Genomic DNA, 225,253 nt, shown 5'->3' with positions numbered 1-225,253 from the left:
GGGACACTTCCCAAATTCCGTCTCAGAGGGCAGGCCGCACTGGTGGAGCAGCTTATCTGACATTAACAGGTGGCTTTTGACACAAGGAAGGATTTCAAAAGTGTGACCGTTACAACAAAACTTTATTCCCATCTCTTTATTTAGGTGAACACGTTTTTATCAGCTCTTACATATATGGAAATGAAAAATAGAAAAAAAAGTAATGAGGAACCCTGTCTCATCCCAGCCCTAAATAATACTCTCCCACGAAGATGGACAGCTCATTAATTGATACATTTCCCACTCAAATTCACTTCCCCGTTTAGTTCTTCATGAAAACCTGCAATTACGTGTATCATTTTGGTTGAGTACTTACAATAAACGTCAGAGTAACACCCCAGGTGATGGCACGGTCCCCGGGTTCCACCACATGGTTTCACAGATTAGAACGAGTGACCTCAATGCCTCAATGCTGTGCATGTTTGTCTGGAACAGTGAGTGGGAAGATAGCCCAGGTGGTGCCGCAGGAACCAGCCACCCCTTTTCAATGACTTAAAACAGTCAAGGATTATTTTGCCCCCCCACATCCATCCTGGGTTGGCTGGGAGCTCTGTCCCCCCGCGTCCCATCACTCTGGTGTAGGGCCTGAGCAGTGGCCACACTCTGCTCTTAGAGCTGGCGCAGCTGTAGGCGGGGGAGGCGTGTACACCCACTGTGTGCCTCGTCTTCCAACCTGACACACTTGGCCTGGGCTGCGATTCTGGGGGAGGCTGGGGGCAGGAGGGAGCGCTGAGGTTTCCAGCTGTGCAGGGTGGCTGGCTGGCTCCTCTAAGGGGGTCAGGGTGAGGGTCACACTGGGGTGGCACAGCAAGTCCACTGGCTGCTCCCATCTGCTTTACAGACACTTTAGTCTACGCACGAGCCCCGCTATACACAGGACGGGAGATTTTAGACAACGTACAAACAAGTGATGGTCTTCACCTGAACACCGTGTCCAAGGTCCATTGTGGGGATGTCCAAGCATAAAAGTGATGCCTGTGTAGGCCACACCTGCCTGCAGGGCCCTTACCTCTGCTTCCCAGGTGTCGGAGCTCTGGGCGGCTTGGCCTCTGGCCGATGGCAGACCTTGGAGGGTGCGGCTCCCCCAGGGTGAGCGGGGGCCTTTTCTCCCTCCCTCTCAGCCGCAGTCATGCAGCAGCTCCCAGGGCTGAAGTGTCACCTGTTCCTGCCCTCAGAGCATAGGTGCCGAGTCCTTCACAGAACCACCCACCTGGTCTCCCACTGCCCCAACACACCTCCAGACCACGGTCCTGGGACAGCCGCCCACCATGGACAACAGCCCAGCCCATTGCCCTGGCATTGGCAATGTGCTCTGAGGTGTGACCCCACACCTGCTGCCCCTCCTCCACATGCAGGGACACAGCCCAGGGCAGGGCTCGCTGGGCCTGTGCAGCACCCTCCTCCCTGTGCAGCCATTCCAGGGTGTCAGGAGAAACCCTGTGACACCTGGTGGGCAGGGTGAGCGGACAGAAAGTGGCCACTTGTCCAGGGAGGGGCTTCTCTTCTTGCACTACCAGCTGGGTTGGAAGGTCACCTTGGACGACTTTGGAGAAGTTTCTGGAAACCTGCCAAGGCCCAGGACCCTCACACCAGCCCCTCCCTGCTGTGCCTCCCGCTGGATGCTGAGGTATGAGCCTGTCCCCGTGGTGGGCTGGCTGTGGACTGTCGGGGGGTCTGGACCACTGCAGCACCCAGGAGTGGTGCCCTGATGCCATCTCCTGCCCCACAGATGGCCAGGCGCTCCCCACTAGAGCCTGGGAGCCCCCACTCTGGGAGAGCAGGTCCAGGCCCCATTGCACCACCAGGCAGCTCCGCCCTGCGCAGCTGCCCACGGGGGAGCAGCCCCTTCTGTCTGGAGCAGCTCTGGGCCGGGGTCCCAAGTCATGCATGGAGGTTGTGCCAGTTGGTGCTGTGACCGTCCCCCCTGATTGCACTGAGAGAACCTGTGAACTAGGCATATCCAGGGACAGGGACAGCCCATGTGGGGCCGAGGGTAAGCGTTTCCAGGGGCACATGGCACGTCCTGAAGAACACCAGCTGTTTCTGGGCGCTGCCCCTCCATTGTCAGCCGACCCACAACAGCCACTTGTGGGGTGTCTGCAGTCAGAGCACCCCAATCCTCAGGTGTGAGAGCCAGTGTGGGCTCTGGGCTGGACCACCATGGCCTCAGGTTCCCCTCCTGCAAACCAGGAAGGTGGTATTCCTAGTCACAGCAGTCGATGGAGGGTCTCCTGTGTCAGAGCAGCACAAAGGTGAGGGCACCTGGGGGTCCGGTGTGGGCACTGCTTTACCCCTCCGTGCCATGCCCTCACCCTTCTCAGGACCCGCAGTAAGGTCTCAGGGCCACCTGCGGTTTCTGGAAGGCTCTTGTGTTTTCCCCCGGCCACGTCCAACTCCTCACAAGAGCGCTTGGCCTCAGCATCTGCAGGGCCTGCTGGGGTCTCCCAGTTCACCCCACAGCCCAAGGGGCCTTCCTGGAGGAAATGGTCACGTGCTTCCAACACAAGTGCCCACACGGGCTTGAAACGCCTCACAGGTCTCCAGCAGGAAGCTGAGGTTTTGGGTGTTAACAGTCATTCAGACAACAGTCATCTGTGCTTCTAAGGTGGCCCCTTGCATACAGGTGGAGAGCAGCTCGACGACCCCGCAAGGAAGTCAGGTGGGGCCGTCTGCAGCAGAGGTCCCTCCACCATGGGGAAGGTCCAGGCCACAGAGACCCAGAGCCTGCTCACCGGTGGCTGCAGCTGTGAGGGGCTGAGGGTCCTGAACATCGCTGTCCCAGGCTGTCTCTGGTCACGTGGACGGCAAGGGTGTCGTCTGCTGGTCTCCCAGTCTGGGACTTGGCCCTGCCCCCGCCTCCACTGCTGCCCTTTCCTGAGACTGCACTGCACAGTTTGTCCCTACCCGAGCTAGTCCCTCTGCGGCCACCCTGCCTCACTGAGACGGGACCAGAGGCTTCATCTAGACACCCTTCCTGGGCACCTGGGATGCCGTCCCCAAGGTTGGCGCTGTTCACAAAAGCACACAGTGAACGTGTAAAGCTTCCAGCCTTTCCTACAAACCAGTCCCTGAGGGTCTGCACGAAATGGCCAGCTCTTGGTCAGAGGGGACAGGTGGGGCTGTGACACAGGCCAATCCCTCCTCTGCCCAGTCGCCCAGCTCAGACTGAGCCCCCGGGGTCTGCACAGCCCGTGCTGAAGTGAATGCAACCTTAAGGACCCGGAGAGGATGGTGTGGGGCCAGCAGGAGTCAGAGGCCACGTGAAGCATAACTGCGTTTATTTTGGTGATGGGCTGTAACTATAGGGAAGGAACATGCTGGGTGCAGAGCTGATGGCAGGGTGAGCAGGTGCCACCAGCACAGCCGCCAGGGCTGAGAGCAGTTCCTGGGGGTCTGCTGTGCTGCCTTCCCGCTGTCCCTTGTCAACAGGCAGCTCCAGACAAGATCTGCCCTGGTGCCTTGGATCCTGGCTCCGCTGGGCAGGGAGGGCAGGCCGCAGTTCTAGCCACAGCTGCAGAAGGGGACGGGCGAGGGGAGAGTGAGCTGGGGTCCCCCCGGGGTCCGGCCCAGGCTTGAGCACTGCAGCGGGGCTGGGTGTGTGCCCTCTTCACAGCGTGGCTTTTACAAGGGGCATGATGGTTACCTACGTAAGCTGTGCAGGGAAGGGTGACGCTGGCCACCACCACATCCAGGACTGGATGGAGTGGCCACTGCAGCCCAGGGAAGGCGGGGGGTGGGGGACAAGGGTGGGGCTCACCCCTGCAGGCCCTGCAGCTCGGGTGGCAGGTCACACCCGGTGTACACGCCATTCGTGACACTGTGCTCCAGCAACGCACCTAAGCAGGGGTCCTGTGGAAACACAAGGCATCTTTAAGCCACCGGCCAGCCGGCCAGTGAGCCAGTACCCAGGCCCCGCCCTCCTCAGGGGGCAGCTCACTCTGATGAGAACGTGAGGGTTCCCCACCACTATCAGCAGGGCTTTGGGCCTGGTGATGGCCACATTAAATCTTTTCGAGTTGGACAAGAAACCCAAAAAGTATCTGTCATCTTCAAATCTGTCTTCATTTGACCGCACCTAAAAACCACAAAGACGAATAAATGTGGGACTTCAAACTTTTTTTTTTGGCATGGAAAGAAACTCGGTATGTAAAAGCATATTAAGCATCAGCGGGACCCCACTGTCAGTTAAAAACCAAAGCAGCAGGGGGCTGCGGTGGGGGGTGGGGGGGCAGGCCTCACTGCTCTGCACGCAGACGGCCACACACCCACCCGGCTGTCCCTGGGCGCAGGGTTAGAGGTGGTTCTTACTTTCTTTTCCTGTCTGAATTTTTAAAACTTATCTGCAATTAACATTCTGCTCAACAAAGATAAAGACGAGAAATGGGTTTTGAGGTGGAACTTAGTTCCCCATGTGGCGCCTTCTGGCCCCGCCCCCTGCGCCTCTGGCCCCGCCCCCCCTGCGCCTCTGGCCCCGCCCCCCCTGCGCCTCTGTCTCCTTCTCCAGCATTTCTTCCTGGGTCCCTCTCCTTTCCTTTTTCTCTGCTGACCTGTGGCTTATTTTGAAAAGAGCTCCCCAGTTACTGCTTGAGCTGAGTCCTGGGGTGCGGGCCAGTCCCCACCCTGCACCTGCTTTCTGTGTCACCATCAGCCTGGTGTCTTCTACCTGAGTGTGCCCAGAACCCACTAAAGCCCCGCGGCCCCACCGGAAACACCCACGGTGGAGATGACGATGGCCAGGTATTCTTGTCCTTGGAACTCCTCCACCGACCCGACCTTTATGTCCGTCAGGTCCACATTTCTCAGAAGAATTTTGATTTTCTCCACCTTGAAGCAGAGAAAAAGAAAGGTGAAAGGTAGCTTTACAAATCTGCCCGTTTCTTTCATGTTACAGCGTAAGTGGATACTGACCAATGTGCAATAATACATCGCTTTTCAATTCCAAATCCCATTCATCAATCTCAGCTGATCAGAACACAAATCCTGATTTCAGGCAGGTCAGCTGAGGGGAGGAGTGAGGATGAGGGACACACACGGTGTAAAGAAGTGAGACGACAGGCTCCAGGGCGCCTCCCTCGTGAGGGGACACAGGCCCCTCCAGGGGACCCCACTCCCCAGGGGCCTGAGCCTTCGCACAGAAGCAGCCTGGAAGCAGCCGTGCACCCCAAGTGGCGGCCACAACAGGCAGCCAGGAGCGCGGACTTATGAAAAGTGGCCACGGAGCCAGAAGGAACGGGGCCACTGAGTCACGGAGGACACGAGACGACGCGTGTCCCAGCTGTTTGCACACAAGTGTCTCCAGGAGGTGCTGGTAGAAAAGAACCAACGTGAAGTCTCAGAAAAAGCACCCAGCCTTGGAAGGAACAGGCCGCACTGGAGCCATGCGGACTCCTCAGCAGAAGGCCTGGGGCGTGGGGGGGGGGACGCTAGAGGAAGTGCCCAGACACTGCCACACACCGGAGTTCCAGGGATGGCAGGGGCACATGTGGGCCAGCAGTTCCGGGCGGGCAGGATGGGGGCATCCACGCAGACCCGTCAGGAGGTGGCAGCTGGGCAGAGAAGTCACAGCCATGCTTTGTGGTGGACGGTAAATGGGAGACATTAACACTACGAGGACATCACTTAAAAAACGAGGCTGCTCAGGCAGAGAGGAGGTTTCTCAGCACAGAAGGGGCAGGAGGTACCAGGGGCAAACGGAATTCAGATGAATTCAGATGCAAATTCAAGATCGAGGTGGTTAAATGAGTGCCTCTGACCTGCCATCACAGGTCTTTGCTGAAGTAAGTACCAAGGGACGACTCTCAGGAGAAGCAAACCCAGGAGCTCAGGAAGCAGAAGCCACAACTAAAACCGCAGTTAGGACACACTGAGAAGCTGCCGCCAAGGAGAAAAACATGTTTTTTCAGTAAAAGGTGGAATTCCTAACATTCACAAGCGCGAACACAAAGTCAAAATCAGGAGGCAGGTCTGACGACTCATCCCAGGTGTCACCTCAGCCCGAGCGAGCGGCACTGCCCACGCCGGAGTCCTGGGGGGGAGCAGCTGAGCAGAGCCGAGCCCAGCACCGTGCGTGTGCATGGAGCGTGTACTTGGAGTGTGTGCATGGAGCCCAGCACTGCGCGTGCGGAGTCCGTGTGTGGAGCGTGTGCATGGAGCGTGTGCACAGAGGTCAGCACTGTGTGTGTGTGGAGCCCATGTGTGGAGCCCATGTGCATGGAGCATGTGCGTGTGGCGGGGAACACACACAGCACGTAGAGAAGCACAGACGACAGTAACAGCTGGTTACACACACGGAGCTCCACCAACATTGAGAGAAAACCCAGGTGGGTCACGTCTCATGGTCAGAAGTGGATACTCAAAACTTCCGGAAAAAGTGGGGAAACAGTTCATGACATCAAGCTGGGGACAGATACCTTAGAAACAAAAGCACAAACCCTAAGGGAAATGATCGGTGTTATATCCGTATCTAACTATACTGAGGTGAGACTCACACGTGTCAAGGAAACCAAACAGTCACCCGGGTGACAGCATGTCTGGAACACACTCAGCCACCGAGGGCCTGGGACACAGAGAGCAAACGGAAAAGGCACAAACTGCTGAGAAAAAACACAGTCGGGATCAATTGAAGGTGGACACCAGACCTGAATAGTAACTGTAAGGAAAACACGAAGAAATGGCCAGTAAATGTATGAAAACTCTCGAGTCCCTGACAACTGTAGGGACTCGCGTGCCCTCCCCCGTGTCACAGGACACGGCCAGGTGTGGGCACAGGCAGGTGTCTGCAGACACGGGAGGTGGGACAGCACTGGCCAGCCCCCCACAGGGGAGATGGATACATGCCACGATGAGGGCACAGCCTGCTCGCTGCCCGCACACCCAGGGGAGGTGACATCTCATGCCGAGGACAGGACAGGCAGGGAGACGGAGCTCCCAGCCCAGGCCCCGGGTGTGGGGGACGCGGTGCAGGAGCAGCGGTTGCAGACAAGGGAGCGATAGAGGGGCCTGGTGCTCCATGACCAGCGGGTACCTGCCCCCCTCCTGTGGCGCCATGAAGCAGAAGCACCGGGGAGCTCGCTGGGGCAGGGCACACCTGCTTCCGGTAGGGCGTGATCACGCCAATGTCGCTGGCAGACACCTGGCTCGAGGCGCTCCTGGCCAGGAGGCAGCAGTAACGCATGACCTGCACGGCTTCAGCCGGGTTGAACCACGACGGGCTTCTCCCTTCACGAGCTTCGCTGCCCTGAGTTAGTTGGGAGACAAAAGAATGGCACGTCCATCACAAACCTGCCTTTACTCAGCCCACACTGGTCTAGGACTGGTGGACAAGCAGAAGTAGGTGCTGGGGACGCGGCCGGAGTGGGGCAAAGCTGCGTGCAGGCAGCTGTGTAGCAGGCAGGCCGCACTCGAAACCATCACCACTGCGGTGAGCGCTGAGGGCACCAGGGCTGCTATGGAGTGTGAGGGCAGCGGGCAGCGTGCCCACTGACACACGGGCAGGGCTCAACGCAGAAGCGTCAGCACATGCTATTAGTAGAAAGAGGAGAAGGCCGAGGCCGGGGGCATGCAAGAGAAGACCACACAGCCAGGGGAGGCGGCCAGCCAGCTGTGGTCAGTACAGGAGGCCGCAGCACAGGCTTGGTGGTCCGGCCACTCACTCAGGCTCCCACTTCCCCCACAGGCCAGCGTGGGCCTTCTCTCTCTCCCATCAGCAGAGAAGACATGCAGACGACCGGTGAGCGCGTGGCATGGGCTCAGCATCACTGACCATGAGGGGTCTGCAAGTCCAGACAGCCTGAGAGCCCGCCTCCCACCCATCAGGAGGGTGATGACCAGAAACCCCAGAAAATAACAAGTGTTGGCCAGGATGTGGAGAAACTGTACAATAGCATGGTGGTTCCTCCAAAAATTAAAGACAGAATCACGTTACCCAGCAATTGACTTCTGGGTATAGACCCAAAAGCCTGAATGCAGGGACGCAGACAAATACCTGCACAGCCAGGTTCAGAACAGCATTGTCTGCAATAACTGAAAGGTGGGAGCACCCCAAGTGCCCAGGGATGGATGATGGATAAGGAAACGTGGTCCATCTGTGCATGGACTGTCATTCAGCCTTAAAAGGAAGGGAATTCTGACACGCGCTGCCACACGGATGGGCCTGGAGGACGTCCTGCCCAGTGAGGTGAGCCGGTCACAGAAGGACTAACACTGGGTGAGTCCCCTTAGTGAGGTCCCCGGAGTCATCCGAGTCACAGAGACAGAGAGAAGACAGTGGTGCTGGGGGAAGGGAGTTAGCATTGAATGGAGACAGAGTCTCAGTTTGGGAAGATGGAAAGTTCTCAAGATTCGTTGAAAAACAATGTGAATATATTCAACACTATTGAACTGTATTCCTAAAATAGCTAACATAGTGTTAATATTATGTGTATTTTACTATAGTTTAAAAAGTGCATACCAGACAAAACAATAAGAACGCATTAATTTTCAGGTCATGTTTTTGCTGTTAAGCCACATGTACTTATCCCTTGGATTTACAGTAAAAGGTTGAGCTAACTAACAAGAAGATTAACGCAATGGCAGCTTTTGGCAGAATGTCCATGCTGAAGATTATCAACCAAACCACCACAAAGAATAAGGAAGAAGAAACAAGTAATAGAGGGAAAGAAGAAGGTATGAAGTTAGGTGACTGTAGGTTTGATAGATTTATCTCATTAAAAGCCGAGACTCTTAAATGAGATTAAATATAAAAATTCACTGCTTCTAAGAAATACACCTAAAGTGAAATGATAAAGAATGAATAAAAACAGAGGGCAAAGAGATACCAGATAATAAGACAAAAGGGGTGTGCCAGCATTAGTTGTTATCACAAGGTGGAATCTAAAGCCACAAACATGAAACAGTGGACCAGGACCTCATGTAACGAGGAGGATGACAGAACAGTAAACCTGTGTGCACAGAACAACACAGCAGCTACATACATAGGGCAAGAACTATTAGAAATTCAAAGAGAATCTGATAAAAAAGCAATTACAATTCACCACTCTTCTCCCACTTGTGAGTATCTAGTAGACAAAATCTGGGCCAGAACACAGAAGAGCTAAAAGATAGATTCCATAAATTTATTTTAAAAATGTATACAGAACTTACAAGCCCCAAATAGAGAATATAAATTTTTTCGGTATGTTCTTAGAACAGTTACCAAAACTGATACTGATGGGGCCACACATTTTTAAAAGCTGAGAGTTTACAGGTCATAGTTCTTGATCAGAACATAAAAAACAGAAATAAAAAAGAGGTGACCAGAACATTCTGAGACACTTGGAAATTAAGGAAGCTACGTCTCTAGACCCCTTGGATCAAAAAAGTAAGTCACAAGTGTCTAGCAAGCCATGAAGGGAAGGTCCCTCAGAAGACATGTGGAAATGCCAAGTGACACCTGAGGGAAGCTGCTGTCACCAGTGTCTCCCTGTGAAGAGGACGAAGAAAACAGGAAGTAAGAGGAGGACAGCAAGTAAGAGACCATCTTACAGGAATGAAAACAAAATAAGTAAGCTGGAATGGGGCAATGACTGAGGACAAAGCTAGAATTAATGAAGCAGAAAGCTAACAGGAGAAACTAAGAATGAGTCCAAAGGCGGTTTTCCACCGAGCCCAGAGGTTGGCTTTACATCTCCCTGTAAAGGGCCCGACAGCCCCCACCTCCTGCTTAGACAGGGCCACGCCGGCCAGCCAGCTACGGAGCGGAAAGAAGCCCGACAAGCATGCATGGGCTGGGCCCGGCCAGGCTCCCGCCGCTGCTTCTCCGGGACGACAGGCTACAGCCACGTCGGGGCTCCTCGCGCTGGGTCTGCCCCACGGTGTCCTGGAACACCTTCCCTGTGCCCCTCTGCCCCCGTGGCAGAGCCGTGAATCAGAGAGCCTTTGGAGCTTCCTGGGGCAAGGGCTGCCAGCGAGGTGACAGGGCATCTGCCTTTGTATCCTGGGGACTGGAGTGGCACCCAGGAGCCAAGGGTGGGTATGCAGGGGATAGTGAAGGCCAGGCCAGGACTGCAATGCTGCAGGCAGTTAACCACAATAAAACCCTTTCTGCTCCAACAGCCAGAGTGGCCACGTTCTGTGGTCCCAGCGCGGAGGGCTCCCCTCCCCGCCGAGTTTGTCCTCAGGGCCCAGAGTGGAGCCTGGCGCAGTCCAGGGCCTAGACGAAGACCCAGAGGTTGGACAGGGCTCCTGGGCCCCCAGCACGCTGCATGGAACCTCTGCCAACTCGCCACTTCTCATGAAAAGCCCACTGAGACCCCTGCAAGCTGCACGAAATGTGTGGCTTCTCTGGGCGCATGACCTCCTGACTGCCTGGGTCTCTCCGTGTGGCCATGGTTCACGCGCTTCAGCGAAGCTCTGGGCTCTTTCTGCAGCAACCCGCTCACGTCACCTCCCTTAGCTGACTTTTGTGGACACTCGAGGCATCTCCCACCCCATGGTGACCCTTTCGACTTTGCTTCTGACACACAGGCAGGCGGCTGAGGGAACAGGCCTTATTCCCGGGACCATGCTGTCAGGGTTGGGCCCACCTCTGAAGGTGGCACCCCACAGCTATCAGCCCACATCCATAACAGCACCCGACACAGGATGCACCCCTAGAGGCACGGTCAGCCAGGGAACAGCACCCAGAAGGCCAGCACCACTCCAGGGGCACCCAGCACCAGCTTCTCCCATCTTGGAGTTGGGGAGCAGCCCTCATTCTGGATGAGAGCTTGGGGGGTGTTAATGAGAAATGGGACTCTGGGTTCTAACAGCCAAATTCCCAGTTCAAACACTAATTTAATGAACAGCTGGACTGTCTCTGGCTACCGAACACCTAACCGCTCCCTCCCTGGGGACGCTGACCAGGGAGGCATGACCCCAGGCCGGCTCTCAGGTGACCCTAACCCACGGAGGCGGGCGCCTCTCCAGGGGCACTGAGCTCCCACTGCCCAGCCTCCCTTGGTGGGGCCCATCTGTCCCCCTAGCCTTCCGGTCAAGCCCATGAGCTCCTCAGTGTTTCCCATGAGGACCTGGGGAGGCCCCCAACGCCCACTCTGGGCCAGCACCTGAGTGCTTTCTGTGTGGTCGCCTGCGCGCCCGACGGCTGGCCTTATGCTGTGGCAGTGACTGAGCGTGCGCAGGGCTGTGGCCAGCACGAGGGGTCAGCTACCCTGTGGCCAGTGGCCCGAGCTGAGCCATGGAAGTGGGCGGCCGGCCACGACTCACCCTCATGCCGTGGAAGAGGAGGGGGAAGGATTTCTTTGGCAGCTTCTCCCAGCCCAGCAAGGAGGTGGTGACCTTGGGGTCCGCACAGACCTCGAGCTCCCTGTGGTAGAAGAGTCTGGAGGGCAGCGCCAGCAGGGCTGCGTGGGACCTGTAGTTCTTCACGAGCTTCGTGACCTACAGGGAGAGGGCAGGCGGCAGGTGCGAGGCCCAGGACAGCACGCCACACCAGACGATGGCAGCAGCGTCTGTGTCAAGGGAGACGATGCTGAGAGACCCCCTGTCCTGGCGCCCATGCCACCTGAGCAGAAAGTGACCTCAGCAGCTCAGGCGACTCTGTGAACAGAGGGTCCACTTGAACAGAACAGGTGAACACCAAGAAAAGAAAGAGGCTGCCTCTTGGAGCCTCCCTGGTGGGCTGGCTGTGTGTCTGGCTTCGGGCTGCGCTCTGGGCTCGGTCTTGGGACCCAGCCTTTAGAGGACGCCCATGGAGCCTGGGCGCGGCTCAGTCGCTGGCGGCATGGGCTGGCCTTGTGGCCAGGACGCCAGGACGGCTAAGGGCACAGCAGAAGCACAGGCCGCCTTGGCCCCACAGCCCCCAGGGCCTGGCTGGGACCTTGCTGAGAACTGCTGGTGATGACGTCACCAGGGAGGGGAATCAGCTACCTGGCCCTGGACGTTCACTGGAGGCTCAAGCCGCCTCCCGGTTCCTGGGTGAGGACACGGGAGCCCCAGCCCTTTCCTGCTGCCTCGGTGACCAACTCCAACTCAGTAACTACATGTCCAGCCCCCAAGGTGCTAATCAAAGCCCCAAACCCAATTCAGTGCCACAGGCCCTCTCAGCCTGCGGCCTGCGGGGGACTCACCCCAGGGCCTTGCTGCAGCTTCAGGCCCATCCTGCCCGTCCCACAGCTGGTTGACTGGCCCCTGGCACAAGGCCTCCCTCCCAGAGCCCAGGGCAGCCCCTGTGACCCGGCGCCTCTCTTGCAGTGCCCCCCATCCCCACATGCCATCTCTAGTCTCCAGGCCTGGTCTGCCTGTCACTGCTCCTTGTTTCCTGTCTAGTGGTAAAGCTCAGCTATGTCTGCACTTCAGGGGTTCAGAGGACAACAGCCACTGGGCTCGCCTGGACCAGGGACCGCACAGATCGAGGCTTGGGTTCCAGCACGCTGGGCCCTAACGTGCAGTTCCAAGGCCATCCCTCCACTGGTGCAGGGTGGGCTGTGAACCCCGTCTGTGCTCGGGTACCCCAGGCACTCCCTGCGTGGACACGCCTGCCACCTGGGGGTCTGAGCTCACCAGCAAGGGGTTGTAGGCACCACAAGTGCCGAAGGCGTCCTCGTCTCTCAGGTACACTGGCCGGGACATCAGTCTCTCCAGCATGGAAACATTCAGCCCATAGGCCATGGCAAGTCTGGACTTGATGACGGGGCCGAGCTGCATGGGGTCTCCGGCCAGGATGATCTGGGACAAAGCGGCTCCCAGTGGGCACTCAGCACAGCGTGGGTGGGAGGGCGGCCACGGGCTGGGGCTGCAGGCCGCGGGCGGGCAGGACGGGCTGGCACTGCCTTGCATGAAGATGGCTTGGACAAGGCCAGCGGGAATGGAGAAGACTCGATGGGCCTGGACTCGAGCACCTCCCTGCAGCCCTCAGCTCCTCCCATCAGCCTTTCCCTGGCCCCCTACTCCACTCTGCTTCTGGACGAGGCCATCAGGGTGGGAGGAGGTGGGACTCCAACGTCCCTCCTTGAGCAAGTGTGTGAGGGGAGTTCAAGAGCACCCCCAGCTCACTATCACAGCGTGTGTGGCCAGCAAAAGCAGTGGGTGCAGGAAAGCAGCCAAGAACTCAGCCTGGGGTGGGGGGCAGAGTGGTCAGACTGGGCAGGGAGCCAGGGAGAGCTCACCAAAGTCACTGTGTGGCCGTGGGCTGTTGTAGGTGACAGTGGAAGCCACCACCTCCCCCCACCAGCACTGCAGAAAAGCAGGATGAGAGCCAGCGGGCATAGCAAGGAGCCTCACCTGGCCACTGACGTCCGAAACCAGCCCCAGAGGGATGAGGCACTCGGGCTCACTGGCCTGCCCCGCTTCGTCCACAAACACATGCGTGAAGTGCCCGACTCTAGAGCCAAAGGGGTTGTTAGCAGTCACCCCAGCCAGGTCTTCTCCGGGGCCTAACAGGCCAGCCCAGGCAGTTGGCCCCAGGGCAGGCCCGTCGCCCCGACTCTGCAAAGACTCAGAGGGACGTGGGAGGGGGACCGAGCAGCGCGGGGCTGCCAGGAGCATGGCCGCATGGGGCTCACAGTCGTGCGTGCTCCTGACACCCTGATGTGGATGGGGCTGAGAACTGATGCCTGGAGAACCGACTTCACGGGCGTAGCTGTGTGACCTCGGGCTCTGTGACTTGGTTTCCCCAATGTGGCTGAGTGAGAACGGGGAGAGCCCGTCTAGGTGGGCACTGGGCAGCGCTCCCACTGGGGGCTGCTGCCTCCACCTACTTCTGCCTGGTGACTCACGCTCTCAGCTGGGGACTGGGGGATGGTGCAGGCTTGCTGGGGCCGGCGCCCTCACCATGCCCAGCATCGCCGCACGGTAATGCCGGAGACTGGGAGCAGGAACGCTGCGCCAGGACGAGCCCTGGGCGGAGGCGGACCCTCGGGTCTCCCACCCCCGTGAGCCGGAGGCCCCAGCGTTGGAGGCAGTGGGGGCCCCTGCTCCCGAGGTGCTTGGGGCCGTGCGGACCCTGCCTGGCTCTTTCCACGGGCAGTGAGTTTGCTGTTTAATCGCTGGCTGAACTTGTCAATCTCAAGGTCTCACTTGGCCAGTGACACCCACTGATTGATCCCTCCCTACGCAGGACGAGGAAATTGGCTTTCTACCTCACGCCCCAATTTCTGCTGAAAAAGTTTAACATCATGTATCCTTCTTAGAATATAAGCGTGAGTTCTGTATTTACAGTTATTTAGAATCACTTCTATCAGACGATGTCACTCCGTGTTCATACCTTCTCAGCTTCCTGCAGTCCTAGGACCCCACTCACCACGTGGTGGTCGCGGCCGGCTCCTGCCACTGTCCCCTTGGCACCTCCCGTGCCTCCCCCAAGGGAGCACCTCCCTGCTTGGGGCCCTGCAGCCCGCACGCCCGCCCTCCGCCCACCAGGGAAGCCATGGGGCCCTCACCTTTGGGCTCTCAGCACAAACCTCACTTCCCTGGAAAAGCCATCCCTGAGCCGCTCGAGGCCCCTGTACTGTCGGTCAGACTCCCTTCAGACACAGCTCCAGGGACCCTCTGTCCACCCCATGGGTCCCTGCGCCCCAAGGTGGCTCTCACCTCACCCCGATTTGGTAGAAGAGCCCGGCGCTGCTGCACGTGGTGACTACTATCCGGAAGCGCGAGGCTCTCCAGATGTCCTCCCCGTCTTTGCAGTACGGCCTGACTGCCTGGCTGACTGTCTGGGAGACGAGACAACAAAGCTAAAAGGCCTTCTAACCAACAATCCTGTACAATCCCGGGGTGGTGACTAAGTAATGACTGGAGACTGTTTCCTTAAATCAAAACGTATTTTCAGATCAAGTTAGTCCGTGTCTTACAGACTCTGGAGGCTGAACTTGACTTACTCCTGCAGACCCTTCCCCCAAACCACTTTATAGGTTTCTCAGGCAGAACTGCTCTTGCATAGCAAATCCCTTCTGTAAGCAAACCAGGAACTTCTCATTTTCCTACAGGGGTGCTTGCAACAAACCAACACGCAAACCCTGAAAGAGACAACACGTTTGGGGACCGAATACAAGGAGCGTTTGCACTCAGTGAAGCCGAGGGCGCCGATTCCTAGAGGAGGCAGAGTGACTGCCGCTGGGGAATGAAACTCTCACTTGATGAGTGGGGCCCAGGGGACAGGAGGGCAGCTTCTCGGTGGCCGCCATGGACACTCACCTCCTCGAACCTGCAGGTGGCGTTGACGCGGACCATGGTACCCGGCCGCAGCGCCCCGCTCTCGTGCAGCCGCAGACACACCAGGTCCGTGGCGCTGTTGGAGGGCGCACACACCAGGACCCGACTGTCCGGCAGGGCGTGGTACACCTACATCCAGGGCACAGGAGATAAAGGGTGACACGTTAGCCGCGAGCGCAGATTCCCGGGCTCACTGTGGGGACCCAGCCACCTGGGCTCATGCCCACCCCCCACATGCCCCGAGGACACATGCCCACAGGGCGAGACAGAAGGTGCGGGGCTCTACGCTCTCCAAGACCCAAAGCCGCCTCCCGGGCCCGCCGCACGTGTGCTAACGTGAATCCTGAGCGATGCACAAACATGACACCAGTGCACACTCAGCTGTGAGCAGAGGAGACACTGGAGTCAGCAGAGCGGCCGTGCAGGTGCCGGAAGGGACCTTCTCAGCGGCAGTCAGGCCCCGCGAGGTGACTGAACAGTTCACTAGTCTAGGACACTCTGAACCTATGAAACAGGCTTTGAAAATCCTAGTCACGTAAACAACACAGAAACTCCTGGGATCTTTCAAGCCCTTCCCAACTTTCTGATTCTACAATTTAAACCTGACACCAGGGACACACAGCAGAGCCAAGTTCACTGTGAATGAACAGTGCTGCCCTGTCGTTGTCACCTGTAAAACTGCCTCTATTATTGTCACTGTCTTCCCAGTTCCAGGAGGTCCGAAAAGAATGTACGGAAGCGGGCGGCAGTCGCCACTCAGGACTCTTCTAACGGCCAGCTTCTGGTTTTCATTGAGCGCCGGGTTGAAAAACTCCTTCTTCCCTGCCTCTGGGCTCGGAATTCCACCGGCTGTATCAGAAGTGGGGGCAGCGTCAGGCAGAGGTGGACAACTCGCAGCAGCTAAAACACACCGGCAGCGGCCGGAGGTCGTTGCCCATGGCCTGTCTGAGCTCCATCAGGCAGAGCCAGGAAGATCTGCATCCCGAGAGCAGACAGGCCGCTGGGCCCCCCCCCACTGCACACAGGCAGCCACCACCTGAGACGCTGGAGACACCACCTTGGAAAAGGTCAACAGGAATGGCCAGTCCTACGTCTTTTGACCTAAACCTCAAGTCTCCCGTCATGACAAGAACCTTCATTCATCTTTCTGGTCACACAACTGCCACAGACCACATGCGTCCCTCGCCCGTTTCACTTGCACAGGAGAACCAGCTTCTCAAGGAGCCCAATTTCAGGCGTGCCTCCCAGCAGCGGTCCCATGTAAGCCCCCACGATACGCACCCAGCTGACTCGTTCCTGTAGCAAAGGCCACCGGTCCTGGCCCGTCCTGGGCACACACCTGCCTCGCCTGGGTGGCAGGCTTAGTTTGGTCCTTTACAGCTTTCCTATTCTAGAAATAACCAGGAAAAAAAAAAAAAAAAAGGGTTAAAAAAAAACAAAAAACGCTTTGTTTACACAGGCCTAGCTTAAAGAGTAAATGCATACATCTGACAATGTAATACTGGTTTTATTTACTGAACAGTTCTTTGCATGGGTCACAGATCGTGTCCCCTTTAAAACATAATGAAAAAACAGATAGCTGATAAAAAGCTGTTAAGGTCTGTTTCTTTTTTGAATTACCTTTAAAAATATATTTATTAAATTTATTATTTTTGATGGTGACACCAAAACACAGGATTATAATACGTTTTATTTGACTCAGTGTATATTTCCTCCTGCTCACTCGCAGAGCCTGTGGGCAAGTCCAGGGGTGCTTGAGCCCCTGGGGAACCCCCAGCAGAACCCTCTCCAGGTGAGAACTCCACCCTAAGGTGTAAGAACCTCACACACCTTCCAGGGAACGCCAGGTGCCTCTGCTGCTTCTGTCAACTATGTGTCCAAGATCCTGCTCAAGAACTGGGTGTGTGTGTGTGCGTGTACACACGTGTGTACGTGTGTGTGATCACCAGCTGAATCTGTCCTGGACCGATGGAGTTGTTGTCAACTCTCCCATTACTGAGCGCTGAATTTCAGTCCCTCCCACTACTGTATGCATTTGCAGAGCACAACTGACATACGCTAAGTCGTGCACACCTAGTGTGGAACCTGACAAGTTCTGACACACGCATGTACCCGTGAAACAATCCCTACAATCGGAGAGGTGAACGTGCCTACCATGCCCAAAGCTCCCCACCATCACTTCTTTTTGGCCCGACGTCTTTCACGCAGCGTAATGAACTATGGAGGCCAAGAAGCCCAGATGGGGTCTCAGAGACCTGGAGACCCACGAGTCCAAAGGCAGAGGCCCCGCACTAGCTGGTGGTTCTGTTCAGGGCCTCCCACACTGGGGGGGGCCCTCGGCCCACCAGTCCAGACACGCCTAGAAACGACAAGTTACCAAATATCTGGGCGCCTGTGGCCCGAGCTGACACGTAAGGCAGACCATCACAACAACACTCCCGTATCTCTAAATACCTGTAACTGGTGACGCCACCTCTCTGCTCTGATACTGTGATTCGCTTTTCACTTTTCATCCCTTGGTCAGTCTTGGCTTCAGGCTCAGCCGTTTTACTGATCTTCTCAAAGAACCAGCTCGGGGTCCACTGATTTCTCTATGGTTTCTACTTCACCGACTTTACTCCAATGTTGTTTTCTCTTTGCTTAGTTTGGGCTTCACTTGTTCTTCTTTTGCTAGTTTTCTGAGGAAGATGAGGCCATTGGTTTGAAGCCCTTTATTTTTATTTTTTTACTTTAGGCATTTAGTGCTATAAATTTGTCCTTAAAGAGTGCTTCAGCAGCATCGTACAATTTTTGATATGTTGCACTTTTGTTTCTGGTGAAAGCACTTTCTAATTTTCCTACGGATTTCTTCTTTGATATGTGGGTTATTCGTGTTTTCAGTTTCCACATATTTGGGGATTTTTCCAGAGATCTTCATACTACTGATTTCTTGTGCTATTACTGCATACGTATGGCACAAACTCACAATATGTTATTATTCCAGCTTTAAAAAGTCAATTACCTTTTACAAAATTATTTTGAAAATGTTATCGTGCTTGTAAGAGGTGTCAAACATTCTTCAGTGCACAACACAGCAGTGTCAGCAGTGGGGACAGGCTGTCCAGCCCACTTCTGGTGCTTCTTCCTCCTGTGTAGCTGGGACCTTACGCCCATGATCATAGCTCTGTATCCCTGCTGTCCCCGGCCACCAGCACTCTGCTCTCTGATCCTAGGAGTCTGACGATGTGTGTGTCATACGCGAGGTATGACGCAGTACTTGTCTTCTGTGACTGGCTTACTTCACCAGCATAATGTCCTGAAGTGCACCCATGTACACACGACAGGGTTTACTTCTTTTTAAAAAGTCAATTATCTTTTAAAGAGATTGTTTTAAAAATAAGAAAAAAATTCTTCAAATTTATCCACATATTTATCATTTCTCGTCCTTTCATTACTTTGATCCTCATTTCCATCTGGGATAATTTTCTTATGCCTAAAGGGCTATTATTTCTAGTAGTGTGGGTCTGGCTCTTGTCTCATTCTTTTATTTCAGCTTTTGTATGTCTGAAGACATTTTTATTTCATCTTGATTGTTTGTAAAGTGTTTACTGGGCGCAGAATTCTAGGTTGACAGTTTTTTTCCTTTCAGCTCTGTAAAGTATTCCACTGCTAGCAATGAGAAATCTGCTGTAGTTCTTATTCTGGTTCTTCTTTAGATGAGACTTTCTCTATTTTTAAGATTTGTTTTTGTTGTTGTTGTTGTTTTGTTTTTAGTGACTTTCAGGAATTTAATTAACATATGTCTTGCTGTAGTTTTCTTCATGTTTCTTGTACTTAGGATCTGTTGAGCTTCCTGGATATGTAGGTTTATAGTTTTCATTAAATTAGGAAAAATTTCCACTCATTGTTTTGCTGATTTCCCCCACTCCCCTCTGGGAGTCCAATTGCATGCACATGAGGCTGCTCAGTTTTCCCACAGTTCAATGGCGTTTTTAAAAACTGGACTTCTTTAGAGCAATTTTAGTTTTTTAAAAAGATTTTAATTGTTTTGTATAGTTTCTATCACTGTCTTCAAGCTCACTAATCTTTTCCACTACAGTATCTAGTCTGTTATTCATCCTATTTGATCTGTTTTTCATCTTAGACATTCAATTTGTCATCTCTAGAAGATAAATTAGTGTCTTTCACATCTTTTGTGTCTCCTCTGAACGTGCTCACAGTACCTCTCCCTTCTCGAGCACATGGAATATAGTTATAACTGTTCTGTTAATGTCCATGTCTAATTCTACAACTGCTATTTTGGGGGCTTGATTTTAATTGACTGAAATTTCTTATTATGGATTGTGTTTCTCAGTTTATTTTTGGATTAGATATCAGACACTGTGAGTTTTACACCTTGGTGGGTGCTAGATGTTTTTATCTCTGATAACTAGGCTTGACCTTTGTTTTGGGGTATGGCTACATTGCTTAGAGAGAGTCGATCCTTTTGAGGCTTGCTCTCCCAACTTGTCAGTCTGGAGGAGCGGCCTGCACTCTAGGGACACACTCTCCCCACTCCTCAGGCAATAGCCTATGAAAACTCAACCTGCTGGGCTGTGGGAACAACCATTTCCCATGCTGTGGGAACATAGGGTTCCCCTCTGCTCTCCAGGGGTTCTGTCCTAGACTTGAGTCTCCCCCTCAGAAGTGTGCTGTGATGAGTCCTCAGCTGAGAACTCATGGTGGGGGCCTTTGCAGAACCCAGGACTCTGCCTGTGAACTCCACCCATCTTTCCTGCACTGCCAAGTATAGTTTCTTCGTCTCAGGAGACCACCAGTGTCCCCCTTCTGCTCCCTGGTCCACAGACTCTCTGAAGGCTATAAGCTGGGGCAACAACAGAGGTCACCTCATTTGTTCCCTCTCTCAGGAATCACTGTCCTATGATATCTGCTGCTCATGAAACTGTTGTTTCATGTATTGTCAGTTTTCTCATTATTTAAGGTGGGAGATAAATCCAGACCCTGTGATTCCATCTTGGTTAATGTATGGAATGCCCTTGAGTTTATCTGCAACCGAGTCAATCCATAAAAAGAAAATGTTCTGCATTTAAAAATATTAAGATTCAGCCAATCTGGAGTGTGATCCACCTAAACAGCAACACCCACCACCTCACACCCAGTACCAGCTTCACAGACCCTCCCTGGGAACCAGGCAGTGGGATGAGCCAGGAAATGGGGGATGAAGGGAACTTTGCAGATGACACCGTATCTGTGTCCAATGAAAACCTCTATTTTCAGAAAACAGATCAGATATGAAGCACACAGCTGGTGATTTAAATGAAAACCTTTTGCTGTTTCCTTTATAGAATGTTCTACGATTGCGTAAGCATTCTAAAACCATTACTTTTGCGTTTTTGAAGAGGGGCTATAAAATGGTAAAAGGGTTTCTAAATATTAGATATAATTTAAATATCTGTTTTTATTATAAATGTAAAACATGCTCAATAAAGCAAATTGCAATAGTACTGAATGACAGGTCACAAGCTCCACCATGGCACTGAGGGTCATCATTCCTGGAAACACAGTGATAGACATAGCCACTTCTATTTCACTCATGAAAATATATGGGGAACCTAGGACAATACATGGCACGTAACAGGCACTATGTTACTATTTAAGGCGACTGGACTATATAAGTAAAAAATAAAGTATCTTTGCAACATTCACAAAGATGTTAACAGCTTGCTGGGTGTGTATCCTTCCAGACATTTTCTAAGCATATATTATCACATAAATGTGCCTGTCTGAATGGACATAAAACCATATACTTTCAGAATAAAAGTATGAACTCATAATCTATCTTATGAATACGACGTCAGACAATTACGTTTGCGAACTCATCCTAGAAAAAGTACTACACACCTTACTGCTGACTACCATTACGGCCACCTTGTAAGTACTCCCCTTCAGAAGCCATGCACCAACCCCAGCGCCTAGTCCACCCTCCAGAGCAATTCTGGAACTCTATTTTTGGAACAGCTTTCAGAGCTGGCATCATATTACCCTTGATGTCCTGAATGTCATCCAAATGTCTTCCTTTCAATATTTCCTTTATCTTCGGGTAAAGAAAGAAGTCACTGGGGGGCCAGATCAGGTGAGTAGGGAAGGTGTTCCAATACAGTTATTTGTTTCCTGGCTAGAAACTCCACACAGACAGTGCGGTGTGAACTGGTGCATTGTCGTGATGCAAGAGCCATGAATTGTTGGCGAAAAGTTCAGATCGTCTAACTTTTTCATGTAGCCTTTTCAGCACTTCCAAATAGTAAATTTGGTTAACCATTTGTGCAGTTGGTATAAATTCATAATGAATAATCCCTCTGATAGCAAAAAAGGTTAGCAACATCTTTGCAACAAGTTCACAAACTTACTTGTCCAACCTTGTATTTTAGTTTCATTCTGTGATTTGGGTTATGTGTGAACTACACTCCTCTAATACTCTAGTCAGTTTGTGAATTCATCTAGTATTGATTTAGATCCATCTAAGTCATCAAGTCAGTACCTTAGTGGCAGACTGTCCAGTGTGTTTGGTGGCTTGTGCATAGTTCCAACTGCCCATCACTTGGGGAGACTGTAAAATTACTTCTTCTGGAAACAACACTTTGAAAACAAGAAAAGGTGACAAGGTAGATTATTATTGAAAAGCTTTAAAAAGACAGAGGCAACGAGAATGTTTGCCTCCGGACAACCATGAAGTCGTCCACCTGTCTGTGCCCCTCCTCCCGGCCCTGCAGACTGCTTCTCAGTCACAGCTTCTGCCACCACTGCATGCTGTTGGAGACAACAGGCCACTAATTATTTGTCTACCTATGAGCACAAAACTGAATTCTATTAAGAAGGGAAAAACAGAATGTGATGATTGTATTTCCAATATTACGAATGCTATTTTTACATAGCTGAAATAGAAAGAAATCACAGAAACTTTCCAACAAGAAAAACACTGGCTATCACACAGTTTTAATGATAGAGGAAACTGTTTTACATAAAAATTCCACATGAAGCTTATACAAATAGCCTGGGAAGCATTACACAAATGGTACAGCAACCATACCTTTTACACCTAAGTGGATGACTTGTTCAAGTGCAAAGTGACACCGTCTGCTCGTGGTCCTGCAAGAGAGAAAACAATGGGAAGTAACTCAGCTGGAGTTTAGAAATGTTAAGGCAAGTATGGGCTCGGAAATCTGATTATATGCTAATGTGACCTTGACAAAATACTTAGGAAAAACCATCGAGTCAGGGCCCCCTCAGGCTCTCACAGGTGCCATCGCCCTGGCAGAGGGGCGCCTCATGCTTCGCAGTCTGCATCTGTACGTACGAGACGATGCTGGCGTTTCACAGAAAGGTCTAATATCACATGAGGACAGGACTCTTTCCTTCCTGGCATATTTCTGTTTTAATGTATAAAGTGGACTAAGAGAAAAAATATGAAAACAGCGTATGGAGCGTTAGGGAAACACTAATGCCACTGCATCAATAGGAAAGAAATTGTCACGATAAAAAATCATTCTCTTAAAATTCACTGAAAACGACTGTTAAAAGAAACTGAGTCATATTAAAAACTTCAAGAGTTTCTGTGAACAAAACCTGACTCGCATCGGGCAGCATCCAGTGTCGCAGGCAGACAAGCAGGAGCTCCGAGAAGCGGCTCAGGAGAGACCTTTACAGCCAGGAGGGAGGGGGCAGGGAAGCTCTCCTGGACACAGCAGCGGGCTGGCTGGGGCAGGTCACTTCCTTTAGGGGATGTGACATGCAGGGGCCTAACAGGCAGATGGCCGATGGCCCTCCCTAGTGCTGGTGCCGCGATTCCTGGCTTCCTGCGTGACTGGTTCAGACTCTGTCCTGGGAGAGCTGGCGCTGTAATTAAATGAGGTCTTGGTTTGGTGACGTGGGGCTCAGCACAGCAACCCCACTGTGGGTCGGCGGTCTTATGTTTTAACACCACAAAAAGAATAGAAAATGGGAAAAACACTCCATCTTCGATGAAATAACATGACCAAAGTGCCAAAGCACAAATGAAGAACAACGTCTGTCCCACAAGGAGTACGTGGCCTCAAACACGCAAAGGCAACAGAGCTGATTCATAGTGCCTCAGAGCCTGGCCACACCCACCTTTCTGGAAAGTTCAGACCTGGGCACCTGAAGGACCAGCTGACCGTTTCTCACCTGGGTGACAGGGTGCAGGGCAGACGGTACCACAGGACCTGGTGACACAGCCCACCCACCCCGCAGGGAGCCTTACCTGAGGGTCCCCAGCATGAGGCTCCGGGCAGCCCGACTCTATGTAGAAAACAAACTACTCGAGAGGAGATTCTGGCCCATTACCATTTTAACACCATTGTACAAAGATGCTGAGCACGTTTGCTGCTTCACCGTCTGTTAACAGCAGGAAGGTGGGCACCTGAAAGTCGGCCAACAGGAGACCGGCTACAGGCTTGAGGGCATGTCCCTCAGGAGGAGAACCCCAGCCGGCACCAAACACCTCAGTCACAAACAGAAGAAAGGCCTCAAATCACTGACCTCCACTTCCTCCGTCAGAACTAGAAAAAGAAGAGCAAATGGAGCCCAGAGCAGCATAAGAAAAGAAATAACAAAGGTCAGAGCGAAAGGCAGTGAAACAGAAAACACTAGAGAACGCCAATGAAGCCAAAAGTTGATCCTCTGATAAGATCAATAAAACTGACAAACCTCTAGCCAGACTGACGAGGGCGGAAGAGAAAAGACACAGATGAGCAATCTCAGGAGAGAGGGGTGACCTTGACATGCATCCCACAAACGGTAAAAGAATAAGGGGATGTTATGAACCATTTTATGCAAATAGATGAAGTGAAGTACACACACTCCCTGAAGGACACACACACAGTACCAGAGCTCACCCGACAGGAAACAGGTAAGTGCTTGGTTCTTTATCTGGTGAAGGGCCTGGATTTATAGTCAGAAAGCTTCCCACAGAGAAAATTCCAGACCTAGAAGGTGTTACTGGCGAATTCTGCCGAACATTTAAGGGAGAACACCCGTTCTGCAGACAGGACGAGGAGGTGACACTGTCCCTCCTGCCATGAGGCCAGCTTACCTTGATGCCCAAATCAGAAAAAGACACTTCACTAACTAAGTGCAATGCACCTCAGGAACACAGATGCAAACATTAGTACGATTTTAGCAGATCAGATCTAGCAACGTACAAATGGTGATGACATCACAGCCAAGGGGGCTTATTCCAATTCATGTCACCGACTATCAGGACAGACTAACAGAGAAAACCACACGACCATCTCAGCAGACAGACAGGAAACGCGGACAAATCCCGTGTCCACTGCTCAGTGAAAACGCTCGGCCAGCTGGCTAGGGGGCATCTCCTCAGCTGCCAGTGGGGCCGGACATACTGAGCCTGCCTGCAGGGACAGAACAGGGACACCAAGCCTCACGCTTCTGGGACACTGTTCTCCGGGTCGGCCAGCGCAGCAAGGCAAGGAAAACAGACAAGACGCACCCAGAGAACAAAGGAGAACTGTATTTATTGAACACACGCGTCCATGGAGAGAAAATGCTACGGAACCCACAAAAAGCTACTAGAAATATTGAGTCTAGCAAGCTTGCAGGATACAAGATTAATATACAATACTACCTACAAGCAACTGGAAATTTAAGCTAAAATTACTGTTTATAACAGCAGTAAATTTTTTTTTAAAGAATCAGGGACAAATTTGACACAAGAGATGCAAAAGCCGCTCAGAGACAAGCACAAAACTCTGCCTAAGAGACGAAAGGACCTAAGGAGACACCACTTCAGGGCCGGAAGACCCGACAGTGAGATCTCAGTTCTCCCACGACGGGCCTGAGGATGCAGAGCAGCGCCAGCCCAACCTCAGCAGCCTCTGTGGGAAAGGACAGCCCGGTTCTAAGACCCCACTGAACAGCCGCGGCCTCGAGCAGGCGCACGTGCACAGGGGAGAGCGGGCCTGACCTCTGGTTTCAAGAGGAATCGTAAGGACAGACGCATGTACTGATGGCACAGAATGAGGTTTGAGAGACAGATCCACACAGACAAGGGGTAAAGGCAAAAGCCAGTGGGAGGGACAGGCTTTCTACCCGCGGTGCTGGGCCAACAGCACAGCCACGCCCCAGGTTAGGTTCTATCCATACCTTGCACCATTTGCAAAAATTAACTCAAAACTGATCGCAGATCAAATGTAAAAGTTAAAGCTGCAAAATTTCTAGACAAAACCACAGAGAGTCTTTGTGATCTTGAGCTTGGCAGATTTCTTAAATGTGTCACCAAAAGCATGAGTCATGAAAGGAAAAAACTTGACACACTGAACTCCATTAAAATTAAGAATTTGTGCTCTTCAAAAGGCATTATTAAAAATAGTGAAAACACAAGCCACAATCTGAGAAAATATTTGCAGAAAACATACCTGACAGAAGGCTTGTATTGAGAATTACACAGTCTGCAGACTCAGTTAAACAAGCAATTAACAAACGGACCCAAACTCGATGGGCACTTCAACAGGGCACTGCAGCACAGCCAAAGCTGGGGTAGGGTGGGGTGGGGTGGGGTGACGGGGTGGAGAGGGACGAGACAGAGAGAGAGAGAGAAAATGAGAACAGGGAGGGGGACATACATACACACACACACACACACACACACACACACACACACGGCACTGAGCTTCTGAGCAGCACCGGCCATCAGCAAACCCAGCCAAGCCCCCTGTATACCCGTCAGGACATCAGGACACCTGGGTCTCAGCCACTGCTGGATGCCAACGGCACGAGCACTTTGGAAAGCAGCTGAGCAGCATCTCAACAAGAGTCCTCCTTCCTACCACAGGACCCTGCCATTGCACTGCCAGGGGAACTTAATGCAAATGCTTTAAAAACTTTCATGGGTCACAAATGCAGCCGGCAGGCCTCTCGCCCATAGCCGGGCTTCACATTTCCATGAACACTGCACCTGGACCCCCCCCCCGCTCAGGACCCCAGGCCACAGCCAGTCCACTTCTGACGGACTCAGCACCCTTCTCTCATCCAAGGAGCAAACAAAATGAGTGTAGTCTTTGGGGCTCACCCACCTCTCCCTATTGGTCTCCCCTCCCACCCCCCCACCCCCACCCCCACCCCCACCCCCACTGCTTGCACAGCCCAACAGCATTAAAAAGTCCCACCTATGTCCTCCTTTTACCCACAGGCTTTCTCCCTCAGGTCACCTGTCTGGCTGCAGCCCAGACACCCAAAGATTTCGTACACAAAGCACGAAAAGCACTGACAGCAAAGAAAAAGATAAACGCCACTGTCTGAAAATTAGCACCTTCTGTTACTCAAAAGGTGCTTTAAAGTAATGAGCCTAGAGAAGTCGTGTATAACACATACCTAAGAGGAGTCTACCATAAAGAACAGAGAAAAGACTAAAATAATAAAGATCAAGTTATTCAATAAAAGACACGAGCAAGCACTTCACAAAGACATTTTATGGCCAACAAGCGTGGAGACGCGGCAGGGGGCAGCAGCGGGGCAGGCGGGGCGGGAAGCAGGCGCTGGCGCACCCCACCAGGCGGGCGCACAGCACCGTTACTCACTCAGCACACCAGGCTTCAGGGGGGTGGGGATCACCTGGCTGTGACAGACGCTGATGCCGGCCGGCAGTGACAAATGCCACCACGAGGCCATGGTGGACATCACCGTACCCAAATCACGGTTCTACCGCAGTGCATGGCCGAGGACATACGTGGCTTCACGCACGAGGAGGCCCAAGGGCGCTCAGGGCAGTGCCAAGCACGCACCGAAATAGGCGACAGTGCCATGGCCACCAATAGGAGAATGGGTGCCGAGGGGGCTCACAACTGTCCCGACACGACAGGAGTCGTCTTAGTAACAACATCCTAGGAACTAGACGCAAGTTCAAAACAATTCATTTTTCCTCTCTGTGTGTCTGTGAAACAAACAAACACACACACACACATTTTTTTTAAAAAAGTAAGGGACAGATAAACACAGAATCCCAGTCAACAGTGGAGAAGGGGAGGGGATGGCTGGGAGGCAGGGTCACTGCAGCTCATGACATAAGGAGGGTGATGGTCACAACGTACCACGAACCAAGGTCCCAAAAGGAACAGGTGTGCAAATGTCTGCAAATCTGTATCTGAAAACCTGTCCTCTCACGAGCTGTAGTCCTGAGGCACACGAAGCGGGGGCCGTGGTGTGGGGAGCCCACCCGCCCTTCAGCAGGGACACTCCACTAGCCCCTCCTTCCTGCACCACTGGGGTGAAAGGGGTCAACAGCCAGGGAGTGAGAACCAATACACATTTGCAGGAAGTCGTTAAAAGCATTACCTGTTATACGTAAATTCCACATCCAAAGGTTCAAAGTTATACGCTTGTTCAAATTCTGGATTAAGTTTAAGAGTTACATCTTCTTCATGAATCTATAAAAGAAACAGTTTGATTTCCATACTTAAGACTCGATTTCTTGGGACAATCTTCTGTCTGTATCTAGTGGCACACCATGAAACATTCGTTCTACAGCTCTGAGCTGACACCTGGTGCCTCACACACACACACACACACACGTAACAATAATCAGAAAGGGTTAAGTCATCATGCTGCTCCAGGGAGCCCACCCACAGGTGCCGAGCCCCTCCTCACTGGCCGGTCTCCACAGGGCTCTGCACACCTTGGCTCCACATCCAAAGGCCACTCCAGGACCTCCCTCCAGCCAAAGCTAGGTCCTGCACAAAATGGTTCCGGACAAGCAGGAAGGAGAGGCATTTCTGAGGGACTTGGGAGGGAACAGGGAGGAGGCCCTTCATGGTGAGGAGGAGCTCTGACCAAGTCAGGGCCCCAGACTGCACAGGCGACCCGGGCCGGAACCGCCAGGGCAGGAGCTGCGACAACCGCTCCAGACTAAGGCCACTGGGCCTGTGACAATGTGCGGTTAGCAAGAACTCCCGGCAGGAGTGTGCCTGCTCTCAGGAGAGGCGAACAAATCCCCTTGAAGAGAAAGCAAGCCCAGCATCCATCCGCCCAAGTCTCCCAGAGAGCAGGATGAACGAAAATGGATCCAATCGTAATCAAAGATCACCGCCAAGACGTGGGAAGTGAACTCGCCAAAAACGAGCATCAGCACAAACAGCCCTCAGCAGATCAAGGCCCCGGGACCTCACACACTGACACCATCATTTACAGAAACTCACTGGTGTATAACACTACACATAACGGCAAGACAAAGAAAAATTAGCCTAAGATCACATGAAAACGACAGGGCAGTGTTAATGGAGCAGGCCATTCAGAAACAAAACTGCTTAGTGAGATAAACAGAGCGGGAAGGGAGGGAATGAGTCTGCTCCCAGGCACATGCTCCCGGCAGACACAGAGGCCCCTCGTGGATGAGGCCAGGGTGGTCACATCCTGGCCAGCGCTGGGCTTGGCCTCAGAAGCTTTCCGTCCCCATGGCTCCCAGCACCACCATCCCTGGTAAGTGCACAACTTGCCAGCAGCAGAGTGGCCCCATCCGGGAATGTCCCCACCACCTGGTGTCAGGGTGAGTGCACGGGGCCACCTATCACGCAGAAAGCAAGTCCACGTTGATGGAATAACGGCTCAGGCTCACTCCGATTCTGTCTCCTCTGCCAGCCACGCCACCTGTGGGGCTCCCCTGAGGCCTCCGACCACCATGCCCCTCCCACTCTCCCCCACAGTGAGGTCACAGCTTCAGCTCCGGACCTGTCATCGCAAGTGCTGGCTCTCCTCCAGCCACATGAGGGTCAGGAAGGGCCTGGGGCCAGATCTCAGGCACTTCTTCTGCAGTTCTGGTCACAGGGACCCTGGAGGCACAGCGGGTGGCCCTTTGGAAGCAAGATGACCCCCGGCTATGTGGCCTCCTCACACTGCTGGCTCCACACACAAGTGGGTCAGAGTTGGCGAGGTTGTTGCATCTTTTGGTTCAGGCTGAGTGACTGCTGCCCTGCAGTGGTGGCGGTAGGGAGGGCCGCGTGCCACACTGCCATGCCACTGAGGGAGCTGGGGGGGCCAGCTGGCGGGCACCAAGGGCCAGCTGCTCCCCCAGTGCGTCCTAGCAGTGACTTCACAACTGAGTGCCCCCGTGAGGGCTGTGGCCTTTACCCTGTCCTTCCCAGCCCTCATCCTCATGCTGGGTACCCAGCAGAGGGTGGCTTCTCCATTCAGTCCATGGTTATGGGCTATCAGTGTAGCGAGGAGAGTGCCTGGGACCTGTGGGCAGCCTGCCAAGTGGCAGGACTTTGGACAGCCCACATTTGGGGGTGAGTCGCTTTCTGCAGAGCTGGGTGTCTGGCAGGAGCAAGCTCCCACAAGTTCAAGTACAGAGAGAAGGCCGTGCGCTGGCACTGTCTGCAGACAGATGGGATTGGCCCTCAGACGGCACCCTCTTCAAGTGGGGGACTTGCGTCCTGTGACTCTGGAGCTCACGGCAGGTGTGGCCAAGCAGGCACAAGGATGGCACACTTTTGTGTGGGGAGGAGGCCACGGTGGCATCTAGCAGAGGTGAAGGGTTACCTCTCGTTTGCTGGAAGCCACGTTCTCGTGACCCACTTTTGATGATTTGGCTGCAAACTACATCATCTGACCCCTAAGCAGGGCCTGCCCACCTGAGTGGCAATTCTGAGAGCTGCCCACCAGTCTCAGAAACACACCTTCTGCTCTGTCAGGCGAGCAGGTTGGTACACCACCGAGCTGGCTGACGTACCTCCCTGCCAGCATGAACACCGAGGCTGAGAGTGGTCATCAGTGGGCATTCTCCCTCGGGGCCCAGCCCTTCTGGGCAAACACAAACATCACAACTACCTGAGAGGTGCCGAGAGGGTAACATGCTGGACAGGGTTGAAAATGGCAGGATTTCTTTAGATATTCAGTTCTCTTTATATGTCACACTTACTTAAATATTCACTTATCCTCAAATGTTCCAAAATACCGTCAGCGTTGGCCCAAGGAGACCCTGCTCCCCCCGGCTGTGACGGAAGCCTCCCTCTCAGACGGCTCTCTGGGCTGGTCCAACCAACGTTCAGAGCTTAGGGCAGCCGCTCACCTCAGTCACGTAGCCGACGTACTCGATGACATGTCCGTTGTACTCCTGAGTCTTTAAGATCAGTTTGTCACCTAGTTAGAAACACATGAGCACATGTAAAACCACAGAACCACGTACAGTGGTGCCACACTGTGAACAAAGTGGATGAAAATAAACATTATGGGGGCCGACTGCTTAGAAATGACGTCGTGTGACAGGAGCTGTGGGGTGTGCTCACGCTGCTGACAAAGTTCTAAGTGACATTTTAACCCGCAGCAAACAATTCGGTAGTGTGGTCGCAGTGCTGCTGGTTAAAACCCCTCCCCAACTGAGTGGCCCAGTGTCTGCTAAGCCACTCGCAAGACAGGAACGCGAGCGACCCACCTGCATACAGAGAGGGCCGGCTCTCAGCCAGTCCAGGGACCTCCAGTACCAGTAGGTCCCCGTTTCTCTTCAAGGTGACCCCACTCATGTTATATTCTTTCAGTTCTATTTCGGCATGAATCTCCTCAAGCCAGAGCAAAGTCGAAAACTTCTCCTTGTAGTTTGACATGTTCAAAAGCTGAAAGAAACCCAGCAAGTTAGTGAGAGCGGGGTCACATGTCAGGTATACCCACAAGCAGGGACGAGTAGCCCCAAGCTGGTAACAGCACAGATGAAATAACGGCCGCAAACTGACTGCTGGGCTGCACGGGACAGTGATCCAGAGATGGGGAAAGCCATGGACGCGAGCCCCACCACGGCCCCACGGGACCAGACGGTTCCCAGAGCCCAGCACAGGGAGAGAAGCCGGCAGCCGTGGGACCTCCGTGGTGGGGAGGTGGAGTCTGGGGCCGAGGTGGTGACAGAGCAACACAGAGAGGTCCCCGCTGAGCCCGGCCAGTGCCTGGGTGTGGAAGCCAAAGGCCAGGAGGCCCATCGATGGGTCCAGAGCAGGGTTCCCCTGCCCCGGCACTGCCCACATCTGGGCTGGACCGCTGTCGGGGAGAGGCCGTCCAGGGCACACACTGGAGGGTATTTAGCAAAATCCCTGGCCTCCCTACCATCCCAGCAGATGGTACTAGCACCCCAGCCAGGACAACCAAAAATGTCTCCTGGGGGCAAACTGTCACCCACTGAGAAACAGCGGATTTAAGGGGACAATTCCCCACACTCAGGCAGGGCTGAGGACAGTGGCCCCACCAGCCCCAAGCCACTTTGGGCCGTGCTCAGAAGGGCATCAGCCCCAAAGTTGGCGCTACCCTGTTCTCACCCCACAAAAGCTTTAAAGCTTAAAAGTATCCAGATGTTTCCAGCTAACAGCTGCATCCCAGAACTGAGCTCAAAAATAGTTGAGGAACAGAAACACATGCAACTCCCACCCAGCAAGGTCAAGTCCAGGGTGCCCAGCAGCCACCAAGACGTCCGGCATGAACGCAGCAGGTGACGAGGAGAAAGCCTACTGTCCCCAGGAACAAGCCTGTGGCACGGCTAGTGCACAAGGACCTTAGAACGGTCGTTGTAACTGTCACATAATCAGTGAGCTGAGGAAAGGCTGAGCATCCTAACTGAGACACAGAAGATAAAAGAGACCCAAAGTGAACCTGAGAAATAACTACAACATCTGACATAAAAATACATGGGATAGGATTAACACTGCAAAAGAAAAAATTAATGAACTTGAAGACACAGCAATAGAAACTCCAAAAATCCAAGACTGGAGAAAAACGAGCAAAGCTCAGTGAGCTGTGAGCCAATTTCGAGTGGCAGAAATATGTATATCAAGAATCGGGGGTGGGGTTGGAGGTGGAAAGAGTATTTGAAGACACAATGGCCAAAAAATCTCCAAGTTTGAGGAAAACAATCAGCCCACATATCCAAGAGGCTCAAAGAATCCCCAAAAATGTGAATAAAACTATACCAACGTACACTTTAAATTTCTTGAAACTAGAGACAATCTTAAAAGCAGACAGGAGAAAATACACATCGTGTGCAAAAGAACACCGACTAAGAAGGAAAGCAAACGTCTCATCAGAAACACGGCAGTGGAAGATGGGGAGCAGCAGCCTTAGAGACTTTTCCAGAAACAAAGGCTGCAAGAAGGGACCGCACGCAGGAGCACACAGGAGATGCCGTCCGAGTCCTTCAGCAGGAGAAGGACCCAGCGACAGAGGTGAGGCTCCAATGGCTGCAGAGCCCCAGGCACACAGTGACGCGCTCCGTGTAAGCTGGGCTTCCACAACGCCTTTAAGTCACACAGGCTATGCAAAGTTAACAGTGGTAAAAGGCAGTATGGAGTTCAAAACACACGTACGAGTCAAAACTTGACGACGACATTAGCAGAAAGGCCAAGGAAAGAAAATGAGAAGGTACCACCGTGACCCTTTTGTCCCGCAGCTGATGAGCTGAGGGCATGCGCTCTAAAAACTGTGGCTACTATATGCTGAAGTCAATGGCAATTACAGCGCATCAAAGATACAGCTCGCCAGGGGAGCTAGCCACTCTTCCAGCCCTCGGTGGCCACCTGGGGCCAGTGGCCCCCATCAGAGAGCAGGTACGCTCACTTCTGTCATGGCAGCTCCACTGCATGGCCCTGTCAGAAACGCTGAGGCAGCTACACACCACAGAAGATGCCAAGACACGCCACAGAAAGGAGATGAAAAGCGGAATCTTAAAAAAGGCAGAAAAAGAGGACAAAGGAAACAATGAACAAATAAAAAACAAATAGCAAGATGGTAGATTTAAACCAAATCCTATCGATCAACACAAAATGTGAGTTATCTGAACCCCACAATGAAAAGGCAGAGGCTGTCAGATGGATAAAAAAGCACAACCCAATCAGATGTTTCCTGTAAGAAACCCACTTTAAAGACAAAACTACAAACAGGCAGGTGCAAAGCAAAAGAATGGGAAGTGATAACCAGGCTAACACTCATGGAAAGCAAGTCACGGAAGCTGCTATCACAGCAGATCCCAGCGCCGAGGAAGTCACGGCCACTCCTGTTCGCAGACACTTAAATAACCGCAAACGCTCCTAACTGCAGAGCCTCAGCACGCCAAGCAAAGACCGAGAGCTGCAGAGGAACACATCCTGTTGATAGGCAGAGAATTCGATTCCCTCCCAGTCACTTTCACAGCAAGCAGAGAGATCAGTAAGCACACAGAAGCCAATCGACTGGCCCGACCTGACCCCGTGGAACAGCTGCCCACGAGCGCAGGACGCATACACCCTTCTCCAGCGTACGAGGAAGACTGACTCCAACAGGCTGGACTGTGGACCGCGACACAAATGCCAACCAGTGGGAAAGGCTTCCGTTGTACAAACTGTTTCCTGACCACAACAGAATTAGAAATCAACAGAGAAATTACCAAATATTTGGAAACGAAAGAACACACTTTTAAATAACCTATGGGTCAACTAAGAAATCAAACGGAAAATTACAAGATATTTTGAATAAATGAAAATATAAACACAACAATTAAATTTGTGGAATGCAGCCAAAGAGTATTTAGAGGAAATTTGTAGCACTAAAAAATCTGTGTTAGAAAACATAAATCTCAAATCAATGACTTCAGCTTCCTCCTTGAAAAAGTAGAAAAAAGAGAAAATGAAACCAAGTGAGCTGAAAAAAAAAAATAATAAAGATCATGGTGAAGGGGGCTGGCCGGTGGCTCAGGCGGTTAGAGCTCCATGCTCCTAACTCCGAAGGCTGCCGGTTCGATTCCCACATGGGCCAGTGGGCTCTCAACCACAAGGTTGCCAGTTCAATTCCTCGAGTCCCGCAAGGGATGGTAGGCAGCGCCCCCTGCAACTAAGATTGAACACGGCACCTTGAACTGAGCTGCTGCTGAGCTCCCGGATGGCTCAGTTGGTTGGAGTGCATCCTCTCAACCACAAGGTTGCCGGTTCGACTCCCGCAAGGGACGGTGGGCTGTGCCCCCTGCAACTAGAAAACGTCAACTGGACCTGGAGCGGAGCTGCGCCCTCCACAACTAAGATTGAAAGGACAACAACTTGACTTGGAAAAAAAGGCCTGGAAGTACACACTGTTCCCCAATAAAGTCCTGTTCTCCTTCCCCAATAAAATCTTAAAAAAAAAAAAAAAAGGTCACGGTGAATATCAACAACAAAAAAAGAAAACAGAAAAGTAGAGAAAAAAATATGCAAAACCAAAAGCTGGTTCTTTGACAAGATTAATAAAAATCTATAAACATCCAGCTAGATTAATCAGGAAAAAAGAAAGACGCAAATAACCAATATTACAACAACTTTATGCAAATGGACAACTACATGGAACAAAGTCCTTTAAGGATAAAACCCACCAAACCTCAATGAAAAGACAGAAACTGAGTTGCCCTATCACTATGCAAGAAATGGGATTCCTAATTTAAAATCTTTCCATGAAGAAAACGACAGACTCCCATGCCTCACTGGTGAATTCCGTCAGGAATCTAAGGAGGAAACAACGCCAATTCTCCACAAACTTCTCTGCTGGTCCAGTTCCAAGGCGGGAACACTTCCCCAACCACCTGTGAGGTCAGCACTCTGTTGGTTATCAGCCAGACGGGCACAGGAAGCCACAGAGCAGTCCCTGAACACAGGCTTTAGCAGATCAAAGCCGACTGTGTGTGTGTACACACACGTGCACACATGACCAACAGGCTCACGGCCCAGTGGGATGGCAGGCTGGTTTAACATCTGGACAGCAACCAATGTTACTGACCACATCAACAGACTAGAAAGAAAAACCACATGATGTCCTCGAGCGGCAGGAGGAGAACCTGGGGCTCCGTGGGATCAATGGATTTACAGCGAGCCTCCGCGCATCCGTGCTCCCCAGGGGGCAGCCACCCCAAAGCAAGCCAACCGTGGGCATTTCTCCCCACTCCCTCCTCCCTCCAGACTCTGCCACTACTAGTGGGCACGCTCCTCCAGGAGGGCACGCAGAAATGGGCTCGCACAGTAGGTGTCTCTCTGTGTCCGTCTGCTCTCATTTAGCATCTACAGGGGAGCGGAGAGACAAACGGATATGTTCGCAGAAGGGCTGGCTACACAGCAATAAAAGGCAGGAGTGTTGATACAAAATACAGACTACACTGATTTCCTATTGCTGCTGTGATGAGTCAGTGGGTTAAATGCAGACTATTTCACAGTTCTGGAGGTGAGAAGGCTCAATGGGCTAAAACCCAGCTGTGGGCAGGCCTGGCTCCTTCTGGAGGCTCCAGGGAGAACCCGTTCCACCCACTGCGGCTTCCAGAAGCGCCCATTTGCCTCAGCTTGTGACCATCCTCCCCCTTCAAAGCCTGCAAGGGAACTGCGCCTCCTGCCTCCTGGTGGGCACCTTCCCACAAGGACCCAGGGTCACCTCCCCATCACAACATCCCTGACTCATCCCATCGGCCAAGTCCCCTTTGCTGGGCAAGGAGACAGTCACAGGTCCCGGCATAAAGCAGGGACATCTTCAGGGGTCGCCAGCCCGCCCACCGCACAGGTGGTCTCAAATTAATTACGCCAGTGAAAGGTGGCACACCAAGAAAGAGTAGGTACCGTATGGCTGCACGGATCTATAATCCCAGAAAGGGACACTAATGTGACAGAAAGCAGATCAGCGTGGGGGGGGGGCACAGGACAGTAAGGCTGGAGGGACAGCGCCCGTCGCACAGGTTCCGGGCAGTCGGGGGCTGATCAGACTCTAACGGAGGATGACTCTGGAGCCTCTAACACACAGCCCTGTTTGGATGAGCACCATCGATGTCCTCAGCTGCCGGGCAGAATCACTTCACTCCCTTCGTGTGCATCCCGAGGAAGGCCCCTCCCAGCCCACGGGCTCCTGGTAAACCCACTGCCCCAGCGGCAGCTCCTGTCTCAGAGCTGCCCGTGACCTGCGTGGGTGCAACCCGGAAGGAAGCCATCCCAAGGACGCAGGGCTCTCCCTGCTCCTGATTTCACAGACCTCCAACCCCTGTGCACCCCACTCCCTCAGGCGGCCATGCCCACGCCCAGACAATGCAGAGCTGCCCACGCCTGCCCTGGGGCCCGGCCGACAGCAAGCGCCCCACTGCCCTCACCAGCCGGGCCGTAGTGGGAGTGCTCCTCTGGTTTCAGGGCAGTCACTCGGCAGCACCCCAGCTTCCTTCCAGGCCTTCCCCCCCCCCCCCCCGCTGGTTTGAGCCCTCAGCCCACACACAGGCTCAAGGGCGCGCAGGTCCAGGCACTCACTCTGCTCCTTGAAACCCTACGGAAAATGGCACTAACTGCCAAATCTAACAGCCCCCCACGTCTGTGACACGTGCACACAGCCTGTCAGCACCGCCCCTACCCTTAGACCCCGTGCCTCCTCCAGGATCCCACCCCTTCTCCTGGGGTCCACCACCACTTATATTGATTAGCAGACAGGCTCAGAGAAGGCCTCCTCCACAAGTGGCAAATAAGCCCGAGAACCGAGAAACCACCACAGAGCAGGGAGGGCAGGGAGAGGCCGCCCAGGTGAAGGCGGCCCCGGCCTTGTCCTGGCCACTCGTCTGCCTGCACAGTGCAGGCCTTTCCCACCGACGCCGACCCTGCTGAGCTGCTCAGAGCTCACTGTGAATGGAAGCTGGACACAGGCTGGGCTGCGGATCCAGGGAGGCTGGCCTGGTGCTACAGGGCACCCTCCCACTGCTGCCCCAAAGCCCCAGCGCAGCATGGCTGCCTGCTGTGTTAGTCACACGCGCATGTATCGCTGAAGGATCACAGCCACGGACCCTGTGTGGTCACCCTGACACTCCCAGCGGCCTGTGGTAAGGAACCAGTCTGAGGTCTGTACCTGAGACAGGCTCTTCTGATTTTGCCAGAAAGTGCAAGAGTGGTGACAAGCCCGTGTTTCACATCAGACGTTTCTCCTACCTCAGCGAGTAACGGCTGGAAAGTCAGTATGTCAATTTTCTGTTCCACACATTTCTTAAGTCTATCTGGTATTGGATACTGGGGAAGAAAACTTGGAAGTTGTCGTCTTGAGTTCCTTAAAAAAAAAAAAGGAAATTCACAAGTTAAAAACAACTCTTAATCAGCCAAGCATTTTACATAAGACGTTTTTACTCAGATGGCCTTTCCTGGTTTACAAAGACAAGGCTCATTCAGTCACCAAGAATGATGGCTGCAGGGGCTGCTGCCCCAGGTCAGTCTGCCAGCGTCTGTCTGAACCCTGGGCCTTCCTCCCCGCCATTCTCACCAGCCCGCTCACTTGGGGTTGCCTGCCACAGGAGGACGGCCGGACGCGCTAGAACCAGATAGCTCCCAATGAGCCAAACTCTAACTGCTATGCCTTCAAGGGGGACATGCCCATCAGAGGACAACCGCACGCCTGCAGGAGCACCCCGGGTCCCGCTGTCCTGCCTTCGGCCTGTAGGTCCCCTCGGGAAGTTCTGCAGCAGGGAGACCATGACAGCCGCTGTGGGCAAGGCTGATACGGCAGCAGAAATGGTGCGCAGCAGAGGAAACACGTGGGAGACAGAAACCAGGAAAAAGCAGAGCTGCTTTGGTGTCCCTTTATAGGCTGAACCTGAAGTGAGTGACGCCAGTGTGAGGTACCTGCCCTCATGTCACTCAGCTCGCGCTTTCGTCTGAGCACAGAGTGGGGGAGTGCACCCCGCTTCCTTTCCCACGAAGTCACCGCACATGTGGGTTCCCCTACTCCGCTCTATGGCAGCAGTGCCCCAGGGAGCCCCAGGGCCTCAGCAGCACCTGGGGGGCTGTCACCGCCCCTGCGAGTTTGCGCACGGGCTGCATCCGAGCACCCGTGTGAAGTGTGTGTGGGAGGCAGAGGGCATGCAGTGAGAGCCAAGTGCTGCTGACTGAGTTGGCAGGAGAAAGGGCCAGATGGCAGTCAGGTCAGTGGCCCAAATGGCACCTCAGCGCACGGCCACAGGAGGCTGAGTGAGCAGAGCGTGTCCACTCAGAGCCCAGCCACCAGGTCCCGGTGCAGACAGGTCCTTGGCACTGGCCGAGTGTTCACACGGACACTGTCTTCTGGTGGGGGGAGGGGTGGTAAGGACAGAACAGGACGTGTGGGGCCAAGGAGGCACCCGCTGGACGGCGCCAGGGGTCAGGCAGGTGCAGAAGCTGGGGTCGGAGGATGTCTGAACCAGCCGGGACAGGACTCTGGGTCACTGACGTGGTGACAGGAAATGGCTGTTTCAGAGACACTCCCATACAGTGTCAATTAGGAGTATTTCAGTGGCAAGAGCAGCCCAGGGCATTAAAATACTGCGGCGTGGGTCTCCCTCACCCCTCTAGTTAAACCTGATTATCACCAGAAAGAAACTGACAGCCAGGGGTTCTTACACGGGCCTGTAACCAGGCCCAGTCTGGGCCTCTGCGCTGCCTGCAGGCCACGGCAGCTTCCTGTTCCCAGGCCCTCGGGTCCAGCCCAGAACCCGCCCTTCCGTGACCAATGAGTGTTGTCACTTACTGATCACTACTGCTGCCCCTGTGCCAGAAAACGCATGTTTCAGAGAACTCATAACCACATGACAGAGGGACTATTACCTCACAAATCTAAGGCTCAGAGAGGTGAGGAGACTGGTCCAAGGTCACACAGCTTCCCAGAATTCACACAACGGTCCAACCCAAAGCTCAACAGCCACATAACACTCTGCTAACAGATCTCTCCTTCAGCTGGCAAGTTACCGTCCACGACACCCACGATGGCACCTGGCACTCAGCATTTCTGGTACCAGAGAAGCAGTGCCTGTCCCTGGTGGGTCCGGGCAGTCCCCAAGCGAGCCCACCTGTGACAGCACCTGAGGCTGAGCATGCACAGGTCCAGGACAGGCCCTGAAACACCCTCACGTTCCCGCAGGTCAGATTTTTGGGCACTAAACTTAAAAAGATCTGCTTTTCAGAGGATTCTGAGACGACACCCAATTAAAGTCTGAGTGGTCCCCAAGTCCCCGGCCATGTGTCACTAGCAGACTACAATGCTGCTTTTCTTAATTTCGTTCTTCAAATGGGCTTCAGGTCGCCCACCAATCCTCCCGCCCCAAACAAGCCACACTCAGGTGCCGTCCGTAGCTCCGGAGGCCATGCCAGCCATGGTTCACTGACCCCTCGCTGACGGTGCCTCTGGGCGCCTGTGTGGGATGCGCGATGTCAGGAGATGGGCTGGGCTGTCAGGAACACAGAGGTGGTGAGAGCCTGGGGCAGGGTCGCCCTGAGACCAGCTGGGTGGAGTGTAGTGGCGGCCTGGCGAGTCGCAGGCCCACCTACCGCATCCACCCTGCGCTCAATCCTCCTCAGTGGACAGCAGATGGAAGAGTTTCGTGAAAACACACCCACTCCCTGCTCCGCGGACACAATGATGAAGGGAGGCTGGCCCCTGCCCCATGCGGCTGGCACCTCTCCTGCTCGCAGTACCTTTTCTGTGTGGTCACGACAACGGTCGTTTTTGCGGGAGCCGGTGCTGGGGGACTTGTCGACTTCTTCCAGGAGAAGGGCTCTCGGGCGGCTAACAGCGACTCCTCGGAGCTGACCACATCCACGTGGAGGAAGCGGCCGATGACAAAACTGGGGAAGCAGAGCAGCAGCAGCTCCCTGCAGCGGCCGGGGTGCCTGGGGACAAGCACGGCCCAGATGTCGTCAGTGAGACAGGCAGACACCACGACTCCCTCTGTGCACACGAGGGAGGGACGCCAGCACTTGGGACACAGTCACCCTTCGTTTGTCAGAACTCTTTACAGGGAGAAGAGTGACCTTCTCCAATGAGCAGAACTTTCCAAAGGCAAACTCAAGCTCCCAAACAGGCCTTTTCGCAATTCTCAAACTTAGGAGTGCAGGAAAAACACTTCCAGACTTCCCCAGATTAAATTGGAATTGCGTGACATGACCTGATCACACTGTCCTGTGTCCCTGGCTCTGCTGTCTGGGCCGGCCCAGTGCACTCAGCGCCCACCCGTGGCCCTTCACCTGGCTCTGCCTGTCATGTTCGGAGATCCTGCGAAGTGGCTGACTCTGAATGGTCACCGTGGTTTGATGCCGAGGGGCATGAAGCTAGGCAGTGACGCACGCAGCTCCACGTTTTTAAAGACCAGAATTAGCAAATGTAGGTGACAGACAAGAGAGGGAAGGCCTGTAACCAAATGCCCGGCTGCCAGGAGACCAGGTGAGGCGGGAGCTCTGGACACAGGGGAGGACGCAGAAGCCAAGGCCTCAGCACCTGGCATGAGTGTCTCATCCCAGGACAGAAGGGTCCCAGGCTGCACCGAGGGGGCACGAGGGCATGAGGACATCAACCAGCTCCCACAGGCCGAGGGCACTCAGAGGTCAGGGAGATGGGCGGGGCCAGCGGTCAGGCACAGGGTTGGCTCCAGTGGGTAAATGCACTCAAGCCATTTTCTGCACTGACAATTTTTCTTATGATTTTGTCTCATGAAAAGAGCTACAAATTTTTCGGCTGGGACCAGCATCTTCCAGTAATTCGTCAAAATGACCAACACAAAGGGAAAGAGGAGAGGCACCCACTATGCGTTCTCTAGGCCTTTTAGAAAACATGGAGTTGTTCCTGTGGCCACAGGTGACATTGTAGACGTCAAGGGAATGGGCACCGTTCAAAAAGGAATGCCCCACAAATGTCACCACGGCAAAACAGGAAGGGTCTACAGGGTTACTCAGCACGCGGTTGGCATTATTATAAACAAACGAGTAAAGGGCAAGATTCTTGCCAAGAGAATTAATGTTCGTATTGAGCACATTAAGCACTCTAAGAGCCGAGACAGCTTCCTGAAACTGGTGAAGGAAAATGATCAGAAAAAGAAGGAAGCCAGAGAGAAAGGTGCCTGGGTTCACCTGAAACGCCAGCCTGCCCCACCCAGAGAAGCACCCTTTGTGAGAACCAATGGGAAGGAGCCAGAGCTGCTGGAGCTCATTCCCTATGACTTCATGGCGTAAGTGTAAAAAAATAAAAGACCTCTGCGGAAAAAAAAAAAAAAGCTACAAATACTTTTATAACATCCAACCCAGGAGCACACTTCCCTAAAAAGGTAAATGTACCATGCCCCCCAAGGAAACTCACTGCGAACCTTCCCGCCACGTACTTTGCATCACAAATGATCATAACCTGGGTTTTTCCACCTGGAGGGATGAGCCTAGTGTGTCCCAGCTCGGTCACCTGCTTCCCTGGTACACTTTGTTCTTTTTCTCCATTTTCCCCTTTACAGGCACAGTCATCTAGGAGATGAAGTTTGAATCCAAAATGAGACCCATAGGCGACTGTTCTCGGTCGTGGGGGCACGCTCATGCAAACACACTCACACAGACGGGCACCTTCACACACAAACGGCCCAGTGCCAGGCGGTGCACACGAGAAACAGGCTGGTGGTGGGCAGCCTTCCCCCCTTTCAGAAAGACTGCGTGACGGCCTGGCCAATGCCAGGCCACTCCAGACCCTCGCCCAGCCCTGAAACATCTCGGGAGGCCCAGGACAAGGCCACTGGGTCCCCGTCCAGGCCCAACTGGCCCCCAGAGCCTGGGCTCACAGGGAAGGAAGGCCGAGTGCCTACCTGGAGAGACGTCGCTGCTGCTCTCCAAGCTGCACCCCAGCATCTGCCGGCTTCTGTTCTCGCTGTGGCCATCTGACGAGCCAGTGACACTGTCACCAGAACGATCCTCGTTTTTCTCCTCAGGACCAGGCCCTGGCGGGGCCTCCTGCAGCATCTGGACCCTGAACTGCCTGGCTCTGTCCCAGCCCACCAGTCTGCAGCTGACGAGGTTTTGAGGAGCATCTCCTTTATTTCTGGACAAACAGAATAAGCCATAAACACAGTTTCTAACTTCGAAAGACTGTGACCATAAAACACAGAATTCAATGTAACCAGAGACCTGCGACTGCAAATACCTTTACACGTGTGAGTAAGTAGAAAGGAAGTTTTGCGGTGAACAATTTTGAAAAGTTTTTATAAAGGAAAAAATTGGGTAAAGTAAGTTCGCGCTACAGCGTTTCCTAAATCACACTTTAAAGCCCATTAAGCTAATTTCATTTCCTTGGCAAACTTACTCTATCCAGATCACCATGCTCTTACTTCCTCCTTCCTTGAGCATTCCAAAATTCGTCATCTTCGTGACTTCAATGTCACCTTTGTTTTCCAATAAATGGGCCCCGCAGGCCTCATCAGCGGCCTCTGCCGAGGTGGAGGTGGAGTCGTCTCTGGAGAGAGCACCACAGACAGGTCACTGTCATGGGCACGTGCGGCTGCCTCCTGAGGCGCGACCCCTCCTGACCCACACTCCTCCCCGACCCACACAAGGTGCATAACAGGCACCAGGAACTGATCCGGGGCCTCCAACACTCAGGGCTCCCGAGCAGGATAACAGTCATCTTGAAGAAGAAAATGACAGGTCCTATAGACCCTAGGGAGAAGGAGGCGACACAGCGGTGACCCTGAGAACGCAGCAGATCCTTCTCCAGGGACATGGACTCAGGATGTGGGGCCTCCCAGGCTGCAGGGGTGAGGAAGCCACTAGGGCTTGGCCTATTAGGACCCAGTAAGCTTTCATGTGGAAGAAGAGTTCTGTTGCTTCCAAGTATCTGAAAACAATGAAACGAGCAGCTTTCCTCTTAGAAAATGACACTCCACCCTCCCCCAGCATAGATCTGTCTGTCCCCTTACTTCACCAACACCACTGTGGGCACAGCTTCTTGTACCCACTGCTCTTTCCAGAAGGCAGACCTGGCCCATGCCCCTCCCACACAGCCTGCTGAGTCGGGGCCTTCAGACACCAGCTCTACCTGCAGTGACATTCTCAACCACACCAGTGACAGCTCCTCTGCCGGCTCCTGCCCCTCCAACTCCTCCTGTCCACACATGCCTCCCCTGCCACCACCCATCCCCTTCTTTCTCTTCTCATGCACGTGTGCCGACAGGACAGCCACTGCCTGTCCCTCGTGGCTGTGGCAGCAGCAGCCGAGTCAGGGTCTCACCCACAGTGGACACGGTCTGCCGAGGGAGGGAGGGGTCTGAACCAAGGAGGCGTGAAGAACGACTCGGGGCGGGGGGCTGGAGCGGGGTACACACCGCGCTGGGCACAGCACTAGCGCTGTCGGACACTCAAGTTGGCAGCCGGACTGGGGGTCTGAGTGGACTCCAGCCGCGGAGGAAACACAGACAGGAAGCCGGAGGTGGGGGGCAGGGGAGAGACAGCACGCACACTCTGTCAGGGCAGAAGCGTGGTCCTCTCTGTCCCAGGCTGCTCTCCTGTGCTGGCACAGAGGCGGTCACTGGGCCCAGGCTGCCAGGACGAGGCATCCGTTCCCTCACAAACTCAGGAAGTGGGAACTGACTGCTCAGTGGCGGCGAGTTCCCCTGGACCCAGCAAACTCCCTCCCTCCCCTGAGCCCCAAGCCCCTAGTCTGACTCTGGGTATGAGAAAATTCTGAGTTTGCAGGATGTGGAGGCCAACCTGCAGCCAGTGTGTGATCATGCAGGTGGGGACGCCCCTTGCCCGGTGAAGACGGTCCTGGAGGCATTCAAGGGCAGAGCCTCATGGACCAGGCCTGGGACTAGTCACCCCTCCCTAGGGATAACCAACACCCCCACTGGACGTGCTGTCGAGCCACTGCAGCGCCCCAGGAGTGGACCACCCACAGGTAGGGAGCCTCCAGCCAACCCCCCCCCCCACCAACCACCACACCACAGACCCTAGTCCACACCCAGCGAACCAGGCAACAGCCTCTCAAAAACAGTCACTTAGTAAGTCACCAAGTGTGCAGACAACTAAGTGCTGTGAAAAAGAGAACGGATCGGGCAGCAGGGTCCAGGGGACACACTGGGCCTGGGGCGGCTGTAGCTTCTCTCTGCTGCCTGTCAGACAGGACAGGGCCAGGCTCCGGTGTGATGGGGCCACCCACAGCCGTGAGCCGGGCAGTCCGTCCTCCAGATTCTGGGACGGGGCACGTCCCAACTGTTCTGCCCAACAGAGCCGACCCCCAGGTTCACACGGACACAGAGCCACGTGCCCCATCTGTGGAGCACACGCGGCACAGAACCTGCATTCTATTGAGGAGGTGGCCAAAAGCAGAGCAGCTAAAAACAAGGCAGAGGGAGCTGAGGCAGCGGTGCAGGTGGCTCTGTTCGAGACTGAAGCCCGGCCACTCACGCCTAGAGCAGGCAGGGCCAGTGGGGTGCCCAGGGGTGAGCCGACGCGGGAGCCCTCTGCTTTTAAGAACCCACTCTGTCCAGTGTGTTCTAGAAAACGCCCACATGTTAAAGATGACGACATAAAAACCCACCCAAGTATGAACGTCACAGTGTAAGACTAAGGGCTGAGAGGGACCCTTAACTTGCCCTTCTACCTGCCACGAGCACGGCCGACGGGCTCCCAAAGGCTCTCCGTCCAGCGCCCAGCTCGGGATCTGGGCCTGGTCCTCTGACCACTCACATCGGCCCCCCGCCCCCCACGAGCAGGCCGGGCCCCCTTACCGCCTTGTCACCGGCGTCAGACACAGGGCTCTCCAGATGTAGCAGGACTGGCTGCTCTCCACGGCCACAGCACTGACCACGTCGTGCCGCTGGGGCACGTACCCCGCAGGCAGCTTCAGCGAGTCCAAGGTGAAGAAGATACTGTCGTCTATGACCCCGTTTTTCCCGCAGAGGCTGGAGATGCAGACCTGCGAGCACAGCGCGGGGAGCTGGCTGAGCCCCTGTGGCCCAGCCCACGGCCCTGCCCAGAACCAGCAAGGCCTGGTGAGCCGCTGGCCCCGGAAGTCGAGTCTGGGTGGGGGAGGGGAAGCAAAGCCCTAAAGATGACATGGGCGTGTAGGGCCCGGGAGCCAAGGCCGACCTGGACTGTGGATTGGGGGGGCTGGGGGTCGCCTCCCTGCTTCTCCGATTCACCCTGCGCACACCCCACCCCCTCAGTCTCCACGCCCCGGGCCACGCCCGCTTTCACAAGCCAGCTCCAGTCCCGTGTCCCAGGGCACTTGGGACAGCTCAGGACTCGTGTGCAAACTCCTCACTTAATTCTGACAGCCTGGCAGCCGGGTCGCATTACCTCCTAAGGGAACATCTCAGTAAGAAAACAGGGTCTTTGGGGCCAGACTGAGCCCTGTCTGACTGCCCGGCGCGCCCAGGAGAACCCAGGGACGGGCGGGCCAGCACCCACCCTGTCCACGCGCTTGAACCTCAGCGGCTTCACAGACACGGCCTCGCTGCTCCACGTGCCTGGCCGGATCCAGTACTCGGCCTCCACCCAGTCTCCCTTGCAAGGCTGGAAACCTGCAAGGCAGGGAGCAGCGTTACTTGGGCTGATCCCACGTCGGGGCACCCAGCGCTTCCAGACAAATGGCAGCAGGTGAGTACAGGGGCGAGTTCATGCCCCAGAATCCTTCCTGGCCCCTGGCTGGGCGGTGGAACCGACATGGCACAGCCGACCTTCTGTCCAGAGGACTCGGCCACACACCTGTTTACAGTCTCAGGACCCCATCTGGTTTCAGGTGTTGCCTGTAGTTTTCATTAGAAACCCCACAGTATCATTAACAACTGCAACACCAAAGCTCAGTGGCAGACCTTACACCTCCAACTTCCAGGAGACGTGGGCATGTGTGCGGTGGGCAGTTTCATAGACACACGGACCCTCTGCCACGTCTTTCCAGACACAGTGAGTACCCCTCCCTGTCGGGGACACATAGGGTGCTCGGTGACAAAGGGAAGTGCTCTCAGACCCAAGGGCTGCGCCTTCAGGATGCAAGGTGCCACCGGGTCCCCTGGTAGGGTGTGCGGGGAAGTTAGAAGGTCCAGTGACATGAAGTGGCTGAGCTATCCCAACACAGAACAGGGAGAGAAGTCTGAACAGGTTTGCTGTGCTGCGTGGTGTAAAGCCACGACTAGCTTGAACTGTTGTCTTGCCATTTTCGCAATAAACACTTCTGGCAGTGACAAGCTCAAAACAAAAGTACACACTGGATACTGAGCCTGCTTCTCAAGAAGCTGGTGAACACCCAAGAGGCCCGACATCTGTGGATAGCTGCTCGTCAGCAAGGGGCCACAGGCTGTGTGACACCACAGACAAACCTGTCCACAGCCAGTTGGTGTTAAAAGGACAATATGACAAACTGTAGACATACTTTTGTATGTCGTTTGTAAACCGTGCCTTCTTTTATCAAATAATTGTTTAACGTAATTTTGCTAAATTATTCCAAACCTTCTTAGACACACAGGAAAAGTGAAGCAATAGCTACCAATGTTAGTTGTATAAACAAGTTAAAGAGAAAAATAAGTAAGCAAATCAAATAAATTTCATTTTTTCCTGTCACAATCATGAAATCAACGTAAAGATTTGGAAGGTCATCCTACCGAAGGAGAAATATCTGTGTTCTTGTGAAAGCTGCTGTAAATTCTGTTTAAAATCCCAACACTGGACACTAAATTGTCTTTATAACGATAACACAAATAAGAGTCCGGATGGAACGAAACCGCACACAGGACAGAGCCACGAGTGGGAGTGTGCCTGAACTGGGGCATCCATGTCCCGTCCCATCCCATCTGTCCCCGTGGGCTGCAACGTCAGCAGCCGGGATGCACTGCAGCCTCAGAACGTGCAGCGTTTATGGGCGCCTGAAGGTAAGTGGCTGCAACACTTGGGTGACAAAGCCAGCGCAGCCCCGGGTTCTCTGCTGCCCAACATCCTGTTGTACAGACGTCTGAACCTCTGAAGAAGCACCTGGGAAATCAAGCTGCGCCTTTTAATTGTTTTAAGTGAGACCTCTGAGTTTTGGTTACACTTTGTTCAAAATCAGCGGGAAATCTTTAATCAAAGTATCAGTAGATGTGGGACCAGAAACGTGGAGCCTTTGTGAATAGCAGTGATTGAAACTGTGGCTCGTGGCCAGCAAGGGAGCAGCACTGCTCTCCTGGGAAGCAGGGACAGAAACGAAGCAGTGAGGCGCAGGGCTGCACCGCCAGCCGGGTTAGAGCTACTCCCAGGACTGGACTCCACGCTCTCCGCTATCCCAACTGTGCAGAGAGTGTTTCAACAACGAGGCCCCTACCTTAACTGGATAAACTTATACTTGTAACAGAATGAATGGAACGGACAAGGCCTGCAATTCACAGCATCCAAAGGGTTGGATGGGCATCCCATCAAAAAGTGGGAGAGACAACATATTTGACAATTTTCATTTATGGAAGTGGAAATATTTGAACACCTTTGTACCCAGAGACAGAAGACAGCACCTCTGAGACCAGGGCTCAAATAGTTACACATTTCAACAGAAGAAAACCCAGACTTGTGAATGTCTTACACTTAGCACAATTTGCTCCAAGCTTACTAATATTTCCCCAGTTAAAGATACCAAAGCCTAGAGGGAGGTCAACGACAGGTGCCCACAATGTCAAGTTCATCAACCATGAAATGCAGTTCTGAAGGAGACTCCAGGCCACTGCATGAAAAATGAAATTAAGATCTCAGCGTGGGGCCCACAGGACGTGCAGTGGGACTCAGCTCAGAGGCCACCTCCCCAGCAGGCTGGCATTTCCGCTCAGTTCTCAAGCAAGGACAGTCCATTTCTCCTCCTGAGGAGGAGAGAGGGCAGACTAGTCTTGGCCTCCCACTCCTTTGCTCCCCTACCCACCAATGTACACAGCAGACACAGTAAGTGGTCGTTGAGTTAAACTCAATAAATGGCACTGGCAAGTTATTTCTTTAGGCATGAAAATAAAATCTTAGATCGATGAGAAACAAATGCAATTAAAAATGGATATATTGGGGACAGCCAGTTGGCTCAGTTGGTTAGAGCGCGGTGCTCTTAACAACAAGGTTGCCGGCTCGATCCCCACATGGGCCACTGTGAGCTGCACCCTCCACAACTAGATTGAAACAACTACCTGACTTGGAGCTGATGGGTCCTGGAAAAACACACTTAAATTTAAAAAAAATTAAAAAAAATATTTTGAAAAAAAGGATATGTGCTCTTGGGAAGACACAAGGTTATCCCCAAGTCCTATTTGGGGGCGTGTGAAGCAGTTTAAAAACAACAGCACCTCTGTACCCCTGCAACACTGTCGACAGGTTCTCAACAATAACTGTATGAAAGGAACGATTACCCCGAAATTAGTGACTACATTCAACAAATGAACACAAAACAAAGGACGGCACGTCTGGCCTACACTAGAGCCCCTCCTGCAGCCAGCACCTGAAGAAGCTGTTCTAGTTCCCAAAACCCCTCATCACACAAAATGTGCCCCAATTTGACCCTCTCAATGATGCGTGTAACCATCTCAAATCTAATCCATAAATACAAAAAACCTCTGACGTAGCCCACTTTTAAAGGTGAAGGAGAAACTCATCCAGCCTACCTTCACAAACACTCTCCATCGAGAAGTATGTGGTCTGATTGATGTAGCCAGCACCCTCCATCAACGAAGTCACACAGCCAATGAGCACGCGAGGGTTGGAGTCTGACAGCCCCTGGCTGTGGTTTTGGCTGTCGTCTTCCCATTTACTGCAGACAGCTTCCACCTGATAGAAAACAAACAGCTCTTTAGACCATAATGAGAGGACCACAATAAAAGCAAACTGAAGACCACCACTCCTTACTAATGCAGATGCAAAAATCCTCAACAAAATACTAGCAAACTGAATGCAACAAAATATTAAAAGGATTACGCACTACAACCAAGCAGGGCTTATCCCAGAATGCAAGTATGGTTCAACTTAAGAACATCGGTCGATGGGATACCACGTTGGAAGAACAAGGGAAAAATCACACGATCATCTCAGGTGATGCAGAAAAGGCACTTGACAAAAACACCCTTGCAGGATAAGTTGCTCCATAAACTAGGAATAGGAGAAGACCTCCTCAACATGATAAAGGCCACGTATGAAACACCCACAGCTAAGGTCAGTCAGTGGTGACAGACTGAAAGCCCTTCCCTAGGATCAGGAACAAGACCAGGAAGCCTCTTTCACCACTTCTGTCCAAACAGTCCTGGAAGTCTCAGCTAGAGCAATGAGGCAAGAAAAAGAAATAAAAGGCACCCAATCTGGAAGAAGTAAAACTCTCTGTTTACAGATGGCATGATCTTGTATGTAGAAACCACTGAATAATCCATAAGAAGCTGTTATAGCTAATAAGTGAATTTAGCAGAATTACAGGATACAGAATCAACATCCAAATAGCACCTGTATTTCTATACACTTGTGATGAATGATCCAAAATAGGAAGTTAAAAAAACAACCCCATACATACAATAACATCAAAGAGAGTCAGATACTTAGGAATAAATTTAACCCAGGAGACTTGTACATTGAAAATTACAAAATGTGGCTGAAATAAGTTAAAGACGACACAAACAAATGGAAAGACAATGTTCATGGATTGTAAAACTTAAGATGACAATACTACCAAAGCGATCTACAGGTTCAATGCATCCTCATCAAAATCTCAATGACATTTTTTGCAGAAATAGAAAAACCCACCCTAAATTTCATTAGGACTCTCAAGGGACCCTGACTAGCCAAAACAATCTTGAAAAGAACAAAGACAGAGGTCTCACACTTGTTGATTTCAAAACTTGCTACAAAAGTACAGTAATCTAACACTGCATAAGGACAAATGTAGGTCCAATGGACCAGAATGGCGTCTAGGAATAAATCCTTACATATATTGTCAACTGATTTTCAATAAGGGTACCAGGACCATTCAACAGGGAAAGGGTTTTCCCTATTGTGCAGTGTTCTCAAAAAATGGTGGTGGGAGAACTAGATACCAGCATGCAAAGGAATGAAGTGAAACTGTTAACCAACACCATACTCAAAGATTAGCTCGAAACGGATCAAAGACTTACATGTAAGAGCTAAAACTATAAAACTCTTAGAAGGAAACAAAAGTGAAAATCTCCATGATCTTAGATTAGTAAGTAATTTTTTAAGTATGACATCAAAAGGACAGGAAATTGAAAAAAGATAATAAAGTGAACTTCATCAAAATTTGAAACTTTTGTGCATCAAAGGGTACTATCAAGAAAAAGCCAAGACAATCCACAGAATGGGAGGAAATATTTGTAAATCATGTATCTGATATGGATTAATAGCCAATATATATAAAGAACTACAACTCAGTAAGAAAATACACCTGATTAAAAAACGGGCAAAGGACCTGAACAGACATTTCTCCAGAAGGCTGGAGAACCGATAAAATATGAGCAGATCCTCAAACATCACTCTTAGGGAGGTGTAAACCAAACCACAATGAGACAGCACTTCATACCCACTAGGATGGCTCCTGTCAACAACCCGGAAAATCACTCGTGTTGGTGGAGACGAACACTAACAGGCGCCGTCAGGCACTGCTGGGGGGCAGGTGAGACGGGACTGCGCAGGGGGAAAAGCTGGCAGCTCCTCCACGAGTTACACGCAGAATTACTATGTGACCCTGCAATTCCACTCTAAGGTGTAGACCCCAGAGAACTGAGAACAGGGGCTCAAGAAAGTACTTGTTCACAGAGCATGATTCACAACAGGCAAAAGGCAGAAGCAACCCAAGTGTCTGTCCTTCGCCTGGTGACAATGAACAAATGCAGCCCATCCACACAAGGACTGTTATCCAGCCTTAAAAAGGAGGGAAGTTCTGATGTACAGTTACGTGGATGAACCTGTCCAATCAGCCAGACATTTTAAAGGGACATTTTATCATTCCACGTATATGAGCACCTAGAATACCACGTTCATGCAGACAGGAAGCAGCGCAGTGAGTTGTTTAGTGGAGACAGGGTTTCAGTTTGGGAAGATGAGAAAGTTCTGGAGGCGATGCTGGTGACGGCTGCACAACAGTGTGAAGGTGTTCAGTGCTGCTGACGTGTACACTTAAACATGGTAAATGTTATGTTACACATATTTTACCACGATAAAAATCCTAAATAAAAAGCAAGCAAAGAAATCCAGAGGGTGGTGTAAATGAGCCAATTCCACGTCTTTCTTGGTAGCAGCACAACATGCACTTACTGTTAATGTGGGTACATCAAACAAGGTCGTAGCATACGGTTCAAGAGACTGAGCTGCCGACCAGAAAGCAGCAGGCCCGAGGAACCAAGTGCAGGAAGAAAGCACGCAGACAGCCCGCTTTTCACTGTGTAGCTTCCCGCGCCAGAGCGAGCTCACAGACTTTCTGCGATGACAGAAATGTCCACTGTTTGTGCTGGCCTATTTGGTAGCCACCAGCTACCTGTAGCTCTTGAAATGTGCTTAGAGAAACTGAGGGATTAATTTTCAATTGTATTTACTTTTAATAGCCACACATGGCTAGTAACTACTGTACTGAATACAACTCTAAAATTTGATTTTTACCTGTGTTATTTTTAAAGCTTGAGAAAGATATTAAGCATTAAGATGGCATTTACTACCTGAAATAGTAATAAAGTGCACCTTGACCATTTCAAAAAAATAGTTGAGGTAAATTTGCCAGCTACCAAATTACATAATAAAAATCTTTCCTACATAGAAAGAAAAAGATTAACTTGAAAGTACAAAATCAAATTATGCTGATAATGAAACATAAATGTTATCTTGGAAATAAATTCAACAAGGGATTTGAGGAACCTAAATGAAGAAAACTACCGAAAAGTAGTTTTTTGAACAGATAAGAACAAAGAAGACTGAAACGGACAGGCAGAATTTGTGGATGGAGAAGCCGTGGTGAGATCCACATGTCACTTAGCCTAAAGGACACACAAACGCAGTGCTGTCCACACCGAATCTGAGCCAAGGGGGACGAACAACAGAATGGCTATAACGCCCATCCCGACGACGAGGAGAGCCAGGAGAACTCCAAACACCAGGATGAAGAGGGAAAACTGCCTACCACCCATGGGCGGGACTGAGCCCTGGGGGCCACGCAGGCGCCAGAACCAGCAGGGTCCACACAGGGTCCCTCACACACAGGGTTCCAGTGTAGGAGAAAGGGACCTTCCCAACCGCAGGAGAAAAGCAGACTACTCTGGGGGATGGCTGGTAGCTACTGGGGAGGAATGTTGGTTCCTCTGTTGAGTCTGTAGACCAAGTAAATTACAGGCACATTTAAATGTTAATATACAATTTTCAGAGGAAAACCTGAGTGTATATTTGTAATAAGAAGTGGAATAAGCCTCTAAGGACAGAGCCCAAACGCTACGTGAAACAGACGCATTTAACTATATAAAACTTTAAAAAAAAGTTGACTTTGGAGAAATACTTGCAACACTTTCATATAACAATGTTCCTTAAAACGTTCTAATTTCTCTAATGTAGAATTTTAATTTAAAAATTGAACCCCCTAAAAATATGGACTAAGGACACGAAAATTCATAGGGAAAAAAGTGAAAAGGTAATCTACTTTAAAACTTAAGTGCAAATTAAAGTGATCACTGTTCACTAATTAGACTGCAAGGGTTCCAGAGAGGGATGACACCCACATCCTTGCCAACACTGGGAAGAGGCAGCCTCTCCCCGTCCTGTGAGTGTGAATTAGCACAGTATGACTGGAGGACAACTCGATAACCATTAAAATGGTAAATGGGCATAACCTCTGACTAACAATTCTGCTTCCAAGGATTTATAATACAAAAGTACGATTTTTAAGTGAAGAAAGTGGCTTAATATAGAGCCCACTAATTATCTTTGCTAATTGGGCAACAAAGGGTCCAATAATTATTTTTTAATACTATTTTTCAAAGACTAGAAGAACTAGATATAGAAATGTTAACAGTCTTTTTTCTCCATGGCACAAAACTATAGGCAAACTTATGAATTATAAATTTCTATGTAGTTTGAAAGATTTACAATGAGCACCATTGATTTTTTTTTATTAGTTTCAGGTACACAAGACAAAGTAATACTTAGACGTTCATCATTTATATCCCTCACACTGTGTGAACCCCCCTCCCCTCATCCACTATCCCTCTGACATCGCACACAGCCATTACATTTCCACTGTCTCTATACCTAACGCTGTAGTCCGCTTCTTGTAAGTACATAAATACATATGTATACATATACATATGTAAAATTATAGTTGGCATTCATTATTGTTCAGCTTCAGCTTCAGGTGTACAGTGCAGTGATCAGGCATCTACATCACCCCTGAGGTGGTCTCCCAAATGGGACAAGTGTCCATCGGATACCCTACAAAATCTTTACAACATTATTGATTACATTCCCCAAATTAATTTTCAAAACCCCGTGGCCATCTTGTGGTGACTGTTTTCTAATCCCCTCACCTTCCCCCTTATCCCCACCCCCTCTCCCATCTAGCAACTCTCAGTTTTTCCTCTATGTCTCCAAAACACCATTTTTTTTTTTTAAGAACAGAAACCACTGTAAGAAAAATGCACCCCGTGTAGGTACACTCTCTCTCCCTTGGCCAGGTTGTCTCTTGAGATGTTAACGCAACAGGAGGACAGCAATCTGAAATCCCACAGTGAAGGGAGACTTACCAAGCCCACTCAGGCCTTACCCTGATTGCTTTCAGTCCGTTGGACACTTTGTTTTCTTCCACCACTGCAATAACTTCCTGTCCAACATTCAGAAGCACCTTGCTACTCACAGCCTCATTGGAGAAATAGATCAAGTCGTCAATCATGCCATAATCGCTGCAGTACCTTGTCACGACACCCTGCACGGTTTTCAACTTGGTGTCACCTGAGATGGGAAAACAGAGTGATACGGACCAGAAAAGTAAGCCCACACTACACTTAAGTGCTACCAGAGAGAGCGGGAGTAGGGGAGCAGCCTGGGGCTTAAGGACCCTCTCAAGAAGTGGGGCGCTCAGAAGTTAGGGCGTGTGTGGCAGACTGCCCAGGCTCCTGAGGGGCACTGGGGTGGCTCCATGGGGGAAGCTCTGACTCCAGGGCCAGACCAAGGGGGTCCAAACCCCAGCTCTTCTCCTGCCACTGTGTAACCCGGGGCCAGGTCTTTAACCACTCAGTGCCTGTTCCATCTGTAAAACGTAGACTGTTATAATCTCTACCCAAGTGAGCTGTTTGAGGGGCAAAAACAGCAATGCCTAGACCTCAGTGGTTAGGGTGCTGTGTAAATTGTTGTTAGTGTTATATCAGCTTGGGGGGGGGGGTTGTTCCTACGCGTTATTACTTCTGTTATCTCCTTTCATCACTAACATGAGCAGCAGCGAGGGGAGATTCTTTATCACCTCACCAATGCAGGCAACAGAAGAGATTCCGGGCTTGGGGAGAAAGTCTGGCCTGGGAGCAGGACAAGCCCTCGGCCGCTCCGTGACCTTTCCCACTACCGGCCGAGAAGCCCTGCAGCTGCCGCTGTTCTCCCAAGTCCTCACTGCACCTGGTCTGCTAGTACTTCTCAGACACAGCAGACACCTGAGGCGCGCACATCACGGTACACACAACTGCGGCGGCTTCCTGGAGCCGGAGCCGACGCTCAAATCCCGCATTTCACATCAGGCCCCGATGCAGGAAGCGACCGTATCCACAGGCCTCAGCAAGTCCGCGTGCAGACGGCTTTCCGCTGCCTCTCTTGTGGAGAAGCGAGAACCCCTGCCCTGAATGCAACTCGCACACGGGAGGGATCTCGGGAGCGCCAGTGCAGTTCCCAGTGCCGGGAGGGGCCGTGCGCATCCCAGGACCGGCCCGCCCGCCCGGGCCCCACCAAGCCCCGGCCCCACCCCACGAGGCACCTTCCAGAAGCTCGAGCTCTGGCAGCCCAGTCATCTCCTTGGGGCCATCCGCCCTCCTCCAAAAGAAGGCCATTAGCTTGGCCGCGAGACGCAACATGGCTCCGCCGCCACTTCGCCCGCGCAGCCCCGGGCTCCTGCACGTGGCCACGCCGCTCCCGCTGCCCTCGGCCAATCGGGTGACCATGCCCGCGCCTGCGCCGGATCCCCTTCGTGCTTGGCCAATGAGATCGCTGTGCCTGCGCCTGCGCCCAGTGGAGCTTGGTCAATATATATATGAGTGTTGGGGGGCGGTGGGGGAACTGCACCGCGCCTGCGCTCATGCCCGCTATTAGCCAATGGGGGAAGGTCTCCTTGCGAGTCGCACCCATTAGCAGTCGTCGGTTGGCCGTTGACACCGGTTAGTTAGCACAGCAGTAGGCGAGAGTTGCCCTGTGGGGAGCTTCATGCCTGGAGCACGAGGCTAGCGCTGGTGGGCGGGGCACGGCGCCGGTGGGCGGGGCCTCGCGCGGGTGCGCCTCCTTGGCGTTGCTGGGGAGAGGACTCAGTCTGGCCCTCAGGGTGCTGTGGGGCGTGGCTTTGGCGGAAGTTCTTTAACACGCCATGTTTCGGGGCGCCCTGCACAGCTGTGGGGTTTTCCCAAACGTTTTTTCTGCATCTGCTGACATGTCCTGTCATTTTTCTCTTTTAGCCTGTTAATAAGAGTGAATTATATTAACAAGGTTTTGAATGTTAAACCACCTCGGCTTTCCTGGGAAAACTCGCTGGGCGTGGTTTAGCATCCTTTTTGCGTAGTGCTTGATTCAGCTTGGTCACATCTGGTCCTGGCCGGGATCCGGGATCAGTGTTCTTGGGGGACGCTGGTCTGTCATTTTCTCTCCTTTTTTGTCCTGTTTTGGTATCTGTCTAAAGCTGGCCTCGTGGAAAGAGCATGTTCTTGCCTTTTCTGTCTGAAAGACTGTAGGATCTTTAATTTATTCCTTAAAGGTTTGGTAGAATTCACCAGTGAACTTAGTTGGGCCAGAAGGTTTCTTTGTAGGAGACTTTAAATTACACATTCATGCATTAGCAATAGAGCTATACAAGTTACCAAGAATACTGAGGAAACTGTGGTACTTTTTTGGTTGTTTTTAAGATTTTATTGGGGAAGGGGAACAGGACTTTATTGGGGAACAGTGCGTACTTCCAGGCCTTTTTTCCAAGTCAAGTTGTTGTCCTTTCAGTCTTAGTTGTGGAGGGTGCAGCTCAGCTCCAGGTCCAGTTGCCATTTTTCTAGTTGCAGGGGGCACAGCCCACCATCCCTTGCGGGAGTCGAGGAGTTGAACCAGCAACCTTGTGGTTGAGAGCCCACTGGCCCATGTGGGAATTGAACCGGCAGCCTTCGGAGTTAGGAGCATGGAGCTCTAACCGCCTGAGCCACCAGGCTGGCCCAGTACTTTCTTTTTTAAAGGATTTGTTCATTTCATGCAAGGTGTCAAATTGTTGGCATAAAAATGTTTATAATATTTCCTTACTATCGTTTTACTATCTGTGTGAGTGGTAGTGATGAGCCATCTTTCAATGCTGATTTTCGTGATTTATGTCTTCCCTCTTGTTTTTCTTCTTCACTCCAGCTAAAATAAAGGTTTGTCAATTTTATTGATCTTTTCAAAAACCTTCTCTTGGGTTAATTGATTTTTCTCTATTCTTCATTAATTTCTGCTCTCTGTCTGTTTTTTTTGTATAATTTATGCTTTTCTAACTTCTTAAGGAGGAAAATTAGATAACGTGTTTTGGAACTTTGTTTTTAATACAAGCATTTAGATCTATAAATTTCTCTAAGCTCCGACTGAGCTGCATCCTACAAAATTTGACTTGTATTTTCATTTTCAGTTAGTTTCTGATTTCCTTTGTGATTTCTTTTTTGAGCCATGGGATTTTTAAAACAGGTATACTGTCTTAATTTCTAAATATTTCAGGGTTTTACAGGTATTTTTCTGTTAATGATTTCTAATTTAATGTTGTTACGGTTAGAGAATAAATTTTCGATGAGTTCAGTCTTTTAAACTGTATTGAGGCCTTCCTCCCTGCACGGGGTCTCTGCATGAGTGTTCCAGGTTCTATGGGAAACAGTATCTTGAGTTGTTGGCTGGACGTCCCATTTCGTGCTGACTGACAAGTTTCGATTGTACTGGGTCAGATCCGTCAGCTAATTGACTGGCCTCCCCATCCGTAGATGCATGGAAGCCTTGCTATCCTAGAGCCTTTGCACCTACAGCACCTTTGCTCCAGCCTCTACAAGACTCCACTCCTCGCCTCCTGCCTGACTTTGGTCAGATGCCTCCTCCTCAGTGAGGCCCTGGACTCCTCCAAGCAGCACTCCCGTTTCCCTCCTCTGACTTACTTTCTATCATACAGAAGGTCAAGTACATCGTTAACGTATTTGTCTGGCATGCTGCTGTCCCCCATTAGCATGTGATGTCCACATGGGCAGGACAGAGGCCCGCTCTGTTTGCTCTATAAATTTGTGCTCAATGGAGGTACAATATTAAAGCGTCAGGAGGGCCTCAGCAGGCAGCAAAGGGAGAACAAGAGCTTGTCTGAAGACATTATGGAAGAACAGGACTTGTTCTGGAAACTAGTCTTACCAACAGAAACAAGGAAGCACTTCTCCAGTGAGTGTGACTCAAGGGCTGAGGAGTTGGGTCCACAGTCTCTAACTCAAGGCAGCTTGTTTGTGTGTCTTAGCAGAGAACAACTGAGAGAAGCACAGAAAGGGTGACATCCACTGCATGTTTTCTTCAAACAACAAGAAACACAGAAGGGTTCAATCCATTTGGACCAATCCCTACTAATTCTGTTTATCGCTTTAAATGAGAGTTGAGGAAGACCTTTGGGAGGTTTTTTGATCCATTCACACTCTCTTCTTGACTTCAAAGTTATAGTTTGTGAACATTAACTCTAACCCTTGCTTGGTTGCAAAACTAAAACAACAGAACATCCCACGAATCAAAACCGAGGTCTTAGCTCGAGCGTCGCGTGGGTTTGTGTTTGAGGAGCTGGTTTTTCAGAACGTAGTTAGCTCCAGCCATTTCATGGTTCCTGTGCGCACAGACTCGTCTCTGTAGCTGTCAGGCAGTATCTGGTGAAGGGCATCCCCGTCCCCTCCTCTGGTTAGTGAGCAGAAGTACAGGGCCCAGCAGGAGCTCGGGGACTGGGCCAGCGTCCCGCTGCCAGCCGGGCTGAGCGCACACGTGTGTGGGTGTCCTCGTGAAGGTCCTCATGTGATCATGGGATGGAAAAAGGCTCTTTGAAAGGCAGTATAATAAGGTCTTGAGTCAAAAGTTCTGTTTCCAAGACAGCAACCGCCCTCCGCCTGCCAGGGTTCTGTGCTCGGGGGAGCCACTCTCTCACACTTCTTCTGAGATGTCCACCCTGGCGCCCGTGTCCTGCCTGCATGAGTGGGACTGAGGTGGCCCCTTCGTGTCCTGGCGGAGTAAGACAGGACCGAGCAACGCTCTGAGCCAGCGGTTACACAACCACCACAGAACTTTCCAGGATCACTGGCTTCATCTCATTGAAATTCAGGACTGGTTCTCCTGCTCCTGGCTTAAGTGCAGATTTTCTGGGCTTTTGTTCCTCTGAATAGCTCTTGCTGGAAGCCCAAGGCAGGATGACTCGGCAGCAGCGAGCCCCTCACCCAGAGACCAGCGCTGCCACCGCCAGAAGCAAGCGGAGGGACGTGCAGAAGGCAGACCTTACGTGGGTGTGTATTTTGCCATCTCGTGTTCGGTTACCACTGTGAGCGATGTAACGGGCTTTGAGTAGCAGCACAGCCTGGGCCTCGGAGCTGGGTCGGACCCGAGGACCTGCTCTGTGAGACACCTGGCAGTCGCCCGGAATCCAGACTGGCTGGGTTTGTTTTATGGGAAAGTGACTTTATTCACTTGTCCAATTAAGTGCTTTTTCTCTTCTTCAAATTCACTGCACTTCAGCAGGAACGCTCTTTCCTTTACTGAAAACAACTTATTTCAATTGGAGTTTTTTTTCAGAGTGGTCAAAAGTAAACTATAATTGTGCTGCAAACAGAGAAGTGGTACCAGAGGAGAACTGCAGGCACAGCGCTCGTGTGTCACTAATGTCACATCTGTCCTCAGCGCCATGATGCGGGAGGAGCAGTGCAGGGAGGAGCTCAGTTATGACCGGATGCCCACCCTGGAGCGGGGCAGGCCGGACGTGGGGAGCTACGCCCCAGACGCCAAGCCCGGTGACCTGCAGCTGTCGTCCAGGCTGCCCCCTTGCTTCAGTCACAAGACGTGGGTCTTCTCTGTGTTGATGGGGGTGAGTAGCCACAGCAGGACCACTGAGGCATTGTCCCCCGTGCTGTGTCCCCGGCCGGTGGCGCTCCTAGGTGATGGGATGGAGCAGCTGCGGGCACTCCTGCTATGGAGAGCCCCATGGTGTCGACAGCCGACTTTCTGTGCTCTCGGAATCACTTTCTCCCACTCCCAAGCGGTCTCTGGGCTCTGGCTGCTCTGTGTCCCTCCAGGGTTGGCACAGCCCAGGGCCCATGCTAACCGTCTGCAGGGTCATGCATTGTGCCAGGGTGGCCTCCGCGACCCTTGACTCCTAGGAGGTCTGGAGTCACCCTGCAGAGGTGGGGGGAAGGGCTATGCTCTCCGAGCCTCTGGCAGAGTGAACAGTGGGCGGTGTCCGGAGGCGGAGGCTGGGTCCTGGAGCAGGAGCTGGCTGAGGGGCCAAGGAGCTGAGGGCCAGGGCCAGTAGGAGCAAACATTTGCGGGGCTGTGCCTGGGGTCCTGGCACATTCACCTTCTGATGTGCTTGGCTAGCACTTGACGACTGAGGAGTTATATCGGCCTCCGTGTATGTGGTTACCTGGGAACCCCTGGCTGAGAACCAGGATCCAGGTCAGGACCCCCACATGCCCCAGGCTGTCCAGGCAACACCCCCAGTAGTCTTGCCCACCCTCCCCCCAGCTGTTCCCTGGCCCACGGACACTGGAACCCCCACCCGTGTGGGGCACAGAGGAAGCTCCTCCTCCCCCCTACCCCTGAGACCTGGGCTCTGTGCAGCGCCCCAGCTGCCTACGGCCACAGAACTGGCCCGCTGTCCCCTCCTCACTCATGTGTGGGCCATGGTCTCCTCTGCCCCCATCACAGGGATGCACGCAAGGCCCCCTGCTCTGACCCTTGGTCTAAGTGACCATTCACCCCGACCCCCCGTGCCACAGCCTGCCTCTCTGCAGTGAGCTTCCACGTCCTTGGCTTTGAGCGGGTGGGGTTGTTCCAGGTGCTCTACCTGTACCTGGGGTGGGGGTCCTGAGGCCTTGAAATTGTACATGTTGGGGAGAGGGTGTTTTCTGGGGTGAGGCATCGATTCTTGCTTTAAATTTTGACAGGCCCCCTCCTTTTCTCCCCCAAGTAAATGATGAAGCCCATAGTCTGACATGGGGGGCAGGGGAAGAGTGGGGCCATGGCTGTCCTTTGTCCATTGGGGAGGAGTCAGGTGGGAAGCAGGCATGCTGTTGGCGCTGTGGGGACACTTCGTGGCAGCCAGAGGGCTGGCTGTGTGAGTGGTCTTCCGACGGCCGTGCTGTCGCCTGAGTCGTGCTCTGTGTTGCAGACCTGCCTGCTCGTGACCTCGGGGTTCTCTCTGTACCTGGGAAACGTGTTTCCTTCCGACATGGACTACCTGCGCTGCGCTGCAGGCTCGGTAAGCGGTGTTCCTCCGTGCACCTCCCACTCCTGGAGTCCGCGGTTCTTCATTTGGCTTTTTCGCTCTGAGATTTACGTTTCTGTCACTCCTTCCTTGTGCTAAACCTCCTCATCTGGCTTTGGCTTCAGAATGTCTTTATTACTTTTGAAAACAGCTGGTGAGACAAGTCTGAGTCAGTCCGCAGACCCCTGGACCAGAAATGGCACTTAGCTTTTGACACGTGGCCCGTTCGGGGCTGCCTCCCACCCCTCCCAGAGCTTGTGTCCTGCTCTGGACTCACAGGGCATATCCCGGGTCTGTGGGGCCTCTGGCCCACCTGTGTCCTGCTCCAGCCCCACCCGTGTCCTCAAATGTCTGAAAACACAGACCCACGCTTCCTTCACTCTGTACCCACACCCCACCTTGCCCCCTCTGCTGCCTTAGAACAAAACTCCTTGAAACACCTTGCCCCCCTTACCCCCCCAACCCCCATTCTCTCTGGAACCTTCTAGGTGGCCCTTTGTCTTCACCACTGGAGCAGTCCTTGTGGGGCCACAGTGACCTGATTTCTGCCCAGATGGCTCCAGGACAATGCTCTCCTAGGCTGGGTGTCCCAGCAAAACCCTGGGCAGCGTCCTTCACCCGCAGAGGTGCTGGGTGGAAGACATAGGTCATGTGGTCCCAAGAGCTCCCCCTCGGCCCTTGGTGGCCCAGCCCCCTGCCTCCAGCAGACCACAGCCGTGCATCTTGCAGGTTCTGTCCCTATGGCTCGTGCTGGCCCACTGCAGGGTCTACAGGGGTCCCATCGCCCACAAGAGCAACACCTGGTGTGGCCCCCAAGGCTGGCCCCCCTCCGTCCACCGCCCTGACGCCCCCATGCTTGTCCCCTTCCCTTGTCCTTTGCTGCTGTGGGGCCCCCGAGGACAACCCCCTGGGGCTCAGGCCTCCTGGGCTTTGCCGCTTCCTTCACACTGGGATGTGTTTCCCTTTCCGGGTTGTTCTTAAGCTGGGCCAGGGGCTGGTCTTGTGCGAGTGTGCCCAAGCCACCGCAGTGTTCGTTATCCAAGACCTTTTTCATGTCATCAGAAAAATGACTCTGACAGACTGGGAGACCTGTCAACGTCCAAGAAACCCCTGCGTCCCGTGGACTGGCCACACTTGTTTTGCCGACATGTCCCGGGTTGTCCCAAAGCTTAAGCTTTCCAGGCCACTATTTTCCGGACACAGCTGTCGCCTGCTGGCATGCGAGAGTGATGTGAGGGACCACCGCTCACTGAGCTCTGGTTTCTTTGCAGTGCATTCCCTCGGCGATTGTGAGCTTCGCCGTTTCAAGGAGAAACGTCAATGCGGTAAGTCCAGCCTTCTGTCCAGCCTGTGACTGGGGGCAGCCACCCAGCTCCCAGCCTGTGGAGGCCCCAGGCTGCCTGCAGGGCTGACGGGCACATGTGTGTGTGTGCATATGCATGTACGTACGTGCACGGTGGGATGCATCTGCACCGCCCACCGCAGCCCACACTGTACTGCAGGGCTCTGTGCCCTCCACCCTCTGCTCCCAGCTTGCGGGGCACCCAGCTAATGCCTGTGTGTCTTAGTCTTTAGGGCTTTTAATAATGACCTGGAATTTGGTTTGATATTACCATTACTCTTCTAGTTATGCAAAGGAGAAAAAAAACCCTCCTGTCTTGTTTTTCAGATTCCCAACTTTCAGATGTTGTTTGTTTCCACGTTTGCTGTCACCACCACATGTTTAATCTGGTTTGGCTGCAAACTTGTTCTGAACCCATCAGCAATAGACGTGAGTCACTGGAGAGCGCCACAGGTCCCAAACCCTGCGGGTTTTCCCCTGGACGCGACTTCTGCTGTCTGCCTTGGGAGCGCGTGGTTGGTGTCTGTGGGTTGGAAACGTGTAGACGTGGGTCATAGCTCTTGAGTTTGACAAAGTTTGAGAATTTTATTTATCTTTCTGAAGAATTGTCTTTAACTTTTCCTTATTTGCAGTGGATGAGTTTTTTGGTAATACTTTTAATGCTTCTTTCACAACACTTCTTAAAAAGTAACAGGAATAATACATATTTCATCAAATCGGTGATGCTGTTTGTGGTGAGGTTGCCATTACTTTATGCGCCTCTAAGAGAAATGGAAAAGCTTGTCATTCACACGGTGGCACCAAAAGAGACAGTCTCCTAAAAATGCGGATCTGACCAGAGTCCACACCCTGCTTTGGCTGTGATGCTGAACCACTTTGGTTAAGGACCAGGAAAAGGACGAGGAGGGCTTAGCCAGGCCAGGAAGGCACGAGGAGTGAACACAGACACGGGTCCGAGAGGAACACCCTGCCTGCACATTGTCTGCAGGAGAGATGGGTTTCTGCTTATGTGACTTTAGATTACCCAAAGCAAGCCAAGCCTGCTGGGTGTGAAAATCAACGTAAAACAGTTGCTTGTGCCAACAACAGAAAAGTGTGAAAATGTAATTTAAACACAGATATCGTTTTATGGAAATGAACATTTAAACTTCCTGAGCATAAATGTAATCAAGGTATGCGGAGTGTTCTGGAGAAAACTGCGGAGTCTTGCTGAGCTTACTAGGGCAGTCGTCAACAGGTGAGGGGGGAGTGGGCAAACTCACTGCAGACCCAGCAGGTGGAGGTGGTGAGCAGGGCCAGGGAAGGGTAGGTGGGGGGGCGGGGGGAACTGCCCCACAACCAGGAGCTGGTGCACAGCCGTCTGATAAGACGGGGAGCCACCCAGACACGGATGGATGGCCGGAGCAGCCCCGCGTGTGCCGACGTGGCCTGGACTTGGGCACAGCAGCACTGTGATAAGGGTTGGAGCCCTGCTTCCCTCCCACCCACCCCTTGAACATGCAGACCTAACAGCCGAGGCACCGCCAGGAGACACACAAGGCCCACGCAGGCTGAAGAAGGGCGCTGAATTCTCCCAGGACGAAGGCAGGGTCCCGGGTATGTGAAGGACTCCTGCTCAGAGACAAAGGAGAGTCCAGGGCACCAGGAGGAAGGCCCTCACTGAGCAGGAAGCGCCAGCAGGCAGCTGGAGGGACGCGCAGCCCCTGTAGGAACCCGAGGAGGGACATGAAAGCCACAAGGAGAGCCATTGCCAGCATCAGATGGGCAAGGCCCTGGGGTGCTAGCCTCCCTTCCTGGCCCGCACGACCCTTATGCCTGCTCCAGGCCCTGGAAAAGTCTGGAGCTCACAGGTACATTCTGAAGGAACACACACACGCACATGCACACACACACACGCACATGCACACACACGGTGCGACAGAACCACGCGGTGGGAGGCGGCGCTTGGGAAGGAGGCTCTCCCACCGCTCCTGCCGGCTCTGCCTCTGAGCTGGGTCCTCTGAGCGCCCCCTGCCCCCACACAGCCGTCAGTGTCGTCTGGGTTGCCTCTATTTTTGCTTTCCCCAAACGGTGCTTGGTGGTAGAGCTGCCTGCTCCTGGCTTTTCCACCTGCACGTAAGGATGTGCCTATCTCGTTGTCGCCCTGTTAGCACTGCCCTGTGCTCACAGAGGCACCACATCACCTGACATTCTTAGGGACGGAGCTGGGTGGCTCGCCTCCCACCCTTCCTCCCACGATGGTGTCAACGTGGACACACCAAGGAAGGCAGTCACGAATGCCCCCTGGATTCAACGGAACCACAATCGTGGCTTGCTCCACCCCGTCACTGCCTGTCAAGCATTTGGCGTCATCATGTCTACTGTTCTCCGGTCAGATGACCGTGGTCACAGCTTCTAGTCACCAACGCGTCTGAGCCCCTCCTCACCTGGCCTCCTTCCCATCCTTGGCTCACCTGTAACCCAGGTGGCAGCACTTGCTTTCACGAATGTGTTCAACTCCCGCACAGACGGCTCTGCTGCCGTGGGTTTCTCTGGTACAGACACCACCACACTTCTAGCCGGATGGCTTTGTGGTGCATCTTCTGTCTCGTGGGAGGATGTCCAGCCACTTTGCTCTTCGTCAAAGCTGACCTCACTTATCTCAAACATATCTTAGAGTAAGCTTAGTGCGTTCCTCCAAAAATACAGCTGGAAGTTCATCATGATTACTTCAAGTTTATAGAAAAGCATTGTGACAATCACCCCTCTAGTGTGTTGTCACCCATCTGAGAGCACAGACTGTCTCTCCATTTATTCAGATAATTGTCTGAATAAACGCTTTATGATGGTTTTAATGTTTTGTGTGTTCTCAGTTCAATAATGCCTAGGTAATTTACAGATTGTGTTGCTTGTATGAATGGTGTCTTTTTTTTTTAAATTATATTTTCAGATTGATTATGGTTGGTACAGAGAGATGCTATTGATTTAAAAAAAATTTTTTGAAATATTTGAAGACCCCCAAAGCAGGGGCCACGCTGCGGGTCAGGAGGCTGCCAGGGAAAGCGGGCACAGCAGCCTCTGCTGTGGTTTCTGCAGAAAGGAGCGTGAGGCAGGAGGGCAGGCCGAGGATCGAGGATGGGCTGTGTGAATGATGTCGCGGGCTCCGGGCACAGGCGCTGCCCCCAGTTGTTGGGTACCTGGTGGGGGGGCAGGGTGGGGAAGTGGCCCCACGTAGGGGCCTCACCAAGGGGACGGGCTCTGGACTGGCTGGTTTGCACAGTTAAATTGACTATTTTTAGTTTGTAGCACTCTGAATGTTATAACATAGATGTGGATTTGTGTAACTGCCCACAGTCAGGATATAGAATGCTCCCCAAAGCCCCCCGGTGTCATCAGTTTTTGCCAGTATGCATAGAACCACTACAAACATGCACAGGTTTCAATGTGAATAGGTTTTCTTCTCTTTTTTTATTTTATTTTTCCCCCTTTCTTCCGCCCCTCCCCCCCTCCGGTTCAAGCCATTGTTTCTCAGTCTAGTTGTGTAGGACACAGCTCCCTGGCCCATGCTGGTGTTATGAGCCTTGTGCTCCCCCTGGCTGAGTCAGTCAGTCGGCCACTCACGCTGGCCACTGGCCGCCCACGGTGGCACACAGCAGCCTTCTGGCTGCTCATGCTGGCTGCTGGACACTCACGCTGGCCACCAGCTGCACATGGCAGCACACAGCAGCCCACTCCACCTCCGGCAGGCCCAGCTCCAGGGAGAGCCGTTGTTCACAATCTTAGCTGTAGAGGGCGCAGCTCACTGGCCCATGTGGGAATCACAGGCGACCTCAGCATTAGGAGCACAGCTTTCCAACCACCTGAGCCACCTGGCTGGCCCAGTTTTACTCTCTTTAGGAGTAAATACTCAGGAGGGACAAACCACCAGGGAAGATTTAGAGCAGGGGCTGGCAGACCACAGCCCAGGGCCAAGTCCAGCCCTCCAGCTAACAGTGGTTTAAAAATAACACGACTGTGAGACAAACAGTGTGGTGTGAGATGCCCTGGGCCTGGATAGAAGACGCCCCCCAGAGCTGGGGGCCAGCGTCTCAGCCCGTGCGCAGGCCGGCTTTACGGGGTAAAAGTGAAGAAAGCTGGTTTGCAGACATGTGTTCTCCTTCGGCAGATCAATTTCAACCTGATTCTGCTACTTCTGCTGGAGCTCCTCACGGCAGCCATGGTGATTGTCTCTGCACGGTCCAGCGAGGCGTCCTGCAAGCACAAGGTAGGTCCCCTCTGTGCAGACGTCGCACGGAGAGCGGGGGTCATCTACCCCTTGCAGGGCAGCCCCCCCGAAAACGAGAATGCCGCCCGCCTGTGGTAGGCTGGGCAGCCCCCACTCTCCGGGGTCTCCTGGAAGCTGATGGCCTTGGAAGGTGCAGCAGGACCTCGTCCATCGTGAGGCTCTGACCATGCCCGCCCCTAGCAGTGTCACAGAGACCCAGTCTGTGGAAGTGTCACTGCGTGTAAACACATCCTCACAAGCAAGGAAGAAGCTCTCGTTGAGCTTCTGCTCTCAAGCCTGTGGTCACTAGTGGCTTCCAGCCACTCATGTTTTAGAAGGTCCCTAGGTGACAGCCTGTGCCGAGGGCGGGGCCGCAGACCACTGGGGTGCGCCCAGGTGAGTCTCTGTCATTTCTTTTTAGGGTTCTATCTCTGACAGCAACAACACTTTGTATGAAGTGACATTTCCTACTCGGGTCCTGAAGTCCTACTCGGTAAGAAAACTTTCCTTTTCTTTCTCCTGATTTTATTTTATTTAACACGTTGTGTACGGCGGGGTTTAAATCCCTCATAAAAATCCGCTCAGAAAAAACGAAGATTCTCGTGATCCGTACGCAACGTGTTAAGGGGGGACAGTTCACACTGGTTTAAACCATCATACTTATTTTTCACGATGAGTAGGATACGGCTGCATGGACTGTGCATAGATTTCATTCTGTTAGTAATACAGCTCCAGTAGTGTTGTTGGTGACAAAATACCTTGTCTCAGGTATTCTTCAACTCTTAGGGGCACAGGTTTATATAGATAGACCCCGATATTGATGTTGACTGGATATTGATATAGACTGGATATTAACATACCGTTTCCCTGAGAATAAGACTGAGCTGGACAATCAGCTCTAATGCGTCTTTTGGAGCAAAAATTAATATAAGACTCGGTCTTATTTTAATATAATATAAGATCAGGTATAATATAATTAATATAGTATAATATAATATAATATAATATAATATAATATAATATAATATAATAGGTATCGGGTCTTATATTAATTTTTGCTCCAAAAGACGCATTAGAACTGATTGTCCAGCTAGGTCTTATTTTTGGGACTCATGGTAGGTTAGATATCGAGGTAGGTTAGGTGTAGACCTGGGTTAGGTGTAGACCTGGGCTAGATAGACCTGGTTTAGGTGTAGACCTGGGTTAGTTATAAACCTGGGTTAGGTGTAGACCTGAGTTAGGTGTAGACCTGGGTTAAGTGTAGACCTGGGCTAAATAGACCTGGGTTAAATAGACCTGGGTTAGGTGTAGACCCAGGTTAGGTGTAAACCCCAGTTGTGTTGACCTGGGTTAGGTGTAGACCTGGGTTAGGTGTAGACCTGGGGTAAGTTTAAACCCAGGTTAGGTGTAGACCCAGGGTAGGTGTAGACCCGGGGTTACATATAGGTGATACATAGGTCTGTATGAGTAACACACACTGTCCTGATTGACACCTGCTGTCCCTGAGCCGTTCTGAAGCATGTCCCCTTTCACGCTCAGGAGTGCCCTGGTTTGAAGGATAAATTATATAGCCACCCTTTCTTTTTACTTCAGTTTTTATTTATTTTTGTTTTTTGTTTTTTCAGTCTGCTTATTCTATGACTGAAAGCTGTTAACCTCCCCCTCTGAGTTGGGCTCATTTTCTCTTTGAAATTTTGTAGCTTTTTGGAGCCTGTGTTTTTATTTACATACAAGTTTAGCATCGCTTGCTGGTGAATTTCTTTCCTTGTCTCATCATCACATAGCAACTCTATCTTCAGTAATGGTTTTTGCCATAAAATCTGTATTGATGCTTTTAATTTAAGTCATCAACTATCTCTGGTTAACATTTGCCCAGTGTTTCTTTTCCCTTCTTACTTTCAACTTCTCTCGTGCTTCTATTTTGGTGCATCTCTGTAAACATATAACGGTATGTTGCTTTCCACCTTATCTCTAGTTCTCTCTGTGGCCTTTGGAATTGAGCCCATTCATCGCGAGAGCAACTCTGGGCACATTCGTGTGTATTTTGCCATCCTTGGTTTTCTCTCGGCGTCTTTTCCCACCTTGTCTGCCCTCCTTTGACTAGGTGGGAGCTTCTCCCCTCCTTTTCCTGTTAATTTTAGTGTGAAAAGCATTCATTTTCAGTATTCTTTGGGAGGTCATCCTCAACCTTTCAACACAGTCGCTGCTTTGCCCTCCCCACCCTGCTGACACTCGTGTTCTGGGGACTCTGGGGAGCCCGTCCCGTGTCCCCTGGTGACACTGTCTCCACTGTCCATGGCCCCTGCAGGTCATCGAGGTGATTGCTGGTGTCTCCGCTGTCCTGGGTGGGGTCATTGCTCTGAACGTGGATGACACCATCTCAGGCCCGCACCTCTCCGTGACGTTCTTCTGGATCTTAGTGGCCGTGAGTACATCCCGGGTGGCCTTTGTCCGTCGTGGTTGGCCAGGCTGCACCGTTGCCAGCTGCAGCCCCGGGCCACTCATCAAGCCTGACGTGGCTGGTCTTTGAGCTCAGTTTTGGTGACACTCAGGCAGCAAAGCAGCTGGGAGAGAAGAGGGTGGGAAAGTGGGCGCTGGTGGCTCTGCCGTCAGAGGAGTTTGGGAGTCAGTGTGTTAACTGTTTTTATTTTAACTGCTATTGTTATTGATAGTTTTTGTGTTATTTTCTCCCGAAAACTGTTTACTTTTATTTTATATGATTTTATAATAGGTGACATTTATATTGTTTTATAACATAATGCATATTTCACCAAATATATTTACAGTATGTTATCATTTTACATTAAGTGCTCCCACATGAATGCTTAGCGCACACCTAGCACATGGCGAGGGCTTGACCTGGTCAGAGTGCTCAAAGCCATCATGGCGGCTGTCCCCCCGACCCCCGACCCCTGACCCCTGACCTGGGGGCAGTGTCTCCTGGGGCTGCTGGCTCTAATCACAAAGGAACAGCTGGTGACCCACGCTGAGGCATGGCACAGCTGGCTGCTGCGCACTTCAGAGCCACTTGTGCCATGAAGGCGACCCGCTGAGGATCAACCGAGGTCTCCTGGGAATGCAAAGCGTGGTCATTGATTGGATCCTGAACCAGCATCAAAAACAGCTGTGAGCGTGACATTGTTGAGACAACAGGAAGAGTCTGAACATGGCGTGTACCTGCGATGCTGCTGTTGGATCGTGTCAAATTCCCCCCGTGTGGTACTGAGTTGTCATAGTTTAGGATAGTGTCCTGTCAACACACGCACTCACAAGTGTTTGGGGCGGCATTCCCTGTCAACAGATGTGGTGAAATGTCAGCAGCGGGCGATCGCTGGGTTCTCAGGCACCCCCCACATGTCGGTGATCGCAGGGTTCTCAGGCATTCCCAGCGTGGTTCTTGCAGCTTCTGTGCAGGGTCACAGGCTAAGTTGAGTTGCATTAAAGAAGAGAGAGCACAGGAAGCCTCAGAGAGGCCGCCCTGCTTCCCTGGCCACCTGCCCCAGCCCTCCTAGTGACAAGGGTGGCTTCCATCAAACGGGAGGGCACACGCTTGGAATCTGACTTCTTGGACTGTCACGTCTAAAGTCTTTTTTCTTTTCTCTCTTTAGTGTTTTCCAAGTGCCATTGCCAGTCATGTGACAGCAGAGTGTCCCAGCAAGTGTCTGGTAGGTGAAGCCCCATCCCCAGGGTATCAAGGACCCACTGAGTGGTGCCAGGGCTTGGCCCGTCCCTTCCACGCTGCCACATGACAAGGCCCCTGCTGCGCCAGGAACCAGGCAGCAGGGCTGTGGGCGGGGAGACCTGAGGAGGGCCATGGGATTGTCCGAAGGCTGGACTGTTTGGGAACAAACAGACTCTTACATGTGGTGCAATTGCTGTGACTCAGCCGAGGGGGAGGAGATCAGCAATTCCTAAGCGTCATTTCTTCACCAGAGTGGAGAATGGCACGTAAATCGGGGAAACCTGCGTGGCACACAGTGCGCTGGGATCTGTGGGCGATCCTGGGGCAGACACTTCAGCAGGAGGCACACGTGCTCACAGACACTGGTGGGTGTGGAGCAGGGACCCCAGGCCCACCCCGACGCCCTCGTGTCCCCCCAGGTGGAGGTACTGATCGCCATCTGCAGCCTCACGTCCCCGCTGCTGTTCACGGCCGCCGGCTACCTGACGTTCAGTGTGGTGAGAGTGATGGAGATGTTTGAAGCGTACCCACCAGCCATCAAGGTACGCGCTTCTTTCCGTGGGCTGTGCAAGCTTGCCGCTGCTGGCGCTGTGCGTGCCTGAGGGGACGCCCCGGGACACATGGCTTTGAAGTGTGACCGTGTGCAGATCAGGTGTCTCCCCGTTCTCTGACGCCCGTTCTGTCCTGCTGACCCGCGGGGCCAGCTCTTCTCTCTGCCGCGCTCCACTCAGGCTTCTGCTGTCCCTGTCACTTTGGGCCGTCCTCCTGGTATCATCGCAGCCCTGCAGCCCGTCCGGATAAACTTTTTCATCCTTATCTTGGGTTTTCTTAGCCGTTCCACATCCATCACAGTGTAGAATCAGCCATTCGTCAATGGTCACGAGGGCTCCTGTAGGACTTTGTATTGCAGTCGCGTTAAGTTTACAGACACACCTGAGGACTGAGAGCCTCTCGTGCATGGGCACAGCCGTCACTAGGACTCTCAAGTTCCCATAACTTCCCGTCCTGCTCCCCGCCTTGCGGCCACATCGTGAGGCTTGTTCCTCAGGAACCCAGTGTTATTTCCAGGGTGGATGGCATTTGCCCCAAATGTTTATCCTGAGAGAGCCTGACATACCAAAGAGTTGGAAGTCCAGTGCAGGGGACACCGAGATTCCGCAGTGGTCTGTGTGTGGCTTACACATGCGTGTTGACACTGACGGGTGGGCTAAGCGCACACCCTCACGTGTGCGTGACGAGTGCAGACACTTGACAGCCAGCCTGACCTGTCACTCTTAAATGCATTGGCATTTCTGCAAGTAAGGACAGAGTCCTATACACCCACAGCTCCGTGGTCACACCTGAGGTGCTCAAGTTACCCTGTGACATCCTGCTGTCCAGTTCACATTTGCTTTTCATGAATCGTCCCAAGAATGTGCTGGGGGTGAGCCCCGCCCAGGCTCGCATTGGCATTTGGCTGTAAGTCACAGGGTGGTCCCCTCTCTCCCCCATGCACTGACTTTTTGGAATCTGGGCCAGTTGTCTGGGAGACGGTCGCACCTGTGCGCCTGTCTCCTGTGGCGTCCATGGGAGTGAATTCAGGAGCAGGTGGTGTCGCGGTTCTGCCTGGTTCTGCAGTGGCTGCCAGACTGACCTCCAAGGAGGCACGCGTTCCCTCTCGTAGGGAGAAAGTGACCCATGTCAGGCCGGGAACCATGCGGATGTCTTGTCCCAGCACCTTCACCTGTGGCTTAGCCCTGATGGTGGGTCCTGGCCTGGGTGGTTCTCACATTGGAGAGTGAAACAAAAGTGATACTCGGGCCTCCACTCTGGCTTCTCATGTGAGCGTGAGGGACAGCATGTTCTGTGTGAGTGAGCACGTTCCGTGTGAGCGGCACATGCATGTAAGGAGCAGCACGTCCCTCCTATGTGAGAAGGCACGTGTGTGTGAGGGGCACGCATGTTAGATTCCTTCTAACCGTAGATCTGGGCAACTTCAGTCTATGGTATTTTTCTTTCCCTACTGAGTCGAGAACTTTCAGCTTTTCACGTACCGGAAGCCCTTTCCAGCTTCTCTCGCGTATCGAGTGGCCAGCATCACTGCTCTGGTGCTTTGGGACCACTATGAAGTAAAACCAGGGTGGCTTGAACAAGCACCGTGACACCGTGACCGTGATCTGATAACCGAGATGGCCAGCAAGGGACTAACGGGCAGGGAGTGCTGGGCAGAGGGACGAGCCACGTCCCGAGCGACTGTGTAAGATGTCATCACGCTACTCAGAACTGCATGCCACTTAAAACTTAGGAATTGTTTATTTCTGGAATTTTCCTTAATATTTCAGACTGCGGTTGACCGTAGATAACTGAAACTGTGGAAAGTGAAACCACAGATGGGGGAACCACTGTATTTTTTATTGGACTCATGGTTAAATTTACACATTAACTTGAAGAGAGTTGCTCATTCTTTTGTTTCTGACAGTGACACTGTATGGACGCCGAGGTTGTTCTTGTGTTAACTTTGAGTTGCTTTGTGTTTTGAGGCTGGAGGCCTTCATGCGGCGTGGGAGGGTTGGGTGCTTTGTAGACGTCTTTGCAGCCACCGGGCTTCCTCTGGCCCCCACACCTTTTGCCCCGGGCATCTCCTGCATCCCCTGGCCACATTGCTCCCTCTGGTCCTGGGCACCACTCAGCCTCATGTCCAGCAGCGTCACGCTGCCTGGGACCCTGTCCCTCTCTTTCCTCCAGAGCAGACTCCGCCACTCTCAAGAGCGTGTTTCCTGCCTGTACATGGCCGGTCTGCTCTGCCCCACATGGGCACCGCTGGCATGGCCTGGTGCTTTTCCTGGCTCCCTTGCTGATGGGGTGGTTGTTGGGGGCATGAGACATGGGACCATGAGCAGCCAGCGCGTGCCACCAGGGTGGTGGCCCAAGGGCCATTTTGTACTTATCTGTTAAACCCGGAACAACACAGAGCAGAGCTGATTTCCTCCACGCTCGGTCGCTGAGCAGAAAGGCTACTGTTCATGTTACTGTAGTCACAGCACAGCTGGTGCCTGGCTGGGGCTCTGCAGGAGAACTCCTCGCAGTAGCAGCTGCGTCCTGGGCTGTGGGCATGGGAGCTGGCTGCTTTGTGTCCTTGGCAAGCGGGGGCTCTCTCACTGGGGTGGGGTGAGGGGGGTTGGGCGAGATCCAGGAGGGGAGGCAGGTGGCCGCTCATGCGTGTTTCTGCTGTCAGCAATCCTACGATGTGCTCCTGCTGCTCCTGCTGCTGGAGCTGCTGCTGCAGGCGAGCCTGCACGCGGGCACCGTCATCCAGTGCGTGAGCTTCAAGGTGGGCACGTCCTGGGAGGCCACGCAAGTCGGCACGCAGGAACACCCAGCTGGGCAGGTGAGTGGCGTCTGTGCGGGGACCTCCCTGCCCTGGGGGGCGGCCCTCCCAGGGCCCCATGCAAAGTGACACAAAGAACTGCCCTGGCTGAGTTCTTTCAAGACCTGTTGTGCCACATTGTATTTCTAAAACACTCCGGAAAAATCTTGAAGAAGTAAAATATGTAATACTTCCTTAGAGCCAGCTAGGCAAACACACATCTGTTCCTGAAAAAATACTAAGGACTGAATGCTTCCTGGTTCACTCTTGCAAACATGGACAAGAACTTTGCAAGGATTTGCATGGGTCACACTGGGCTCCCCTGCCGGCCCCTCTCTGTGGGAAGGGGCGCACACCCCCCACGCCCTTCAGATGGGGTGGCCTCCCGACCTCTGGTTGGCAGGCTCTGCCAGGCTCATAGCTGCCTGCACCACACCCTCCCTGGTCCTGCCTCTCGTTCCCCCATAACTGAAAGGCTGGGGTGAGCGTCTCCTCCCTGTGAGCTGCCCATCCAGTGGTGTTCTCGCTGGGCACACCTGTCCACTGGCCTTGGGTGCACAGTGCCCTATGCAGGGCCCCCAGGGGCCGCCGGGGGTGGAGTGGACACTCCTCCTGCCCAGCCGCCACTCAGGCCCCTCCCATCTCTGGTCCTGTGCTGTGCACACCACCCGCGTCCTGGCAGCGTCCTGGGCCTGTGCCCGGCCCTGTGCCCCTGCCAGGCTGCTCCTGCCAGGCTGGGGGACGCTCTCCTGCTGGCAGCTGGGTCCTCGGCGACCTGACCTCTGTCCTGTCCCAGCGCTGTCCCCTCCATCACACTCCTCAGATTCACCGCTTCCTTGTCATTGTTACCTGGCTGTGGTCAGAGTCCTGCGGGGATGGCTTTGTCCCCAGGCCATCCATGCAATGGACCTGGTTCTGTGTCAGGACACCAGGGCATGGAGTCGGTGAAGTCCTGTGCCCCAGTGTACATGGGCAGCTGCCCTCCCCGTTTCTGGTGGGCACTGGTGACCACTGCCCTGAGCGTCCTGCTTCCTGGGCCTCAGGCCCCTGCTGATGCCTTCGTACGGTCCCCGGCCAGTCCAGGCCCCTTCTCTGTGGGGGCGTCGTCTCCTGCCCCCAGGAAAAGCCTGCAGCCCCCATTTATTCCTGTACTGTGGAGTGTTTCCGTGCAGACGCGGGCTCTGCCAGGTGCTGGCCTGCAGCGCCCCACCCAGAGCCGGCGTGTGGGCCGCGTGGAGAGCTCACCCTGAGCTCCGGCTCTGGTCGTCCTGACGTGGTGTTGTGGAGTGTGGCACACTGAGGGGCGGGACCCAGGGGCCTCCTACCAGCTGTCCACAGGCTGAGAAGGGCTGTCACCTTAGCAGGGCCCTCCTCCCACCCTCCCCCACACGGTTGGCCAGGAGAAGTGACGCTTTACCTGTCTTGGTCGCAGGTGACCAGAAGCCCCCTGAAGGAGTTTGACAAGGAGAAAGCCTGGAGAGCCGTCGTGGTGCAGATGGCCCAGTGACAGCGGGATGGGAGACCGTGGCGCAGGGCCCGCCAGCCCCGACATATGGAATGGCAGACACGCGTGTGCTGGCGCTGCCTGCTACTAACCCCTTCCCCGTTTGCCAGGGTGGGCAGCAAGGTGGAGTTGCCACTTCCTGTGGTGGCTTAGTTTACGAGGGTGGGCACTTCCTGTGGTGGTTTAGTGTGAAGCAGGCAAGGCTGACCCCCTCCTTTGTCACCGGTCAGTCAGTTCAGGGCTCCCAGGGTGGCCTGACCGTGCACGGCTGGAGAGCTAGGGGCTCGTGCTGGGGCTGGACTCCAGGCATGATGTGCAGGCAGCTCTCCTGTCCTCACAGTGACCTGCTGCCGTGTCAGCCCCTCCTGGCTGTCCCACCCGTTTTTGTTGAGCACCTACTATATGCAGACAGTGCACACCCTGGCTCAGCCCGCGTGGCTCTTACCCATTTTGCCATTGCCCTTCTGAGATGTGCCAGACGGGTCCCCCCGCTGGGCACCGTCTCCTTGACAAGAGCGGAGCCCAGCGCTCTGTCCTCTCTCCAGACCCCACAAAGCTGCAGCTGCCAGGAATGTGGGCGCAGGGCAGCCCCACCCACTGCATCTGCCGCGGAGCCCACGCACTGCACGTCTGCCCTTTCCTTCTCTCACCCAGTCATTGTAGGGGGACCCTGCCTGCTCAGGGGCACTGGGCTGTGTCCGGGCAGCTTGTCTGCACTTGTCACGTGTCATTTCCAGCTTCTCTGACCTTTGTGAACAACCACACGAACATGCACCCCATCTACTGTGCCGGCTGAATGTTCTTTGGGGTGGGGACGCGTCCTACGCTTTGAAAACTGCCTAGGCCACGTCTCTGTCTCCATGGCCTCGGTGACAGGGTGACGCGGGCAAGGCTGAGCGGCTTCCTCCTGCCCATTTGGCTCTGCTCCCTCAGGCCAGGCCACTCCCATTGCCTATAAGACAGACAGCCTGGGACTCCTCGTGGGTCTTCACTGGGCGTTTTCCAGCCGCCCCTCGCCATTGCCTAACAAGTAGTTTGTCTCCATCCTCCCTGACCTGAGGTGTGACTCGTGCCAGGGGTATCCTGCGTCTGTCACTGCCAAATGTGAGAATAACATTGGCTTTGATTAACACCATGGCCAAGAATGAGGCTGTATGCCATCTCTGTGCCCTGAGTACACCTGGAATCTTCTAGAAGAACTGCTAGCATCTCCCAGTTGACATGGGCCCCAATAAATCCCCAGTGAGCTGGGAGTACCTTCTCAAGGTGGGGATGTGACTGTCCCGGGAGTCGTCTTCAGGCCAGGGCTGCACCCTGGAGTGTCTCTGTTCCTTGTCTTCCGGTGTAAGGAGATAATCAGCCTCGTGATGGAAGAGGCGAAGGTCTGCTTTGCTCAGTGCAGGCTTATCGATTGGGCCCTGTGGGCTGGTGAAGGGCCCGGGGCCACTAGGATCAAAGAGCCAGTAGCCCTGGAAGAAGGCTGGCGGGGTTGGCCACATGTGGACTGACGAGGGGGATTCGAAGGTCCTCCTGCTTTCTCACCGCTGAGCACAGTGACTAGCTGCCAGGGTCATGACAGGTTGGGTCATTTTCACTCAAACAGGAGGAGTGCAGGTAAGATACCTGAAAAGGGGACAGTGCCAGCCAAGGAAGTGTTCTCCAGAGCTGCTGCTCCGACGACCCCGTTCTGTTGTCCTGGGAAGGCGAGGCGAGGACTAGGGAGGGCCAGGCAGGCAGGTCCCCAAGTAAGCGTGAGTGCTGCCAGGTGGCTCTCACCTGCACACAGACCCCACCCAGCCGCCCAGCCACCTCCCCTTCCTGCAGCTCTTGGGGGCCGGGTGGGCAGGTGGGGCAGGTGCTCCTGAGCTGGGGACAGGACCACAGGGACAGCACAAGCAGTGCTGGTCTCTTCTTGGGGACCCTGAAAGCCCAAGTCTTAAGGCTGTAAGTGGGCACCTGGGACCTGACTGCTGGCGAGTACTTCCTTATTTAAGAGAGCTTGAAAAGTCCAGACAAATGGGGTTTAAAAACTTTGTAATTCTGCCAACTTACATTTTTCTTTGATGTAGTTAATACTGTCTAAACAATAAATGCTAACATGCAAATGTGGCCCGACACCTGTTTGATTTTGGGGTCCCCGTTCTGAAAAGGTTGAGAGATAACGCATAGCATGAAGGTGGGGGCCGTTTTTTTATTCATTCATGAGGCATGTGACCCCTGAGGCCAGTCTGCAGGTGAGAACCCAAAGGAGCATGAAGGACCTGTCCCCACAGAGGGGCCATCCACTGAGTCCTCCATGGCCACTGTGGGGACAGAGCCCCAGAGAGTAGTTTACAGGCTCTCGGCCTCACGTGAAGGGGTACTGGCTCAGGTGGTGAATGGCCGTCGACTGTGGCTGATTGGCCGTTGGCTGTGGCCGGTTAGCCAATTGGCCGCTGGTATAACTGCTGCGACTACGGAGGATTGCCGAGGAGCCTAGCAGAGCCGAGCAGAGCCGAGCAGATCCGAAGAGAGCGGAAGAGGAGAGCCGAGAGAGAGGAACAGGAGAGAGTGGAGAAGAGTCATCGGTCAGTCGGTTGGCAGAAAAGCGGACAGCAGGTCGGCGTCCGGTGGGCCCAGCCTCCAGTGAGACCGTGGTGGTATGGCTCCCCTACCTATGGCTCCATGGGTGTTCCTTGTTGGCCTCACCGTATCCTGCGTTCTTATGTTGGGAGCGGGACCAGAGACCCCGCAGGCCGCCCCGCACGACAGCCACTTCAAAGTGGGAGCAGAACCCCACTTTGGAGTTAGCTTGGGAAGTTACATACAAAATAAAGATGATTTTAAACCCAAAAAAGATGACATCTAGGTTTCAGAAATTTAGTGAGCAAGGCACTGATGGGGTGGTGGGTCTTTCCCACTCCCCCCCCCCCAAAGGTGCCAGACCAGAGGCCAAAGCGAGAAGGAAGCCAATTTCCGGTTGGGGAGGGGGAATGTCTCGTGGGCAGGGACCCTGGGTGCGGGCGGGACACCAAGTGACCTGGGATGCCAAGGCCGCTCTGGGTTCCTCTGCAGGACGGGGGGCGGGGGTGTGGGGGTGAGGGGGGTACTTCCGGGGCAGCCCGATCGTCCCCAGCCCATGAGGCGACACCAACGCGCAGCCCCCGGGCCTCATCTCCACCTGAGGGACTGTGCGCTCCCCCAAGCCGGGCCGCGGGGGTCCCCCGGGCCGTCCTGCTGGGGAAACTGGGAGTGAGGGTCTAGAGAGGCCCGCGGTGGGGGCGAGAAGGCTGCGTCAGGAGGATCGCGGGGCGGGGCCTATCCCGAGCTATTCCCTGGGGGCAGGGACCGGTTGTGACCCTCCGGTCTTTATGACTTGGGGGACTGACTGCCAGGGCAGGTCTGTGTGACTCTGGGTGGGGGCGGGGCGGCCACTCGCAGGCCCTCCTCCCAGCAGACACCATGGTCCGTGGGGCCCGGCGTCCCGGCACCCGCTCTAGCACCAGCCAGGACCCCAGCACCCAACCCCGCGGGCGCCACGCCCAGCACCCCGCACGCCCGCGCAGCCCCACGCCCAGTGCGGGCCGCCGCTCCGCGCGCCCGCAGCTCCACTGCCGGTGCCCCTTGCGCCCCCCGCGGCCCCCGCCTGCACAATGCGCCGCGCAGCACCCTCCTGTCTCCCAGGGCAACCGCAGGATGCTGGGCAGCGCAGCGAGGGGTGGGGGCGTGGTGGGAGCCAACCGGAGGCAAAGGGGTGAGTGCTGGTCCCACCTCCCCCTAGCCTGGCCTTTGCCCTGCGGGTCCAGACAGCACTCCAAGCCCCGCCCCACCCACGCTCACGCTAGGAACCCCTGACCCGCCCTTCCCCCCTTGGAACTCCCATCTCCCCCTTCCCCCCAGGATTCTAGACCACCCCCTCAGAACGTGGGACTTTCTTTAACCCCAGACCTGCCCCCAGCCCAGACCAGGCCCCTAACCCCAGACCCGCCCAGTCCCTAGGCGACCCCCCAACTAGACCTGCCACTTAACCCTAGACCGGCCCGCTTGGAACAACAGCCTTCCCTCCACCTGGGGATTCTAGACTATCCCCCCAGAACCCCAGACCTGCCCACCCTAACTTCAGACCTGCTCTCAGCCCCAGACTCTTCCCCAACCCCGCACCTGCCGCCAACCTCACACTGGCCCCCAGCCCCAGACTTCCCCCCAGCTCCAGACTTATCCCCCATCTTTCCCAACCCCAGACCAGCCCCCAACCCGACTTCTCCCCAATCCCAAACTTTCCCCAAACCCAGACCTGCCCCCAACCCCAGACCTGCTCCAACCCCCAGACCTGAGGTGGCCCCAGCGAGCAGCACCCCACCACCACCACCTTGGATCCATCGCTGATATCCCTCTCCTTGCAGAGGCCCGAGCTGGAGGCAGGAAGGGCCAGCAGCTGGAGGGGGCCAGAATGGAGCTGGGCGAAAGGAAGAGGCTCTTGTCCTTCTCTTTGGAAGGAGATGGGAGAGAAGAAAACAGTCAGTATCGTCCCTGGCCTCCTGTCCTTCCCACTGCCCCGTGGGTGGCCCAGTGGTTCAGACCTGTGTTTCTTGTGTGGGGCCATGTGTTTCTGTGAAATCAGGCATAGGTCCGTTTTGGGTTCTCCATTCTGTTCTATTGATCTACTGCCCACCCTTATTTCCTGCTACCCTGTTTTAATTCCTGTAACTATAATAATAGTCTTAATATTTTGTAGTATAAGTCTTCTGACTTTATTCTTCGCGATGTTTTGGTTTTCTCAGATTTTTGCATTGCCATATAAATGTTAGTCAACTTGTTAATTTGCACCGAAATCCTGCTGAGATTTTAATTGTGATCACCTTGACTCTGTAGATCAATTTGGGTGAGAATTAACATCTTGACAATATTGAGTCTTCCAACCCATGAACAGTGTATAAAGCGAGACCTCTTTTGTTAGATTTACTCCTCTTTTGTTAGATGTGTTTTGAATGCTGTTGACATTTTGAGTTTCATATTTTTATTATTTCTGGTACAGGGAAATACAGTTGATGTCAGTTAACTGACTTGATATTTGGTGACTTTGCTAAACATACTAATTCTAATAGCATGTCAATTCATTTCGATTTGTTCCTTGCACAGTCATCTGCAAATCTTTTCATTCTTGATACATTTTATTTCCTTTACTTGTCTTATTGCATTGGCTAGTTCTTCCAGTATAATGTTGAGTACAGTGGGAGAGTGGACATCTTTTTATTGTTGTTGTTGTTCCCAAACCCGGGGAAAGTGCTCAGTGTTTCACCATGAAGTATAGTGTTGCTATAAGCTTTACAGGAGGTTCCCCTTTACTCCTGGTTTACTGAGAATTTTTAAGTGAATGGTTATTACATTTTATCACATGCTTTCTTCTGCCTCTATTGAGATGATAGTATATTTTTTCCCTTTAGTCTATTATTGTGGTGGATTATGTTGATGGATCTTCAAATATTATTTCAACTTTATATTTCTGGAATAAACCCCATGTGGTCATGGTGTATTGCTTATATGTCACTGGACTTAGTTTACAAGTTTTTTGTTTAGACAGAAAGATTTTTGTGTCTATCTTTATGAGTGAGATTGGCCTGTACTATTCCTTTCTTGTAATCTTCTTGTCAGATTGGGGTATTAAATTTTTGGTCTCATAAAAAGAGTTGAAAAATAGTCTGTTTTTCCTAGTCAACGAAAGGGTTCATATAAGGTTTTGTTTTGTTTTTTTGCTTGAATATTTGGAAAGATTGCCCTGTGATGCCAGCTAGACCTGGAGTTTTCATTGTGGAAACATTTTAATTGTGGAGTTAATTTCTTTAACAGAAACAGACCTATCCAGATTTTCTGTGTATTTTATGTCCGTTTTGATAAGCTGTGTCTTCACTGTCAAATTATTGGCATGTGGATATTCATAATATCTTATTATCATTGTAATAGTATTTGTACAATCAGTCATGGCATCCCCTTTTTCTTTCTTGATATTGGTGATTCACGTTTTCTGTTTTTTCTTGATTAGTCTATTCGGAGGTTTTTCAATTTAAAAAATGTTTCAAAGGTCCAATTTTTCAAATATATGGTGATGGAAGGAGAACTGACTCTGGGTGGTGAACATACAATGGGATTTATAGATGATGTAGTACAGAATTGTACACCTGAAATCTATGTAACTTTACTAACAATTATCACCCCAATAAACTTTAATTTTTTTTAAAAAAGGTCCAATTTTGGGTTTTGTTAATTTTCTCTATAGTATATTTGTTTTTCACTTCTCTATTGTTTCCTGTCTCTGCTTTCCTTTTGTCTATTTGTTCTCTTTCTAGCCTCTTGGATCACAGTGTAGTTAATTTTCGATTTTTTTTTTCTAATATGTGCATTTAAAATGTATAAAATTGTCTCTAATCACTATTTTAGCTGCATTATAATGCTTTGATATGTCATATTTTCATTATCATTTAATTCAAATACTTTTACATTTTTCATCTGATTTCTCCTGGGATCCATGCTTTATTTTTAAAGTGTGCGGCTTAATTTTTGAACATATAGGAAAATTTCTAGTTACCTTTTTGTTATAATTTCTAGTTTGCTTTGACATTTGTTGGATAATTTAATCCGTATTATTTCACTCCTTTGAATTTGATTGAAACTCTGTGCAGCATGTGATCTGTCCTGGAAGATGAGTGTGTGAAAAAAAATGTGTCTCAAGTTGTGGGACCCGGAGCTGCGTTTGTCGTTTGGGTCCCATGGTTACCCGGCATGTTCAGATCTGCTGTATTCTCCTGATTCTGTTTCATCTTTCATTTATTGAGACAAGTAGGTTAAAATAGCCCCCTGTGATGGTGGGTTTCCTGTGTCTTTTTTTAAAAAATCTCTGTCAACTTGGGTTTTTATAGATATTGATGCTATGTTATTAAGTAAATACATATTTGAAAATTTTTTATCTTCCTGACAAATTTACCTTTTTAACGTAATGAAATGTTTCTCTTTTGTCTTAATGATTTTATTAAATTTTTAGTAATACTTACTAAATAGCTATTAGCCTGTATCTAAATACTTAATATACAAACCATTTTTTGTATAACCATTTTTAATATAATCTTTTTTCACACTCAATAAAATTAACAATAATTTCTTAATAAAGTCCCAGAATATATTCATATGCCCCCAATAACTCCCCAAATAAATGTACAGTTGGTTATTCAAATCGGAGTCTGGTCAAGGACCACACATTGCATTAGGCTGTCTTTTAATCCAGAATAAACAGCCCTGTGGCTGTATGTTTTCAAGATGGGGGCTTATTGATGAGGACAGCCTGTTGTTCTCTGGGCAGCCCCACCTTTGGGATTTGTCTGATTGTGGCTTCACAGTGGTATCTAAGCTGTTCCCCTTTCCCCGGGAATCGGAGGTGAGTGGAGTGGCCTGATGGGATTTGGGCTAAGTGTGCAGCCAGGTCACCTCGAGGGTCTGTGCACCTGGTTCTGCCCACAGTGTCTGGCTGTCTCATCATCAGTGCTACGACTGGTCAGTGGGTCAGTGCTGGCCAGAGCCCTGCGATGTAGACTTGTGTTTGCCGTGGCTGCTTGGAAGGGTGGCGCTCTGGCACCTGGTAACTGTCCGTGTTCCCTGCTGTGATGGGTCCCTGCAGGGTCCCTCTGAGATGGGGTCGGGTGCGGGAGGATGGCTGGAGAGAACTTTGATCAGTACCTGTGGGGTTGTGAGGAACCCGGGCCTGGGCAGGGGAGGAGTACTGCTGTGTGGTCACCTTTACGGCTACAGCTGACCCCACGGCAGCTGTGGCATGGCCACCACAGTGCCCACCCACCTCCCAGGGTTCAGTTGCCCCCTTGGAACAGGCCGTTTCTCCCACACCAACTAGCTGATCAGCTGCACTCTGGAAGAGCTCCTTCCCCCGAAGGCCTCTGTGGTCTTCATGAGGTTCACTTCCTTCCGGAAGGTATGCTGGGTGCTTCCCTCCCTCCCTTACTTGCGGGTTTTCAGGGAAGGTGCTGGTATGCCAGGCATCTCCGCTGCCCTCGGGCGAGGTTTCTTTTTGTGTGGCTTTTTTACTTTGGAGAATCTTTCTGGGTTTTGTACTGTGTACAGTCAGTCACTTTCATATTTTATGACACTCTGTGATCTCTACTTGGTCCTCAAAGCCTCTTCAAGTCGTTTCTGAATCGTTTTGCTGTGCCCTCCAGCCTATAAGTGCCCCCAAGGTGCCCTAAGATCACCCGGGGGCTTCAGTATCTCAGACCAGCAACCCCAGTTGTCCCGAGAGTGGGTGGAGGGAGGGAGGAATCAAAATCTGGGTGCTGGCGGCTGTTCATGTTCTAGTTCAGCCTGAGTGGAGATGGGTGTTTCTTCAGATGTTTCCGACTTTTCCTAATTTTCTTAATGACGTGAATGACAACGCCTTGAATAGTAACTGAGCGTGACTGACCGGTGAGTGGGTGGCGTTTGTGAAGTCGCTGGGGGCAGTGTGTTCACCTCTGGGTGTGATGTTGTCCTCAGCGTGTATCACACGGGCCTGTGGTCTCACTTTCTCACGACTTGACTTGCCGGCCTCTTAAAACAAGTTAGGGGTGGTCCCACCTCTCCTGCCCTCAGAAGGACTCTGCCCAGGAATTGTGTAGTTGTCAAGTTTGCCCAGAAGCCTGTAGTGTTCCCTCTGGAAGGCTTTGAAATTCAGATTTAGTTCCTGCATTAGGTAGAGGGTGATACCCATCTTCTATTACTTCTCGGTCAGGAACGGTAACTTGTATTTCTCCGGGAATTTGTCCTCTGAATGGTTCATAAACAGCCAAAGCAAAACCAGCGGGTCACTGGAGTGGCAGTTGGTAAAAAGCACCAAAAAGACACTTTGCAAACCAGGACACTCACACCGGAACTTGGAATGGGGCTCAACGCGGTGACCAACACAGCCAGCTTTGGAACCTCTTAAACAAAAAAACCAGTTATTTGTGAGGAATTGATGAAGGGGTTCAGCCTTAGGGGAGCAAGTCAGTAAACCTTCTGGGCCTTTCTCTGGTGCAGGGAGGGCACCTTTCCCCCACCTTTCCTGTGGGAGGTTTACTTCCTGCTTTGAGGGGACAGCGGGGCCAGTGCATTTCTAGCACCCCACTTTCTTCAGTAACTTGAATCCATAACGATCAACACGCAAAGTGGCATGTTTGGGGCGGCTTGCTCTGACTCCCATCATTATTTCCACAGAATCAACTGAGTTGATTCTGTTGGGGTGACTGACCCGGTTCAGTCCACTCAGGGAATTTTCAAGGCTGGTCTCCGTTTGTCCTTGATGTCTGTTTCTTCTAAATTTCTACTTTATTGCCATAAAGTTCATCATATCCTCTTAGTTTTTAACCATCTAAGGGGGTTTTCCTATCCTGTTATTACTTTTTTATACCTTTTCTCTTTTTTATCGGTTCGTCTCATCAATTGTTTATTGATATTATCTGTCTTAAACCTTTGGCTTAAGGTTCATCGAATTTTTAAAAGAGCTCATTCAGTGTCCTCTATTAATTTTCTTGGGTTTACGTGTGCTATATTCTTTGTGAGGTCTTGCGATGGATGTGTTACTCCATGTTTTCAGCCTAATTGTTTTGTAAAAAAAAATGCATAGATGGCTGAGAATCTCTTTGTAAGCACAACTTTAGCTCTGGCCCACAACAGGTGACTTTTGGCATTTTAGTTATCATTTTAGTCGGCGTCTGGCGTCTCTTCCGCAGCCCGAGGGTCATTCAGGAGTGTGCTTGTGGAGGCGCTGGCTGGTTGCTTCTTGGGCCTGTCATTGATCCCTAGCTCACGACTCGGTGGTCAAGGACGCAGTTTCCTCAAGGGTCAGTTCTAATAATTGTCCCCGTGTGCTAGAGTTAACATGTGGGCACTGTGAGTCGGGGAGGAAGCTTGGACACTCATGTGCAGGTCTTTGTCTGGTGGCTCTTTGCTCGTTGGTGCCATCGGTCACCGCGAGCAGAGTTGCACCACCTTGGTGTACCCATCGGGCTTTGTCCACTCGAAGGTGACACTGTTGGACGTTTGCAGCTTCTCGGTTTCCTCCTGCACCTCTGGCTTCCGTCAGCATAGATTAGCTCAGATGTCCTGGCGGTAGAAGCACCGAGCGTGTCCCTCTGTGTCAGAGGTGCAGGTTGTGGCTGCTTTTTCCCAGTTTGTGACCTTTTCGTTTCCTTAATAGAGCAGGACACTTTAATTTTGATAAAATCCAGTTGGCCAGTTTTAACTTTCATGGTCAGTGCGTCTCAGAAACATTGGCCTGACCCCACGCTGTGGAAACACGTGCCTGCGTTTTCTCCTGGGAGCTTTGTGCCTTTAGCTGTCACTGCAGGCCTGCGACCCACTTCAGGTTAATTGCTGTGTGTGGTGTCCAGTGGAGCTGAGGTTCACTTTCTCCTTGGCGGCGTGCAGCTGGGGCTCTGGCCTGAGTTTATCAGTTGGCCATGTGGACGTGGGGCTCTGGGGTCCACAGAGAAGGAAGCTGCAGGACGAGCAGGGGTGAGGTGTCTGCTGCTGGCCTGTGCCGTGTGCGATGCGTCTTGGACATCCAGGGACCGGGTCCAGGGGGCGTCAGGAGGTCGGGTGGTCTGGGCATGGTGGGATTTAGTCACCACGTGCAATGGCATAGGGAGTGAGGTCCAGGCCTGGGCACTTCTATGGTTAGGGCATGGGGAGGGAGAAAGGGTCACAGTGAGGAGGGGACAGCAGGGGCAGGGAACCTGGGGCGAGGGGCTGACTGGCAGGGGTCCAGCGCTGCCAGGGGCCAGGACCCAGGGGAGTGATGATGGGACCGGCCTCTGCACACGGGGCCTTAGCATGAGCTTTTCTGGAGGAGCCCAGCAGATGGGGGTGTGGAGAGGGGGTGTCAGAGTGAGGAGGGGTGCAGGGGACGGGGGTGGGTTTCATTTTAATTTCTAAGGTGGTTACTATGCAACTTGGTGGCATCTGGTGGCCGGGGTCACAGAAAGGAGACAAGAGGGGGCTGGTGAAGGGGAGGGCTGGCCCAGGCGGAGGCTGAGGGGGTCCATCATGTGGCCACACAGCAGGTGGGAGCCCAGCAAGGAGAGAGGGTGCCCCAAGACCAAGCTGCCGAGGAGCATGGGCGGGGAACAGAGAGGGCGAGGCCAGGGGGTTGCAGCCTGGGGAGGGGCTGGACAGATGCAGGAGAGTCTGGGGAGCAGGAGGCCGGAGGGCCAGGGAGGGGGTGCAGGGGGGGTACGGGGACAGGTGGGGGCTGCACTGGTCAGCCCCTGAAGCCAGAGGACTGCAGGTGAGAGTGTGTGGGGACGGGGTGCTAGGAGGGGCTGGACCTCTGATCCCACTGTGTCTCCCTGTTAAGAGCACTCATTCGCCTCGTCTCTCTTTCTCTTTTGCAGAATTAAAACGAGGAATTTCCCAAGACTTGACTTCTTCCCCCAAATTAGACAGATACAAAACAGCAAGGCAGCTGGCGGAAAGGGCAATCAAGGTACATGCTCATTGGGCTGGGGGGCACTTGTTAGAGATGGGAATGGATTTGGGGAGTGAGTCGCAGCCTCTGGAGCCCCCCCTCAGCCAGTCTGGCCCCCACACGGAGGCTATGCCTGAGGTACTTTTTCTTTCCGCTGTACGTTGGAAATAGGTAACACTTTCAAAGTTGGGGAAGTGCAGACACACACACAGTGGAATCCTCTTCCATTGTCCCACCGTGTGACTCAGGCTGTGGGCACATCCGGACGAGGTTTCTGGATCACGGACAGATTCTCAGTGACTCATGGAGCCCCTCGTGGCAGTCCCTCATGCTCCAGGCCCCTGGGGTGACACAGTGAGAACAGATGCCACCTGTGTGTACAGAGGGCGTTTGTGCCTCAGCAGAGGAACCCCAAGTTATGACTCTGGGAGCTGGGGGCAGCTGGCACCCCTCCCTAGGGAGAGAGCCTTACATTTCACTGGAATGTGAGTGACTGGGTCTGGGGGAGACAAGGAAGCTGCTAGTATTCTTTAAGTGGAGGCAGACGTCTGCACACCAGCCACTCTGAGCACACGGAGAGTTTTTTCTGGGGAAAAGGCTGCATTCTCTGCTCTTCTTGTGCATCAGTGGCCGTTGCTCAGAAGGTGGGAACCACGGGAGCCCCATGAAACCCATCGCACATTAATACACAAACATGTACACAGTCCTTAACTTTCTTCCAAAGCACAACACAACACACGCACGCACACACTCACACACACACACACACACCACAAAGTGCAGAGTTTGGCAATGCACTTGGAGAGAGAAGCACAACACATGTAATGCGTGTCGTCGGCTGGCAGCCTCCGTGGCTGTGACAGAGGACACGTCCATCTCCCTCGGAAGGTGCCTCCCACCCTTGGTTATTCCCCTCCCCCCACACCAAATCCTGGCAGCCGTCGGTGTGCCTTCTGTGATCTCTGCCCCTGCCTTTTGTGGGATTTCATATAAATATAGCCGTAACAGCTCAGTAATTTGCAGATTTTCTTCTGAAACCTGAAAACATACAAACATTTAGGACGACAAACACGTCTCTAAGTAGCCTTCGCTGCGTTTCACAAGCTTCCACTTGGTAGTATTTCTGCTGAGATTCAGTTGAAAGTATTTTATGAGTCACATTATTCTTCATCGATCATGGATCACAAGTATCGTTTTTAATTTCTATACTTGTGGCTCTTTTCTAGTTTTTATTGATTTGTAGCTTGATTGCATTGTGGCTGAGAATGTGATCTGTATGTCACTCTGTTGAGATGTGCTCAGACTTGCTTTATGCCCAGCGTCCTGGTAGTTTATGTAAAAGTTGGTGTAGAGTGCGGTCTTCATAGCCGCCAGTGGAGGGTTTGTTGTTTGTGTTGTTCAAGTCTTCTAGTTTTATTGATTCTTCTTTGTCTGTGTGTTCAGCATGTACTGAGAAGCGTGTTATATATCCTATCATAGTGTGCATTTGTCTGCCGTGTAGTTCTGTATATAACTTACAGCCTCGTAATAGGAACAAATGTATCTTTATGGTGAATTGACTATTTTCTTTAAGTGATGAGATGATTTTTCTTTTTTTCCTCTTTTTTTATTAGTTTCAGGTGTACATGAAATAATTTTCTTTTCTTTAGTGATGTTAACTTGTCCCAAAGTCTGTTTTATCTCAGATTTAGATCCTTTATTTTCTACGTAGGCTTGTGTTCTTGATTTTCTCTTATGAAGAACATAAGAGTTGGATTTAAAAAAATCTTTTAACTGGTGCATTTAGTGTGTTATCTAGTGAAACTGCTGGTCTATGCGAATGTTTCCATCTACTTTCACTCATTGGTCTTGTCCTGTCTGCTCCATTTTCCTCTCCTTTCGCGCCTCCTTGTGGACTGATTACCTTTTAAAGTTACATTTGCCCTCTCTCAGGCATTAGAAGTCTCACGCTATGTTTTTATTCTTTCTGTAGTTCCCTTAGGTATTGAGTTCTGCTAACTTATAAAATCAGCCAATCTTTCTAACATTGTTGCATTTGCTAGTTACCGGAGTGCCCAGGCTGCAGGGAGCTGATACTCACAGCCCATCCCACTCCCGCCCCCCTCACTGTAGCGACCCTGCTATGAATCAGCCTTGTCCAGCTCCCTCTGCCCTGGAGGGCGGCCCCGCTGGGCTGCAAGGGCAGGCGTTGGATCCGTTTCCGAGTAGAAGGAGGCTTGGAAGTCCTGTGGCCAGCCAGGTCTTTCCTGGGTGCTGGACCTTGAGCTCACAGCTGCTAGCCACAGGCGCCAAGGTTTGAGGAGGCACGAGTGCTGGCTGTGGGTGCAGATCCCCCAGAGCTGCTGGCGCTGCAGAACTGACCACTGTGGGCTTGTTTGCCCTGACGCCTGCTTGTTACCTCACAGTCTCTGTGGCTGGGAGTCCAGGCCAGACCCTGTGTCCAGGTTCTCTCAGTGCTGAAATCCAGCATCAGCCATGCTGGGGCCCTGGGCTCGCCTGGGGCAGCACCCACGGCCAGGCCCCTCACCTGTTGGCAGAATTAACTTCCTGGTGGCCTAGGAAGCTGTGGCACTTTCGTCACAGACAGCAGCGGGGAGGGAAGCTCTGCTACTTTGAGCCCTAATTCCAACGAAGCCCTGGACACGCTTTGAAGGGGCTCGCCTGATTAGGCCTGGCCCACCCCAGGAGAGTCTGTCTTTTTTATTAATTCAAAGTCAAGTCATTAGGGACCCCTTGAGTCTGAGCCACTCCCGCTCCTTTCCTCACCTCCTGGCTGCTCCCCCAAGCTCCTGAGGCCCTAAGCTCACTGCTGACCATGCACCTGCGTACTGCCCAGGTGAGCGTGTCCAGGCTGCGTCCTCAGCGCTGTGGGTCCCAGGGCTCAGCATGGCTGTCACTCTCCAGTCCTGTCCCTCAGCTGGGGAGGCCTAGCACATTTCACCAGCGACCATCTCTCTGCCTCGTCTCCAGGCACCTGAGCCCATCCCCACAGCAGTGGGCAGAGTCCCCCACTTCCCCTGGTGCTGGCCCTGTGCCCTCAGCACCACAGACCCTCTAGCCCTTCCTGGTCAATGGCTCCTTCCTCTCCCTCCTCAAACCTTGGGCACCCATGCCCCCCACAGCATGAGGGACAGTACGTTTGTGGAGAAAGGAAGGTCATAGAGCACACGTCCTCAGGCCCTGTCACCATGTCTCGGGAAGCGCCCTGCTGTGCGTTCCATGTATGTGATGGTGTGTGTGTGTCTGTGAGAGAGGTGTGTGTGTGTATGATGTGTGGTGTGTGCGGTTGTGAGTGTGTGTGATGGTGAGTGTGTATGAGATGTATGTGTGTGATTGTGTGTGTGATGGTGAGTGTGTGAGAGGGAGTGAGTACAATGCCCCACGAGGAAGCGGGCGCACAGTGGCCCCGCCACACCTGCATCTGTGGAGTTCCTGGGTGTTTCTCGTGGAGCAGGACGCGGGACTTCCTGCAGGTGCAGCCCGTCTCAGTCTGCTTTGAAAACTCCTCGTACAGAGAGACAGTTAACTTGCAGTTCTTTCATTGAAAATCCGCTCTTCCGTTTGAGGAGAAGAAGATTTTCTCCATCTACGGACACTACCCGGTGGTGCGGGCCGCCCTGCGGAGGAGGGGCTGGGTGGAGAAGAAGTTCCACTTTCTGCCCAAGGGCAGTGCCAGTGTCCAGGATGGAAGTGACGGGGTGGCTGGTAGAGTATCAGAGCTTTTGTCTCTCGGTGTGCGACATTTGTGTGTGTCTGTCTCAAGGACCTGGAAGTAAGCCACCACTGCCGGGGGCTGTGACAGCCCCACTGGCCCCGTGACTGGGGCCGTGCCCAGCATGTGTTGGGGGCCCCCTCGGCAGGCACAGGAGCCCATCGCCCATGCCAGAGGTCGTCCCCCAGCCTCCCCTACCCCAGGCGTCCACACAGTGGGCAAGTGCTTTTAAACCCTGGTACTGGTCACTTGTCAGTGTCCCCACTGTCCATGCCCTGACTGTCCCTCCTCCAGCCCCAGTTCTCCGCTGGTCACTGCTGGCCTCCCGCAGTGCTGACCCCCGCCTCCCTGGGCACAGAGCAGCTGTGCCCTCTTGGTTCCGGGATCTGCACAGGCCCAGCTTCCACAGTCCTGACGTGCAGCAAACCCCACTGCCCGCCGTCCCCATGCCCCTCTGCACCACCTCACCCCCAGGGACCCTAAGCCTGGCACAGTGCCAGGTCCCTCGGACAGATGGACGTGGCTTGAGCCTGACTGTGCCCTGCTCCGTCTTAGGACCCGCAGAGGCACATGGAGATGAGGTTGCCATTCTGGCCGCGGTGACAGTGGCACTGGCGCGTGTGTCTGTGGTTTGGCACAGAGGCCGTGGCACGCTGACATCTGTCCATGTGTCATGTTTACAGAAAGTAAATGTGCTGAAGGCAAAGAAAACCAAGGAGAGGCTTTGGGGAAAATGGAGGACATCCACGATGCGATGGTAGGTCGCCACGCGAGAGTCCCTGAGCCACGACCACGGCACGGTCTCTCACACCATGCTGTGTCCTGGGGGATGGGTGGCCAAGCTAGAGCCACACCGGGCGTCATGACTGGCCCCCTTAGAGCCAGGCGAGGGGGTCGGCTGCCTGGGCAACACACTGCAGGGCGCTGTGTGTGTGTCCCTGTGTGCCCATGTTTAAGCTGACAAACTGTCTGTGACTGGAATTCGTATTTACTGATATAGGTTTTTTCTTGCCAGGCAAGGTTGGTAAAAAACGAAATGCCGTACTTCCTGTGGACCATCAAAAGGGACATCATTGACTGTCACAGCTTGCACTGTGACCAGATGCTGAATCACTACGGGAAGACGGCTTCCTTCACCACCAAGGTGAGTGGGGGCTGGGCAGGGGCGGCGTGGCCGTGCCTTGCCCCCTAAAATGCCAGCGCCCTGTGGCAGCACAGCCACACGTGGACTAGTCACCCTGGGGCTCCTCCCCAGGATAACTGCCACTACCCAGCGTCAGTGTCCAGAGTCACTCAGTCCCTACCCCACTCACCAGTCCCCCAGAGTCCCCTGTGCCCCTCACTGTGTCCCTGGGTGGCCCTGAGGCCACAGCAATACCCTCCTATGGGCGCATGGGGGCTGCCACCACAGCTCAGCCCAGACTGTGGGCCTTAAAGTAGCTCTGGTCCCGAGCTGGGGCGGCCCACCCTCACGTACACCCTAACTTCCTGTGGCAGGGCGCAGTGACACAGCGTGTGCCATGCTGGCGCTTTCCACCCTCACCTCCTTTCAGCCCCACAGCGCCTCCTTGAGATGCTGTCCCACGTTTACCCCGGGGATTCAGGTTCAGGGGTGAGGCCAGCCCAGGACGATGGGCCTACGCGTGCCCACTTTGGAGAGGTTGGGCAGAGGGGCTTCCCCGTCAACTAGGGGAGCATCCCCTCAACAGGCAAGGGTGACATGGGGGTCGGGAGAGGCTCACTGCTGCCCCCAGGGCTCCCTGTGGGGGTCTGGTCCCCCAGTGTGTCTCTCAAAAAGCTTTGGCTGCTGGCGTCCTTCCCAGGATGGGCAGTCAGGCCAGGCTACCCATGGATACCCTGTGTAGAGTGGTTGCCAGGGCACTCAGCTTCTTTCCAAGTGGGGTGATGGGCTGGGCCCTGGGGTGCAGGACTTCCAGTCAGGCCACTTTAACACTCAGGTCACATCCACGGGGCCAGAGTGGTGGGTGTGTGACTGCTGTAGACCCTCCAGCTGCCCCCGCCTCTCCTGGGCCTGAGTCTGGGCACCGTTTAGGGACCTGGGAGGGCAACGCAGTGCCCAGCACCCTGGCGCCCTCTGACAGCCTCCTGGTTCTCCCTGGGACCTGTCACCAACCAGAGGATAAACCCAAGGCCCTGGCAGCACAGTGGGTCGCACAGCCACTGGTACCAGCTGGCCAGGGCGTGGGGAGGAGTCTGGTCCTGGGGCCTGCGGGCTGGTCCGAGATGGGCCGGCGCAGCCTGTGGGGCCTGACGTGCCGCTGTCTCTGGAGATCGGGCTGTGCTGGAACTTGAGGAGCCTGCCATGGTACGTTCAGGCCGACCCCGACACCTTCTTCCCACGTTGCTACAGCCTCTGCACTGAGAGCGAGAAGCAGGCGTTCCTGGGTAAGTGCTGGCGGCCTGTGCGCCAGGAAACCTGCAGGACCTCAGTCCACCCTGCTGACGCTGCAGGGGCCTTGGAAGGGAGATGGGATGAGCCTTGGCCACTGGGCTGGATACTGGCACAGGGGTGATGGTAGCGCCTGGTCCCATCCCAAGACCTGGGGGTTCAGTTCCGTGGATGTGGTGAGGGCCAGTCCAGAAATGCCCTCGGGGAGCATGGGCAAGTCAGGAGGGGAGGCACTGGATTCTGACAGAAGCGCAGAGCTGGGTGTGCTGATGGGGTGCTGGGAGAGACCGGCGGGGGTGGTGCTGGGATGGGTTTGAGCATCCATGGTGGCTGGGACCCCAGGTTCTGGTCTGGGGCAAAGGAGGATTCTGCCGCGAGGCCACAGGAGAGAGAAGGCCAAGGTCAGGGCAGGTGCAGAGGGTCCATTTAGGGGTGACCCATGTTTCCTGAGCACCAGATGTGGGGCCCATGGAGATGTGGTGTCTGCTCAGCACCCCTGCCCTGTGTCCTGACCCCACCCTGGGGCTCACACAACAAGGCAGGGCCGTGGGGGCTGGAGGTGAGACGTGCAGTGGAGAGAAGGATGGGAGCAGGGCCTGCTGAAGAGGGGACCCTGGGCAGAGGCCTGGAGGCAAGGGAGGGCTGCAGGGGCCAGGCTGGGGAGCAGCCAGGCCAGCTGGTGTGGGCAGTGTGCCTGAGTGTCCACAGGAAGAGGGGCAGGGGGTTAGTGTGTGAGCTCAGAGGCATTTGTTTCTATGGAGGGAGGGGCCTCCTGTGGGAGGCTCCATGGCCATGGGAGAGGTGGCGAGGGGACCTCAGCTTGTGGGTGTTGCCAGGCTGGCCATGCCTGCTGGGCGGGCGGCCTCAGCTGAGGTGAGGAAGGAACAGATTTGGATGAGAAGGTGCTAGAATCTCCTGCAGACCTCCTTGGGGGCACAGGCTAGAGTCTGGGTGGGCTGGGGAGCGGCCTTGCGGCATGGGCTCGCTCTCAGGGGTACTCGGAGCCAGCTGGTTGCCAAGCCCAGGTCTGCAGGACCCAGAGCTGCCGTCTGTGCTGGGTGGGCGCTCAGGACCCCAGGCCATCTGCACTGAAAGCTGTGGAAGCCGCTGTGTCCAGGGAGGCTCCATGATGGGGAAGGTCCCGGGGCTGTCAGCAGAGGTCCTTCTAGGAGGAACGGCTGAGGAGTTGGGGGCAGCAGGGGGTGCGGGTGCCCATGGGTGGTGGTCTGGGGGCAGGAGGGGTATGTGAGTTCTGCCTCTGGGCCTGTCCCGGGGTGTATTAGACTTCCGTCTGCAGGGGTGGAGGTTGGGGTGAGTGGGGCAGTGTCAGGAGCACCGGCCCCATGGAGGGAAGGCCGTGAGGGTGGGGAAGCTGAGGGACACCTGGGCTGAAGTCGCTGGCACTGGCTGAGGTGCCCAGTCCCCAGCGTGGGCAGAGGGGCGAGGCCTATGTGTCCTTTTAGACGACTTCCGGCTCACCATGGCTTCCAGCATCCTCAAGTGGGTGGTCAGCCACCAGAACTGCAGCAGAAGCAAAGCCAGGAGTGGGAGGGAGGAGGCTGGTGACAGTGACCTCAACCACAAGACAGGTGAGTGTGGCCCGAGGCCCAACCTCGCTGGGCAGACAGTGGCAGGAGGGTCAGTGGGCTGTGTGTGGCTAGCAATGGGCTGTGGCTCCACCCTGACTCCCACTCAGCTCCAACGGGTCCCATGGAGGAGGGTGACAGGGAATGGCGTCCTGTGTGCTGTGGGGAGACTGGGCCTCACGGTCTCAGGCTTGCAAGCCCCAAATAAGGTCTTTGTCGCTGTTTTTGTTGTTTTGTTGACTTTACTAAAGCAGCTTCAGGGAACCGATCTGGGCCTGGTGCTCTGTGTTTGGGAGGTTATTGATTATTGATTCAATTTGTTTAACTGATACAGGCCTATTCAGACTGTTTTTTCCTGTGTGAGTTTTGGCAGATTGTGTCTTGCAAGGAATTGGACCATTTCACCCAGGTTATCAAATTTGCGGCCGCAGAGTTGTTCATATTCCTTTTATTATCCTTTTGATGTCTATGGGATCTGTAGTGATGTCACCACTTTTATTTCTGATGTTAGTAATTTGTGTCTTCTCCTTTTTCTTAGTTAGCCTGGCTAAAGGCTTATTGATTTTATTGATCTTTTCAAAGAACCAACTTCTGGTTTTGTTCATTTTTCTCTATTGATGTCCTCTTTTCAATTTCATTGATTTCTGCTCGGTTTTTATTATTTTTCTTCTACTTATTTTGGATTTGCTTTGCTCTTCTTTTCCTTAGTTTCCTAAGCTTAGATGATTGGTTTTCAGTATTTCTTATTTATTAACATTTGCATTCATGCTGTAAATCCTTCTGTAATCACTGCTTTCATTGTACCCCACACGTTTTTAAGTTGTGTTTTCATTTCCATTTAGTTCAAGATATTTTAAAGTTTCTCTTGATATTTCTTCTTTGACCCACATGTTATTTAGAAGTTTCTATTTTAATCCCCAAGTGTCTGGGGTTTTCCAGCCATCTTTCTCTTGTGGATTTCTAGCTTGGTTCCATTGTGTTCTGAGAACACGCACTGTGTGGTTTCTATTCTTTTAAATGCCTTAGGAGTGTTCATGGCCCAGAATGTGGTCTGTCTGGGTGAATGTACCATGCGACCTTGAGAAGAATGTGGGTCCGCTGTGGCTGGGTGAAGCCGTCTACACATGCCCATTCTATACAGTTGATTGACAGTGCTGTTGAGTTCAACCAAGTCCATTGTGGTTCTTCGTCCGCTGGATCTGACCGTTTCTGATAAGGTTGTTGAAGCCTCCAGCTGTGGCAGTGGCTTCATCTGCTTCTCCTCGCAGTTCTATCAGCTTTTGCCTCATGTATTTCGATGCTCTGTTGTGAGACGCCTACACATTAAGGACCGTTAGTTATGTCTTTTTGGAGAATTGACCTGTTGTTTTTAATCCCTTATAGTTTTCCTTGCTCTGAAGTCTGCTGTCTGAAATTACCAGAGCTACTCCAGCTTTCTTCTGATTCCTGTTAGCATGGTATCTCTCTCTCCACCCCATCACTTTTAATCTGTGCGTGTCTTTCCAAGTGGTTGGTTGTAGAACACAGTCGATCTGTTTTTGGATCCACTGCATAGTCTCTGTCTTCGAGGTGGTGTTTAGGCCATTGCTGTTTAGAGGATTGTTGACATAGCTGGATTGATACCTACCACATTTTGGCCATTTTCTTTCACCTTTCCTGCCTTTTGTGGTGTTAGTTGAGCATTTCCTATGATTTGCTCTCCTTTCTTAGCATAGCAGGTGTCTGTATTGCTACTTAGTGGTGGCCTATGTCTGGAATGTACATTTACAATGAATCCATCTCCACTTTCCAGGAACACTGTAGCACTCACAGCCCCTGAGGCTCTTCATAGCGGTCAGTGTTCATCCTCCTCCGCCTCTTGTATCATTGCTCTCATTCATCTCACTTCTGCGTGCACGTTGTTGCTACTAACTTTAATAGTACTCATTAAATTGTTATGTCAGGTCAATTCAGAATAAGAAAAGTAAGCTTTTATTTCCCTTCATTTGTCTCTAATGCCCTTTCTTCACGTGGATCCAAGTTTCTGACCTTTGTTATTTCCCTTCTCTCTGAAGAACTCCTTTAATGTTTAGTGCAAGGTAGGTCTACTTGTTTTTGTTTTTGCCTGAGCAAGAATTTCTCTTTTGCTTTTGAAAGATGATTTCCCAAGATGCGGAATTGAAAGCTAGTGTTTTTTTCTCTCAACACCTTAAAGATCTCTCTCCACTTTCCTTTTGCTGGCACGGCTTCTGAGGAGAGATCGGATATAACTGGCTTCTTTCAAGATTTTTTCTTTATCTTGGATTTTTTTGTACTTTGAACATGATAAGCTGAGGTGTAGATTTTTACCTGTTGTCCTTGGAGTCCTGGATCTATCGTTTGTCTGAGGTTAACTTGAGGAAACTGTCAGTTATTATTGCTTCAAATTTTACTTCTGTTCCTTTCTGTCTCTCTCTTCTCCTCCTGGCGTTCCCATCACACACACGTCACACCTTCTGCAGTTCTCCCCCAGATCTTGGATATTCTGTTCAATGTTTTTCAGTCTTATTCGCTTTGCTTTTCAGTCTTCAAGGAGTCTATTGATTTACCCCCAGCTCAGAGATCCTTTCCTCAGCCATGTCCAGCCCATGAGCCCATCAGAGGTTTCTCCGTTTCCATTTCAGTGTTTGATCCCTCGCTTCTCTTTTGGTTCTTTCTTAGAATTTCCGTCCCTCTGATGACGTTGCTCATGTGTCCTAGTGTGCCACCTGTCTCGTCCATTAGAGCCCTAGCACGAGAGTCACAGTTGCTTTAAATTCCCATGGGATACTTCCAGCACCCCTGCCGTGTCTGGTTCTGATGCTGCTCTGTCTCCCCCAACGGCGTTTTTGCCTTTGAGTGTGCCTTGTTGTTTACTGTTGAAAGGCGGACATGTCCTTGGTAACAGGGAGTACAGTAAATGGGCCTTCGTGACGTGGTGTCAGGTGTGGAGGGCTAGATAGAACCTTTAGTACAATGTAGAATCTGTGTTCTGTGTTCTGTGGTCCCACGATTCGGGTCAGTCTGTAGTGAGCCTGCGCCCTGCACTGTGATCCCCGTGTGTGTCTCCATTTCTCCCCTTTGGTGGGACAGACGGCGGGAAGGGCTGGAGTTGACTATTTCTCTTCTCTTAGGTTGGTCAGGCTCTGGTTAACTATTTCTCCCGAGGGCAGGCCTGGTTAAGAACAGAGTGGTCTGGCACATTTCAGGATGGCTATTTCCCCCTCCCCCTGCCAGAAGCACAGGGGGTTTTTCTCAGATACTCATTGTGGGAACCTGGTCAATCTCTCAGAGGTGAAACTCACAGACATGTGGGGCCCCCTAAGACTGCAGCCCCCCTGGAGCTTTCAACACTCAGACTTGTCTGCTCTGAGTCCAGTGGTTTGTCAGTGAGTCAGGTGCTGTCTCACCAGCTCTGGTCTCCATGGGGTTCCCGCTCTCAGCCTCTGGGCCCCTCAGGGTGGCTCTGTGTGCCCACCTGTTGGTCTCTCCACCTTTAGGGCAGTGGTTTGCCCTGTGACCTCACTTCTCTCATGGATCTAACAAGAGTTGGTGCTTTCTCAGTTTGTTCCACTTTTTAACTTGTTAAGACAGGAAGCCACCTTCTAAGCTCCTTACGTGCCAAACTGGAATGTTGAAGTGCCATTTTTCGCTTTAAAATGGTTATTTATATATTTTTCACTTCAATACATTGTTAGGAGCATATTGTAATCTCTGCAGCAGCTGCACGAACCTGAGGGATTTCTCCCACGGCAGTGCCTGGGAGGGTGGGGGGGGCTCATTATGGGGGGTCTGTGTCAGCCTCCACCACCTCCCGCCATAGCTGTCCCCATAGTTTGTGCAACTGTTTCCAGGCACCAGCCAAGCAGCCCTGTCCACACATGGACAGTTGCTGGTGCTGAGCCCAGTCCCCGCATCCTTACCTGGGGCCAGATGCTTTGTGTGGGATCCAGGCCACCGGATGAGGGGACCTCCCTGTATTCAGTGCTTCCTGAGACCCCTCAGCGATCTTGACCCCTGGTCCCTTGACCCTTCCAGAAGGACAGTAAGATGCCGGGTAGGAGGTCGGATGCTCAGAGTGCCATGCCCACTTATGCCAGCGCTGGTCCCCGCGTGGGGCTGGCCTGTAGCACTGTTCACAAAACATTTCCCGAATATCCGTGTGGGCTCGGAGAACGGCAGCTTTGCGGCGGGTTCGTAAGAAGCGCAGTCTCGTCCCACCCTGAGGAGCTATGTCTAGTTGGAGGACACGCTGGGAGGTGGGCAGGTACCTCCCCAGACATAGGTGTGGCATCCAGGTGGCTGCCCAGAGAAGCATCACCTGTGAAGCCTTAGAGCACAGAGGGGTTGGTGGCCTTTGTGGTACCATTCCACAGGGTGGGTGGGACCACACTCCACGAGCCCACGCTTGCGTTTCAGGTCCTGAGAATGCCAACTCGAAGCTCACGGGCCTCTCGGAGCAGCTCGTGGGCCTGGCGTGCAAGGTGTGCCAGGACTACCTGGGGCAGCTGGAGCACGAGGACATCGATGTCTCTGAGGACGCTGCCAAGGACCTGACAGAGGACGAGTGGAGGGACCTGACCCAGCAGTACTACTCCCTCATTCGGTGAGCGCCTGGCTCGGAGCCCTGGGCAGTGAGGCCCCGGCAAGGCAGGGAGCACGGACGCCGTGCTTACGCTAATCAGAGGATGTGGGGTGGCTTCAGGGGTTGTCTAGGGAAGTCCAGCCTCTGGGACGTCGGGGACCTGTATGGGCATGTGGGGTGCCGTGTGGGTGTTGGGTCACCATCTGGGCATTGGGAAGCCTGTCTGGGTGTTGGGGTGGGGCGGCGCTGTGTAGGTGTTGGAGCCCCTCCTGTCCCACCAAGCCCCTGGTGGCTGATAAAAGGATGACACCCCCATTGGGGACATCTGTAGGTAACATTTCCTTAAGCACCTCTCACACCCCTTCATGTCTTTTACCTGGTTTGAACCCTGCAACAGGCAGACCGGCCTCTGGCTGGCCCCAGGTGCTCGGCGCTGGCACAGCTGTTGCTTGTCCCAGGCCTCCTGGGTCCTCCTGACCTTCGTTATCCCTCGCTTCCCCGGGGCCCAAAGGCTGACCCTGGATTTCCTCCCCTCTTCTGAGGGCCGAGTCCTTCCCAGGGCCAGGGGCCCAGCACCCCATTCAAAGCAGCCAACAGAGAGGAGCTGGGCAGAGGTGACCCAGGAACCCCCTGTGTGAGCAGCTGTTGGCCGAGTGAGCAAGTCAGGGAGGTCAGTGACGGTTTTGCAGGGTCTACCCGCAGCCCACATGCACTATCCAGGGTCATTTCTGTCCCTTCCTTCCTTGTTTCCTTCTTTTCTGTGTATGGAGATAAGCACAGCGGAGGCCATGCAGGCCCCTGGATGAGGGGACGCCCGTATTGGTCCAGGTGGATGAGACTTTGCATATGTGCCCACCTGGGTGGCTACCGCCAGATCAAGATACAGAGCATTTCGGGCCCCATCAGGCCCCTGGGAGCCCTTCCCGGCAGAACCCAGGCCAGTCCTGTCTGACTCCGCCCCTGCCAGCCTCATGTGCACTTGCGACTCATGCAGTCACTCAGGCTGTGCCCCGCGTGCGGGAGGCCCGTCCAGGCTGCACACACACGGAGCGCCTCCTTGCCTGCAGCGGTGTAGCTCCCGTCCTGTCAACAGACCACACAGGATTCACCCATTCTGATATGGGGCAAATGGGTGACCCAGTTTTGAGCAACTTCCAGAGCCGTCCTACAGGGTCACTCACACGCCCACGGCAGGGCGGGTGGGCTGCCTTCCTGCATGTCCAGACAGCCCCCGGCAGCTGGGCTGCCTCGCTCTCTCGGTCACTCCGGTGGTGAGTGTGGGTGTCTCTGGTGGTGTCATGTGTGTGTTGGTCACCTAACGATGCTCTTGGGAAGAGCTTGTTCACGTCTTTTGCCCATTTCAAGGTCAGGTTGGCTGCCGCCCTTTTGATTGTTTCTTGGTGTCCTCTGTCTATGCTCCCAGATCCCCGTTGGGTAGACGCGCTGCATCGAGGGTGCCTCCTCCCAGGGCGTGACTTGGCTTTTTACCTCTTAAAGGTATTTTTGATAAAACCCAGTGTTTTGGTTTTTCTACCAGGGCAGGGCTTTCCGGGTCCTGTTTCAGGAGCCTTTGTCTGTCTAAGGTCATGAAGGTATTCTACGACGCATCAACCTGTAATTAGTTTTTGTGTGTAATGGATGGGGTCACGCCTCTTTTCTGTCTGTGATGCCCACTGTGGATAGAGAACAGACATGAATCTGTGCAAACTCACTTTGCACATGACCTGTTGTGTGAATGTTGTGCTCCTGCCCAAGTGCCCCCACGCTGGCTGAGGCGTCCTTCTAGCCAGGAACTCGGATGCCCGGCGGAGAGACATGGGGTTCCTTCCCCTAGGAAGGCCAGCCTCTTGTCTTCTGTCTGAACCAAAACTGAGATGGCACTCATGTCGTATGAGTTGGTTGGTCTCCTGGGCAGCTGTGATCTTGACCAGGACGGCAGATACTCTTGGCGACCTGGCTTATTTCACCACGGTTTCTGGGGCCAGTCTGCTGCCAGCCAGGGCTGTTAGGTGCCCACTGCCACCACATCCTGTTGTCATCCCGGGTCAGATAACACACTCTTACTACAAAGGAGGGCCCGGTGGGTCTGGGCTCCCCTCAGCATGTCCAGTTAGAAGCAGGGGATGTGGGCCTGTGTGACACGTCCCCACATTCCCTGCACCCAGGGAAGGGCCTGTACCCCCGGTGGCTCCTGCTTTCTCGTGTCCCAACTCAGCTCCACAGAGGTGGGGACCTCTTCCACATCCTCAGGGACACCCCACACTTCCCTGTTCTTCCCATGGTGCCCTACCATCCCCAGCAGGTGTGAACAGAGCTGTGTCCCCAAAGGCTTCATTCCTGGTTCTCTGCTGCAGTCCATCCATGTGTGGGGGCCTGATGTGGTCCTGGGGCAGGTTTCCTTTCCCAGGGTTTCATGCTGCGCCACCAAGCTCTAAAGCCACTCAAAGAGTTCTACCATCCTCCCTGCCTTTGTCCCCTTAAATTTTGGTGGCTTCTTGGGCCGGCCCCATTGCCGCCATGACTGTGCAGCCACCAGCCAGTCTGATGGACAGTCCAGCCTGTGGGACATGAAGCTGGTACCAGCCCACATTCACTCCAGGACACAGGTGCAGCCAGCGTGGGCTGCTCAGCTTTCCCATCAGGTGAAGTGCCGTCCTAGCCACCACTGACCACCGGACACACAGACATGGGGGGCTCATGGACGTGAGGGGCACACAGGGACCCCACTGTTGTCTCCCTGCAGCCTCTACTCAGCCCAGGCACAGCGCTCATGGGGTGCACATGCAGTCGGGTCCACAGATCGGATCCCCGGTCTCCACACGGCCCAGCCAGGAGCAGCCTTGCACGGTCGTGTGCCAGCGGCCCCTCGGCCAGCAGAAGCTCTAGGCCTGCCCGACCCGGCCCTGGTCAGTGGAGTCCGAGTGCTGCCCTCAGAGCCTCATGTGCCTTCTGGGTTTTGCTTTGTAGTGGTGACGTCTACATCTCCAATTCAAGAAATCACTTCTCACAGTGCCAGGCTCTACTGAATAAAATCTCGTGCGTAAACCCTCAGACGGAGATTGATGGGCTTCAAAACATCTGGATTGTCAAGCCTGCGGCCAAGTCCCGGGGCCGAGGTGAGTCCTGAGGCAGGATGGCCAGGTCCCCTGCCAGGGCCAGTGGGGACAGCCGCTGTGGAAGCAGAGTGGACTGGATGCTAGGGTCTGCGGGGACTCAGGGTTTGCAGGCACCCTATGGCCCCGGTCCCAGGAATGGGCACCTGAACAGGACTGGTCTCTGGGCGTCTATTCTGAGCCCCGCTAGTGAATTGGGTTGTCCCCATAATATTCCTAAGTGAAACAGGTCTACAGTTTTTTGGATCGTGGCAGCAGGCTCTTGCTAGCCTGAGTGGATGGGGACTTTTGTCTCTAGCAACAGAGGACTTTCTGTTCCTCGGGTTCATCACAAACTCACCGTGAGCCCGGGAGATCTCAGAGGTACTTCACACCGTGTCGGCTTTGCTCGTGGTGTCCGCGTGTGCAGCTTTCGTGCTTCATCTTCTAGTGTGGCCATGACCATAGTCTCTTTTTTATTCCTAATGGTGAATGCTGTGTTCTTTTTTAAAAACAAGATTTCAAGGTGGTTTTGTAATCTTACTCCTGCTTCCAAAGAATCAACTTTTGGTTGCATTTTATGTTCCTGAGAGGCATTCTTCCCCCCTTGGCTCTGACTTAAATGCTAAGCTTATTTATTTCCAATCTTTCTTGTGCAACAGTACAGCTTCATGGCTATGCAATTTCCTCTGTATGTGGCCTTAGCTGCATCTCTTCTTTATGTTATATGGTGTTCTCACTTTCCTGAGAATATAAATAGACTTATTTTTTCATTTGGATATTCTATTAGCCCCTCAAGTTATTGGAAGAATTTGTTGTTGTTGTTTTAAATTCACAAGTGGTTAATTTTTATGTGATTTTTAAAAAATCTATTAATTTGATATTATTTCATTTGGTGCTAAACATCTTTCCTCAAACATTCTCTCCCCTGGGCCTCCACCTGCTGGCCGGGGCAGTCCTGCTCCCCAGGCTCTGTCCTGAGTCGGCTTCTCCTGAGAGCAGCTCTGTCTGCTGGCAGCTCCCTCCTCCTGTCCATCAGGCTAGGCCTTCCTCCCACTCAGGTACCTGTATCCCCAGGGATGCTCCACAGATGCCTCCAACCCACCTGTTCAAAACCGAATGCACCACTCTCCGCCCAGTCACTGACTCTGCCCCTGCCTCCGTGCCCGTCTCTGCCCTTGGCTCAGGATAACTTCAGTGGTTTGTTGCTTTGTCCTAAACTTTTGTTTCAGGATGACAAGGTCTAAACTTACTATAACTGAAAAAACTGGTTGTATATTTTGTGAGGATGCTTGTGCCATTGGTGCCTCTGGGCCTCTGCAGAGGGTGCTCTTCTCTACCCTTATATCAATCAGAATAGGCCAGATTGTGCCAAGTAACAAAGAGTCCCCAGCCTCAGCGGCCCTCACTGAGACCATGAGCAGCTCTCGCCAAGTTCATCTCATGCATGTTGTCCATGGCAGGTTGGGATGACATGGGGGGACTCTGCCCATCTCAGTCCCTCCACCATCTTGTGACACTACTTGTTTCAGGGTTGTCAAAGAGGGCTGGAGGATCTGTAGGTGACATTAAATGCTGTAGCCCAGAGAGATGCACGGCATTTCTGCTCAGATGTCACTGGTCACCACTAGTCATTTGGCCTAACTTTGGGGGGTGAGCGTGAGAAATTGTAAACCCTCCAGCAAAGTTGCGGAGTGCCACATGTGGGTGAACATCAGTGCTCCCCATCCTACCCCTCCCCAGCTCCCCCATTCCTCCAGTCACTCTTGGGTGTGAAGCCTCCCTGGACCCTCGCAGCTGGCAGAGCACCCCCCACACACCCTGCCTGTTGGTTTCTCTGAGGCCCACAGAGCCGGCCTTGCTCCCTTGTTCAGCCACACGCCACACTTGCTAGCCGTCTTTTAAAAGTGCCTCTGTCCCCATCCCTGTCCCTCCCCATCCTTTTGTTGTCTCTGGAGTCGTGGGGGCCGCACAGGCTGCAGCCTTGGCCTGAGGGCAAAGCCTTCCCCACCTGCACCACCCAGCCGTGCTGCCCGCTGTGGGACCACAGCCCACAGCCCCTGGCCTCTCGCAGACATAGTGTGCATGAACCGCGTGGAGGAGATCCTGGAGCTGGTGGCCCCAGACCATCTCTCTGCCAAGGACAATAAGTGGGTGGTGCAGAAGTACATCGAGACACCACTGCTCATCTATGACACCAAGTTCGACATCAGGCAGTGGTTCCTGGTCACCGACTGGAACCCCCTGACCATCTGGTTCTACAAGGACAGCTACCTGCGGTTTTCCACACAGCGCTTCTCCCTGGACAATCTGGACAGGTCAGTAGGGGTGTCAGCTCAGCACCGCTGGGGGCGAGGGCACATGGTGCTTCCCCCAGTACCTGGAACGTGATGCCTGGTTCCACATGTACGGGGGGTGCCCAGGCCGTGTCTGGTGTCACCCACCACCATGTGAGGCTCAGATGGGGACTCTGAGGTTCTGGGTGGTTAAACGACCTGCTCTCCACGGACGGGCACAGAGTCAGCACTCTGCACTCCCACAAAGTGTGGATCTTCAGAAAACCCAGAAAGCACCTCCCTTACACTCCCTGAGTCCCGCTTCTCCGTCTGGGACACCCTCACAGGCTGATAGGAGAATCCCTGAGATTGGTCCTGAATGGGTATCGCCCAGTCTGGCACGTCCTGACAAAAAGCTGAGGACATATACATGTCCAGTCCCCAACCCCAATGTTCTGGTTTCCAGGCTCTTCTATGTACCTGCCTCTTGTTCCTTCTTTCATGTCTTACTGAGTGTAAGTTACCCACAGTCACAGGGCTGTTCTCGCCACCCAGAACCAGCTGGAAGACCCCCGGACTCATTTAAATGAAAATGACCGTGACAGGACCCAGTGCTTTATAACCTCCTAGATGTTACTGTCTATATCCTGCTTAGAACAAGGCCAGACTATAAACGAATTAATTGAAAAGTTCACAGTTCTGAACCTTTCCCAGAAGACTAGCTCGACTGGTATAAACCAGTGTGGAAACTGAGGCTCCCTTAGGTGGTCCCTTGCCAGAGGCTCCTGGTTGGTGGCCTGCGCACTGGGCTTCTGCTGTCCCCCAGGCACAGTGTGTTGGTCCCCCAAGCAGGACGGAGGGTCAGCAGGAGGGGAGCCGTCGGAGTGCGGCCTCATGCCAGGGGTGGGGTCCAGGTCCCGGGGCGGCTGGCCTGACCTGGCCTCACCTTGCAGTGCCATCCACCTGTGCAACAACTCCATTCAGAAGCACCTGAAGAACGACAAGGGCCGTAGCCCGCTTCTGCCGCAGCACAACATGTGGACCAGCAGCCGGTTCCAGGAGTACCTGCAGCAGAGGGGCCAGGGGTCCATGTGGGGCAGCGTCATCTACCCGTCCATGAAGCGGGTGGTGGCCGACACCATGCAGGTGGCCCAGGGCTGCATGGAGCCGCGCAGGAACAGCTTCGAGCTATACGGCGCAGACTTCGTGCTTGGGCGCGACTTCAGGCCCTGGCTCATTGAGATCAACTCCAGCCCCACCATGCACCCATCCACGCCTGTCACGGCCCAGCTCTGCCCACAGGTGCAGGAGGACATCATCAGCGTGGTGGTGGGTCGCAGGGACGACCGCTGCTGTGACGTCGGCAACTTCGAGCTCCTGTGGAGACAGGTAGGGGTGCTGGGGTGTGTGTGGGGGGGTGCTGGGGTGTGTGTATGGGGGTGCTGGGGTGTGTGTGTGGGGGGTGCTGGGGTGTGTGTATGGGGGTGCTGGGGTGTGTGTGTGGGGGTGCTGGGGTGTGTGTATGGGGGTGCTGGGGTGTGTGTATGGGGGTGCTGGGGTGTGTGTATGGGGGTGCTGGGGTGTGTGTGTGGGGGTGCTGGGGGTGTGTGGGGGGTGCTGGGGTGTGTGTGGGGTGCTGGGGTGTGTGGGGGTGCTGGGGTGTGTGGTGCTGGGGTGTGTGGGGTGCTGGGGTGTGTGTGGGGGTGCTGGGGTGTGTGTGTGGGGTGCTGGGGTGTGTGGGGGTGCTGGGGTGTGTGTGGGGTGTGTGGGGGGTGCTGGGGGTGCTGGGGTGTGGGGGTGCTGGGGTGTGTGTGGGGGTGTGCTGGGGGTGTGTGTGGGGGGTGCTGGGGTGTGGGGGGTGCTGGGGTGTGTGGGGGGTGCTGGGGTGTGGGGGGTGCTGGGGTGTGTGGGGGTGCTGGGGTGTGGGGGTGCTGGGGGTGCTGGGGTGTGTGTGTGTGGGGGTGCTGGGGCAGTGCTGGGGTATGTGTGTAGGGGTGCTAGGGGTGTGTGGGGGTGCTGGGGGGGAACTGAGCTTAGGGGGAGTCGGGAACACCTGTGCCTCCTGCCCAGGGAAGTGGCACAAACCCCAGCCCTGCCTGACAGGGAGGACCACTATCCCGTCCTCAGGCCCCATGTCCCAAGGGCCTGGTGCCTCCCAGGGGCCACCTCCTGCGAACAGGGTGAAGGGGTCACTCCAGACTCCCCGGGGCCGCCCCGCCTTCCTCCTAGTTCTGCCCAGCCCCCACGTCTGTGGCCACCAGGCAGGGGGCCCCCTGATTTGGGCTGGCAGGATGTCCATGGCTTCCAGGTCCTTGTAGGCTGTTCCTCTGTGGATGTGTAGCATCCTCCTCCTTCTCCTCAGTGAAAACTATGCCCTCTTTCAAGGGTCTTTCCAGGGGTCTGCTCCCCGCAGACAGCCTTTCTGCAAGGCCGGGGGCCAGGCTGGGTGACCTTGGCTCTGTGGGTGGGACCCTGCACCAGGCTGCCATGGAAGAGCGACCCGGTGGGCAGCCCAGCTGTCGGGAAGGGTGGCCGATGCTTGTCTTTGAGGCCTTAGCCTGGCCACCAGGCTGGGCCCTGCGAGGGGCCGGTCCTGTGCCCCTAACCTCACCCACCCCTCCTCAGCCTGCTGTGGGGCTGCCACCATCCCATGGGCCCAACCTCTGTGTGGAAGGCCTCAGTGTGAGGAAAGCCAGGAAGCACATGCCTCCCATTTCCAGCTTTAAGTTTCCATCTTCGGTCTTGGACATTCAGCCACCAAAAGTGAGGTGTCCCTTGGCCTCACCAGGCCCAACGCCAGAACCCTCACAGACGTCTGCCCAGCAAGACGTGAAACTGAAAGACGCTAAGGTCCTCTCATGCTCCTTGCCCAAGCCCTTGAAGAGGCCAGCCGTGAGAAGCTGCAAAGTCAAGTCCATCCACGCTGAGTCTGGCGGGAGGGTAGAGCACCCCGCCTGTGACTTTCAACATGTGGACAATAAGGCCGCGAAAACGGGTCTCACCAAAGCCAGGTGCGACAGACACGCAGATACAAGCGGATTTAAGGAGCACTCACTGCTGTCCATGCTTCCGAGCATTGGGACAATGGAGGGCACACTCTGTCAGCCAGCCCGGCCATCAGGTAACTGGGGAGCTGGGCCTGTCCCCTGCCCTGTCGGCTTGGGCTCGTCCTGCAGGGCCAGGCAGGGCCTTTGGCGGTGCAAGGAGCTGGTGGGGGTGGGGCACCCTGGGCCTGGCCTGGACCCAGCCAGGTTGTCAGGATAGTGGGGGTCCTGCCACCCCAGTTCCAGGGGCTGGCTGAGCACCAGGGTACCCTCTGCAGGAGCAGGTGGGTGACAGCCTTTGTCTTGCTGTCTCATGGGATGTAGTGTGAGTGGGGGGGTTGAAATCGAGATTTGAACAGCGCCAAGTGCCACGGGCAGGCGGGCCAGCAATCACTGGGCTGTTGTGTTTGGTTTCCTGAGGTCTGATGGAGCTGACCACGCATGGCCTGGGGGCCGGGCCTGGGCCGGGAGCACAGGGAGACGGGGTGGGGCAGCCTGAGTCCTGGGGATGGCCGGGTGCTGTCTGCACCCCACTGCTTTCAGTAGTGGCCCAGAGAGTACGTGTGATGGAAAGTCACGGGTCAGGCCCATGTCCCGCCTTGCTCTGCCCCGTGGCCCTCACCTCCCCAGACATACCTGGACCTGCCGTTCCCACTGCCTGCCCCGGGGTCTCTCTGGGTCTCTCTCTGCCCCTCTCTGGCCCCAGCACCAGCAGCACCTTTGCCCATCTGTCCATCTGTCTGCTGGGCATCTGTCTCCCCCAGATCGTAAGCTTCTGAGGGCTGTGATGGCACAGAGCGTGTGCTCAGCAAATGTCTGTAGGACAAACACACATGTGGATCGCTGCCCAGTCCTGCCAGTGCTGTCTGCCCTCCTCTCCCCATGCCCCTCTGTCACCAAGGCCCATCAGCCCCACCCCTTAGCAACTCGCCTCTGGAAATCTGGGTGATTTCCAGATCTTCCACTATTTTGAGGAAGTGTCTCCTCTTCCATGGTATACTGTGCTGCTCTCAACAGGCAGACGCTTTCCTGGAGGGACCTGCCCACCGGCCAGATGCACACAGCTCATTAGCTGTTCTAACAAAGCTCCAGACTTGGCGGCTTGTCGCGTCCCGCGTGACAAGAGTTGTGGGGAGCGAGGAGGGCGGCGCAGAGTTAAGAAAAGACAGTAGTCATGAATAGAGTTTAAGCAGACCAAGGGACCCCCAATCTCAAGGACTGGAAGCCCCAATAGAGCCTTGCATCAGCTTTAATTAGTTTAGTGGGGAAGTAAAGGAGATAAAGCTGGTCAATCTCAAGGTCTGTGAATCCCACACATCATAATAGGAACCCATTCAAGTCAATCACCCTTGCCTGCAGGCAGCCCAAGGGACAAAACCTATATGCATATGAATAGATGGAGAGCACATCATTGAATCACTTCCCTTGCAGGTTTTGGAAAGGAATGCAGCCACAGAGGCTGAGGCTTTCCTTCGCCTGAGGAAGGTGGGGGCTGTGCCCACCTCTGTGAACCGCGTGGGTTCTCCTGTTGGTCCCCACGCCACTGCGTCTGGCTTGAGTTGTTCCTTCCATGAGGAATCTTACTTGTCATTGACTGTCCAGTCATCTTTCTGGGACCAAACAGGGAGGCATAAGGTGCAAACACAGAGGTTTAGCAAAGTCCCTGAAAGGATCCATGTTACAAACTCTCCTTTCTTTGGGGGCAGATACAAGGAAATAAATGGTTAAGCTGCTGCATAGCGACAGCGGCTTAAACAACAGAACCGACTCCCTCCCAGTGCCTGCGGCCAGCATTCCAGGGGGGCAGGAACTGCTCTGCCACAGGCTGTGGGGAGCAGTCTTCTTCTCTTCCTGCTTCTGCTGACTGCTGGCAACCCCTGGCGTCCCTTGGCTTATAGACGCACCCCCAACCTGTCCGTGTCCCAGTCTCCCTCTTATAAGGCCACCGTTGTTGGATCAGTCCCCCCCCAGGTGCCCTCTTCTTAACTTGATTACATCCTCAGAGACCCTATTTCACAGATTCCGAGTGGACTTGAATTTGGTGGAGGTGATGAGACGGTTCCACCAGTGCCCTGGGTATTGTAAGTGTGGCCAGAAGGATCGCAGCAGGTGGCGTCCGTGGACATCCGATGTTTGCCTCTGGAGAGAGAGAGAGAGAGAGAGAGAGAGAGAGAGCGCGCTCACCTACATGTTTGTACTTGCCAGTAAAATGGCCCATTTTCAGACGTATGATGGCCACTTAGGTGTCCTGTCCTGGAAAGTACCCTCTCAAGTCTTTTGTCCAGTTGTCCTTAGAGTCATGGCTCTCTTTCTTGTTGATTTGTGAGAGTTCTGTGTGTTCTGGATTCTCTTTCAGTTGATTTGCCTCACAAATGCTGTCTCCCACTTTATGATTTGTTTTTTCGTTCCTTTACGGTGTCTTTTGATGTAAAGCAACCTTAATTTTAATAAACTCAATTTGGGCAGCCTTTGCCTCTGTGGTTGGTGATTTCTGTGGCTGGTGTTGTTACCTGAGGTTGTGAAGATCATCTCCAGTGGTGTCTTCTAGAAGCACTGCTCATACATTTTGGTCTTGAATGCTCCAAGAATTGATTTGGCAAGTGCTGTGAGACATGGCTGCCCAACAGGCCCCCATCGGGAAGCTCCGCCTCCACTCTGCTGGCCACCGCTCCCGTGTGGTGGTGTCTCTGCCCTTCCTGGTCAGCTCCCTTGGTCTGTCCATCTGCTCTGGGCCAGTGCCACATGTTTCCATTTCTGTCACTTTGCAGGGTGTCTTGGCACTGCTCAGGCAAGACCCACAAGCTTGTTTTTCTTGTTTGGAAATGACTTGGCCATTCTCGACCCCCCTGTACTTCCATAAAGTTGTAGGATCAGACTGTCAAGATCCACCAAAAAATAAGTAAATAAAAATTAAAAGGTTTTTATTGAGATCGAGTTAAATTCATGTATCAGTTTGGGGAGAACGGATTTATTTATATTATTGAGTCTTACATGGTATATCTCTTCATTTCCTTATCCTAGAATGTCTTTCAATAAACTCCTAGAATTTTCTTTATAATTGTCTTGCACTTTCTTGGTTAGATTTAGATCGATGTGTGTTTTATCTTTTATTCTGTTATAAATAATATCAACTTTTTAGTTTTTCTACAAATTGTGGCTGGATGATAGAAATGAAATTGATTTTGTGAAAATATTTTTTAATCCAATGATCCAGCTACCATTTCTATTGATTCTAATAACATATTTGAAGATTCTTTCGGGTTTTTCACATACACAATTTTATCATCTGATGAACTTTTTCCTGGCATTCATTATATCTTTTATTCATTTTATTTATTTCATTTCATTTCATCATTTCATTTCATTTCACTGTTCAGGGCCTTCCTTCATTCCATTCTTTTTTCTCATCTCATTGGATCTCAGATATATATACTCCGATTAATCATAATCCTTGATTCATGACAGTTTGTTTGTCCTTGCATGGCCCACTTTTATTTAGTTTTAATAATGTACTTAGAACCTGCAAACAGTGACCTGTATGCACCCCTCCCATCAGGCCACTCCATCTCCTTGCATCTCCCCCTGAAGTAACTGTTACCCTTTCTTACTTTTTAACCGTTATCCTTAATCCCATACTTATCATACCCTTGCTTTCCTTTTTGATGAGTTTTCTTGCATCTATGTGTACTCTTTAAAAGATTTTTAATTTTAGCCATTTTTTAAAAGAAGGCCATCAAACATTTTCACTAAATATCAAGTTGCTAAAATCTATCTATATTGCTACAAGTCACTGTAGCTCGCTTCTTTGTGTGAGAATTTCCCCATTATTGATCCACTTTCCTGTGGTTGTGCATTTAGATTGCTTCCAGGGTCTGCTTTGTGAGCTGCGCCGCTAAGAATGTTCTCACACGTGTCTCTTGTGTACACGTGCCAACGTTTCCTGTGAGTAGAAGCCTAGGGATGGGATTGCAAGCTCACGGCACATGTGAGCGCTCAGTTTCAGGAGATGACAACCAACTGGTTTCCAAAGTGCTTGAAACAATTTCTGCTCTCACCACGCAGGTGGGAGGGATTGCACAGATCCACAGAATCATCAACACTTCGAGTCATCAGACTTTCTAATTTTCACCAAATGGATTTAAGAATGTATCTTGTAGTGATCTTGATTTGCGTTTCTCTGATTATGTTAAACATCTCAGTATGTGTTTGTTGGTTATGTAAATTACCTCTTCTGGAAATGTCTTTTCATGTTTTTTGCCTGTTTTATGGGGTTATTTGTGCTCAGAGTTACTGGGAGTAACTATTGTGAATTGTGATTTGTGTTTCCCATTTTTAACAGGCATATTTTGATGAAGAAATAAAAAAAGACCGTGAATTTTAATGTGACCAAAATTATCAGACTGTTTTAGTCAGTGCTATTTTTGTCTTAAGAAAATTTTCCTTCCCTGAAGTTTAAAAGATTATCTGCCTCCATTTATTGCTAAGAGTTTCAAATTTTGTTTTTGGCATGTGAGTCCTAATCCATCTGAAGTTGATTTTTGCATATGGTGGGAGGTAAGATTCAAATGTTATCCTTGTCCTTTTGGAGAGCAATTTTTTTCAGTTATATATTGAAAAGTCCCTTTCTCCCCTTCCCATGAACTGATATCCCACTTGTGTACATGTGGAGGTCTGTTTCTGGACCATCTGGTCTGTTCCACTGGTATAGTTTCATCTCCTGCACCCATGACAAGCTGTCTTAATATTGGGTGGGGTAAGTTGACTCTCTCTGCTCATCCTCCTCATGGTCCTGGTCCTTCTTGGCCTCATTCCTGTCTGTACAAATGTCATAATTGTCTTTATCAAGTTCCACAGAAATTCCTACTGAGATTTTGGTTGGATTTCCATTGAATCCACAGATCCATTTTGGGGGAATTAACTAATGAAATCATATCTTCCTACCTATGAGCATGGTATATTTCTCCATTTATTTAAATCTTTAAATTTTATAATTTTCACTTTCTTTATCTGAAAAAAATTTTTTTCCTAATTTTCCCAATAGAGATGCTATACATTTTTAATTAGATTTATTCTTAGTTACTTGATGTTCTGATACTACTGCCCATGTTGTCATCTCTGACTTTTCTCATTGTTTCTGCTGGTGTATAAATTGCAGCTGACTCTTACATGTCAATCTTCTGTACAACCATATTTCTAAACTCTCTCATTATTCCTAAATATTTGTATATTCTTTTGAGTTTTCTACAAACAGCCTTCTGCCTTCCACTCCAGCCTGGTTGCCTCTAATGCCTTTGTCTTGTTTTACTGTCCTGGCTAGAACTGCCTATGCAATGTCGGGCACCATTGTTGAGCTCCCCATTTTAAAGGGACTGTTTCTAACCTTTCCTCATTTAGAATGTCATTTGTTCTAGGTCTTTATAAAGATATAGGTATGATATATAGATATAAATGTATAGACTCTCTAGCATATTAAGTTTCTTTTAATCCTTACCAAGGATTCTTATTATAAATGTGTAGTGGATTTTCTCAAGAACTTTTTTGCATCTGAGGCTATCATCACCTTTTATTCATTTGTACTATTAAAGTGGTGAATAATATCAATCAATTTTTGATCGTTAAACCAACCTTGCATTCCAGGACTGAATCCAACTTGATGTTGGGTTTGCTATATGGCTGGATTTACTTTCTTGGATGTCGTTAAAATTCATTCTCAACCACATTGACTCATTCATTCTCCTGTTGGTAAACATTTATGTTGTTTCTCGTTCAGACTATGCCAAACAGTGCTGCTAAGAACATTCTTGACTTTGGTAAATATGTGTACACCTTTCTCTTGCAATGCAGTTGCTGGGTCATGCACTCAGCTTTGGTAGACACTCCTAAGGAATTCCCACGGTGACTGTGCCAGTGTCCCTCCCACCACAATGTGCAAGTGTCCCCGTTGCTCCATACTCTTGTCAACACTAGATATTATCTGTATTTTATTTTAGCCATTCTAGTAGTGACTTGTAGTAGTTCTGGATACAAGTCCTTTGGTGGGTATAGGTATTAAAAGTGTCTCTTCATTCTGTGATTTGTCTTTCATGCTCTTAATCACATCTTTTGATACACATAAATGATTAATTTCAGTATATTTCAATATTAATTTTTTCTTTTATGATTAGCACTTTTGTTTTCCGTTTGAGAAATTTTTGTCTATCTCAAAGTCCTAAAAATTGCACTTCCGTTTTCTTATAAATATATTTTTCTAAACGTATCCATATTAGTTGTAGTGTTTGACCTTCACATGTAGATCTGTATTGCATCAGGAATTGTTTTAGTGTCTGGTGTGATGTTAAGAGTCATTATGTTTCTATATTGAAGACACTGTGCTTCCCTCACTGTGCTGTACCATTATCATAAAACAGGTGACTGCATATATGATGTTCGCTGTTTGGACTTGACTCTGTTCCAGTTGTCTGTCTGCCTTTATTTTTCATGTTTCTGCAGCAATAATGCTACAAAACAGCCCCTTTGCCAACCTCAGTGGTACTTCTTCAACAAGTGTTTATGTCTCACATGTCTTCTGGTCGGCTGCAGCACTGTTGGGTGCTCCTGGGAAATGATGAGCGGGGCTCCAGGCTGCAGGTGGGGTTCAGATCTGCCCCATGTGTGTCCTTGTTCTGGGACCAGTGGACCCCCAGGGTGTCTTCTTCACGTGGCAGATGGTGTAAAGACAAGAGACAAGCCAAGCCATGCCCGTGCACAAAGGCTTCTACTCCCATGACATCTGCACACATCCCACTGGCCAAACTCAAGTCAGTGGGTGAAGAACGACACACTGCAGCTGGCGGGGAGAGGAGGAATGTGTTCTTAACAATAACCAACTATGTGACAATCCAATCTGTTGATCACCAGTATTCACTTACCTGTGACAAACAAAATACACTTACAGCCCCAGCTCCAAAAGCCTGCTCAGTCCCAGCACAGGCTCCAGGTCCAGGATTCCACACCATCCCTCTTCCGCTGAATAACTACAAGCCAGAAAGACAGGTTGTCCAGTCTGGGATCCTTCCTTAGAAAGTATTAACTTAGCCTGTGGAAGCTGGCAGAAGACACGAGACTCCTGGGGCAGAGATGAAGGACTGTATCACTGATGGCCCAGCATAAGCATCAGCATGTGTGTGTCAGCTCCACAGTGGTGACACACTGTGGCCCAGGTGGACCGAATACATACAATGAGCTCAGGGAACTCACTGTTTCTCCAGTAAGCAGTGTCCTGGAGGGAGACATTACTTTGCCACGATCAATGGCCCAGGTGAAGGGTGGCTGGGGCCTTGCTGTACCTGGAAAGACTGAAGGAGCACATGAGACCTGAGGAGGACCTCTCCCGTATGATCCACCTGAGTGCACACACATGCTCACACACATGCACACATGCTCACACACGCATGCTCTCACATGCACACATGCTCACACATGCTCTCACACACATGCTCTCACACACATGCTCTCACACACGCTCACACACATGCTCTCACACACACATGCTCTCACACAATGCTCTCACACGCACACGATGTTCACACATACACATGCTCACATACACATGCTCACACACACATGCTGTCACATGCACACATGCTCACACACATGCACACACGCTCACACGCATGCTCTCACGTGCACACATGCTCAACACACACATGCTCTCTCACACACATACTCTCACACATATGCGCTCACACGCACACATGCTCACACACACATGCTCTCACACAATGCTCTCACACGCACACAATGTTCACACATACACATGCTCACATACACATGCTCACACACATGCTGTCACACGCACACATGCTCACACACATGCTGTCACGCACACATGCTCACACACATGCTCTCACACGCACACATGCTCTCACACATGCTCTCACACGCACACATGCTCACACACTGCTCTCACACGCACACATGCTCACACATGCTCTCACACACATGCTCTCACACACATGCTCTCACACAATGCTCTCACACAATGCTCTCACACGCACACGATGTTCACACACATGCTCACATACATGCTGTCACACGCACACATGCTCACACACATGCTGTCACACGGACACATGCTCACACACATGCTCTCATGCACACATGCTCACACATGCTGACACACATGCTCACACACACAATACTCACATGCTCACACGTGCGCACACGTGCACACACCGCATGGTAGAATAGGATGGGGAGCTGGTCCACGGCACTCTGCGATCCCACAGGCAAACCCTCAGCCCCTCTCAGGGGCAGGCTCTGTGCTGTTGTTATTGGAGAGTGGACTCTTCTTGGCGCGGTGTCCAGGCTCTTGGCGTCTCGAGCAAAGAATTGAACAAGGCACAGAAATAAAGTGGTGAAAAAGGAGTATATTAAAAAAGATAGTACACTCCAAAGAGATAGGAGAGGACCCGAGCAGAGAAAATGGCTCAAGGCTATTATCAAAAGAAAAAGTACACTCCAAAGGGTTTGGAGTGGGCCCCTGAGCAAAAGCAAGGTTCAAAGTTGCTGACCGGCGAGGACTTGGAGTTTTCATCCCTTTTTTTTTTTTAGAATGTGCTGTTCCTTTCCGGGTGTCGGACCACTTGATTGACACCTGTGATTGACAAGAGAGTATTATCTCCTCTTTTTATACTGTGCATGTTCCTTCCCAGAATTCAGTCTGTTATAATTATATTAATGAACTTCCCGGCATATGTATGATATTGTAATGATGGTATAATGAGGCCCAGGTGAAATGAAGGTAGTTGTGGACTTTACTGCACAGGTTTCAGTGGCTGGTTTAATCTAGTTGGGTATTTTGTACCCGTTTGTTCCTCATATGGTGTCATGCAGGGTGTCATGCAGGGTCTCAGCTCCTGCTCCCCACACAAGAACGCAGGACACCGTGAGGCCTAAAAGGAACACCTACGGAGCCATAGGTAGGGGAGTCACACCACTATATTCTCGCTGGCGGCTGGGTTGGAGACACAGGAGGCAGGAGCCACACGATCCGCAACCCGCCATCCACTTCTCTGCCAAGCAACCCCACTTGCTAGCTGCAGTCCACGCTTGCTAGTGTAGCCACGGCAGTTATATCAGTGGCTAATGGCTAACCAGTAGCAGCTGATGGCCAACTAGTCACAGCTGATGGCCATCTACCTTTCCTCATGAGGCCGAGCCAGCACCTTTCCTCGTGAGGCCGAGAGCCTGGAAACTGCTCTCTGGGGCTCTGTCCCCACATAGGGGTAGATAATTACAATGAAAAGGGGACGTTTTGGGCAGAGAGGGGAGGTCTTTTGGGCGGTTGGTCACATTCTGTGGATTATGCAGGAACGCAGAGACCCGATGCCTGTCTCTAACTGCCTGCCTTGTTCTCCCTTTGAGAGACGTGATCCCCATAAAATCTCTATGGGAAGTTAAGGGAGAGAAGGTCTTTTCTTCTGTATCTGCTTCCTGCTGGGCAGGGGCGTAGAGCTGTCCCCACCCACCTATTGGGACATATTGGGGGATTCATGGAACTCTCGCCTTCTCTGATCTCAGATGAGAGGAAGGGGTCCCGAGATCCTCCTGGAAGACCGTGCTGGCTTCTTTGGTTGGGACTGGCAATCTTGCTGGGGTATCCTCTGTATCCCAAGGTCCCTGAATAAGGAAAAATTGACTTTAATTAATAAATCCATTAGCTCTATAGACCCTGTGGCCGCTCAACCAATCACTCAGGTGGCGTCAATTGTGCAGGAGCTGGGCCCCGACCTGGTAGGAGAGAACATTAGGCTTCAATGATTACAGTCAAGTATGAATCACAAGTTGTAGGGTAATTACCTAAAGCAGGGGGAGGAGCTGAAAGACTGGGGCAGAGGACACTTAAGGAGAAGGAAACTTAAAAGTCCTTCTGGAAAGAAAACTTAAAAGTTTTTCAGTGTGTGGGGGGGCTACTCATTGGCCTGTATCACTGTGATTACACTCCTGACTCCATTTCTGCAGCAAGTCTCGGCTCTGCCCTCTGAAAGTTCCAAAACATCATCCTCCGTGGCCTTCCATGAAGGACACGAAAGCACATTGTGCGTGAGGGGGGCGTTTTCTTCTGGCCTTAGAAAGCTGGGTGGTCAGGTCTGCACAAGGCAGAAGCACCGCCCCTCTTGCCGGCTGTCAGTCCTTTTGCAATATCACTTTTCCAAAAGGACATTTTTTTCACGTTTGTATTCTCGCTAACTTTGTGTTCCCAAATCCACACGCCCTCTACATGTAGTCCTAGGTGCTTCGGACACATCGGGCTTCTCTGGGCTCAAATCCACAACCTTTCTAGGAGCTGCCTTGTCCAGCTGAGGGCACCACGTGTTGTGTCTGCTTGCTCGCAGGCCGTGAAAGATTTCATGAGTCAGGTAGAAATATAAAAGGAAGGTTCATTGAAGTCAGAGGAGGGTCCGCTGGGCAGAATCTGCTGGGAACTACAGCAAACTACTGGGTGGAGACTTTGTTTGGTCTCAAGTTTTATATTTTCTAACCAGGATGTAAATTGCTTCCGCCATAGTGGAATTTTCTGTTGAGTTTGGCTTTGTCGTTGGGGTAGGGGAAGGTGCAGTTAAACCAGTTATTGGCAACCTTTGCATATGTTATGTAGATTAAAGTTGGAGCCAGGTGTGAATCCCACACAGATGTAAAACCTCTCCCAAGTCACAGGGCCAGCACTGGGCTGGAAGCAAATAGACACTTTGAAAGTGGCGTGCACAGCAAGCAGAAGCAGTAAGGCCCAGCAGGAAGGAAGGGAGAAAGAAAAGTTTTCAAAAAGCCCCAAGCCAAACCACACCCGTCAAATCAAACCACACCAGAGATCCAAATCTCAAACTGAAGATACAGATGTAGTGCCACTGTAACCCGAGGCCAAAGGAGTCCGGGGCTCGTGCTGCCTGCGCCACTCAGCTAATAGACCAACTGTGGAGAATAAGCAGAATAAGACCGACTGGGTCATAGAATAAGCATTTATTATCAGAGCACCGGTGGTCTGAGAACGCAGCGGGTTAACACCTCCAAACACTGCTGTAACATTCTCAGACCGGCTGGGGGTATTTAAGGAAAATCAGGGCGTTCTCCCAGAGGCTGCAGGACATCCTGGGAGTCTGTTCTCATTTCATGACACCCTTCACCCCCCTCCACCCCCCTCCACCCATGTCGTCATATCTTGTGGCGCTGGGTCCCAAACGGTGGGGGAGTAACCTGGGAAAATGCTAAGCGATAGAGTTTGTAATTAGCAAGCATCTACAAGGTGATCTTCTAAGATAAGGAGCAGGAACTGGGACCGGGCATCCCTGAGCATTCTGAGTACAGGGGGCCCAGCTGGGCCCTGCTTCACCACCTACAATCTCTCTGTCCCAACACCACGTGGGGCCTTCCTGAGCGCACGCAGGGTGAGGCGCCCAGCCCTGGGCCTGGGCGGGAGGCTGAGCCCTCCTAGGCCTTTCCAGCTGGAGGCGTTTCTCGCTGTGTCTGTTCCTGGGCTTGGGTGCCTCCGACCCTGTAGGAGCTAATGCAGCCACAGGTCCCCTAGAGGTGCTCACCCAGCTTCAAGGGCTCCTCAAGGAAGGCCCACGGGATGGCTCCCTGCCCTCTTTTTCCTTTTTCTGGTTTGGAGGTTATACACTCTGTTTCTGGTCTTTTAGAGGCTGCCTCAAAATCACTAGTCGTGTGCTTAAGCTATCAAAGTCTAAAGTTAAGAAAGTCGTACTTTTACCCCCACCCAGACAACACGATGACCCCCAAACCTCGGGACACTTGAAGCCCCCACTCCCTCTGACTCTTGCTGTTGTCCTGCTGTTTGTGGGTTTTTAACCCCACTAGCCATTTTAATTCCCATTACTGGTACATCAGTGATGTTTAGGTTTACCCACGTGCATTCTGCTGCAGACACATTCTCTAAATGTCCCTTAGGCAGCGCCTGGTGGGGACACACTCAGACTAGTTATTGGCCTACAAATGTCTTTTTCACGCTTTTGGGGGGATGAGATAGTTTCTCTGCAGGAGGAGTCCAGGTTGGTGGCATTTGTCTCAGCACTTGAGGGCATTGTCCTCCTATCTTGGCTTTTTCTGCTGCTCTCGGAAAATCAGCAGGTCTCCTCGCTCTCCCAAGTGAGCCGTGCCTCATTTGCCTGCTGTTAAGCCTGTTTCAATGCTGCGTCTGGGTGTGTGGCTTTATTTTTATTTACTGTAATGGGGTTCCGTGGTCTCCTCTAACGTGCCACTTGTGGCATTGGTCAGTTAGGAGACATTTTCAGCCATTATCTCTTTAAATCGCCCGCATCTCCTGCCCTCCCTCCCTCCTTCCCACCAGAACTCAGAGGGATGTTTGCTAAACCTGAGTCTCTCCCTGAATCTCCCTTTCATTTGTTCACTTTGTTTCCTGTGCTGCATTCTGAAAGTCTCCTGATCTGTTTCCAGTTCATTCTGTCTTCATTGGTGTCTAGCACACTATTAATCCATCTGTTAAAATGTTAAGTTTAGTTATAATAGTTTCATTGTTTTAGAAGTGCTGCTTAAAGGTATTGGGTCATTTTTGGAGTTTCTTTCCCTTGCCTATCATTTCTAAATAGTATTTGAAGATATACAGTCAGTGTTATTCAGCGTCTGATGAGGTCTGATGATTCTAATCTGTTCATGCTTGTGCCACCGCCCATTCTGCTGGCAAGTTCTCACATTTTATGATAAACAGCTCATTTTCTTTAAACAATCAATTGTGGGGATTCTTTGCATTCCTTCAGAACGCAGGTCTTTGCCCTGCCAAACTACCACGGAAGGTGCTCAGGCATCGCTTGAAATCCACAGTGGGAAGCGTTGGTGCCCACCCCGCCCCCACTCCAGGATTTCTCAGGAATTTCTTGTATGGATGGTTTGGGGGCTGACAGGCTCTGCGTGCTCTGGGATTTCCCCCCATAGCTCAGCACCTGGGAGCTCCCCCGCCTGCAGTCCCCAGGGCAGGGAAGGCATAGCCCTCAGGGTTGCTGCTTCAGTGAGGTGTGTCTATCACACCTCTTAAGGGTGGTCTTCTGCTCCCCACACCCTAGAGGCCTGAGGACCTGGGCGCCAGCAGCCTGAGCTGGCAGAGCCTCAGAAGGAAGCTCTCAGGGCTCTGTGGGGTCCCTCCCTGGCCTTGACCTAGTCATTCCTTGCTACTGTGCCAGTTTTGTGTTGCTTTTAAGAAGATGTGTTTCGTATTTTATGGCCCGGTTTGGTGGTTTTCCCCAGAAGGGTTGGTCTGGGCCCCAGAGCGAGAGTTCTTGCACACACCCCTGTCCCCTCCACCGGCCTCCCTCCTCCCTCTTTCACCCCAGACCTCTCAGCTCCTCACACCCTCTCCCAGGGCCCAGGGCTCCCTCTTCTCCTTCCTCCATCGTACACACCGCGGGGAGCCCGAGCTCATGGCCTGGTGGCCTGGCGGCCTGGCACGTTAGCCGGAGCCTGGCCCAGTCCTTGGCTTGGAGCTGGCGTAGCCTCGTCCCTTCTGGCTCCATGGTGGGCCCTGTTGAGCCCCGGTTTGCATCGGTGGGCAAAGAACTGCCCCACACAGCCGCCACCCTTGGCCGCTGTGCCTGCTTACCCCCGAGACTCGGCCTCCCCACCCTGTGCCCAGCGTCCACGCCCCCACCTCCTGCCTCCCACACTTTCATGGGCCTGCCACGCATGCCCTGGCCTGTCCTGTGGGCCAGGCGGCCCCGGCCCCTTGGGGAGGCTTGTTTCCGGGCTCTGGCTCAGCATTTGCTCCAGGCTCCAGGAAGCTGTAGGCTGCTTTGCATAGGCACTGGCTGGCCCCATCACTACTCACTCCACCCAGACCCCACCAGGAATACGGGGAGGAATGACTCAGCCAGGCCATTGGCAGTGGGTGGCTCCGGCAAGCTGGTGTCCTGGCAGGGCCTGAGGTGCTCCTGGGTGGCCTTGCTGGCTGGGAAGTACCCTGAGGCCCTGATCGCCTGGGGAGCGCCCATCCTTCCCCATCTTTCCCCCCTCCTCCCCCTTCCCCATCCCACTAAGGGCCACACACAGCCCCAGCACAGACAGGAGAGGAGGGTCTTGGCACCAACGCACTGCACTGCCTGAGGAGGGCTGGCTAGAGACCTGGGAAATGGCCTCAGCGAGGGCAGTGGCTGGGGCCCAGAGGATAAGGGTGGAGGCCACAGGAGTCTGGCCAAGGGCCCGGCCTCTTGGGGGGTCTTAAGAGCTCACCTGCCTGCTGGCCTCACCCGCCCTGGGGTGTTGGAGGAACTGTGAAAACCCCTGTGAAGCAGCAGCTCCCATCTGTCCCCACAGGGAGGGGGGGGTGGAGTGGCCTCGCAGGGGCCTGCCTGTGACAGCCTCTGCTGGGCCACCCAGCTGCATGGCCAATGGCCAACACAGAGCCCCCCTGCCCATGAAGTAGTTCTGCCACAGCCGCTAGTGCACCACAGGCAGTTAGTGGGCAGAGTAGCCTCACACTGGGAGCAGGGGCCCATCGGTCAGCGCTTGGTGAACTTGTGGCCCTGACACACCAATCTCCCTTCAGAGCCCCTCCAGCCACTGACGTGCCTGAAGCTCTGGGTCCCGGTCCAGCGTGCCTGCAGAGGGCATGGGCAGCTGCCAACTGGCCCTTGTCTCCTGGCATCCAGCCCCAACTGTGCCCCCCATCTTGGTCGAGCTCCAGGGGTCTGAGCTCAGGAATGCCAGGGCAGAAGGGCTGGGTCTCTCTGGGCCTGGGCTGTCTTGAGGAGGGCCAGGGGCAGTTCAGGGCGGAAGAGGGCTGGGGAAAGTGGCTCCCCTCAGGCACAGTGGGAGGGCCCACAAGAGGAGGCAGGATGGGGGTCAGAGGGCCAGGGGCCCTGCAGTGCCTGCCCGCGCCCATGTGAGCCCTGGAGCCACCTCCTTGTGGGTCTGCAGGCACCCTCCACACAGCACAGGCTGAGAAACAGTCCAGGGGCCCTGGCTGGGCACCGCTGGCTCCTGCGCTGAGGGCAGGCGCCCCTGCTGGCTCTGGGGGAGGCTCATGGTGGTGATGGGGCTATGAGCTCCAGGGCAGTTGAACTTGCTCATGATTTCCTGCAGCAAGCCCTCCAACTGCTTCCCCACAGGCAGAGGACTAGCAGGACCAGGGTGGCTGCCCTGGGCCCACCTATTGCACCTGGCTGGGACCATCCGGGCTTCTAGGGTGGGGAATGAGAGCACATGAGCAGGGCAAGGCGGACCTCCCCACACCCACTGCCATCAAACCAGAGACCCTACGCCCTCAGGACCCCACTCCTTGCCTTGAGTGGAGGTCTCTGGTTTTCTGAGGCGGGGAACAGAGTGGGGTCTGTGTGGGAGTAGGTAGGCTTGGAAGCTACCTAGCTGGGACTGGACTTTCAGCGGATGAGGGTGGCCTTGAGGGGCGGGGTACTACAGGTGTCCTCTCTGGGGCCAATGGGCGTGGTCTGGGTGGTGGGCGTGACTTCATGCACTGATGGACCACTCCATGGGTCTGGTGGGTGGCCTCCGGGCGGGGTCTGGGCTGGTGGGCGTGGTCTGGCCAGTGCAAGCCGTCTGGGCAGGTGGGCTGAGAGTGTTCCAGGCAGGTGTGCACGGCCTCAGGACCTCTCTCTCTCCCCCAGGGCTGCCGGGGGACCTCCCCACGCTGCCGTGTCTAGTGTGCTGCAGCTCGCTGGCGCCCGCCCGGTCCTGCAAGCGCTGCCGCTCCTTCTGCACCGCGGTCCTGCACGGTGCCTCCTTCGTGCCGCTCGGCCGGCCTGGCGGCCCAGGAACGCCGTGACACGGAGGACCAGGACCCGACGGACGCGTCGAAGCCTCCAGAGCGCGGCTTGTTTCTTTGGAATCTCCACGTAGATGAGGGACCTTGTATACAGAGCTATTTTAGCGAAATTGTGCAATCTTAACCGTGGTATTTCTTATGGAGCCCCCACCGCATACCAATGCCTGCGCCCCATGCTCACATCCATACCCCGTGTATCCCAAACCCAACTTGTGCCCCACCCCACAACCCGCACCCCTCGCCTTGTCCCTGCCCCAGCGCAGGCAGAGGAGAATGAGCTGCCCCTCTCCAAGGTGCTCCTCCTGTGGAGCCCCTCCTTGCTAAAAGCTCCCCATCTCTAGCCAGAGCTCAGACAAGGCTGCGACTTATTCATTCATTTATTCAACAAGTCTTGCTCTGCTGGTCCAGGCTTTTTGCACTCGTGTCTCCTTCCAGCATGGCCCTGGACGAGGGGGTGCAAGTGGTGCCCGCCCTGGGCCAGACTCTCACATCCCACAACAGTTGGACTTCTGGGCCCTCTGGCTGTCAGTGAGCCTCGCGGACTTTGGAACCCCAGGGTGGGGGGAGCCCCTGTGGACTCTGTGGGCTCAGGCTGGGTGTTCTAGGCCCCCAAGTCCACACAGGACTGGGGGTGGGCTGTGAGGAGTTGCCAGGGCCAGCTGTTTGTCGACAGTGGGAGGGTCTGTAGCCCCCAGCCCTCAGAGACAAGACAGGAGCCCTGAGGGAGAGGGGCCCATCCCCACCATGCTTCTCCCCCCACGGGCCTGCCCCCAATGAAGTCACATAGTTGGATCTGCTGTCCAGTTCTGATCACCTGTGGTCCCTTGGCAATCAGATGGCACGTTCAGTGAGCCAGGTATGTCACTTGGTGGGGTGGGCCCATCCTGGGGCATGAGGGGCCCATTGGGGTATTTCTTGGGCTACATGGGCCTCCTGGCTCTAAGGACAGACTGTGCCATAGAGTCATCTGGTATAGCAGTGACCGCGCCACCGGTCGTGGAGGCTGGCATAGGGAGTGCTCTCTCTCTCTCTCTCTCTCTCTCTCTCCCTCTCTCTCTCTCTCTTTCTCTCTCTCTCACTGTAGCCACAGGTGAACACTGCTGGAGGTGGGGGCCCCATCCGCATTTGCTTCACCTTCCTGACAGTGCAGGACAGGGTGCCCAAGCCCTGCGGTGACCACAGATCAGGCAGAAGCAGGGCTGAGACGCTAGCCCCAGAGGGAGGGAGGCTGGGCATAGGGCTCTGGCACCCAGGCCAGTGGCAGGGAGGTGAGCACCATGGCCTTGGGTGGTGCCTGCTGGCAGGTCCCACACTGCGCTAACGTGCACTCAGTGTCCTTCCCAGCTCCTTCCTGCCTGGGGCCTGAGTCCACTTCATGGAACACCTTGCCCAGTGCTGCCTGGTCTGCACTGACAGCCGCCCCAGGGACCTGCCTGCCTGGGCTGCCCGGCTTGGGGATGGTGCCACTCTGGGTCAGCTCCCCTCCACACTTGGGGTGCCTTGTTGGGGTTCCAGGCAGACCCCCAGCCACCTTGGGCCCAGCACACCTAAGAGCTCCCAGCCATACAACCCTTCACATGCCCCCCACTCATGGGACAGGGCCCTCCTGGGGCCAGAGGTACTCACCTGCCTGGCAGGTGCAGGCAGAGGGCTGGACATGGACTCAGGGCCTGCCCAGGGAGGGAAGGGACCGAGGGGCCCAGAGTGGCACCTTGGTTCTCTCTTGCTCATTGCCCTGCATGTGGCCGGTGGGGCTGAAGGCAGATAGGATGCTGTGAGCCTCTGCCTGGAAATTTCTCCCTAGCAGGAAGATTCAAATGAGAAAAGGACTGTGGAGTGATGCCCCAAACAGAAGCCAGGCCCCAGAATTACAGGCCCTGGGACACTGTCCTCGTGTGAGGGAGTGACACGAGGGCTCAGCAAGGGGGGTCAGCCTTTCGCATCCGGAAGGGTGACGGGGCCACTCGGGACTTGGGGTGGAGTCCCAGGTCCCATTCCAGGAGAGAGCTATCCCAAGGGGGTCAGGGTTGGAGGTGGCAGCTCTGGGGTGCAGGCACCCAGGATGGCTCCCGCTCCCGTGGCTGGCACAGCCGAGCTAGACAACCGGGGTCATTGGCCACTGTCCATCCCCTGCCATCAGGATGGCTGCCTGAGAAATAGGGGTGTACCCAGGAACCGTGGGGTGTGTGGGATCCCTCCTAGGTCCCACAGGCCCACAGCCAGCCCTGCTCCAGCCACTAACCCCATGGGGAACCCAGTTACCTGGGGCCCCCAAAACTCAAGTTTCCAGGAGTCTTTGGCAGCTTAGAAAGGCCCTGGGCGTCTGGCCAGAGTCCAGGGCCCCAAGGCGAGCTGGGACAGGCGGGAAGTTGTGGGGCTGTGGCTTCAGCCGGCCCACTTGGGCTGTGTTCCACTGGGAACGGAAGTGTCTGTTCCAGAGGCTTTCTTTTTGTCTCTGGGGCTGGAGCCACAGACTGGGGAGGCAGGAGCAGCTGTCACAGCCTTCTGCAAGCTCATCCTCTCCGCGCGCACACAGACGCACACACCACGCAGTGGTGGCCACCGGGCAATGCTGGCCAGGTGGGCAGTCACACTCCTCTCCCTGACCTGGAGCACCTACCACAGCCTGGCCATCCCCCGGGTCACAGAATGTGGTCTCTCCTGTTCCCAGGTGAGCCCCCACTCCCTCTTAAGCGCTGGTTCCTCCGACGGTGAGCACTAACCTGGCACCTTTGGTATGGGGGGGGCCCTGGAGGCAGTGGGTGACAGGAGGCTGAGGGGACCTGGGGTCTGGGGACCCTGCAGTGCTGCTCTGGGAAATGTTTGCTGAGAGCCAGGGCGCCGGGGAAGCTGGCACACCTGTGACCCTCCCTCTCGGAGGGGCTGAGTTAGGGGCAGCCTGAGCCCTCCTGTTTCACTGAGCCACGTTGTGTCATCTGGGCATCTGGGCTTGTGTGGACATCCACTAAGGAAATGCTTCGGGGAACATGCTCATCCTGGGCGGGAAGGGGCTGCAGGGCAAGGACACAGCTCAGAATCGGTGGTGTCCCGGGACTTTTCAGGGCAGAGCAGGCTGACTCAGCGTCACCTGAGGGAGGGTTCCCGCAGCACCTGCTATGAAAAGTGTGCTTGCGTCCCAAGAGGTGCCTCCGGCACAGCGGGATACGGCCTGGAAGGTGTCCCGTGGGCAGTGGGGGACATGGCATGGAGAGAGCACAGGTGTCATGGCCATGGGGAGGGGTCCTCACTGAGCACCTGCTGTGTGCACTGTTCTGGGTGGGGGAAGCAGGGAGCCAGACACAGCCCCTGCCCTCGGGAACTGTGTTCTACTTGGGGAAAACACACAAAACTAGACTGAGGTGGTGACGACAGCTCAGGAGAAGAGGAGAAAGGGCAGAGGGGAGAGGCGGCCTGGGGTGAAGGCTCGTCATGTGTGCCTCTGGGCGGTGGCCAGGCCCCCAGGGACACTTGGGGACACTTGGTCCTCTTTCAGGAAGAAAGGCAGCTCCAAGAAGCCTAGGAGTGTGTCCAGCGGACGGACCCCAGGAGCTCAGTGAGGGACAGAGTGGGGTGACTAGAGCGCAGGGGCAAGGGTCAGGCAGGGCCTCGGAGGCTGGGGGCTGAGCTCAGATCAGAGGCGCAGGGACCCACGGGGGTGGGGCTGGGAGAGGTGCTCTCAGGCTGCTGGTGGGTGTGGAGGAAACAGGTGGGTCCAGCTGGGGGACAGCAGCCCAGACCTGCCCCACAGTGGAGACGGGGAGGTTAAGGGACTGCTGGGGGTGGAGCTGGCAGGACGGGCCCTGGGCCCTGGGCCCTGGATGCACAGGGAGGGACAACAGAAGTTGGCCTTAGGTAGCCTTGAGCCTCAGGAGCCTCAGGATTGATGGAGGAGACAGTCCTGAGATGGGAGCCTGGGGGCAAGTGGTGGGGGAAGAAACTCATTTGGGAAATGCGGGGTTTGAGACGCCCATCAGACACAGAGAGCTGATGTTTGGGGGCAGCCTGGTGTGGGAGTGGAGGCCAGGGCGGGGCCATCCCACCTTGGGAAGGGACAGGATGGTCAGAGGCTGAGGACTGAGCCCACCCCTCCCCCCGGGCTGTGAGGAGGGAAAGAATCTTCCAAGAAAAGGGAGGAGAGGGAGAGGGAGAGGGACAAGGAAGGGAGGGAGAAGAGGGCTGCACTGCCCTCGCTCTAGCTCGCTGCTGCCCCCCCCCCCGCAGGTGCCCCGCTGGGCCAGTGGGGTTCAGGGAGGAGGGGGTGCTGCTGCAGGTTCAAAAGGAGGGGTTAGGACAGGAGAGGGAGCAGGAAACCTCAGTGGGAGCCCAGGCCCAGTGAGGGCAGCACGAGGGTTCCAGACCCCACCTCAAAGACGGCTCAGGGGTCCCTCTCCACAAACACCCTCAATGTCTGGCCGGGAAGCCCCAAGAAGCCCAACAGAAAACCCAGGACTTCTACATCCCTGTGCTGCCCCACCCCTCGCAAGGCCCAGGGCACGGGGCCAGCCCTTTCCCTAGTCTCCACCAAACAGCCCACATCTCCCCGCCTGCGTGGGTCTCCCCAGCATGCTCTGCTGTCTCCTGCACACACTGGGCCAGCTGCCCACTCCTGCCTTTCCCCACACCCTGCTCAGTCACAAGCTGGAGGGGGCGCCCAGGTGGGCTGGCCAGCCTGGAGGAGCCCCTGGGGTCTCTGCCTCTGGCTGGTGGGCAGGGCTGCAGGGAGAAGGTGTCCAAGGCAGTCTGTTCCTCTGACCGCGGTAGGTTTTGTGGCAGCTGGAGATAGAGGAGCAGCACGCCAGCAGTCTCTAGGGAGACGTCATGGTGGTCAGAAATGGGGTGGTGACAGCGGGGTGAAGATCAGACAGACTTGCGACATGGAGCAGAGGACAGACATTAGTGGGGGAATGGATGAGATGCAAGACTGGCCTGGAGTTCAGCCAAGAGGAACGCGCCCGCAAGTGCGCCCTGCCTCACCAGCTGTTACCGTAGGGATGCTGGGAAACGCTCCTACCCCAAAGGAAAACTTGTTTAGAAACGGGGTGGGTGGGGGATTTCGCCAGTAGCAGTGCTCCCCAAATGCAAAGAATAGACACGGACCCGACTTTGATTCTTCCACTGTCCCACCTGTGCCACCAGCAGGAAGTCAGGGTCTCCATCTTGAGCCCCCAGCCTACTGTCAGAGCTTCCTAGGTCTCCAGAGGGTCAATTCTCTCCGAGGAAGGGAGCAGAGGTCACCACTGCGGTTGCTTCTTGCTGCCACTCGGTGTCGCTGTTGAGCACGGCCCGTGCCCTGCGGAGCCACGGGCAGCACCTGCCCTGGTAGTCGTGCATGTAGCCGGGGGCAGTGAGGCCTAACGGTCCACAGGTCCAAGTCGCACCATTTACTGAGTGACCACTGTGTGCCGGCCTCAGGCTGGATTCTCACAGGGCCAGTGCCCCCAGATACCGAGGAGGGACCAAGGACTGTGGCCCCCTCACACCCCACTGGGGAGTAAGGGTCTGAGTGACTCTTTGGCCCATCCAGGCTGGGTTCAGGAGCTGGGGCAGGAGGTGGCCGAGCTCACCTCTCACCACCTCTCATTGTTTGGTCTCCAGGGCTTCACCTGCAGGAACCACATGAACCGTGAGTACATCCTTCCCAGTCATCAGGCCACCCAGGCCACCAGGGTCCCCTTATCCTCCCTGGGGTTGGGCCTGTCCCTGTCCACAGCCAGGTGCTCATGCCCAATGGTGGGCTTGCTGGATGTAGCGGTCACACATTCTTTCCTGGTTTACTAGACGACGTCACGTGGCTTTCCGCAGTGGCCAAGCCAGGCCACATCCCAACCAGCAACACACAGAAACGCCCTCTTTTTCTTATGAGACTTTCCCATGTTTGCCCAATGTAAAATGATACCCCACTTCAAAACAGCTTTGTTGTCTTTGTAACACTGTTTACTAAAAGGAACATAAGTGACTTGGAATGTATTATATAAGCAGGAAAGTTAAATCTCGCTCCAAGGCCCCCATACAGAATTAAGTATTATTTGCACTAGGAAACCATTGTTGAGACATTTTTGTAGGCAAATGTAAGTTAATAGGATAGACTGAAATATTCTATAAGAATGAAATTACCTTATGCCATTTAAAATAAGAAAAAATAAAGAAACGGCTAAACTTTAATGAAATGTTTCTTCACCTCAAGAGGTGCTGTTTCCTCAGATCCCCTCCGAAGTTGTGGAGATGGTAAAGCAGGCTGGGTGGAAGGGGCAGCGTGGCCCACGTGGAGCCACAGCACAGGCCCTGAGCCCAGGCCGTTTCCACGGTACCACCATCGCGTGACCAGCTGTGGGTTTAGTGGTTGTTGGGCATTTACTGGTGTCAACTCACGTCGCTGGTCATTCTGCTTCAGGACCCTCCGAGCGGAGGGCCAAAGCCACCGCTTTCCCAGGCGAGCTGCTGTGGCCCGAGCTCCGGGGCTCTCTCTGCCATGGACCCTGTCCACACACGTCTCCCGCAGGCTGTGCTGGGGAGGTGTCTGATGAGGGCCTGCAGAAGTCTCTCTGTCCTGAATGTGGTCACTCACTCAAGCCACTGGGTCACCTTGCGGGGTCCCACTGCGCTTTCTCAGCCTGCAGCTGTGTCCTCCTCTGCCATCACTGGGGCCCATCGACTGTCCCCCTCCCTGGTTACCATTCCGTCACTCCGAGCCAGTAGTTTAATTGTCAGCCAAATCTGCCCATAAGCGCATTTCTCCTGCGTGTATTGCCTCTGAAATCGGGCTGTTGGGGCCTCCCCTTGTTCCTTGGTCGATGGGTATGTCCCCTCCAATTGTCCCGCTGTTTGGCCGTCTGCCTTTGATTCCTTGTTTCACTGAGCCTGGGTCCTTATTCAGACGTTCTGTCCATGGAGGCGCCCGAGGAATGTCCCTCCAACCCTTGGTTACATTTTCTTCTACCCCTGTTCTTTGCCATCTTTTGAATTCTGTGTTCCTTTCTCCCTCCAACCTCCCTTCCTTCCTTTCATTCTTATTTAAATTTTTCTATCCTGTGTTAGTGCCATTCTTTCGGATTTGGTCCCACTTCGCAGCTCTCTACAGATTCTGCCAGATGTTGGATTTCCAGCGGTCACATCTGAGCAAGGCCACGCTGTCTCCGTCCTTGTCCCTCCCCGCTTGCTGACCCATGCTGTCTCTGGTAGAGCGAGTCCCCTCTTTGCCCCTTTCTTTCCTCCATTGTTCCAGGAGATGGTGGTGGCAGTGTGGGGTGGCATCCCTGAATGCTCAGATGCCAACAGAGCAATGACAGTTGAAACAAGGGGTGACAACGCTGACAACAGCGTGAGGTGTAGGCTCCCAGCACCGGAGGAGAGGCCGACACTGCAGGCGTGTGGGATTTTGGCATCTATGCAGCAGGCAGCAGACCGAGTGCAGGAGAACCCCAAACAGACAGCAAGGAGTCCCTGGAAAGTGTGCAGCCAACTTGGGAAGAGCAGCGGAAGCCAGGGCTGCCCCAGTCCAGTGGCTGCTGGGGCCAGAGGAACGGTCAGCCCCACTGTCCCCACTGGGCTATGTGAGCTGGCCCCACACAGAGAAGTCTGGAGTGGCAGCAAGGATTAGCAGAATGAGGATGTCAGAGTCAATAAAAACGGGGTACAGAGAGACGCAGATGAGGGGAAAGAGCAATCCTGAAAGGGCAAAACTGAAAAAGCAATCCACCATATTTTTCAATGCTACACAAAATCAATGGATGAGGGAGCTTTGTGACGTGAGAAAAGCCACCAGAACAAAGCCTCCTGCTGAAAGCTCAGGGAAACGCAATTCCCATAAATGTAAGGAATGGAATGATATCAAGGACACATTCCAGAGGAGCAATGATAATAAAAAGAGAATAAAGAATAGAATGACATCCCAACAAACAGTGGGAGTGCACCAAGAAGGCGAAAAAAATCCCCAAACTAACATTTCGCTTCAAAATGGGTTAGCACACTCAAGAAAAGGACGTAAGAATGATATGAACAAAAATTTAAAATATTCAAAAATGAGGTGACAACACTCAGAATTAGAAATAAAAGAAAAACATTTTAGAAAAACTACATTAGAAGAGCACAAGAGTGAATAGACCCAATGCTGAGTGCCTTGAGTGAAAAAGAAGAAATCAATTATTTAAAAATCAAAAAGAAATTAAAAAGTGAGATTAAAATGATGTGCGCATAAAGGGTAAATGTTGCAGAGCCAAAGAATGTCCAAACTACAGATGACATCTGAAGAAGACCAAAGCAACAGAACGAACACTAAGAACTACAGTTTAAGAGATTAAAAAGAATTGTTTTCTTGAAACTAGATATTGAAAGGGCAAGCCACACACCTAAGAATACCAATTCTGAATACCCAATACCAAAATGTATTTTAGTAAAACCACTGGATTTTAAAGAGGACAAGTCTTATGGGTCTCTTGGCAGAATTTATAATGGAAAGAAAGGTATATTGTATCAGATTTTTCAATCGCAGCATTTTACGCTAGAAGAAAAGGGACAGCAAAACTATAACGCACAGTATAGTGAATACAGGCAACAATATTGTATTATAATCAGCAAACTTGCCAAGACCCTAGGTCTTAATTATCCCAGTCCCACAAAAGGAAATGATAATTATGTGGCGTGACTGAGGTGGTAACTATGGTTATAGTAGCCATCGCATTGCAGTGCATAAATACCAAATCAACGTAACCTATGCCTCCCATTTACACAGTGTTATAAGAAAAACTGAAAACTTCAGGTATAAAGGTGCAACCAGCAGGGACTCATGGGATATTGTCCCCATGACGCTCTGCTAAGTAGCGCAGCCTGTCAGAAATGCGGATGAGAACTAAATACATGGCCGTTTGCGAAACTGAGACTTCATGCTGCACGGAGAGATGGGTGGCATGGAACACATTCTGACAACATGGAGCTTTCATTGACTTTTTATTGCTTTTCTGTTTCCTATTTCATCGGTTGCCACGCTGTTCTTTATTATTTCCTTTCTTCTGATTACTTTGAGTTTCTTATTCTTTTTTTTTTCTCCAGTCTGAGATGTAATTGACTTAAAACAGTGTATTACTTTAGGGTTTGCATTTCTTCTTCTTTCTCTAGTGCCTTAAGGTGAAAGCTGAGGTCACTGGTTTCAGATCTTTTCTTTTCTAATACAGGAGTTTAGTGCTACAAATTTCCCATAAAGTACTGCTTTAGTAGCATCCAATTTTTAAATATGTTGTCTTTTCATGTTCATTTAGTTCAAAGTCGTTTTTAATTTCCCTTTTCATTTCTTCTTTGGCCTATGGGTTCTTTAGAAGTGTGCTGATTACTTTACAAATATTTGGAGATCTTTCCAGAAATATTTTGTTGATGTCTAAATTAACTGCATTTTGGTCAAACACGATCGTTTGTATCCTTTTAAATTTATTGAGGCTGTTTTATGGATCAGAATATGGCCTAGTTTGATAAATGTTCCATGTACACTTGAAAAGCATGCAGATTCTGCTGCCATTGGGTGGGTGTTCTAGAACGTCAATCAAAGGTTGATTGATTGTGTTGTACAGGCTGTATTCTTTCTGATTTCTGCCTACTTGTTCTGTCAATTATAGAGAGAAGACTATTGAAATCTCCAACTATAATTGTGGGCTCATCTATTTCCCCAGGTAGTTTTATCAGTTTTATTTCATGTATTGTGAAACTCTGATATTAAGTGTGTAAGCATATAGGATTGTTATGTCCTTCTGATGAATTGCTGCCTGTAGTGTTATGAAATGCCTCTCTTTGGTAATCTTTGGTAATCTTTGGTAATATTCTTAGCCATGAAATCTATTTCTGGTATTCTGGCTTTCTTTTGATTATTATTAGCATGTCATGTCTCTTTTCATTTTTATCCTTTTACTTTTAACCAATTTGTATCTTTTTTGAAGTACATTTCTCATAGGCAGCATAGGGTTGAGTCTAGCTATTTTATACAATCCGAAAATCTTTGCCTTTTTTGTGGGGGGAGGGGAACAGGACTTTATTGGGGAACAGTGTGTACTTCCAGGACTTTTTCCAAGTCAAGTTGTTGTCTTTTCAGTCTTAGTTGTGGAGGGAGCAGCTCAGCTCCAGGTCCAGTTGCTATTGTTAGTTGCAGGGGGCACAGCCCACCATCCCTTGTAGGAGTTGAACCAGCAACTTTGTGGTTGAGAACCTGCACTCCAACCAACTGAGCCATCTGGCACTGGCTCATGTGGGAATCGAACCAGCAGCCTTCGGCGTTAGGAGCACGGAGAGCCAACCACCTGAGCCATCTGGCCAGCCCCAATCTTTGTCTTTTAACTATGGTAGTTAAACATTTACATTTAATGTGATTATTGATACGGTTAGGTTTAAATTTGTCATCCTGCTATTTGTTCCATCTCTTCTCCATTAGCCTTCTTTTTGCCTTCTTTTGGATTGAGATTTTTATGTGTGTGTGAATTCTACTTTATCTCCTTTGTTGATTACCAGCTCAAACTCTTAGTGGTTGCTTTGGGGTTACAATCTACACCTTTAACTCATGGTAACCCTTCGTGTATAGCCTAAGGATCTTACTACAGATAGTTCCACATCTCCCCTCTGGGCGTTCATGCTGCTGTACTCATTCCTGTCCCTTTCACACGTGTGCTGAGCCCTGCCAGACATTTTCATTTTTTTGTTTTGTTTAAACATTCAATTGTCTTTTAGACACATTTAAATGACAAGGAAGTATGTTTTGTATGTACCCACATGGTTTCCATGTCTGGAGCTCTTTATGCCTCTGATACAGTTCCATCTGGCATCGGTTTCCTTCATATCACAAGGACTTTCTTAACACTTTTCTGTAGTTTGGGTCCTCTGATGAGGAATTCTTTCATCTCTTGTATGCTAAAAGGGGCCCACCACTCGCCAGGGGACTGGTACCCTGACTGCACTGAGGCAAGATAAGGAGGCCCCCTCCCCAGACTGCCTGCCCCCTGGCCCAACCACCCACAAAGCTTTACCCAGATGCCAGGGAACCCTGTGCACTCACCCTCCTTCTCCCCTCCCCAGGGAACGTTTTCAACAGCTTCTGCCGGCAACCCCCTCCATCCATGTCCAGGTCAGTCCTGGAGGCTCTGATGCTCTCCACCGTTATGAAGTGTGCCCCCCAGGATGGCTGCTCCCTGCTCCTGCGTGTTCACGCCTCCCTCACGCTGCATGGTGAGAGGGCTAACACCCAGGAAATGGGGCGGTATTCTCAGGGCTCCTTTAATCCCACGACAAGTGGGGGTGGGCAGGGGAGGGTAGGTAGAGGGGCCCTGCTAACTGCACGTCCCAGACAGGAGGGGAGGAGGGGTCTCACTGCCACAGTCTGACGAGCCTGCCTGGCCCCTTCCTCCACCAGAGAGCCTGCGGGGCCTGGAGGCCTGCTCCATGAGCCTGGATACCCAGGAGACACACTGTCACAGCATGCGGGTCTCCAGGGCCTCCCGCCGGCAGCAGGTGGGGCAGCAGGTGAGGCCAGGGCCCTACCCAGACCTGCCGTCCAGCCCCAAGCCTTTGCCAGGCAGCAGCAGTTGTCCCCTGGCCTGGTCCTGTCTGCTCTCCCCTCCCGGATAACTGATCCACAATCTGCCCTGGGCTCTGCCACCCAAGGCCCAAGGAATGGGTGTCCCCTCTCCTCTGCTTGCAGACCCTGGGTTCCAGCTGTGGCAGGTGCAGCTGGCCTGGCTACAGGCGGGTGGGCAGAGGCCCCAGGTCCACCTGGCTCACACCTGTATCTGCCCAGCTCCAGGTACACTTCAACTGCTTTGAGGTGAGCATGGCCCAGAGCCTCTACATCACCCTGAGGACTGTCCCCCACTTCTGTGGGGTCCAGCTGGACCAGCAGTACAACGTGGAAGGTGGGAGCCCACAGGGCACAGCTGTCACCAGCCTCTAAGGACTGACTTGGGTGGAACCCAGCCAGGGCAGGAGGCTGGACCCTTGCTGGACAGTTTCAGCAAGGTCTTTGGCTTAATTTGGGGTCACAGCCTCCCTGGAGAGGAGGGACTTCTGGAAACTACATGGACTGAGGCCCAGCTGGGGGGGATGGCCCCTCAGGGCAGAGCAAGCTGGGCTCACCATTGCCACTGTCACTTGCAGACTGCAGAGACGAGGACGTGGGAAGGAATGTGCCCGACTGCTTTGGTGAGGCCCCCCTCAGCTGGGACCACAACCTGGGAAGACCCTCAGGTTGCTGTGGGCCCACATGCCCTCCCACCAGGGTCTTCTTCCCACCCCACTTGGGAAATCATGATGGGTCCTCAGGTGAACGACTCCCAAATGCCAGGGGCTAGCAGGGGCGGCCACCCCAGCTCAGGACAGGTGGAGCCCTGCGTCCATGACCCAGTGTCCAGTGACCTCTGGTCCCAGCGGGGCCTTCCTTGCCACCCCCTACAGCGGAGAAACTATCTTACTGGGTGGACCGCAGTCGCAAGGTTGTTCTGGTTCAGGTGCCCGAGGCCCCTGGGAGCCCCGACTACTACCTGCGGCTCTGCCTCAAGTGGTTCACTTGCGAGGATGCCGGTGAGCCGGTGCAGGTGAGATCTCAATACACCAAAGCCCATCCAGGGCCAAGCTCCGCCCCGCCCAAGCCCCGCCCACCCATGTACGAGCCCTTCCAGGCCCAGGCCCTGCTCAGGCCCCGCCTTCCACCCTTAAACTATGACCCTCAGCCCACTCATGGCCCGCCTGCCCCCAGCCCTGCCCACTCCTAGGCCAGGCGCCGCCCACCCCAGACCCCACCCACTGGACCCAGCTGCTAAGCACTCTGGTCCTGTCCGCTGCAGGTGACAGCCAACAGTGTTTCCCGGATGGTCTCTCTGCCTTATAGCCAAGAGATGCCGTGCCTGTGCCTTGAGGTCAGTGAGGGTGTGGCCCCGACTGCTGGGAGGGGACAAAGGAATGGGCAGGCCCTGCTGACCTCAGACCCTCCCACAGAGCTGGCCTGCAACCCCTGATGCGGTGCGGACCCAGACATGCCCCTTTGAAGATGGCAAGTGTCTTGTCGTCCTGCCAAGGGCTGTGGGGAGAGGGGGACAGAAGGGTGGGAGGTGGGTAGGTGAGGAGTGGCCAGCAGGGTGGGGGCCGGCCTGGTCCAGCTGGGAGGTCTGACACTGGGGGACTGAGGCGAGGGTGTGCGGCAGGCCCAGCCTCAGTGCTTGAGCCTGCTCTGGAGGGCATGTAGCCACAGCTGTGTGCCGGCAGCCCCTCCAGGTGGCAGAGCCTGTGCAGGGATATGCGTGTGCACAGTGTGTGCATATGTGTGCCTCATGTACACGCATGTGCGTGTGATGGCCTGGCTCACCTGGAGGAAGCAAGTCTTGTTGAGAGGGGTCTCCAAGGGTGCAGGAGGGACCCCTGCTCTTGGCTCTGCTGTGACACTGAACACGTGCACACACAGACTCGGGCCAGGGCCCAGAGACGCAAGGAGAACTGCACCTGAAACCTTGGCCACAGCTCATCGGTCACTCACTCAGGTGCCAGGTCCTGTGGGCCACTGGCAGGTGACATAGTGCCCAACTGACTCGAGCCCGGGGGTGGGTCCCTTCAGACACAGAGGCACTGTGGGATGCCATCCACTACCACCCAGGGAGCCAGGCACTGAGCTGGGAGCCCGCCTGTCCCGTGAGTGGCCACGTGAGCCTGTGCTGGCGCCCAGGGCCAGGGGTCCACTGCCTCGAGCTGGAAAACTCAGACCGGCCTGCACATGGCAGGGTGAGTGCCCCCTGGTGGGGATGGGGGTGAGCACAATGGCCAGGGCCCTGAAGTGAGTCCCCGCAGGTGCAGTATTCGTTGGTGGACACCCAGCCCCAGCTCTGCCTGAAGGTGAGTGAGCCGGGCCGCAGTCGGCCACGTGCACTACCAGTGCTCGTGGATGGGGGTTAGGAGGCAGGTGGAAGGGTTTGGGACATCGGGCAGGGGGTCTACAGCCCCAATCCCCATGCCTTGTCCAGCCTGGGGTCCAGCCTCCATCAGCTGCTCTGACCCCTCTCTTGGTCTGACAGTGGGTGGAACTAAGGGCTGGGTGGGGAGACAGTCCCAGGGGGCCATGAAGCAGCCCGCAAGTCCACACCCCACCACACCTGGGTCCCCCATCTCTCTGCAGTTCTCCACCAGCCTGGGCTTCTGGGTGAGGTGCCCTTTCGAACAGCCACGCTTCCCAGGTAAACTTTCCATGGGCGGGCGGAGGCTGACTGGCTGCGGCCTTTGCAGTGTGACAGCAGTGAGGCAGGGAGACAGCCTGGGTCACTGGGAGGGAGGAGGGGTGGTGCGTGGGGAGCTGAGCCTCCTCCCCTCACCCCTGCAGCCTGGAAGATGACCATCCAGTGGGCACCCTCTCGGGCCCACCTCCGGGTGGCCTTCTTCTCGCCCAGCCCCACCAGCTTCCAAGTGCGCCTGTGTCACCGAAGGAAGATGTGGCCCCTTGCCTGTCACCGAACACTGCAGGCCACACCCCTCCCTCCAGCCTCAGTGAGCCGGGTAGGTAGGCACTGTCCTGGGGAGGGTGGCCGACCCCTTCATTACCTGTAGCCCTCTATCTCCCACTGGGCCCTGAGTAGCTCCCAGAGGCTGCCTGGTGGGGAGCATGCTGGGAGGACTGACGCCCATGCCCCACGTACATGCACACACACGCAAGCGCACATGTGTGCATGAGAGTAGCCTGGTCTGCCCCTGACTGCCTGTGTCCTATGCCTCCCCCGACCAGGGTGACTTCACAACAGACCCTCCAGTTGCCTTCGTGGACATTCCCAGGGATGAGGCCTGCGGGCCTGACACGTGCATCCAGGTGGTGGTCCTGCCCTGCCCTGCCCCCCATACCTCAGTCCCCCTGCCATCAGAGACTGGGAGCTCCGGCCTCCCCAGGGCTGCCCCAGGGCCTGACTTTGCTCTAGGACCCTTCAGCCCAGCAGCCCCTCCAGGCCATCCTTCTGGGAGACTTGGGCGGGGCACAGGGAAGAGCCGCAGGCCAGGCCACACTGACCCCGCTGGCCCTGTCTGCAGGGCTGGAGGACCGACATGCACTTCTCCGCCCCCCAGCAGCTGTGTAACCTCCTGTGCGGTGAGTACCAGAGCCGGGCCTCAGCCACCTCAGCCAGAAGGGTGCAGGCGGGGGACACTCAGGGCCGCAGGAGGCCCAGAGCTGGCCCAGCCTCTGCTGTGAGCCCAGCCCCTGGTGCCCTCTCTCCCAGTCAGGGTGGATGCCACGCCTGAGTCAGGCCAGGCTTCTGAGCTCGGGTAGGGGCAGACCAGACAGAGGCAGAGGCCTGGCCTCCCCTAAGTCTCACTGCGTCAGTGGTGTTGCCCTCTCTACCCTGAGTGTCCACCATCCCTGACTAGGGCTCTGGTTCCAACTGTCCAGGAACTCACGATGTCCTTTGGCCCACCTTTGCCCATGCAGCCGCTGAGGACCAGACTCCAGGGACCTCAGACTTAACAGAGGTAACTGGCAGGTCCTAGGTTAGCCCAGGAGGGTGGCCTCCACCTGGGGGCCAGGGGCACTGGGGTATGAATGGGGGCAGGCACCCTCCTGCTACAAGCACAAAAGCTCTCCTGGCTGCTCTGGGAGCCATGGCGTGGGGAGGGTTAGGGAGGGAGGGGCCAGCCTCCAGGCATCCAGGCCCTCTGACCCTTCCCACAGCTGGCCAGCCTGACAGGATCTCAGAATGGCTTCTGAGCTCAGCTGAATCACAGCAATTCCCGGGCAGCGCTGATCCTGATACCCCCCAGGAAATGCCCCAGGGCCTGCAGAGGGCAACTCAGACCTTCGTCCTCTTCTTCCCCCACCCCTCAGCAGAGCTTTTCGGCCAAGTCTGGGTCCCATTTCCCTGCAAAGATCACCTCCAGCAGATGACAGGCCAAGTCAGGATGGTCACCCCAGGTGCCTGTGTCTGAACTGGGGCTCTTGGCCCAGGTGGACTCCTCTTGGAGATGGGACATGGACATTGCCTCACCAGGACTGGGCAGCTGGGAGGGGGCCTGCACACTGAGGCCGGAGCTTTGGGGCCTGCAGCTCCCTCTCCTTCCTTCCGTCACAAGTGGGGTGGTGGCTGAGGGAAGGTTTGCTCCCAGACAAGGCTGGTACTTGGCTGACTGAGCCAGGCCCCCATTTCTCTCTCCCCAGCTGCCACCTGGGGGACAGCACACTGAGACCAGGTGTCTCAAGAACAAGGAAGTGCCAGGGGTGGACGACTGGGGCAAAGTGGGAGACCAACTCACATCTGGGCACCCCACGCCTTGACAGAGAAGGCCAGGCTCAGAGCGGGGGGAGGGCCTCACCTGACCCTAGGCTGTGGGGCCCAGGCACCTTGTAGCTCTACATGGTGGCCCTTGGGTTGGGCTGGGGGCTTCTGGTTAGAAAAAGGGTCTTTAGCTCCTTCCTGTGTCCCCTGGGTGGGGCAGACAGAATGGCTGGGTGGGCTGTCCCCTTCCTCAGATGACCTGGCCCCTGACCTGCCCTGTCTCAGCTTGGACAGTCTCCTCTGGACAACCCCAGCTTTCCCTCCAGGGTCCTGCAGGGACTCTGCTGAGAACCAGGGCTTCTGCATGCCCCCCGGGCTCCCACCCCACACCAGCCTTCCCAGAGCTCAGGCCCCAGCCCAGCCAGTTCAGTAGGGCTGGCCACATCTCAGACGTCACATTCACTGAGGGCCACCGTGTGCCATCTGCTCAAGCACCATGGAGGACCCGTGGCCCTGCGGCGTGACTTCCGTGCCCCTGGCCAGGGGTTCCCAGCAGTTGGCCTTCCAAGTCTGCCCTCACAGAACTCTCATGCTGGCTCACACGGACCACTGGGCTGCCATCAGGAGTCCTGGTGTCGTCTCTACCTGACCAAGGTGCACACAGGCAGAGGCCCTGCAGGCCTGGCACTGGACCGTCAGCCATGCAGCCTCTGCAAATGTACTCCTAACGCCGGGCCTTGACTTCACTGTCCGTCCTCCCGCCAGCGACAGGCCGCTGAGAGATTCTCATCCCTCCCTTAATGGGGGCTGCCTGCTGCCCCCAGCTGGCTAGGGTGTGGGCAAAGCCAACATACCCCCTCCACCCAGTAAACACCTGTCTACCTGGCTTGCCTCTTCCCTTGAGGGCAGAGATGGGGTCTGCAGGACAAGGTAGCTCCTTGGGGCAAGAGGGGAGAGTAACGGGGCCGAGTTGTACCTGAAAGGTGGGGCCGAGATCGTGACTGCAGTGGGGTGAGGGCAGCACCATGCCGGTGGGTGGAGTCTGCCCCTCACCACGTATGAGACCCCAGGCTGTCCCCAAGGACACTGACAGGCTAGGGATGCCAACACCACCATGGCTGCCACCCCCATGTGTGGGAGGGAGAGGGGCACCAGGCCCTGGGCAGTGCTCCCCCAGCTCTCCCGACTGACAGGGAGTACCCACCCCTTTCTGGAAGCCCCGCCCTCCCAGCTTCCCCATAAAAGTGCTGAAGGTGCACCTCAGGGCGCCGGAGCCAGGGCTGGAGTAGGGTAAGGAGGCAGAGGGGACAGGGAGGCTGCACTGGGGCTCCAGGCGCCCCACCCCTATCCCAGGTCAGCTCACCAAGTGTCCTTGTGGTGGTGGGGAGGGGATCCTCTGGAGAACTCTGCCTGCCCCTGGTGCCCCCTCCCTATCAGGGCACAGGGCAGGGTGAGGGACCACCTCTGCCCCACGCCAAGACCATCCAGGCCCTCGCCCTGGGCTCTGACCCAGGGGTACCACAGGAGTCCTTGCGTGCCTGGAGGTGTGTGTGGGAGGGGTTGCAGGAGCCGGTCAAGGGAGCTGAGGAGGTGCAGGCCTTCAAGACTTCCCTACAGTCCTGGCCATCCCACATATGGGGGAAACTGAGGCCCAAACACATGCAAGGGCTTTCTACTCCAGGACTAAGGATGTTCAGGGCTATAGAGAATGGGGTGGGGACCTCATGGTTCAGCTGCCCAGCTGACCACGCGCACGCATGCACTGCCAGTGTGAGGTTGGGAAGGAGGCTGGGAAAGCAAGCAGGAAGTGTGGGAGGCGTGCCTTGTAGAGTAGGGTGGTCCCCAAAACATGTGAGCAGACACTGCACACGGGAGGGACACAGCTACTTGACTAATAGGATCAGACAGGTGAGAGGTGAGGTGTGGTAAGCAGGTGGGGATACAGGGTGTCCTGACATGGGGAGCATGTATACAAGTAAAAAGAAAAACGTTTTGACAGTTAGGAGAGATTCAAGGTGGCAGAATAGATAAACACTTTGCCTGCTTCCTTTCCATGAACAAATAAAAATTGCAACTAAATTACAGAACAATCAACACAGGGAACCATGTGAAGTCTAGCTGAACAGAACTTTTATAATTAAGTATACAAAGAAGAAGCCACCTTGAGACTGGTAGGAGAGGCAGAGACACAGAACATGCCACAAACCTCCATGTGGTGGTTGAGAACCAGGAGGGATATCTCGGCCGTGGGGTTTCCCCCAGAGGAGCGAGGAACCCCAGCCCCACACTGGCCTCCGCAGGCCAGAGTACTGGTGCCAGGAAGAGGAGCCCTCACAACATCTGGCTGTGAAAAACAGTGGGGATTCTGATCATCCAGGGGGACAGAAGCTGCAGGAAACCCAGGCGTCTTCTTAAATGGCCCACCCACAGACTTGCTCACTTGCAGGCACTCACGTTGGGCTCCAGCAGAGGGAGAGTCACTTGGGGGCTGTCAGAGGCATACGAGGGTCAGACTGAGGTGTGCGGCTCCCAGACGAGGGCTGGAGGACAGTAGGCATTTCCCTATGAGGAGGTGCTCCTCCTGTTCAGCAGCAGGCAGGCGCCATCTTTCCTGTGTTGAGCCCGCCCCCTACACTTCTGGCCAAATCTGAATCTGATTGGCCTACTGAGTTCCCATGCTCTGCCTTGCTGATTCACTGGGACCCTGTCCCGCCCAACTCCCCCAACGCCAACAGTCAGCCTTGCCCATATTGCACTCTTTCTAGGAAAACTATCAGAGTCTGACAGACCCCAGGTGGGTGGTGACTGGCCTCCATGTGCCCTGAGGCTTTTGCTGAGTCACTCCAGACTCAGCACTGGCATCAAACCAGAATTTACATTAACCTGGTGACCACAACTCCTCCCACTCTCGTGACTCCCTGAGACCCTGCCTCACCCAACTTTCATACCACACAAGGCTTTATCAGTGGCTGAACCTTAAGGGAGCTGGCAGGTGGCAGCAGGCGTCCAGGTGTCCTGGCTTTTGTGGCGATACCCCAGGCCCGGTACTGGTGGCAGGCGTCCTGGGTTTGCAGCGTGGCCCCTCCCATGCACCTCCAGGGTTAAAACAGGCATATACCAAATGTGGATCACTTTGTAGCTCCTACCAGCTAGTCCCCGGCTACCAACAAGCAGTGGGTGACCTGAGCCTGCACTGGAGCCCCTCACAAGAGGCCCCAGAACCAACATACTTGGAGGTACAGTACCAATTATCCCCACAAGTGGCACACCCAAAGGGAGGTCTCAACAGGCACAAGCGCCCACTGGGCAAATCCCACTCAGTGGAGTGAGTCCCTCCGCCCCCTGCACAGCAGCCCATAAGCTGTGGACGTGGCCAAACCCCACAACCAGTCAGCCTGAGGGTCAATCCCACCCACTGACATGCCAATAGCAACCAAGGCTCAACTATAACAGGAGGGCACACACAACCCAAGGGACATTCCTGGAGCACCCAGAGCAGGTGACCAGGGAGACTGTGGCAGGGTCCCACAGGGCACCTAATACATAAGGCCACCCAGCCAAGACTGGGGGATGTAGCAAATCTACCTAATAGACAGAAACAAACAGACAGGCAGCCAAATGAGGAAACAAAGAAATACATCACAAATGAAAGAACAGGAGAAAACTCCAGAAAAAGAACTAAACGAAATGGAGACCAGCAACCTATCAGAGACAGAATTCAAAACACTGGTTATAAGTATGCTCAAGGAACTTAGTGAGAACTTCAACAGAGAGCTAGCAAGTATAAAAAAAGACATAGAAACCATAAAAATGAACCAGTCAGATATGAAAAATACAATAAGTGAAATGAAGAATGCACTAGAAGAAATCACCAGAAGACTAGATGAAGCAGAGGATCGAATCAGCGATTTGGAAGACAAGGTAGCAGAAAACACCCAAGTGGAACAGCAAAAAGAAAAAAGAATTGTGAAAAAACAAAAAAAGGATAATTTAAGAGCCCTCTGGGACAACATCAAGCATAACATTGGCATTCATAGGGGTACCAGAAGGAGAAGAGAGAAAGCAAGGCATCGAGAAACTATTTGAAGAAATAATGACTAAAAACTTTCCTAACCTGGTAAAGGAAATAGATATACAAGCCCAGGAAATGCAGAGAGTCTCAAACAAGATGAACCCAAACATGCCCACACGAAGACACGTTATAATTAGAATGGCAAAGGTTAACAACAGAGAGAGAATACTAAACGCAGCAAGAGAAAGGCTACTAGTAACTTATATGGGAGCTCCGATAGAATTGGCAGCTGATTTCTCAACAGAAACTTCGCAGGCTAGAAGAGAGTAACACAAAATATCCAACGTGATGAAAAGTAAGGACCTACAACTAAGATTACTCTACCCAGAAAGGCTATCAATTAGAATTGAGGGACAGATAAAGAGCTTCCCAGACAAGAAAAAGCTAAAGGAGTTCATCATCACCAAACCAGTATTACAAGGAATGTTAGAGGGACTCTTTAAGATGGAAAAAAAAAAATCAAAATTATGAATAATAAAATGGCAAAATGGCAATAGCTACATATCTATCAACAATTACTTTCAATGTAAATTGATTAAATGCTCTAATCAAAAGACATAGGAGGGCTGAATGGATAAGAAAATAGAACCCTAATATACGCTGTGTATAAGAGACTCACTTCATATTGAAAGACACACACAGACGAAAAATAAAAAGATGGAAAAAGATATTTCATGAAAATGGGGAAAAAAAAAAAAAAAAAGCTGGGGCAGCAATACTTGTACCAGACAAAATAGACTTTAAAACAAAGACTGTAACAAGAGGCAAAGAAGGACCCAGTTATCCCACTTCTGGGTATTTATCTGAAGAAACCCAAATGCTACTTCCAGGGGACGTGTGCATCCATGTGCTCATTGCAGCAGTGTTTACAACGGCCAAGATGTGGAGGCAGCCTGGGTGTCTATTGATGGAAGAATGGATAAAGAGGAGGTGGTACATATACAATGGAATATTGCTCGGCCAGGGAAGGGAATGGGTCCTTGCCATCTGGGCAGCATGGATGGACTGGAGGGTACTGCGCTGAGTGGAGCATGTCAGACAGAGAAAGACAGATGCAATGCGATTTCACTTATATGTGGAATCTAAAGAACAAAATGAACAAGTAAAACAGAAACAAACTCATAGATACAGAGAACATTTTGATGGTTGCCAGATGGAAGGGGATTTGGGGGTGTGGGTGAAAAAGGGGAAGGGATTCAGAAGTGCAAATTGGTGTGACACAGTAGTCATGGGGATGTGGGTATAGCATAAGGAATATAATCAATAATATTGTAATAACCATGTATGGGTCAGACGGGTACCAGATTTGTTGGGGTGATAGATGGGAGGGGGTTGGGGAGCAGGAGAAAAAGGTGAAGGAACTAAGAAGTACAAATGGTAGTTACAAAATAGTCATGGGATGTAAAGTACAGCATAGGGAACAATATGGTTATAACTATGTACAGTGCCGGGTGGGTACTAGACTAGTCGGGGGGATCACTTCCTAAATTATATAAATGTCTAAGCAGTATTCTGTACACCTGAAAGTAATATAAAATAATACTAAATGTAAAAAAAAAAAAGGGAACAATGTTTGGCCTCCTCAGCTGGAGGGTGGGGCTTGGTGAGATAAGGTGGGGTGCAGCAGCAGGAGTTGGTGGTCGGGCGTGTTGAGGCTGAGCTGCCCATTAGACTGTCATTCATTCATTCATTCACCAATCATTATGCAGTGCCTGCTGTATACCCACTCCCTCAGTGAACAAAACAGACACAGATCCCTGCATGAGGCAAAAGAGAGAAGCATAAACATTGATAAAAGAGTAAACTAGGACATTCAGAAAAGAAAAGCAGAACAAAATAAAGGAAAGGAGACAGTCCTGGGGGCAGAGGGCAGGGTGGGTCTCACGCAAAGACATGAAGGAAATGAAAGAGTTAGTGGACACCATTGGGACAATTAAAAACACAGTCTCCTGCCAACCCAGTGCATCTTCTTCACAAAGGTACAGGACAATTAAACAATTTTATTATTGAATAAGCATTAAGAGATTGCAAAGACAGAAATCTCACCCTTTCATATGAGACAGGCAGGTACAACCCGTTTCAAGAGAAATAACTTGTTCTCAGGACCATTTGACATGCAGCCCATTTTGTGTGGTGACAACACAGCCACAGCTGCTCTGTTTGGTTGCTATTCGCATGGAATGACTTATTCCATCCTTTTACTGTCAACCTCCGTGTGTCTGTGTATCTAAAGTGAGTCTCTTCTACACAGCGTGTAGATAGATCATGTTTTTAAGGCACTCAACCAATCTCTACCTTTTAATTGGAGAGTTTTAATCTATTTACATTTAAAGTGATTACTGAAAGGAAAGGATTTACTTCTACCATTCAGTCTGTTTTCTGTATGTTATATGGTTTTTGTTCCTAATTCTTCCATTACTGCCTCTTTTAGTATTTCATTGATTTTTTGGAGTGTAGCATTATTTCTAATTATTCTTTTTTTTTACTTTTTAAAAAAATTTTTATTGGGGAATATTGGATATTGGGGAACAGTGTGTTTCTCCAGGGCCCATCAGCTCCAAGTTGTCCTTCAATCTAGTTGTGGAGGGTACAGCTCAGCTCCAAGTCTAGTGTGGAGACAGAGTCCCAGAGAGCAGTTTCCAGGCTCTCAGCCTCATGTGGAAAGGTGCTGGCTCAGGTAGTAGATGGCCATCAGCTGTGATTAGTTGGCCATCAGCTGTAACCAGTTAGCCACTGGCCACTGATGTAACTGCCGAGGCTGAGCTAGCAAGCGCGGATTGCAGCTAGCAAGTGAGGTTGGTTGGCACAGAAGTGGACGGCAGGTTGCGTCGTGTGGCTCCTGCTTCCTGTGTCTCCAACCCAGCCGCCAGCGAGAATATAGTGGTGTGACTCCCCTATCTATGGCTTCGTTGGTGTTCCTTTTTGGCCTCACCATGTCCTGTGTTCTGGTGCGGGGAGCGGGAGCTGAGACCCTGCGTGATGAATGGTGCAGCGAGCAGGGTATGGTGTTGGCCAGAATCCCCAAAAGGGTAATGGAGCACTTTACACACATGAATGCTCTGTTTCAGGAGACCCGTGAGGAGCTGCAGCCATTTGGATGGCTATTGGTGTGCAGCTCAAAACAGACACCATTTGGTTTGATACTGGAACAGGCCAGAGTAGCCAATGGGCTGAGCTATGAGCTGTGTGGATGGTAATCAGCCACGAGCCTGGGCCCCTAGTTATTTGCACTGACAGCTGGGCGGTGTCGGGGCCTAACGTTGTGGCTCCCTACATGGAAACACCAAAACTGGTTGGTGGGACACCGTCCACTGTGGGGTCAAGCCATGTGGCAGGACCTCTGGGACCTAGGGCAGAAAAAGGTGACCTTAATGCATGTCACAGGTCACTCCCCCTTAGTGTCCCCAGGCAATGATGAAGCAGACGCCCTAGCATGGGTACGATGGTTAGAGCGGGCTCCTGCCACTGATGTGGCCCATTGGCTGCATAGGAAATTGCAGCACGCTGGAAGCCGAACCATGTGGCAGGTGAGCAGACGGTGGGGCCTGCCTTTGAAATGGCAGGAGATAGCAGATGCCTGCTATGACTGTGCCATCTGTGCCCAGGACAGCCCCCAAAGGCAGAGGCTCCCCTGGAAGACACAGCAGACTACGCGAGGGAGGGTGCCCCTCACTCTCTAGCAAGTGGATTACATTGGACCCCTGCCTAAGGCCCGCAATGCTATGTATGCGTTCACAGCAGTAGACACTGCTACGGGGTTGATATTTGCTTGGCCGTGTCCGGCTGCGGATCAGCGGCAGACAGTGGTCGCTATTACACGGCCGTGCGCCCTCTATGGGTGCCCCCAAGTCATTGAAAGTGACAGGGGTACCCATTTTACGGAGCAAGAAGTGCAGCACTTGGCTGCCAGGATGGACGTGTGTGGGGGCAGAGCCCCAGAAAGTAGTTTACAGGCTCTCGGCCTCACGTGGAGGGGTGCTGGCTCGGGTAGTAGATGGCCATCAGCTGGGGCTGGTTGGCCGTCAGCTGTAGCCAGTTAGCCAATTAGCCGCTAATATAACTGCTGCGGCTACGGAGGAGAGCCGAGGAGAGTGGAGGAGAGTGAAAGAGAGTCGTCGGTGGGTTGCAGACAAAACGGACAGCAGGTCGCACGTCCAGTGAACCCAGCCTCCAGTGAGACCGTAGTGGTATGACTCCCCTACCTATGGCTCCATGGGTGTTCCTTTTTGGCCTCACCATATCCTGCGTTATGTGGGGAGCGGGACCAGAGACCCTGCAGGCCTCCCCGCACGACAAATGGCGCAGCGAACAGGGTATGGTGCCAGCCAAAACCTACCGAAGCATGGTGGAGCGGTTTGTTCGTGTGAGAGCCCAGCTTCGGGAGGCCCATGAGGAGCGACACCGGGAACGGGAGGCGCGATCTGCCTGGGAGACTCGAGGCTCCAGCTGGCACACCACCTTCTTGGGCATAGAAGGCGGTGTCCTCCTTTTGTTGGTCTGCTGCGGCCTTAGGATCCGAAGCTTGTGGATAGCTTACAAGGAGGCCTCCACCCACTCAGACACCTGGCACGGTGAGCAAGATTCCGACCAGGTAGGAATGGCGTCTGACTCTGGGCAGGAGGATGTGTGGCCCCCACACAGTGTATGGTGTCCAGTGGCCACTGTTCTCAGGAGTTGGACCCCCAAGGAGGGGTGGGAGGACATGGACGGCTCTCCGGCGAGCATGGAGAGGGCCCTACAGGCTCTGGCTGAGCAGTTGCCGGAGGAGGAGAAGGCTACAGCCGGCCGCGTGGGCTGGATGTTCCTCACGGCTTTGAGTCTCAACACGGAAAATGTGCTTAATGAAAGGGCCCAGGTGCCTGACCAGGTGTCCCGGTTGGACGCGCTGGAAGCTTGGGTCCGCCTGTTAGAACAGGGGCCCCAAGGTGGAGACTCTGAGGCAGAGGCAGAGGAAGCAAGTGGAGACAATGCAGCTCCCAACCTCCAAGCCCGGCCCATCATGAAGCACAAGGTAAAGCATGAGCAACCTTTGGGCCCCGGGGCCGTTGCTGCCGGCAACCCAGCTGTGACTGAGTTCACGACCTACACCCCATGCACTCCCACTGAGTTGCAGGAGCTGGGGAGGCGGTGCCGACAGCGCCCTGGAGAGCCAGTCTCGGCTTGGCTGTTACGTTTATGGGATGAGGGAGCAGACAATGCCCAGGCGAGATGGAAAAGCTAGCCTTCGTGACAGTGCATCCGTCCCTGCGACAAAGGTTACAAAACTGCCATAGGTTGGCCAACAACCAAGGCAACCATTCTCTAATGGCGTGGCTCACGGCTGCGGTACGCACCGTATGGGAACAGGCTGGCGAGCTGCCAGACACTGTGAGTCAATGGCAGTCATATACAGAACTTACGCAAATAATCCGTGAAATGGGTATGAGACATGCTATTTTTAACCTCAACATGCAGGGCCCAGATGACGAGCTTTTTACTGCCAGCATGAGAGATCTGGTTTTGGATAGTGCACCTGCGAGTGCTTTTGGATCCTTGGTTGCTATTCTTACACTGTATGTAGGGCGACGGATCCATGAAGTTACAACTGCCATGGCCACCCTAGGGGATGTTGAAAGCCGGAGGCGAAGGAAGTTAAGACAGGAGGTCCGCACAGTTGAGACCTGGAAGCCCACACCAAAGGTAAAGGGGCGAGGTCGTGGGCCTCAGAGAGTAACACGCGCACAGATGTGGCGTGATCTCGTGGCAGCAGGGGTTGATCAGGAAAAAATAGACCAGCAACCCAATGCACTCCTGCTTGAACTTTGGAAACAGTTGCATCCGGAACAACAATTCCGGAGAAACATAAAGGAGGAGTCTGGGAACGTGCGACCCGTGTCCCTCCAGGACTTCATGCAGCCGCTTGAGGCTGACCCCTTGCAGCTTGATTAGGGGTGGGGCCAAGGTACCCGGTCAGAGGGGACGAGCAGGGACCGGAGGCCCCACGTGGAACTGTCCATACATTGGTCCCCTTCTAATGTGCAGAGGGTTTTGGCTCTAGTTGACACTGGTGCTGACTGCAGTCTCGTTTATGGGAACCCAGAACTGTTCCCCGGACCAGCAGTCTGCATTGATGGCTACGGGGGAAAAACTGTGACTGTGAAAGCCGTTTCCTTACCACTGGGTATAGGAAGGCTCCCTCCTCGTACCTACAAGGTTTATGTCTCCCCCGTTCCGGAGTATATTCTAGGGGTGGACGTGCTACATGGCCTCAGCTTACAGACGTCGGTAGGAGAGTTCCGTCTCCGGATCCGGGTGGTGAAAGCGGTGACACGCGGGCATGCTCACCACCCTCCTCAAGCGTTGCCACAGCCCTGGCGCGTGGTTACAGTGCGACAGTATCGCCTGCCAGGAGGACAGGAGGAGATCGGTCGTACAATATTGGAATTGGAGAAGGCACATATTGTGAGGCCAATGCACAGTCCCTTTAACTCCCCAGTATGGCCTGTCAAGAAGCCAGATGGGACCTGGCGAATGACTGTGGACTATAGGGAGTTAAATAAGGTGACGCCACCCTTGCACGCTGCAGTGCCTTCAATTCATGATTTAATGGATCGTCTGACTGTCCGCCTGGGGACATATCACTATGTAGTGGACTTGGCCAATGCTTTTTTCTCCATTGACATTGCACCCGAGTGTCAAGAGCAGTTTGCTTTTACGTGGGATGGGCGTCAGTGGACTTTTCAAGTCCTTCCGCAAGGATACTTGCACAGCCCCACTATCTGCCACGGGCTTGTGGCCCAGGATTTGGCACAGTGGGATCACCCATCCTCTGTGGCCTTGTTTCATTATGTTGATGACATTCTGTTAACCTCAGATTCTCTTTCTGATTTAGAGCAAGCAGCTCCCTCTCTTCTCCGCCACCTGAAGTCACGCGGCTGGGCGGTGAATGAGGAAAAGGTCCAAGGCCCTGGCTTATCCGTCAAGTTTTTGGGTGTTGTGTGGTCGGGTAAGACAAAGGTTATACCTGAGGCAATCATTGACAAAATACAAGCCTTTCCCCAGCCGACGAAGGTCTCCCAACTGCAGACATATTTGGGACTGCTAGGATATTGGCGGGCGTTTGTACCCCATTTAGCACAAATGGCAAGGCCCTTGTACAATATGATAAAAAAGGGGGCCTCATGGGATTGGACAGAGGCTATAGAGTAAGCCTTCATTGCCACAAAACGGGCAGTGCAGCAGGCACAGGCTCTGCAAGTAGTGGACCCAGGCCGCCCATTTGAACTTGATGTTCACGTAACCCAAGAGGGGTACGGATGGGGCCTCTGGCAACGGCAGGAGCGTCTCCGGTTGCCAGTGGGATTTTGGTCCCAATTATGGAAAGGAGCGGAGGTCCGCTACTCTCTAATAGAGAAACAGCTGGCTGCTGTGTATGCAGCCCTAGTGGCCACAGAAGCCATCACAGGAACGGCACGCGTGTTGGTTAGAACAACGTATCCTGTCCAGGGGTGGGTCCGTACATGGACCCAGGGACCCAAAACGGGGGTGGCAGAGACCACCACCCTCGCCAAGTGGGGTGCCTACTTGGAGCAACGTAGCACCCTTAGTTCAAGCCCTTTGAGCACAGAGCTACAACAGGTCCTGGGGCCTGTGGAGCTTGTAGCCCAGGCTGAGCCAAGTGCTCTGCCTAGAGGGGAGGACTTGGAGCCCTCGTCCTACAAAGAAGGACAGTCCCCAGTACCTGAGGATGCCTGGTTTACCGATGGTTCTAGCCGAGGGGCTGCAGCTGTTTGGACGGCTATTGGTGTGCAGCCCAAAACAGACACCATTTGGTTTGATAGTGGGATGGGCCAGAGTAGCCAGTGGGCTGAATTACGGGCTGTGTGGATGGTGATCAGCCACGAGCCTGGGCCCCTAGTTATTTGCACTGACAGCTGGGTGGTGTTCCGGGGCCTAACGCTGTGGCTGCCTACATGGAAACACCAAAACTGGTTGGTGGGACACCGTCCACTGTGGGGTCAAGCCATGTGGCAGGACCTCTGGGACCTAGGGCAGAAAAAGGAGGTGACCTTAATGCATGTCACAGGTCACTCCCCCTTAGTGTCCCCAGGTAATGATGAAGCAGACGCCCTAGCACGGGTACGATGGTTAGAGCGGGCTCCTGCCACTGATGTGGCCCATTGGCTGCATAGGAAATTGCAGCACGCTGGAAGCCGAACCATGTGGCAGGTGAGCAGACGGTGGGGCCTGCCTTTGAAATGGCAGGAGATAGCAGATGCCTGCTATGACTGTGCCGTCTGTGCCCAGGACAGCCCCCAAAGGCGGAGGCTCCCCTGGGAGACACAGCAGATTACGCGAGGGAGGGTGCCCCTCACTCGCTGGCAAGTGGATTACATTGGACCCCTGCCTAAGGCCCGCAATGCGATATATGCATTTACAGCAGTGGACACTGCTACGGGGTTGATGTTTGCTTGGCCCTGTCCGGCTGCGGATCAGCGGCATACAGTGGTAGCCCTTACACGGCCGTGCGCCCTCTATGGGTGCCCCCAAGTCATTGAAAGTGACAGGGGTACCCATTTTACGGAGCAAGAAGTGCAGCACTTGGCTGCCAGGATGGACGTGCAATGGTTGTTTCATATGCCGTACAATCTGCAAGCAGCTGGCATGACTGAACACTACAACGGCCTTTGGAAGCAAGGTCTCCGGGTGTCAAAACACCCTCCTACGATGCGCTACTGGGCCTTGCGTCTATGGGACGTCCTGAGAGTCCTGAATGAGAGACCACGGAAGGGAGGGCCCGCGCCAGTAGAAGCTCTGCTACATCGAACGGCCGCTCCCATTCAGTTACAGGTTACTACAAGTGAGACTCTGTTAAAGCCAGGCTATGGCAGAAATGGAAACATTTTGCTGCCAGCGCCCCACATGCTTGAAAGCAGGGGAACGGCAGCAATGGACTTGGCCCTGACAGGTCAAAAGCCCCCACTGTCAGTGGTTGGGCCTGATAGCCCCATGGGGGGCTGGTTTGACTTGACCCATGATTTGCAAGTGACGCCAGGGGTGATGGCTGAGTAGCCACCGCAAGTGACTGTAGTATACGGAGGTCCCGATGCCGGGATAATTTTGCGGGGAACCTATGTACTCTTGCTATGACCTATTATGGGGTCTCCTGTTCTGTTACACATTGAAACTATGCAAGGCACCCCAACCACTGCCATAAAGTTTTAGTACCACAAACCGAGAAAGGTGCCAGTGGTAGTCACCCTCCTTTCCCAGGACATAAATCTGGCACGTATCCTCCCAGATGGAAAGGATTTGCCATTGTTGGTTCCTAAGACTACTATTTCTTTCCGCCCATAGATGCCTATAGGCTAATATGGCACAGGGCCCCTCACAGAAGACGCTTGTCGCGTAGATTGTGAGGCGAGACCCTGTAGGGGTGGAGTGTGGGGACAGAATTCCAGAGAGCAGTTTCAAGGCTCTTGGCCTTACGTGGAAAGGTGCTGTCTCGGGTAGTAGATGGCCATCAGCTGTTACCGGTTAGCCATTAGCCACTGATATAACTGCCGTGGCTATGCTAGCAAGTGCCGATTGCAGTTAGCAAATGAGGTTGGTAGTCAGAGAAGAGGATGGCAGGTTGCGTCATGTGGCTCCTGCTTCCTGTCTCCAACCCAGCCACCAGCAAGAACATAGTGGTATGATTCCCGTTGGTGTTCCTTTTGGCCTCACCATGTCCTGCGTTCTTGTGCAGGGAGCGAGAGCTGAGACCCTCCATGACATCCAGTCACTGTTTTCAATCTTTAGTTAGAGGGGGTGCAGCCCACCATCCCATGTAGGAATTGAACCAGCAACCTTGTTGTTGAGAGCTCACGTTCTAACCAGCTGAGCCATCCGGCCGCCCCTAGAGTGTAGCATTTTGATTTCCTTCTCCTTTCCTTTTCTGTGTATTTCCCCAATATTTTCTCAGTGGTTTCCTTGAGAGTTACAATTAAAATCTTAAACTTATAACAACCTAGTTTGAATAATATTAATATCAGTTTCTATAGTGTGCAGACACTACTCCTATACGTCTCCATCCCTCCCCTATTACTGTCACAGATAAATCTTTATGTATTGTGTGCCCATTAACAGAGATTTATAATTATTGTTTCATGCATTTCCCCATCAAATCATATAGAAAAAAGAGGAATTACAAACCAAAACTACAATAATACCAGCATTATATTTTCCTGTGTGTTTACCTTTACCCATGTTCTGTATTTCTTCATGTGGCTTCGAGTTGCTGTCTGTTGTCCTTTTATTTCAGTCTGAAGGACTGACTCTCTTTAGCATTTCTTGTAGGTCAGGTGTACTAGTAATATAATTGCTAACCTTTTATTTATCTGGAAATACCTTACTTCCTCCTTCATTTTTGAAAGATAGTTTTACTAACATCATACTCAATGGTGAAGGACTGAAAACTTTACCCCTAAGATCAGGAACAAGACAAGAATGTTCACTTTTAACATTCAACATAGTACTGGAAGTGCTAGCCAGAGCAATTAGACAAGAAATAGAAATAAAGGCATTCAAATTGGAGAAATATTAAAGTATCTCTATTTATAGCTGACACGGTCGTATATAGAGAAAAGCCTAAAGAATCACATGAAAACACATTTACTCGTAGAGCTAACAAACTAATTCAGTAAAGCTGAAGGATACAAAACCAATAACATACAAGTCAGTTGCATCTCTATACACTATCAATGAAGAATTTTTAAAAACTTTAAGGAAATAATTCTATTTACAATAGCATCCAAAAGATAAAAATACTTAGGAATAAATTAAAGTTAGGAGGTAGGTGGAAGACTTGTACACTGAAAACTACAAAACACTGCTGAAAGAAATTAAAGAAGACACAAATGAATGGAAAAGCCACCGTGTTTACGGGCCGGAAGACTTGATATTGTTAAGCTGTCAAGGCTGTCCTAAGTGATCTACAGATTCAGTGCAACCTTTCTCAACATCCCAGTGCTGTTTTTTGTAGAAAGAGAAAATCCATCCTAAAATTCATATGGAATTACAAGGGACCCAAATAGAGAAAATAATCTTGGAAAATAACAAAGTTGGACTCACGCTTCCCTGTTCTAAACTTACTACAAAGCTGCAGTGATCAGCAGACTGTGGTAGTGGCATGAAGATGAACATACCGGGGGTGCCAAAAAATGTACACAAGTGGACACTTTGGTTAATGTTGCTCAAGCAGTAGTTCACTGTAATCAGAAATGTCTGGACGCTGATGGTAACCATTTTGAGCACCTCTTGTAATTGCAGAAGTCAAACGTGACTTGTATTCATCTTTTGTTATTGGTATAAATAGAGTATTACAATTTTAATAGTTTTTCCTTTCTTAAAATGTGTATACTTTTTTTTTGGTACCCTCTGTATAGCTCCATGGAAGAGAGCTGAGAGTCAAGAAATAAACTCTCACATTTATGGTCAGTTGATTTCCAACAAAGGTGCCAAGACCATGCCATGGGAAAGGACAGTCTCTTGAACAAATGGTGCTTGGAAAACTGCATACACACATGTGAAAGAATGAAGCTGGACACTTACCCGAGTGTCCATCGAGAAATTAATGGATATACAAAAGGTGGTGTAGACCTACAATGGCTCATTAACCAGCCATAGAAAGGAATGGCATTCTGATAGACACTATACCATGGATAAGCCTTGAGAACACGATGCTGAGTGAAACAAGCCAGACACAAGCCAGCTGTATGAGCTTCCAGAACAGGCCAGCTGAAGCGCTGTGAAGTAGAGATTACCCTGGCCTGTGTGAAGGGGGATCAGAGTTATTGTGTCACAGCTACAACAGCTACAGAGTTTTGTTTGGGCTGATAAGAAAGAGTTCTGGAAATAATGACGTTAATTGCACAACACTGTGAATGTACTGTCACTGAATTATTCACTTAAAATAGTAATTTTTATCTTATGTATATTTTACCACAATGAAAAAATTTTTTTGAAGAGGACTTGATAGCACCATGTGTCACTTATAGTTCACCCTAATTTACCTGGTCATGGGTGTGGCCACGGCGTTATCTATTTCCCTTTATTCAAAGGAAAAATTAAACATTCTCATCTCTCTGATAAGCAGGGAGTTGACCCAGGGAGCCAGGCACAAAGACTGGGAGAGGAGGCACTGTCTTTCTTGTTTACATTTCAAAGAGACCGATGGGGTCTATTAGGAAAAACATTCGTGGTTGTAAAACAGGCCAGAGGCCTACTTTTCGAAAGGTTTACAAGCATTTCAAAAGGACAGAATCTACAAGTTTTCTAAAGGAAATGTTCTAAGAAAAGGGAGAACTGAGAGTCTCTTTCCATTTTGGCACCAGGGAAGATTTAAATTTACCCTTACGACACCTAGAGGAAGAGTTCTAGAGGAAGAGTCGGTGCAAAGGCCCTGGGGTGGGCACGACAGTGTCACAGGAGTGGAGGGGGAGAGATGAGGGACACAGGTGGAAAAGCAGAGGAGGCTAGCAGCCATTGGGAAGAAGTCAGCATTTACCCCCACCAAAGTGGCCGTTGGGAAAATCACGTGACCCCGAGTGTGCGGGGAGCGTAGGGGTGCCGGTGGAGGGCAGATGTTGTCACAAAGCAGCCTAGCAGACTGTCCCCCCATGTCTTTCCTTAAGGAAAGAATAGTCTGTGAGACTGTGCATCTCTGGGACTGTATATTTCTCTCTATTTAGTCTCCAAAAGAGGGTTTGCGGCCAAAGACGAGTAAGATCCCCCACGGGGGGGGGTGGGGGGGACAACTCAAGCCAGGCGGAACGGCATGGAGACACCAGATGAGTTGCCTCAGAAAGATTTGGGAAGGGGCCTTGTCTCCCCTTCCCCCTGCCTGGGAAAAGCGGCTGCTGGCTCTGACTTTTCCCTCTCACCTAATTGGGAGAAAAGTCTTGAGAGTGATAAGATTAAGCTCTCTCTGCTCAGCTCTGTGAAATAATTTCGACATGCGATGTATCTCCCTCAAGGGAGTCGCATACCTCACCTCAAGGACTTTCTGCTTCGGCTGTTTGAAGATCAACATAATTGGTTTGGGTTGTTTCTATAACGTGATAAGTGAGTCCCACAGACCGTGCCAAAAACACTGCTACTCCCTTGTATACTTATCAATAAAAACCTCCAGTCGGCTTTGTTCTGGGCTCCAGCCTTTCAGAACTGTGAGACCCCTGGCCTTCTGAGATTTAACTGCATTAAGTCTGTTTCTTTCTTAAAACTTAACCCAAAGCCGCCCCTTCTCGCACCCTCACTGCCCGTGTTGCGCTGGAAGCGACAGGCAGAAGCAGGGAGAGCAGAGCCCATGGGACGCTACTGCAATAACCAGAGTGAGAGGCCTGGGCGGGCGGCGGCGGCAATGGTGAGGCAAGGTTAGACCCCGGGTGTATTTTGGAGTTAGAGCCAATGGGGTTCCCTGGTGGAGCGGAGGAGGGAGGCTGTCCCAGGGGACAAGGTAGGGCTTGCCTTATAGGCCCTGAGGAAGAGGGGAAGGGGAGGCCCTGCGAGGCCTCCCCAGAGTCCTGTTGGGGGGGGGGGGGTTAGGGAGGGACTGAGGAGTGTAGCGCCCCCTCCCCCGGCAGCGCCTGGGAGGGGGTCAAGGGCTCCGGTCCAGCCCCCTTTGGCTTTTACTGAGAAGAAATGTCAGAAGATACCGCCTTTGTCTCGGGTCCCCAGGTTCCCAGTGCAAGTGTCTTTCTCACCGCTGACCCATCCCACACTCGCCCCTTATGGAGACCACCTCCCCCCACCCAGGAAGGACCCGTCGGGCCACCTACCCAGTTCCCAGGGTGGTGGCAGTGGCCGCCCAGGTGGACCAGCAGCGGGCAGCGAGCGCATGCGCAAAGCTGTGCGCTAGTGGAGGGGCGGGGGGAGAGAGGGCGCAGTGACACCCCTCACCCGCCCCGGGGACAGGCGCTCCGCAGAGAGAGCCGGGCACGCAGAAACTGCCTGGAGTATATTTTTTAAAAATATTTTGTTTATCTAATTTTTAATTATCACACAGTAAAATCGACTTTGTAAATTTTGGTGAACAGTTTTATCAATTTTACCACATTCAAGTAGCCGTCACAACAGGATACAGAACAGTTCCATCACCCAAAAGTGCCCCCTGCCATGGCTTTGTGGGCACGCCCCACCCACCGGTGACCCTTGGCAACCACTGACCTGTCCTCTGTCACCAGTTTTGTGAGCGTAATGTAAATGGACGCGGACGGTATGAACCCTTTGACACTGGCTTCTTTCACTCAGGCTGAGTCATTGGATGTTGTGTGGATCAAGTTTGTTTCTTCTCGTGACTGAGCGGCATTCCACGGGGTAGACGATCACAGTCTATTTATCCGTTCACCCACGGAAAGACATTTGGGTGGTTTCCAGATTTCACAGATAAAGCTACCACGTACCTTCCCGTATCGCGTGAGCGTCCACTTTCACTTCTCTAAGGTAAATGCTGGGGTGACGGGTGACACGGGGCATCCCACGCTAAGCCAGGCCATAGCGGACTTCCTAAGAGACAGATGAGCCCTGCCCAGAGCTGGGGCACTACTTTGCACTCCCAGCACCTGCCCGGCGACTTCAGCTGCTCCACGTCCTGACCGGTGCGGGGCGCTGTCAGGATCCCTGCTTCCAGTCCCGCTGCAAGCGTGCAGTGGACTCACCCAAGCTCTACGGTGCTTCTCTGAGGGTCTGCAACGTGCAGCATCTTTCACCTGCTCACTTGCCACCTGTGCGTCTTCTTGGGTGAAGTGTCTTTTCCAGACCTCTGCCTCCTTGCAAGCTGTGTTGTTTTCTTGTGTTGAGTTTTGCGAGCTCTTACATACTCTGCATACAAGTCCTTTTCGTATATGTGGCCTGCAAATCCTCTCCCCCAAACTGTAGCTTTTCTCGCCCTTCTCTTGACGGTATCTTTGGCAGGACAAAAATTTTTAATTTTGATGAAGTCCAATTATCCATTTTTTCCATCTATGGGTCGTGCTTTTGGTGTCATTTCTACAAACTTTTGACTAACTCCCTGTGTCACGAAGACTTTCTCCTGTTTTTCTTCTGCAAATTTTATAGTCTTGTGTTTTCCATTTAGACCTAGGATTCACTTTGCTAAAAACAGAAAAACGGACAAAACCTATTCTTTCTCCACTTGCACGTTTGTCAAAGATTCCTGTGGTCTGTTTCTGCACCATGTATTCTGTTCTATTTATCTATTCTACGTATACGCCTATCACATCACCAATACCAGCTGTCTTGACTACTGGACCTGTGTAATGTTAAAATCGGGTAGTGTGATTCCTACAACTTTGTTTTTCTTTTTCAAATTGGTTTAGTTATTCTGGTTCCATTGCTCTTCTATGCACATTGTAGAATTGGCTTGTCTATGTCTACAAAAGAATCTGCTGGAATTTTGGCTGGTGATGTGTCAAATGTACAGATCACCTTGGAGTCAACATCTTTGCTATGCTGAGGTTTCAAATCTATCAATACGGTAAGTCTTTCCATTTATTTAGATCTCCTTTGATTTCTTTCAAAAGCATTTTGTAGTTTTCAACACATTGATTCTGTCCACCTAGACATTTACACCTAGACATTTTTGGGAGCTGTTATAAATGGTAATATTCTTTAAATTTTGGTTTCCAACTATTAATAGCTTGTATATGGGAATATAATTGATTTTTGTGTTGACCTTGTATCCCGCAACCCTGCTATGGTAAATTGGTTCTAGGAGTTTGGTTCTTTTAAAAGATTGATTCTCGGGCCGGCCCAGTGGCTCAGGCAGTTGGAGCTTCGTGCTCCTAACTCCGAAGGCTGCTGGTTCGATTCCCATATGGCCCAGTGGGTTCTCAACCACAAGGTGGCCGGTTCAACTCCTCCAGTCCCACAAGGGATGATAGGCTGTGCCCCCTGCAACTAAGGTTGAACACGGCTCCTTGAGCTGAGCTACCTCCCGGATGGCTCAGTTGGTTGGAGCGCGGGCTCTCAACCACAAGGTTGCCAGTTCGATTCCTTGACTCCCACAGGGATGGTGGGCTGCACCCCCTGCAACTAGGAATGGCAACTGGACCTGGAGCTGAGCTGCGCCCTCCCCAACTAAGACTGAAAGGACAACAATTTGACTTGGAAAAAAGTCCTGGAAGTACACAATGTTCTCCAATGAAAGTCCTGTTCCCCTTCCCCAATAAAATCTTTAAAAAAACAAATTGATTCTCTAGGATTTTCTACATAGATAACCACATTGTCTGTAAGTAAGGACAGTTTCGTTTTTCCTGTCCAATCGGTATGCTTTTTATCTCCTTTTCTTGCCTTATCGCACTGGCTGGAACTTCTAGCACCATGTTGAATAAGAGCGGTGAGATTGGGCATCCTTGGCTTGATGCTGATCTTAGGGGGGCAGCTTTAATCTTTCACACTAAGTATGATGTTAGCTGTGGGATATTTGTGATGCCCTTTTTTCAGGTTAAGGAAGTTTGATGGATATAAAGATCTGAATTGACAGTGTTTTTCATTCAACCCTTGCAAAAGGATTGGACTACTTCCTTCTGGTCTCTATGGTTTCTGATGAAAAATCCCGTTATTCAAATCACTGTTCTTTTATAGGCAACACATCATTTTTCTCTGGCTTCGTTTAAAATTTTTTCCCCTTGTTTTTAGTTTTCAGCAGTTTGTTTATGAAGTTTCTTGGTGTGAATTTCTTTCCCTGTATCCTGGATGGCATTTGCTATGCTTCTTGAATTGTAAGTTTATGTCTTTCACCAAACTTGGGAAGTTTTCAGCTATTATTTTCTCAAGTAGTTTTTCTTCCCCGCACTCTTTCTCTTCTCCTTCTGGGACTCCAATCACACAAATATTATTAGCCCTTTTATTGATTGTCCCACAGGTCCCTGTGACTGTTCAATTTTTTAAAAAATGTTTTTTCTCTCTATTGCTCGGATAAATTTCTACTGATATATCAGGTAGGATTTTTTTTTAATGATTTTTAAAAAATTTTTTATTGGGGAATATTGGGGAACAGTGTGTTTCTCCACTCCAAGTTGTGGTCCTTCAATCTAGTTGTGGAGGACGCAGCTCAGCTCCAAGTCCAGTCGCCATTTTCAATCTTTAGTTGCAGGGGGCGCAGCCCACCATCCCAAGCCAGAATCGAACTGGCAACCCTGTTGTTCAGAGCTTTCACTCTAACTGAGCCATCTGGTCGCCCTTTTTTGTTTTTGTTATTATAAATTTCCATTTGGTTCTTCTTTATGTCTTTCTATTTATTTGCTGAGTCATTCCATTTTAATATTTGTGTCAAGAATGTTTGCAACTTCTGGTTCAAGTATTCTTATAATCGGTGTTTTCAAGTCCCCATCGGATCATTCAAACATCTCTGTCGTCGCATCATTGGTGTCTATTGTCTTTTCCCATGTGAGTTGAGATTTTCATGTTCATCATATGCAGACTGATTTTAGCTTCTGTCCTGGACATTTTGAGTATTATGTTAGGAGACTCTGGGTCTTCCCCTGGCTGGTGGAGAATGTTCAAATACTTGTTTTAGTCTCCTGTGGGTTATGGTTCCATTGTCCATTCAACGTTCAGTCTTTGCTGTTCTAACGGGGTCTGTCCTGTGTGTGCACCCTCTAGTGGTCACTCTGAGACTTGGGTGGAGGTCTACCTGTTAGATCAATTTTCCAAATATTTGCTATGCTAATTAGGATCAGATCCACAGACATACCCATCAGGGGTTGTTAGCCCAGGAGTCCAAAACTTTAAATCTTCTGAGGTCATTCTCTGAGCATCTTCCTCTTCATTATTTTCCTGGTACTTTCCAGTTACCTGAGGTTCCTTTTTCCTCCACCAGAAACCATCCACTTCTGCTTCTGTGACGCATCTGGGGTTAAGTGGCAGGAGGACATAGAGAAAAAAAGGCTGCTAATAAGTGAGTTCACCAAGGTTCCAGGATCCGAGATCAAAATACAAAAGTCAACTGCATTTCTATACGTTAGCAATGAACAGCCTAACATGAAATTTAGCAAACAATTCTATTCACACAGCCTCGCAAAGAATGCAATACCTCAGAAAGAGCTTAACAAGAGGCTGCAGGACTTGTATACTTAAACTACATAGCATTTCTGAATGATATTAAAGGCAATCTGAATAAATGGAGAGACATTCAATGTTCGTGGATTGGAAGATTCTGTATTGTTAAGATGGCAATACTAGGCAAACTGATGAAGACATTGGATGCCATCCCTATCAAAATGTAAGCAGATTTTTTGAGGGGCAGACATTGGCAACCTGGTCGTAAAATTTGCATAGAAATGCAAAGGACACAGAATAGCCAAAACAATTTTGGAACAAAATTGGAGAGTTTACAGTTTCCAACATTAAAATTTACATTAAAACTACAGTAACAAAGACAGCATGTACCGACATAAGGATTGACATATAGATCAATGAAGCTGAACTGAGAGTCCAGACGTGAACCCATATATTTATGGTCAACTGATTTTTGAAAAAAGTGTCAAGGATTTCAATGGGGAAAAGGATGCACTTTTCAACAGATAGTGCTATGACAATTGGAGACATATATATATATATATGTAAAAAGAGGAATCTGGACCCTTACCTCACAACATACACAATAATTAACTCAAACCGAACCATAAACCTAAATGTAAGAGTTAAAGCTATAAAACTCTTACACGAGTTTTATAGAAAATCTTTGTGACCTTGAATTAGGCAAAGTGTTCTGAGGTGCAATGCCAAAATCAGGATCCATGAAATAAAAAAATAAATGGGATTTGATCAAAGGTAAAAGTTTTATGCTTCAAACACCAATAAGAAAATGAAAATTGTGATACATGTTTGCCAATCATATATGTAATAAAGACTTGCACTTAGAATATATTATATAAAGAACACTTGCAACTTAAAAATAAGAGAAACATACACTTACAATTGTTATGTATGTTTTAACAGAATTAAAAATAATATGAAATTTAACAATAATAAGGCAAACAACCCAAGTAAAAAATAGGCAGAAAAATTGATTAGACATTTAACCAAAGGAGAAGGGGGGAAGCTGAATATCTTTGGTAAAATGTCTGATGAAATTTGAAAAGATGCTCAGCACCATTAGTTATTAGGAAAACTCAACTTGAAACCAAAGGCAACACTACCTCACAGCCACTTGGATGACTACAGTCAAAAAGAAAGACAGTTACAAGTGTTGACAAAGGAATACTGGGACCTCATACATTACTGGCGGGAATGTAAAATGCATAGCTCATTTCTTCAAAAGCTAAACATTAATTTACTATATGGCCCAGCATTTCCACTCCTAGGCATCTACCTAAGAGAAATGAGAACACGGGTCCACAGAGCCTTAGCCGCAACAGCCAAAATGTGCAAACTGCCCAAACACCCACCCACAGGTGACCCACACAGTGGAGTGTTATGGGAACCAACTACTGACACATGTTGCCACGTGGATGAACTCCAAAACGAGTGCCCAGTGAAAGCAGCCAGACACCAAACACTGTATTACAAGTGACGTGATTCCACATACATGAAATGGCCACAAAAGGCAGTGTATGAAGGCAGGAGGCAGGTGGGTGATCTCCTGGGTGGGTAGGAGGGTCTGCTAGTGGGTACCAGAGGTCTTTGAGGTCTGGGAAGTTCTAAAATTGGACTGTGGTGGTGGTTGCACAACTTGGAAAATTTACTAAAATCATGGAATTGTGGGTGGTTCAATGAAATGTTGAAAGTGGGTGAATTTTATGGTGTGTAAATTATGCCTCAATAAAGCTGTTTTAAAAATACTTCTCACAAATTTTATTAGATGTCTATTTAACTCTCTGAGAAATGTTTTAAGTGGCTCAGAGTATTAGTTTAAGAGGAATTTTGTTTTTTAGTAAAAATTTAGGGGTGGCCGGATGTCTCAGTTTGTTGCAGCGCGAGCTCTGAATAACAAGGTTGCCAGTTCAATTACCACATGGGCCAGTGAGCTGCACGCACCCTCCACAACTAAATTGAAGACAACAGGCCAGTGAGCTGCTCCCTCCAAAACTAGATTGAAGACAACGAGCTGCTGCTGAGTTTCCGGAGGGGCAGCTGGATGACTCGGTTAGAGCACAAGCTCTCAACAACAAGGTTGCCGGTTCAATTCCCACATGGGATGGTGGGCTATGCCCCCTGCAACTAAAGATTGAAAACAGCGACTGGACTTGGAGCAGAGCTGCGCCCTCCACAACCAGATTGAAGAACAACAGCTGGGAGCTGATGGGCACTGGAGAGAAACACACTATCCCTCAATATTCCCCAATAAAAAATAAAAAACATTTAGTGGGCTGAAAGAGCCTGACCCAGTCCCAGTCCCAGCCCCAGCCCCTGGGGGGTCCGGGGCTGTACCATCACTGCCCCTCCGCTCAAGTCCTGGAGCCAGCATGGCCCCTCAGGAGTTGGGGCTTTGGAAAACACGCTTGGGGACCAGACAGGACCAGAGAGAGGCTGGGGGCTGTCTGGGAGAGGTGGGGAGAGCCGGGCTTCAAGGTGGGGGCTGCTGATGGGCGGGGCCTTCCAGGCGGCACTTGGGCTGCGGCACTTGGGCTCAGGTGGGAGGGCTCAGTTTGACTGGATCTTACTGGAGATTGAAGGGCCCTTGTGGGTGTGCACCTGGAAGGTGGGTACACACCTGGACATTTCAACCCGGTCAGGTGTAAACGTGTGGGGCACAGAAGCTGAAGGGTTGAGGGGAGGGGTGAGCAGGGCCTAGGAGGTGGGTGCCCGGCTCATGGCAGACATGACGGGGAAGACACTGCCGGGAGCGGGGCACTCACAAGGGCGGCCAGCTGGGCAGCCCAGCAGTGAGGGCTGTACTGCTGCAGGGCTGGGCCAACCCCACAAATGCCTCCACCCTGCCCCAGGCTCTGCCCCTTCCTGTGATCCCTGCCTCCAGGCCAGAGCTCCTCCACTCGCACTCCCCTATCCCCAGAGGAGACCACCCAGGGTGAAACATGGCGCCTTCCGGCAATGTGCACCTACTGGGTGCCAGGCCCAGCTCAACCATTGTCTTCCTGCCACTTGACGGACCTCACTGGCCCTGGAGACCACCTATCGTCAGCCTTTTTGCTCAGGAGGGAGTTAGGTTTAGGAACTGAAACCCAGAGATGGAAACCCAGCCTGGGCACGGCTGCAGCCAGGGAGCTGGAGAGCTGATCGCTCTGTGGGTCACTGGGCAGGGAAGGCCCCACACAGGAACTTGGGCCTGTGATCCTGGAGACTGCACAGCAGGTGCCCTCTCCGTGGCCAGAGTGGGGGACCAGAGCTGAGGGGTGCTTTCAGATCACACAGCCTCGAGCAGCGCCTGCTGGTCCAGGATCCCTGGACTGCCCCTGGCCTTCCTGTCCCTGGGCCCCAACCAGAAGCCTCGCTGCCTGATGAGACCAGCACCTTCACGTCCCCACAGCCCAGGCCCTGGTGGCGTCCCAGGGGCACAAGGAATAGGGCAGGTGGCTGCGGACTGGGCTGGTCTGACACCTTGGGCACCAGCACCTCTGCATTCCCCCGCCCATGGCTGGAGTGGCCAGTGGGTCACTGAGCAACATTCCTGGGTGAGGAGCCCAAGAAATGCAACTCAGTGGCAGCACCTGTGGGGTATGGTGGAAAGCCTGAGGGCCCCGGGCTAGGTCCCAGCCTCCTCTGTGGATGGGTGGGGACAGTGACATTGGGGTCTCCTGCCCACTGAGGGCCTGAGCTTCTGGTCAGGATGACAGCCTCCTGCAGGAGGGCAGGTGGGAGGAACCAGAGGCCAGATCAGAGCCAGCTCACCCCCCTGAGCTCCATATCAGGAAGATGGGGTCCCACCCCAGGCTGTTCCTCACCCTCCCCGACACAGGGTGGGCGTCTTGGCTACTCACAAACTCGGGTGCGTACCTGATCTCCTTGAGCCTCTGTTTCTCCCACCAGGCTCATTCAGTGCTGGGTACAGGTGATCCACCCCCAAAGGAGGCCCTTACTCATGCAGGAGCAGACTCCTCCCCCACCCTGCTCGCTTCTGGGGCATGGACCCCAGGAAGCACTTTCTTGCAGTGACCAGTGCTGGAGGGCTAGACCCTGCCCCCATCCTGTCCAGCCAGGCCTGACTGCCGGGAACGCTGGGGGGCTGTTGTGTAATCAAGCTCTAGATTTTGCCAAGGCTGCCTAAAAAGCCACTGGCCTCGAAGTCGTGTGCTGGAGGCTCAGGCAGACGCCCCATCAGGCCTCTGTAGGGAGGGGAAGGGCCCACTGAGAAACCCAGAACCAGCAATTAGGCTTTCACCTCCCCACCGTGGCCACGGCCATGGCTCGGGGATGGACAGGGCTCCGTGGGCAGGTGTCAGGCCTGGCTGTCACCTCCCCAGCCAGTGTCCGTGACTGCGGCTCACATGTGCTATCCAGGCCTCATGCCCACCTCAGGAGCTGCCCAGCCTGTCTCCTCTGTATTTCCTCTTTGTGCTGCTTTCACTAGCACAGGGCTCATGGCCAGCTGGGGTCTGGATGCCTGGAAGGGCAGATGGGGCTCCCAGGGTCCTGCCAGGGGTCACTTCCCTTTTCCAAGAAGCTTTGGCACCAAAAGCATGCCAAGGTTTCGTTTCAGGGCTGCATCAGAAAAGAAAGTTGGCAAGGCTCTGACAGCTGCAGGTCAGTTTCGGGTCTGTGTCCCCACCTCTCTCTTCCTGGGAAGCTGGGCCGGCCCAGGCCACCAGGTGAGGAGACCAGGAGAGGTGGCCTGAGGTGGAAAGGCGCCCAGAGGCCGCACGCACCCACCTCGTGTGTGCTGCCAGCACCCAAACCCCCAGGGGCCTGGCTGAGCAAACCAGTGAAAGCTTGGACCAGCCAGGGTGTGATGTGAGGCTCCTGGCAGGACAGAGGCCTGGCAGGCGGGGGGACTGGGGCAAAGGCTGCATGACACCTAGGGCCACGGGGTACTCAGGATTCCGGTTCTTTCTACAATGATTTCTGGGTTCTGTGCAATCCCAAGAAAACCCCCTGATGGATGCTGCTCAGAACTTGAGCGAGTGTTTCTAGAGGAGCCTCAATATTAAATTGGCCCAAGATATGAAAAGATGAGCAGAGATGGGGCTCTAGCCTGGCACAGAACAGTCCAAGTGGGGAGTCTGGGCAGCCTCCTGGGTGTGGGCGGTGGGTGGAGGGAGAGGGACACTCTCAGGCCTGTCCAGGAGCTGGCAGGCTGCAGGAGAGCAGGACAGGCTTTCAGGGGCGTGCCCACCCCCCCACTGTCTTCATGTAGCCCGTCTGCTCCAGCCCCACGCCATCTGCATGGCCAACAGGACAGCTGGGGCTTCCGCCCATTGAAATAGTCCCATCTGGGCCCTAAAAGGCCCTGGGTAGAGGAGTCCCTTCTCGCAGCCCCGGATTCCAAGCACTGCAGACAGGGCTGGTTGTGATGAGAACAGATCCTACTCCAGCAGAGGGGGTCCCACAGACCCTGGGGACCCCCAAAGCTCCGCATAAGTTGCACCGCCCTTGGTGCTGTGAGGGCGCCGGGGTGAGGGCCCCTCACCCTCTGCAGAGCCTCCTGGCCCCGAGGAGTGGGACAGTGGGGGACTCGGGGGATGACCCATCCCAGGCCTCACAGGCACCTGCACTGGAGCACACATGGTCATTTGACCCTGAGTGCCTGGGGGGGGTGTGGTCCTGGAGGTTGCCAGTCTGGGGGGAAGGAGCTGGAGTACCCACAGCCTCATCCCACCCAGGAGCTGGGAGACGTCCGTGTGGACCCAGGGCCTCAAGGACATGGCCTCCGACGTCCTTGCTTCTCTAGGGACAGGTCACAGCTGTGGGGCCCACCATGCAGATCCTGACACAGCTCCACTTTTGCGTCTGGAGGCAGGGGGTGGGCGTGCCCAGACATAGAGAAGAGAAGGGCCCTGCTTCTCTTATCCCCACCAGCACCCCAAGTTGAGTAGCCCCAGAGCCAGAATGGTGGTGACCAGGGCCTGGCCAGGGGAGGGCCGCAAGCCAGTGTCCTATGGGGGCTTGGGCCTCCCAGCAGAGGTCTGGCATTCCCTGTGTCTCTGAGACCTGGGACCACTAACACGGGGTTCTCTGGAATCTCACCACAGGGGCGCCCCGGGGCTGTGTGCTGAACCACATGCCCACTGCCCAGGTCCTGGACACAGCCTGCACCCACCCCACCCCACGGGCGTCAGCCACCAGGGGGATCTCCAGCCTGGCCCTCCAGCTTCCTAACTTGGGGGGCACAGGAGTGGGGAACCAGAGTCAGAGTCTGGAATCCGCACAAGTGCCTGCCTGTCTGGGCCTCAGTTTCCCCAAGGGCATCCTGGGCAAGAGTCCTTGCCTAGTGGGGCTGGGGACTGGGGGATGCATCCAGACCAGGACCACGCAGACGGCAGTGCCCAACGGCCCCCAGGGTGGGGCGCCCAGGCTTGTGCAGTCATAGTACAGATGGGGCACAGGGCCACACTGAGAAAGCAGGATGGCTGAGCCATTCCCCTCGGCCACCTCCCCTCCATCTCTTCCCTCTTGTCTGCAGGGCAGGCTCTGGGGGCGGGGGGGCCACTCCACCGGGTCAGGCCCACGTTCAGCGCAGTCTTGCACGGGCTAGGTACCAGCCCCTTCAGAGCACCTGCCGGCACTCGGGCCCCCACACCAGCCTCAGCCTGTGTCCACCTGCCCCCTGGCCCTGATACACACAGGCCTGGGCTTCCTGCCACCCCAGCAGCACCATCTCTTTGCTCATCTGTCACTGTCAGAGCTGGGCCTCCCACCCAGGCAGGAGAGGAAGTGTCACCTGTGGCCTCAACTTCTGCATCCTCCCAACCCATCCGTGGTCACCCCCCCAGGCCTGTCCATCTACTTCCAGAGTGGCCAGTGCCTGCCCCACCTTCACAGGCATCTCGATGGGGGTCCCAGGGCCAAGGAACCTCGGGCAGGCCTGGCAGTGCCTCTGACCAGGTGATTCCTGGCGGCCTGGAGGGCAGCATTTCCCAAACTCACTGCTGAGCCCTCTGTTCCAGAACAACTGGGGTAAACGCTGTATTCCGGGGCCCTCTCGGGCCTGTTGGTTAGGTGGCTCCTGGCCTCAGGCAGCTGCTCGGCCTCCCGCTGCCTCTGCTGCCCACCTGCGGAGCTGAGATGGAAACGCATGAGAAGTGAACAGAGCTGTCCAGGTCCGCTCCTGACAGACACGCTTCCCTCTGAGCGTCTCCAGCAACGTGGCGCCGCCCTCGGTGCCGAGCCAGCCTTCTTCGGACGCCTCCACACCTTCCCACAAGGCCCCACGCACTTGGCGACCAAGCGTGGGGCGTCTTGGCACAAACATAAGCTCAGTGAGTGGTTTACTGGGTGGCACAGCGGGTGGACGAATGGCCTAAGGGAGGGCCGGGCGGACAGACGGCCGGGGCCCAAGACCAGCCTAGCACCCTGGGTGGCACGTGGGGGAGCCAAGACCACGGCGATGTGTGGGTGACTGCCGTTCAGGAGGGGTGCAGGGGCCCCAACACAGCACAGCTGCTTGTCCTCAGCCTTCCCAGCGTGCTCTGCGCTGAGCTGTCTATTCCTGGGAGGGGGCGGGATGAGTGGGAGAGCCCCAGCGGTCCAGGTGGACCCCCAGCAGGCCAACCGGCCTGCCCGGGCCGTAGGGACAGGTGGGCCCCCAAACCCTACTGCTCATGGCACCTGCCCACACAGAGCAGGCCACCCTGGCATGCCCGGGCCTCAGCAGCCATTGTTCAGGAGCGGGTGCCAGGTCCCACAGGCCCCAAAGGCCCAGACTCCCTCAGTGTGTGCCAGGGGCCCACACCCTAGCCCTCTGCCTGCCCACTTCGCTTCCTCCTGCTTCGTTTTCCTAAACTTCCCATCCCCACTCTTGCCTGCGGCCTCAGGACACTCCTTTGTCCGAGTTTTCAGTCCAAGGGGCCCCTTAGCAGGCACACAGGGCAGGCAAGTGTCTACATGCTCCTTAGACAGGGCGGTAGCCGGGCACTGGGCTGGGGGACACTGGGACAAGACCTGAAGGCTCTGGGCCTAGATGGCCTCCTCATAGGCCCAGTGGGTGCCCCAGAGCCCCAGCACGGGGAGCTCCCTGGAGGGGCAGTCATGCCCTTCATGCTGTGGCCTGACCCCAACACTACGCCTGGACCTAGCCATGGCTCGCACCAGCCCGCCCTGCCCTACAGCTGCCAACCAGGGCCCACCCACACCATCACTCCCACCCACACCCACCTGTTCTCTGCACCTGACATTCTTCCCCCCGTTCCACCAAGCAAACCTGTGCTCATCCTTTAGAACCCCTTCCAGCCGTCTGTGGGGCAGCGTGAGCTGCTCCCCACGCACACCTCTGGTCTGCCTGCTTGGCCTACAAGGGCCCCTTCCTTTTCCCGCCTGACTGGAGAACAGGTCAGCGGTCCTCTTGGGGCCACCACCAGATATGGCCTCCAGACTAGTGGCAGCTATGTCAACACCCACCCCCCACAACCCCGGGTCCGGTTCCCTGCCCCTCCCAGAGGCCCCTGATGGCACAGCCTACTGCCCACTCCCTCAGGTACAACAGGGGCAGTAATGGGGTGGCAAGGAGGCCAAAAGCCTCCCACTGGACTTCCCGCCTAAGCCCCGCCCACCATGCTGCCTCCTCAAAGGAATGGGGAGGATGGTTACCCAGGGACCAGAGGCCCTTTCTCCCATAACCTTCTCTCTCTCACCCCAGGCCCCCAACCCAATAAACACAGATATCTGTTATATACAAAACAATTTACTTGAAATACCTGTATAAAAAATACGATTTCCAGACATCTTACTTTTGAACTAAAAGAACCCCTGTCCCTGATGCCCACACACTGGGACCACAGAAACAGCTCCTAAAATAAATTAAAGGCTTGAGACTCTGTCCCCCCACCCCCAGCTTCCAGAGCCAACAAGCAGACTGTACAAGAACAATAATTTAAAACCCACCCCCCAGGGCACAGAGCCCCAAGGTGGCAGTCACCCACTCCCCTTAAATTAGCCACTGTACAAGTCCATCCTCTGACAGACGCAGGTAGGGTTGGGACCTGGGGTCCACACACAGCCACTCCCTCTCCAGCCTCAGGGGCCTAGAGAAGCAGGGCTGCTGGGAAGGACCCCCCACAAATAAATTAAACAATAAATAGCCCTCCGCGGGGGTCACACCATAAATAGACGTGCACACGCACACGCACACACGCACGGTGCATGAGTGTGGGCAGCAGAGGCCTGAACGTTGCATTGCTTGTGCACAGACATGCCCAGACGAACACTGAAGGACAAGGGTGGGTGCGGGAGGTGGGCACGAGGGACCCTGTGCCCGGTGAGACGAGGCCACAGGACAGAGAATGCTCCTGGTCTAACTTGGTCAGATGGGGAGGCACGGAGGGCCGACAGCACTGCCTCCCAGAAGCACAGGACAGGGACAGTCTTGGGGTCAGGCACCCGCCCAGGACAGGCGGGACCTCGCTTCGACTGGAGGTCTTTGGACAGACAGAGCTTGAGAATACCAAGTCCCGTGAAAGCAGCGTTCGAAAAGGCACTCAAAGCAAAGGAAACAGGCCCGGTGCCAAAGGCAAAGGTCACCAGGAGTTAGAGGTCACTGCTTTCTCAAGGAGCAGGCAGCCCTGACAGGACAGGCCCTACAGGGGCCATGCTGGGGCAGGTGGTCCCTCTGGTCCCACAAGCCAGGTGCAGGTTCCTCCTCATAAGCTCTCACTGCTGGAGGTGGTGCTGGCCCCGTCATCTGCATCCAGGGCACAGAGCCGCAAGTCACAGCTTTCGGAGGCGCCCCCGTCTTCCCCCAGCATCCAGGGATGGGTGGAGATCTGGTCCAGGGAGGGCCGCTCGGAGGGCCTCAGGGACAGACACCACTGAATGAGCTGCTGGCACTCTACAGGGGAGGAGAGAGGGTCAGGAAGGGGCCAGCTCCCGGTACCCCTCATTCCGTGCCGGCCCAGTCCAGGCCCCTCGCACACCTGGGGAGACCCTCCTCCGGAAGAAGAGGCGGCCCCGCAGAATCTCCTCGTCCTGCTCGAAGGGGATGTCCCCACACACCATGTCATAGAGCAGCACGCCCAGAGACCAGACGGTGGCAGAGCGCCCGTGGTAGCGGTGATAGCGGATCCACTCCGGAGGGCTGTACACCCGGGTGCCTGAGGAACACACATGGCTTAGGACGCACACCCAGGTGCCAGCAGCGCACGGAAACACCATGACTCTGAGCTCGCAGTGAATCATCTCAGAGGCCTCAACCAGAAGAGGGAGCCAGCCTCGAAAACCTGCTTGTCATCACCCTGGAAAAACCCCACGGGCGTGGCCTCCCCAGGGCTGGCCTAGCTGGGGGAGGAGCCGGTCACATGGGCGACGGCTCGGGTTTCACAACAAACAGATGTGAGATGAGGATTCGAAGCGGGGCCCAGGGAGGCGGAAGGGAGAGGAAGAGCAAGAGCGGGCAGAGAGGAGGGGGGAGGAGTGGGCGGGCGGGGAGCCCCGGCTTCCCCGAGCTCCGCAATGCGGGGATTTCTGCAATGCGGGGTTTTCTGCCAGCGCCCCCGCGCTCGCTGGGCACGCACGCAGCGCCCGCCCCCACGCAAGCGGCGGCCGGAGCAGCACCGGCTCTAACATCACCAGGGTCTGGGGCACTCCCCATACGGACACCCGCGCAAACACTGCGACCTCACGGTCCCCCGCCCGAGGGCGCGCCCCAACACCACCGGAGACGGCAGTCTCGAGCCTGCCCCTCGCCCCCACCCACCACGAACCCGCTCGAGATCCTCGGCTTAGTGCCCACTTGAGCGTGCCCGAAGCGGCGCGTGGCCTCAACAGTCACCAGCCCCCGCCACCCTCCCGCGGGCGTTACTGGTCGCTGGAACGCCAGCCCGCGCTCACCGTCGAAGTCGGTGTAGACTGTGTCCTTGAGCAGCGCGCCCGAGCCGAAGTCGATGAGCTTGAGCTCCCCCGAGCGCAAGTCCACCAGCAAGTTCTCGTCCTTGATGTCGCGGTGCACCACCCCGCAGGCGTGGCAGTGGCGCACGGCGGCCAGCACCTGCGCGAAGAAGCGGCGCGCCAGGGGCTCATCGAGTGCGCCGCGCTCCGTGATGAAGTCGAAAAGGTCCTGGGCCGGCTCAGGCCGCTCGAGCACCAGCAGGAAGCCGTCGGGCCGCTCGAACCAGTCCAACAGGCGGATGACGCCGCGCGCGCCGCCCGCCGCGCCCACCTTACGCAGCAACACAACCTCCAGGGGCACGGCCGCGCCGCCCTGGGGGACACAGCGGTCAGCGTACACAGTCCGCAGCCCAGACCCCGCCGACAGCCCGCCCGCTCGGCCCCACACTTACGATGCTACCCCACTCGGTCACCCGCTCCTTCTCCACGTGTTTCACGGCCACCTGGGGGGACGGAAGGGGTCAGGCCCGGTCGGCTGCGACCACACGCGCTCTGGGCAAGAAACCCAAGTCCGCCCGGCGACCCGACTCACCGGGAGCCCGTCGGCGATGCGGTTGCCCGCGTAGACCGTGCCGAATCCGCCGCTGCCCAGCACGGCGCCCACCTGGTACACCTTCTCGAAACTCTCCTTGTCTGCCTTGGCTGTGGGGACCGTGCGGGCGGGGTTGGTAAGGCACGGTACGCCCCCAACCCTCAATCCCCAAACCCCGACGCCCCCGGTCCCCCAATCTCCGGCCCCGCGCGTACCAGGCTGCAGGATCTTAACCGGGAGATGCTCCACGCCGCCCGGCCCGCAAAGGTGCGCCAGGGAACCGAACTTGGAGAGCAGCATCGCGGGCGGCAGCGGGGCCCGGGCCCGAGGCCTCCGGGCTCTGCGCCGCCTCTCGCCGGGCTCGGCTCCCCGCGCGGTCGCGGGAGAGCGGCCTCCCTTGGCCGCGCGGAGCCCTGAGCCCCGGATGGCGAGCGGGCGCTGGGAGGAGAACGCTGCGGAAGCACCGGCTTTCGGAATGCCGAAACCCGCGCTGGCGAGGCTGTCGCGCGACGCAGTGGCCCCAGCCGAGCCCTCGTGGACCTCGTGAACGCGCAGAAGGCCAAGCAGCTCACACGCCCCGGCCGCCTCGCCCCGGGGTTTTGGACCGCGGATGCCTGTATCCCTCCGCGGGGGCGGGGAGAGTGAGACCGGGGAGAGTGAGGCCCCGCCCCCTTCCGCGGGGATCCGCGCCGCGGAGTTGTCCCAGGGAACCGGGGCAAGCAGCCGAGGCGACTGAGAGAAGAGGCCGGGCGCCCCTTCCCGGGATTGGCAGGGGTCGGCGCGGGGTGGGGGGAGGGAGGTGCAGCGAACCGCCCGGGACTATCTCTGTGTAGTAGAACCGCGGAAGTGCACAGCGTGGCGCGTCTCTTCTGCGTTCACACACACACGGTCCGCGCACGCGCAGCTCCTGCGCGGGCGGGGGCCGAGGCGTGTAGGGAGGGGCCGCGTAAGCCAATGGGAGCCGGGGTTTCCAAAGGGCACCGGAGCCCCAGCCAATGGTGGCGCGCGGACGGGGTGGGGACTCGTACACCCCGCTCAGGCTGCGCAGAGAAGGTCATCTGCGACACGCGCGCCTTCCTTGCTGGACCTTGTAGCGGTTGGCTGGACTGCGGGATGTAGAGCGCGCTGGGGTCTGAGGACGGGCGGGATCCGGGCGGCCTGGCCGTGCGTGTGTCGGCGTCTCGGGCAGTGCGCGCACGTCCGCCAAGTGGCCCGGCGTGAGGATGCGGCGCCGTGCGCTCGGGGACTCCGCTCCGCGGCAGCGTTCCGGGACCCCGCCCACCCTGGGGCCGCAGTTCTGACCCGGTCTTGACCTCAAGCCCGCACCCGAGGTCCCTCCCTAACCACGCCTCCCTTTGCTGGAACCTTTGCCCTGCTGTCCTCGTGCCTAGAGCACCCTCCCCTGCTCTCCACCCCCGGACTGCCCTCCAGGCCCACCTGCTGACCACCTCTATCACGGAGCTCACCTTGCCCACTGCAGTCAGGACCCGAACCAGACCAGGTCTAAATGGGCTTGGTCGGGACCTCACCTTGTTCTCTGCCTTGTGTGCTACACAGACTCACCTGTGTGGAGTGATCAACCCCACGGATTGCCAGCCAAGGTCACTGGTCTGAGCAGCTCAGGACTCCGGCTGTGAGCAGTTCTCCGAGTCAGGATGTCCCTGCCTCCCACACAGTCCTAGAGAGGGTTGGGGGAGCCAGGGACCAAGGTACTGGTCCTGGCATCGCAGGCGCTTCCAGCAACCCCTAGGGTGGCCCCAAAACATGCACAGGCTGGCCTACAGTCTCCCTCAGCACACCCAACCTCCCCCAAGTCACACCCCTTCACTGCCATTATCACTGTCCCAGGGCAGAAAGTGGACCCTCCACTCGTACAGCTCTTAGGGTCTTGCCTTACGGGAACTCTAATCCTCCTGCAGTGTGGGCCCACGAAAGGAGGGCTGGGGTTTGGCCAATAAACTGTGGGCCGCAGGCCAGTGCAGGGCACCCCATGGGTCAGATCCAAGGTAGGATGCCAGAGCCCACCCCTTCAGCGGAATCCACGCAGCACATGTGAAGAAGGAGGGGCTATTGTCCACTTGTGGGTCCTTCCAGAGGACCAGCAAAAGGTCCCCCAAGCCTGGCCCCCTCAGGTCAGGCTGTTAGGGTTCCCAGACCTACAGCCAGTCCTAGGGTCGGGGAGGGCAGGAGCCCTGGAGGGTGTTGTGAGCTCCCCAGTGGCCTCCCCAGTTGGACTTCAGCCTTGCGTGTGACCATCCAGGCCAGTCCTCTCGCATGCCCTGGCCTGTATGCCCAGCTGGTCCCTGGCTCTGGGAGTCAGCCTTGGGAGGCCGTCAGCCCCAGCACCGCAGCAGCTTGATGAAAACCTCCAGTCTCCTGGAAGGGATGATGTGTGTTCCACCAGTGCTGCGCTCACCCGCCACCCCAGTTCTGAAGGTGGGCTGTCTGTCTGTGGAGGGCTGCAGGAGTCTGGCTGCCGGCCTGGTCTGGGAGTGGGGGACAGAGCAGGAGGCAGACTCTTTCCTGTGGTAGAAATTTTCTTAGAGCCTTCATCCCTCTCTGACACTGTCGGGTGTGTTATGTGAGCCTCTGTGTGTGTGTGTGCGCGCATGTGTGCTCGCCCTGCACCGAGTTCCGTGAAGGGTCAGAATGGACTGGCACACCTTGCAGGGGCTGTCCTTCTGCCTCGGGGGCATCTTTCAGGCTCCATCCGACCCAAGGACTGGACTGGGCAGGGGGCCTGGTATCTGTTTGTGCAGCCACCCAAGGCCCCATGTCCACTCTGGTACTCCAGACAACGGTGCCCAGTGGGCAGGGCTCAGGCAGGGTGCTGCCTACCTCACCCCAACTCTACCCTGCTGATGGGCATGACCCACCCTATTTCTCTGCTTGGCAAACTAAGGCTCTTAGGGATCTGTCTGCCCAGCTGTGGAGCCCCCGCCCTCCTTATATGGGGGGTAAAGCCAAATCTGATACCCAAGGGTCTTGCGACTTCTGCCCTGGGTAAGTGACCCAGGCCACTTCTCCCCTGCAGTCTGAGCCACACACATACCCAGCCGCGTCTCTGAATGTACATGATACCAGTGCCTGTTATTTCCTGGTTCCTGGAAGGTCCATCCGGTGGGCCTTAAAAATAGTTCTGGACCCCACAGGCAGGCCCAGCCCAGGTCAGCAACCCCACCAGCAGCAGCACTGGGGCCACTTCTGCAGACAGCAGGAAGAGGCCACCAGGAGGAGGGTTCGGCTGGGGTTGAGGCACGAAGTCCTCATCCTGCTGTCCCACTGACCGAAGACGGCCAGGCTGTGTCCCTTGGCCTCCCGCCACCCCTCAGGTTGACCAAGGCTCAGGCCAGCGTGGGGCGGGCACCTCTTTGAGTTCCTGTCCTCTCAAGGCAGGCGTTTCCCAAGGAGGGGAGCAGGCTGGATCCTACCAGAGCACGGCACCACCTCCCCTCGTCCTGGAAACAGTCCACCCCTGCCCTGCACAGCCAACACCACCAGGTTACCCTGTCCTGCTGGCCAGGGGAGTCATACTGTTGCCACGGGTATGAGCTCAGCTGGACTCCCTGGATTAGGGTAGAAGAGGAGGGTGGCTGGAAGGTGGCCTAGGCCACTCACACTCTGTCTCCCATAGTCACACACACAGGTACACACACAGACCTTCACACACATACACACATATACAGGTAAACACTCATACCCTACACAGACACACATAGGTCACCACACAAACAAGTACACACACCCCACACAGACCATCACACGTGTACACACACATAGGTACACCCTCATACCCCATACAGATTGTCATACACAAACACGTCCACAGAGCTGGGGACACATCCATCATAGCAGGAGTGTGGGGGGCAGCGATGCATACTCATGGGCCTCCTCCCCGTGTCCCCAGGCCCCCTGGTTTCATGGGGCGGTGCCTGCCCTGCCCCAGCCCCCCACAGGCCAGGCCTTGGCCCTCTTGCCCCTGTCCACCCCAGGCCCCATGCCAACCACCAAGGCCTTCTCCATTAGCCACTTTCTAGCTGTACCCCTGCCCTGGCTCTCAATGCCCCTCCACCCAGGCCATGCCTGGGGGACCCCCACCTGCCGCTCATCTACCCCCAAGCCTGTGGTTCTGCCTCACCTCCCAAACCTACCCGCCAGCCCACCTGTCCTCTGGCATCTCTCCCAGCTCCCACCTCGTGCTCCCTCAGCTTCCCAGGTCCTCCCAGCTCCCCCTGACAGCAGGTCACTGTCCTGCCTCCAATTCTCCAGGGCTGCCCTGCACCAGCAGGGTCACAGCCATCACCCTGAGTCCCCTCCGCCCTCCAGTACCATTGCAGGAAGCCCTGGCCCACCTGGGCCTGCCCCCTCCCCAACCAGTGTGGCCTGACTCCACAGCTTCACAGGCGGCCAGCTTCGCGTGGGCATCCACCCCTACCGAGACCCCACTGGGCTCTGGGAGCTCTGTGCCGGACCAGCCCTGCACCCCCTGTGCCTGCACAGGGCTGCTGCCTGGCCTGTTGGGGAGGGCCCTTCCCTCTAGGCTTCTCGCCTGCATCACAGCCTCTCACCCGCCGGGAGGAGAGCCAGAAGAGCCAGGCTGGGGTTTTGCAATGTTCACCAAAGGTGACCAGGGAGGGCCTGGGCTGAGGTGGGTGGTGCCTGCATGAACTCTGGCCTGGGATGGGGCCAGGCTGCCCCGGGCAGTGGGCACAGTGTCAGCACTGAACCAGCTCCCCAGCCACTTTGCCGGGCCTCACACCTTGGCCTTCCCGCCTTCCCTGGGCCTCCCTGCAGTGCCCCTGCAGTGCCTCCCATTCTCCCTGTGATTCTGTCTCCTTTGGGACCTCTGTTGGGACCATCCTCTGATGCAGCTGAGTACCCCAGCCCAGGCCTCGCTCTGCCACTGACCTACACCCAAACCATGGGCATGTCCCAGCCTGAATCTCTGCATCTGGGGGTACTCTGGTCGCCCCTGTGCAGGCCCGGGAGGAAGGTGCAGCGAGATGTCTGTGAGGTGCTTCTGGCATACAATAGGAGCCTAATAGATGCAGCTATGGAAGCTCTAGCTGTTGCAGGCATAGGCCCCGGACTTCATCCATAGGGTCCAGGGGACTCCCTGGAATGGGGGTGACTGGGCCAGGTCACCTCTGGGGTCAGGCCCTCAGACGGAGGAGCCCAGCCTGGGTGGGCCTGGGGGAGGGCTGCTTCTTTATGCCCCCGGCCCGGAACCCCACTGCCTGAGCCCAGTGGCAGAGGCCACCTCTCAGAAGGTGGCCACCTCCCAGGCCAGCCAGGGAGATCCAGGCGGTGTCTGTGGACGGTGCCAGGCTGGACAGGCCATTCTGCGCCTCTGCGCTGGCTCCAGCATGCAGATGAGGACCAGACACAGAAGGGGCTGTGGAGGGGGTGCCCCAGGAGCTGCAAACTGGGCTGTGCTTATTTGCCTCTGGGTTGCATGTGGCTCCCACAGGCCAAGTTCCAGGAGCCCTGTAGGCAGTGGGGCCCGCATGGGGCTTCCTAGAGGAGGAGGCCCAGCTCAACTGAGTCTGCAAGTCTGAGCCAAACAGGAAGAGGGCGTGAGGGCAGTCAGCACCTGTGGCCGCCAGAGGCTGCGCTGGGGACACAGTGGGGCCAGGGTTTGGGGATAAGAGCTGTGCACTTTGGGGGCAGCTGAAAGTTCTGTCTCAAGGAGAAGGGGCTGGTGGCCTGAGTCCCGGGGCACTTGGGGGGCTGACTCAGGCCACACTCACACCACACTCAGGCCATGGAAGAGACACCCTACAAATGGACCCCAGGGCCTCCAGAGGATGGGCCCCCCCAGAGGGCCTAGTCACAGCAAATGTGGTCTCGGGACACAGCAGTGGCCTTGGAGACACGTCGAGGGAGCACCTCCTACTCACTCAGGTGTGCCTGCCGCGTCCCTCAGTGGGTGTTGCTTTCAAACCACATCAGAGGGGGTGGCCTGTGGGGCTGTTGGGGGGATAGACTCAGGGAAAGGACAAGCCCGTGGGTGGCAACTGGCCTAGCCGGGCAGACAAGAGAGTGTCACTGCCAGCACGTGACCCGCATCCAAGAACGGGTCAGGCTAGGAGAGAAGTGGGGCAGGGTGGAAGCCTGCCCTGGCCCCGCCCTGCCAGCCCCAGGCATCACCCACGCAGCTCAGAGCCTGCAAGCCCCTGGGGGTCCCCTCCTTTGATGGTTCGGAAATAGAGTCAGTGGGAGACAGTTCTCCTGCGCCTCGGGTCGGGGGTGTCAGTGGTTCCAAGGAAAGTCCACTGTGTCCCAAGTTCTGCTCATGGAGAAAGGATGACAACTGGGCTGGCCACAGTACCCTGGAGCCACACACTGAGTCACGAGGTGCCCTGGACCCTGCCTCAGCCAGCCCCCTCCTTTCTGTATCTGCTGGGAGTGGACCCGGGCCTGTGGGCAGGGGACGGGTCCTAGAAGCCACAGCCTGCACGTGGAGCCGGGCCAGGGCATGGGGCAAGCCTGCTGGATGGGCCCCTGAGGCTGAGCCCCTCCAGTCTGTGTGGCCTTCCACTCCTCGCCGTGGCTTTTGCTCCTAAAAGGGTCCCCAGCACCAACCGGGGCACAGAGATCCCAGGATGCAGCAGGGACCCCCGCCCAGGAAGCAGCTTCACTGGGGCATGTCCATTCTCAGGGACTGCTGGCCAGACCTGTGGGGACCAAGGCAGGAGGCTGGTGACCCAGACTGCACCCAGGGCTGGAAGCCTTTCCTGCCTCATTCTGTTGTTCTGGGGGTGGGGGGGTGGGGGTGGGACTGAGAGCACCTGAAGGGGGAGGGGTTCTGTCTGGGCTGCTGGAGATCTGGGTCAGCCCCCTGAGTCTAGTCTCCAACAGGGACTGGGGGACCAGACGGTCCCCTGAGGCCTGGAGAAGGGGCCCTGCCCTGTCCTATTTCTGCCCAGGTCCCCTCAGGCATCTTGACCCCAGGATGTGAGGTGGCCTGGGCAGAGCATCTGTTCAGAAGAAGTGGTTAGGCTGGTTTCCAACCTCAGGGCCACTTCCCTATTCCTGGGAAGTAATAGTGGGAGGGGTGTGGGGGTGGGGTGGAAGGGGAAGGGGGGGGCCCAGGCTAGCCCAGGAGCTGGGTGGGCCTCTGGTGAAGTGACGCCCCCAAATCTTGCCCAGCTCATCCTAAGTGCCCCGTGCTCGGTTCTGGGTGGCACCAGGCAGAACTTGACGCTGAGGGCTCCCTGTAGGAGGGGAAGCAGCATGGGTGCTCCAGGTGCCAGGAGCTGGGAGGGGCCTGCTCTGGCCTGGAGGACATCCGGCATTCCCCAGTGGCTGGTCGGCCCAGTCAGGGCCCAGGCAGTAGCACACCTGTATGTTCACTTGTTCACTCAGGTGTGTGCACAGGCAGCCAGCTGGCCCGTGAGGACTGGGCAGGTGGTGTGCAGACGCACACAGCGGGTACCCTGGCAGGCACACTTATGCCACCGCCCCTCGCTGCAGGTGCTGCTCTCTGGCAACACCTTCCCTCTCCTCCCAGCCAGCTGAGGCCAGAGAGTCAGGGCAGGGTGGCCTCCTGGCTGGCAGCATGGTCCCCCTCCCCCCAGGGCAGGAGTGGAGCTTTCCCACCCCCTCTAGAGGAAGGAGACAGCAGGCGGCACTTGGGTGTGGCCAGGGGCTGGAAAGACAGGGTCTGGCCATCCTGTCCACCATCCAGATGGGGAGCCCAGGCCCTTCTCCACCCACATCCCACATCAGGCAACTGAGTCACAGCTGGGTTGGGGGCAGGCACAAGTGCCCACGCCAGGATGCAGGGCCAGATCTTCTCTGGGCAGCCGGGGCCAAACTCCCCACGAGGAGCTGGGAGGACACCAGGCTGGCTGTGGAGGCGGGCACGGCCGGCAGAAGGGACTGAGAACCAAGGATGGGTGACTGGGGCAGGGGACAGCAGTGGAGGGTGTGGGCCGAGCAGCACAGCGGCAGGGCCACGCCTGAGGGGAAGGGAGGTGGGGGCGGGGCACACCCGGCCCCTCCAAACCCCACCCGCAGGGTCAGGCACATTCCTGGCACCACAGCACAGGACGACTGGATGGTGGTGCTGCAGGCACAGCCTGAGTCACTGGAGAGAAATGGGAAGAGCGGGAAGAACGCTGCGGCTCACTCTCTGGCTAAGACTTCCCAGCACCAAGAAATCACCATTGAGCTACCAGCCCCTTTGCTCCCCAGACCCCCTCCTGCTTCCCGCTGCCCAGGGTGGGCCTGGCTCCTTCCCCCCACCCCACGTTAGGGTCCTGCTGGGCCGGGCCCTGGGCATAGAACCAGGTGGCCCTCCTGTCAACTGGGCCCAGGTTCCCGGGTGGGCAGTTCCTCATGGCTCAGAGAGGGCTCCCAACTGGGGCCTGGGTTGGGGTGCGCAGTTGCTGGGCCAAACCTGGGCCAGACCTCTCTGCCTCTTCTTGGGGGCCTGGCTGGGCTCAGGACAGGGACCCAGGGTGAGCTGTGATGGGATGTCTGGGCTCAGACAGTCCTGTGTCTCCTGGGTCAGCAGCGTAGCAGTGCCTGACCCTTCAGTGTCTGGGCCCCCAGGCTCCATGCTGAGCCATCGTCCTATCGTGTTTCCCCGAAAATAAGACCGAGCTGGACTATCAGCTCTAATGCGTCTTTTGGAGCAAAAATTAATATAAGACCCAGTTTTATTTTACTATAATATATTTTACTATTACTGTAAGTCTGGGTCTTATATTAACTTTTGCTCCAAAAGGCTCATTAGAGCTGATTGTCCGACTAGGTCTTATTTTGGGGGAAACACGGTATCTGTGAAGTGGGGCCTGGGGTCACGCTCCAGCACTGCTGGTGGGGGGTCTGACACGGTGGGCAGGGCTGCGCCAGGGGACTCCAACCTCTGCTCTTCCTCTACCCGTGTACCTGTGCCAGCCTGGCTCCCTCCTGTTCCCCAGTGAGGGCACCACCCTGGGAACCCAGTCTCTCTCCCCAGGACCCCAGGCGATACCCCGCATGGGCCCTCTGCGCCCTGACCCGCCATCTGTGTCTCGGCCACACCCTGTCTGGGCATGCCCACAGAGGGCACTTGCTGACTTGCGGTTTCTGGGACGCCACTGCGGGGTTTCGACCCAGCCCTGGAGTCCCTCCTGCATAGGCAGGTGAGCCAGCTGCCCGGGGACCTGGGGCTGTGGTGGCCCCAGGGGCAGCAGGAGAGCAGAGCTCACTGGGTAACTCCCCCACCCCCCATTGCACTGACCCTGGTCTCCATCCTGCCGCCTGGACCAACCTGGGCCCCAGGCCCTGCCACTCCTAACGCCCCCAGGGACCATTTGCACCGTCCCTCCGATGCAGGCCAGGAGCCTGCTCTGAACACACCAGTTTGCAGCTCAAAGTGTGTCTGGGCTCCCTCCTGCCTGTGGAGGAAAGGCAGAGCCGCTGGGCCTCAGCTCTCTCAGCTGCAAAGCGGGTATTTGGGGAGCACGGTCTGCCCCTAGGACTTGTGGGGACACAGGGGAGCCTGTGCGTGCTGAGCAGGGCCTGGGAGTCCCTGTGGCCTGCTCCTGCCTCTCCCACCCATCGCAATGCTGGAGCCCCTCTGCCAGCGCTTCCTTTCCAGGTGTTCACACATGCCGGTCCCTGTGCTCCTCAGGCTGGGCCTAGGCACCGCCTCTTCCAAAGGTCCAGCGTCCTGGCTGGGTCAGGCTGGCCGGGCCAGCACTGGGGTGTGTGATGGACTGAGCTGGCCTAGGGGCAGCTGCAGGAAGTAGATCAGGACGGGGGGTGTGCTTCCAGATCCTGGGTTGCACGCAGCGACTGTGACTTTCCTATGCTGTGGCCGACGTGTCGGGGAGCAGCCTGCCCCCACCCCCAGGACCCACCCACTGCCCCGCTTCCACATGGCTGAGGGCAGAGGTAGGGCAAGCCGTCTTCCTCCTGAACCTCATTTACAGATGGGGAAACTGAGGCAAACTGAGGCTTGGGAATGCAAAGTGCCCCCCAGGCTCCAGCTGCCAGCTGAGGTTGGGCAGCACTGCCCAGCTCACAGGCTAGAAAACCGAGGCTGGGGTTCCTAGGACAGGGACTGTGGGGTGGGGTGGCCGAGAGCCCAAGGCAGGAGGGGCGGGGGCATCCCCACAGGCGTTTTTCTTGTCAGGCAGCATCAGGATGGAGGTTGGGGTGTCTTTCATGGGGAGGATTTGGGGTCAAGGGCAGGGGGAGGGAGGCTGGAGTAGAGGCACTGAATAGGCCAGGCCAAGAGTGCCTAGAAGCTGAGTCTCAGAAGAGGTGGGACCTGCTGCGACAGGTGGTGTAGGTGGGAAGGGGCCCACGCTGGGGGCAGGGCTGGGCTGAGCAGCTGTTGGGGGGGGTGTCTGTCATCCTGTGGTCCCGCCTGCCAAGATCCTGGGGCCCCCAACACAGGTGAGGCAGCTGCCTGTCTGGATGGTGAGCCTTTCAGTGTGGGGTCGCCGTCCCGGCCACTGTGGCCCCGGGGAGCTGAAGCAGGGCCACCCATCAGAGCAGCACCCAAGATAGGCCCAGCCTCGGTGACCTCAGGGGCTAGAGGGCACTGGCCAGGCTGCCCTTGGGACGAGGGTGGGGTGGGTAGGGCAAGAGGCGGGACCACAGAGCTGGGTCTGGGCCCCAGGCAAAATTTGGGCTCCCATGTCCCCAATCTCTGTGTCTGACCTGTGAAGAGGGGCCAGCGGCTCATGTGTCTGCCCAGCCCCCCACCCAGCCACCCGGCCTCCAAGCCTCCCCCACTGGGCCCTGCTCTGCCACCCCCAGCTGGGCAGGTGCCCCAGGGCCCTACCCACTCACAGGCTGTCACCTCTGCTTCACCTGACTCCTGGCAAGGTCCCAGTCCACATGCACATGTGAGCACACGCACATACACGCACACACATGCACACCCACACGCATGTACACATGCACACATGCGCAGACACACATACACCTGCTCAAACCAGTTCTACTTGGTCAGCTCTTGGCCAGTGTAGGGCCACACCCCCAGAGTCCAGCCTCAGTTTCCCCACCTGTGAGCTGCGCAGCACTGCCCACCTGAGGCCCTTGCAAGGGCAGCCACAGAGGAGCCTCACAGCTGGTGGGAGTGAGGAGACCCCCACATGCAGCAGCCACCCCCCTGTCCCCCGTGCGGGGCCTGCTAGCCGGATACAGTGCTCACCCTTGGCCTGCAGCTCCCGGCCATGGCCACGAGCTACTGTAGGCCATTCCTCAGCTACTGAGTGAGCTGGTCAGATGACTTATTCATCAAAAACACAGCCCAGCCCAGCCCCCACGTCCCACCCTGCCCCCTGGGTCCCTTGGCTGATGACACCTGCCCGGCATGTCACTGGAGCCAGTGGCCATCCCAGCCTCCTTTGACCCCTTGCTCCGCCGTTTGGGCGTATCCAAGGAAGGCGAGTGTGAGGTGCCTGAGGGCGCTGCGTGTGGGTGCTGAGTCAGGATCTGGAAGGGCCCGTGTGGACCCGTGTGGAGCCGTGCGCCCTGCCCGGTGGGCCATGTACTGCTTGACCAGCAGGCTTGAGAGTCGGTGTCCCTGGAAGGGACATGCCCTCCCTGACCACAGCCCAGCTCTCCACTGGAAAGCCCAGCAGCCCAGACACAAGCCAGTTACAGCTCTCACAGCCTGTCCTCGGCCTCTCCCACAGGCTTCATCCCCAGGCCATCTCGGCTGGGCCACCACCTCCACTGGGCAGCAGTATGGCCCATGTGGCCCACTGAACAGAGTGCCCCAGCGCTGGGCACAGCCCATGCCTAGGGCCTTCACCTGCCCCCAGGACATTCAGACCCACCCAGATGATTCGGGGCCACTGACCCCCTAGCAGGCCTCCTCCGATGGGACGCCCATCCCCTGCAGAGCAAGGGGCTCTGCTCTCCAGACCTCTCTTGCCCTGCCTGGGGTGCTTGGGGGGGAGGGTCCCAGCCCTAGGGAACCTGGGCTCAGAGCGCAGCGGGGGCACGGGGAATCAGGGGTGCAGGCAGTGGGGGATGTGGGCCGGAGCGTGTGGTGGAGGGGCCATGGGTGGTGCCGGTCAGGGGTGAGGGCAGGAGGCAAGGTGGTTGGAGAGAGCGGGAGGTGGGGTGGGGGTGGGCCTGGGAACAGGGAAACAGGGGTGGGGGGTGTGGAGGTGGGCACTGAGCAGTGGGGATTGTGATGGAGGTGGTATGGCCCGGGGTCAAGGGAAGGGGGCCCCTGGGGACACAGTGAGCTCTTGTCCCGTGGCCAGGCCAGGCGCCATGAGCAAACACACGCCCTGTGCACACCGTGTCCTGGGACGGGCAGGACTTGGCGCTGGGCCAGTAGGGAGGGCGGCCACAGGGCCAGGGCAGAGTGGTCCCTGCCTGTGGCCCGGGGTCCACATCGTTCACCCTGCTGGGCTCCTGCCCCCACTCTGGCCGTTCTACCAGGCCAGGCTTTCCCAAGATCCCTGGTCCTGGCAGGAGCCTCTCTCAGAGGAGGGCCATGGGCTCTGTCACTCAGTGTTCCAGGGCCTGGCCATCCTGGCCCCACATGGCGACTGGACCCAGAGGCCAAAGAACCCAGCCTGAGGCCCAACCTAGGCGGCACTGGCTCTCCTGGATCCTTGGTCTGCACTCTGGATGGGCAGGGGCAGATGGGAAGCAGACACGTCCTGTGGGGAGACAGCCTGGCCAGCTTAGCGCGAGGGCTGGTGGGCTGTGTCCTGCCCTGGTGGGCTGGGCACAGGGCTGAGCACCTTCCCTCTTGGCTCACAACACTGGAGGCAGCTTGGGAAAGAGGCCTGGCCCTCCCTGACCCCACCCAGCAGGGTTCTGGCTATACCGGGGCTTCTGAGGGTGGCACTGGGCATTGAGTCTGCAGCTGGGGTCAAGTCTGAGGCCAGTCTGGGTCTGCAGCTGGGGTCCCTCTGCAGATGGGGGAATCTCTCAGCTGCCCCCCATTGTGGGGAGGGGGCTGCATGACCCAGCAGGGCCCTGCAGGGTACCACCCTTCAGCCCAGGCCTCACCTTGGACAGATGACAGCTCTGGAACCTCCTCTGGATGCTGGCAGAGCCCCCAGGATGGGTCATTTGCATGACCAATGGTTCTCTGGAAGGCTGGTGGTCAGGAAGCCGCCTGTCTGCAAGCTCATGCCTCTCTGTGTGTGTGTGTGTGTGTGTGTGTGTGTGTGTGTGTGTGTGTCCGCCTGCCTGCTGGCATGCAGGCCTGACCACGCTGTGCAGAGACGCCCCATACCCCAACTGCACGAGGCTGGGCAGCCCCCCGAGCTTGGCAGTCTTCGCAAGCATGCCCCTCCCACACCGGTGCCCCTCAGGCCTGTGTCCCCAGCTGTTCATAGGAGAGCCCCCTTGGGGCCACAAAACCAGGGCCTCAGAGCATTTTCTCCTCTGTAACAGGACCTCACCAGGCCCAGACACGTCCCTGCACAGCACCCCCATGTCCCTGTGCCCTAGTGATGGCTCTGCGGGCCGAGGAGACAGGAAGTCTCTTCCTACCTTCTGACTCTCTGTCTGGACCAGGCCTACCCTGTCCTCCTGCCCCATCCTGAGGCCCTGCAGGCTGTGGGGCAGGTGGGGGATTCTGAGAAGACACCTGGAGCCTCCCCCAGATTCTGTTCCCAGCTTCTGGGATGGGCCCAATGTGGCCAGACCTAGCCAGGTTGGGTATGGGAGGGTAGCTGGGGAGAGCATGGGTGTGTGGGGTGGCAGGAGCTGGCGGGGCCAAGGGTGAGGGAACACCTGCCTGATGGGTGGTCTGGTGAGGCAGGAAAAGGTGAGCCTGGATTGGACAGAACCCGGAGGGACTCTGGCTGCTGGGTCATGGTCGGATGGGGCAGGTGGACCCGTGGGGAGGAGGCGGCCTTGCTGTGCTCTGGGAGGGTGTGCTGGACATGAGGGCCCACCTTCCTGCCAGCCCCCTGCTCTCTGGCAGGCACAGGAAAAGATCTGATTGTGATTTGGTATGGTGGTGGTGAGGAGCCCACTAGCTAGAAACAGGTGAAACTAATTTTAATAACTGATCTTGGGCCGGCCCAGTGGCTCAGGTGGTTGGAGCGCCATGCTCCTAATGCCGAGGTCGCTGGTTCGATTCCTACATTGGCCAGTGAGCTGCGCCTTCTATAGCTAAGATTGTGAACAACAGCTCTCCCTGGAGCTGGGCTGCTGTGAGCAGCCAGAGGTTGGCGTGAGCTGCTGTGTGCTACCGTGGGCTGCCAGGAGCGGCCAGTGGCCAGCATGAGTGGCCAGCAGCCAGCGAGAGAGCTGCCGTGAGTTGCTGTGCGTGGTTGTCGGTTGGCCGACCGATTGGCCGACCGACAACTGGTGACCAACTGCTTCAGCCGGGGCGGGGAGCGCAAGACTCATAATACCAGAATGGGCCAGGGAGTTGTGTCCTACACAACTAGGCTGAGAAACAATGGCTGGAACTAGAGGAGAGGGGGGAGGTATAAGAAGGGGGGGAAATAAATAAATAAATAAATACATACATGATCTTATTTAATCTGAAATCTCCAAGATATTATTTCAACAGGCAGTCAATATAAACAGGCATTAATAACAGTGCACACCTTTTCTGCTCAGGCCTACGCCCCAGCACCTCCCACGTTTCAGCCAGCTCAATTCACATGTGCCAGGAGGGGCTCATGTGGATGGTGCAGCTCTGGACCTGAGCTGGGGTCCTGGAGACTGTTAGAAATGCAGAATGCCCCTCCCCCCAAGACCCACTGGTCTCCCCCGCCATGGTCCCAGGGCACCTTTGAGTTCCCAAGCCTGGGACTGGGGGCCGCAGAAGGTGGTGGGGACATATGCCCAGGAAATGACTTTTTAAAAAATACACATATTGGGGCCGGCCCGGTGGCTCAGGTGGTTAGAGCTCCATGCTCCTAACTCCGAAGGCTGCAGGTTCGATTCCCACATGGGCCAGTGGGCTCTCAACCACAAGGTTGCCCATTCAATTCCTCGACTCCCGCAAGGAATGGTGGGCAGCGCCCCCTGCAACTAAGATTGAACACGGCACCTTGAGCTGAGCTGCCATTGAGCTCCTGGATGGCTCAGTTGGTTGGAGCACGTCCTCTCAACCACAAGGTTGCCGGTTCGACTCCCACAAGGGATGGTGGGCTGCGCCCCCTGCAACTAGTAATGGCAACTGGACCTGGAGCTGAGCTGCGCCCTCCACAACTAAGACTGAAAGGACAACAACTTGACTTGGAGAAAAGTCCTGGAAGTACACACTGTTCCCCAATAAAGTCCTGTTCCCCTTCCCCAATAAAATCTTTAAAAAAATACACATATTGTAATATTTAAATCATTAAATGCAACGTGCACTCAGCAAAGAACACACAGTGTGCAGTTTCAACAGTAATGACACAAACAGCGTGTGCCTGCCCCAGGCCACCGAGCAGGGCTGGCCAGGCTTCAGCCCTCCAGCCAGCTCCTGCAGGGCAGTTTGGTAGCTGTCACTAACTGTCCCTATATTTACCACCTGTGTGTATGTTGGCCGAGAAGCACGTGTGAGAAGGGGGAGGTCTGCCTGGATCTGCCCACCGGCCACGTGATCAACACAGGGCCCCTTGCTCAACAAGCTGGAAGAAGTGACATTGAAGGAACTAAAGTACAAAATTGTTCCTCTTTCCTGTGGTGCCATTTGTTTCTTTAATGTCGTTCTAAGTAAGGAAACATTAAATTTCAAATCGTTATCACGAATATTGCTGTTTGCCTCCACACTAAGCAAGGCAAGTTTTAAATGCAAACACGAGAGCAGTGAGCTCGTTGTAGGCACTGGAATCGCAGGGGCGTATTTGCAGCTCATCAGGGCACGTGTGTTCTGTTCTTGCCAGAATGGAAACGCTGCTCCAAATGGACTCCGCTGTTTATGTTTCACTGTAGTACAATATACGTAACATAAGATTTGCCATTTTTACAGTTCAGTGGCATTAAGTGCACTCATGTTGTTGCAACCATCACTACCATTATCTCCAGAACTTTCCATCTTCCCAAACTGAAACTGTCCCCCTTAAACGCTGATGCGGCTCCCCCTTCCCCAGCCCCTGGTATCACCGTATACTCTCTGTCTCTGTGACTATGACAACTCCAGGGACCTCACTAAGGGGACTCACCCAATGTTAGTCCTTCTGTGACTGGCTTACCTCACTGGGCATGACGGCCTCCCGGTCCATCCGTGTTGTAACTCCATGAGGGCCTGCCCTGTTGCTGCAGGTCCTTCCCTGCACGCGCTGGCGTCCACCTTGACGCCTTCTCCCAGGCCCCACAGCCCGCTCCACCTTTAACACTGGGCGAGCTCTTGCTGTGTAACAAATTACCCCACATTACCCACTTTAGTGGCTTAAAACAACAGTTTATTATCCCCTGGTGTCAGTGGACCTGTGATCCAGGGGTGGCTGAGCTGCTTCCTCTGCTTCAAGGTGCTGAGTGGGTTCCAGTCTCAGCGGAAGGGTCGACCATGTCAGGCTCACTTCTGCATTCCCTCCGGGGGGTGTGGTGGCTTCCAGTCCCCACTGGCGGGGACCTCCATCAGCTCCACACCTCGTGGACCTCTCCATGAGGCCGCTTCTGTCAGAACCTTACAAAGTCACCCTGCAGGTCTGTGCTGCTGGGGAGGGGGTAGCACAGGGCATGAAACCAGGAGGTGGGGATCCAGAGCCCACCCTGCTCCTTGTCACTGTCCTGTCTCACCTCGGTGACCCCAATGTCCCTTCTTACTGCCCTCTCCTCTTCCACCCATGGCAGGGCAGCCAGAGGCCTGGGATGACCTCAGGCCTGTCCTGCCACAGCTCTGCACCCAGCCCTCCCAGGGGCCTCCAGCTGAGGCCCCTGGCAGCTCTCCGCCTGGTCCACCAACCGAAGAGGCGGCCAGTGGGGTGGGAGGACGGCACAGCCGCACGTCCTTCCACACTTGAAGACTTCTGCAGGGCTCATGCCCTCACTCCAGCACTGCTCCCTGGGGAGAGGACCAGGGTCTATGTTGGCACCAGCACCTGGAAACCTGAAGCAGCATCATAACCCCATTGCGCTGGGGCACGTGGGGTCAGGCAATAAGGGGGTCCTGGTTAAGGCTTTCGGTCCACGGACCACAGTGGTCGTCACCCCAGCTCCTGAATGTATAATCAGGTTGATGGATTCTCAGCCTAGGAGGAAAGAGCTACCATGGTGGGAACAGCAGTGGAAACCCGGAACTTCCCCCCGCCCCAGCCAAGACAGTAAACAGAGTGCCACAGCCTGGGTGCTGATGTGGCAGAGATGAATGCCACCCTTACTGCTCTCCCGGATGCCGGTCCCTGTCTGAGCCCCATTTGATTCACCCTGCAGAGCCAGGAGGTCCTGACAGTGCGTGAACGGCCACAGACTCAGAGAAGGAGCCACCAAGCCGTGTGGCTAGAGCAGCTCAACAGGAGTCATGGCAGGAAGGTCACAGTGTGGCCCTTGCTTCTGGGGACAGCCCTGCCACCCACAGCGGGACCTGGGTGGGAGTGCTCCTGGCCCCACAGCTCTGGGCTCTGCAGGTCGGAGGTCCTGGGGCCCAGGGAGGCCAGTCTGCCCCAAGGACACAGCAAGGAACACAAGCCAAGCTGGCCAGGAGCAGCAGGACAGCCAAGTGGCCATCTTGTGAGGCGTGGGCAGCCCTGACTGGCAGGAGGTAGGGCTGCTTTCACACACCCCAACGTGGCCGTGATGGGATGTGACCACCTAGGCCATGCACTCAGGGCTTGGGCCAGGGAGGAGTCACCGGCCGGGGCACCCCAAGGGCAGGGACCCTCATTAATGGAGCAAACCCTCCCTTTTTGACATGCCTATGGTTCCTTCCCCAAGACCTGGCCGCGGGCCCGAGGGTGGCAGGCAGGGAGGTCCTGGAGAGTCAGGTGACCGAGGACCATGTGCCCCTCCAGCCACAAGTCCCCCAACCACTTGCCAGCCCCCATGGTGGTTGTTGCTTCAGCTTTGTTCCGGGTGTGGGGTCTCGTGTGGGGACTCAGGCGCAAGTAGCTAAGGGTGATTTTCTTTTTCAGTTTTTTTTTTGGGGGGGGATATTGGAGAACAGTGTGTTTCTCCAGGGCCCACCAGCTCCAAGTCGTTGTCCTTCAGTCTAGTTGTGAAGGGTGCAGCTCAGCTCCAAGTCCAGTCGCTGTTTTCAATCTTTAGTTGCAGGGGGCGCAGCTCACCCTCCCATGGATGGAACCGGCAACCTTGTTGAGAGCCCACGCTCTAACCGACTGAGCCATCCAGCTGCCCCTCCGGAAGCTCAGCTGCAGCTTGTTGTCTTTAATCTAGTTTTGGAGGGCGCAGCTCACTGGCCCATGTGGGACTCTAACCAGCAACCCTGTTGTTCAGAGCTTGCGCTCTAACCAACTAAGCCATCCGGCCACCCCCCAAAGGTGATTTTTAGGGAAAGCAATTTTCAGGCAAAGTGTTCAAAGCCCCTGAGGCTATTCGAAGGCCCTCCCCAACCTGTGCCCCTCCAGGCATGAGTCTCCCTGAGCCTCCCTTGGCTTGCACCTGGGTGGGCAGCAGAAGCCTGGCCCCTATGCAGGGGCTGCCCCCTCCTGCCTCTCCTCCCACTGCAACAGCCAGCCCAGACGTGGGGGAGGGTCTGAGGCTCTGGTGGGTGACCACGGGCCCACACACTGCCCACCCCATGGTACAGGGCAGAGAAGTCCCCAGGGGGCTGTCCTGGACCCCTTGGAGCCCGGCCTGGCCCAGCAGTCCTGGGCAGGACTGGAGTAAGATGGCTGCCAGCATGGGCCACCGGTGGGAACAGCTGCAGCTTTGTGTCCTCAGCAAGCAGGAGGCAGGCGTCCTCACCACCCAGACTCCCTGCGCTGCCTATGGCTTCGAGAAGTTCTATGCACAGCACTTGGGGCCATGTCTCTTTTCCCACAGGCAGGTTTGCTGGGGCAGGAATGTCCAGGTCAGCAGTGAGCAGACACGGGCCTGGGCAGCCAACTCACTGCTTGTTCACTCATTCGTTCATTCACTCACTCATTCTTTCACACATTCATTCTCTTGCTATGCAGCAGAGAGATCGCCTTAGCCTCCATCAGATCACGGCCCCTCTGCGCAGGGCCAGCAGACTCCCACCCACTGGGCCAGAGCCACACCCTAAGGACTGGCCCCCATTTACTTTCCAACGTCTCCTCTCACAAGCTCTGTTCCTGACATCCTGCCTCCAACACGGCAGGCCAGTGCCACTGGGGGGCCTGCCATCCCTTGCCCCCACCCAGTGTCCCATATCCATGTGGCCCCTCCCTCCCCTCTGCCCGGCCTCCCAGGGACCAAGATGGGCAGCAGAGGGAGGTCAGGTGAGGGCACCTGTCTTCTGTATCCCAGGGCCATTCATGATGGTACAGACTCGGGTGTCGGGCCGTGGAAGTTACTGGTGTCCAGCTGCCCGTGAACTTGGGAGGGTCACTCTCAGGCCTCAGTCCCCCTATGCCCTGGCATGAGCCAGCTCAGTGCTCGTCTCCTTTCCTTGGTTGAATTAAAGAAAGAACAATATAAAAGCCCAGCACAGCTTGGATGGGAGTCCAAACACTGGCCCACAACCAGCGTGGGGAAGCTGAGGACGTGGCAGGGGCGGGGGCAGCCGTCTGGGCCTGGACAGAGCCCAGCTGGTGGAGGCCCTGGCCCAACCCCTGCCCCAGACAGAATCAAATTTCGCCCAGCCCCAGTGACCCAGCCGGGCATTTGGGGAGGGAGGACAGGTGAGCAGAGGGGTGGTGGCCGGATTCCACAGAGGCGAAAGGCACCTGCCAGGACCCGGGATCCCAGGGCCAGCAGCCTCCTGCGTACCTGACTTGCTTTCTCCCTCACTGCCCCTGGACACCCTTCCTAAGTCATCCTGTGCCCACCCCACACCCACCCCAAAGGACAGAGGTCACAGGGGAACCGATTCTGACCCATGGGAGCCCAACAGGGTACCAGCAGGTGGAGGACACTCAGAGTTAGGGAGGTCCTGGGCAGGGGGCAGGGAATGTCACCGACACAGTGCTGACCCAGCTCCGTCCGCCCAGCGCCAGGCACCCTGTGGCATTTCCCAGCTGCACGAGGCAGGGTGACCCAAGCAGGCCAGCTCTGGCCAGTGCCCGAAGCAGGGGTGGGGGGTGAGCCAAAGGGGCCCCCTCCACAACCCCCAGATGTGGATTGGGAGTGAGGGGAGGGGTGGGGACACAGCTGCTGTGTCCTGCACATGGGGACAGACAGAGTGACTGTGCTGATGACCAATGCTGGGTCCGTGTTTGCGCTACGCGTGTGTGGCTGCACACGTGTGTGCACGTGAGCACACACACGTGCATGTTTGCCCACGCTGCAGCAGGTCAGTCAGTGAGCAGCGTGTGAGGCAGGGGCTGGATGTTGGTCTGGCCTGCAGTGCCATGGTGACCCCTGACCCTAAGACCCTACTGTTCCTCAGGCAGGGCGGGGAGGAGGAGGAGAGCTTAGACCCTCTGGGCCTCCCTGCTGAGCCCAGCGCCTCCCATGCCCCTTTCCTCACACCTGCCTGGCACTGCCCTTCTCTGTGCTCCTTGGGTCTTGGTCCGAGGCCGCCATCAGGGGTACCCTGGTTGTTGTGACCTACCAGAGCCCCCACCTACCCGCATGTTTCTGGGCTGTTAGGCCGCAGCATGGGGCTGGTCTTTCCATGGGTTTCTGAGTGGGATTGTGGCCCCAGGGTGGCAAAGCTCAGAGGGCCTGCCGTGCTCCCATTTCTACCTGAAGCTGAGCACCCAGCAGGTGCTTCTCGGGTATTTGTCTCTATGTGACCAGGGGGCTCCACGAGGAGAGAGCAGCCTCCAGTTGACACCCCTCCCCCCACCGCGGGGTTCAGCATTGACAGCAGCTTTGCCCCAAAGCCGGAAACCTGGGCCTCATGGTCAGAGGGACATATGACAAGTGGATGGACAGACAGGCAGCTGGTGGCCGGCAGAAGCTTCTGAGAATTGGCGGAAGCTGGGGCGAGCGGCCGGCGGGTGGCCCGCTGGGTCCTGGAAATCCTCGCTTCCTGTTTTCCCAACAAAGGGCCTCTGTCCCCCCCAGGACGGCTGCTGGCCAGCAGCAGCGGACGCGCCTTTTCCGTAAACAGGGTTGTTTTCCTTTCTCCTCTTGGCACAATAACAGCTGTCCCCAAGCCCCCATCCTGGCCCTGGGCACCACCAGCCACGGGGTCCTACAGGGGAGGCTCTCCTGGGAATGGGGGTCACAGCTTGGCCACCTGGGATAAGGCCCCCAGGGCAAGCAGCAGGGGACAGAAATTCAATGGTGCCTGCCCCATGGGACAGGTGGGAGGCCAGACCAAGCTTGGGGTCCACTGGAGCCAGAGTCAGGGTGGGTGCGGCTGTGCTGAGCATGTGTCCCCTGGGGCTTGGCAGAGCCCTGTGACCCTCAGCACCAGGAGCCTAGAGCCAGGGCTAAGTCCACACAGACGCTGGGTGTCCTGGGATGGGGCGTCAGGGGCCAGGGCTTCCCTCCAGGTGGACCTCCCTCCACACCGGTTGGAGGAACTGCCCCTGGGTGCTCAGCCATATAGACATTGTGATGCCTGCTGCACGATGAGAACCTCTAGGGTCAGAGAGGGCCTCTCATGTGCCAAAGGCCCAAGGTTGCAGACCAAGTGTGCCTTCATCCCCAGGAGGCCGGGCAAGACCCAGCACAGGAAGGGCCAGAATGCTGCTCCAGGCCCCTTGCCACGTGGCCTTAAGGAGGATGGAAACAGCACCCACCCTGCCAGCCTCAGTTCTGGGAGGAACTGTGAGGGATGCAGGGACAGCCTCAGCAGAGGGTGACTGGGGCGGTGTGTGCAGCCCTCCATGCCTGGCCGTGGAGAGGAGTGGGCTGGGTGCCCGGGCGTGCACAGCTGAGTGGACCAGTGAGCGTGTACGGCTGAGTGGGCCAGTGTGCGGGTGTGTGTGGGTGATTGTGTGTGCCCAGGCAGCAGGCGCCTGCACCGTCTGTGTGAGGGGCTGTGGGGCTATTTATAGTAGCTCTGCTGACGACTAGAGCTATTAATAGTGAGGATGGAGGGTGAATGGACAAAATGCCTGTGGGTGCCGGCGGGTGCCATCCTCTGCCTGAGACACCCGGGGCTGGTACCCCAGCCCCCACCCAGGCAGCCAGACAAAAGCCACTATTCTGTGGTCAGCAGCTGAGGCAATCTCTGTGGTTCACCTAGGGCAGCAGGCCAGGGGTCCCAGGCTGGTGCCCCCCACCCCGCTTTCCCAGGCACTGTTCCCCCTAAGGAGGGATGTGCTGATAGTGGGCAAGAGATGGGAGGGGCAAGGCTAGTAAGTGGAACCAGGATGGAGGAGGGGTGCTGAGGTCAGCCCCCATACACCTGGTTCTTAGATGGTAGCCCAGGAAGACGAGGGATGAAAAAAGGATTGTGGGGTCATGAGGGACCTTGAGCCTTCACCCCCAACCCATATGCTTTTTGGGGAGCACCCCATTTCTAGCCTGGGACCAGAAATAGACCTGACATCTTGCAGCCAGCCAGGAAAACCGGGTGTCCCAGCAGTAACCGGTGGTCAGTTAGGCTTTTGGGCCACACCAAGGGATGGGTGTGGAGGGGGTAGGCTCGCTCGCCTCCCCACATCCAGGCTGGTGGGTCACCCCTGCTCTGGCTGACTGACATACAATCTCTGGCTGCTTTTTGAAACTACAAAGGCTACCCAGCTGGTGGGAAAAGGATCAGATGGGGCCTCACTGGGGTGAGGGTGCAGCGTGGCTGGTGAAGTGGGGGAAACACCCTAGGCCTTCGTTTTGGTTTTGCTCCCCAGCTCCACCAGGAGCAGGGTGCTCCCCTCCATCCCCAGTCACTGGTCCCACCAGCCTCCTTCAGGAAGGTGGGCTGTGTCCCGGGACCCAGCCAGCAGGGCCGCCTCTTTGGGGAGGGGAGAGAGCTGTGGGGGCTCATGCCCTGCTGAGACCAGACCTGACTTGCTCCCCGCCCCATTACCGAGCCCCCCAACCCCCCAGAGGCAGGGCCTGAGGTCCTGGGGGCGGGGAGGAAAGGGCGCCTCGACAGGCGCTGCCCAGCTCCGACTTGCAGGGGCGCACTCCTATCCTGGGAGAGAGACACTGGGGCACTTTCACCCGAAAGCTAGCGTATCAGGCTGGAGTCCTGGGGCCCCACAGCCTTCTCGGTGGAGGCAGGCCTTTCCAGGACTCTGCCCCATAGCCTCGCAGAGCCAGGGCAGCCAGCCAGCAGGGAAGGAGCCCCTACAGCCAGACCCCAGGCTGAGACACGGGCGCCACTCCCACCCCCACGCGGAGGGGATCTGGGGGCGACCTACACTGCTCCCCACCTTTGAATTTACATCATCTTGTTCACCGCCTCCTTACGCCGTCCTTGTTTCCTGCGGGACCCCCACCACCACCCGCGCAATGATGTCACGAGGGGCGCGAGCACCCCGCCCGCGACCACCTGTCGCCAAACGCTTTCCAAGAAGGTCGTGGCCGAGCGCGCACGCGCCACGCCTACGTCGGAAACCTCGGGTTTTACCATCAGCGTCATCATCCCCACGTTACTATTGCTCCGGGAATGGGGGCGTCCCAGTGCCCGGACGCGCAGGACGCGGGGGTGGGGACGCGGGCGGGGCGGGGCACGGGCGGCCCCCGGGCCCCTCCAACTCGGACGAGACCCTGAGACAACCCATCCCGCCCCCTTCCGCAGCCCCTCCCTCCCGCGGCCCCTCCCGCGGCCCCTCCCGCAGGGAAAGTCGGGCCGTTGCTTCCGGTGCCGCCCCCTTCCCGGCAAGACCGCGCCCCGCTTCCCGCCTGTGGACTTAGCCCCCTCCCCGCCCCGGCGCCAAAATCTGCTCAGCAAGGGCGGAACAGGGGGGGGCGGCGCCAACCCCCTCCCTCGGCTACGGGGGGCGCGGGCGGGGGATAGGAGGAGGGGAGGGGGGCCCATGGAGGCAGAAGACCCTGGCCGCTCGAGGGCGGAGACTGAGAGGAGGGGGCTCAGGGTGGGGAGTGTGAGGGCGGCAGGGGAGGAGCGGGCGGGAAGTGGGGACCCGGGAAGGGGCTCCCCGTTCGCACCTGCCGCGCTGCGGGGTTCCCCGAGGGGCTGAGCTGCCGGGAGAGGACCCCACGCCGGGCACGGTCTCTCAGGTGCCCGCTCCCCACCCCAGTCGGCGAGGGTGACGGGCCACGCACCTAGGTTTGGGCACCGAGGCCGGCGGGCGACGCCTCTGCGGGGCGGGGCGGAGGCCGCAGTCCGCTCTGTGGCCTGCAGGCCTTGGAGGGCGCTGCCCAGGCTCCATGAGAGGCCCCTGGGCCTTCAGGGCTGAGTGAGGAACGTGGTCAGATACCCTTTCCCGCCCTAGTCCATTCGGCCTCCCCGCAGGTGGGTGGGCGCAGAAAGACCCTACCCTGGGTGCCGTTTAGTGGCTGAGGGGCAGAGAGTGGCCAAGCAGGACAGAGGGCAGCCAGGGCTAGTTCCCCAGGCCCAGTTTGGTGATGCCCCCCAGAAACTTCAGAAGGAGCCCACTGGAATTGAGAGGAGGGGGTCTCTGAAAAGGTGGGTGCCCCTCCCTCCATGCAGCCCCACCAGGAGACGCTGGGCCTTTGCCCCTCACTGGTGTGGAGCCAGCCAGCCTGGCGTCTGGGATGAGCCCAGTCACAATGAGGGCTTTGAGGGGCCCCTGGAGTGGGAGGGGGCAGATGGCCTGAATGGCAGCCTGTCCCTGAAAAGGCCTAAAGCTGGTCCCACCCAACCACAGTGTGGAGCCTTCTGCCAGGTGGCTGCCCACAGGATCCAGGCCTTCTGTGCCCCCTCACCCTCCCACCCAGGCTCCAGTACCCCCTGCCCATGGTCCCTGACATGCCCCCACCCCAAGGCCCATTAGGCTAGCTGTGGAATAACAGCAAGAATGTCAGGGCTGCCAGGTCCTGACCCCCCCATCACCTTTCTTATGACCATCTTGTCCAAAGTGGTGAGCTGGAGCCCCTACCCAGAGGCCTGCCTGTCTGTATGGCCCTGGTACCCCCAGGCTGGGGGTCAGCGATTAGCACCCAGAGCAGAGGCTGTGGGGGGGGGGGCAGAAGGGCCGGAGGGGCCAGAGTGCCGATGGGTGGGAGTCCTGGAAGGCTGGTGGGGTAAGCCTGTGAGAACTGAGTGCATGGCTGAGGGGGGGTCCCCAGGACCAACTTTCAGGGTCCGGGCAGGTGGGGAGTGAAGAACCAGAGAGATGGTGGCCCACAGAGGGGGGGCCTGGGTCAAAGGACCTGGGGAGCCAGTGGCATGGGGGAAGGGCAGGCTTTGGTTGAATGCTGCTGGGGTGCAGTCCCACACTCCCCCAGGAGCCCTCCGGGAGATGCTGGCAGGTGGGAGTTGGGTGATGAGCAAGCACTGAACTGTGGCCAGGCCTGGGTGGGCGTGGCTCTGGGCTGGGGGTGGGAGAGGTGCTGGCAGTGCAGGATGGCAGGTGGGGAGGGGAGTGGACTGGACATGGGGTGTGAAAAGAGGAGCAAGATTTGGTGCCTGGTGCTGGGGGGGATGGGAAGGGACTGTCCTCAGCTGCTGGGACTTCACCTTCAGCCTCTGCAGGGATGGCCTCGGTTAAAAGCTGCCTTGCCAGACTGTGCCCCTTCCCAGTAAATAGTCTACTAGGGGTCAAAGGTCTGGCCCTCATCACAACCTGGGATTCTCTGAAGGGTTATCTCCTTCATGCTCCCAGGGGGTCAGCTGAGGACCCACTGCGCCTCTGGGAATCAATCAGACAGGCTGAGCCAGGGCAGCCTGAACGGTGAAAGAGGACAGAAGGGCCCGCCACTCTGCGAACGCAGTCCAGTCGTCCCAGCTGTCCCTGTGGGGAGTCGGGAGGGGGGCCGCACTAGCTGAGCAGTCTGGCTGTCGCGAAAAAGGATGATGATGTTGTGGGGGGCTGCTTTTGTCCCCTGTTGCTCTGGGAAAGGATAACAGTTTGGGGGAGAGACCGGGATGACTTCATGATCAGAGGAGCCAGATCCCAAGAGGGTGAACCCCCAGCCTGGTGACTGCTGTGTCCCAGCCAGACACTGGCTCGGGGGAATGGACAGGCAGGGAATGACAGCTAACCCCACGTCCTCGGGCCCACACCCCCCCTTGAAGACAACAGTGCCTTACCCCTCAGGACCTGCCCACCTCCTTCCTGGATTAAGTGGAGACATGTCCTGGGGGGACATGCTGGCCCAGGACTGGACAGAAGGGACTGCGCCGCCAAAGGGGCCTCAGGGCCCAGCAGCAAGTCGGGGCAGGTAGAGGGAGCCGGTGGATAGCCGAGCCTTTGAAGTCTCAGCGCTGGGAGGCCCGTAGAAGCATGGATGCTGGTGAAGACGGCAGACCCTCGGAACAGCCACGTCAGATGTGGAGGAGGGTCTGGTGACCCTGAGGACGCCCTGCGGCCAATCCCTCAGGAACATGCTGGGAGAGACACCAGCATCATCAGGAAAGTTGGTGGAGGCTCCGCAGGCCCTGCTGATAGTGGGAGAGGCCATTGCAGAAATGACAGTGACAGGGGTGATGGCACCTGGTTGTCAGGCCAGGTAGACACAGCTCTCAAAAGCAGCAGAACTGGAGCTGGGCCAACGGCCTGAGGTGCCAGGGTTGTGTTTAACAGAACATGGTGTTCCTGGCACTGGACAGGAGCCAAGGAGAAGCAATCAAGGATGCGTGACCAGGAGGTCCAAATAAAAGGTGGTGACCTTTTACCCAGCTTCCAGGCCTCAGGCAGGTTTCAGACCCAGAGCCCACTGACTCGCTGGGGGCTGGGTCTGCACCGCCAGACAGGTCTGCATCACCAGACAAGTCTCACCATGACCTCGTAGCTGAACATGGAGGGGACTGCTGGACATGGGTGTTACCTAGAGTTACCTGGAGGCATCATCGTGGCTCCCCTGTTAGAGTGGGGGGCTCCCAGGAGCCAGGGAACAAATGGAATTCTGGCCAGGTCTGACCCCTGACCTTGAGTCTGCACATCTCCCCAGTGGTCATTTCTTCAGGCCTGGAACAGACAAGTGGAGCAGACACACTTGGTGGACGTCACGTTGTTGGCCACCATCATGGACAAGTCCAGTGGAAGTCTCTGTAACTACCCCCCACCAAGATAGGAAGTCAAAAGCAATGTGACATCCCTGGGTGGTTAGTGACACAGTGAAAGACCTAACGATACGAGGTGGTGGTCCTGTCACATCCATTTTCTCCCCCAGTCTGACCACTACAAAAGGCAGGTGATGGGTGCAGGACGCAAAAGCCCCCCAGGTCGCAGCCAGACATGGCGTCTCTGCTAGAGTAGGGTCAGCTCTAGGCCCCAGATATGTGGAGTGGACACGGGGTGGCTCCTCCTCCAGCCCCATCGGGAAGAAGACCAGGAAGCGTGGACGACACCGTTCAGTGTCCCCAGGCCCATGGTCTCCACTGTGGTTGACAAGGGGCCGGGTCCTTCTGGGAGGGGGTGTCCTGGGCATTGGAGGGTGTTGAGCAGTGTCACTGGTCTTTACCCAGTTGAGCTAGTAGCACCCCCTCACCTAGTCGTGACAAATGTCCCTAGACATTGGCAAGTGTCTCCTGGGCCGCCGGTTAAGAATGGCCAGCTTACAAAATGTTTGATTCTGTGATACAGGATTCTGTGTAAAGACACATCAGACCATGGCCCACTTTACAGCAAAGCTGGGCTGGGCAGTGAGCACGTGCACTCACACACTTCTAGAAGCTTCTACACTGACCAGGTATGCAACAGCCTTCGGAAATCCAGGTAGAAGGCACCCAAAGACCTGCCTGTGGTGCAGCATCCCCAAAGCACCACTCCTGGGTTCAGGGACTATGGGGGGGTGGCAGCAGCCCTGGGGGTCTGACCTCCTGGCTCTACAGAGCCAGGGTCCTGGCTCCCCCAAGGGACATGGCAAAGAGCCCCCAGCTGGGCCCCAGGCCCTTTGTGATGGCCCAGCTGGTGAGCAGTGGTCCTTGACCCTGACCCCAGCCAGCAGAAGGGTCGGGCTGCTGACTAGAACAGGGAGGACGGTGTCTGCATTCAAGACCCTGAGGAGCTATGTAAAGGGGCTGAGTGGTGACGGGTGGGCCACAGTGGGCGCTCTGCTTCAGTGCTCTATGGCCCCCTCCTTGGTGCCTCAGAGGTGGGGTGAGGGAGAAGACACAGCCGCTGGGTTACCCCAGGTCGTTAGGTCCATGGTCCCCTGCCTGCCTATCTTATCTGCGGTTGTGATTCCGGGAGCAGGACATTCCTGTAAACACTGGGGCTGGGGCCAGCCTCAGGATACCCTCCCTGGGGACCTGGGCCCGGCCCGACCCAGGGAATCACCCCGCAGCATCCTCCTTCCCACTGCACCCCAGGGGGGCCAGGGCGCAGGCTCTCAGTCCTGGAAGTGGGGCTGACTGGGTGGTCCCACAGCGCCACCTGCTGGCCACGCCCGACCCGACCGAGGACGAGCAGTGGCTGAACCGAGATCCCGATAGTGTGGTCCCCACTGTCAGTCTACACTGCCCACTTGGGGCTGGAGGGGAGGCTGCAGGGCTAGCAGGGGTTGCTGCCAGAGGTGGGTATTCCCCCGCATCACTCCCCGTGGGAGGGCTAGAGCTCCTGCAGAGGCACTAACATTCAAGGCCCCAGAACCCACATCCCTGTACCCTGGCCCTTGGACCCCCAGCCACCGTGGTCCCAGGGGCCCTGTCTGCACCCCTCGCCCCTTGCCTGGCCTGGCGAGGTCCTGCTGGGGTCAAGTCCACCCTTCCTGCCCGATCCTCACCCCTGTCCAAACCCCTTGTCCCCCACCTTGGGCCTGGTGGTGGGCCCTCCCTCAGATGGGAACACTCCCATATACAGATGAGAAAACTGAGGCTAGGGTGTCTCCACCATTGACTCCAGACCTCAGCCTGAGAGAGAGGAGCCGGCACCCCTGCTAAGTGCATAGATATGTCTCTGGGGGTGGGTGGGGGCTCCCAAAGGGGAGCGACTTGGGCAAGGGGATAGAGCAGATTTATGAAGGGGGACAGCTGAGCAGGGGCCCCAGTGGAGGGGGGAGGGAGCAAGAGATGCCAGACCTGGGGTTGTTCCCTGGGGAAGGGTTCTGAGGTGGGACCATGCTTGGCACACCAGGAACCAGCTCAGCCTGACTTACGCTGCTTTGGTGGGGGGAGGGGCAGTGAAGGGGCCAGGGGAACCTGAGTGGGGGTCCCACAGCAGAGTGAGGTGAGGGCCAATGGCACTCTGGCCTGTGGCCTCAGCTGCTGTCAGCACGGAGATGCCCACCCTGGCTGTGGCCCGCCCCAGGCCCTACAGTGACCGTGGAGGTTGTCTAGGGTGGGCTGTGGCACAGCAGGAGGGCAAAGTAGGTGCCCATAGAGGACCCCCCCCCAGACCCCAGCAGGCCAGTGGGGCCGAAGGGAGCCAGCTGCTGGGCTCAGGCTAGAGGTCCTGCTTCCTGGTGTCCAAAACAGCCTGCCCTCTCTCCACTGCCAGGTGACTGCTCAGCCCGTCAGGACACGCACCAATGCCCCTGCGCTCACCGAGCCTGGGTAGGGATGGGGTGGGGCAGCTGCCCAGGTGACCCTGCCATGCTCAGGGAGACAGCACCAATCCTGGGGCCCTCTCCTTGAGGACCTGAGACTCTCTGGGTTCCAGCTGGAAAATGGGCATTAGTTCCACGCTCAGGCCACGAGACTGCCCTGGAGACGGCTTTGGCACCCCAGGCCCTGGCCCAAGTGCTAGATTGGAGCCTGTCAGCGGCTGACCCCTTGGACTGAACCTCCACTGGAAGCCCGCCTGGTGCCGCCCCTCCCACCTGTCATGGATCTGGAGTCACCAGTACCACTCCTCCCCGCCCAGGCACTCCTGGCCAGGGCCTCCCTTCTGTGCCTCACTCCCCTTACGTGCCCACCTGTTAGCACCTCCACCACCACCAGGCTGTGTCACACTCATCTGACACCATCCTGCCAGCCCCTAGCTCTCACACTGCTCTCCCTCCTCCGACCCCGACCCCCAGCCCCAAGGTTTCCTGGAAGACCCCAGGCTCAGAAGGGACCCACAGCCCTGACCCCCCCCTCACTTCCCTTCTCACCCACAACCATCACTCCTCTGGTGGTGACCTCTCTCACTACCGCATTCTGTCCCCGTGGCAGCCCACTGTCCCCCCGCCTGCACCCTTGTGCCGTCTCCAGCTGGATGACTGTCACTGTCCCCCAGCGTGGACTCCCCAGTAGGTCTGGATGGGACAAGAGCTGCCCTGCCTGTCCTGCAGTTTCCTTGCTGAGCCAACGACTCCATGTTCCCTCTAGGAATTCAGGAACACCTGGCCTGGGACTGGAAGCTCCACCAGAGATGGATACACAGGAGGCCGGCTGAGGCGCAGACGGGGGAGAGCCAGAGGCATGACTGCCGGCTGGGGTGTGGCTGGCGCCTGTGGTACTGGCCGCCACCCTGCCTGGCAAGGACCCACGGGGACAGTCCTGCCTGCAGGTGTTCCACCCCAGGGCCCAAGTGAGAGGGACCACCCTGGGTCCGAGAGCACAGGTGTAGTGTGAGGTGACCCGTGGAGCTGTGGTCATGGTGGCACGACAGGGTGAGATGGATGGCTGCCCCCAGAGTGACACTTACATGGACAGGCATATGGGTGGTTGGGCACCAGGAGCCCAGAGGGGTGGTGGGGCGGTGAGCAGCTGGGCCTGAGCCCTGGCGTGGAGACCGGGGTCTGACCACCTCACTGGCCAGTGAGAACACTCGGGAGGGGTGGTGTGGGAGGTGTGGGTGTCCCCACCAAGCCACAGCCTCATCCCACAGCCAGCCCTACTCTCAGAATTTCTTTACTCCTCGCTGAGGAGTTGGCTCTGGTGTTTGCAGCTGATTTTTTGTCCGGCTCGACCCCCGAGATGGCTGTCCCCCGCCCTGAGGATCCCTCAACAACTCACTTCAGGGGGGCCCACCGGTTGGGCCCTGACACCACCTGCTCGAGGCTTCAATGGCACTTACAGCCCTGAGGTGGGTGCCCGGGCAGGTAGGCGCGGGGCCCCTGGAGAGAGCAGGGCTGTGCCTGCTCCAGTGTCCCCCACAGAATGTGGGTCCAGCACGCCCCCCGCTCCCACAGGACAGGGGCAAGCTGCACGGGACGTACTCCATTTTAAAGCGCCTGTACTTTTTCAATGAAACAGATCCACATGTGTTCTATGCCTGACTACCTTCAGTGGTTAGTTTTATTATAAAGACCGGTATCAAAATATACAAATCTGTTTAAGAACCAAAAATGCAGCTTTTTAAAGGGCCGGATGAGCATCCACCGTTCTGAAGGCAGCTTCTTCCTCCAACCACCCCCTGGAGACACAGGGTACGCGCTCTGGGTTGTCTCCAGGACGTCAGTGAATAATTTAAGGGGCAGGAGTGGCTCCTGACTCCGGACACGCGTCACAGGTCTTCATGGGAGGGCGGCTGTGTCGGGTTTCCCTCTGTGACTTCTGCCAGATACAAACAGACCGTGTGCTCCTGAGGATGGGGCCACGAGGGTGTCACGGGGACCACCCTGTCATGTGGATCGCCTGCCCATGGCCCTGGCAGATGGCACGCAGCCCCCCTCCAGACGCAGCTGGGTGCCCAGATGGCATTTCCAAGCTGCCACCCTGTTCTGGTGGGGAGGCCCTGCCTGAGTCAGGGGGAGGGGCGGGCGGGGAGGGCCAGTGACATGCGCTGCATGTCCAGTGCTCTCCTGACCGCAAGGGTCTCTATGCCCTTGGTGTTTCAGAGTTTACTGCAATGCGTGCAGACGGGGACTCACCTGTCCCTACCCTGCTCAGGATTCAGGGAGCTCCTGGGATGTGAGTCACATCTTATCCATTCTGAAAAACTCTTAACTAATGTCTTTTCGAACATTGCTTCTTTCACACTCTCCTATTCTTCTGGAAATTCTATAAGACTGTCATGGAAAGAACTGGGTCTCCCCCAGAGATATGGATGTCCTCACTCCCGGAGCCTGTGCACGTGACGTCACTTTCCAAATACAGTCTCTATAGATGGTCAAGCTGAGATGAGGTCGTTGGGGTGGCCCTAAGCCCATGGCTGTGTCCTTGTAAGAAGAGGGGATTTGGACACAGACACAGGGAGCAGGACAGATGACAACAGAGACTGGAGTGATGCCGCCGCAAGCGCAGGACGGCCAAGGACGGCAGACACCAGGAAGGACGCTGGCCTCCAGGACTCCTGGGCCCAGACGCGCAGCCCCCAGTGTGCACAGCCTCCTGCTCGGCTCGGCTCCCGCCACGTCAGTCCTCGGCAGCCGTGTGGGTGGCTCCTTGCTGCTGACCCCACACTGACTTTCACATCCCCATGACTGCACTTTGCACCTGCCCATCTGCTGTCTGTGCAGTGCTCTGTCACCCCACTCACCGTCCCCTGCCGGCTGCATCTGCACACATGCGTCTTCTGTTTCTTCGAAGCCTTCGGGACACACGCAGACGTAACTCCCGGGAGTATTGTAGCAGTTCTCGTTTGTCCTCGTACATACTTTTTCTGCCAGCGAGCACTCGTCTATATCTAAAATAGAAACACTCACTGTAATGACTCACCTCACTTGGCAGACACACATCACAGAGCAGGAGGCTCACACACAGGAGCACAAACATTAGAAATGTCACACCAGAGAAAGGAGCGAGTCTCGGAGATCAGGACTCGCGGGGAGAAAAGCAAGCCAGTCCAGGCGATGAGCAGGAGGGAAGCCCAGTGCTGGCTCCCGCAGGGGTGACAGTGGACTTGCCGCCTTTCTCCAAGGCGGTTCCAGCCAGGCCTTGACCGTGGAGGCCCTGGTGTCCAGCCACGGGGCCGTGTCACCCTGGAGCATGAGGGCACAGGCACTCCCCGGTGGTCACCAGCATCACACACCTGGGGGCCAGCTGGGACAGGCCTTGCCCCCTGCCCCCTGCTTCTGTATCTCATGAGACCCCCAGGTGCTTGAGTATCGGGATCTGCAGGAAGGGCTTGAGCCCAGTGTCCCGTCCCCACTGGCCGCTCACGGCGTGGTCCCTTGGAAGGTTCTGTCTTAGCCCAGCTGACACAGTCCACTGACCTGTACACTGGCCGCTTTCTTTACTGTATCCAGGGACGCACTCTTTGCACTGTCCTGGGCCCTTCCCCGTGCAACCAACACAGGTAGAGTCACATTCTAGAAATAAGAGGGGAAAGACAATGATGACAGCGGACTAGCTTCCTGTGAGCAAAACGGGATCTGAAACCACAGCACGGACATGCTGGGAGCTCTGACGCCCGAGGAGCTGACTGTCCCCTCACATATCACGCGGGCCAACACCAGCCTCTGCCTCCCGGTGAAGGACGGGCTGAAATTTGTGCCACGGACAAGTGCAGAGAGCGGCAGAGCGGCTGGGCATGGGAGCAGCTGTTGGAAGCCACCGCGCTCTAAACAACAAAGGCCACCTCAAGCGTGGTGACACTGCCTGCCTCGCCTGCTAGGAGTGTAGGAATAACAGGGGAGAAACATCCACACTCAGTCAAGGGAGTTGCTGCAAACACTCAAAACCCTGACAACCACCCGCAGACACCGGGAGAGGCAGCCCCGTGCACGGCTGCCGGCACGACTCACCAACACAGCCTTCCTGGGGTGTGGGGCCCTGAAACCCACAGGCCCTTGACTGAGCCATTTGGAAAGTAATTCCAAGAAATGGTGGAGAACATGAAAACTTTACCTACGAAGGAATTCCAAGTTCATGGGTGTAGAAAACTGGCAAGACTTAAATATCTAACAATATGGACAGTTGCAGAAAACCATAAAATTGTGGCATGCCCCGGGGGCATTAGCACGTAGAAAAATGTGACAGGCGAAGATGGCCACAGAGGTGCTGAATGAAAAAGACGGGGAACGCAGTACCCTGTCACACAGGCGTGCACACGCAGTGGGTCCCCTCGCCACAAAGTGCTGTGCTTTCTACCTGCTTGCCAACCCAGTGGAATTTTCTGACTTGTTGACAGCAAATGTCCTTACTCGGGTTGGACCTTAAAGTCCCTAAGGGTGGCAGGACATACAGAGCCGTGCAGACCAACCACCTTCGCACTGGAAGGACCCACTGGTGTTCTCGCAGTACTGCTGGTCGCTGCAGGGGGCCACGTCTGCCGCACACTCGTCCACGTCTGGAACACAACAGCACAGCTGTGAGTGGCCCCGACCCCCAGACCACGGAGCTGGTTCCCTGCCACCACCTGGCATCCAGGCCGGGGCTGTTTATCTCCCCACTCACACTGGGGCCCGAGGCCAAGCAACTGTGGGGGTGGCACGGACACCCGTGGTGGGGAAGGTGGGCAGCCACCTCTACCTGCCCCCCTCAGCCTCCCAGGGCCTATCAGCCCGCAGAGTCGGGGCTCCAGCTGCAGGGCTGGCTGTGTGAGCCAGCGCACATGGACAGACTGGCGCTCAAAGGACAGGATGCACCAGAGCAGGCGGTGGCCACCAGGCCATCCAGACAGAGGGGGATGGGGACAGAAGCCTAGGGCCTCAAGTCCGCATGGCCAGGTGGAGCCCAGGGCAGGTGTGCATCGGGAAGGCACTGCCTCCTCTGTGGCTGAGCAGACGAACTGGCAGCCAATGTGGCTGCCAGGCCGAGGAAAGTTCTGTGCCTCAGTTTTCCCATCTGACTGCACACAGCAGGACCTGCCTGCACCTTGCCTGTGTCACATTCTGTGTCCCCACCAGGCAGGGACTGCCGCTCTCCCTCTTCTGTCCCCACCTACTTGCCAGCCCCCCAACTGTCTGTTCTATAAACCCAGGGCCTGAGCCAAAAGGACCACCCAGGGCCACTGATGGCAAGGACAGCTGGTGAAGGGGACACCTTCCCAGCCCAGAGCGTAGGCTGCAGAGGGTGTGAATGAAACGATGCAGGGTCCTTCCTGAAATCCACGGATGACACCATACATGCAAATCTAGGCGTCCACACTGGGAGCCATCACAATGTGATGTGGCACACCTGTCACCTTCCCCACGAGTCCAGAATGGGGCCGAGAGTGTGGGCAGGGGTGTTGAAGGGGGCCCACCCGAAAAGGGGCCACACAGACCCCACGCGGGGAGCCTCACCCACGCAGGCGCCGTCCTCCTCCACCCAGCCCACTTCGCACTGGCTGCAGTCTCGGTTGGTCGGGCCCGTGCACGCCTTACACGACTCGTCACAGGCTGGAAGGCAGAGGTGGGACGTCTGTCAACACGCATGAATCCCACACTTAGTAATGAACATAACGCCAAGGTCATTTCAGAAATCAGGAATTTGTGTTCAGCAGGGTGAAAATAAAAACCAAAAACAAGCAAAAACTCCCAGGAAAGCAAGATTCCTCTAACAACAAGAAAATGTATTCGAGTGAATCGTAATATTCACTGAAAAAACCAATCCACGGGGCTTTCAATGCCCATTAGTGGTAGGATTCTTAGCAATGAAGACTGCAAGGAACCTTTTATAACCTGGCAAAGGTAGCTGCCCACACCTGGCTGACGGTGCCCCAGACCACAGCCCTGGCCTGGCCCGAGAAGGGGCCAGGGAAGGACCGGCGTGCAGCCACGACCTGACAGCAGGTGGCGTGTTTACCACGTGGCACAACCAGGGGGCTGCAGACCAGCCTTCAGTTTCCTGTACATCAGAGGTGGGCAGTGAGAAAGCGCAGAGAATGGCTGTGGGTTCAAAAAGCCACCCGGGTGCAGGCCTGTCAGGGCTCTGGCCTGGCCTGGACGCTCCACTGCTCTGCCCACGGCATCCCAACCGGATGGTCAATGTGGTCGTCACAGCTGAGAGGGTCTGTCCGAGCCCGACAGCCCACCTGGACGCTCAAGCTGAGTGGAGCCCAGATGAGGGCGAGGGCACCTCGGAAGACCCAGGTAGGAAGGGCCGCCTTACCCAACACCGGAGTAACCAAGACGCTGTCCTCTAGAAGGGATCTAGGGACCAGGAGGTCATACCGGTTGCCTCCAGGTGCTCTCATCAGTGTCTGTACCATCTCTCCATCCTGTGTCCTTGCAGTGATGTAGGCCTGTGCTCACTCCAGGGCACTAAGCCTGAGTGACAGCTGCACAGCCGGCCTCTGCACCCACATCGCCCCCAAGGACGCCCAGCAGAGCACTCAAGGGCTGACCATCCTGCCGGGAGAGTCGCAGGGACAGCAGCCCTGTGCTGCAGGGACATTCCAGGTGCCAGGCCACAGAGACCCAAGACTGGTGTGCACATGACACGACTGCCTTCTCCCGAAGGGCATCAGGACAAAAGTGACACACCTTGTCTGGGGCTGTTCAGGACAGGGGCCCCGTCTTTTCTTGTCACACAGTTAAGCTCCCTGAAGGTCTGGGGTAAGAAGTGAACTACAGGCAGCTCAGGAAGGGCCCCTTCTGCGCACCCGCGGGCAGCGGTGTCCCCACGGTACCTGTGCAGACGCTGTGCGTCTCATTCCTCAGCGAGCTGAAGTAGCCGTCCACACAGTCGGTGCAGAGAGCCCCCCGGTACCCCACATGGCACTGGCAGGACCCGTCGCCCTGTCGGCTGCCATCCCCACTGCAGTGGCCGTTCCCGCTGCAGGGCCTCTCAGACCCGCCCTGGCACTCTGTGGGGACACAAACCGTGTTCAGAGTGTACCCCAGGAGGCAGCTGGGGCGCAGTCAGAGAAAACGCCACTTCACTCAGCATGTTCACAATCAAAGTAGCTTTTCGGGGCTGTCGCTAAAATCCAAACCCTGCTTTACCCTAAAACGAGCACAGCTTGGGGGAACACAGAACCTGTGAGCTGGAGAGGGCATCTGGGGACCTCACCCAAGACACGGGACAAAGATGCTCATGCGTGGGGTAGCCCACTGTGGCCATGTGTCCCTGGGAAAGGCAGGCAGGAGGCGTCTGTGGCCAGGGAGGGGGTCTGAACTTGAAAACAGTGCCACTTTGTCCAGCTGACCAACATAAATGACTGGCAACATCCAAACAGCAAGCCGTCACGGCTTCAGTTTCTGTCACAGCTCCTCGCGGAGGCTCTGACTTGCCCACGAGGCTGAATGTGACGTGTTGGCTCCAGCTTTTCACACGGCCTTTGCTACTCTGAGTGGGGCTGCGCTGGGCCCTGCACTCAGAGGGGCCCACAGGTGGGCAGCCGTGGGTCACTGGACCCCTGAACTACAAGCACAGTTGTGATCAGATACTCAGAGATGTGTGGCCCAAAGGTCCCTACAGCATGAAGGTGGTGACGCCGCTGCAGCCTGGCGCTCAGGGTAGGCAGCGCCCAGGCTCCCTCCCGTGGTTCTGCCCACCCGGGAATCACGACTGGGGTAACTCATGGTCTGCCCGAGAACAGCGTACCGAGGCAGTGTGGCCCGTAAGTTCCTGGAAAACAGCAGACTTTCAGTGTTTTCACACAAAACCACTCAAACAAGTCAGGGTTCTCTTTCTTCCTGAGGATTTGAAAAGTGTTCGTTAAGCCTCAAGTGCGATTTTTTCAAAATCAAAGCGGTCTAACATGACACATGCTCCCGTGTAACAAGTCCTGGGAAAGCACGGCCCAGGGGTGCACATGCCTCCCAGCTCCCTTCCTGCACACCTGCCTTCCTTTGAGCGTTGCACTGAGCTGACAAAAGGCGGTGGCACGGCTAAGAGAGAAGGCAAGTGTGCAGGGACTGTTCGTGCTGGGTTTGTGACTTCCCTCGTGTGTGACATCACCTCAGAACCATAAGGTAACAAGCCCGCTGTGTGGGCTGCAGCGCACGCCGGGAGAGCCATGTGGCCAGGTACTCACAGTCGCAGCCACCAGGCCTCCAGACGCTCCTCGTGCTCCTCTAGCATCTGATTGCACTCGAAGTCGCTGGGGCCACACAGGCTCTCCACGATCTCCAGGAGGCGGACCTCACTGAAACACAAGCCCGTCAGCACTGCAGGCCAGGGGACAGCGCCCTCAGCAGTCACGGTCCATCCTACAGGTGCCAGCCGGAACTACAGTGGCACTTTAGTGAAGAAAGATCCCCTAGATCAACACAGCAACCAGGTATGGGGGTAGCAGGTGCTAAGCAGAGAATTAAACTTGAGGCCGGGGTGAAGGGTAGGGTGGCAGGACGTGGGGGAAGGGGGTCCCCCATGGGAAGCACTGAAGCTGGCGGGATGCCAGAGCTCTGGACAGAGTGGGAGCTCGGCATCAGTTCATGAGGGTGGGACTCCCGTTCCAGTCTGCATTTTAAAAAGACCATCATGTCTGTGGCATGGACAGTGGGCATAGGGACAAGTAAGGACCTCAAAAGGCCAGTTAGGGGCCAGTGCATTAGTCCCAGGCCAGATAACAGGTGGGCATGCTGCAGGGACGTTCTGTGTGTCACCAACATGGGTGAAATAAGGAAAGTGCTCAGGGCAGGAATGGGCACCCACCTGAATTCGTACTTGGACAGCGACTTTTCCTCCCAAGCCGTGTTCCCACCACCGAAGTTCTTCTTTGCCGTGTCTACCATTCCCTGCGGGGAGAGGGTGGGCATGGGGCTCCGCGCTGCTGTCCCCGTCCATTGTGGGGCGACCCTGGCCCATCTGGGTGTGACCCCAGCCCATGGCGGTTACCCTGAGTCGGTGACCCCGGCCCCGCCGCCCAGCGCCCCCCGGCTCCGTGTCCCGCGGGGGCCGGCCCACCTGGTTGAACTTGTCCACCAGCTCCCGGCAGCGCTTGCAGGGCGTCGACTTCTGGGCGGCCTCGCCGGGTAGCAGCAGCAGCATCAGTAGCCCCAGCGCGGCCGGGGCCGGCGGGCGCATGGCGGGCAGCGCTGTGAGGACGCGGCCACGCGGGTACTGGCCGAGGTCCGGCGGGAAACGCCGAGCACTCGGGCCTCCGGCCGCCCACCGGCTTAACCGCGCCGGCCGTTCCCCCGGCTACTTGACGGCGCCGTCGGGGCCCCGCCCCCCGCCAGCCCTCGCGCCACTATTGGTTGGCAGGATCCGCCCCGTCCCCATGTGGCCCAATCCGGGCTCGCCACGAGAAGCGACCAATAGGCAGGCCCCGGGTCAGCGTCCCGCGGGAAGGGAAGGAGACGGGGCGCGTGGAGATCTGAGCCCGCCCCTCGCGCGCACCTCCCTCAGCGGCCATCTTTACTCCGGGCAAGGAGGGCTCCCGCAGCAACGGCGGCTGGGCTTTGGTGGCCATGTTAGGTTCGGGCAAGGGCTTCGCCTTCGTTCTCGGTTTCCGCCATGCCGCTTCCGGCCGAGGGCAATCGAGACGGCTGCGCTCGGAGGAACGGCGCCGTGGACGAGCGAGGTCAGCGCGCGCTGTCGCGGCCGGGGCTCTTGGGGCGGGCGGCATGGACTCCGAGCCGGCGCTTTCGCAGCGCTCCTCCGGTCTCTCCGTGCGTGTCCACGGCGGGCCTATTCAGCAGGGGCTGGGCTCCTCATCTGGGACCGCCCCTCCTCACCTGGGGACTGGGCCTCACCTGGGGCCTGATCGGTGTGTTTTGGGGGGGCCCAGGAATCTACATTTCCCCAGGTGCCCCAGGTGACTGGCGCTGGAGCCAAGGCGCAAGTGAGAACTAATGAGCATCAACTGCATTGTAGCAGAATGCCTGGGCCAGAAGGGAGAAGTACAAATGGTACAGAGTTTTCTCTGGTGTCTGGCAGGCAGTAGCCTAATTTGCACCAGTTCATGTGTGTTTCCAGCTGAGGGATTAATAATTTGAACGTAGAATCTAAATTGAGGGGACGAGGGCCTCTGCAGGCCATTCCTGATCTGAGATGCATTGTCCTAAAAACCACATTCTGGGGAGTCATGGCCTGTTGTAACCTGTGAATGTCTCAGATTAACAACCCAAACAGCTGCGAGCCAGGTGGACCAGTGCAAACGTCCACTTACCCTGTGGAGCCCTGGTGGTGGGTGGGTTGACCGCTGGTGTCCTGTCTGCCTTCCCGGGGACTGGCGAGCATCTGGGTTCTGCCCTTGGTCATCTGCTGAGAGCACTCGTGGGGAGAGGCCCCTGGGCCGGAGGTGCTGCGTTCTGCACCAATGCTTCACTTCACAGCTTGTGTGGGAATAGTAGGACTTTCCTGGGGAGGGGGGAGTGTCCTCTGGATAGAGGCACAGCGTGGGGTCTGAGGGGACAGGCCCATTAGCTGGCCAGGGACTGCTGTGAGCCATGTCTGGTTCCTGCTAGGCAGGGCTTGTGCCTCACTAGTGTGGCTGTGTAGATGCTCCCTGTTTCTTTAAACTCTTCTCCCAACAATGAGAGGAACAGAGAGTAGGTATGAATGTTCTGTGGTCTCCTCGGCTTTCCTGGAGATTAAAGCATTAATGTACTTTTAATGAAAATATAAGGTGGTGTGATGAGATCTACACTTAAGAGTTTTTACCGAATTTCTTCTTCAGCGAGTTTGTTGAGCACCTACTATGCGCCAGACTCTGCTGATACAGCAGTGCGTCAGCCTGGTGGCGCTGCCTGCAGCATGTAAACCCCACAGGGAGACAATCAAAGGCATCGTCCAGTCAGCACATTTGAGCACCTCCTAAGATGACCAGGGTCCGCTGTCCTGGCTGAGGTTATAGTGGGGGGCGGGGTAGAAACAAACCAGAAAAATCCTGCCCTCAGTGAGCTTAGTTTTAGAAAGAGACAGACTACTAGTAGCACCTCTTTCCATCGGTGGTTTCTATTTTTGGAAAGGAAAAACTTACGTTACTTCTAATGGGCAGTGCATACTGACTTGCTAATCCTTAATCATGGAAGACGGCTTCCCCTTTCCTCCTCCCACCTCACCACCACCATGTCAGACGCGATTCCTGATTGCGATTTCTTCTCCACGGGTGCTGTCACGTGTCGACCCCCACTTGCTCTCTTGGAGGGTGTGGACGTCCTCAGTGTCCCTCTAATCAAAGGTAGCTATGACAAATAGTAAGCAGTGTGGCTCTCTCCTTTACATTCTGGCCTCTCCAGTTTTGAGCCAATAAAATCAAACCTGTTTAATGAGAAACTGGAAACATGAAAAAGAGTTCGCCATGTTCTCCCCCAACTCTCCATTTGATAAGACATAGATCTTCTAAGTAGGAACTGACTGGCCATGTTCTTGGTTTCCTCAGGAAGCTCTGCCACAGGTTGCCCTCAAACAGTCCCGTTGGTGTCTGGGTGATCCAGGCACATCTGTCTGAACCCCCCCAAGGGCAGGTCATGCTTTCTGCCACCCACGTATTCATGTTCATGAGCAGCATGCTGCCATCCAGGTGCGCCCCCTTCCACAGTACAGCTCAGAAGGCAGCAGGGCGGGCGTCCATAGCCCATCCCACCCCATCCTGCTGGGTTGTGTGCAGGGGCTTCTCTGGCCGCCATGTCCCCCTCCTGCCCTCCCACCTCTCAGACTCTGTCCGTCTCTCGGCTGGCACCAGGGACCCAAGCTGGGTTCTACCCAATTGTCCTATGGGATTTGAGCACCTCCAGTGCAGGGGCATCCTGCTCTCCCCCAGAGGCCGGGCGCAATGAAGGCCTGGAGTGTGTTCTGCAATGAGAATGTCCGTCCTGGGAGACTCGCACACAGCTTAACGCGTGAGCCAGTGGTTAAAACGTGGAAGCTTCTTGAGCATCTCTTAAAAAAGCTTTCTACGTTGATGTGTTTTCAGACTTATGGAAGTTGTGACAGTAATTCAAAGCATTCCCCTCACCCTTCACCAGACCTCACGATGTTAACTCGAGTGTGAGTCTGAGACTAGGAAACCTTCGCTTTCGTTCTTTCAAGGGCTCCCAGAGGCAGTGCTGACGGCTGGTGACAGCGCGTGAAGGTGGCGCATAATGGCCGGGAAGAGGCCATCGGGCTCGGGCAAGCAGCGCTGGCTGCTGGGGCTGCTGGTGGCCGTCGCTGCCGCCCACCTCGTCACCTGTCCCTATGCCAAGGTGGAGGAGAGCTTCAGCCTGCAAGCTGTGCATGACCTGCTGTACCACCGGCTGGACATGGACAAGGTGGGGCCGCGCCTGCAGCCGGGTCATCCCCGCGCCCTGGGGCCTCTGCTGACCTCCTCTCCCCCTGCAGTACGACCACCTGGAGTTCCCTGGCGTGGTCCCCAGGACGTTCCTCGGGCCGCTGGTGATCGCGGTGCTGTCCAGCCCTGCGGTCTACGTGCTCTCATTGCTAGAAGTGTCCAAGTTCTACTCTCAGCTGATAGGTAAGGACGGGGCTCTTCTGATGGTGACTGTTGAAGGCTCGTGAAAGCAGGTGACCTCAGCCAGCCAGGCGGAGGCTCCCTCACTCAGGAGTGTCCGTCTGCTCAATCTTGGTGTCCTTGGCCGCTCAGTGTGATGGTCAGAGCATGGGTTGAGGTCAGACATCTGCCCGTTCTGGGGTGTGACCTGGGGCAGGGAACTGAGCACCTCTTGCGTCACTTGTGACTGAGGTGTGGGCCCTCCCGCCCAGGCTGGCACAGCAGGAAACCAGCCTGGACAGGCGCCCTGACCTGCGGCCTCACCAGAGGATACTCCATGCACAGTGCTCTGACCTCACTTCTAGCCACAGTGCCATCTTCCCAATTCAGTGTTTTCATTGCCAACACAGACTGTACTCACATGTCCCCAGCTGACGCCAGCGCATCCTCACAGCCAGCTTGTCCTGCCCAGTGGAGCGCTGTGACAGTCAGCTTCCCGAGGAGTAGTTGTGCTCTCAGAAGGGGCAGGTAGACAGGCTGTGCTGGTCGCAGCATCATCGGGGAGCCCTGCCGGGACAGTGGGGGCCCATCTCAGCATCAGGCCCTTGTAAACGTGGCCCTGGAGGTGACAGCTGTGTGGGGGACCCCCGGTGCTAGTGCCAGGCTCGTCATACTATTGTTCATACTGTTGTACGGACACTGCCTGCCCTGCCCAGTGGCCGTGTCACCCACAGCCTGCCTGTCCTGGGCCACATGGTCACCATGACGCATACGGGTCAGGTGGTCCGTTCCCTACACCCTCTTTTTTTTTTTTTTTTTTAAGATATTGGGGAAGGGGAACAGGATTTTATTGGGGAACAGTGTGTACTTCCAGGACTTTTTCCAAGTCAAATTGTTGTCCTTTCAAACTTAGTCGTGGAGGGTGCAGCTCAGCTCCAGGTCCAGTTGCCGTTGCTAGTTGTAGGGGGCACAGCCCACCATCCCTTGTGGGAGTCGAACCGGCAACCTTGTGGTTGAGAGCCCGCGCTCCAACCAACTGAGCCGTCTGGGCACCCGGGAGCTGAGTGGCAGCTCATTGACTTCATTCTAGTTGTGGAGGGCGCAGCTCGCTGGCCCATGTAGGAATCGAACTGGCAGCCCCCTTGCCCAGAGCTCATGGTCTAACCAACTGAGCCACCTGTCCAGCCTACACCCTCCATTTTTAATACCAAAGACCACTCCCCTGTCTCAGGGTTGTTTCCCTGTCACCTGGTCATTAACTGACCACTGTGTGTTAGTTTCAAAGACTGGCTTTGCCTCAGCACCTGTCTCACTGGTTGCCCATGTGTTGCCTCTTTGTTTAGTCAGAGCAGTCCTTGGGCTCTGTGTGATTTGGGGGCTCTGGACTTTACAAAAAGAGGTGAGACGGCACTTTGGGGCCACGGCGGCCACCATGTTCTGCTGGATGACGGCCACACAGTTCCACCTGATGTTCTATTGCACGCGGACGCTCCCCAACGTGCTTGCCCTGCCCGTGGGTACGTAGCTGCGAGCTGTGCCCGCCAGACATAGTGATGGCCCCAGGCCTCTTGCTGGGCTCAGGCACACTGCTGGGGGACAGCCGAGGGGGTGTCCATTGAGGGAGGCTGGCGCTGCCCTGGGGAGCCTTGGGCCCCGGAGACAGGCAGCAGGTGGCTGCTCTGGGCCGCTGGGTCCGGGCTGTGCAATGGCCATGTGGGTGGGCCGGGGTTCGGTGTGGCCTCCGCCGGAGGAGTACCCCGTGTCCTGCCCATGTCTTGCAGTGCTGCTGGCCCTCACGGCCTGGCTGCGGCAGAGCTGGGCCCGCTTCGTCCGGCTGTCGGCGCTGGCCATCCTAGTCTTCAGGGCCGAGCTGAGCCTGCTCCTCGGCCTCGTGTTGCTGCTGCTCTTGGCCACCCGGCGGCTGTCTGTGGCCCGGGCCCTGCGCTGCGCCGTGCCGGCTGGTGTGCTCTGCCTCGGTGAGTGGGCCGCAGGCGTCCTGGCTGGGCCATGCTCTGCCTCGTCTCCCAGACCAAGAGAAGCTGGGAGGCTGTTTTCACAGGATGAGACCCCCTGGAGCCAGGCGTCTTCATGCCGTGGTCCTTGCTGTGGTGCCCGGGTGTCCCCTCCTCCTGGGGCGGCTGGCTGGGGACCCGCGGGAAGATGCTCACAGGGGAGCAGATGCCCCGATGCATCAGTAGCTTTGTGTGAAGCTGCGTGGCTCGTGTCTGTGTCAGCGGGGCTGCTTTGTGGGGATGGGACCTGGGACCTGGGACTGGGACTCGGGGCTGCCATCGATCCAGCAGCGTCGAAGTCTGAGCTTTCAGGTGGCTGTGTCCTTGCCTGAGGAACTCTTTATTTTATCAGGACTAACGGTCGCTGTAGACTCCTACTTTTGGCGCTATCTCGTGTGGCCCGAAGGAACGGTGCTTTGGTACAACACTATCCAGAACAAAAGTTCCAACTGGGGAGTATCCTTTATGTGTCGTTGTAAAATGGCCACAGGGCAGGCCACCGGCCACCCCCTGGCCTTGTTCAGGAGAGACACAAGGATCTACTGTCCTCCCTGCCCTCCCCACCTGATGGGGCTCACGTGACGGGGCTCACCTGACAGGAGCACCTAACAGGAGCACCTCACAAGAGCACCTGACGGGAACATCTGATGGGGCTCACCTGACGGGCTCACCTGACAGGAGCACCTGATGGGGCTCACCTGACAGGAGCACCTGACGGGAGCATCTGATGGGGAGAACCTCATGGGAGCACCCCACAGGAGCACGTAACGGGGTGTGGCAGGCTGCTGCAGCTGCTGTAGCACCCACACTGGTGTCTTCCACCCTGTCCACACCAGTGCCCCCTGGGCCCCCTGCTGCAGCACCTGCCCACCCTGTGGAAACACCACCTTGCTTTGGGAGCCCCGACTTCTGCGTCCGTCCCGTGAGAGTCTGCTGTTTAGATGTTTCATTGTGGATATTTAGACACACACGGAGAGCAATGTGACCAGCCCCTGTGCACCCACCACCCCGGGACTGTCTGTTTCTGTAGAGAACAAAGAAGGGGAGGGTGAAAACCACGCACAGCCCAGTCCCCAACTGCCGGGCTCCCTGCCGGTGCCGAAGAAGCATCCTGGCCACTCTGTCCTTGGTCACCTGAGGCCCAGGGGCCCCCGCAGGGTCACTCCTGGCCCCCGGCTGAGCTGGCTGAGGGTGACTGGCGCTGGCGCTAGCCTCCTTAACCCCCCACAGACCTCGCCCCTGCTCTGGTACTTCTACTCGGCCCTGCCCCGCGGCCTGGGCTGCAGCCTGCTCTTCGTCCCGCTGGGCCTGGTGGACAGGAGGGCCCGGGTGCTGCTGCTGCTGGCGTTGGGCTTCGTGGGCCTGTACTCGCTGCTGCCTCACAAGGAGCTGCGTTTCGTCCTCTATGCCTTCCCCCTGCTCAACGCCGTGGCTGCCCGCGGCTGTGCCCACCTGTGAGTGCTTCCGTGGGCGCCTCTGCACATGGGCTCATTGATTGTCAGGGCAGCTGGGCGCCCCGCTGGGCCAGGGCCAGCTTGGATGGGCCAGGCACTGACCCGGGGCTCTACTTAGTCCGTCTTGGTCTTCAGCCAGCCCGGATGTGTGTCTCGGGCCCGTTGGCACATGGCCATGCTAAGCACCCAGGGCTGGGTCACTTGGGGGCGGGACACCTGCCTACAACATAGCCACAGCTCCAGGTGGCGGGGAGGCTCCGAGAGTGGCAGGTCAGGTGAAGGAGGAAGCCCAGGTCGAGAGCATCGTCCGGTGGGTGGACAGTGGGGGAGAGGCGGGCGGGAAGTGAGGGTGGCGAGGTTGGGAGACAGGGCAGGGCACCGGAACCGATGCAGAATGGTCACTGCCGTGGTGGGAACTGTGCACCGCCCTGTGAGTGTGGGAGGTCGGTGATGCTGTGCTCTGGCCTGGGGCGTCTCCAGTCAGGGACGTCCGGAGCTCGAGGGGGGACCCCGACACATAGCAGGCTGACACCCTCGGCGCCGAGAGGGAGGACGATCTTGTTCATGGGAAACACGGCGTCACTTAGCAAAGCCACGAGGACGGGCTGTGCTCGTGATAAAGCATGTGCTGCCCACGTCCCCACGCAGAGGCCCAGGTGTGTGGGGACCCCTGTGGCAAGGACTCTGACGAGCTTAGGAGTCTCTGTGTACAGGAGGTAGGAGGTGGCGTATGTGGGGCCCTTTCCTCCCACAGGGACACAGCAGCAGGTCCCCTGGACGCTGCCATTTCAGAGGCGGCCCCAGGTCCTGGAGTAAAGGTTTGGGTGTCAGAGGCAGAAACAGGACTTAATTGCGAACTTTGCACAGTCACTGCTCCTCGTGGTCCCGGCCCCTGCCTGTCACCAGGTTTTGGCTGGAACATGCGAGGAATTCTGGCAGCGTGCGGCTTCCTCTGGCAGGCCCCTCAGGGCTGGGGCCCCCCTAGGGCTGTGACCACGAGTGGGGGTGGGGCACATGGCTCACGCTGAGGGTCTGCAGTGCTCCAGAAGGGCGAGCAGCAGCTGTGTGTCCCTGATACCCGTTCCACTTCCTGGCGGCCGTGCTCCTTCCCTGAGCCATGTGCTCTTTTTCCAGGCTAAACAATTCCCGGAAGTCTTGGTTGTATAGAGCAGGGTCCCTGCTTGTGATGGGGCACCTCCTGGTGAATGCCACGTACTCAGCCACTGCCCTGTATGTGTCCCACTTCAACTACCCCGGTGGCGTGGCCATGCAGAGGCTGCACGAGCTGGTGGCCCCCCGGACAGGTAGGTGCTGGGGTGAGCTGGGCGGTGGCAGCTGTGGCCCAAGCCCGATGCGCAGTTCTGACCGGGTGGCTGTGGTTCCACAGACGTCATTCTGCACATTGACGCAGCGGCTGCACAGACAGGTGTGTCTCGGTTCTTGGAAGTCAACGGGGCCTGGAGGTATGTTCCCACCATAACATGACAGCAGGTGGTGCTCCTCCCAGAGGCTGGTACGGGGGCCGCAGCACAGGTGCACCGCCCTGCTGTCGTCTTGCAGGTACGAGAAGAGGGAGGACGTGCAGCCTGGGTCGGAGGACATGTTGGTCTACACACACCTGCTCATGGAGGCGGCCCCCGGGCCCCTGGCCCTCTACAAGGACACACACCGCGTGCTGGCCAGCGTCGCGGGCACCACTGGGGTGAGTCTGAACTTGACCAGGCTGCCTCCCTTCGACGTCAACATGCAGACCAAGCTGGTGCTTCTGGAGAGACTCCTCAGGCCTTCCTGATCAGGAGCAGCGTTCTGCCAAGAACAAGGGGCAATGCGGACAAGTCGCAGAACCACGATGCACACCCAGGAGGCCTGAGGCGCAGGCCGGGCCGCCGACAGCCACACGTGGGCGGCAGCCCTGGGAATATCGGGCCCCCGCCTGCTTTCCAAGCTGCAAGCTACGGGGTGAGCACTCTAGTCAAGGCACACGTCCCTATTTCAGGTGAAATTTTAGGAGATACACATGTTCAAAAAGGAATGAGAATTAAAGTTTGTAAATCTGTTCTTGTTAGCAATCTTACAGTATGTGGTGCTTCCAGAGAGTGCGTTCCCCGAGGTTTTATTTTTAAGTGATGATTTTGGCCCCTACTCTTTACTGAACAGCATTTGTTAAGTCGCCAAAGTGTGTCTGACAATACAGAGGACGGGGTGCTGCTGCATACGTGTCACGCGTGGCACACACCCCACGCATGTGCAGAATGTCAGGCTGTTTCTATCTGAGCCATTTGGGAGTGGGCTCCTTCCCACATGGCCTTGACCCTGAGTGCCCCAGTGTGTCCTGGGAAGGAGGTGGGGGCCTTTCCCACCTGCAGGTACTGTTTGTCCAGTAGACGTGACAAGCCGGCTGTGCAGACACTGTGACTGGGGGACCTCGCCAGCCCCAGTGCTACCCTACTCAGCGCCCGCTGGAGACGCTGCCAGGCAGCCTTTGCGGCCCGTCCTGGTGGATTTCTGGAGTGCCTGGCGGCTTCCAGGCAGCGCTCCTCTTGGCCTCTGTCGCAACCCTGGGCCTCCGTCTCTCAGGCCTCCTTTCGGTGGGGAATGCTTTACAGACAAGATCTGGGCACAACCTGTGCTTGTCGCTATTGGGATGTCTTTAGGCTGTTTCTGTGCACGGAGTTGGGAGAACGGGGCGCCTGCACACGTGCACATGCTGACACCTCCAGCCCTACCTGTCCACATCTGTCTTGCCTCCCACAGTGAGCCCTGACCCCAGCAGTGGCAATGCGTCTGCTCAATGTGAAAGCAGCTCCAGTCGCTTTGCCCCGCCGAGCAGGGGTGGGCTTCACATTCTACTCGCCCGTGAGGGAGGTTTGTGGTCAAAGGCTGTGTTTGTGAGTGCCGTGGCTTCATCCCCCTCTGCTGTGGTTGTGCTTGTCATCTGTCTTGGAGTTAGGTTCACTGCTTTCCATTTGCTTTCATGTTAGGACCCGACTGCCATCCTTTTCAATTATTAGCACGTGGCCGTGCTTCTAGAAATCCCAGCTATTCATCAAGGCCTCGCAGGGAAGTCACTCCCTCTTGTGCCTCCTCCCGTGTCCTGTAACTTCCGTCTTGGTTTTCTGGCATTTCTTTCAGGTGCTGCTTTTTGTAAAGATCGGCAAAAACACGTATATACACTTTATTTCCCTTCATTACACAAAATGTGGCATTCTGTACAGCTGCTCCTTTGCATTTTGTGTTTTCTACTTCTGGAACATCTGAAAATCAGTCTGTCTGTCCTGAGCGCTCTCGCTTTGGGGACTGCGTGGCACTTCATCCTGTGACTGCACCTCCCTCTCCTGAGTCGGCCTCCTTGTGGGGGCACCGGGGTGCTTGCCAGTATCTTCAAACTTCAAATGTGGGTCTGATGCATTGATATCTTCATATTGTTCGAGGTGCATCTTCAGTGTTAGTTCCTAGAAGTGGGGTGCTGGCTGGGCCGAAGTGCATATTAGTTTTGCTCGGTCTTGCCAAATTCCTCTCCATGCTGTGGCACCATTTCAAGTTAACACAGGGTGGGAAGTCTGTCAGGCTTTTCCAGTCTGACAAGTGAGCACCGTGTCAGGACAGTGTGGTCTCTGTTTCCCTCGGGAATGAAGCTGATACCTTTTCACAGCTTTAAGGGCTGTTTGTTTTGTAAATTGTCTGGTCACATCTTTTGTCCATGTTCCTTTGGATTTTTGGTCTTTTTCCTTTCACCGTAGAACAATTCCCCAATTAGTAGGGCATTCACCCTTTATTATAATATATGTTGCGAATGATTTCTCCGTTTGTCTTTTGACTGCAGAAGTGTTCTCAGCTTGAGGTTTTCATGTTTACGTGTCTTTCCTGTCCCTGCGTCAGAGTTGGGAAGCCTTTTCCATACAGAGTTCAGCCATGTTTTCTCCCCATGCTTGCACATGTAGGCATCTCATGGAGGCCTCTCATCCGTTGGGATTTACTTTTGTGGGAGGGAGAGGCAGCCAAATTTTATTTTTCCAAATGGCTATCCACTTATTAAAAGTCCATCTTTGCCTCTGAGATTTGAAGTCACAAACTGAATTTCTGCATCAAGTTTTGGCAATTACAAATGAAGCTGCTTCAAACATCCGTGTGCAGGGTTTTGTGTGGACATGTTTCTAGTTCCTTTGGGAGAAATACTACGGAGCTCTATTGCTGGATAATACGATAAAAAAGAGTATGTTTAGTTTTGTAAGAAACTTCCAGATCGTCTTCCAAAGTGGCTGCACCATTTGCCCCACCAGCAGTGAGTGATGGTTCCTGCAGCTCCACGTCTCCCAGCATTTTTATTGGTGTTGTCTGTGTTTGCTGTCTCCCCCAACTGCGTTTTTGCCTTTGAGTGTGCCTTGTCATTTACTGTTGAAAGGCGGACATGTCCTTGGTAACAGGGACTACTGTAAATGGGCCTTCGTGACGTGGTGTCAGGTGTGGGGGGCAGTGTTCTGTGGTCCCACGATTCGGGTCAGTCTGTAGTGAGCCTGCACCCTGCACTGTGCTCCCCGTGTGTGTCTCTGTTTTCTCCTCCCCACTTAGCTGGACCAATGGATGTAGGGGCTGGAGTTGGGTACTTCCCTTCTGCAGTCAGTGGGCTCTGATGATCCCCAGCTGGCCGGGCCCCGGTTAGTTTCTCCCGAGGACAGGTCTTGAGAGCAGGGTGCCTGGTGTGTTTAAAATGGTTGCTTTCCTCCCTCGCCGGAAGCATGAGGGGACCTTTCTGATACTGGGAACCTGGTCGAGCTCCTGGAGGTGAATCTCACGATACCGTGGGGCCCCCTTATGACTGGGTCCCTGGAGTTTCTCACTCTGACTTGTTCACTCTGAGCCTCCAGAAATGCATCAATTACAGTTCAGGGGATCCCCGTACAGATTCCCTGGTGGTTTCTGCCCGTGAATCTCTGCTCCGGGAAGCCGTGATGACCTGTGTTCACCTGTCTCTCCAGTTTTGGGAGCAGTAGTTTGCCCTGTGTCCTCCCTTCTCTTACAGATCCAAGAAGGGTTGTTGCTTTTTCAGTTTCTTCTGCTTGTCACTTGTTAGGATTGAGTGATGACTTCCAAACTCCTTACATGAGGAACCCCAAACCAGAAGTTAACAATTGTTTTTTAAAAAGACACATCAGTCTCTTAAATCAGGCAGAAAATGAAAAGTGGAGTTACAAAACCATGGTTACAGTAAGACTAGCTTTTATAATTGCCATGTATTTTTTCTGAACGCTTTATTTCTTCACACGTCTTCAAGTTATTGTCTCATGTCCTTTAATGTCACCCCGTGTGCTCCCTTGAACATTTTGGGCACGTCTGGTGGTCACAAACTTCCTTCAGCTTTTGCTTATCTGGGAATGTCTTCATTGCTCCCTCACTTTTGAAGGACAGTCTTGCTGGATATAGGATCCTTGGTTCACCGTTTCTCTTTTAGCCCTGAAAGTGTTGGTCACTGTCCTCTGGCTGCCAGGGCCTCTGATGAGACATCTGCTGGCCATTGTATTGATGTTCCTTTGTATCTAATGGGGCACTTCTCTTGAGGTTTTCAAGATTCTGTCTGCCTTTTGACAATCCAATTACATAATGTGTCTCGATGTGGGTCTTTTTGAGTTTCTCTTACTTGATGGTCATTGAGCTTCTTGGATGTTTATATTAATGTATTTAATTAAATTAGAAGTTTTTGGCCATTATATGTTCACATAGTCTCTCTGCCCCTTTCTCTCTCTCTCTCCTCCTTCTGGGACAATGTGTATGTTTGCTTGATGATGCCCCACAGGTCCCTTAGTCTCTGTTCACTTTCCGTCAGTCTTTTTTCTGTTTCAGACTCAATCATTTCAATCGTCCTATCTTCAAGTTTGCTGATTCTTTCTTCTTGAATCTGCCTTTGAATCCTTCTAGTGAATTTTCCACTTCAGTTATTCTTTTTCCTCAAGGAAACAAATATCAGTGCCAATTTAAAAAATGTAACAGGAACAAATTTCCAGATACAGATCCAACCTGAACTGCAAAATCGCTACCAACAAACCTGACAAAAAGCGAGGAGCCATGTGACGCAGTGCGCAGGCGCGGGGCTCACGGCGCAGGCCACGTGATGCAGTGCGCAGGCGCGGGGCTCGGCGCAAGGCGCCATGTGACGCAGTGCGCAGGCGCGGGGCTCGGCGCAAGGAGCCACGTGATGCAGTGCGCAGGCGCGAGGGGAGGCGGGCTTTGCTCTGGAACGGAAGGCAGCAGTGAGTGTGGACGCGTGGTGTCGCCTTAGGCGGAGCGACCTGCCCTTCTTCCGTGACCAGAGCGTGTGCAGAGCTGTCACAAGCTGTGGCTACCAGGCCCCCTCAGCCCCATGCCTCTGCGCTCCATGCCTGCCCCCTTCCTCCTCCTGCGGACTCGGCTGTCCCCTCTCCCGGAATGCAGGTCCCGGTGGCGGTGCCATGTAGAGATGGGCAGCCCCTCTCTGCTCAGGCCGAGTCTGCCACGGAGCACAGCCAGTGCCTGGGCTGTGGCGACAGGAGAGGTGCAGGGCGCGCGGCCTGGCTGACGCGGCTGCGGGTCAGAGCCGGGAACCGTTCCCGAGCTGCAGCTCGCGGTCTGCGGCTGGGGGCAGCTCGCTCCCAGGGCCGGGCGTGAGTTCTTGGGTACGTTTGGGGAGTGCAGGGTCGTTGTCTTCCGTGACGCGGATCATTTTGGCTAAGAAGCGTCTCTCTCGTGGTGCTTCCCGCCGGAGACGCCCTTGCCCCGTGAGCAGCCATACCAACTGCCCTCGTGCCCCCTGTGTCCTCAGCGTGATGAGCGGCTCTTGTAAATGAACAGAACTGGGTTTGCCATTTTATCCAACCCAACAATCTTAGTGTTCCGCTTGCATTCAGTACAATTGCTGATCCACTTGGGTTTAGAGCTAACCTTTTACTGTTGGCTTCTCTTTGCCCCTTCCTACCCTCCTTTGGGTTAATGAAAGTATTTTTTAGTTCATTTTCTCTTTGTTAGTTTTGTAAACATTTTTATTGCTGTTAATGTTTATCTTAGAGATTATATGCATCTGACTTTTAGAATTTATTTTAACTTCCTACTGTTACGGCTTGCGGGGCAGTGAAGGGTCCCGTCAGCCTTTGTTCCCTGTCCTGTCCCACTGCCTTGCATGCTGCTGCCTTTCCTTTAAGCTCTAAGCGACACCGCCATTTTAAATGGCCAGTGCTCACCTTGACTTCCCATTTCTTACCCTCCCCAGAAATGTCCTTTATTCCTTCCAATGTCGTCACACGTCGATCTGCCGGGAAA

General features: G+C 54.8%; 7 protein-coding genes, 2 long non-coding RNA genes and 1 pseudogene across 33 annotated transcripts; 6 read left to right on the top strand and 4 right to left on the bottom strand.

Annotated features, from left to right (window-relative positions):
- Nucleotides 1-3,300: 3,300 nt before the first annotated feature.
- Nucleotides 3,301-55,025, bottom strand: MOV10L1 (Mov10 like RNA helicase 1). 7 transcript variants are annotated; one of them, XM_074326627.1, is made up of 27 exons: nt 54,907-55,025; nt 53,713-53,897; nt 48,581-48,743; nt 45,390-45,502; nt 44,708-44,895; nt 42,286-42,435; nt 41,792-42,024; nt 41,327-41,459; nt 39,651-39,845; nt 37,143-37,257; nt 30,662-30,839; nt 30,299-30,369; nt 27,571-27,662; nt 22,292-22,350; nt 21,743-21,840; nt 16,507-16,615; nt 15,896-16,074; nt 15,208-15,354; nt 14,605-14,726; nt 13,297-13,396; nt 12,577-12,741; nt 11,281-11,454; nt 7,127-7,276; nt 4,756-4,863; nt 3,977-4,114; nt 3,797-3,888; nt 3,301-3,550 (listed from the first exon to the last, which is right to left on the bottom strand). In XM_074326627.1, exons 1-27 carry the CDS (start codon nt 55,001-55,003, stop codon nt 3,541-3,543), a joined length of 3,564 nt encoding a protein of 1,187 aa, XP_074182728.1. In that variant the 5' UTR covers nt 55,004-55,025; the 3' UTR covers nt 3,301-3,540. The 7 variants fall into 7 exon arrangements, with proteins under 7 accessions (XP_074182728.1, XP_074182730.1, XP_074182731.1 ...); XM_074326629.1 differs by lacking the exons at nt 39,651-39,845; nt 41,327-41,459; nt 41,792-42,024; ... (4 more) ...; nt 53,713-53,897; nt 54,907-55,025 and adding an exon at nt 37,827-38,030; XM_074326630.1 differs by lacking the exons at nt 39,651-39,845; nt 41,327-41,459; nt 41,792-42,024; ... (4 more) ...; nt 53,713-53,897; nt 54,907-55,025 and adding an exon at nt 37,468-37,801.
- On the top strand, nt 40,719-41,180 carry LOC109434897 (large ribosomal subunit protein eL21; annotated as a pseudogene).
- Nucleotides 55,026-58,243: 3,218 nt separating the features above from the next.
- MLC1 (modulator of VRAC current 1) lies at nt 58,244-76,847 on the top strand. Its single transcript, XM_019712365.2, has 12 exons — nt 58,244-58,648; nt 59,040-59,223; nt 60,526-60,615; nt 61,893-61,946; nt 62,291-62,392; nt 66,108-66,206; nt 66,628-66,699; nt 68,515-68,631; nt 69,815-69,871; nt 70,308-70,430; nt 73,103-73,255; nt 74,667-76,847. Exons 2-12 carry the CDS (start codon nt 59,044-59,046, stop codon nt 74,739-74,741), a joined length of 1,122 nt encoding a protein of 373 aa, XP_019567924.1. The 5' UTR covers nt 58,244-58,648; nt 59,040-59,043; the 3' UTR covers nt 74,742-76,847.
- Nucleotides 76,848-76,931: 84 nt separating this feature from the next.
- TTLL8 (tubulin tyrosine ligase like 8) lies at nt 76,932-123,637 on the top strand. 3 transcript variants are annotated; one of them, XM_074326626.1, is made up of 14 exons: nt 76,932-77,377; nt 79,121-79,234; nt 86,126-86,217; nt 89,766-89,904; nt 90,595-90,668; nt 90,927-91,055; nt 92,203-92,317; nt 93,785-93,910; nt 98,324-98,510; nt 101,457-101,605; nt 103,656-103,899; nt 104,811-105,246; nt 106,483-106,978; nt 122,528-123,637. In XM_074326626.1, exons 2-14 carry the CDS (start codon nt 79,168-79,170, stop codon nt 122,683-122,685), a joined length of 2,412 nt encoding a protein of 803 aa, XP_074182727.1. In that variant the 5' UTR covers nt 76,932-77,377; nt 79,121-79,167; the 3' UTR covers nt 122,686-123,637. The 3 variants fall into 3 exon arrangements, with proteins under 3 accessions (XP_074182727.1, XP_074182726.1, XP_074182725.1); XM_074326625.1 differs by lacking the exon at nt 76,932-77,377 and adding an exon at nt 77,862-78,471 and having other exon boundaries at nt 89,769-89,904; XM_074326624.1 differs by lacking the exon at nt 76,932-77,377 and adding an exon at nt 77,863-78,471.
- Nucleotides 123,638-124,999: 1,362 nt separating this feature from the next.
- On the top strand, nt 125,000-139,770 carry IL17REL (interleukin 17 receptor E like). Of its 12 annotated transcripts, none has more exons than XM_074326612.1 (17): nt 125,000-125,356; nt 128,281-128,308; nt 133,732-133,881; nt 134,066-134,175; nt 134,450-134,564; nt 134,806-134,850; nt 135,103-135,242; nt 135,492-135,563; nt 135,643-135,697; nt 136,256-136,419; nt 136,486-136,530; nt 136,811-136,868; nt 137,012-137,184; nt 137,411-137,491; nt 137,707-137,764; nt 138,104-138,144; nt 138,827-139,770. In XM_074326612.1, exons 1-17 carry the CDS (start codon nt 125,255-125,257, stop codon nt 138,941-138,943), a joined length of 1,554 nt encoding a protein of 517 aa, XP_074182713.1. In that variant the 5' UTR covers nt 125,000-125,254; the 3' UTR covers nt 138,944-139,770. The 12 variants fall into 12 exon arrangements, with proteins under 12 accessions (XP_074182713.1, XP_074182714.1, XP_074182720.1 ...); XM_074326619.1 differs by having other exon boundaries at nt 125,001-125,356; nt 138,500-139,770; XM_074326618.1 differs by having other exon boundaries at nt 125,001-125,356; nt 138,497-139,770.
- A 17,231-nt stretch (nt 139,771-157,001) lies between these two features.
- Nucleotides 157,002-159,959, top strand: LOC141570213 (uncharacterized). Its single transcript, XR_012494208.1, has 3 exons — nt 157,002-157,657; nt 158,329-158,449; nt 158,982-159,959. It is a non-coding gene; the product is annotated as an uncharacterized LOC141570213 (long non-coding RNA).
- A 9,736-nt stretch (nt 159,960-169,695) lies between these two features.
- On the bottom strand, nt 169,696-173,216 carry PIM3 (Pim-3 proto-oncogene, serine/threonine kinase). The gene is made up of 6 exons (XM_019712368.2): nt 172,657-173,216; nt 172,442-172,551; nt 172,302-172,352; nt 171,853-172,222; nt 170,940-171,116; nt 169,696-170,854 (listed from the first exon to the last, which is right to left on the bottom strand). The coding sequence occupies exons 1-6, from the start codon at nt 172,739-172,741 to the stop codon at nt 170,667-170,669; spliced, it is 981 nt and encodes a 326-aa protein (XP_019567927.2). The 5' UTR covers nt 172,742-173,216; the 3' UTR covers nt 169,696-170,666.
- A 13,861-nt stretch (nt 173,217-187,077) lies between these two features.
- On the bottom strand, nt 187,078-202,331 carry LOC141570212 (uncharacterized). 3 transcript variants are annotated; one of them, XR_012494207.1, is made up of 4 exons: nt 201,927-202,331; nt 196,463-199,407; nt 188,563-189,561; nt 187,078-188,296 (listed from the first exon to the last, which is right to left on the bottom strand). It is a non-coding gene; the product is annotated as an uncharacterized LOC141570212 (long non-coding RNA). The 3 variants fall into 3 exon arrangements; XR_012494206.1 differs by having other exon boundaries at nt 188,563-198,881; nt 199,278-199,407; XR_012494205.1 differs by having other exon boundaries at nt 188,563-199,407.
- A 1,244-nt stretch (nt 202,332-203,575) lies between these two features.
- On the bottom strand, nt 203,576-211,301 carry CRELD2 (cysteine rich with EGF like domains 2). 2 transcript variants are annotated; one of them, XM_019712366.2, is made up of 10 exons: nt 211,029-211,301; nt 210,777-210,859; nt 210,157-210,267; nt 209,724-209,815; nt 208,807-208,983; nt 207,479-207,574; nt 206,458-206,541; nt 205,466-205,561; nt 204,790-204,936; nt 203,576-203,892 (listed from the first exon to the last, which is right to left on the bottom strand). In XM_019712366.2, exons 1-10 carry the CDS (start codon nt 211,146-211,148, stop codon nt 203,825-203,827), a joined length of 1,074 nt encoding a protein of 357 aa, XP_019567925.2. In that variant the 5' UTR covers nt 211,149-211,301; the 3' UTR covers nt 203,576-203,824. The 2 variants fall into 2 exon arrangements, with proteins under 2 accessions (XP_019567925.2, XP_019567926.2); XM_019712367.2 differs by having other exon boundaries at nt 203,576-203,864; nt 211,029-211,300.
- Nucleotides 211,302-211,494: 193 nt separating this feature from the next.
- ALG12 (ALG12 alpha-1,6-mannosyltransferase) lies at nt 211,495-220,024 on the top strand. Of its 3 annotated transcripts, none has more exons than XM_019712330.2 (10): nt 211,495-211,647; nt 214,101-214,321; nt 214,392-214,524; nt 215,844-216,017; nt 216,282-216,476; nt 216,865-216,968; nt 217,743-217,966; nt 219,101-219,270; nt 219,354-219,429; nt 219,527-220,024. In XM_019712330.2, exons 2-10 carry the CDS (start codon nt 214,154-214,156, stop codon nt 219,756-219,758), a joined length of 1,476 nt encoding a protein of 491 aa, XP_019567889.2. In that variant the 5' UTR covers nt 211,495-211,647; nt 214,101-214,153; the 3' UTR covers nt 219,759-220,024. The 3 variants fall into 3 exon arrangements, with proteins under 3 accessions (XP_019567889.2, XP_074182711.1, XP_074182710.1); XM_074326610.1 differs by lacking the exon at nt 211,495-211,647 and adding an exon at nt 211,716-211,735; XM_074326609.1 differs by lacking the exon at nt 211,495-211,647 and adding an exon at nt 213,176-213,249.
- Nucleotides 220,025-225,253: the final 5,229 nt, after the last annotated feature.

The sequence above is a fragment of the Rhinolophus sinicus genome, linkage group LG02 (genome assembly GCF_036562045.2).
Source record: "Rhinolophus sinicus isolate RSC01 linkage group LG02, ASM3656204v1, whole genome shotgun sequence".
NCBI classification, from domain to species: Eukaryota; Metazoa; Chordata; class Mammalia; order Chiroptera; family Rhinolophidae; genus Rhinolophus; species Rhinolophus sinicus.
This window is presented reverse-complemented; position numbering and strand designations above follow the sequence as displayed.

Bases quoted from the DNA above. Each gene is read 5' to 3' on its own strand.
- MOV10L1 (XM_074326627.1), bottom strand. From the start codon at position 55,003: ATGTTGCGTCTCGCGGCCAAGCTAATGGCCTTCTTTTGGAGGAGGGCG. The intron at 37,258-39,650 runs GTACTGCGAGCA...TTTTTTTTTAAG, and splicing joins GTCGTGACCACACAGAAAAG to GAACTCAAGACGACAACTTC. The intron at 4,864-7,126 runs GTGTGCCCTGCC...CTCTGCTTCAAG, and splicing joins TCACGCCCTACCGGAAGCAG to GTGGAGAAAATCAAAATTCT.
- MLC1 (XM_019712365.2), top strand. From the start codon at position 59,044: ATGATGCGGGAGGAGCAGTGCAGGGAGGAGCTCAGTTATGACCGGATG. The intron at 66,207-66,627 runs GTAGGTCCCCTC...ATTTCTTTTTAG, and splicing joins AGGCGTCCTGCAAGCACAAG to GGTTCTATCTCTGACAGCAA. The intron at 68,632-69,814 runs GTGAGTACATCC...TTCTCTCTTTAG, and splicing joins TCTTCTGGATCTTAGTGGCC to TGTTTTCCAAGTGCCATTGC.
- TTLL8 (XM_074326624.1), top strand. From the start codon at position 78,180: ATGGTCCGTGGGGCCCGGCGTCCCGGCACCCGCTCTAGCACCAGCCAG. The intron at 91,056-92,202 runs GTGAGTGGGGGC...CTGTCTCTGGAG, and splicing joins CGGCTTCCTTCACCACCAAG to ATCGGGCTGTGCTGGAACTT. The intron at 105,247-106,482 runs GTAGGGGTGCTG...ACCCCTCCTCAG, and splicing joins TCGAGCTCCTGTGGAGACAG to CCTGCTGTGGGGCTGCCACC.
- IL17REL (XM_074326611.1), top strand. From the start codon at position 125,255: ATGCTGGCCAGGTGGGCAGTCACACTCCTCTCCCTGACCTGGAGCACC. The intron at 135,698-136,255 runs GCAAGTGTCTTG...GGGTCCCTTCAG, and splicing joins GACATGCCCCTTTGAAGATG to ACACAGAGGCACTGTGGGAT. The intron at 138,145-138,826 runs GTAACTGGCAGG...CTCTCTCCCCAG, and splicing joins GGACCTCAGACTTAACAGAG to CTGCCACCTGGGGGACAGCA.
- PIM3 (XM_019712368.2), bottom strand. From the start codon at position 172,741: ATGCTGCTCTCCAAGTTCGGTTCCCTGGCGCACCTTTGCGGGCCGGGC. The intron at 172,353-172,441 runs GTGAGTCGGGTC...CCGTCCCCCCAG, and splicing joins GCATCGCCGACGGGCTCCCG to GTGGCCGTGAAACACGTGGA. The intron at 172,223-172,301 runs GTAAGTGTGGGG...TGTGTCCCCCAG, and splicing joins TGACCGAGTGGGGTAGCATC to GGCGGCGCGGCCGTGCCCCT.
- CRELD2 (XM_019712366.2), bottom strand. From the start codon at position 211,148: ATGCGCCCGCCGGCCCCGGCCGCGCTGGGGCTACTGATGCTGCTGCTG. The intron at 209,816-210,156 runs GTGAGTACCTGG...TCAAATCCTCAG, and splicing joins GAGGCCTGGTGGCTGCGACT to GAAGAAAGAGAACCCTGACT. The intron at 203,893-204,789 runs GTGAGTGGGGTG...CCCCATCCTCAG, and splicing joins GATGCAGCCGGCAGGGGACG to GAGCACACGGTCTGTTTGTA.
- ALG12 (XM_019712330.2), top strand. From the start codon at position 214,154: ATGGCCGGGAAGAGGCCATCGGGCTCGGGCAAGCAGCGCTGGCTGCTG. The intron at 216,969-217,742 runs GTATCCTTTATG...AACCCCCCACAG, and splicing joins ACAAAAGTTCCAACTGGGGA to ACCTCGCCCCTGCTCTGGTA. The intron at 219,271-219,353 runs GTAGGTGCTGGG...GTGGTTCCACAG, and splicing joins GCTGGTGGCCCCCCGGACAG to ACGTCATTCTGCACATTGAC.